Raw genomic sequence first — 241,448 nt, forward strand, 5'->3', positions numbered from 1 at the left:
ATTATATAGTTATTTTACTTTTGGCGAGTGATTGTATATTAGTGAGCATACACTTATTTTATGTCATATATGTTTTTATTCGTTTTCTTCGTTGTATGTAATGCTCTCTAGCAATACTAATATTTAAAATCATGTCTAATATATAAACTTTTATAAAAAAGTATATCACTATTATTTTACACACTCTTTTTAAACCATATATAAAACAGCTTACAATTATTATAATCAAACGAAAACCACTGGGCAGTTAACGACGAAAAGGTTCAGGAATATTAATACTATTTCACGTTTAATGGAATGATGATAGGTGAACCTACCCCACCCCAGGTCAAAATAGTTGCAGAGAAAAAACATTCAAACTTATATTATTTTTAAATACATAGTTTCTAAAGTTTAATTAAGTAACTTATTATAATGATGCAACTTGTTAACTCGATATTATTAATTAGTGAGCAACACTAAAATTAAGATTTTGGAGGAATTTAAAAACTTAAAAACGTTGTAGATAGAAAATATTCGGAAACAATTATTCCTTAAAGCATGTCTTGTTGTTTGAGCATGGAGTCTCTGACATGTCTTAATGCTTGCACCGTGTATTGATATAATACACTGAATTGGTGCCAAATGCAACACTGAATCAGGAGATTCAGGGAATTTATTACACTAATAATACCCAACCAACCACAACACCACCATCTATAATTTTCCAGCTCAACAATAACCTTCCCATGAAGAAAGCATCAACTATGTTTCAGTTTTTTTTTTTACATTTAGTTATTTTATTTTTAAATTTTAATACACAATTTTTTTTTAAATCTCATATTACATAATCGTAAAATCAAAATTATAATATATAATTGAAATAAAAGTTTATTCTAATAAGGATTTAGATTTATCTTAGAATCTCCTTTGATTTCTAGGTTCGGTATCTCCTCACAAGTATTAGATTAGATATGATTAAATATGTTTTTTTTCCTTTAAGTTTTAGTAAATTTTGAAATTAGTTTCTCTTCAAAACTTTGTACCAATTTAGTCATTTATATTTAAAAATGTGTAAATTTAGTCATTCTTATCAAATTTGGTTAAGTTTATTTAACATTTTAAACGCATTTTATGATAATATTTGAGTTAACATTAAAATAAAAATGTGTCAAACGGTATAAACAATTCAAATACTATAATAAAATACACTTGAAACCTCATATAAATTTAACAAAATTTGATTAAAAAACTAAATTCACGTCTATTTAAATATAAATAACTAGATTAATTAAAATTTTTGAGAAACTAATTTCAGATTACAGGACAAAAACATATTTAAAAACTCACATTTAAATTTAAACTTACTCTCTAAATCTATTTCAATAAAATAATATTATTTCTTAAAACTATAAATTATTCCATGTAGATACAAACTAAGCTAAGCTCCTAGAAACAATAAATAAAAAGATGATGTCAAAATTCAGATGCATTAATTTGGTTCAACGTTTTTTTCAATTTTAACTTAACCATTCTGACAGATTATTAGGACTCGACACATTATACATACTATTCAGACAAGTCCACCACCTTACTCCTGACTCTAGTTGTAAACGCGTCGTGAGAAACCTCGTAGTTCATGTTCCATTTTTGTTTCGTGTACGTTTCTTTCCTCGGTCTCTGTTGCTTGTTTTCTTTTTCTTCCATTTTGTGCTTCAAAACAAACGCAGTGACTCGACATCGTTTCTGATAATCTTTTCTGGGTCTGAATGACTGATGCATGCAAAATGGTGTAGGAAAAAGGGAACAGAGTGAAACAAGTGGTGGGGTTATATCAGAAACATGGAAGGGGAGAATGTTGAAAAGCCATTGTTGGAGAGAAAGTACTACTACGAAAATTGCCCTGGTTGCAGAGTAGACAAAGCCAAAGAGTTGAGTGAGGGACAGGGTGTACCCTTTACGAATCTGTTCATAATATGGATGGTGGTGCTTTGTGCTTGTGAGCATTTCACTCTATTCTCAGTATCTTCATTTCTAAACCAGTTGCTTCTTCTATTTGCTTTTTACAAACTGTTGTGAGTAATGAAAAAAAAGTAAATTTTTGTTTTTCTATAACAGTTTAAGAGGAATTAAGGCCATTTTTTAGAAATGCATTAAAAAATCAGTATAATGCATCAAAAAGAAGTAGTCATAATTTTTCAAAACAATATAACCAATTTCAAAAGATAATTTTTCTTTCTTTCTGTTTCACTTTTCTCTGTACCCTTTTTGATGGAAGTTTAACAGTTTCCTTTTTTCTGTCTTTCTCCATTAGTTAGTTGAAACTGCATCTTCTCTGATGTCACTTTAATTTGTTCTGTACAGCTATGCCTATATCATCTCTCTTTTCATACCTCTATTTCATGGTGAGTTTAACTATCTACTGGGGTTATGTTGTTGCCTTTGCATTATTACAAAAGAATTGGTCATGGTGTATACTTTGATTGTGACATAATCATGACAGAATGAAGATAAGAAATGCTCAATCCAGATTAGTGAAACTTTCATGGTTTTTGGTGTATCTTTGTTCCATATAAGCTCCATTCAATATTCTAATGTAGAGTGATAGAATCAATTCAAAATTTCATATATGATTAATTATAATTAAATGTGAATCATCATATTAATTTTTATGAAACAATGGGATGTTAACAGAACCAGCCTCATTGTCAGCTTTTCAGTTATCTCAAACTAGTTCCTAAAAGACTCCTCAACATTCCTAATTCTTAAAAAGTAAATACAGACTGTTACAGTGTTCTATTTGATGAATGGCCATTAGTCAAATCTGTTATGATTAGTAATGTTCATTCTCAACATAATGCAACATTTTTTTTCCAGGTAAGGGATTTCAATATTGCAAAAACAGAAGCTGATATCAGTTTTTATGCTGGTTATGTGGGTAAGATAGATCACTTGAAGTGTTTCCATCTTTTGAACTCTTCAACAATTCCTTCAAGATTATAATTAGTGGTGCATGTGTAAAAAAAATGTTACAGGTTCTGCTTTCATGTTTGGAAGATGTTTGACATCTGTAATGTGGGGAATTATAGCTGATCGCTATGGTAGAAAGCCTGTTATAATGATAGGGATTATTGCAATGTAAGTATATCTGTCAAAAAATTGGATGTTGTTTCAAAGTTATATTTTCTCACCTTCTGAAATGATCAACGCTCACTCAATTTCAGTGTCATTTTCAACACACTGTTTGGCCTTAGTACGAGTTTTTGGATGGCAGTTCTCATGAGATTTCTTCTGGGATGCTTTAGTGGTTTGCTTGGACCAGTAACGGTATCATATTCTTAACTTCTAATAGTTAGAACTTTCATGTCGGAAGTAATTCAAGTCTGAGACTAAGTTTCACATTAAATAAAAATGACAAAATTAAACATCTTATAAGAAAAAAAAAAAGACTGATATATTCATTGTCTCGATGTTTTTGGTTAAAAGTGGTGTCAATATTTTATATTGGTTAGACTCATCTGACATATAATTTGTCCCTTATGACATTCCCACAAATAGACCCATCACCCCAACATAGATACAAAATTTGAATGTGTATGCACTTGGATACATAGCTTGCTCGATCTCTTTCAAACTTCAATTTACATCTATTTGTCTAACTCCTCAATTTAACAGGCCTATGCTACTGAACTTTTTCGAGAAGAATACCAAGCTCTAGGAGTCTCAAGTGTAAAAGCATCATCAACTCTTTAATATTACTAACCCTTAGAACACCATTTCCACAACAATAATTCAAAGTGTGATTTATTTATTTTTAGGTTACTGCATCTTGGGGTGCAGGTTTAATCATTGGCCCAGCTTTGGGAGGTTATTTGGCTCAGGTTAACTTACTATCCATATTCTTTGCCATGTGGATTTTGTATATGTTCATAGAATTGATACGTGAAATTCTTGTTTAATTGAGGACTAGAATTTATTCTAACAACCATTTTCCATCTTGATAAAATGTCATTGCAGCCTGTGGAGAAATATCCACATATGTTTCAAAAGGGTTCCTTTTGGGATAAGTAAGTTAACTTCTGCTTTTAATTTGATAAAGTGAAGTATTCAATTTTCCTTTGTTTTGTCTTTCTATGATTTTACCCTCTAATGGTGATTTTTATTTGCAAAACCATGAATCATTCTGCAGGTTTGCTTACTTCTTCCCCAACTTTATAATATCTGCATTTGCATTTGTTGTAGCTGTTGGCTGTATTTGGATTCCGGTGTGTATCTTAGATTCTAACTTAAATCGATGTGTCTATATGTCTTGTGACATTTAGTTTACAATTTTATGATGACAATATATAATGCAGAACCATTTCTAGTAACAGTGTTTAAAATATATGCAGGAAACACTTCACAATCATGATTGTTGCATTGAATCCATAGACAGTGTTGAAGCTTTAGAAATTGGAAGCAGAGTGGTTGGAATAGAAAAGACAAATCAAAAGAAGGAGAAACTTCTCTTCAACTGGCCCTTAATGTCATCTATCATTATCTTTTGTGTTTTCTCCCTTCATGATGGTGCTTACCATGAGGTATATTCTCCTTTTGTTTTTATTTTTCTTCTTTATCTGTGCATTTTTAAGTGAACAACAACATTCAATTCATGTTTTCTTTAGGTTTTCTCGTTATGGACTGTGAGTCCTCAAACACTGGGGGGTTTGAACTTTACAACCAATGATGTTGGTAATGTTCTTTCAATATCAGGTACTTCTCTGGAAACAACAGAAAATATGACAATATTTTTAGTCATATATTATGTTTCCATTTGATACTATGAATAGTTACTAACTTCTCAGATGTTCAGGTCTTGCAGTTATCGTTTACCAAATTACTCTGTATCCATTTGTGAGAAGAACTAGTGGACCTATTGGAATTGCCCGAATCTCAGGGGTTAGTTTTCATCAAATTGCTGCAATTATTTCATTTCAACGTTTCATATTTTGTTACTTTTAACATGTCATGTTACTTTGGAACCATATGCAGATACTAACCATACCACTTTTGCAAAGCTACACCTTCATTGGATCATTATCAGGCTTTGCACTACACACAGTGTTAAGTATTGCTTCAATTCTGAAGAACATTTTTGCTGTAAGTAAAACTCTAGAGACAAGTTTAACTGATTCTAAGGTTTCTGCTACAAAACTTGACTGATTAACATTGGATTTAGGTGACCATTACAACTTGTTTGTTCCTTCTACAAAACCGAGCAGTGGTAAAGTTTCATTCTTTTACTTTCTGTGCAATGGTTGAGACCAGTTATGTGTTGATGATGACAATTTTCATTTGGGAAATAGGAACAACACCAAAGGGGTGCTGCTAATGGCATTTCTATAACAGGCTTGTCTCTTTTCAAAGCTTTTGGCCCTGCTGCAGGTGGTGCATTGTGAGTGTTCTTATGATTTCTTCAGCTTTTTCTTTGATTTACAAGGATTATTTAACATGTCAGAAGATACTTTTTTTTTCCACTAGCATTTTTGTTCAGGTATTTTCATATATGATATAATAATAAAAGACGTTTGGTACATCTCCTGAATTTTGTGTTTCAATTTCATTACGTCAGCTTAGAAAATCTCATTTTGATCCTTTTTTGTCTAACTAAATTGGTACTTTAAAAGGTTTTTTCGTCGACTTTAGATTCTCTATTAGTTTTTGTTTATTCTTCTTCTGTTGTGCTTTCAAAATTTACTGATAAACATTAATTTTAAAATATATTAAAATTATTTTAAAAGTATTAAAATATTATGTTTTTAATGTTCACTAGTAAAAAAAGAATCGACAGATAAACCGGACTCTTTTTTTCCTAACTTTGAAGGGCATCTTTCGTAGTTGCCACTTGTCATCAAATTGACCAAGTTAGAAAGGTAAATCGATAAAAAAGATCATTTTGACCTGTGATATTTGAAGGCATCAAAAGGGCAACATTCTAAATAAAACCAAATTTCAATTAAAATCTTATATTTTAACATAAAGTAGAATGAAAATGATCTCTAATCTTCTGATATGATGATGGTGAATGCAGATTAACTTGGTCACAAAAGCGGATGGATGCTTCATTCCTCCCTGGTATGATGCTCTATAGTATTATGGACAATAATATTATGACTCTCATTCTTTTTATTCATTTTCATTCTTTATTTTCTTACATAATTTAACGTGATCATAGATTAATGGATCACTACCCTTTTTTAAAAGAATTAATGACATATTAAACCATTTCAGAAAATAAAAAATGAGAGTAAAAAATAAAAATTATAATATAATTTTCCTTAATTTATTTCAAAAGAATTAATGACATATTAAACCATTTCAGAAAATAAAAAATGAGAGTAAAAAAATAAAAATTATAATATAATTTTCCTTAATTTATTTCACAATAGCCCTTAATAAATGTTTCGAATAAAATTAAAATAATCATGGAATAAAAAGGCTATTAAATCTAAAAAGGGTATTAATGTAGTGCAACCAAAGCTTCAACAAATTACTTAAAGTGTAATTTAATTTTAGTTGATGTAAAGACAAATTTTATTTGTTTTCTATATAAAATGAAGAAGTTTATGGAAGATTTGATCGTAAGAAATTCATATTATTGATTTAGTTATTATTGCACATGTAATTGCAGGCACCCAGGTGGTGTTCTTTGTCCTGAACACCGTTGTAGCAGTTGGAACATTAATGACGTTCAAACCTTTCCTTGTCGAAAAGAGGACAACCTAAACGGATCACTTACACTGATTCCAATCAATTTTGCTAAAGACATCATTCACATAATTTCTCTTTTAAGATATTGTCAATCTTTTCGAAGACACTGTTCTATCATAGGTAGCATCAAATTTTGCCTCATAAAATCTAGTTATTATCAAAGCTGATAATATAGTTGCCTTTTATTGCTTTTAGAGATTTTTTATTTTTTATATTTTTAATAAATAGGACAATTTTAACGAGAAGATTTGATCTATCAACAATAAATGATGAGACCATGTCGGCATCACATAAATACATTATATTGTTTTTTTAAGTGACCAATTGTGAATTTGTTTAGTTATGTCTATCTGGATTTTACTTAATTTCCACTTATTGCATAGATTTCAATTTTGATAAGTGTGTAAATTTAACGATCAAAATACTTATCTACATTTAATAGATCAATTTTATTAAAAGAATATATCAAATACATATACGTTTCTGTATAATTATTATATTTTAATTCTAAATACATTTGTTTGTGAAAAAAAAAAAGAGAGAAAGAAATTGTTAAATGAAGTCATCCTTTGATCACCATACCATAACTTTGCTAAAGTAAGAAAAGGGATATAATTGGTAAAAATTGATTGTTCGATCAATTGTAACTTATCTATATTAAAGAAAAAACGTTCATCTCTCAATTGACCAAATGGATATTCATCAAAACTCTAAAATTAATTCAAATTGTGGGACAAAATCTGGTATTCTAATGATCAAGTTAAGGTAAACTATGAAATGGAGGGCTAAATATATAAAAAGAAAAAAAAACTTATGTCTGACAAAATATTATCATTATCATTAATATAATAAAAATCGGTATACATTTTAATATAAACTAGCATACACAGAGGCTATCGCATCTGCGCTATCGCATCTACACTATCGCGTCTGCACTATCGTGTCTGTGTACGCATTTTTTAAATATAAATGATCATATGTTAGTAGGTAATAATAATGTGATGTTATTAAGTTAATATATAAATAAATTTATATTTATTAAAAATAAAGTGAAATGGATAGAAATATTATAGAAGGGTTCTCCAAGATAGTAGCACCCCTGACACAGCTAACCAGGAAGGACCAACCGTTTGCATGGACTGATAGGTGTGAGGAGAGCTTCAGGGAGCTTAAGCAGAGGTTGATAAGTGCTCTGGTGTTAGTGATTCCGGATGTGAGTAAACCCTTTGAGGTTTACTGTGATGCCTCTCATCAGGGTCTAGGTTGCGTCTTGATGCAAGAAAGGAAGGTGGTGGCTTATGCTTCAAGACAGTTGAAGGTTCATGAGAAGAACTACCCCATTCATGACCTCGAGTTAGCAACGATGGTCTTTGCTTTGAAAATCTGGAGGCACTACTTGTATGGTGCGCAGTTCCGTGTGTTTAGTGACCACAAGAGTTTGAAGTACCTTTTTGATCAAAAAGAGTTAAATATGAGACAGAGGCGGTGGATAGAGTTCCTAAAGGACTACGACTTTGAGCTTCTCTATCACCCAGGGAAGGCGAATGTAGTGGCAGACGCACTGAGTAGGAAGACCGTGCATGTGGCACACTTGATGATATAAGAGATGGAGTTACTTAAGAGCTTCAGAGACATGAAGCTACAGTTTAAGTTGGAACCAGAATTCATTAGATGTAGCACCCTGACTATATCCAGTGACTTCTTGAGTTTGATCAAGGAGAAGCAAGCATAGGATGCTAGCTTGCAGAAGGTAAAAGAGCTACTTGGGTCAGACCAGGCCAAGGAGTTTGCCTTGGGAGGTGATGGTGTGCTAAGGTTCAGGGGCAGGGTTTGTATACCAGATGATGTTGAGTTGAGGAGATTGGTCCTTGAGGAAGGACATAAGAGTCGTTTTATTTTGCACCCTGGCATGACTAAAATGTACCAAGACCTCAAGAAAAGATTTTGGTGGCAAGGCATGAAGAAAGAGGTCGCACAGTTCGTATCAGCCTGTTTGACTTGTCAAAAGGCTAAAGTGGAGCATCAGAAACCTGGTGGAACGCTCCAGCCCTTGGATATTTTGATGTGGAAGCAGGATAGCATAGCTATGGATTTTGTTACCCACTTGCCTCGCACCGTGAGAGGGCATGATGCTATATGGGTGGTGGTGGATCGGCTAACGAAGAGTGCTCACTTTTTGGCGGTAAATGTTAGAATGTCTATGGCCAAGTTGGCCTAGCTCTACATCCGAGAGATAGTGAGACTCCATGGAGTACCCAATAGCATAGTGTCTGACAGAGACCCCCGGTTCACTTCAAGGTTCTGGAAGACGCTGTAGGAGGCTATGGGTAGTAGGCTGAGGATGAGTTCTGCTTATCATCCTCAGACGAATGGCCAGTCAGAAGGGGTGATTCAGTCCTTCAAGGACTTGTTGAGGACGTGTATCTTGGACCACCTCGGCAGTTGGGATGAGGTGTTACCGCTGGTGGAGTTCACCTACAACAATAGTTACCAAGCGAGTATAGGAATGGCGCCTTATGAGGCTTTGTATGGGAGGAGATGTAGGACTCCCTTATGTTGGTACCACGATGGCGAGTCGGTTTTGGTAGGACCTGAGTTGTTGCAACAAACCACAAAGAAGGTGCAGTTGGTGAGGGATAGGTTGCAAGCATCTCAGAGTCGGCAGAAAGCATATGCAGACCAGAGGAGGAGGCCCCTAAAGTTTGAGGCTGGGGAGCATGTGTTCTTGAGGGTGACCCGAACCACTAGTGTGGGGAGGGCTATCCGCTCAAGGAAGTTGTCTTCTAAGTTCTTGGGTCCGTATCAGATCTTGAGGAGGATAGGGCCCGTGGCATATGAGATTGCATTGCCACCCCAGTTAGCTAATCTACACCCAGTCTTCCATGTCTCACAACTACAGAAGTATGTTTTTGACCCATTACATGTGTTGGAGGCGGAGGATGTGCAAGTCATGAAGGATCTCCGGGTAGTGGTACAGCCCGTGGCTGTAGAGGATCGCCAAGTGAGGGAGCGCAAGGGAAGAGCCACTAGTCTTGTGAAGGTCATCTTCATCCACCTTCGAGCTAATGAAACCCATCTAGCACCTTCTGGTAAGTTGAACTTCAGAGTTTTCTGGTCTATTCCCTCCTCATTTCGCTGTTTGAGCATGTTGGTTAGGTAGGGTTCCAAGTATTTACCTCGTTTTGTCCTGGTTTTCACGTTTCAGCTCACTACTCGAGTTCCTGGAGCTGTGGTACCCCCTTAGTTAGGATCTGTTTGCTTTTGGTACTCAAAACAGAGGTAAGGGGAGCTAGGCCTTTTCTTTTTGTAATTTTAAGTACTTGGTATATTTATGCTCTATTTCATGCTTGGGATGATTTAAAAGTGTTGTGCTTGTATATGAATGAACTGTTTGGAGAGACTTGTCTGTTTGTGGTGCTGCATGTGTGAAACAGTGGGGGAGAACTGGTATTCTCGCCTAAACGAGCTCGTCTCGCCTAGGCGAGAATAACAGAAACTCGCCCTGGTGCTGCTCGAGCATCTCGCTCAGGCGACCAAAGATTGTTTTGAGCGACACCTTGTCTCGCTCAGGCGAGAATGGCTCACCCAAGCGAGTACTCGAGGAAAGCCATTGTACTCTACTCGCGACCTCGTCCAGGCGAGGGGTTTTATTTTTGGGCGAAGGGCGATCTCGCCCAGGCGAGCTGGTCTTGCTCAGGCGAGGGCTCGCAAAGTGCCACTGTTACAGGCCTCGCCTAGGCGAGAATGCCTAGCCTAAGCGAGACAGTTGTTGTAGCTTAGGCGAGGACTTCTAGCCTAGGCGAGAATAATGCAGATTTGTGTTTTTTTTATCTCTATTTACCTTATGTGTGGCTATTTATCTCGAACGTGCATGATTGTGGTGTGATTGCATGAGTGGTATGAGTTGTATGCACTGAAATTTGTATGTTAGTATGAGTAACACAAGGGATTCTGTTTGGTTGGTTGAGAACGTGCATGAGAATTCAATGTTGAGATAACAAGTGGTGGTTATGGTATGAGGATCATGAAATTTGTATGTGATAGGCGTAATTCCATGAGTCTCGTGGGGAGGTCTCATGGTGGCGCGTAGTGTATATATTAAGATATGGATTCAAGTAAGGACCGCATCCCGAAAGTATAGCAAACTGACCCAAGTGGTGAGAGTGGCGGGAGGCCTTAGTCTTTGGCAAGATAATGGCCTTAGATGCTTGAAGGTTAACCTTGTGTGTGGTAGGGTGAAACCCATTCGCAATGGCTCTGCAGAGTAGTAGAGGCCACCACAAGTGCAAGCGTCCAGTGAATCCGATCTTAGTATATGTATCTGAATAATTGAGTCATAGGGTCCTACTTGTCTGTTATATCATGATTCTCTGTGCTCACTGTGTTACATGCTTGAATTGTTTAAATACTTGTCTGCTATACGTATTAACTCTAAATTACACTAGCTTACCCTTTCATTTCCGTGTGTGTTCTTACCTTGATTCTTCTCCTTTTGCAATGATCACCTTATGGTGGGAGCAGATGGGAAGAATTCTGGAGGTGGATCTGTTGGTGGTAGCGGGGCTGCGTAGTCGAGGACCAGTTATCTGTAGCAGAGCAGTTTTTATGGCTGTAATGCCCTTCTTGTTTTGTATTTCCTTGCTCTAGGAGCGACCTTTTTGCAAACTGTTAAACTCCTTTTATGTTTGTTCATGGCATGGTGGTATGCGTAAGTTCACTTTCACAATACACTTTTGGATGACTGTAATAGTACCTTTCTTATGCTCTATGCTCATCTGATTGCTTCTCATTATAATCATGTGATATTTTTATTTAGTAGATTCGATCTATTTAAATGAAATGTCACAAACCATTATTTTTTACTTCTTTTATCCATTTGTTTCACTTTGTGTTTAATAAACTAAATCCACTTTATATATTAAATTAAAAATATTACAATATCATCACTTATAAATATAATATTCTATATATTAAAAAATACGTATATACAGACCTTATGTATTTATGCTAGTATTCAAATAAAGATTTTTACTTTCTCAATCCATATATATTTTAAAAAAAATCATCGCCAAGGTATCCTGTGAGAGATTGTGAGTGATCCTGTCGTTTCTTTACAAGGATTATTTATTATTTCAAAAGAAAATACTGTTTATGACACTAGCATTTTGTAAATAATTCTAAGTCATTTTCATTTATGATATATGATATATAGTAACACAGATTAAAATATTTCTTTGTGCCTGATACTTCATTCAAAGCTCCTTTATGATTTGTCAAATTTGTAAAATAAACATTTGCAAAATATATATGATTATATTTTAGGTTTGTGACAAACAATTTATATAATTATATAATGTTATTTTTAATCATTAACAACTTTCTGAATTTATTCAATTTTAATTATCAATAACTTTCTAAAATATAGCTTTAAATAATTAACTTCCTATCATATTTATATATCTTTTAAGAATTTATACTTTTATCAAATATATTACAGGAAATAAACATCCATTTAAAACTAAAAGAAAAACAAAAGTATATCATTCAAGAATTAGCAAGTGTGATGAATATAATTTCTCCTTCACATCATAATACATCATCATGGTCATCCATGGTGTACCACCATAATTAATATAATATATATATATATATATATATATATATATATATATATATATATATATATATATTATTTTTTGTTGGTTCAAAATGTTCCACGTTAGAAAAGTAAGTGTAATCATTTGCCAACGTTTGGTGAATTCCGTATTCAAATTGGATTTTAACAGCAGAATTCAAACAGTCACCCACACGTTGCCTAATACGTTAAGATTTATGACGCTTATAAAAATATTATTTATCTAAAAACTTGGTTAAATTTTTTAGTTTCATATAATAGGGAATTTTTGGTTGTGGTTTCAATTCTTATATTTTTTTTTTCTAAAACAGAAGCTTTTATTCAGTGTTGAAAAACATTAAAACAAATTGAACCATTTAAAATTAAAATGTTATCATGGGTGCGATTTTCTTGGTTCAATAGTCATAGTTAGAGGATGGAGACATTGCAACGAAATCACATATGTGAGAGGGTCTATCAATAATTCAAATATCAATTCTAAATTGATGAAACAAAAATGAAAGAGATATGACATTGAAGGAAATAATTGGTGAATTCAAAATGTGTTGGACTTGAATGGCTAAATAAATAATAGATGGTGATTCAATGAAACAAATTTAAAGATGTAATAATATGCAACAAAATTAAAAACAAAAATTGGGTGAGAAATAGATGTCACTAGAAAGATCATCCATAACTCTTCAATCACTATTTGGTAGATTTTAACGAGGTTGTTTGAATTCATAATATTTAAACTAACTTTTAACTTTTTGTTGAGTATTTATTAATATATTTAACATTTTTTAGATTAAATTTATTAGAAAATAAATTTGAATCTAATTTATTTATAATTAATGAATATTTCGTGCATCCAAGTGGACATTGAAGACAACATGTTAACTTTTGATTGGAGTTCTATTGCAGGTGATATTAATTGTCCCGTGGTAAATATCAAGTGGATCGGATCATAATTGAATCGTGACACTTGACCCTTACACTCTTAAAAACAGTTGCATCTTAACTAATAATGACTATAATTTCTGACCTAGTCTGACAATTATTATCAAAACCAAGATTACGAGTTTGATTCTTGGTGGACAATTGTTAAGGGTGTGCCTAGTGAAAGTTGAGGTTATTTTTTAAGTTTATTGTTGGAGGAAATTTAACTATAAACAAATGAATTTTTTTCATTAAAGATTAACATAAGTTAATGAACATTTTTATCCAACAATTTAATTAGTTGCAAACAAATCCTAATAAGTTTTTCTTATTTTGTAAGGACTTGTTCCAACCATTACATTTATATATGTTGCACATCAAAGGTATCAACATGGAGGCAAAAACACGTTTGTTGTATCCGTTAGGAATCATTGTGTAAGCACGTTTTTCCTTATGTTGTGACATTTATGAGTCAAGAATTTAATAGTATACAACTTAGATTAGTATATGGATAATCATTAACTTTATTAGCCTTAATAAATAAAAAGTTATTAAAGATTTTACTTTTGTTGTACTTTTTAGGTTAAAATCTACTTTCAAATATAAATTTTTTCAGTGTAATTTTTAACTTTCAAAAAGAATTAAGGAGGTGAAATAAAAAGAAATGTAAGCAAGAAACTAATTAATGATTTAAGCAAAGAAAAAAGAAATAAAAATAAAAAGTGAGGTTAGTATAAAGTGTGTGACAAAAAAGGAAAGTATGGCACAATAAGAGAAAGTATGACACTTTAAATTAATTTTAATTTTCGATATCGATTTAGGTTTGAATCCGATAAATAGCTATGTCTTGAGTTTGCAAATTATTTTAGAGATATAAAATTGAGAAAGAATTTCTCAATATTTAGTGTGTGAAACATTTTTTAGAGCCTCATCTTGATTGTAACTTCTCATTATTTGTATTTGCATTTACATTATTATATTTTTATTTATTTTAAATATCAAAATATTAGAAAAGCCTGTATTTGATGTAATTCAATGCTCAAGTTATCTTTTTTTTTCAGTTTCCTTTTTCTTTAGTTTCTTTCACTTTAAATAACTTTTTCTTCAACTTTTCCCTTTTTACAACACATAACCATACTATCCTCTTCAACTTCCTTTTTTTTTTTCTTTGGTCAAACTCTTGAACACAAGAAAAGAAATTGCAGCCACTTGTTTCCTGCAATAAACAAAAAAAAAACATCACTATTCCAATTCACAAAAAATCAAACAAAAATACATAACCGTGAATGGAAATGACTTACATTTCACTGATTAGCATCTCCATAACTATGAGAAGTCAACAAACTTCTTTTACTTTCACATTGTACATGACTAATGATGATTATACATCTTTATTTTATATATATCTATTAAACATTTTTTTATATTTCTTTTTTTATAGCATTATATATTCTATAAATTTATCACTTTAATTTCTTCTTGTGTTGATCATTATTTTTTTATGTACATGAATAAATTTTCTTTGTACAAAATGTTTCAAGAGATCAAGCCTTGTATCCACCTATTAGCCATGGAATCTTTACTAATCATTATTTTATTATTATTTTTTCCTGAATAATCATGGTATTTTTTATTTAATATCAAATAAATTAATAATATTAAAAAGAAATTTCTCGCTCAGGCGACGCTGTCTCGCCTGAGCGAGCTGGCCTATCGCCCAAAAGTGCAGCCCCTCGCCTGGGCGAGTGCTCGAGGCAGACCCAGGGTGAACGTCCTGCTACTCTCGCCTAGGCGAGACGAGCTCGCTTGGGCGAGAATCGCAGAGCTCACCACTGTCCACCCACATGCAGTGGCGGAAACCACCCTGATCCACTCCCAAACACACATGCAACTCCATTTTATCAAACAAAATCACACTATGCACACATACAAACAGACAACGACCAAAAACAGCCAAGGACAACTCAAAACAGATGAATCTAGCTTCCCTTACCTCTGTTTTGGAGAGCAACGGAACAAACAGGTTCAAAACTACAGGCACCACAGCTCCCGGAGCTAGAGCGGAGCTGAAACAATGAAGATCCAGACCAAAACGGGGTTAGGAGATCGAGCCTTAACTTACCCCAAAGCGCTCAACAGCAAGGAAAAGGGGAAGGAGTAAACTAGAGTTCTAGAGTTCGACTTACCAGAGGGTTATGAGCTGCTTTTGTTAGCTTGGAGGCAGGAGGAAGTCGTATGCCCTAGTGGAGCTCTAGCTGGAGAGTGTGGAGAGTGTATGAGGAACTGAAGCTTGGTTTCTGCAAATGAGACAGACCACAAGGGTTTAGGGCGTGCAAGGGTATTGGGTCCTTCTGTAGGGCAGGGCCTTGGGCCTCCGAAAAGGCCAGGCCCAAACTCTACAGTACAGAAAAAGAAGGCTTACAATATCTCCCCAACAACAAAAATTTTTCGTCCTCGAAAAATTAGACTTACCAGAACAGATGTGGGTATGAACTCCTCATGTCTTCCTCTAGCTCCCAAGTAGCGTCACCTGTCCTCCGGTCCCAGATGACCTTCACGAGACTAGTGGCTCTTCCCTTGCGCTCCTTCACTTGTCGATCCTCTATAGCCACGGGTTGAACCACTACCTGGAGATTCTCCCTGACTTCCACATCCTCAGCCTCCAACACATGTGATGGGTCAAAAACATACTTCCGTAGCTGTGAAACATGAAAGACTGGGTGTAGATTAGCCAACTGGGGTGGCAATGCAACCTCATAAGCCACGGGCCCTATCCTCCTCAAGATCTGATACGGACCTAAAAACTTAGGTGACAACTTCCTTGAGCGGATAGCCCTCCCCACACCAGTGGTTCGGGTCACCCTCAAGAACACATGCTCCCCAGCCTCAAACTCTAGGGGTCTTCTCCTCCTGTCAGCATATGCCTTCTGCCGACTCTGGGATGCTTGCAACCTGTCTCTCACCAACTGCACCTTCTCTGTGGTCTGTTGCAACAACTCTGGCCCAACCAAAACTGACTCACCGTCCTGGTACCAACATAAAGGAGTCCTACACCTCCTCCCATACAAAGCCTCATAAGGCGCCATCCCTATACTCGCTTGGTAACTGTTGTTATAGGTAAACTCCACCAGCGGTAACACCTCCTCCCAACTACCAAGATGGTCCAAGATACACGTCCTCAACAAGTCCTTGAAGGACTGAATCACTCTCTCTGACTGGCCATCCGTCTGAGGATGATAAGCAGAACTCATCCTCAACCTGCTACCCATAGCCTCCTGCAGTGCCTGCCAGAACCTGGAAGTGAACCGAGGGTCTCTGTCAGACACTATGCTACTAGGCACTCCATGAAGTCTCACTATCTCTCGGATGTAGAGCTGAGCCAACTTGGTCATAGACATCCTGAGATTTACTGCCAAAAAGTGAGCACTCTTCGTCAAACGATCCACCACTACCCATATAGCATCATGTCCTCTCACGGTGCGAGGCAAGTGGGTAACAAAATCCATGGCTATGCTATCCCACTTCCACACCGGAATATCCAAAGGCTGGAGCGTTCCACCGGGCTTCTGATGCTCCACCTTCGCGTTTTGACACGTCAAGCAAGCGGATACAAACTGTGCAACCTCCTTTTTCATGCCCTGCCACCAAAAGTTCTCCTTGAGGTCTTGGTACATCTTAGTCATGCCAGGGTGCAGACTAAGACGACTCTTGTGTCCCTCCTCAAGAATCAACTTCCTCAACTCTGCATCTTCTGGTACACAAACTCTGCCTCTGAACCTCAACACACCATCACTGCCCAAGGCAAACTCTTTGGCCTGATCCGATCCCAGTAACTCCTTTACCTTCTGTAGACTAACATCCGTTGCTTGTCTCCCCCTGATTAAGCCCAAGAAGTCACTAGATATAACCAAGGTGCTACATCTAATGAATTCTGGCTCCAACTCAAACTGTAGCTTCATGTCTCTGAAACTCTCAAGCAACTCCATCTCTTTTATCATCAAGTGCGCCTCATGCACCGCCTTCCTACTCAATGCGTCCGCTACCACATTCGCCTTCCCTGGGTGATAGAGAAGCTCGAAGTCGTAGTCCTTTAGAAACTCTATCCATCGCCTCTGCCTCATATTCAACTCTTTCTGATCGAAGAGATACTTCAAGCTCTTGTGGTCACTAAACACACGGAACTGTGCACCATACAAGTAGTGCCTCCATATCTTCAAAGCAAAGACCACCGCTGCTAACTCGAGATCATGAGTAGGATAGTTCTTCTCATGAACCTTTAACTGCCTTGAAGCATAAGCCACCACCTTCCTCTCTTACATCAAGACACACCCAAGTCCCTGATGAGAGGCATCACAGTAGACCTCAAAGGGTTTACTCACACCTGGGATTACTAACACTGGAGCACTCGTCAGCCTCTGCTTAAGCTCCCTGAAGCTCTCTTCACATCTATCGGTCCATGCAAACGGTTGATCTTTCCTGGTTAGCTGTGTCAAGGGCGCCACTATCTTGGAGAACCCCTCTATAAATCTTCTATAGTAGCCAGCCAAACCCATGAAGCTTCGAATCTCAGTCACTGACTTGGGACACTCCCACTGTATCACGGCCTCTACCTTAGCTGGATCCACAGCTATACCCTGAGCTGATATAACGTGCCCCAAGAACTGCACCTCTCTCATCCAGAAGTTACACTTTGACAACTTGGCAAACAGTTGTTTCTCCCTCAAAATGCTAAGCACTATCCTCAGATGCTCGGCATGTTCCTCAAGCGTCCTGGAGTAGATGAGAATGTCGTCTATGAAGACCACGACAAACTTATCTAGAAACGGACGGAAGATCCGGTTCATGTAGTCCATGAACAAGGCCGGGGCATTAGTCACACCGAATGGCATGACAACATACTTGTAATGCTCGTATCTGGATCTGAAAGCAGTCTTCTCAACATCTTCTGCCTTCACTAGAATCTGGTGATAACCCGACCGGAGATCAATCTTGGAGAACACTGATGCCCCATGAAGCTGATCCATCAAATCATCAATTCTTGGCAAGGGGTACTTGTTTTTGATAGTCAGCTTGTTCAGCTGCCTATAATCCACACACAACCTTGAGCCACCGTCCTTCTTCTTCACAAGCAAAACAGGCGCTCCCCACGGTGAAGCACTCGGCCGTATAAACTGTTTCTCAAGCAATTCCTCTATCTGCTTCTTTAACTCTACCAACTCTGCTGGCGCCATGCGGTAAGGAGCTATCGACACGGGACCAGCTCCCGGTACCAAGTCTATGGAGAACTCAACCTCTCTCCTCGGGGGCAAACCCGGTACCTCTTCGGGAAACACATCCTCAAAATCCCTTACCACTGGTATCACGGTGATCCTCTCTTCTTTCTCAACTTCCATCCTGGCAAAGACCATATAACACTGCGCACCGTCCCGGATTTCCTTCATAACCTCATTAGAAGATATTAGCTCAGGCTCCTCCGAGCTGTGGAACAACAACTTCTTCTCTCGGCAGTCGATGAGAACGTGATTGGCAGAGAGCCAATCCATTCCCAAGATCACATCTAACCCTTGCAGAGGGAGGCATATAAGGTTGACTTTGTATATGCGCCCCTCTACCTCGACTGAACACCTAGAACACACAGAAGAAGTCCTAACCAACCCAGATGCCGGAGTCGATACCACTAGATCGAACTGTAGCTCACACACCGGCAGACCCAACTCCCGCACACAAGACTCTGACACAAATGAGTGTGTCGCTCCAGAATCAAAAAGCACGCAACAAGATTTTCCAGATATCTCACAACAACCAATAACTAGGTTACCTGAACCTGCTGCCTCTGACCCAGTCATAGCAAAAACCCTGCCTGCTGCCTGAGGCCTGCTGCCTCCTCCTCTCTGTTGAGTCTGGCCTGAACTCTGACTCGGAGTGTGTGGTGAAGGTCGTGCTACTGCCCTTCTCAGAGTAGGACAATCCCTACCAAAGTGACCCTCCCTGCCACAGTGGTTGCACCTGCGAAAACCTGATAGCTGCGGGCAGAAACTCTTCACATGCGGTCCTCCGCAGTGGTGGCACTGGATCCTGCTGGGCGGGGAAGAAAAGCCTCTAGATCCCTGTGGCTGTGGATGAGGTCTTGCATACGGCTTCCTCTTCTCTTCAATCCTCGGCCTGGACCCAGATTGTCCGCTAACTCTCTGCGGTGGCTGCTGCTGGGCTTCCACCTCTACCTTCATACGTTCCATGACCCTGGCCTTTTCCACCAAGGCCGCAAAGTCCTTGATGGACAGCGGGGCCACCATCAACCGAATGTCTCCTCTGAGACCATTCTCAAACTTTCTGCAACGCCACTCCTCATCTAGTGGCATGGTGTAGAAGCGCCCCAGATGCTTGAACTGCTCGGCATACTCGGCCACAGACTTGTTTCCCTGCGTCAGCTGGAGGAATTCTACCTCCTTAGCGTACCCCACGCTATCAGGGAAATACTCAGACAAGAACCTCTTCTTGAAGGCTCTCCATGTGATATCCTCGTGTTTCTCTTCCATCACCAGCTTCATGCTGACCCACCAATGCTCAGCCTCCCCAGTGAGCATGTAGACAGTGAAAGCAAGCCTGCTCTCATCCGGGCACCTCTTGGCATCAAAGATGCGTTCCATATCTTTCATCCACTGATCCGCCTGGTCGGGACTCTTCTTGCCATCAAACTTGGCAGGTTGGTGCTTCAAGAAGTCTTCCAAACTCCATTCAGGGAGTGGAGGTTGGGGATGAGGACCATACATCTGAGCACCTGCAGCATTCTCCCCTAACTGTCGGAGAGCATCCACATGCTGCCTCTGTGCGTCCTCTGCAGCTTGCCTAGCAGCTTCCATCTGCTGCATCATGAAGTTCTGCTGCTCAAGAGAGGCTTCCTGGCGCTGCATCGCCACCTCATGCTGTTGCATCATAGCATTGCTCTGTTGCGTCAAGGCTGCAGCCATAGCCTCGATCGCCCTAGCTAGGTCTTGCCCATCACTCTGAGAAGGTTGAGGAGGAGCTACGCGAGGGGGTGCCATATCACTGGACACACAGAAAGCACCATTAGGAACTGGGTTAGACTGGAAACTTATCTAAACACTACAAGAAAGACACGACGAAAGCTAAGCAAACACATAGCCCACAGACACTTAGGAACGAAGGCTCTGATACCATAAAAGTGTGACGTCCCATTTTAATAGATTACACTACTAAATAAAATCTCACACAATTATAATAACGAGAAGCACTTAGATGAAGCATAAACGTAGAGGAGATAACTATTACAGTCATCCGGAAATACTTAAAAGAAACTTAGGCATATCACCTTGTCCTAAGCAAAAGAAAATTTAAAGGAGTGCAACAGTTTTGCAAAAGGGTTGCCACTAAGGCAACTAGTACAAAAGGCCTCATGGCCATGGAATTACTCTTAATACATCCCGACAAGGAATCTAGGCCGCACCGCTGCTCCTCTCAGATCCATCCCGAACATTCCTCCCATCTGCTCCCACCAGAAGGTGATCATCGCAAAAGAGAAGGACACAAGACATAACATACACAGAAAGCAAGGGTAAGCTAGTGTAGAAGAGTAAGTGCACAAGCATTCGCAGACATACAACACAGAGACACATAATTCATGTTATGGCAAGCAAACAAGACACTATGACTCAATTATCCGGATACATATATTAAGATCGGATTCACCGGACGCCTGCACTTGTGGTGGCCTCTACTGCTCTGCAGAGCCATTGCCAATGGGTTTCACCCTACCACACACAAGGTTAGCCTTTAAGCGTCTAAGGCCATTATCCTGCCAAAGACTAGGGCCTCCCGCTACTCTCACCACTTGGGTCAGCTTGCTCTACCTGAGACTCACTGACCCTTTAGAGTTTCGGGATGCGATCCTTACTTGAATCCATATCTTAATATATACACTACACGCCACCATGGAGTCTCCCCATGGGACTCATGGAATTACGCCTATCTCACCAAAATCATATTTCATGCCATATCCATCACCTTTATCTTGAAACATCCAATTCTCATGCAAATTCTCAACCAACCAACCAAACAAAAATCCATGTGTTATTCATGCCAACATACCAACTCTTTGTTAATAAGATTCAAGCAACCATATATATATTCATATGCTTTGGGTTTTGAAAGGAAGGGGGTAAATAAATAAATCACACCATTCACCCATCAAACAAAGAGGAAAACAGAATTGGAACCACCCGCGGTAGCAGTCTCGCTCAAGCTAGGAGTAGTCGCCCAGGCGAGAGAAGTTGTCTCGCTCAGGCGACTGGCTCTCGCTTAGGCGAGCCTACCACGTTGGGTCCTGTGAGGTTTCACGATTTCTCGCTCAGGCGACGCTGTCTCGCCTGAGCGAGCTGGCCTGTCGCCCAAAAGTGCAGCCCCTCGCCTGGGCGAGTGCTCGAGGCAGACCCAGGGTGAACGTCCTGCTACTCTCGCCTAGGCGAGACGAGCTCGCTTGGGCGAGAATCGCAGAGCTCACCACTGTCCACCCACATGCAGTGGCGGAAACCACCCTGATCCACTCCCAAACACACATGCAACTCCATTTTATCAAACAAAATCACACTATGCACACATACAAACAGACAACGACCAAAAACAGCCAAGGACAACTCAAAACAGATGAATCTAGCTTCCCTTACCTCTGTTTTGGAGAGCAACGGAACAAACAGGTTCAAAACTACAGGCACCACAGCTCCCGGAGCTAGAGCAGAGCTGAAACAATGAAGATCCAAACCAAAACGGGGTTAGGAGATCGAGCCTTAACTTACCCCAAAGCGCTCAACAGCAAGGAAAAGGGGAAGGAGTAAACTAGAGTTCTAGAGTTCGACTTACCAGAGGGTTATGAGCTGCTTTTGTTAGCTTGGAGGCAGGAGGAAGTCGTATGCCCTAGTGGAGCTCTAGCTGGAGAGTGTGGAGAGTGTATGAGGAACTGAAGCTTGGTTTCTGCAAATGAGACAGACCACAAGGGTTTAGGGCGTGCAAGGGTATTGGGTCCTTTTGTAGGGCAGGGCCTTGGGCCTCCGAAAAGGCCAGGCCCAAACTCTACGGTACAGAAAAAGAAGGCTTACATAATTCAATGCTCAAGTTATCTTTTTTTTTCAGTTTCCTTTTTCTTTAGTTTCTTTCACTTTAAATAACTTTTTCTTCAACTTTTCCCTTTTTACAACACATAACCATACTATCCTCTTCAACTTCCTTTTTTTTTTTCTTTGGTCAAACTCTTGAACACAAGAAAAGAAATTGCAGCCACTTGTTTCCTGCAATAAACAAAAAAAAAAACATCACTATTCCAATTCACAAAAAATCAAACAAAAATACATAACCGTGAATGGAAATGACTTACATTTCACTGATTAGCATCTCCATAACTATGAGAAGTCAACAAACTTCTTTTACTTTCACATTGTACATGACTAATGATAATTATACATCTTTATTTTATATATATCTATTAAACATTTTTTTATATTTCTTTTTTTATAGCATTATATATTCTATAAATTTATCACTTTAATTTCTTCTTGTGTTGATCATTATTTTTTTATGTACATGAATAAATTTTCTTTGTACAAAATGTTTCAAGAGATCAAGCCTTGTATCCACCTATTAGCCATGGAATCTTTACTAATCATTATTTTATTATTATTTTTTTCCTGAATAATCATGGTATTTTTATTTAATATCAAATAAATTAATAATATTAAAAAGAAGAATGATACTAATGTCAAAATTATGAAAGAAATTTCTAAGAAATAATAATTATGTCTGAGCATATGCTTTTATCCCTATAAATTTCAAATGCATATAACACAATCATATATTAATCTCTAATAAATCCATAATTTAATTCATGTCAAAAAGAATTAATTGGAAGCATGTATATAATGTTATCTCTGTTAGGTTTATAGAGGAGAGTTTAATTGGGGAGAACAAATACTATTGAATCCTGATCCAACCACATAAGTCATTGACACCACTCTTAACCTAAAACCTTAAGACAATGAGTTTTTGGGTCTTTATCCTTATATAGTACTCTGCTTTCTCATTTCTAACTAATGTGGAACCTAGACTCATACTTAGATTCTTGATAGTCTCCTCTACAAATGAGATCCGTACACTTCATTTTATAGTTGTAAGGTTAAAATCCATATTTTAATAATTTTAATTTGGTCTGTCATCAAATCAAAATATTACCTTAGGATATTTATACAATAACCTTTTGTATCAGTGATATCTTATTTACAATATGTATGATCCAAAAATTTAAACAAATTATTGTTATTTAAACTATTGATAACTAATATATATAATTATTATAACAAAAATTAGTAAATACTAGAAATAAAATAATAGTAACGACTTAAACTATTTTTTTCTCCTTTTATTATACACTTATTCTTTCTTACTTATTTTTTTTTTTACTTTATAAAATATATCATTATAATTTTTATTTCTTACTGAACTCTTGGTGTTATCCTGATGAGTTTTTGTCATCTTTAACTATTACCTTAATAATAGTTGAATGGGTTAAATATATTTTTGGTCCCTCAAGTTTCAGCGAAATTTGGAATTAGTCCCTCATCAAAACTTTTGACCAATTTAGTCTTTCATCTTTCAAAATGCGTGAATTTAGTCCTTTTAACCAAATTTTGTTAAGTTCATCTGACGTTTCAAGCGCATTTCATGATAGTATTTAAGTTAACATTAAAGCAAAAATGTGTCAAACAGTATAAATAATTTAAATACTATCATGAAATGCGCTTGAAATGTCAGATAAACTTAACAAAATTTGGTTAAAAGGACTAAATTCACGCATTTTGGAAGATGAAGGACTAAATTGGTCAAAAATTTTGATGAGGGACTAAACCCAAATTTCGCTCAAACTTAAGGGACCAAAAACATATTTAACCCTAGTTGAATTTATGTCCATGTTACTAAAGATAGTTAGTTTGTGCTTTGTTTTAGACTTATAAATGAACTATTTTCAACCTGTCCTTCTATTATATCTTAAAAAGAAAAAACTGGTAAATACTAATTTTAATACTTTAAAATATATTAAAAAAATTAATACATTAAATCAATGTATTTTATAAAGTTCAGCCAGAAAAAAAAAATACCAAAAAAGAACCCAACATAACATATGTTAGTCATCAAAATAGTACATACATTAGATTGCTTGTGAATGATGGGAAACAACCAGGAAAAAGTAAATAAATAATAGAAGAGAAATCAGATGAACCTACAAAGTTGTTCCACTTTTGGTAGGGTATACCTTTAGAAGGAGCAAAATCAAACTTCAAAACTAGGGTGGGGTCCACCTCCCTACACCTTCTACCCTTCTGTCAGAAGAAAAAGCCATAAAAAAGTGTCATTTTCCATCGTTAAGTCATTCATGAACCTCATTTATTTAAGAAATGCAGAAAAAAGAAGAAGCACCATTTAGGGTTCTTTCAAAATAAACTTCCTTGGCAATATTTGTTTTAAGACTCAGAGAATAAGTGTCAATATATCACTATCAACATAAATAAGAAACTTCAACAAAATATTAGAAAAAAAAGACCATAATTTTTATTTTTATTTCTGGTTTCTTATTGAATATTTTATTTTTTAAAATTCCCATTAAAACATAGTTTTATTTGGTGGGTATTAGTTGACTATAGGAGAAAGGTGTAACATCAAGAAACTTTATTCATGGGTGGCTGCATGTTGTAGCCAAAGTTTATCTTCTATTCGTCGTCTAGCATGTGTAATTATGAATATGCGGCCATGAACCATTTGGACATGCATGTCCATATCAAAATAATTTATTTTATATATATATATATATATATATATATATATATATATATATATATATATATATATATATATATATATATATATATATATGCGCGTGTGTGATTATTGATTGTGACTAATGAATAAAAGTTATAAGTATAGTGACTTTATAAGAATATAAATATTATTATTATTATAATTAATTATTTCTTTTTCGGTATTTTAACTTTATTTCTTATTTACTTTTCTTTTTTTCTTCTTTTTATTCTTTTTCATTAAAGCAATAATTAATAATTTTTGTAAGTAATGAAAGCCAATGTTAGATAAATTACAAATTCTTAAATGAACAAGACATTATCGGCATAATCCTTTTAAAAAAGTTATGATTTAGTTTGTGTAGAAAGTCTCACAATAAGTACTGTTTTTATGTTTTTTAATATCTTTTATTTTTATTTTAGATATAAATTTGACACTAGCATATTGTGTTTGAATTAGGTGATGTAATAATATTCACAAAGACAGAAAAGAGAAATGAATAAGCGATTTGGATCAAGAGAAGAAGGGAGAAAGTGTGGTGAATGACCCTTTTAGCCTTAAAAAACGTAGGGGCGAATGACGACTTCTTGAGGAGTGATCTTCAAATCTAAGGTGAGAATCGATTCCCTTATGTATTTGAGTCGAACTTATCGAGTTTTATGAACATTTATGTGAAGAGAACTATTACACATTTTTTATGTATACTAGTTAATTGAATATATATATATATATATATATATATATATATATATATATATATATAAAATGAAATACTAATGATATATTATATTTAACATGTGTCATTTTGTTAATATTATATATAAATATTATTATTCAGAAAATGTAATTGATTTTTTTTTCTACAAAGCCCTATTAATTTAAATATATTTTTCAATTTAATATTTTGTTTTAATTTAAAATAACAACTTCAATCTTATTTTAACATAATTTATACTATTTATATTTAAATTTATATAACATTATTCTCCAAGAGTTTCAAGAATAAAATATTAATCATCTAATTTTATCCATTAAAACATATTTTTTTAAATCTATCTTCCTGGTCACATCATCATGCACAAACTTCATACCCAAACATTCAAAATTTTTTATCTTAAATTCATTTGAATCATATAATTTTTTCTTTAATACATACAATCCACCTTCATATCCGAACAACAAAAACAACAAAAGTATTTTTATTATTAAATTATAGTATGCCAAAGAATCTATCTGTTTCCAGACAGACAAGATACAAAATTTTCATTTTTACAAAACTAAATTTGGAGCATACAAGGTATTCACTTACTTGGTTAAACATTTACCATTTTCTAAGAAAGATCAAAGATCAAACAAGTTCAACAAAGAACGTGTTTAAACCAAAAATTAAACATGTTATGCAAATTTTATTTCGAACCTTAACTAATCAAATTAGAGCCATAGCCATACGTATTTCACAGTCTCAGATTCGATATCACTTCAAAAATTAGGAACTAATCCGTGTTTGACAATTATGTTGTCTTCACTTCCGACATCATTTTGTTCTTATTCTTATCTTTGTCTTTCGATGTAAGACCCCTTTGTTTTGTTATTACTCATTTTCTCTTTTTTAATCACAGATATGATGTTAGATACGTAGATTGAATAGCTTCACACCAAATAACGATTCTTTCTTATACAACTTTTCCACCTTCATCACTGCCCCCATTGCACATTTTTTTTCACTCTGACGTGTGCGATGATGCCACTAGTTTTGTTCGTCTACGGCTCTGGATTATTTGTCATGTGGCATCATATAACATGTGAGAGAGAACAGAGCCTGTGTTGTCATGTTCGTACTTTTGCATTATAGAAAGAATTGGTCCTAAGGTTTCTCCTTTGATTGGGTGCATGTATGTATGTTTGTTTCCTCAACCTTTCTGATTCTCCATTGTGTGCTTCAAAACAAAGTGGCTATCTTTTCTGATTATCTTTTCTGGGTTTGAATGATTGATGCATATAGAAGGAAAGAGGGAGCTGAGTGAAACAATATCACAAACATGAGAGAGGAGAACATGAAGCAGCCATTGTTGGGGAGAAAGAAGTACTACGAGAACTGCCCCGGTTGCAAAGTGGATCAAGACAAAGAGTTGAGTGAGGGACAAGGCGTACCCATTAGAAATCTTTTTATCATATGGATATTGGTGCTGTCTAATGGTAAACATTTCACTCAATTTTGAGCATTTTAACTTCTGGAAAAGTTGGTTGCTCCTGTTTCTGTGTTCTTGTTGGGGACTTTTGGGGTGTTTTGTGAGTGCAATGTTTGATAATGCTACTTCTACTGTTCTAACTTCTGACTAAATGTTTCAATTCTTTAACTTGGAGTTGACTGTGAAAGGGCCTTTCTCCTGGGAATGATCTAACTTTTTTGACTGCTCTTATATTCTTTTTCATCATTCAAACAAAGTTTGCCATAGGGGTTGCTAAAAGTTCAGCCAGGTAGGCATAAAATTTGGTGCTTATTCAAAACTGAAACTGAGTATAAAGTTGACACGTTACCTTAAAGTTAATATTAAGCTAAAACTGCAATAGTAGTGTTTTAACAATCAAGAAAAGGAACACCTTGGTGGTGACTGATTAAGTTGACATGATTATTTAATTTCTATCTTGAATGTGTGATGTTGTGTTGCTTGGCTAAAAAAAGCAGTGCCTTCTGATCCCGTGATATTTTGAAAGGAAGATCAACATTTGTTTCTCTGTTTTAGCTGTTGGCATTATTCTGTTTCTCTTGGTCATTTGAAACCACGGAGTCTGATATGAATTTATTCTGTCCTCTGCAGCACTGCCTATATCATCTCTCTTTCCATTCCTTTATTTCATGGTGAGTGTGGCGATCAATTGAACTCGATGTACATTTTGATCTTGTGACGTTGTTGGAAGTTCTATGAATACATTTTCTTGAATGCTTAAACATCATTGTTGGAAGTTATATGAATACATTTACTGAGTACTTGGAATATGGCAAAGTCCATTTTTAAGTGACCACCGCTCAATAATGGAACATTTATTTTCAGGTAAGGGATTTTAATATTGCGGAAACAGAAGCTGATATTAGTTCTTATGCTGGATATATTGGTAAGATTACTTCTATCATTATCATTTTTTTGAAGTCTTCAATCCTTGCAAGTTACTTACAAGGAAGGCCTGTGTGATGAACATGTTGTAGGCTCTTCATTCATGCTTGGCAGATGTTTGACATCTGTATTATGGGGAGTTGTTGCTGATCGCTATGGTAGAAAGCCTGTAATGTTTACAGGGGTTGTGGTGGTGTAAGTATATCTATCAATGGATTGGTGCTTTCGGTAAGTTATTTGTTCAGCTTCCTATAATTCTCAGTGCTTACTTGATTTCAGAATCATTTTCAACACACTGTTTGGCCTTAGCACTAGTTTTTGGATGGCTCTTACTACAAGATTTCTTCTTGGAAGTTTAAATGGTATGCTTGGACCAGTGAAGGTATCATATTTTTAACACCAAATACTTAGCACTTTCATATATTTCATTCTCAATCTAGTTCAAACTTCCGTTTATACATGTCTGTTTGCTAACTCCTTTATTTAACAGGCCTATGCAACTGAAATCTTTCGAGATGAACACCATGCTCTAGGACTCTCAACAGTTAGCATCATCATCTCTTTTACACTATTACTTCTTAGAACTACATTTCCCCAATAATAATTCAAAGTGTGATTTGCTTTTAGGTCAGTGCAGCTTGGGGCACAGGTTTAATCATTGGCCCAGCATTGGGAGGCTATTTGGCTCAGGTACTCTCTATAATCTTTGCCATCTGGAGCATAACTATCTGATGCACCTGCATAAAAAGCCTTTAATTTTGCATATGCTGTAATATGAGTTGGTTTTTCAATTGAAAGACTTCTGGTTTATTCAGAAAGTCAATGCCTGAAATTCTGTATTTGATTGAGGAATAGAAATTCTTACAGTATGGTCTCATGCATGTTCTTTTTTTTACATTTTGCATTGATAAGTACTCAAGTTTCTGGGTGAGAGGGTAATGTGCACATATATCACATGTTTATCTAATACTTTGTGAAAATTTTCATTGTAGCCAGTCGAGAAGTACCCACATTTATTTACAAAGGGTTCCTTGTGGGATAAGTAAGTGGACTTTTGGATTCAATTTTCCTCTCTTCTTTGTCTTTTTATCATTTTATCCTTTTAATGACTTTCTGATTTTCATTTACCAAAGCATATAAATCATTGTGCAGGTTTCCATACCTCTTGCCCAACCTTGTAATATCAGCAGTAGCATTCTTAGTAATTATTTGCTGCTTCTGGATTCCGGTATGTTTCTAAGGTTATTCATTGATTACATATGTTTCTATCTTCTTCATGTTTTGTGGCTTTTTAGTCTTGTAACAATTTTATGCTGACTTTTTATGTTGTTGAATCTTCACTGGCTCTATTGTCTAGTTTGTCTAACACATCAATATAATTGTTTAAAATATCTACAGGAAACACTTCACACCCATAATTGTAGTGATGAATCCATAGACGATGCAGAAGCTTTAGAAAATGGAAACAGTGAAGCTGGCAAAGACATGACAACCCAGAAGAATGAAAACCTCCTCCTGAATTGGCCCTTGATGTCATCTATCATAATTTACTGTGTTTTCTCACTTCATGATATTGCTTATCAAGAGGTATCACTCATTGATCTTGATGATGTTACAAATGGTCTATGCATTTCCTTTGATATATGTTGTTTAGATTTTCCTGATTTTATTCTTTTTCTGCTTAACTGAACTACATTCATTCATCTTGCTTTCTTTAGGTTTTCTCTCTATGGAGTGTTAGTCCTCGAAAGTTGGGGGGTTTGAACTTCTCAACAAATGATGTTGGCAATGTTCTTTCAATAACAGGTGCATCTCTGGAACTTCTCAACAAATGATGTTGGCAATGTTCTTTGGCAATGCATACATGTTTCCTTCCTAACTTTTCATCTGCAAAGATTGCACACAAATTTTATGAATTTACATGAATTTTACATCTGGGGGTTTCTTATCTTGGTCTTGCTGAATGAATTGTACTGATTTGGATTGCCAAACTTTGGTCAAATAATGTTTAGAAATTTTTTCTTTTTTATTCTTTACTTGGCCAAAATTTTCTAGTTACAACACCAAGATGCTATAACTTTGACTGCAAGGTTCTTATATCTTTCTCTTTACAAAAGAGGAAGCATGAAAGATAGGCTATTTTGTATGGTAAACAGTTTGAAACAGTATTGAATTACATTAAAGTTATTCCTATAGTTCTAAACTTTTACAAAATTGTCTGCATTTTGGGTCTGAGAGTGACAAAGATGTAGAAATTTTTTGCATTTCGTGTTGATCTTCATTGTCCTATTGTACAATTGATACTTTGTATAATTTACTTACTCACTTCTCCAATGTTCAGGTGTTGCACTTATCATTTACCAAATTTCGGTCTATCCATTTGTGGAAAGAGCTTGTGGACCTGTTGGAATTGCCCGCATTACAGGGGTTAGTGTTCATCAAATAGTAGCTATTATATCGTTTTTAACATTTCAATTTTTTTGTTATTTGAAATACGTCCTATTATGCAGATGTTATCAATACCTCTTTTGCAAAGCTACCCCTTCATAGCATTGTTGTCAGGTGTAGCACTAACCATAGTCATAGTTATTGCTTCAGTTCTAAAGAATATTCTGTCTGTAAGTGCACCTCTGTTTATTTAACTGTTTATCAATGATTTTAAGTGTTTAAATTGATTCAGAAAAGTTTTTACATGTTACAAATTTGACTGCTTGTACTCTTTTTTGTTGGATTTAGGCCACCATTATAACTGGTTTGTTCCTCCTACAAAACCGAGCAGTGGTAAATTTTTGGATCATTACCATTTTTATTCAATAAACTGGTTGAGACTATTTGTTGATGACTTGACATATTCATTTGGAAAACAGGAGCAACACCAAAGAGGTGCAGCTAATGGAATTTCTATGACAGGCATGTCCCTATTCAAAGCTATTGGCCCTGCTACTGGTGGTGCACTGTGAGTTTTCCTCTGATTGCTTCAGCTTATATTAGAATTACCTGTCAGTTCAAAAAATGTCAAATATACTTGCATGTTCATATACCGGTTTTCCTTGGATCCATTCTAAGTTCCTTTATGATATGATTTTTGCTGGGAATAATTCAAGTATGAGTCTAACTCCCACATTGAACAAAAATGACAAAGTTAAACATTATATAAGAAAAAAAACTCATAAACCTAATACATTGAGCTTTTGGATTAAAAGTGATGTCAATCTTTATGTGAGTTGGACTGAAGTCACATTTATACAATCTCTCTCACATGAACCCCCTTGTAGAAAAAACCATCATTTTTTTCATAGTGAACTAGATTGGAAGATAAAGGTAGCATGTTACCTGTCATGTCTCCTTTGACCCTTGTTGGCATAGAAAGATATTTAATAGAAATTACTGCACTCCACTTTGATGCATTAACAGATGACAAAGTTTTCATTAGTAGTTCTTAACTACACTCTTTCTTACCAAAGTATCATACATTGAAATTATCTCTAATTTTCTTATATGATGATTGTGAATGCAGATTAACTTGGTCACAAAAGCGGATGGATGCTTCATTCCTCCCAGGTATGATGCTCAACTAATTTATTTCACAATAGCCCTTAATAACAGAAGTATTGTTTTTTTGGTACTAATTGTTTTAGGTCTCAAAATTTTTAATTTTGTTTTAGTTCTCTTAAACTCTTGAATTGTCCTTTTTAGTTAGACCATGATGTCATTGTAGTTGTCAAGAGCATTGATTCTGTTTCTAGGAGCTTACTTACTGATGTGCATTGATTTGACTGCAGGGACCAATATGGTGTTCTTTGTTCTGAACATAGTTGAAGCAATTGGAATAATGATGATGTTCAAACCATTCCTTGCTGAGAAGAAAAAAACACAGTCCGATCAGTTGCACTGATATCAATGATGATAATCAGATGCATGAGCTTTGTGATATTGAAGCTAAATTAATGGAACCAATTCAATTTGTAACTTGCCTTAAATGGTTAGGAGAAAAATAGGGAAGTGTATAGGGAAAGGCCAATTAAGCCTTACACCTTTTTTTTTTTCAATTGTTTCAATGTAGTATATAATATACTTCTTTTACTAGTATTGTAACCATGCAATTATATATTACTCATATCATTTATAAGGAAAAAATAAATTCAAATGGATTAAGGAAATCATGCATTAAATTTTGTAATCTCTTTGTATTCTTTTTCTAGAATTTTAGTTTTTAATATCGTTGATATAATAAATAAAGTCAAATATATAATTAACTCTTTATTTTAATTATCAATAAAATCTGTTGAATTATAACTACCTAACGAGTCTATGATATGGTGTGGCTAGGGTCATAGAGAACAATGAAGCAAAACTAGGCTTGAGAAGTAAATGTTGGCGAAGTATGTAAGAACCAGGAAAATTAAATAAATAAATATTTATTTATTTAATAAATATGAAAGTAGGAATCTTTAAGTTAATTAATGTGGAGAGAAAAGATAAGAAATAGTATTAGCTTAAGTGGTAGAGTATTTAGTTATGTTGAGATAGGTTCTTTTTGCCAAATCTTTTTTTTTGCATGAGGGAGAATGGTCAGAAAATCCTAGCCGTCATAGAGAGAAGCTAGAAGGGTTGAGAAACCACCATGTTAATGGCATTTGATGGCCATTAACATTTTGCTTTAATTTTCATATTTTAATGTTAATAAATTATTTTAAGGGCTGAAAAATGAAATTTAGAAGGAGAGTTAGAGGGAATTGGAGGGGGTTTTGGTACAACTAGTAATGGAGAATGTGAGAGCAGTGAAAATGGAGTCAAGGAGAGAGTGAAAAGGTTATAAAGAGTGCCAAGTGGGAGAAGCTAAAGGTAGATCAATTCTAAAAAAAAAAAAAGGAACGTTAGGAGCGTACTTGGAGCGAAAATTCCAGGTAAGGGGAGCTGCATCTAATTATTTAAATCATGAATAATGCATTTCTTGAAAGGGTGTTCTTAGTTTCCTCCAAATCTATATATTTTTCGTGTTTGTGGATTTCTGCCCAGGAAACACGAGTGCGTGGTGGTTTCTAAATTTTGTTAGTTTTTGTGGTGATGCGGGTTGTGTTGAATAATTGTTTCTCTTAGTCTTCTTAAGTAATGATTTATATATGATGTTAACAATGTCATTGTTTAGTGATGATTGAGTATTTTCATAAGTTCACAAACATGAGGGTTAGGAGGTTAGGAATGATTTTTACGAAACCATATAATCCTAGATGAATATGGTGGAATGGTGTATTGATATAGTATTTTAAAATATAATCTTGAAGGTATGAAAGTAAGAAGGAATAAGGATTATTAACGTAGGAAAGCATGTTGATAGTAAAAGTAACTTGAAATTTTATATTTAAGATGTTATATTATTAAGTAATATAATTTTAATTTTATAGTATAACATAAGTTGGGTTATTAAAATAATTATTAATTATATCCTAGGCACGTTGGAGGTTTCGAGATATAAGAATTATTGATTCAAAAATAAATCGAGGCACACAACATATATAATAATATACGAATAAAAAGTTTGTACTGCTTAGTATTTAGTATATTATGTATTATGTATTATAGTAGGTATTCTATATATAATTAGATTATATGATAAACTTGGATATATGTGAAATAATATATATTTAAAAAAATTAAATAAAGAGATTGAGAAATTTACGGTGGGGGATTCCTTTTATTAATGTGATAAATACAGATTTTGGTATTTTTATAGTATACAACTTAGATTAGTATATGGATAATCATTAACTTTATTAGCCTTAATAAATAAAAAGTTATAAAAGATTTTACTTTTGTTGTACTTTTTAGGTTAAAATCTACTTTCAAATATAAATTTTTTCAGTGTAATTTTTAACTTTCAAAAAGAATTAAGGAGGTGAAATAAAAAAGAAATGTAAGCAAGAAACTAATTAATGATTTAAGCAAAGAAAAACGAGAAAAAATAAAAATAAAAAGTGAGGTTAGTATAAAGTGTGTGACAAAAAAGGAAAGTATGGCACAATAAGAGAAAGTATGACACTTTAAATTAATTTTAATTTTCGATATAAATAGTTATGTCTTGAGTTTGCAAATTATTTTACAGATATAAAATTGAGAAAGAATTTCTCAATATTTAGTGTGTGAAACATTTTTTAGAGTCTCATCTTGATGGTAACATCTCATTATTTGTATTTGCATTTACATTATTATATTTTTATTTATTTTAAATATCAAAATATTAGAAAAGCCTGTATTTGATGTAATTCAATGCTCAAGTTATCTTTTTTTTTTTTTCAGTTTCCTTTTTCTTTAGTTTCTTTCACTTTAAATAACTTTTTCTTCAACTTTTCCCTTTTTACAACACATAACCATACTATCCTCTTCAACTTCCTTTTTTTTTCTTTGGTCAAACTCTTGAACACAAGAAAAGAAATTGCAGCCACTTGTTTCCTGCAATAAACAAAAAAAGAAAACATCACTATTCCAATTCACAAAAAATCAAACAAAAATACATAACCGTGAATGGAAATGACTTACATTTCACTGATTAGCATCTCCATAACTATGAGAAGTCAACAAACTTCTTTTACTTTCACATTGTACATGACTAATGATAATTATACATCTTTATTTTATATATATCTATTAAACATTTTTTTATATTTCTTTTTTTATAGCATTATATATTCTATAAATTTATCACTTTAATTTCTTCTTGTGTTGATCATTATTTTTTTATGTACATGAATAAATTTTCTTTGTACAAAATGTTTCAAGAGATCAAACCTTGTATCCACCTATTAGTCATGGAATCTTTACTAATCATTATTTTATTATTATTTTTTCCTGAATAATCATGGTCTTTTTATTTAATATCAAATAAATTAATAATATTAAAAAGAAGAATGATACTAATGTCAAAATTATGAATGAAATTTCTAAGAAATAATAATTATGTCTGAGCATATGCTTTTATCCCTATAAATTTCAAATGCATATAACACAATCATATATTAATCTCTAATAAATCCATAATTTAATTCATGTCAAAAAGAATTAATTGGAAGCATGTATATAATGTTATCTATGTTAGGTTTATAGAGGAGAGTTTAATTGGGGAGAACAAATACCAATGAAACCTGATCTAACTACATAAGTTATTAATACCACTCTTAACCTAAAACTTTAAGACAATGAGTTTTTGGGTCTTTATCCTTATATAATATTCTACTTTCTCATTTCTAACCATTGTAGAACTTAGACTCATACTTAGATTCTTGATAGTCTCCTCTACAAATGGGATCCGTACACTTCATTTTATAGTTGTAAGGTTAAAATCCATATTTTAATAATTTTAATTTGGTCTGTCATCAAATCAAAATATTACCTTAGGATATTTATACAATAACCTTTTGTAATAGTGATATCTTATTTACAATATGTATGATCCAAAAATTTAAACAAATTATTGTTATTTAAACTATTGATAACTAATATATATATAATTATTATAACAAAAATTAGTAAATACTAGAAATAAAATAATAGTAACGACTTAAACTATTTTTTTTCTCCTTTTATTATACACTTATTCTCTCTTCCTTATTTTTTTTTTACTTTATAAAATATATCATTATAATTTCTATTTCTTACTGAACTCTTGGTGTTATCCTGATGAGTTTTTCTCATCTTTAACTATTACCTTAATAATAGTGAATTTATGTCCATGTTACTAAAGATAGTTAGTTTGTGATTTTTTTAGACTTATAAATGAACTATTTTCAACCTGTCCTTCTATTATATCTTACAAAGAAAAAACTGGTAAATACTAATTTTAATACTTTAAAATATATTAAAAAAAATTAATACATTACATCAATGTATTTTATAAAGTTCAGCCAGAAAAAAAAAATACCAAAAAAGAACCCAACATAACATATGTTAGTCATCAAAATAGTACATACATTAGATTGCTTGTGAATGATGGGAAACAACCAGGAAAAAGTAAATAAATAATAGAAGAGAAATCAGGTGAACCTACAAAGTTGTTCCACTTTTGGTAGGGTAGAACTTTAGACGGAGCAAAATCAAACTTCAAAACTAGGGTGGGGTCCACCTCCCTACACCTTCTACCTTCTGTCAGAAGAAAAAGCCATAAAAAAGTGTCATTTTCCATCCTTAAGGGCATGTTCGTTTGTAGGGATATTACTGTTAAAATGAATTAGGGAGCGCGGATCTTAAAATATATCGTGTTCCATTGAACGAATTGAAGCTGATTTGAGAGCGACGATTTAAGGGATTTGTGGATTTTTCCATCCACGCTTTGAGGAGAAGATTAGCGAATAAAGATGGTGCTTTACCCATTTTACCCTTCATTTTTCAGTCGCTTTTCGCATGTGGTGTGGGGGTGGCACCGGTGACACCGGTGTGGTGCTGTGTGCATGGGTGATGGCACCGGTTACGTAACCGGTGCCTTGTTTCTTAAAGGGCGACACCGGTTACGACACCGGTGTCGAGGGGCATATATAAATTTTTTTTTTCATGTTTTGTGTTTTGTGCAGGTGGACGTGGTGGTGTTTGAAGTCGCCGGAGGCCACGCCTGGCGGAGGAGCTGTCAGTGTGGAATTTTGACAAAAGGGTATTATGGTAAAGTAATAAATATATCAATTTTAACATATAATTTTATCTATCACATCAATCAAATCTTTCACTAACTTTCATAAAAATTATCTCCAAATCCACTCACTTTACCCTCCAAATCCACTCAAAAAAACACAAATATTCATCCTCTTAAATCTACACAAATCCATCTTCACACTCTCTCCTATATCCATCCATAAAAAGGAACACACCCTAAGTGATTCATGAACCTCATTTATTTAAGAAATGCAGAAAAAAGAAGAAGCACCATTTAGGGTTCTTTCAAAATAAACTTCCTTGGCAATATTTGTTTTAAGACTCAGAGAACAAGTGTCAATATATCACTATCAACATAAATAAGAAACTTCAACAAAATATTAGAAAAAAAAGACCATAATTTTTATTTTTATTTTTGGTTTCCTATTGAAGGTGACATAAATTTATTAGTGTTAGAATTTTTTTTAGTAAACCACTCTTCAAAATACCCAACAGTCGTTACACAATGTGAAAGGAATTCTGGATTTATTTTTTTTAAAGAATAGATTATTTTTTAAAATTCCCATTAAAACATAGTTTTATTTGGTGGGCATTAGTTGACTATAGGAGAAAGGTGTCACATCAAGAAACTTTATTCATGGGTGGCTGCATGTTGTAGCCAAAGTTTCTCTTCTATTCGTCGTTTAGCATGTGTAATTTTGAATATGCGCCATGAACCATTTGGACATGCATGTCCATATCAAAATAATTTATTATATATATATATATATATATATATATATATATATATATATATATATATATATATATGCGTGTGTGATTATTGATTGTGACTAATGAATAAAAGTTATAAGTATAGTGACTTTATAAGAATATAAATATTATTATTATAATTAATTATTTCTTTTTCGGTATTTTAACTTTATTTCTTATTTACTTTTCTTTTTTCTTCTTTTTATTCTTTTTCATTAAAGCAATAATTAATAATTTTTGTAAGTAATGAAAGCCAATGTTAGATAAATTACAAATTCTTAAATGAAGAAGACATTATCGGCATAATCCTTTTAAAAACGTTATGATTTAGTTTGTGTAGAAAGTCTCACAATAAGTACTGTTTTTATGTTTTTTAATATCTTTTATTTTTATTTTAAATATAAATTTGACACTAGCATATTGTGTTTGAATTAGGTGATGTAATAATATTCACAAAGACAGAAAAGAGAAATGAATAAGCGATTTGGATTAAGAGAAGAAGGGAGAAAGTGTGGTGAATGACCCTTTTAGCCTTAAAAAACGTAGGGGCGAATGACGACTTCTTGAGGAGTGATCTTCAAATCTAAGGTGAGAATCGATTCCCTTATGTATTTGAGTCGAACTTATCGAGTTTTATGAACATTTATGTGAAGAGAACTATTACACATTTTTTATGTATACTAGTTAATTGAATATATATATATATATATATATATATATATATATATATATATATATATATATATAAAATGAAATACTAATGATATATTATATTTAACATGTGTCATTTTGTTAATATTATATATAAATATTATTATTCAGAAAATGTAATTGATTTTTTTTTCTACAAAGCCCTATTAATTTAAATATATTTTTCAATTTAATATTTTGTTTTAATTTAAAATAACAACTTCAATCTTATTTTAACATAATTTATACTATTTATATTTAAATTTATATAACATTATTCTCCAAGAGTTTCAAGAATAAAATATTAATCATCTAATTTTATCCATTAAAACATATTTTTTTAAATCTATCTTCCTGGTCACATCATCATGCACAAACTTCATACCCAAACATTCAAAATTTTTTATCTTAAATTCATTTGAATCATATAATTTTTTCTTTAATACATACAATCCACCTTCATATCCGAACAACAAAAACAACAAAAGTATTTTTATTATTAAATTATAGTATGCCAAAGAATCTATCTGTTTCCAGACAGACAAGATACAAAATTTTCATTTTTACAAAACTAAATTTGGAGCATACAAGGTATTCACTTACTTGGTTAAACATTTACCATTTTCTAAGAAAGATCAAAGATCAAACAAGTTCAACAAAGAACGTGTTTAAACCAAAAATTAAACATGTTATGCAAATTTTATTTCGAACCTTAACTAATCAAATTAGAGCCATAGCCATACGTATTTCACAGTCTCAGATTCGATATCACTTCAAAAATTAGGAACTAATCCGTGTTTGACAATTATGTTGTCTTCACTTCCGACATCATTTTGTTCTTATTCTTATCTTTGTCTTTCGATGTAAGACCCCTTTGTTTTGTTATTACTCATTTTCTCTTTATTAATCACAGATATGATGTTAGATTCCGACATCATTTTCTCTTATACAACTTTTCCACCTTCATCACTGCCCCATTGCACATTTTTTTTCACTCTGACGTGTGCGATGATGCCACTAGTTTTGTTCGTCTACGGCTCTGGATTATTTGTCACTAGTTTTTTGACCCGTGCAATGCATGAGTTTTTTTATTATTGATAATAAATTATAGAAGTGTAACAATTTGTTTTAAGAATTTAATAAAATATAAATCTATAACATGTTAAACTTAGATAATGATATTATTGAAATGATAATAAACATAAGTTATGAAATACATCATTTAGAACAACAACATTATACAAATATGCTTAATCTAATCACAACAACAACCATTAACAAAGACCTCAATATTTGGTTCGATAAAATCATTGTCTGTTTGGAAGACAACAATATCACCTTCTTTTAACTCATTTTCAACACAAAATAACTTCCAACCTTGACCTATCTTTGTTGAACTTCTATTCCTATTTGATAATAGAATTTTGCAATTGACTATAGTTTTGGGCCCTATAAGAAACACATCTTGTACATTCTCGTCCCGAATGAAGTTGGCAAACTTTGATGGCAAGTCCTGTATGATTCAAATTTTATTGTTAGTGCATTAATTAATTTAATTTAATTATATGTAAATTGATATTATAATAGTTGAACTGATAAAAAGAATTCGTAAGACATATACCAAGTGACTTGCTTTGCTTTGATACTTTGTCAATTTCACTGAAAATATAGATCTTGTTTCTTGATGACTGATACGGCACATAAATGTTGACAAACTCCTTGGTGTACAACCACCTTTAAACATAATTATGTGAAATAAAGAATTTCCCATATACTGAAACCGCATGTGAGAGTCACTTTTGATGTCATACAAATCTCTCATATTACTCCAACCTCCTATGATTTTTGGGTTATTTGAATCCATGTTATAGGTAACTGTCGTGCTCTTACCATTTACATCTACCAAGTGCCACTGTTGAACTAATTCTTGTTCATAAGCAACAGCAAAATGTCGATCGATAAATCCAAATGGCTACAAATTAATAAACATAGTAAAAAATGGAACAAATTTATCTCAGCAACGAAATGAAAACATAAACTCAAACAATTATATGAGGGCAAAATATGGAAATCTTAATGTGCCTGATACAATATGAATCAGGATGATACAATTCACACCAGAAAACACATAAAATAACAAATATCAATGCTTTCCAAAAATTTATTTCTGTTCTTAAATTTACAGCATACCTGAGAGCAGATGTAGATGGTGTTGAAGTTCCAAAGAATTCTTCTGTTGTTTGCTCCATCTGTATTGGTTTGCTCCATCTCCATTCATGTAATTGTAGAAAAAATAGAAGGTTTAAATATATGGGTAAAGTTGAAGTTGAGAATGGAAGAGCAAAGATTATCACGTGGAAAAGGAATATTACCTGAAAGTGGCAGCAAAAATTCAGTATCACGTGCAAACAGTGGCTGTAATTGTAAAGTTACTTTATATATGTTGTATATGTTCTTTGCAGATATTTTAATATATAAAGAAACTTAAACAAAAACAATTTACAACTGTAATGCATTTATAACAGTAAAGGCACATGTACTGCTGTAAGGAATAAGAACATGTACGTACATATTTTTTCTTGACAATACATTAAAGCCACAAACATAAATAAAAATAACAACAATTCAGAATCTTTATAACTGTTATAATATCTGTACTGCAGCAAACATGGTATTCAAAATATCAATCTATGACTGGACAATGAAATAATGCAATTCAAAGATGTATCAATGACTATGTATTTTCAATATGGCTGCAGGTAGGCATATTATCATCTGCAATAAAGCAAAGAAATTATAGTTAAAAATACAATAATTGACTAATTATAATAATTTTCTTAAGTAAGTTATATACCTCTTATCAAAGATTTACAAATATTTCTTTGTAGACCACATTTTTCGTTGTATTGCTTACTTTTTCATCTTCATCCATAATTATAATCTGCAACAAAACAAAGGAATTACAGTTAAAGATACAATAATTGACAAAGTATAATAATTGGTTAAAGTAAGCTGTATACCTCTTATCAAAGATTTTCAAATATTTCTTTGTAAACCACATTGGTAGTTGTATTGGTTACTTTTCCATCTTCATCCAGAATTAAAATTTTTAGTCCTTGCTTTGTTGTGACTCTAGAAATTGCTACGTACAATTGTCCATGAGTAAAAACTGGGCGAGGAAGATAAAGTCCAACTTTAGAAAGAGTTTGTCCTTGACTTTTGTTTATTGTCATTGCAAAGCATAAGGATATTGGAAATTGCCTCCTTTGAAATTTAAACGGGATGCTGGAATCAGAAGGTGTCAAGTTCATTCTTGGAATGAAAATTTTGTCACCAACATTTTTCCCTGTTATGACAGTAGCAGAGATAACATTCTTTCCCAAATCATTAACTTGCAACCTTGTACCATTGCAAAGACCATTTGCTTGATCAATATTTCTCAAAAGCATAATTGGTACGCCAACTTTCAATTTAATCCTATGATTTGGAATTCCTGAACATTTGATATCATTTAGAAACTCTTGAGTAAACCACTCACCTTGAATTTCTTGATCATCATCAGATTGGCAAGGAGTGTCTGAACTTAAATAAATTTGTTCTTCACCAGGAATCAAAGATAAAATGAAGTCATTTACTTGTTCAACACTATCAATTGTAGGGCAAAGTATAGCACCATCATCAAAGAAGGCAGGATTCATGATATTTTCAATTAGACCACCATAAACAAATTTCACTAAAGAAAGTAAAGGTGTTTCACTTTCTGGAATTAGAAGATCTGTTGGTATTGAAATGTTGGCTTCACCACTTTCATTGAAATTCATATTTCCATCTCCAATTTTAAGAATCCAATCAGCAAATTCTTTTATATGTATTGCACTTTCATTAGAAACAGCACATTTTAACCTCATGTTTTGTGATAGCCTAAGAACTGTGCAATATTGCCACAAATCAGAGTAATTAATTGCTGAATTCACAATATCATACCTTGATCCCTTTCTTACTACTGGCAAGATTTGTCTAAAATCACCACCCAAGACAACAACCTTTCCACCAAATAGTTTGTCAGCATTATCTTTATTTGTAGCTCTCATAATGTCTCTCAATGTTCTATCAAAAGCTTGGAAACATAACTTATTCATCATAGGAGCTTCATCCCATATGATAAGTTTTGTTTCCATCAATAGTTTAGCACGAAGACTTCTTTGACTGATGTTGCACGTTCATTCATCATTGATTGCTAGTGGTATGCAAAAAGTAGAATGAGCAGTTTTACCTCCAGGAAGCAATAAAGATGCAATACCGCTTGAAGCTACATTAAGCGCAATCATTCCCTTTGCTCTAACAGCAGCTGACAAAAGTTTCCACAAATATGTTTTTCCAGTCCCACCATAACCATATAAGAAAAAAAAATTTCCTACATCTGAATTCACTGCTGTCATAATTCTTTTATAAACCTGTAGTTGCTCATTAGTGATTGACTGCAATAGAGAGTGATGTAGCTTCTCCATTTCTTCTTTATCATAATTCAATTCATCAATAATGAACCTGTTATTAAATTTGAATGAATGACACAAATCAGGTTGAGGAAGGGAACTATAATCTGTTAAAGATCGCCCATTGGAGTTTAGAAGTTCTTCTACTTCTAGAAGACACAGATTGTGTAAATCATGTTCTTCCATTTGAAAACCTAAAAAAAAAAATAACATGTCATGAATAAAAAAATATGGAATAAAGAATGGAGATTATTTATATTTACTACCTGGTATGTTCAAGTGTTTCCTTCTTTGGTATAGGATACCATCTGCCAATAAATTCCAAGTTGCATCCCAAACAACTTTTGGCTTTGACATTGTATTCATGATTAACAAAGACACAAATAATCTTCTAAGTTGATTTCCAGATGCAAGATGGCTAGCCTCTTTAATAGCATCAATGAATTCTTTGTCATCTGCCAATAATCCCAATTCCTGGCAAGCCTCTTGGTATGTAGAGAATGTTTTACCATTAATTGTCTTTATACTATCATGATTAATACAACCTTTTTGTTTTGTCAGTAAGATTCTCATGTAATAGCATTCACCCGATCCTGGAGGAACATATGTCAGTCTTCCAATACTATAACCCTGCTTTCTTGGTTTCCATTTCCTTTGTTGAGACATCCAAACAAACTTTGTTGGAAATTCAGCATAGGTCAAGTTCCTTCCTTCCTCATATTTTTTGTTAGCTTCAAACCAAGCTAGAAACATGGTATTGATGTTGTCATTCCTCTCCAATACATCATCAATTCTATCATCATCTTTAAACAAAGCTGTCTGCTGATCTTGTAGGTGAAAAGTTAAACGCTGAACAGTAGGCCATCTATGATGGATATCAAATCCAAAAATTCTCCAAACTGCTTCACATGGAGATAAATATCTACAAAAATCTCATCAACAATATGGACTTCTGTAGAATCATTGTCTTTTTCTGTAATTTTCATTGTGGCTCTATCAGGACCTTTGTTGACGTATTTGAACAAATACTTGATTGAGTTTGATTTGTTGCAATATTCTGTATTAACATGAGCTTGATATCTCATTAAGAGAAGATGACTATAAGGCACAACATTTCCATTACCTAATTTATGTCCATTTTTCAACACAAATAAACCATCATCTCTACGCCTATATACAGGATATCCATCCTCATCAATTGTAGTTTTATGTCTAAACTTTTTAGGAAAAAATTTCGAACACCGACCTTCTTTCATGCATGGTGAGTTGAATCTAGCAGCTCCGCACGGACCATGTATCATATATGTTTTAACAGCCTTTGAAAGTTTTGGATACAGATCTGGATGAGGAAGTTCAGCAGAGATTACTTTATCTATGTGCTTTGCATTTTCTAACTTGTTTGAGTCACTCAACCATAATAATATATGAGCATGTGGCAGACCTCTCTTCTGAAATTCAACTGTATACATACCTATAATTTGAAGATAATAATTATACAAAACAATTTTAGGTAAAAAATCAGAATGATGGAAATGTAGTTTCTGTACCTGCATTGACTTTGCCAAAGAAATTATTCTTCTTGAAATCTGTCATCATTTGATCTAATTTCATTTTAAAAACTCTACAAACAATGTCTGGCCTATCTGAAGCAGTTAGACCTCGTGATTTTACAAAATCAAGAATTTCAGGCCAATTGACAGAGGAATGAAACATGTATGAGTTTCATGTAGTCTTGTCAACTGACCACAAACTTTCTTGACAATGATGTCTCTTCCTACATCTAAAGTGCTCAAATCACCAACTATCAATGTTGCGACTTCATCTGCTATTGGGGTATTGTATACTCTAGGATCTTTACAGCGATGTCTAAATAACCTCAATCCAAAATCTGATTGATCATCATCATGTATCAAATCTCTTACTCTTTTGAATGATTGAGCAAGAACATTGTGTTTGTCAATCATGCTTTTCAAATCTTCTATCAATGATTTATCAAATATGGATTGTTTTATATCAGACCTGTAAAATTACAAAAGTATAAATAATATAAACAATGATTCATAAAAAAAATAATAAAGTATGTAGGCATACCCAAAATGACTAACTCTGTTTGTTGTTTCATTTTTTGTGTCATAAATATATAGTTGTGCAAATTTTGGACTTGATCCTTTATCGGGCAATAAACTTCCTATGCGATGGTAATTTTTACCACTAAGAATAAACTGAGGAGGACCACATCCATCATTGATTGAGGAATGAATCTTCGCACCAATTGATGTAAATGAGAACATGTTGTTGTAGCTTCTTATGTACTGTAAGAAATGTTGGCTTGTAGTATCTTCACCTTTCAACAACTTTTGAAGCAATTGAGGAGGTTTCTTTAACAATGGAAGTTGGACTTTTCCCTTTTGACAACAAAGAGAAAAATCAACTTGTTTTAATCTTTTGCATTTATCAGATCTTTCTTCGTACCACAATTGAGCTTGACAATAGGGACACTCAATGGAACAGTCCCCTACATCAACATGTGCTAAGTACATAAAAAAATATGTTATTAATTAAAAGACTTTTATATTTATATGTACAATATAATAATATAAATTGGGTAAAAAGTTGTATTCAACCTTGAACTTCAGCTCTAGAATACAAATCAGAGTAGAAATGCCCAATAAGATAACGTGATATAAAATAAATAAACAATTAATAATAAAGTTAAACAAAAAAATATTAATCTATTTTTTATAGTCAAGCATTATTGATTACCATGATTCTCATCTTCTTCAGAATTGTTGTCAAAATCCAATATCTTTGAAATAGGTGTAATAACATCATGAAGAGAAGGCTGCCCCAATTTTACAGCTTCTAAATATTGAGATGATTGACTTGATATTGCACTGGTATAGGATTGTAGCTTACATATGTCTAAATATTGAATTAAGCATTAGCAAAATGAAATTGTAACACTAAAAGTAATTAAAGTATTCAAAATACCAGCAAATTACCATGACTTTGGTTCTGTTCGACATCAAAAAGATTAACAACTTCAGAATAAGAAGAAGAAGCCACAGAAGCAGGAATGAAGGTGCTACCAGCAAATTCTTGATCTAAAATTACGTATAAAATGATGATATATTAGTTTCAAACTTGGATTGAATTAACAGAAACTTGGAATACAATTTGGATTGTTACCTTTGTTGTTAATGTTGGTCTTGTGCAAAATTGGACCATTGGTGATTTCAATTGAATTACAAACAATTCCAGATCCAATGGAGGTAGAACCATGAATTTCTTTACATGAAATGTTAGAAAATATTAATAATACAAAAACTATTAAAGGAATTGAAATAAAGATAAAATAATATCAGATTTATCAGGCCTATTATTACTTTTTTCTGCAATCTTCTGATCCCTAATAACTTTCCTTCTAGCTCGTGCATTCTTATAATTACGTTGGTCAATGTCTGCAAAAAAAAATTATCCACTTTAAATTACAAATATTACATTAACTATAAAGATGAATGACACATTCTGCCTTTCAACTTCATTGTTGGGAATTTCAGTGAACAAAACTTACCACGACATGTCAACTCCAACAATGGCTTTCTATTTGAAGATTGAATTGCTTGAGCATGTAGGTTTCTATCTTCACTGATAGTAAAGGAGTTGTTGATAGTTGGAGTAATATTTTCATTCCATACTGCTAAAATGGTTCAAACTGTTAAACTTTAGCAGTAATAGATGAAGTTTATTTGAAATAAAATTGTTAAACAATGTAATCCAAACTGTTAAAATAATTGCAATCCAAGTAATAAAATAATTGGATCTGTTGCATCTTTTTTATGAATACCTAAAAAGAATATTAAAAGGTGTAGATAGTGATTACAAAAATCTGTATAATGAGAAAAAGGTTTTAACAACAAATGAATACCTCAAGAAATTTATTTTACCTGAGGAGTTCATCATCATATTTGAAATATTTGTTGACAAAATGCTCTTCCTTTTTCTTCTTCCATTTGTTGATAGATTTCCATCCATTTGTTTATGTTTGTTTATGCATACAATTGTTGTTATGCATACACTATTCTATTTCCAGAAGTTTATACATACCCTTGCTGTTTTGTTTGTTTACATAGTGAAGAGAAGTTGAAAAAAAATAAACATTTTGTTGGAGGATGTGTTGAATATAAAGGGACATAGTCAGTTTTCCACGCTGAATATTCCTAAGGTAGATAATGTAAGTACAATCTTTTTATAAAAAAGAACAACCAAGTCACTAATATGGAAACTGTAACTTTTGATGAATATCTGTGACAGCGTACCTTTTGATATCCAATGTCCAAATTCATGATTTGCAGACACTGATATGCTTCTGTTCAGACTTTGCATCTGTGCTATAATACCTTATTGGACCAACACATAAGTACTATGCTTGATAATAGTCAACCATAAAAGTAGAAATTTGTTTATACATTTACTTTAAAATGAAAGTAATGGAAATAATTCTTGAATCATTCATGAAAGAAAAAGAATGAAAGCTTAATGTAATTTATTGGCAAGAAGTTTTAAGAACAAATGAATAACTCAAAAAGTTTATTTTACCTGAGGAGTTAATCATCATATTTGAAATATTTGTTCACACAATGGTCTTTCTTTTTCTTCTTGCATTTGTTGATAGATTTGCAGCAATTTGTTTATGTTTGTTTATGCATACAATTGTTTTTATGCATACATTGTTATGTTTCCAGAAGTTTATACATAGACTTGATGTTTTGTTTGTTTAGACATTGAAGAGAAGTACAATAAAATAAACATTTTGTTGGAGGATGTGTTCAATATAAAGGGACATAGTCATTTTTACACGCTGAATATTCCTAAGGTAGATAATGTAACTACCATCTTTTTATAAAAAAGAACAACAAAGTCACTAATATGGAAACTGTAACTTTTGATGAATATCTGGAACAGCGTACCTGTTGATATGCAATGTCCAAATTCATGATTTGCAAACACTGATATGCTTCTGTTCAAACTTTGCATCTGTGCCATAATACCTCTTTCGACCAACAAATAAGCACTATGATTGATAATAGTCAACCATAAAAGTACAAATTTGTTTCTACATTGACTTTACAATGAAAGAATTTTTGAATCATTCATGAAAGAAAAAGAATGTCAGCTTAATGTAATTTAAATTGTCCTTTGATAAAAAATGAATACACGTGTTGTTCAACTTTTTAAAACATAAATACAGTACAACTTTGAGAGTAACAAATTAAATTTATTTCATTGAATTGTTTTCAGATAGTATTACAATACAAAGATAACAGAATTATAATGTTGGTATTACAATACAAAGATACTATTACATTTACAACTTCAATTCCGTGTTATAAATTTGGTTAAATAATTAGTTTTCTTAATAATTTTGATTGATACAAATGAATATTCTTTGTATAACATTAATATTAAAATAAATCTAAGTTGTAATGATGTTTTTTTCATAAATATATATAAAATTAATACATAACTATAAAAAATATTTTGAAACATGAAAATAAGTAAAATAAAAGTAAGTAAAATATTAAAGTTCAACAAAATTAACATACGGATAATACTTATAGATATAGCTTCTACTTATTAGAAGCAACAAAATGACGATAGATAGTCTTACAAACCAAAACAAAGCAAACTTGCTTCAAAGTGAAAACCAAAAACATAAATGCCACCTAAAGTTCATAAAAGAGAAGTAAAATATTAAAAGCTAAACTCTTTTTTGACATAGACTTTTATCTTCTTCTTTCTCATTTGGTTGTGAGCTGCAAAGACAATAACATCCCCTTCTTTCAACCGATTGAATATGCAAAAGTCCTTCCATCCCTTTCCAATCTTAGTGGACTTCTTAGGTGAATTACGCACCAAAAGCTTACACTGAACAATGCATGTGTTGGTCGATCCCTGCAATTCCAACCTCTTGAATCTACGTTTGCGAACATAAGCTGCAAAGTCAGTTGGTAGGTCCTGCAAAAAATTAATAGTTAAATAAATAAAAACTTCTATGAAGTGGATAGAATATAAAAAATAATATAAAAGTAAATTGTTCACCAGATGGCTAGCTTGGCTTTGAGATTTTGTCAATTTCACTGTAAAAAACTGTTTTGATCGCAATCGATGTATGTTTGTGAGAAATTTGGCGGCAGTTGATATTGCAATCATGCCGGAGAATACAGTAATTTGAAATGTTGAGTTTCCAACATATCTGAATATGATTTGATGGATATGCTGCAATTTATAAAAAACTCTTAGGGTAGACCAACCATCAGTCAACAATGGATTATTAACATCCATATTATAAGTTAACTGATGGCGATTCCCTTTAATATCTTCCAACTGCCAAACAGGTCCTAATTCTTTAGCAAACATAGCAACAAACATACGATCAACATGACCGAACTCCTAAAATTCCAATGGTCAACAAAGAAAAAATAGGGTCAATAAAATTTGAAAAAATGACTGTAATAAACTGAATGTAAGGAAATATTAAACTGATAATGAAAGAAAGACAGAGAATACGTCAGATATACAACAAAGTAAAAAAAAACTTTGCTTACGGAAGTAGAATTTTGAAAATTTAAACTATTATTGGAAACTTAAAATTTTTTGATAAGACAAAAAAGTTTTGTAACGAAGAAGAAAAAAAATTGAAATATAAAAAGCAAAAAGAGATGCATGTTTGATGAAAGAAGAAACAGTTAGACAGAGATGAAAAGTGAAGAAAAGTTTTGATTTTTATGTAAAAAAACAAAAAAAGCATAGATTTAAACCATTATAAAGTAAAGTTTTGATTTTTATGTAAAAAAACAAAAAAAAATAAGGGTTTGAAGACTGTTTCAAAAATGAATGGTTGAATGTTGAAAAAAAATTTACAGTGCATTTGAAAGGGCTCATTTTGAAGAACGAACATATATTTCAAGTTCTTGTAAACAAAACATACCTGATTATGAACAAAATGCATTGTAGTGAACCTTCCTAAGGTTATTCTAGCAGGCACAGGGACAGAGGTATCCATGGAGAGTGAAGGAGAGGTATCCATGAACGGTGAAGGAAAGTGACCGTTCTGTTTGGTTGATGGATAATGAACAAAACTTGATGGATACTCAACAGTTTTATACATACCAAACACTGTTTCAAATTCTATTTACTTAACCAATAAAATTTATTTCTTTAATGCTTTCGTATCTATAAATTAACAATTCAAAATAAAGATTAAATAAAGAACATTAAATGAAGTTTAAAGAGTCATATAAAAATTAAGGCCAATATAATGTTAAAAATAAAATAATATAAACTTTAAAAAATTAAAAGAATAAAGATTAAATTAAAAAAAACAATTTGTAAGTTTAAAGAGTAATATCAAAATTTACGTAAAATAAAATATTAAAAAATATATAATGTCCAATTTTTAAAAAATTAAAAAATTAAAAAAATTAGAAATTTATAGATGTTGCTAATTATAATTAATAGTTGAAAGAATAATACAAAAAATTTAAATACATCAAATAATAAATAAATAATATTTAATACAAATTTCAAATATTAAACATTCTTTAATTAGTGATCAAATTTAAATTTCGAAACAAAAGTAAAAATTAGAATTTCAAACAACAATACAAATGGATAATAATCAATAAAATGCTAGTTCTTGTATTCATGGATTACAAAAGAAAAAATTACAAATAAATTCGTTCCAAAAAATGAAATAAATTAATTCATGGTGTAAATTTTCAATGAATGACGGATTTTGTTTTGGTTAATTAGAATTAGAATTCAAAAATTTATTGTGTTCAGAAATGATTTTTAAATAATAAAATGTACTCAAAACATGCAGTATAGAGCAAACTTAATCTGTTTGATGTAGCTAGCATGATAGTGTAGTTGACAAAATAAATAATATCAACACATTCAGATTTAGCTAGCAAAATATAACGATGTTTACAAATCAACACAAAAAAAAACATAAATACTATAGGTATGTAACCTGAAAAATATATTTACGCATAATTGATTGATAACATTGAAATGTAAAGAAATGCTGAAAGACTAAAATCTTTTAAAACAAAATACAAATAGAAATACAATACAATTCCTTTGATGTAGCTAGCATGATTAAGATGTTGATAATAGAAAATAATATCAACACAGTTTGACTCTGCTAGCAAATTGTGAATGCACAAATAAAAAGTCAATCCTGTTCAGCAATAAGTAATATAATTGATAAATAAATAAAGAGAAACTTCAAGTCAATGTTTTGGAAATGATAACTTAAGAACAACAAAACATATTGGTCATGAGTATCAGCAAATGTTTTCCAAAAAATAAAACATAACCAAGATAAAAACACAAATAAAGTCTAGTACAAATTTCATTCACTTTTCAATCTTGATGTTCTTCTTCAACATCTTGACTGGGATCTTCTTGTTCTCTTGAGCCGTAGATCGATTCTGCCTTTTAATTGCCGGGACACGTGCTTTGGTAGCCAAATCAAAGCTAAGATTATCCAGATGAGATGATTCTTTATGGGTTAAGTCATCATTTTCAACATCAATTAAAGGTTGATTGACCAAAGCTTCCTCTGTAGAAACAGGGCTTGATTCTATAGTGTTCAAATGATCACTTACAGGCTCAACATCAGTTGATTCTTCAGTGAATTTGAGCAGCAAATCCTAAAAATAAACTTGAAAAAGTTAGCATATAAAAACATTTAGAAAAATAAGTATAGTTGTAATATTAACATACCTCTGCAATGGTATCAGGTGCAATCTCATTTGTAATCTGCTTAAATTTACTTTCTTCTTCATTTGCAGAGTATACATCCTAACAAATATAGTAAAGTCAAAAAATAGTAAAAATAAAACTACATATATGAAAAAATATAAACAGAAATAAATCAGATCTTACCAAAGACTTAAGTTCAACATCAGTAAAGCTTTCAATGATTTTTTCATCCATGCAGACTTTTTTAACTCTAAATGATTGGTCAAATTTGCTATTATAATCATTCTTGCACTCAACTTTGAACAGATAGGTCTTATCAATGAGGACTTCAAACTCTTTAGGCAAGTTACCAGCAGCAGTGTTCTATAAAAAGAAGTAGAAATGCAAATGATTGAAATGAATGAAAAATAATTTCATCATGATTTATTTCAATATATAGGATACTTAACCTTGTCTTGTAAGTCAAGAATATCAGAGCATGATTTCTTCAACATTGCACTTGCATCACGATCAAATACAACAAAAGTTGTAGAATCAGTAGCATCAATTACACAAAGTCTAAGTTTAAACCTAAGCAAAGAAAAATACAACATTAGTTATTTATACAAATATGTCTATCAGTAAAATTAGAAAAATTACAGAAAAAATAATTATGAAGATTAATAATATTACCTAGGTGTAACCTTAATGACATGTTTGTTACATTTCTCACAAAAAAACATTTTGGAGTCAGGATAAACAGCTTTGTTGCAGATACATGTTGTGTACCACCAATCATCATGATCTAGAACATGTTTGATAGTAGCCTTCACTACAAAAGTACTTTCCTGGAACATAAATAATGCAACAATATAAAGCACAGTATTCAAACTAAACAATTTAAATGAAAGAGAGAGGAAAAAAATTTAACCTGTTCAAAATCTTTGAGACCTTCAATTGAGCATCTAGGATGCAGCTTAATGAAATCTTCTTCTAAGCTAACTTTTGAAGACTGACCAAGTTGGGTAAGAGGTTGAGAAGGAGATTCAGTACTATCCCACATCCTACACAAAAAAAAGGCAAATTAAACGAAAATAAAAAAATAAAATAAAAAAAATGCAAAATGTACTTACATTTTTTTCAACTTGGTAGCATCTTCACCATCAAAGTTAAAAATTATCCTCGTATAGTTCATACAGTTTTGAATAGAAACTTTATCTATAAAATATATAAAGATGTCAAACAATTTTTAAAAAAGTTACTCCATTTGTAAAAATATGTCAAAAAGTTAGTTACCTTGGAAGATCTTCACTTTGCAATAATGTAAAGCAATGACAACATATTGATCCTCTCCAGACGAAAGAAATGCATTTAACATATCAACATATTGACCAAATAAAGTACACTCCAGTCGATAACTATTGCATGATGTAAAATTTCGTTAGATAAGAATAATGTTAAACATAAAGTAAAAAGAACAACAATAATCTTACCCATCATATTCAATAAGGATGACATTCATCTTGGTCTTCTTACCACCTTTCTCTAACTCTCTCTCTGTTCCAACACCAGTCAACATTCCAATGACATCTAAAAATATAAAATAAAACAATGAAAAAATATAAAATGAATAAAAATTTTAACGCAAAAAGAAGAAAAAAAATTAATATACTTACTAACTAAGTAATCTGAGTCAAAACCAGGTGCTTGGATGGTTGAAATAGGGGTGTATGCAGTACTAATATTGGGAACTAAGGTAGATTCTACCAAATTGACCTTGGTTCCAAATTGGAAGTTGATCTTATAGGCATGATTTGTAGTTCTATAAGAACCACCATTACATGAAACACTAAAAGACTGAATGGAGTAAACCTTATCCTCTTTGATTTCAGATTGGAATTTGTATATCAGTGTGCGTCTAACAGACGCATGGATTAGGACACCCTGCAAAAAAAGTTTCATATGAAACATTATAATATAACATGGTAAGTAAAAAAATTAACAAAACTAAAAAAATGACGAACGTTTATAGTATGGTATAGTACCTCTTTGTCTTGAAGAACAATCTCCATGGAAAATGGAGATTTTCCTTTTGTGTAATCTTCTACAAACCATAACCTTACAACTCTTGCAACAATATTCCAGCTTTCCTTCTCCGGGTTCAGTTCTTGTAATGACTGGGTTTGTTTTTGCAAAGCAGACATGGTGTAAAGAAAACAGAAAATTAGGCAATAGTGAAGAAAGGATGTCGTGGATAGATGTATTTGTATAGAACATCAAAACATAACAATAGTCTGATGTATTTGTAGACATAAAAAATGAAAAGGAAAATCGTACGCATGCTGTGGTGTTGGTTACACAAATTCAGTAAAAATCGGGATAAGCAACTGTCAAACATATAAAGGGGACAGAAGAAAGAAAAACAACTTTTATGAAATGCATACTATGGTTCATTCAAACCAAAACCATATGCATACTCTGCTTTTGGTTTCCCAAAAAGAGTAAAATGTGGGAAAAGCAAATGGTCAAACATATGAAGAACAGAGAAAAAAACAAAAGCTCTTTTTCACACGGCTCAATGTTTTGGAATAAAAGGAAAATATGGTAGACAGCAAAAGCAAAATAAATGGTGAAGGACATTTAAAAGGAAATAAAGATATTGTTTGAAGGTTTCAAGAAAAACGAAAGAAGACAAACAAAATTATGAAGAGATCACAAAGCTGAAAAAGGAAAGAAGTAACATGATGTAGTCATGTAGCTGCATTGAAGATAAAGGAAAGAAAATGTTAAAAATCAGATCTGTCTAATACTCCTAACCACAAAGGGATTTGAATTGATTAATGTGTTTTTACTAATTTGAGATGAATCTTGGAAAGATCTTTATGTTTTAAAGCTCAATTAATCAATTACACAGTTCTGGGTTAATGGACTGTTTAAATCAATCAAGAAGAATTAAAAGAGAGAAGAAAGAAGCAAGACACACAATTTATACTGGTTCGATTCAAAAAGAATCTACATCCAGTCTTCTCCTAAGTAACACACTTAGGAGGATTCCACTAAACAGAAAGGTTCCAAGAATTACAAGCACACCTATGTAATTCTAACCCCCAAAACCCAAGAACTTGATTCAACAATCAAGAACTCCCCCTAGGAGCAATGCATCCACACAATTGCACCTAGGTCCACACTTCAAACACTGAAGCTACTGTAATCAGAAATACAGAAAACAAAACAAGAAACGAAAACACCTAAGTTGTGCAGATTTGACTTGATGCTCCTTGAATCAAGCAAGATCCATCATGGTAGAATCAACCATCAACTCTTCTTGGATCTGTACTTGAGTTATTGCAGAATCTTCTGAAGCTTTTGTGTCTCTCAGATGGCTCTATCTCAGATGAAGACTGCGTGATCTTTCTAAAATTTTTCAAGCCAAAACAGATTCCAAAACAGCTTTTATACAAAGGTTTTTGCTGTCACTAATTCGATTAGCAATTTACCTAATCGATTATCGTGAGTATATTTTCACTTACTTTGTACAATACTCACAGCTAATCCATTAGTTAAAGAACTAATCATGTGCAGAATTACACAGCAGGCCTGAAATACATTTGAAAAAGAGAAGCTAATTGCCTAATGCATATGCTAACTGGACCAAGCTATGTTTTATCCTAGATCAGTAGACATCATCAAAATTGTTCTTCATTTATGGATGAAAGGCTCCCCCTTTCAACAGAAAAGACCTGATGTTAATTAACTGAGGACTCCAACATAAAATATGGGTAAACCTACATAAAAAAATTATCATAAGCTTAGAAATAAATTATAAGGTTAGAAATCATATGCATAAAAAACATTATTAGAAATCATATGCATAAAAAACATTACTTCCTCTGCATTGAATTCTTACAGTGAATGAGAAAACAGGTACACCTTCCGTTGCAATGAATAAAACTGAGTAATTCATTTTAAAAAGATCAAGAAAAAAAAATCAAGATTAATATTAAAAAGTATTTATGAACAACATCAACAACCAACAAATCAACAACCACTGATAATCAAACATGAAGAGAATAAATTGAGATGAGTTCCAATGACTTCCAAATTCAAAATAAACTCATGACTGTCATTTGGAGACATCCTGTATATCAATCTTCAAAACCTACAAAATAGGTAATCCTGTAAATCTGAATAGAAAGTGAAGGCAAAATCAATACCTGGTGGAAGAAAACATAAAAATATGAAATCAGCCTGTAAAAACAAAAAAATTAGCATCGAAAAATAAAACACAAAAAACACAAAAAGATAAAAATAAACCCAAAAAAATAAGCAAAAAATGATCGGAGATGATCGGAGAAACCATAAAAAATGTGAAATCAACCAAGAACTGATACGAAAAAACAGAAATAGTAAACGGTGAGGGCAAAACGAAAAACTAATCGGGAAAAACCTAATAAAACAACAAAAAGAAAACGAAAACATGATCGAACATGATAGAGAAAACATAAAGAGTAAACGGTGAAGGCAAAAACTAAAACTCATCGGATAAAACCTAAAGAAACCATAGATACAAAATGAAAAAATGATCAGAGATGAGAGAAAAAACATAAAGAGTAAACGGTGAACGAAAAATCTAAAAGTCATCGGATAAAAACTAAAGAAACCATAAATACAAAACGAAAAAATGATCGGAGATCAGAGAAAAAAAATGAAGAGGAAAAGGTGAAGGCAAAACCACAAAATGATCTGAAAAAGTAGCGTGACGGCAAAGAAAGACAGTGAGAGAAGAGTGTTGACGGCAAAGAGTGAGAGAAGAGTTGTTAGGGTTACGGCAGAGGGAGAGAGTGAGAGAAGAGTATTGACGGCAGAGAGTGAGAGAAGAGTTGTTAGGGTTAGGGTAGAGAGAGAAGGTGAGAGAAGAGTGTTTCAGGAAGAGAGTGAGAGAAGAGTGAAGTGTGAACGAATTAGGGTTTAGAAGATGAGTGACACGTGTCGTCGCGAGACTGTGCCACTTGTCAACCAAAGATAATGTTACAATATGCTATTTTGGGATAATTTTGTGTGTTTTGATTTTTGTGGATCATTTAAAAAGTTGCCTTTTGTGCTACCTTGAATTGTATTATTAATAGATGTGGCATCATATAACATGTGAGAGAGAACAGAGCTGTGATGCTCCGACACGGCAGTTGGACGCCGCTTCCCGCTCCCGAAGCGGACACGGACGCGGAGGCGCGGCGGACACCTGCACGACACGGTGTCGGAGGCTTCTCTCTGGATCAGACACGGCCAGGTCGGAGACACGCGTCGGCGGACACCTGTAACTGCTCGGATGCGCGGCGGACACCTCGCGAGGAAGATGGTTCTCTGTTCACGCCCTTTTCACGCCCTTTTCACGCCCTTCTCTTTTTAATGTCACTGTATTATTTTATTTGATTGTTCTTTATTACTGAAATATTTTATTTGATTTTTTCTTTTGTTACTCAAATATTTTATTTGATTTTTTCTTTATTATTCAAATATTTTATTTGATTTTTTCTTTGTTACTCAAATATTTTATTTGATTTTTTCTTTTGTTACTCAAATATTTTATTTGATTTTTTCTTTATTACTCAAATATTTTATTTGATTGGTATGATATTTTTTTTTCTGTTTTTTAGAGAATAGAGGGAAATCTAACAAATTTAAAATAAAAAAGAAAATAAAAAGAATAAAAAATAATCTTTTATACCTTCTATTAAAATAAATTTAAAATATTTAAAATAAAAAGGGAAATAAAAAATAAAAAATAATCTTTCATACCTTCTATTAAAATAAATCCAAAAAATTTAAAATAAAAAGGGAAATAAAAAATAAAAAATAATCTTTCATATCTTCTATTAAAATAAATCCAAAAAATTTAAAATAAAAAGGGAAATAAAAAAATAAAAAATAATCTTTCATACATTCTATTAAAATAAACCCAAAAAAATTAAAATAAAAATGGAAATAAAAGGATAAAAATAATCTTCCATACATTTTATTAAAATAAACCTAAAAAAATTAAAATAAAAATGGAAATAAAAGGATAAAAATAATCTTTTATACCTTCTATTAAAATAAATCCAAAAAATTTAAATAAAAATGGAAATAAAAGGATAAAAAATAATCTTCCATATCTTCTATTAAAATAAAATAAAATCAAGATGATAAACAAACATAAATTATTCTAGATTGGGAGCTCTTGAGTTGAGGATAAATTATTCTATAAATTAGAGTCAAATGAGATGTTATAATCACAAGTAACAAAAACAAAAGAAAGAATCGAGATTGGGATTTCTTGAGTTGAGAGGAAATACAATTAGAAAACTTGTTAGCAATTGCAGAACAAAGGAAAGCTGTTGCTTTGCAGTTGTAGAACGAAAGAAAGTTGTTGCTTTACGGTTGCAGAACCAAAGGAAGAAGAAAGAAAGACTACAAAAGGTAACTTTATAAACTTTCTTTTTTATAATTTAAATAAATATCCTTCATAGTTTTTTTTATGTAAAAATAATTTATCGTAGTTTTTCTTATACAGTGTATATTTGTATATCTGAACAATTTTCTTGTTAATGTTGTTAGTATTTATTAAATAATGTTTTATTGTATTTTATAATTTATTTATTATATTAAATTTAAAATTATGTAATTTAATTGTATAATTGCTGGAATAATATATCTATTGTTGAAATTTTATAAGATCAAATTAACTAGAATAGAAGAAAAATAACATTTTTTATGTTTTGAAGTTTTTTATTGCTATATTTTTATTATTTAAAACATCTTTATATAATGTTAAGATATAAATTCAAATAAAAAAGATAAGTTTAAAGTAAAATGAAACAAATCTACATAGAGCGAATAATTTTTTTTATATTTAAACTTTTATTTTTTATTTGAATTATATTTTTTTTTTAATATTTGTCCCATTTAAATTAAAATATTAGTTTTTTATTGTTATAATTAATATTTGTCGCATTTAAATTATATAATTTCTTTTTAGTTTGTGATATTATTATTTTTTATACCCAAATAAATTAATTTAATAGAAAATTTATTTTATTATAGGAAATTAAGATGAGTATACCTAGTCATGCCATCGAAAAAGAAGATGAAACGAAACCTTTGTGGAGATATGTTACAAAGTTAAGAAAAACTTCTGGTGGTGGAAATAATATGATTAAATGCAGTTTGTGTGATTTATCATTCAATGGATCTTACACTCGAGTAAGATCTCATTTGCTAAAAATTACGGGAGCAGGAGTTAGAATTTGTCTAAACGTGACTACATCAAAACTTGTTGAGTTTAGAAGATTAGACAATGAAGCAGCATTGAAAATAGAAAATTCAAAGAAGAAAAAGGTCTCTCTACCATCTGTATCTAATGAAGGAAAGCAGACGAATAGCGGTGTTAATCCAAAACACAAAGGTCCTTTAGAAGCTTCTTTCAATATCCAAGCTAGAGATACTCTTGATTATGAAATTGCAAGGATGTTTTATTCTGCAGGACTACCATTTCATCTAGCAAAAAATCCTCACTTCAGGAGCGCATTTTCTTATGCTGCCAGTACTTCTAATCTCAGTGGATATGTACCACCAACATATAATAAATTGAGAGGTCCTTTACTTGCAAAAGAAAGAAGTCACGTAGAAAATCTTCTACAACCCATAAGAGATTCATGGAATGATAAAGGTGTGACAATTGTTTGTGATGGGTGGACTGATCCTCAAAGAAGACCACTTATAAATTTTATGGTTGTCAATGAGAGTGGTCCAATGTTTTTAAAGTCAATAGATGGATCTGGTGAGATAAAGGACAAAGATTTTATTGCTAAACACATGAGAGATGTAATTATGGAGGTTGGATCAAAAAATGTGGTACAAATTATAACTGATAATGCAGCTGTATGTAAGGCAGCAGGTATGCTTATAGAAGCAGTATTTCCTTCAATCTACTGGACTCCTTGTGTAGTGCATACATTGAATCTTGCATTGAAAAATATTTGTGCAGCAAAAAATTGTGAAAGAAATAGTGATACTTATAAAGAATGTTTTTGGATCACACAAATTGCTGATGATGCTACATTTATCAAAAACTTTATTGTGGGGCACTCTATGAGATTGTCAATGTTCAATACCTTCAACTCATTCAGGTTGCTTTCTGTTGCTTCTACAAGATTTGCTTCAACCATTATCATGCTCAAAAGGTTTCAACGTTTGAAGAAAGGACTTCAAGAGATGGTTATTAGTGATGATTGGTCTTCTTATAAAGAGGACAATGTGGACAGTGCACAATTTGTGAAAGAAACTTTATTGAATGATAATTGGTGGATGAAGGTTGACTACATACTTGCTTTTACTGCTCCTATTTATGATGTTCTCAGAAAAACAGATACAGATATGGCTACTCTTCACTTGGTATATGAAATGTGGGACTCAATGATTGAAAATGTTAGAAAGATCATATACCAACATGAAAGGAAGACAGAAGTTGAACATTCATCCTTTTTTGAGGTGGTAAATTCAATATTGATTGATCGTTGGACTAAAAGTAGCACATCTCTTCATTGCCTTGCTCATTCTTTAAATCCAAGGTAATTATGTAGTTCAATTACTTTATGACTATATTTTATTAAAATTTATAATATTATGTTAATATATCTTTATGTCTTTTTTAAAATTGTAGATATTACAGTCCTGAATGGTTAAATGAAGACCCACAAAGACGTGCCCCACATAAAGATTTTGAACTTACTCAAGAAAGGAAAAAATATTTTAAGAGATACTTTGATGACGCTGATGTGAGGAGAGAAGTGAATATAGAGTTCGCAAACTTTTCAGGTAAATTGGGAGATTTTGCAGATGAGGACTCTTTAAGGGATAGAGGCAAAATGGATGCAAAGTCATGGTGGATTATTCATGGATCGCATGCACCAATACTTCAAAATATAGCTCTTAAGCTACTTGGACAACCATGCTCTTCTTCTTGCTGTGAAAGAAATTGGAGCACCTACTCTTTTATACATTCTTTAAAAAGAAATAAGATGACACCTAAAAGGGCGGAAGATTTAGTATTTGTCCACAGTAATCTTCGTCTTCTTTCAAGAAACTCTTCAAAATACAAGGAAAAGGAAACTAGCCTGTGGGATATTGCTGGAGATGATTTTTCAATGGATGATAACGAAATTCTTGATATTGCTAGCCTATCTCTCGATGAACCAGAATTAGAAGTTGTATTTTTGATGAAGATTAACATATATAAGCCTCAAACATTATGATATTTTAAATGTTTTTTTTTATTATGAAATAAAATTATTAGATTTTAATATGTATATTACCGTGTCCGTGTCTTATACTTTTTCAATTTTGCCGTATCTCCGTATCCGTGTCCGTGTCGTGTCCGTATCCGTATCCGGGCATCACAGGAACAGAGCCTGTGTTGTCATGTTCGTACTTTTGCATTATAGAAAGAATTGGTCCTAAGGTTTCTCCTTTGATTGGGTGCATGTATGTATGTTTGTTTCTTCAACCTTTCTGATTCTCCATTGTGTGCTTCAAAACAAAGTGGCTATCTTTTCTGATTATCTTTTCTGGGTTTGAATGATTGATGCATATAAAAGGAAAGAGGGAGCTGAGTGAAACAATATCACAAACATGAGAGAGGAGAACATGAAGCAGCCATTGTTGGGGAGAAAGAAGTACTACGAGAACTGCCCCGGTTGCAAAGTGGATCAAGCCAAGGAGTTGAGTGAGGGACAAGGCGTACCCATTAGAAATCTTTCTATCATATGGATATTGGTGCTGTCTAATGGTAAACATTTCACTCAATTTTGAGCATTTTAACTTCTGGAAAAGTTGGTTGCTCCTGTTTCTGTGTTGTTGTTGGGGATTTTTGGGGTGTTTGTGAGTACAATGTTTGATAATGCTACTGCTACTGTTCTAACTTCTGACTAAATGTTTAGATTCTTTAACTTGGTGTTAACTGTGAAAGGGCCTTTCTCATGAGAATGATCGAACTTTTTTGACCGCTCTTATATTCTTTTTCATCATTCAAACAAAGTTTGCCATAGGAGTTGCTAAAAGTTCAGCCAGGTAGGCATAAAATTTGGTGCTTATTCAAAACTGAAACTGAATATAAAGTTGACACGTTACCTTAAAAGTTAATCTTAAGCTAAAACTGCAATAGTAGTGTTTTAACAATCAAGAAAAGGACTCCCTTGGTGGTGACTGATTAAGTTGACATGATTATTTAATCTCTATCTTGAATGTGTGATGTTGTGTTGCTTGGCTAAAAAACGCAGTGCCTTCTGATCCCGTGATATTTTGAAAGGAAAATCAACATTTGTTTCTCTGTTTTAGCTGTTGGCATTATTCTGTTTCTCTTGGTCATTTGAAACCACGGAGTCTGATATGAATTTATTCTGTCCTCTGCAGCACTGCCTATATCATCTCTCTTTCCATTCCTTTATTTCATGGTGAGTTTGGCGATCAATTGAACTCGATGTACATTTTGATCTTGTGACATTGTTGGAAGTTCTATGAATACATTTTCTTGAATGCTTAAACATCATTGTTGGAAGTTATATGAATACATTTACTGAGTACTTGGAATATGGCAAAGTCCATTTTTAAGTGACCACCGCTCAATAATGGAACATTTATTTTCAGGTAAGGGATTTTAATATTGCGGAAACAGAAGCTGATATTAGTTCTTATGCTGGATATATTGGTAAGATTACTTCTATCATTATCATTTTTTTGAAGTCTTCAATCCTTGCAAGTTACTTACAAGGAAGGCCTGTGTGATGAACATGTTGTAGGCTCTTCATTCATGCTTGGCAGATGTTTGACATCTGTATTATGGGGAGTTGTTGCTGATCGCTATGGTAGAAAGCCTGTAATGTTTACAGGGGTTGTGGTGGTGTAAGTATATCTATCAATGGATTGGTGCTTTCGGTAAGTTATTTGTTCAGCTTCCTATAATTCTCAGTGCTTACTTGATTTCAGAATCATTTTCAACACACTGTTTGGCCTTAGCACTAGTTTTTGGATGGCTCTTACTACAAGATTTCTTCTTGGAAGTTTAAATGGTATGCTTGGACCAGTGAAGGTATCATATTTTTAACACCAAATACTTAGCACTTTCATATATTTCATTCTCAATCTAGTTCAAACTTCCGTTTATACATGTCTGTTTGCTAACTCCTTTATTTAACAGGCCTATGCAACTGAAATCTTTCGAGATGAACACCATGCTCTAGGACTCTCAACAGTTAGCATCATCATCTCTTTTACACTATTACTTCTTAGAACTACAATTCCCCAATAATAATTCAAAGTGTGATTTGCTTTTAGGTCAGTGCAGCTTGGGCCACAGGTTTAATCATTGGCCCAGCATTGGGAGGCTATTTGGCTCAGGTACTCTGTATAATCTTTGCCATCTGGAGCATAACTATCTGATGCACCTGCATAAAAAGCCTTTAATTTTGCATATGCTGTAATATGAGTTTGTTTTTCAATTGAAAGACTTCTGGTTTATTCAGAAAGTCAATGCCTGAAATTCTGTATTTGATTGAGGAATAGAAATTCTTACAGTATGGTCTCATGCATGTTCTTTTTTTTACATTTTGCATTGATAAGTACTCAAGTTTCTGGGTGAGAGGGTAATGTGCACATATATCACATGTTTATCTAATACTTTGTGAAAATTTTCATTGTAGCCAGTCGAGAAGTACCCACATTTATTTACAAAGGGTTCCTTGTGGGATAAGTAAGTGGACTTTTGGATTCAATGTTCCTCTCTTCTTGGTCTTTTTATCATTTTATCCTTTTAATGACCTTCTGATTTTTATTTACCAAAAGCATATAAATCATTGTGCAGGTTTCCATACCTCTTGCCCAACCTTGTAATATCAGCAGTAGCATTCTTAGTAATTATTTGCTGCTTCTGGATTCCGGTATGTTTCTAAGGTTATTCATTGATTACATATGTTTCTATCTTCTTCATGTTTTGTGGCTTTTTAGTCTTGTAACAATTTTATGCTGACTTTTTATGTTGTTGAATCTTCACTGGCTCTATTGTCTAGTTTGTCTAACACATCAATATAATTGTTTAAAATATCTACAGGAAACACTTCACACCCATAATTGTAGTGATGAATCCATGGACGATGCAGAAGCTTTAGAAAATGGAAACAGTGAAGCTGGCAAAGACATGACAACCCAGAAGAATGAAAACCTCCTCCTGAATTGGCCATTGATGTCATCTATCATAATTTACTGTGTTTTCTCACTTCATGATATTGCTTATCAAGAGGTATCACTCATTGATCTTGATGATGTTACAAATGGTCTATGCATTTCCTTTGATATATGTTGTTTAGATTTTCCTGATTTTATTCTTTTTCTGCTTAACTGAACTACATTCATTCATCTTGCTTTCTTTAGGTTTTCTCTCTATGGGGTGTTAGTCCTCGAAAGTTGGGGGGTTTGAACTTCTCAACAAATGATGTTGGCAATGTTCTTTCAATAACAGGTGCATCTCTGGAACTTCTCAACAAATGATGTTGGCAATGTTCTTTGGCAATGCATACATGTTTCCTTCCTAACTTTTCATCTGCAAAGATTGCACACAAATTTTATGCATTTACATGAATTTTACTTCTGGGGGTTTTCTTATCTTGGTCTTGCTGAATGAATTGTACTGATTTGGATTGCCAAACTTTAGTCAAATAATGTTTAGAAATTTTTTCTTTTTTATTCTTTACTAGACCAAAATTTTCTAGTTACAACACCAAGATGCTATAACTTTGACTGCAAGGTTCTTATATCTTTCTCTTTACAAAAGAGGAAGCATGAAAGATAGGCTATTTTGTATGGTGAACAATTTGAAACAGTACTGAATTACATTAAAGTTTTTCCTATAGTTCTAAACTTCTACAAAATTGTCTGCATTTTGGGTTTGAGAGTGACAAAGATGTAGAAAAATTTTGCATTTAGTGTTGATCTTCATTGTCCTATTGTACAATTGATACTTTGTATAATTTACTTACTCACTTCTCCAATGTTCAGGTGCTGCACTTATCATTTACCAAATTTCGGTCTATCCATTTGTGGAAAGAGCTTGTGGACCTGTTGGAATTGCCCGCATTACAGGGGTTGGTGTTCATCAAATAGTAGCTATTATATCGTTTTTAACATTTCAATTTTTTTGTTATTTGAAATACGTCCTATTGTGCAGATGTTATCAATACCTCTTTTGCAAAGCTACCCCTTCATAGCATTGTTGTCAGGTGTAGCACTAAACGTAGTCATAGTTATTGCTTCAATTCTAAAGAATATTCTGTCTGTAAGTGCACCTTTCTGTTTAATTAACTGTTTACCAATGATTTTGAGTGTTTAAATTGATTCAGAAAAGTTTTTACATGTCACAAATTTGACTGATTGTACTCTTTTTTGTTGGATTTAGGACACCATTATAACTGGTTTGTTCCTCCTACAAAACCGAGCAGTGGTAAATTTTTGGATCATTACAATTTTTAGTCAATAAACTGGTTGAGACTATTTGTTGATGACTTGACATATTCATTTGGAAAACAGGAGCAACACCAAAGAGGTGCAGCTAATGGCATTTCTATGACAGGCATGTCCCTATTCAAAGCTATTGGCCCTGCTACTGGTGGTGCAGTGTGAGTGTTCCTCTCATTGCTTCAGCTTATATTAGAATTACCTCTCAGTTCAAAAAATCTCAAATATACTTGCATGTTCATATACAGGTTTTTCCTTGGAGCCATTCTAAGTTCCTTTATGATATGATTTTTGTTGGGAATAATTCAAGTATGAGTCTAACTCTCACATTGAATAAAAGTGACAAAAGCAAATATTATATAAGAAAAAAAACTCATAAATTTAATATGTTGAAGTTTTGGATTAAAATTAATGTCAATCTTTCCGTGAGTTGGACTGAAGTCACATTTATAGAATCTCTCTCACATGAACCCTCTTGTAGAAAAAACCATCATTTTTTCACAGTGAACTAGATTGGAAGATAAAGGTAGCATGTTACCTGTCATGTCTCCTTTGACCCTTGTTGGCATAGAAAGATATTTAATAGAAATTACTGCACTCCACTTTGATGCATTAACAGATGACAAAGTTTTCATTAGTAGTTCTTAACTACACACTTTCTTATCAAAGCATCATACATTGAAATTATCTCTAATTTTCTTATATGATGATTGTGAATGCAGATTAACTTGGTCACAAAAGCGGATGGATGCTTCATTCCTCCCAGGTATGATGCTCAACTAATTTATTTCACAATAGCCCTTAATAACAGAAGTATTGTTTTTTGGTACTAATTGTTTTAGGTCTCAAAATTTTTAATTTTGTTTTAGTTCTCTTAAACTCTCGAATTGTCCTTTTTAGTTAGACCATGATGTCATTGTAGTTGTCAAGAGCATTGATTCTGTTTCTAGGAGCTTACTTACTGATGTGCATTGATTTGACTGCAGGGACCAATATGGTGTTCTTTGTTCTGAACATAGTTGAAGCAATTGGAATAACGATGATGTTCAAACCATTCCTTGCTGAGAAGAAAAAAACACAGTCAGATCAGTTGCACTGATATCAATGATGATAATCAGATGCATGAGCTTTGTGATATTGAAGCTAAATTAATGGAACCAATTCAATTTGTAACTTGCCTTAAATCGTTGATATAATAAATAAAGTCAAACATTAATCAATGTTAAGCTATTTAAAAATAAATAAATAAATAAAGAACCAAATATATAATTAACTCTTTATTTTAATTATCGATAAAATCTGTTGAATTATAACTACCTAAAGAGTCTATGATATGGTGGCTAGTGTCATAGAGAACAATGAAGCAAAACTAGGCTTGAGAAGTAAATGTTGGCGAAGTAAATTTATTTTTCAAAACACAAAATAATCCGGAATTTTTTTCCGAAACACAAAAATAATTCTGGAATTTTTTCCGAAAAACAAATATCCTCTCCTATATTTCTTTCATTTTTTACGACAAATACACCTCGTTTATATGTTTTGGAATAAATTTTTTGGAATGAAATTTTCGATAAAACTTTCCGGAATACATAAAATATCTTTTGGAATTAATCTTTCGAAATATACTACATCAAATGTATTTCGGAAAACTTTTCAGACCGAGTTTTTCTGTATTTTCTCTCTTTTTCTTCGGCAACGTTTTTTCTCCCTTCCTCTTTCTCCGCAGCAGCATAGCAGCAGTGAGCAGTGGTGAAAGCGATGACAGTGGTGGGGAGTAGTTAGTATTGTAGGTGCAGGAAGTAAAAGCCGTTTTGGGTTTGAATTGAACCATAAGAAATTTCCAATATCATAGTTGTTTATGCATGAAATATTATTTACTTATGGTAGCTCTTTAATTTTAAACATTTCATGTATCTGGAATTTATATTAAAATGACACTTTTATCTATAAACAACTATTCTAACAATTTTCTTTTGAGATGTTCTAAGTTATCAATCCAAAAAGAAAAACATACTTTTATTTATTTTATATCAACACAAATCGAAAATGTGTTTTGTTCTATATCTATTATAACCACAAAACAAAAATACAGTTTCACTTTTTATTATGTCACAATAGAAAACATAAATGTATTTCAATTTTGCATTGGAAAATCTTAGTCCCATGCAGTAGTGACATGAAACCTATTACCATCTTGTATTCAAGTCCAATATAAAAATTGTCTGTGAAGGAAACTATGCAATTCAAAGCCTTGCAATTTAGGAACTGAAAGAAAATTCAGGTATATGCAAAACATCAGAAAGGACAAAACCAGGAGAGAAAAATAACAGTATGAGCATGTTAATCGATGCAAAATTCACACTTATCAGTTTAATTTCAAAGCATGAGTTGAAAAAAATTCAAGGATGCACAGATATTGATCACTGACCCCGAATCAATGATCCAAGAGAAGAACAATGAAAGCTTTATTTACCTGACATGGATTTCGCATTAGGTGAATGAGCAACCTCCTGAGAACATACATTCACTTGCACCGATGAATATTGGATCCTTGGAGTATACTGATGAGTTTTTCATATTGTTCAGTACTAAAGATCATTCACCAACCTATCTTCCTTGTTTTCTGAATTGTCACAGCAACATTTCTTGCTATATATGCAAACTTCGCTAAGACAGATTTTGACAGTGTCTTTAAAAAGTTTAAACCAGTTTCTAAAATGGATTCAACACTCACTTATATATTTTATTCTAGTCATAAGTAGTGAAATGACCCTGGAGGATGAGTTCACATCTATATAATTAGCATAGGAAAAAAAATGTAGAGCTCAGTCTAACAAATTAGTTTCATGAAACACAAATACGATATCACAGTTACAAAAGCCATGAAAGGTGACAAATATTGAATGTTAATAACATTTTCTAGGGCCCACAGTAATTCCCTAATACAATAATTATACAAGTGGCTCTCTAAAAATTTCCCCCCTTGAAATCAGGAATAGGGTAAAATGATCAGAAGTCACTTGACTAAAATAAGTCAAAGACAAATGCGGGCCATGCTTAAAGATTAACATGGTTAATTATTTATCAAGTAAATCTACCCTTCCAAGCTGTATCTATTTCTTCACGTTGAATGCCCCCTCGTCTGTTTATCAAATAAAACAGATAAGATTAAAGACAAAACAGAAAGAATCAGCATTTGCTTAGATGAGGAAACTTACATGGAATGTTGAAAATGCATAACAGCAGGAAAAATAAAAGGATTACCGCAAATGCATTTCTTGATTAGGGAATTAGCTACATGAACTAAAAAGGCCCATAGATATAAGTCTATCTCAAGTGTTTCTCTAAGTTTTTATTGGTCTTCGTCTAACCTATTTAGTGGACTGTATATGATACTCAAATACAATATGACGACCATCTCACATCACAAGTCAATTTTATTGGATTAAGTCATAAGTCTAAATTCTAAGAAAATATTGAAAATAATGTTAGCTCTAGAAAGAGACAGTTGAATAGAGTTTAAAAATGTTTCTCAAGACTTTTGTGTGACAATTGCCAATAGACCAACTAGGGATGATAGTCTAGCTGAAAATTTTAGAATATGAGAAATCTAACATCATTGACAAGCCTGACATGGAAGACTCTGTAAGAAAAATCGTTAATCATTATAGGGAAAATGGGAGAAATTAAAACTAAAAGACAAACTTAATACATTCCCTTTCACCCATAAATTATTTTTGTTTCCTCTGCACTTCTATATCCCGAACAAAGCTCAATATTTATGTCAAATAGCACATAGCAGTCAGCAATCCAAAATGCTATAAGGGTTAAATTTATGTACACTGTTAATATGAAACTTTTTCACCTTTTTTAATATCAAATTGGTATCAGAGCCATGATTGCAAAAATGCAGGCTCTTGACCACAATCATACTTGGGAGCTCGTGCGCCTTCCATCGGGAAAAAGGCAATTGGTTGTTGATGGGTGTATGCAGTTAAAGTTGACCCTGATGGTGAAGTTGATTGGCTCTCGATTAGTTGCAAAAGGGTACACTCAGGTTTATGGCCTCGATTATTGTGACACTTTCTCTCCCGTGGTCAAGATGACTACTATTTGTCTCTTCTTTGCAATGGCAGCAATTCGTCATTGGCCACTTTATTAATTGGATATCAAAAATGCCTTCTTCCATGGTGATCTTGAGGAAGAAGTTTACATGGAGCAACCTCCTAGGTTTGTTGCTCAGGGAGAGTCTAGTATGGTATGCAAATTGGGTCGCTTGCCTCAAGCAATCACCTCGTGCTTGGTTTGGAAAATTCAGCTCAATTGTTCAAAGATTTGGGCTAAGACGCAACGAAGCAGATTATTCAATCTCTTACTATCATATATCTCTTAGGAAATGTGTTTAATTAATAGTATATGTTGATGATATAGTCATTACAGGAAATGATAGTGTTGGATTATCTCAACTGAAGGAGTACTTGTGTAGACATTTTCAAACAAGGATATGGAAGCCTCAAATATTTAAGTACCTCAGTCAAAAGATGAAGTTGTAATCTCTCAAAGGAAGTATGCAATTGATATATTACAAGAAACAGGTATGATTGATTGTAGACCAATACACAGTCCTATGGACCCAAATCAGAATTTAACGATAGAAGGTGAATTATTCTCCAATCCACGGAGAGAAAGGAGGCTGGTTGGAAAATTGATCTATCTCACTATTACAAAGTCTGATCTATCTTTTGCAATTGGAGTGGTTAGTTAGTTCATGCAGGCTCCTTGTGTTGGCCATTAGATTGCTATCATTCGCATTGTAAGGTACCTCAAAAAGACTCCCAGACAAGGGTTGTTATATGAAGATAAAGGAAGTATTCAGGTCTCAGGGTACTGTGATGCAAATTGGGTCTATTGATAGACAGTCTACTATTAAATATTGTGTCTTCCTTAGGAGAAACATTATTTCATGGAAAAGTAAGAAACATAATGTAGTGGTCCGATCGACATTTGAAGCTGAATATAGGACAATGGCGTCACTAACGTGTGAACTTATATGGGTGAAACAATTCCTTCAAGAGCTTAACTTTTGTGACATCCAGAATATGAAGATGTATTGCGATAATCAAGTTGCTCTCCACATTGCATCAAATCCAGTGTTTCACGAGAGAACAAAACATATAGAAATTGATTATCATTTTGTTCGTGAAAAAGTGTTGACAAAAGAAATATGTACTGAATATGTTGGATCAAATGACCAACTTGCATATGTGTTGACCAAGTCCTCAAAGGCACCTCGGATTGAGTTTATTTGTTCTAAGTTTGGTACAAAAAATCTGTATGCTCCAGCTTGAGGGGAGTGTTGGAATAATTATTAAGTCTACTCATGTTAGTGTAGTCAGTAGGACTAAAGTACGGAGTATAAAGAAACTTAAAAAATGGAGATCATTTATCAAACAAACTAAAATATTTGTTTGTTACGAAGCATAGATATAAATAACCAAAGCTTTTGGAAACCAACCTCTTTTGCCATGAATACATTTGCCAACACCATGCCACAAATGACCAACTGCAACAAAACATCAACCAAAAGAACCACAGCATTTTGCTGATCCACACAAGCATTTCTTTCTCCCTTGGGGTGCACTACTGCCATCAGCATGACCAGAACATCCATAATCATATGTTAACTCTACCATTGGAGGAATGTGTCTAAGGGCAAAAAATGCAATGTGAAGAAAGTATTGATTATTTTCTGCGTACAATACTGGCTGCCAGAAGACATTTGGGGAGCAACTATGATTCATGTATCTAGCCACATTTCCAAAAATTTTAGAACTGATAATTAGAGGAGATGGTATAGTATAATCCTCAGTAGATGAGCTTATTTCTTCCAATAAGCTAGGCTCATAATTCCATTTGAATGGATTGTAAATACGACTAGTATCAAAAACATACTCATCATTATATCCTCCATTCTTATATACCTTGGCTCTATCAATTACTTCTCCTGCATACTCACAAATAAAAGTACCAGCACGTATAGGATCAATTGATCGAAGTCCCCACCCTCTATCTTTGGTTTTGAAAACTTCCATTTGGTGCTTCAAACCTGTCTGCGATACTCGATTCTTGCAGTTAGGAAAGCACTTACACATTGGGCCACACTCATGAACCAATGGTCTCCGACTGACTAGAACACCATTTGCAATATATGGAAAGTCACCTTCATTTCTTTGAATGCAAGAGCAGCTCAAATCCCCAGGGACACATGTTTTGTTACAGTTGCAGCCATATGAAGATTGCACTATACCGAATGGTTTTGAATTTCTAAGAGAATTGGAATAGGTGAAAAAAGAAGGCCCCTTCTCGTTGTCAACATCATTTACAAGTGATACAGGAATACTCTCAACTCCTGTGGTGAGGTCTGCAAGAATAAGACCAGCCCTTGAAGATGAACATGAACCTGTCTTCCACTTCTGAATTGATTTCCAAACAGCAAAAGCACTAGGTTGCCCAGGTAATCTAACAAACTTGTACTTGAATACACTACCACCAGACTTCCCTTTTTCTACCCAAGAACCCTGGATTTTATACAGACCATCATAGACATAGAATTTTGCATTTTTATTCACTGCATCTTTCAAGCCCCGGATGACTCTTACTTCATTCTGTCGGTGTACACTTCTATCTAAAGCAAGATTACCCCTTTGAAGCTTCTGATCAACCGCATGCTTGTCTTTCTTGTTGAAGTTCTCACCTTGGCCGGTATAAACTAAAACATCGTCTTCCTCTGCATTATTATCATACACTCCTGAAGAGACAATGCTTAAAGCCACCGGTTCCTCCTGAAGCTCATCCTTGGCATTCATGTAGTCAATTCCACTCATTGACTGCCCATGCAAACCCACATGACACATTTCCATCCGCAAAAAGAAAATATCCCCAATCTCAACCCCAGGCACTGCTCCTATTCTCCTCCTCATGTTTGTGCGAAACACTTTGCTTGTCATCACATTGCTTGCTCTTAAATCCGGGCGCTTGGTTCCCATCAATGTGTTCAAATCCTTGGAATCTTCAAGTTGGCAGAACCTTCTCCGGAGAGAATCAAAATTCATGAGCACAAGATTAACCACTTCCCGATCACCATCATCCCTTTGGGCCATGCTAATACCACCAAGCGAAGAACTGCCACCAAAATCCTGAGTTTTTTTGCGCCGTTTTTGGGATGTTTTGCAGCTCTTCATAGGCTGCGCAGAACGGTTTGGGCTATCGTCGACACTCTCACCATTCACACCCTCCACAGGTGAAGAAGTGTCCCCATTGACTTCATGAGGGGTTTCTTCTTCATCTGGTGGCTTCCTATATGACCTTATTGGAGCTGGAATAGGAGTAGGTGATGGCTGAGATTCTTCGGGTTCCTCGAACAAAACAAACGGAGGAAACCCAGATGGGTACCTTCCACAGATAGAAAGTTGAAGCGATTTTGGCAACACAGGTGCCAAACTACGCAGGGGTTTAACCTCTACAATCCTAGTTTTATCAACCAAACCAAAACCAGAACCAGGAACTGAGTTTTCGCACAACCCTTCTTCCATTACACACTTTAACACAAAATACAGATTCACGAGCTCAAAGTAGTTCACAGATTTTTGTTTTCTTTCAAACCTTCAAATTTGAAGCACGCCAACTCTCAACAAAGCTCTCCCTTTATAAATCAAACTTTGAATCAACAAGAAAAGTCTAACCTTTTGGTGCAGAGGGGTCATTAAACCCTGAAGCTGAAGATGCTGCTTAGGAAATGGTTAGCTCAAGAACCCAAAAATGAAAAGGGGTGAAATACGAACTTCGAGAAAGAAAATAATGAAGGACAATAAAGCATAGTTATGAAACTAACTTTTTTCATTTAAGTCGATATCTCAAAAATTATACACGACATATTCTCTTACTTATTTACTTAACTATTATTAGTTACTAAATATCAACGCCAAGGATAAAAGAGATTTCTAAAATTCTTAATTATACATTTAAAATATAGGAAGTAAATTTGTAATAGTTAATTTCCTAATACCTCCTAAATTCCTAAAGGCCAACATTGAAATGCTTGTCTTTTTATTCGTTCCAAAAATTATTTATGAGTTAGATGAAAGTACCGACGACAAATAAATTTGTCCAATAGATATTTTGTGAATTCATTTTTATTTTCATTGATAATTTTTGTATTAACCGGATACGAGTATTAATATGAATAATGTTGTTATACTTTTTTTAATTAAATACGAGGATGAAGATGAATTATATATATATATATATATATATATATATATATATATATATATATATATATATATATATATATATATATATATATTCTATTTCTCTTCTCATATTATAATATATTAAGTAATTATATATATATATATATATATAATACATTACACTTTTTTTTTTCTAATTATTTAGTTTGTCATGAAATTCATTCATGTTTCAAAAAAAAATTATCACAACCTTTATGTAATTATGATTGAATGATACATTTTAATTAAATATTATTTATGTTTTACATTTGAATATTACTATTTTTTTAAATATTTTTATTTATTGCGTTTTTTTACATAATAATGTATAACTCTTAATTTAAGTTTTCAATAACATAAAACTTTTATTTATTAGGTAATGTTAAAAACTTATCTCTGCTATTTTCTAATTATTAATTTTTTTGCTTTATTTGAAGAATCTATTTGTTTTACTCAAACAATTTTTTTTATCTCTCAATAGATCAATTAAGTTGATATTTGAAAAGTTTTCCAAGATCTCTAAAGTATTTTTCATCTTATCATACCATTAATTATACATTTATTTTTCTTTGTGCAATTTTTTTTAATTTTTTAATTTTTTTAGTGTATAGATTTCATAAGAATTTAAAAAATTGAAGTAAAGAGATATGAAACATATTTTTTATTTGAATATGTGTTTTCCTTTTATATATATATATATATATATATATATATATATATATATATATATATATATATTTAAATACTTTTAAATTTTATCAACTAAGTTTCATTATTATTTGTAAAATTAATAAATATTTTGATTCTCATTTTTATTTGGTACTTTAATCTAAATATTTAATATTGAAAAACAAGAATACCATCCTGATATTAAATATTTGATAATATTATATTTTTTTATAACAATTATTATATAAAAATTAATTTATTGATATTGAAATAGTAAGAAAGCGAAGGTATGTACTCGTTACTTGATAGGGATGTAATAAAACTAAAATTTGATATTTGTTAAGTTTAGATATGGAAACATAGATGAATTTTTTTCTTGAAGATGGATACGGAATAATAAAAGTGATCCCTACCCTCTTATCATCCCTAGATATAGATATGATAAAAAAATATTTGACTACAAAGTATTTCAAGAAGGTAGTTTCTTTACGTACGTCCATACATTTGGTGTCGATAGACACTTCAATTATTTATAAAGTATAAAAAACAATATTAAATAATAATTAATTTAAAAATAAATAAAAAATTAATCATTAATTAAATTAATTATCATTTCATTTTAGAAACTAATTTAAAATATAATAATAACAAATAATTAAAAAATTGATTTTTGATATCTAGAGACTAATTTAAAATTTAACAATAATAAATAATAAAAAATTTAGTAGTTAATGCTAGAGATGGATTTAAACTTTGATTCAAAAATTAATTTTTTATAATAAAAATTATTTTATATGTTGATAATTTTTAATTTATAAAATAATGTCAATAATTTTATTAATAATTAAAACTATTTTATATAATAATAATTTTTAGTTTATAAGTTTGTTGAGTATGAGATTTTTAATATTGTTTGAATATCAAGTACTCTCTTAAAAAAGCCAAGCATATCCAATTGGCTAAAGAAGAAGAAGACATATAGTTGAAAATAACAAAACCCAAGCATTATATATGTGCTCGATTTATTCATTATTATTCGCAGTGAAAAAAACTACATGAAACTCTACTTATTCTTACATGGCCGACACGTAAATTCCACACTCACCATCACCTCTCACTCTCACTGCATTACATCTTACTTCATCATACTTATTCAGTAGAGAGTGTCCAAAATTGAAGACAACGGACCCTTTCTTCCCTTACTCTGTTCCTCCTTTTGTTCAGGCTGAGCATCCACAAAGTAAGATTCCTTCTGATTCTTTATCACCTTCACAACCTTCTCTCCTGGTCCAGGGAAAGCAACCTCCAACACTTCCCTAGGTATTTCGCTTATCACATTGTCTTTCTCACCTTCAAAATGTAAATAAACAACAACCGAAAACATCCTTAAAAACTTTAAGTCTAACTTAATCTACATAGACAATCAACATAAGAACTTTTGAAGTGTAACTTAATATACCTGCAAGGAAGTTCCTCTGGTTGTTCTCAGCATTGATACCGAAAGCAATGAAATTCATATTAGAGGTAGCGTTGATGGCGACTGGATAAGCTGCTGGGATGACAAATACATCGTTTTCGGACAACTCAGCTCTATACCTCTGAACTTCCCAACTTTCCTCTTGCTGATGATGTTGCTGCTGTTGCTGTTCTCTTAGGCCAACAACTTCAATGTTTGCTTCTCCTTTATTAACCACTAGTATCACTATGGCCTTTGTATTGTAGTTTGGCATAAGAAGACCTCCCTAAATTTATTAACCAAAAAAAATATATCTATGAAATTACAGTTCCAATAGTAATTAATAATGTTTTCTAATAATTATAAGGTTTTTCTTCGTATTAATTACCTCTTTGATATCCACAGAACTGAGGAACACATCCAAGTCCTTAAGCTGGGGGTTTTTCTCGGGGGTGATCTCGTGCAACCTTCCAAATCTGTTGGAATAGACGGGTTTTTGGTTTCTCAGGTTGAATGGTTCATTTTGGGAGGAAAGGGTTTTCTTTGAACTAGATTTAGCATGTTTCATCAGTTCCCGAATCTGTTCCTTTTTAAGTTCAACAATCACTCCCTCTTGCTGCTGCTGCTGCTCTCCCTCCTCTCCAAACAGAACCCTGTTTATCTCCTTGAACTCGCTCTATAAAAATCATGCAAATATAGATAATGGTATCATTCGACAAATCGAAATACAAATATGTAGTTAGATGTTGTGTTCTTGTGTTCTTGCTTACATCGAAGGAGGCCTCTAGAATATCCTTGCTGAATCCTTGCAAGTACGATTGTTGGGCTTCTGTGCTAGATAGGAAAAAGTCCTACAGCACAAACATTTAACGTCACATTGAGATAGAAAATGAAAGTTAGAATAAAGAAAGTTGTTCGGAATCACAAAAAGACAGTACTTGGAATCTGTGAGGGTTGTTAACGGGTATGGCGAGTTTGATTATTCTGAGATTCTCGTTGTCGTGAGGGTTAACCAAAAAGAAAGTGGTTCCTGCAGGGATTTTCTGGGCATGGCCTTGCTCAAGAATGTAGGAGTCTCTGCCGTCAGGGTTCAGCAAGGTGAGAATGGCTCTCCCTGTAATTCACACATTAATTATTATCATTATTTATGCATCAGTGACGAATCTAAAATTAGTTGATTACATACCATTAAGGACAACTAGGAGGAAATCGGCATCAGCATGGTGAGGAAGGAGGAGGGTGTTGGGTTTGGACTTGAACTCTACAACACGGTAGTTTTCAAGATTCTGAAGTTGTTTGGAGCTCTGGTCGAACCTGTGGAGGACACGAAGGTGACCGTATTGGTTTTTGAATAAAGTGTGGTACGAGGTTTCGGAGTTGAAGTAGAAGGGGTTATTTTGTGACTCTTCTTGAGTCTCTTGGTGCTCTCGGTGGTGTGAAATGCCGAAAGAGACAGAAAGTGATGCCAGGAAAAGAATTCCCAGCAACAGTGAAACCCTAGCTCTCATCATAGTGTAGTAGTTTTTGTAAATGTGGAATGAGTTATGATACAACACTTGATGGGTGAGGAAAACACGGAGCGATTATGGGTATTTATAGTTAGTTTTGCAAGAGAGAGTGTTCTTGATGGATTGCATGCAGATTGACGTGTGTTGAATTGAAAATAAGTGTAGCTTGTGACGATGATGATGATGATAATGATGGAGGTGGATTGAGCACGTGTTGCTGTGCATGGCATTTAGACGTACGTGGACGCGGCGATCGTGATCAGCCAGGGAATAAGTTGAGTGAGGTAGCGTGATTCGATTTGTGTCTGTGTTGTCTTGTCTTTTTTTTTTTTTTCTGTGTTCCTTGTCTTTTTTCTTGTCGATGCATGCTTGATTCAAGAGACTACAGAGTACTATGACACTGCACAGTGATTGCATGTGGTTTGGTGAAAGGTATTTTGCTAAGAAACTAATGTGTGTGAATGAAAAGAATCTGTCATTTGTTTCGTAACTTGATGCTTTTGAATGTTGTAATAACACAAAAAATTGTAGTGCATTATGTAAAATTGTAAAATAAATATTCTATAAGCCTGCTCAATAATTTAGCTTATCCTCATCAACTATTATTGGACTCTGCTTCAAATTCCCTTGATTTATTTTATTTTCAAGATCCGAAGATTTAACAGAAAATTTGTAGTTGAAAAGTATTTGCAAGCTTTTGAAGGAGGAAGAATAATAATAAGTAATTAAAAATTGACTTTGGCACATTTAACAGTTGCTTTTATCAGTTTTAACAGTAAAACTATTGTTGAAAAACACTATGATATTTTGATAATTTATATATATATATATATATATATATATATATATATATATATATATATATATATATATATATAAAAGACATAAGCTCAACATCCATAAAAAATTAATTAAAACTATTTTAATTTAAAATCTTGAAACATTAAGTATAACTTACAAAATTGGATTTTTGAAGTTGAGTTAAATTTAAAGATTTATTTTAACATGATTTTATCATGAGATAAAACCTATTCTCGTGAGATTTAGGAAGTATTTTTTTATAAGATTAGATTAAATTTAAAGTTTATATTTTAATAACTCTTTTTTTTAATTTTAAAAGAAATAACAACAATTTAATAATAATAATAATTTGTCAATAAAATGCATATTATATATACAAATTATTTAGAAAAATTTTGATGAGATAAGTTGTATTCTATCATATGTTCCTTTCTCAGAGTGCAACTTACCAGTGATTTGCGAGAATGATAAAGTAACTTCATTTGCTTTTTTCTATTTGTAGTCACTTTTAAAGGACAAAATAATATGTTAGACTTTATTTACTAAATAAGTGATAATCTATAAAAAATAATAATTCTGTTGAATATGGAAACAAGACATTCAGTTGCAGCTTTATAAAAGTTTGTTTAATGAATTTTTAACTTAAATTTGATAGAGAAAAAAAGGTTGAGAATTCACTAAAAGTAATTAATTATATTATTTAACAAATAATAAATATTTTGTATTAATAGTGTAAGTAAATAATCTCGCATTTTCGAATAAAATTGTCACTTACTTCAGTCGTACAACTAAAATTGTTATCTTATTTAAGAGAGATAAGTTATTTAGATTATCATCTAATTACAAATTGTATATGATTAATTGGTTGAGTTTTATAATAAATATATAAGAGATCACACCAACGATGGTTTGTAATTAAAAGTTAATATAAAATTACTTTACATGATGAACATCATAATACTATTTTGATGTGTTTAATCTTAAAATTTATAAATAAAAATATTGAAAATTATTCTTTTAATTCTAAATTTTGAAGTGGACACCTAATGTAGGAAACCTAGTACTCTAATCACATTTTGTAATTCCAAAGTTAAGTTAAGTTTATTTGAGAATGTTAAGATTTCATCAAAACTTCCCAAAACGAAAATATAAATTTATATAGATTAGTCTTAGGAATTCAAATGTGAATTAACAAATTCCAGTATATGATAAATAATTTATGAATAAATAAATTTATCATGATAAGGATTTTGAATTGATAATGGCGTTATACTCATGTTAGATAAATGTGTTTATTCTGTATTGATATTGAACTTTTTATAGTGCTTTTCTTAATCAGAAAATCATCGGGTGTCAAGTTTAATAAAATTGGTTATTTTTTAATTGTTTTATATTAAGAAAAACGTATTTGCAAAATTGGTATATACAAAACTGAATATTTTATAAAGAAATAAATGTTTTATTTTTTATGAAGTGAAATTCATGTTCTAAATTACTTGATTAAATATTGTTCAATGCATTTGTTGAAGCTTTGTATTTTTTTTCTTCATTAAAAAACAAAGATGGGGTAATCAATTTCTTAGATGTGATGTTTTGCTTCTTTTATGAGAAGGAGCATAAAAAATACCAAAGATCATTTCATCCATGTAATAATCCCTCATTTTATTCAAAATTTATTATCCTTTTGTTTTTAGCATAAAGCATGATTAACCTAGTCAATGACATCTATTTCTCCTTCCTGATTTTCAAACCTTCACTTACCTATTCCACCTTTGATAATAAATATTTAATTTGTGGGTGTGAATTAAAAAAAATATATCTAAAATTTTGATAAAAAAATCATTGGCTAATGTTTCGATAGTAAACATATGGTAGTGATAGTTCAACTTATATCTCTCAAGACAAATCCTAAAATAAATACTACAAATATTTAATATAAAGAAATTAATGTATACGAGAGAATTTTTGTAGTGTTTTTTTCTTATATTAGTATTAACATATTTTTACTCATGTATAAATAGTATTGCTAGAAGTCAACTTTGATCAGTAAATTAATAAATTGATTTATTACCCTTTCAGTAATGAACTTACAGAGCCACACACTAATGAGTACTTTGGTTTTTTTTGGATGAAAAAATATTATCGACTAAATGAAAGAATTTAATTTTATATATTTTCTTTAAGTAAAATATTATTATATTTTTTACTAGCACAAAAAATATAATTAATATAAAATTTGAGAATTTATAAAATTGATTGAGTAATACTAAATCAATTAAGTTAGTCAACAAGTAAATATCTTTTTTAAATACAATTTAATAAAACTTTGATGTGTTACTAAAACAAGAAACGAGATGTAATGGGTGATTCCTATTGGATAGGAAAAATAAAATATTAAAATATTCTAAAAATGTATATTCAACATATCGAAACAAATCAGTTTGAGCTGATGGTTAAGACGAGCCTATTCGAATTAAAGGTTGAGACAAACTAGTCTAGGATAAATGTCGTGACAAGTTGACCCAAACAAAAGTTCGAGACAAATTATCTCACGATGAAGGTCGAGTAAGATGAGTCTGGGTCGAGGATCGATTCGAGTTGGAGTTGTTTTTTTATATTTATTGTTGTATCCAATAATATATTTTAAAAAATTAATATTTTTTCATATTTAAAATAAAAGTTCATGGATTAACCCTGACCCATTAAAATTTTTGTTGAAATTTTAGTTTTGTGGACTTTTCCAATGAAATTTTTTGGCCCTATAGATTTTTTAACCCCAGCCTATATGACACAAGGCTAAGTCCGTGAAGTATTATAGCAACTTTATAAATTCAAATGTTAGACAAATATGTTAGAGTTGTTGTAAAAATAACAACTTTATAAATTCAAATGCAAAATTTTAAAACAATTACAAAATTCAAATGCTTGTCTAGAAATTTATAAAGTTGTCTAGAAGTTATTAAAACATATTTTAAATAAAGTTCAATGTAAAATATAAATTTAATAAAGTTAATTTTTTTTAAATATTTAGTATGATAAAAATATCATTGTAATATTTATATAAAAGTTAAATTTTGTCTCAATTTGAAAGGGATGCAATTGGTCAAATTTAAAAAAAAAATGCGACTAAATTGAGATAAAATAACAAATATAGGGATAAGATTGAGATTTTTTACATAAATGATGACACGTGCAGAACCTTAAGTTGACATGTGGCAAGTAATTTTTTTTTCTAAAATTAAAAAAAAAACACGAGCTGACACGTGGCAGAACCCCCTAATTTGACACATGACCATACTAAAAAGAAATTTAAAAAATAAAAAAAATCAAGAGCTGACATGTTACACAAAGTTAACTTGATCAATGTTACACTAACGGAAATGACCAAATTAAAACATATTTTCAAAGATGAGGACCTAATTTGGAACGACTTAAAATTTGAGGACCCAATTAAGATTTTGAAATATAAATGAGGGCTTAAACCTTATAAAAAAGAGTTAAAATGATCAAATTTGTATCTCATATATAATTTATGAAACTAATGACCAAATAAAAGTTAACATATTTGTTAGATTATTTTATAAATTAAATGTGCTTTAGTAATTTAAAACAAAAACATGTATGAAAATAGAACAAATGTGAGAACGTGACGGAAGAAATATGTACATACCCATCTTCATCCCGTTTCCATATCTAATTTAAAAAATCCAATATCATTCATACATATATTCATTACCATTCAATGTGAGAATTTCTTATCAAAATCAAATTTGAATAACAAAATACTTCGCAATTTATTTACCATGACTAACCACTAGTACGTGTTTGGATGTCTATTGTATGTGTTAACCACTACTCCTTATAACACCCCAAAATATGAACTCAAAATCTTTGACTCATTACTTAATAACATCAATACTCAAAATGTCATACATTTCTATATATAATAAGTTTAAGGACTATTACAATCATTTAACATTGTATTTCAAAATGACATTTCTTAAACATCTCAAAGTATTTCAAAATATGAGAAATAAGTTTGATACAATTTACCAAAAGAAAGATAAAGACTTCATCTTCTAAATTATCACTATCCTAAGTCATTAGTGATTCCGACTCCCAAGCTACTGACCTCATGTGTTCCTACCTCTGCTCACGTATTAATATACAACCATCGCATAAAAAAATAACAAGTAACATAACAAAAAAACACACAAAGGTAAGCTAATGCATCTGAAAGAAGAATAAGAAAGCAATAAATCATATAAAAGGTCTAAGAAATCATTTAAAATTTGTATGATTAAATCTTGCACCAAACTTATTTTGTTAGATACTTGTAGAGTCTTCACAAAGACAAATGTATTGAATTGACTCAAGTAACTTTCCAACTCTTAAGACCAAATGACTCAAACCCAACCATGACAGGATTAACCCCACTATCTCCATAAATATTATAAGTATGATCATTTTTCATACCATATTGTTTGCCTCGTGGAGTCTACTTCGACTCACACCACCTAGATATCAAACTCTATGTGAGTGAGATACCAATTGAGAGTTTCATTCTCAAAATCCCCTTTCAATACACTTTGACATTCTAAATTATAGTATTTTCCCTTAAACATAGTCACTAAGAACCAAACTTATCATTCCTTAGCTAAAAAAAACAACAAAATTATTAAAGTTTTTCTAGAACCTTAGACTGGTTGTACAACAATGGTCAAGACACTCAACTATGAATAAGCAACAATACAAAAATGCTTATAAACAATTGATTTTTTTCTCTACAAAATATCATACTTAACTTATCAACACTACTCTTTTCAACAATTCAACATCACATTTATATCACAATTGGTCATAACAAACACAAAAATCCCATAACAACATGACATATGAGTTTTTATCGTCCCTTTCCCCAAGAATCATTTTCTTCAAGATATGTTAGCCTCAGACTTTTGTCAAAATTGCAATTACACTAACACAATCACCACTATGCAGTAACTATGGATGACAACGGGGCGGGGACTTTTTCTGTGGGGACGGATTTTGCTATCCCATATCCATCCCCACAGAAAAAATTCATTACATCTCCATACCAAACTCAACGGGTATCAAACTTTTGTCCCATCTCCATCCTCCACCGAGTAATAGGTATATACTCGTACCCATACATGTACCCGCTTTCTTACAGTTCCAATATTAATTAACTATTTTTTATAAAATAATACAAAATTATTGTATATTAATTAATTATTTTTTATAAAATAATAAAAATTACGATAAATGAAAACATAATATTATCAAATATTCAATATTAATAGAAAGGTTATTTCTTCGACATCAAATATTTAGAAAGAAATTTATAATTGTATATATTTTAAATTAGAATATCAAATAAAATTTCACGAGAACCAAAACATTTATTAAATTTGTAAACATTAATGAAACTTAGTTGATAACATTAAAAAATGTTTTTAAAAAATATAAAAGAAAAACAAATATTCAAACTAAAATATATTTTAAATGTTTTTTATATCAATTTATTTTTTAAATTCTAATGAATATATTTTTAATACACTACTAAAAGTTGTAATAATAATAAAATTTTAACATAAATCTTGTATCTTTTGAACTTTAATATATGTTGGATGGTGATAAAAAAAATTCATGACAATTACATTTAATTTTTATATTATAGTAAATAAAATTTATTTACACAATTATATTGACAAAATTATAGTATGATAATGAGTTTTAGAAAATAAAAAATAATGATATAAAATATATCAAAATATTATTCTACATGACAAAAATAAACAATAAATAAAAATATTAAAATATTATCAAATGTATGTCTTAGAAACAATTTGAGAGACTATTTAATGAAATCGTAAAAAAAAAAAAGCAAATATATAATTAAAGGTATGATAAGATGAAAAATACCTTAAAGATCTAAGAAAACTTTTCAAATATCAACATAGTTAATGGTTGAAAAATATATAAAATTGTTTTAGCGAAACAAAAGAGTTCTTCGAATGAAACAAAAATTAATAATAATAGAGTAAAGAATATAAATTTCTTATATTACTTAGCAAATGAAAGGTTTATACTATTGAACACTTAAATTTATAGTGTTAAACATTGTCATGTGAAAAGAAAATATACAATAAAGAAAAATATTAAAAAAGAATAAAAATATTCAAATGTGAGACATAAAAAATATTTAATTGACATAAATCAATTGAATGTAATGTAATTGCATAAAGGTTATGATAAGATGAAAAATACATTGAATATGCGAATGAATTTCATGAAAAACCAAACAATTAGAAGAAATAAAAAATATAAAGTGTGTAATATATATATATGAATATATATATGTATATATATATGTATATATGTATATATATATATATGTATATATATATGTATATATATACATATATATATATATATACATATATATATGTATATATATACATATGTATATATATATATATATATATATATATATATATATATACATATATATATACATATATATGTATGTATATATATATATATGTATATATATATGTATATATACATATATATATATATATATATGTATATATATATGTATATACATATATATATATACATATATATATATATATATATATATATATATATATATATATAAAAGGTTACTTAATTTACTATGAATATTTTAATAATGTAAACATGAATGGAAATATGGCGGGGACGGGTATTATGACAGGTATGGGGATGGGAACGGGACAGATATGTACATTCCATACCCAAATGAAAAAGTTGGAGATTTTCCATACCCATACCCATACCCATATTCTAGTCAACGGGTTCGGACAATACCTACGAGGTGGATTTATTTGTCATCCCTAATAGTAACAAAAATTAAGTACTCATCAAAGAAATGAAATTTCTAATCATCATTAATGCATAAGAATAACAGAATCACACAAATAGTTATGTCATCACTTTATAATTAATTAACAATCAAATATATGTCCGTCTCGAAAAACAAAACACAGATCACCAAAACCTTCACAGTTTCACTAAATCAAACTTCACCAAATTGTTTACAAGTTTTGCAAAGACTCTTATCATTATTCTCCTCCCTTACACTATGCTACCACTTACAACGATTCTATATTCACAACTCAAAGACTAAAATCAATCGTTAAAGAATGGTTTAAGGACCATGCTAGATGAAGATGCATCTAGAAAATACGAAAAATATGCGATGCACCATAGAAAAAGTAGAGTTGTTTTATAGGAGGAGTACAAATTGAACTTACCATAATACGAAATTGATTGTCTTACATGGTAAAATCTTTGACACTAATTGCTTTTATGACTTTAGATCTTCAAGGGGATAAATGAAGTAAACTAATTGATTAAAAGGGAAGAAAATGCAATTGAGAATTGAAGATGAGATGAATTTACGTAAACAACCTATTTTTTTTAAATCCTTTAAAACCTTTTAAATTTTTATAATATATATTAATAAAGAAAACATAGTATTAATACAATAATTAATATATATATATATATATATATATATATAATTTTACTCTTTTTAAAATTTATATTCAGGTTTTCAATTAATTTCAACGTTTCATTTCTTATTGTGAAAATAATTAAGATTTCTTTTTTCAAAATAGTAATTTGGAAAGTTATTTTACTTAAAAATTATACTAAATACATTGAGTGTGCTTTATATTTAAATCTACTTGCTTAAAGAGACACTTTATCTTGAAAGGACTTAATAAAACCAACATATATAGTAATGATTTAACCAAACTCATTGTTAAAAAATGTTTTCCATAATTTAATAAGTTGTTAACTACCAATTCGAGATTAATTTGTTGCCATTTAAATCCAACTTCTAGCAACTCCGACAGGTGCTTTAAAACATGTAGAAGTTTGTGGCTAATATTCAAAAGGAACAAGAAATATCTTTTTAATTTTTAATTTTTTATAAGAATGATCACAAATTAAAGTCATACTTTTTTTTTTTGAAAAGTGGACTACTCTAGATCAATTGGGCTGTGAAATCATCAAATAGTTTAATAAACAATATCATAAAATCTCTCATACTCAAAAAACGTTCAAAGAATCAGAAAACCAATGAAAGTAGATAAAAGTGGTTAAAAATAGGCAAAACTGGTTAAAATCATTTAATTAAAAGATAATTGATAACACTTTATTTTTAAAAATTAAAATAAAAAATCAGCTTAAAACATTTATTATTAAGGTTAAATATGTTTTTGTCCATTTCATTGAGTTTTGAAATTAGTCCATTTTGAAACTTTGGACCAATTTAGTCTTTCATCTTTCAAAATACGTGGATTTAGTCCTTTTAATCAAATTTTGTTTGATTTATTTGATGTTTCGTACACATTTTAGGATTGTATTTGCATTGTTTATACTGTTTTAACACATTTTTGCTTTAATGTTAAGTCAAATTCTATTATGAAACGCACTTCAAATGTCAAATAAACTTAACAAAATTTGATTAAAAAGACTAAATTCACGTATTTTGAAAGATGAAAGACTAAATTGGTCTAAAGTTTCGAAATGGACTAATTCCAAAATTCACTCAAAGTTAAAGGACCAAAAACATATTTAACCCTTATTATTATTCTTACTCTAGTGAAAACACGTTGGCGTGTGCGTGTTTTCACTTTTTATAATAAATAAAATAATAAAATTATAATTATTAAAATAAAGATAATTTTTTATTTATTTTGTATGTAATATTTTATTATAATTAGTTATTTTTTTAAGTCCCATTTTTTAGCTCAATAAGTGATTTTGGCTTGGCCTTTTCGTGGCCCAATGCCAGCCCATTAGGGGGACCCAATACCCCTTTTCAGCCCCTAACCCCTTTCATTTTTTCTCATCTCCAGAAGTCAGCTCTCTCCTCTCTCTCTCTCTCTTTTCTCCACCAAAGTGCTCTGCTAGGGTTTTGAACAAGCATTCTTTGTGGGCTAAGTTACGAGTTCCCTCCATGTAAGTAATCCCCTCAGTCTCTGTTTCACTTCATCTTTTAGCTCATAAGCTTTGGTTTCACCTAAGTCTTGACCTTGGTCTCATTTTCGTCTTCGTATACTTCTGTTTTCAGCTTCTTAAGCTGCTTGGTTACTATTGCTCCTCTACTAAACATCCTATTCGTAGCTTTCAGCCCAAAAAGGTAAGGGGATCTACACCTTGTATTCACGTTATTTCTATTTTATGTGATTAGTGTTTTTTGGAATATGAGACAAGATGGGGGAAAACGTTAATTTTTGGTGTATTTCCGAGTTAGGGGTTCAAATATTCATGAAACTGTGATATTTGACGTTATTTATCGTATTTTGGAAGCGTCGGGTGGTCAGTGGGCGAGTGACTTGGTCACTGAGCGACTATGTCTTTTTTCTGATATGCACATTTTTAGTAAAATTGACTTTTCCGACTCATTAACCGTTGGATTGAGCTCAAAGTTGGACATTTGGTTCATAACATGCTATTTTGTGGTTTGAATGGTTAGATCGTTGATTAAATGTCTGTAGCTTGAGAAATGTGTCACACATTACTGCAGTGATTTTGGTTTTGTGATAATAAATTTTCGTAGGAATTTTGGTGTAAGAATTATGGTTGTGTGTTGTGCTTGATTGTATGGAATTGCAGGTACTTAAATGTTGACACTCATTTATTTGGGTTGAATACTATTTTGTGATATATGTATGTCATGGTATGCATTTATAAAGTATGAGATTAAATGAAATCTTGTTATGTTGAGTATGAAATGGAAAACATGACTTGTTTGGTTGGTGGTGGATTGGCATGAGACTTGAATGATTGAGATGACATGTGGAAATTGTTGGTAAAAGAGTGTAAAGGGAAACTCTTGGTGATGGTGGTTAATGTATACCTTGATATAGGAAATGTCTAGATAAAGGAAGGTATCCTGAACTCTAATAATCGTTCACGCTCACATAGAGAAGAATGATTTATGTGGTGAGAATGACATGAGGTCCTAGTCTTGGGATATATTGGGCCCAAGACACTAGAGGATTAACCTTGTGTGAGGTTGGGTGATAACCCCTTGCGTCTAGACTATACAGAGTTTAGAAACCAGTACAGGCGCATACTTCCTTTAGAATTCTATATCAAGAGTATGATCCAGATATTGAGTTGAAGAGTCTTGTAATTGTTTGCTTCACATGATTTGGGTGCTTACTGCCTTGTTTGATTATGACATGTTTTATCATTTGTTTGCTCGATAACATGTTAAAATATTTTACTCTAGCTTACCATTCTACATGTGTTCTGTGTCTCGGTTGGTTTTTCCTTTTTGCATTGATCACCAATACTATTGGTGTGAGTAGATATGAAAACCCCTGGAGGTTCTCAGGGTGGTGACGATGCAGCGGTGTAAGGTGGTTCCCATGGTCAAGGTTGTGGCTCACTGTTGAGTCCCTTTTGAAGAACTTTTTGTTTAGATTTAAATTCTTTGTTCTATGAGCAGTCTTTTGCAAGACAATAGTACTCTTGTATCCTTTTATGACATCGTGGTGTGCCTAAACTTTCGTTTTAAGTATATTATGGATAAGAATACATGTATACTTCATGTTGTGTGCTCATTTATACGATAATTATGTGATGTTTATTTAATAGGTTTAGTCTATTTAAATGGGATGTCACATTTTTAATTTAAAAATAATTAAACTTAAAGAAATAATGTTAAATTTATTAAAAAGGTTAAAATAAACGCCACTTAAATAATAAAATTGACAAATTCCACTTAAGAAAGAATAAACTTAGAAAAAAGTATACACCAAAGAATCTTCTTTATATAATCATATAAATGCAAACTTGTTAGTAGATTTATATTGATAAATATCATTCAAAATTTTAATTTATTTACGATGATACATCTTATTTTATTTTTAAAATTTACCAAATTATATTTATGTTTTATTTTAATTTTTGACATCTTAATAAAATTATGATATTATCTTAAATATATTCTTTAATTATTATGATAGTCTTACTAATATTAATTTGATCACAGTACCACTACAATTAAACTTTGAACATTATTTTAATCAGTTCAATGAGCTCATCTTAACAAGATTATTTATGGAGAAGGATTCTTTAAATAGTTTACTAATGTAATAAACACACATAGGCACCGGCTAAAATTATATGTTAAGAATAATAATAGTTTTATTTATTTGTCATGCATATCATAATACATTGAATTAAAAAACGTTATAATTCAATACACTAAATTAAATCAATGAGGTATGAACTTTTATGCCTTGGAAACAGGAGAGTCTTACGAACAAATATAATACAATTTTAGAGTATGGATTAGCTTGATATTCTGAATCGACAAAAAGATAACGTTCGAATATCAAAACGACATGATAAATAATTTGAATAACGTAAAATGTATGATATGTATGATTGACTTTAATCTTTAGGTTAAATTATTTATTTGGTCCCAATTTTCATAAATAAATTTGAATTTGGTCCCTTAATTTTTAAAAGTGTTACCTAGGTCCTTAATTTTAATATTTTGTATCAATGAAGCCCCTTCCGTTAAAATGACAGAAACGGCGTTAAGAGTACAGTGACATAGAGATATGAAATCTGAACAGTGAAGTGGCACAGTAATGTGGTCACTGAGGTGCATGCTCCAGCCCCTACAATAACTTTCTCAAATTCTCCTGTCACCACAAACCTCACTCCAACAGTGTACCCTGCATTCATATTCGCACCACAACCTTCAACATTCTTTATACTCATACCACCTTTTTCTTCAACTTCCCACGCAGAATGATGAACAATGAGATATTTATGGATGATTAATTACACATTTATATTGAAAATTTTTAACTGTTTTCAAATGTATTTAAATATAAATGACACATTTCAGTCTCATATTTCCACGTCACTGTTCTCTTAACGCCGTTTCTGTCATTTTAACGGAAGGGACTTCATTGATACAAAATATCAAAATTAGGGACCTAGATAACACTTTTAAAAATTAAGAGACCAAATTCAAATTTACTTACGAAAATTGGAACCAAATGAATAATTTAACCTAATCTTTAAGATGTATGATATGTATGAAAAGTATAAACTTTAATGATTTTGAAACATTATCCACATTTTCTAGTACCTTCTGTCTCAGACAAGGTGAATTAATATGTGAAATGGACAAAGTTTATTGGATAACATATCTTTGTTGCTATTAATAATATTATATTAAACAACGACTTTGGGTAAACCATTTATCTATATTTGATTTAAGCTACGTGAGGCTTGTTTATGAAAGTAAATTTAAGGAAAATTATTTTTTGACAAAGTTTTGGTGACAAACTTTTTACAATGCATATGTGGCAGTATTTCAATGGATGAAAAAAAAAGTTTGATGTAACTTGAAAAGAGAAGAAACAAATTTGGTATGAGTTGAAAAGTAAACGTTGTCAAAAATTTGGTGTCAAGCTTTGTAAAAAAAAGTTTGAGAAAGTATCATAGTTCTATTTTATGTAAAACGTACTTATTGTATACACTAAATTATAATTTAGTAACTTGCAATAAAACTAATAAATAAGAAAAATTTATTCATATATATTTTACTTTTATAAATTATTTGTATGTTGTCTCTTGTTAATATGATTGCAATCAAGATTACATTTTTTTCTTTTTGAACTCATTTTAACATTAAGTGTACAACAAATTTGTATTAGATTTAATTTCAATCTTGTTTTATAGAAATTGTTGAAAACAAAAGCGCAACACATTAAAGATTGAAAAGTTTCACGTGAAGAATGAAATGAGAGATCAAAAGGCAAGGGATTTGGACACCACTATTTAGAAGCACCTCACACATAAAAGGGCAAGGTTTAGAGTATATGGAGGAAATATTTCATTTTATGATCCTTTTGTCCTTATCAAATGAAGTTCTTCATGAGGTTTTAAAAAGAAAACCTTTACAAACCAAGAGAAGTTTTTCATAGCAAAGTTAATTTTCAACAAGAATCTACGGGAGAGATGGTTGTCTAGGTTGTGTGTGAAGAAGCTTAATTCAATCTTAATGGAACTCTCTGAGACATAGATTTCAAGGTAGAAGATGAAGATGCAACAATGATTTTGTTGGTCTTTTTCCCAATGTCATACAAAAACTTAATGAGTTATTTGAGCATTAGGAAGGGTAACATAACACTTGAAGAGGTTAAGTTTAGCCTCTATATAAGAAAGTTTTACTTCAAAGCATTTACGAGTGCTGATGACAAGAAGTTTAAGAAGTCAAAAAAGATAATGAATGATCTCAAAGATGTTTGCAAATATTACAAGTAGGTAACATTAGAGGAAAGATTGCCCAAAATTGGAGAAGTAGGATGGGTGACAATTATGGTTCAAAAGATGAATTCCTTTGATGATGACATGGTGTTGATCATCATCTCAAGGTGATGGAAGACCTCTAGCTAAGGGACCAATTATTAAGACTATACCTAGGAGGATACAAGAATGGTGTGTTTCAATTGAGCTCAGCAGGCCCAAGATACTATCAAAATGGGTTAACTTTAGCTTGTGAATATTGTACAAAGTAGAATAAGATATTTTGGACCTTGTATTTGGACCAAGTAGTTTAGAACATTTGGACCGAGTAGTGTAGAGTTTCAAGCTTTTATTTGGGCCTTGAGTACATTAAGGTTAGATTAGGGTTTCAAATGGGTGCCTTATAGTCCAAGAGAGACCTCGGTCAACCTTTGCTTAAAGAGAGTAAGATGCTTCTTTCATTTTGAGAACATGCTCAAATGTGGAAAGCATGAATGGATAACACAACAAGAAAATGATAAATTACCAATGAAAAAAATCTATCGGTATAACAAGAATTTACCGACAGATTTTAATGACCAAAAATATTCATTGGTAAAACAAAATTTACCAACAAATTTTACTAACAAATTTTAGAATTTAAATTATCTATGAAAATATTCATTGGTAATGGATTCGCCGAAGAAGAAAACTTAGGGATGATTACCAACAGTCAAAATTCGTCGATAATTATCGACAAATATTTTCCAATGAATTTTGTCGAAAGATTTTGTTTGTTGGTAACAACTAAAGGGTTTTTCTATCCATTGATAAAGTTGTCAATAAATCAAATTTACTGACAATTTTGGTGATTATTGATAGATTTTTTTTCTATTGGTAAATCCATTTGCTTTTTAATAGTGTAAATGTCACTTAAAAAACATTGCATGCCTATTTTGAAGGGAAATAAAATTTGAATTTTCCTTTCTTTTTCTCATCTCCTTGTTTGAACCTAATTGCTATATATAGAATAGAAATCCTTCATCATTTGTGAATTCACTTTTGAATGAGTAGAGTTATTTGCACCTCACTTGGTTCTGAAGGTCTACTTAGAATAATTTTCCATATTCTCGTCTATCCTAGTCTTCTTCCTTGGAATTTGACCTCATCTATCTCTTAGGAAACTTCTCCACCATTTCCAATCGAAAACTCCTCCTCCTTCAACCAAACTTCTAAAACATTTCACTCATTCGTCCTCCATTGAAGATGCTTGAGCAAGAAAGAATTATCACAAGGCAACACTTAATAGGTGGGTATTGAATTTTGGATGATCCTCTTTTCACATGTTTACCATGTTTGATGTTTTGGACAATGATAATATGTTGATAGACAATGTTAAGATTAATTCAACCTCACAAAACTAACTTGTAAAGTGAGATTTGTACTCACTTATATATTATAAATTGACCTTATTTTTATTCGAGCATAAGACTAGACATTGATGGGTGGTCCAATAACGGGTGAAATAATAAACCCAATAAACAACAATTTGTTAGAATAAGCTCTAACTTATGACTCTAATACCATGTTAAGAAGTGAACTTTAAACCTAACTTAATTCCACAAAATCAGCTTAAAATGCGAGATTTGCATCCACTTATATAGTATACATTAATTTGATCTCTAACCAAGACAATAACGCTTCTTGCAAGAGATTGGTATTACTCTATATGCAGTGGCGGAGCCACATAGAAGCAGGCGGGGGCCACGGCCCCCCCAACTTTTTTAATTTTATTTTTTAAGTTTTATGTATTTAAATATTTTTAAATTATATATTTTTAATTTTTTTAAATTATGTGTATATTTTAAATTAGATAATAATATACTAAAATTAATAAAAAACAAATTAGATATTTTTTTATAAAGTAAATCATTTAATTTTAATAAATAGTACAATATAAAATTAAATATAATAAAGAAAAAAATTGTTAAGATCACTTTTTTTTTTCACATTATTTTTTATGTTTTTTCATATGTTGTATTCATTTCTTACTTTTTACCTGATTTCTTTTGTTACTGAAAAAAAAAGTTAAACAGAAACTCATTATTTTTGTTCTCATCTTTTTCATATCTTCTCTTATTCGTAAAGGAAAAAAAAATTTCTCTTGTCTCACTAGTGCAATACTTGTTTAATATTTAGCCCTATTTTTTATTTTTTTATCTCATTACCCTTTTGTATATTCATTTTTTATGAAAAAAGAAGAGCAAATAATGTATTATGTGATTTTTTATAGAGGATTTTTCAGTGTAACTTGATTATCATAATTATTTTTAGTAATTATGTCTCTCAATTTTTAATTAAATTATAATAAATTATTTTTTTAGTCTTAAACTTGTTTTATAGACAGGTATATTGATAAAAAGAATTAAAGAATAAATTTATTTTTTAAAAATTGATAAAAAAGAAGTGAAGATGAGAACAAAATATTGTGATGACTTTTGAATCAATATATGCATATTAGTAAAATGGAAAATCAATATTTTGCAGATAATATGGTTATTTACATTGAAAAAAATAACTAAAAAATGTAGTTATGATTCAATTATTTGATAAATTCAAGAATATGAAAAAATGAATGATGACAATATTATTTAGATATATGTATTTTCTATTATAATTATAGCTATATTAGATTATGTATTAATTTTTCCTGAATTAGTGACAAAAATATTAAATATATAAATTGAGTATATTATTTTGGCTCCCCCAAAAATTTTGGCCAAGATCCGCCACTGTCTATATGAATAAAAATTGTGTAGATATAATTCTTAGACCAATGTCAACTATGTTCAAAAGTTTAGAAAGAAACTTTTATGCATTTATATGCATTAAAGTTTTGGATATGAATGATTTTATCAAGGGTGAAATAATGCAAATAAGAGAGAAACACTAATGTTGATGATGATGCATGAATCTTATAAAGGGTGAAATAATGCAAATGAGAGAGAAACACTGTGTTGATGATGATGCATGAATCTAATGATATAGAGAAGTGACAAGTACACTAATAGGTCAACAATAAAAAAAAAAAAAAAAAAGAAAGAAAGAACTTATGCTTTTCGGAAGACTTAATAGAAGTATCACAAAATCAAGACTTTGGATCAAAATCATATTTCTCTACTTTTATATTTCTTTAGAAAATATATATATTCTTTGATTAAATTGAGCTTGTAATTATGCTGTAGGTTCCTTTTTACAGTAAACACATTTTTTTTTAAATGTTTGGACTAGTAGGGGACTTACATATAACTGGTTCCTCCTGATTTTATTAGAATTATTACGAAATATCTAAAAAAATATTTTGTCCCCTAATCCTTAATTTTTTATTTTTACTTTTAAAAGGTAATTTGTTTTTGCAAAGTGGAAATACTGCATAATATACTCAATATAAATTTGTTTTTGCAAAGTATAAATTTAACAATAAAATTAAAAGGAATTGATATATATGAAAAATCATTGAAATAAAAAGAGTTTAATATAATAAAACCAAACTAAACCAAACACTACATCCACCAGAAGCCAAAAACCAAACTAAAACAAAAGAGACAATAGCAGTAACATAAACAGAAGAAGATGAATACAGACTACAGTGGTGACCTAAATAGAAAGAGGCAAAAGATATTTTCTTTGAAAAGTATACCACATATACTATGTTATATATATTTAAGTTTAATTGCTTAAAGGGATATTTTATTTTAAAAGAACTTGAAACCATATATTAAACATTTAACCAATTCAAGATTCATTTGTTATCAATTTAACTAGGTGAAATTCACACAATAATTTCAACTTTTAGCAAAAGTCAAATACTGTAGAACATGGGAACAAGTTTGTAGCTAAAAGCGAAAATGAACACGCAAGACAATTAATAAAAAAAAAAACAAGTACATGTCATAAAAAATAAATTTAATTGAAAATATTTAATAATATATTATTTAGTTTTCTGTAAAAAATAAAAATCAATCTGAAATATTTCTTATTATCTTATTTTAAGTATAAATTTATTATTGTTAATATATTGTTGAAATTTTAATTTATGTATGATAAAAAAGTTATCTTAGTTCTTAAATGAATTTTAAATGTTATAAACTATATATTTATGTTTTGTTTTAAATTTTAACATATTATTTATTTTATATATTAGTTAGTTATGTAAGGATTCGTTTTTTTACACATTTTTTTTTCTCAATTTTATCCTTAAGTAACCTTTATTTTAATTAAAATAATTATATTTTCATGTTTACTTTTTAAATTAATCTAAATTTAACTATTTTATAAATTAAAATAACTATTTTATTATTTTATCTCTTTAATAATTACTTTTTAAAATTTGAATAATTACTTATAATAAAAGTTTTGATTAATAATGAAAACTTATTTATTTTTATAACTACTTTTGATAAAATTTATTTTATAATTTAATAAATTTTTTTAAAATTGGAAAAGTGAATACACAGCACATATTTCAACCAATTATAATAATTTTATTATCCAATTTAGTTCCGTCACGTATTAAATCCCATAAGAACAAAATTGTTCTTACTTCTTTGAATAATGTATTATTTATTTGTCATACATATCATACATTTGGATAAAAAAAAAAGAAAAAAAAGAAGTATTATAATTGAATTCACTTCATTAATGTAAAATGAACTTTTGTGTTTTCTGTGACATGAACATTTATTCTAGATCATGAATTTTCTACTGGGTCCAAGAGAAGAATGTTTGTATATTATAAAACGACATAACAAATAATTTGCAAAATATAAAATGTATGAAAATTACACACTTCTAATCTTTCTGAAATAGTAGGGTCTCTTTCACATTTTCTAGTACATCCTCTCAGGATTGCTTTTGGTCGGAACAAGATGCATTAATGTGTGAAATTTTCAAAGTTGATTCAGCAATCAATTGGAGAAAAAAAAAAGGAAAACTCTTGAGGAACAAAGTCAAATTTTAGTACACTAAAAATATGTGAAGAAATTCAATGTAACACGTCTTTTCGAGTATTTATCAGTTTTTAGAGTGATTTAAACAAATTAAGTCATTAGGGGAAGAAAGGACAAAATAATCAAATAATTGAAGGTAAAAACAAAATTAAATAAACACGATAATTAAGAGAAATAACTAACGATAGGAAAATACTAAAAAATATTAATTATGCATGATAAACAAATTTTAATTCTATTAACAAAGTACTAAATAATGACGTTCCCAAAATTTATGAACCAGTTTAATTATTAATTAAATATAATTCCTTTTAAAATCTTTGGTAACTTTTCGAAAGATAATAATTTTTTAAAAAATTACATAAATATTATAGAAAAACATTAAACTCTTTTTATATCTGTTAGATATTCCATTATAACAAAATTAAACCAATTTATAGAGTATAAAAACTTTATAAAAAGGTTCATTATCAACATGTTTAAGAATGAAACTGAGTTAAATTTAAATTTACTTTCTAATAATATTTTAAAAATATTATAAAAAAATTAAATCAAAATTATATTTTCGATACATTTAAAAACAAGTTTAATTTTTTTTAGAAAAATGTTTTATTTTTATTTCATGCTCTCCAAACTCTTTTTCTCCCTCTCAAAATTTTGTTGTTGGTATCTTTCCTCTATAATTTTGATTTTGATTTATCTCCTTCTTATCACTAACCTATATGGCTATCATTACTCATCCAATCATCAATCATACATACCCTTAGAAAGATATCTCTATATAAAAACATAATAAAAGTAAAACAATAGTTTTTATGATTGAAAAAACAACTATGTCATTTTCTCTTTTCACTTTGTGACGTGTGCAATGATGCACTCTTCACGGTTTCACGTTACTCCTATTATTATGTGTTTTGTCATGTGCCTTCATCATATAGCTGAGAGAGACGCACCAGAGCTTGTACCACTCACGTTCATCTTTGTTTCTCTTTCTCAGAAGCTAGAAAGGACCACAACTAGTAGAGTTTCTGTGTTCTCTGTGTGTACTTTTGTTTCCTCGAATCTTTTACCACTGTGTTTCCGTTTTGTGCTTGAAAACAACACACCATCATAACCCCTTTTTTTAAATTCATCGACTTTTTGGGTTTGAACGGTGCATGTTGTAGTTTAGGAAAGAGGGTCATCTCAGAAATAATGGAAGAGGAGAAAGGTAAGCAGCCATTGTTGGAGAGGAAGAAGTACTATGAGAACTGTCCCGGTTGCAAAGTGGATAAAGCAAAAGAGTTGAGTGAGGGACAGGGTGTGCCTTTTACCGAGCTTTTTATCATGTGGATGGTGGCCTTGAGTGCTGGTATAAGAAATTCGCACTACTCTGAGTTTTTAACTTCTGCATGAGTTTTGTTCTGATTTTTTTTGTCTTGTTGAAACTTTTGGGGTGTTGGAAAGTCTGGTTTTGTTGATTCCTGAAGTGCAACTGATAATTCCTGTTGGAAAAACAATTATCACTTGGTTTGAAGAAGAACAGTGTGTTTGGTTGTGTGTTGAAAAATGATTTTCTCTTGATGAAGAAGCAATCATCTGTAATGATAACTTATATATAATTTCTCAAGTTGGTGCCTGGCTTGACTGAAGTTGAATACAAAATTCACATGTTACCTTCTGAAGTTCTGAAGTTCGAATGTTACCTTAACAGTTAAACTTTTCAAGCTAAAACAGCAGTACTAGTTTTGTTCAGTTTGAACACTTCCTAACTTCTGTTCATTCTTGTAATGGTCTGAAATTGTGTACCTTAAGTAGTTCAAGAAGTAGGGCCTCCAAATCCCATAGTAGTGGAGGAGAATAGTGTTAAATACCAAATTGTCTGAAGGTATTTTCAATTTTGTACTTTGAATGGAAAATCAGTGTTTGATTATGTGTTTATCAGTTACATTTTTTCTGTTCATTCTCAATCTGTTGAAACTAGTTTTATCGAATCTGATGCCATTTTCTTTTGCCTTGTTCAGCACTACCAATATCATCTCTCTTTCCATTCCTCTATTTCATGGTGAGTTTAACCATCAAAATGGATACTGTAACCATTTTACTATGTACACTCTGATATGGTCACATTGTTGGAAGTAGTCTCGGTGCATAATTATTTATTTTTAGTGCTTGAAGTTCAATTTCAGTTTTTATTTAGGCATGTGTTATCACAATTAGAAAATGAAGACAAGTGTACACTCCCTTCAATCTATAATTTAAAAACCATTATGAGTCATTAATCAATAAGATTTTCTTCAGCATATATAGTACTATTCCCTGTCAACCATAGAATTTTGTTGTAAGACTGATAATTGATACCTGTTAGAAGTGCCAAATTCAAGTTTCACTTTCTTATTATTGTTTTTCCTCTTTCTGACATTTATTATGATATACTCAAGAAATCAAATCTTTGATGAATGTCTAACTTTGTGTTGATGCACATGAAATACATCCTCAATGATGCAACATTATGATTTTCAGGTAAGGGACTTTAATATAGCAAAAACAGAAGCTGATATTAGTACTTATGCTGGTTATGTGGGTAAGACTAAATTTGATTATTTTTCAGTTTTTTTATGGCATCAACATTTCTTGTAAGTTATTTATTATTGATGTCTGCATGTGGTAGGTTCTGTATTCATGCTTGGCAGATGTTTGACATCTTTTCTGTGGGGAACTATAGCAGATCGTTTTGGTCGAAAACCTGCTATACTTATAGGGGTTACTTCAGTGTAAGTATATGTCAATGTACTGCATAATTTCTTTAAGTTATGCTCTGAAGATTCCCATAATTATCAATGCTTGCTTTTTTCAGTGTCATTTTCAACACATTATTTGGCCTCAGCACAAGTTTTTGGATGGCTATTATCACGAGATTTCTTCTGGGAAGTTTCAATGGTTATCTAGGACCAGTGAGGGTATCATATCTTTAACTCCTAGTATTAAACACTCATCTGCATGTGCATTTGGATATAACTTCTTCAATTTCTTTCAAACTTCAATTTCTACAACTTCCTGCATAACTCCTTTATTTCACAGGCCTATGCTTCTGAACTTTTTAGAGAAGAACACCAGGCTCTAGGACTGTCAACTGTAAGTATCACCAATTCTTTTACGAATTTGTACCAACATCGCTGTATTTTTAATGTCCAGCAGATGACAGTATAAAAAAACTCATTAGAGAATCTGAACTCCTATTTTACACTGCTAATTCTTAGAGCTACATTTCCATACCAAGTCATGTTGTGATTATTTGCTTTTAGGTAAGCTCAGCTTGGGGCATAGGTTTAATAATTGGCCCATCATTGGGAGGCTATTTGGCTCAGGTACTATCCATATTCTTAGCCATCTGGAGTATAAGATGAACCTTGCATAAAGCCTTGAATCTGTATATGTTTATAAGATGAAATGTTTTGAATTGAAAGTCTTCTGGCTTTCTGAGAAGGTTAACTGCTAAACTTTTCTGTATCTAATTGTAGCCAGTAGAGAAGTACCCAAATATTTTTCCAAAGGATTCCTTTTGGGATAAGTAAGTGGACTTTCATATTCAGTTTCCCTTTACAACTTCTCCTTCCATTACTCTATCATTTATTTGGACCTATTTGGATAAACTTCTTCATAAACACTTACAAAGTAAGAAAATAAGGAAAAAAGAAATAAACTTCTCCTTAAGCTAAAATTAGTTTATGCCTAAATCATCTTTTAGAGAAGAAATAGTACAAGAAAACTTTTTTGCAAATTTGATTAAGGATAATCTGATTCTTGCATATGAAGAAACGTATTATATTTTTCTTTCTTCTTTAAGTACTCATGAAGAACTTTATCCAAATAAAATCTTAATGATTTGCTGATTTTCATTTCCCAAACATAAATCATTCTGCAGGTTTCCATACTTCTTGCCCAACCTCATAACATCAACATTTGCCTTTGTAGTAGCAATTGGCTGCATCTGGATTCCAGTAAACTATCTTACTCTCTGACAAATCTGTTCATTCACTGTCATTTTCTTTTATCTCCTTTATCTTTTGTGAATGTTACTTTTAAAGTTTTAATGAAGACATTTTATGATGAAAAATCATTGTAGTATGATGTTCTCAGTTCAATGTAGTTGACCTACAACATTAAAATAAGTGTTTGAAATACATTCAGGAAACACTTCACAATCACAAATGTGGCAATGAATCCACAGAGGATGCTGAAGCTTTAGAAAATGGAAGTGGTGGCACAGACAATGAAAAGATAACAAAAAAGAATGAAAACCTTTTCCTGAATTGGCCCTTAATGTCATCTGTCATTACTTATTGTGTCTTCTCACTTCATGATATGGCTTATCAAGAGGTATGATACTTAATGTGGTGAAAATGTCTTATGCTTCTGCTTTTATATATGCTGTTCCGATCCTGCTCTTTGTCCACTTGTTTTTAACTCAAGAACATGCATCCATCACTTTCTTTAGATTTTCTCCTTATGGGCAGTGAGTCCTCAAAAGCTCGGGGGTTTGAACTTTACCACTAATGATGTTGGTAATATTCTTTCAGTATCAGGTAACAGATTTCCTTCCTAACAATTGCCAATTTTGCACTCTTTGGATCAGTACTGACCTAATAAATACCGTGCCACTTGAAAGTTGAACCACATTAAATTTATGGTTAAATATGTTTGGTTTAATTACTCTATTGGTTCATGTTTTCGTCCAAAAAAGTTAACTTGCTTCTCCAATTTTTTTAGTCTCAATTTGGTTTCGATTCTTGAAAAACTTATGCAATTTGGTCATTTTCGTTTAATTTATTGAGGTGGATCAAGGATTTTTCATCAAATTTGACACTAGGATTATGTTAATTACATAAACAAAGCAAATTATCCTTGTTACCAGTGTCAATTTTGATGAAAAATCCTTGATCCGTTTCAGAAAATCTAACGAAAAAGATCAAATTGCATTTATTTCTCAAAAATCCAGACCAAATTGAGACTAAAGAAAATTGGAGGACCAACATGATCTTTTTGGATAAAAATAGGGACTAAAAGAGTAATTAAACCAATATGTCTTTAGTCCCTAAACTTTAATGCAAAATTAGAATTCGTCCATGCCTGAAACTTTAATATATTTTGGTCCCCAAACTTAAAAAGTGAATAGAAATTGTCTTTTTAACTCAATTACGTTAAATATTTTAAGCTGTAAAACAAGTTTTCCTTCTGACATTGAAGCCAAAACATGTTAAATGGTGTGAATAATACAAATGTCAAATGCTAGCATGAAATGCATTTGACAGGTCAAACAAATTCAACGTATTTGGGTTTAAAGCACTATTTTCGTGAAAGCTGAGGGATTAAATACATCTTTTTTAAAAATTTATTCCTCTAGTCCTATACTCCTGATAAAAAATATTGTAATTTGGGTTTGACAGTGACAACATTTAGTATCTTTTGTATTTCTACTGCCTAATAGAGAGATTTTGTATCTTTACTTATTTTTTCTAATTTTCAGGTCTTGCACTTATAATTTACCAACTTGCCTTGTACCCTTTTGTGCAAAGAAAAAGTGGAGCTATTGGTAGTGCCCGCATTTCAGCTGTGAGTTTCAGTGTAATTGTAGCAATTGTTTCATTTCATCATTTCCTTTTTCTGTTATTTGAAATGTGTCCTGTTACTTTGTTTCTTTCCATATGCAGATGTTATCCATACCTCTTTTGCAAAGCTACCCCTTCATTGCATTGTTCTCAGGCTTAGCACTATACATAGGGTTGAGTACTGCTTCAATTCTCAAGAATATTCTGTCTGTAAGTTCACCACTTCATTTGTTCAATCGTTTATTAGATATTTTTGGTTGTAAAGCTTAATTATACATGCTGTACAACGGGAGATTAGTTATTTTTTTATTCAGAAAAGTTTCTGTGTGTTACATATTTGACTGATTGTACTCTTTTTTATGGGATTTAGATCACTATCGTGACCGGTTTATTCCTTCAACAAAACCGATTAGTGGTAAATGTTCGATACTTTCTGTTGATTTTTGAATCTATGCAATGGTTGAGACGGGTTATTGATGCAATTGTGACATATTTAACATGTTAATTTGGGAAACAGGAACAACACCAAAGAGGTGCTGCTAATGGCATTTCTATGACAGGCATGTCTCTGTTCAAAGCTATTGGCCCTGCAACAGGTGGTGCAGTGTGAGTGTTCCGCTGATTTCTTCAGCTTTTATAAGATAAGCATAAAGTATATAAGTGTATATAAGTAGGTATAAATCTCAAATTATAAATCGTTTTTATAAATTTGAGTTACGCTTAAACTTTACTTCTTAATTTTGAGTTATCCAAAATATATCTTAACGATATTTATTATTTGTTGGATCTATCAGATATATCAATATTTAGTCTTCTGATAATTTCTAAGTGAATGGTGGAAGGTTTTGATCAGAATCCACTATGATCCATTAGCATTTAACTATTTGTTTCATTGGTGGATGTTTTCAAGCACATAGTTTCCATCTCCAATTTTCTGATGATCATGATCAATGCAGATTAGCTTGGTCAGAAAAGCGGATGGATTCTTCATTCCTCCCAGGTATGATGTTGAACTAGTTTATCTGTGCTGGTTTCTGTTTTATATATGACAGATGATAACCCTTTGTCTAAATTTATATTATATGTGAAGAACTCTTTCTTTTCACATTCAACAACATAAAGTGATTTACAGATTTTGCTCTAACAAAACTGCAGGCACACATATGGTGTTCTTTGTCTTGAACATAGTAGAAGCAGTTGGATTATTAATGATGTTCAAACCATTCCTTGGTGAGAAAAAGAAACCTGATCAATTACAGTGATAGCAATCAATTTTGCAGAAGGCAAATGGCATCACTATGAGCTATTGTTGTCTGTTATTGGAGTAACAACTGATGGTAACAAGCTAGGTACAACAAGTTTGACATCATTGATTGGAATTATTGATTATGAACAAATGACATATTATATTGGTTATTGACCACAATTTGTTTTTATTTCAATTCAAAATACTTTCCATACATATATATATATATATATATATATATATATATATATATATATATATATATATATATTTGTTGGTGTTTGTGTTAGATTTCTTTCTCTGTAGAGTGACATAGTACAAATTTTCAATAAAATATTATAATGTTATTGTACCATATTTTCTTAAATGATATTTTTTGTCTATCATTCCAGTGATTTCTTTTACTGGACGTATAACTTTTTTTATAAAAGGTGAGAGAAGAAGAAAATAATTTTTAATTGTTTGGTTGAACGATATTTTTCTAAAACAGTTATTAAACTACTTTTTATATATTTATATTTGCCTCTATCCTATCTTGATTTTATAATGTACGCTAAATTAATTTTTTTAAAACGTTTAATAAGAATAATAAATAAGTAAAGAATTATCAATATACTATTTTAATATTTTGAATTATTTTCATATTTTATATTAACTTATTTATAATAAGTGATATCAAATCTCTCATCTTCTAGAAGAAGAAAGAAACTGGATTAAAAGGTATAGGTGTCCTACAGGTTAGACCCTTTGTGACAGATTCGTTGTATACTGTATGATGGATTTTGCTGTCTCCTCCTTTCCTATGTCGCTATTATAGAGAAAAGTGTTTTTTAATGGTTTATGTTTTTTTCTTATCAAATTTATTTTCGTACCGCATTTCAATTTGTTAAATTAGTCTTTTATTTTATTTTGGAAATATATGAATATACTATTTCAGTATTTATATTTAATAAGTTTTTTTTAACTGTTATATATAAGAATCTAATAAATTTAAAAAATAAAAAGTATTATATTTAACCGAAATGAAATATAAATATTTTAATATTTAAATATAAAGTTTATAAATAAAAAAGTTAACTGTTTAAATTCTATTTTACAAAAAACAATATTATTTTTCTAAAAATATTTTTTATTTACTTGATTTGTCTATTTGTCCTTTCTTATAAGTTAGGCAACCTAGTTCGGAGCAAAGTAAATATATCAAATGATAATTTTTTTAGGATAAGTTTTTTTTACATATGTTAGTTTGGAGAAGTTTTGCATATATGAAAATTAATAGTTTTGCTTGTGGTCCTTCAAGGATAAATTTGAATCTCGATTAGTTTAAGATTATAGGAATTTTTTGTTCAGTTTTGATAACTCTTTAGGATATAAATGATATGGATGTGAATTTGACGAGGTCATAGTATTTGATTTATGTAGATTTTTTGTTGTTGTTTGAACCTTAAACATTTGGTTATTTGTTGTATGTTGAGTGGTAAAAAATAAGAATGGTAAAATGAGTCAGTCTAACCTGTTTCGACTCAACTTATAACTGGTCTATTGAAGATGGGTCGGGTCAGACTAGTTTGTTAACACAACACGGGCTAGAAACTGTAACTCGTCATGGCCTGACGAACTAGCTCATCCTCTTCTTCTTCTTTTTTTGTTAAATGGGCTTGAAAGGATTGATTATCCACTCCAAGATAATGAATACCTAATTGGCAAAGACATTTTGAACATGGAGCATAAAGGATTGTGTTGAACAAAGTTTTGTTTAACAAAGATGGAAAGAAAAGATGTGTTGAACACACCACTGCACAAGTTGGTTAGGAAGGATGCTAGGATTGAGCTTGTGAGAAGGATAGGAAATACAATGTTAAGAGCACAACTAACTTATTCTTGAAAAAAGTAATTGAGGCCACTTATTTGGAAGTGGATGGGAATTGGATGACTATTTGGGATATGAAATTCATATAGGGGTCATGGGCCAACCCATTTCACATGATTTCACTTTCATTTTCATATGTTAAAATAGGCCACAGGCTGGCCCGTGACTAACCCATTTTGTGACCCAATGAGCTGATAGGCCGAACGGGTCTTTAATATAGGATCACAAGTTCAAAAATATGATATGGCCCACCTATTTATTAGTTAAATCGTTGGGTGCCTATGAGCACTATCGATCACCCCTTTCTATGATTGATGATTTTTATGTTTTAAATTCTATAATTATGCATGTGTTTATCAAATCATAATTAGTGATTTTAATGTGGGAAAGATGGTGCATGAATCATGTGAATGATGAATATAGTTTAAATATTTGTAAATTGCATTGTGGTTTGATTTGAAACATGTGAAATGTGAATGTAGCGATTCCTAAGGTAAGAATACTACCTTGTGTGGTGATGTGTGAAGTGTATTGAAAATAGAGATTAAAATAAGATTATTCAGACTCTATTAAGTATTGGACTCGAGTAGAGAGATACTTAGTTGTGAAAGACGAATGAGCTTCTTATTTGGAGTTTTGGTGTAAGAGATTGAACTCACAAATATAATATTTACTCTATAATACTTTATGGATCGGGAAACGACCTGAACATGATATAGCTATAAATGGATCAGGAAGTGGTGCAAACATGATATAATTACAGCTCTTGAGAGGGAAAAGTGAATGAGTAATGACAAATACAAGATCTCAAATTCTACTAAATACACTAGTCCTCTAGAGATCGAGTCAAATGTATATTTTGGTGTGAAAGAGCCATGAAGGTCTTTGTATGTAAGATATGATTTAGATTTGATGTTTGAGTGTGATGTTTGACTTGTAAAATGGTGTATGTTTATTAAAATTTAGTGTTTAAAACTAGTAGTATGTTTTAAATTTGTTCTAGCTTACCTTGTTGTATGTGTTGTGTTGTGGTTTGTCCACCTTGTATGATTGTATATTATACGTGAGTAAATGATAGTGTAGGTGAGAGTGATGATCAACAGTGAAACTTCTGAAAGTTGATAGAGAGTAGTTGTTGTTTAGATATATAAATTTTCGTATTGTATAGATCTTCCTAGTTGATGAAGGATAAACTATATTTTAAAAGCTTGATCAACTTGATTTTTCTTACTAAGGACTGGAAATACAACTTATATACTTAAGTTTGTTTGTGTTCTATTTATATGAATTATGTAATGCTATAATCGGTAAGGTAATCCTATTAAATTGAGATGTTATAATGGAAACTAATTCTTTAATTAAAAGCTAAAACTACAGATACATTAACTAGATTGAAAAAATAAAATACATGAACGGTTATATTTCTTGATTACTCTTTATAGAAAATTTTAAATGTTACTATTTTAAGAGAGTAAAAATTTTATATTTGGGTTAAATATGAATATATTTTTGGTCCCTTAACTTTTAGTGAAATTTTGAATTAATCATTTTTTGAAACTTTGACCCAATTTAATTCTCCAACTTTAGAAATGTATGAATTTAGTTTTTTTAACAATATTTTGTTAAGTTTATTTAACGTTTCAAATGTGTTTCATGTTTCAATGTTAGTTAAGAAACACTTTTGAACGTCAAAGAAACTTAACAAATTTTGATTAAAATGACTAAGTTCACGTATTTCTGAAGATGATGAACTGAATTAGTTCAAAGTTTTAAAAATAGACTAATTCTAATTTCCACTACAAGTTTTGAGACAAAAAACATATTTAACCCTTTCTATTTTTACATTCTTGATCAAATAAACACCATATTTTTATTTTATTGATAAAATAATATACATCAATGATTTAATTTAAAAAAAAGGAATATATTTAACCCTTTCTATTTTTACATTCTTGATCAAATAAACACCATATTTTTATTTTATTGATAATATAATATACACCAATGATTTAATTTAAAAAAAAGGAATAATATTTGGATGACTCGTATGCTTTATATAACACTTCACAATCTTATTTATAGCAAAAAATATATCTGTGAATAAAAGAGTAAATAAAAAAATTAATTATTATTATTATATTATTATTCTTAGAATATTATTATATTATAATTATTTTTCAATCAATTAATTATATATAAATATATATAAAGTTGTTAATTTATTTTTTTGGAAAAATAAAAAATAATAAAAATATTAATTGTTAAAGAATTGTATTGTTATGAGTTTTGAAGGTATATAGAATAAATGTGGTATCACAAATTTTCACAACATTCTATCACCATTATTCAGAAGGTCTCTCTGAAAAACAGAACATGCATTTGTCTTTTTCCCATAACTTGTGAGAGACCGCAACTTGAGTTGTTCCGTGTTTATTTTTGCATTCTAGGAAAACTTCAAATTTTGTCTCTTCTTTACTCGGTGTACGTTTCTTCCTCACCCTTTGTTTTTGTTTTTTTCTTTTATCTTTTCCATTTTGTGTTTCAAAACAAAGAATAATGTGACTTGTCATAATTTCGGATAATCTTTTCTGGGTTTGAATGCATGAAGCATGCAAAATGGTGTAGAAAAGAGACACATGAGTGAAACAAAGTGTAATCTTGTTTTCATTTTGTGCTTCAAAACACACCCCTTATATAATTTTTTTTTCATCACCATTTTTGGTTTCCAAAGTTGCATGTAAGACACATACCATATATATATATATATATATATATATATATATATATATATATATATATTTTGGTTAAATATACTTTTGGTCTTTTAACTTTTTGTGAATTTTAAAATTAGTTCATTTCGAAACTTTAGACCAATTTAGTCATTCATCTTTCGAAATACGTGGATTTAGTCATTTTAATCAAATTTTGGTAGGTTTATTTGATGTTTCCTACGCATTTCAGGATTATATTTGAGTTATTTATATTGTTTGACACATTTTTGTTTTAATGTTAAGTTAAATACTATTCTGAAAGCGTTTGAAATGTCAAATAAACTTAATAAAATTTTATTAAAAAGACTAAATCCACGAATTTCGAAAGATGAAGGACTAAATTGGTCCAAAGTTTCAAAATGAACTAATTTCAAAATTCACTGAAAGTTAACGGACCAAGAACGTATTTAATCCTATATATATTATTTAAATTCACAATTAAGATTTAAATATTATAATTTAAAAATATTGTTATCTAATATAAAATAAATCTAAAGTCTAATAGGTAAAAAAATATATAATTTATGTACAATTTTTAATACATTCAATAATTTTAATAACTGAGGATAGGAATAACTTAAATATAAAATCTTTTTTTATATGTTGGGAAACACTTTTAAAAACAAAAAATCGAAAAAACTCTAAATTACAATGATTAACTTTGTTTTACAATACTATCTCAACATACTTGATGTTGAAATATCTTTTAATCATTAAAAAAAAGTCTATATTCGATAAAGATAAATTAATAATTCTAAACAAATTCAGAGTATCTAAAAATGCAATAGTAAAAATAAATAAAAATATTTTAAACAATTAAATTTTTTTAATTATATAGGATATGTCTTTTGTTTCTATAATACAATAGAAATTTACACGGAAACTTATGAGGTTTTAAAAATTTACCTATACATCTTTACTAATGTCATGTCATAATTATGTTAAGATTGTATCATTCTTTTTCTCAATACTTTAAGTGAAGTGAATAATCTCAATTTCAAAAAAATTGACCCCAATCACATGGAACAAGTGATTTCAATGAATTGGTCTAGAGGAAAATGGTTTGAAGAATTACAACATTAAACACTTATCTCCATATGAATGATGATCATATAATTGCATGGTTATACTCAATTTTTAAATAAATATCCGTTAATGAATTAATGATAATTATAGTAGTAGCATGAGTTATAAATCATTCTTTGATAATTTACTCGTGAATGTGATAATGTAATTTTTAAGACACAGATAAGTCTCTAAAGTAACATTATTATAAAAAAAAAGTTACAAAGTCGTAACATACAACAATTTATTATAACTAAATATCATAACTAAAGATGAACATTGATATTATATTTTATACTTATCGATATTTGGTTAAAGAAGATGTAAATCAAAATAATCAAGTCTTAGGTACAAGATTCAAAACCAAATAAGATATTTTGTTTTGAAAAAGTCAATATATCGTAAACTTAATTAAATTTGAAGTCCATGATAAATTTGAGTATTTCACTGAATACTTATTAAACATATTTGGTTTGTTAAGTATGAAAAAATTTAAAAAAATTTAAAATTTTGAATTGAGTTTCTATCACTTTATTTTTATGTTATTCAGATGATTATATTGTTTTATCCCTCTATTTAGTTTTCGCTACATGATTTTGTAATTTTATCATGTTTATCCACTTTTTAATTAATATTTTATTTTAAAATTAATGCAAATTTCTCATATAATAATTCATATTAGAAAGAATAATAATATTATATATTTTTTAACACAATATTTTCACTATACCAAGACTAAAACGTTCATGCCAGACATGATAATAAAAGTCAAATTAACTCTTCAAATTTCTTACTATTTACTAATATTAATTTTTATTTATATTACTTGTTTTTTAGTATTAAAACACATGACTTGTTCCTTTTTTTTTTCATTTTTACAACCAAAATAACTTCCAACCATATTTTGTTTTTATCATACTAACACGTGTCTTTAAATATATTAATTAATTAATAAAATAATACTTTTAATTTTGGATATAATCTAACAAAACTTAACTCTTTTTATCGAATTACTTAATCCACCATTTACTCTCACCATGACTTATTTAAGTAGAGATGGATCGAATTAAATTGGGTTAAATTAAACGTAAATATTGAGTTTACAAAAATAAGAAACATCATCTAAGAATTTTTATATTTTATTGGAAAAAACCCCTATTCTATTAAAATATGGATATTTAAATTAACAAAAGTATTTTTTAATGTAATGTTATAATAGGATTATAAAATAGTTGGATATAAAGTAACAAGTGTGATAATATGAATAATAATATTTAACGTATTTTCTTTTATTCACTTTTAATTAATTTTGATTATTTTTTAATTTTTATTATTTTAATAGTATAAAATAATATTTGGAAAATGATTAAAATATGAGTTAAAGTATCGCTATTCATTCAAATATATAATTTTCTACTCACTCTCTGCAAAACACACCCTTAAGAAACTGCTCGGGATTCTGCGACAGAAAGCGTGATGGCGAAAGAAAACGATTACGCGATGGAACTTAGAAGCTACAGAGACGACGCGTGGTACATGACGCATGTTTCGTTAGAGGAAGAGATGCTGAGAGTGTGGTGCTTCGACTTCCCCGGAGAATGCTACTATGCATTTGAAGCCTCTCAGTTTGGAGAATGTGAGCAGCTTCATCATTTCCAGAGTCGCTTCAGACCTCTGTCTAAACAGCTTCAAGACAGCTGAGTGTGTTTCAGTCGCTAAAGGAACCAGGGTCTGCGCGTGTCAGCACTTCACCGACCATGACCTTCGCTTCTATGACGCCGTCGTGGATGGGGTTAGTCTCCACTACCACTCCTACGTGTATTTTACGTCTTGTGAAATATAGGGTCTGTTTGGTTTAAGCTCGTATATGATAATATGATATAAGGTGGGTAATTTGTTTAAAGAATGTGAGCAATTTTTTTTTAATTTAATTGTTTTCTGTATATATATATATATATATATATATATATATATATATATATATATATATATATATATATATATATATATATATATATATATATTTTAAAAACATTTATCTAAGAAACAGAATCAGAATTTGCTTACTAAAATAGTCTGATAAAAAGTAAAAGAGAAGTTTTATTATTAGTAGTTTTTCTATCCAATATCGATCCATCATCATAGAATTTGGTTCCACTTTTCTGAAAGATATTTTGTAGAAGTGTTAAGTCTTTTATAGATTTTGTTAATATGAGTTAAGAAATACCTAAAAAAATGTATTTCTTGTTGCATTTCTCTTATTGTTTGGTAAGAATAATTTATTATCACATCATCTTGAAGGTTCCCTTTTTAAAATAGCATGTTGGGATTTTCATATGGAAAAGACTCATCTTTGCTCATTTGAGCAAATAGTAATTGTTTTGGGGTAGGGACCAAGAGCCTACTAGAAGAACCTCTCCCACTTGCGCTGCCCTTCTCCTCACCAGTAACTTCAGCGAAATCCAATCCTTAGCTCGATCGGTTGGGATGACGATCGGGGTACCTGTCTAAAGTACTCCAATGCTTAAGTCAATAAAGGACCGATCGGTGTATCAATATCTCTGCTGCAGTAAATGCGAAATTTAGATCCTTACCAACCTACCTTTGGGCCCTATTTATAGTTTTCTGTGTGGGCCTATGATTAGGGTTCCTTAATCACAGCCCAATGATCCTTTAATCAAGATTATTGACTTGTTTAACGTTAATTAACTCGATTGATTGACTGTCTGGTAGTGCGACCGATGGCCGCTTGGCTGGGTTAGTTATACTGTTTTTAGTAAGTAAACCATTCATGTACGTCTGGCCGACCGACAGACACATGCGAAGGAGTACACAAGTCTAAAGGGATTGATCGACCGATGGTTGATTTGCTGATGGTCACGTATGTTCTGGTTGTCCGATCGACCGATGTGCCATTTGGGGTCCTTGTCGCTCGACTAGGTGTTACCGATGGACCGATGGATATGAACACGACTAGGTCGTGACTCATATGTTCAACCGTTTGGCCGATGGTCTTATAGTTTATTTGTCATTCGTTCGACCGATGGTCCTTTACCAATGTTATGTAGCTGATCGACAGAATCGATTCGCTGTTCGACCGCTGGCCTTTCATTTATAACTTCTTCAACTTTGGCCGATTGACCGATTGGACATACAGTACACAAGCCCCCTAAGCCTCGAGCGATGGGGAAGAAGCGAGGAGGTTTAGCAGAGCCGTTGTGCCGATTGGCCGCCTGCATGTCTCAACGGTTATCTTGCATCGTAGATCGTGCCTGGCAGTTATGATTTGAAGCGTCGCGGAGTGTGGACCGTTGATCTGAGTGTGATCGTAGGGTTCTGGGACTGCCACGTGTCACATGGTCCCCCCTATAAATAGGTTTGTGTGGCTGTCGTTATTTTCACGTTTTCCTTTCTCTTTCTAGCCGAGCCTCCGATCGTTTTCTTCTATTTGCAGGTAAAAAATGTCTTCCAGCGCATCGAGTTCAGATGGTTTGTCGGGTGGGGCGGTCGGGACGTCTGGGGGCGGCGGGTCGGTTTCCGCCTTGTTTAGTTCGTCCGACTCGGGGACTTCGCTCGGGGGAGTGTCGAGCGCAACAAGTTCCCCTATCCTCCTAAGTGGCAGCTCTGAGGCCGAGCCACCGGTCGCTGAGGCGGTGGAGCAGGTCGCTGCTTCTGACGAGAGCGGGGACGTCATAGGCATCGACGTTCGCGACGAGGGGGAGCAAGCCAATTTGCCGGAGATACCAGGATATGACTGGGCCCCTTATGAGCCGCGCACACATGCGACAAGGTTTCGATGGGGCAACGACCTGGGGGATCTGGTCGAGCGGACCAAGATTTTTAGCGACGAGGTAGAGGATGGACTTCTTCGAGTCAAAGTATGTGCCGGCAACGAGAGAGTGTGCCATGGGAAGGGAGAGGCGAGGCTAGATTTCTTCTATGTGTACGCCTGCCTCTTCCATGATTTGGGTTTGACCGTGCCGTTTGCCGATTGCAGATGGCAGTCCTCCGTCAGATCCAATGCGCACCGACTCAGATACACCCGAACACCTGGGCGTCTATGCAAGCGTTCGACGTTCTATGCCGGGCGGCCGGCCTGACACCAACCATGCCTTTGTTCTTTCATTTCTACAAGACTCGACCGACGGCGTCGAAAGGTTGGGTTTCCTTCCTCGGGGCGAACAAGAGCTTGCTTACCCTCTATCTCGCCTCCTACAAGGGTTTCAAGACCGGCTTTTTTAAGGTCGCGATTCCTGGTAAGGGGAGGAGATATATTTTCGATGAGCAGAATCGTCCGAAATTTCCGTTGTACTGGACGGCGTTCCCCCCTCCTACTGATGCCTGGGCTGAAGAGCGGTTGACCCCTGCCGAACGGGCTGACCTGGCCGTCCTCAAGACCCTGCCCGACAAGATCCCCCCGCGATCGCTGATTCAATGCCTCCGCTCCCCGGATTTGCCGAGGGCGGTTTATGGTTAGTTGTTCTAATCTTCCCGATCGTTACTTTGATTGTAGTTAACTTATCTTCTTTTTGTTTCGTAGATATTATGGCCCGGACGACCGTTTCTAACGCCGAGTTTCTGGCTCGCGCCAAGAGTCGACGAAGGGAAGAAGATGTTGCTGAGGAGGTGGCGCCTCTCCAGAGTGTTCCCGCCGCCCCTTCAACCGATCGAGTCCTTGCCACCACCGCCCCGACCGGGGCTTCGGGTGTCGTCTCCAGGCCTCGCTTCATTGTGAAGCCTCCCGGTTCCGGCGCTGCTGCTGCGGCAGACAAGGGAAAGAAGTCCAAGAGAGATGACTCTCCCGTTGGTTGGGCGTCCAAGAAACACAAGAAAGGAGAGGCATCTGGAACGCTGGCTGACGTCCTCCTTGGCGGCGACGTCCGACTTGACGAAGAGGTCTCCTTTCAGCTGGGACCTCGGGTGACGGACATGCTCAAAGATGTGTCCGAAGAGGAGGCCCTTCGAACCGCCGGGGAGCTGACCCTTAGGCTTGCTGCCATCTACACCAAGTTTCCTCGCCCCGACCGGAGCAGGATGGAGGGCTTGGAAAAGGAGCTCGCGGCGGCAAAGACGGAGCTCAATGAAGTGAAGGCGTCGGCGTCGGATCTAAAGGCTCAGTTTGACAGATTGAACGACATTAAGGCCGAACATGCTAAATGTGCCGGTCTGTTGAAGGCTGCCGATGATCGGGCAAAGGCAGAACAGGTGAAGGCTGGTGAAGCTGCGGAGGAACTTCGCAAGCTCCAGCGACGCTTCGACGATCTGACGTTGGAGCACTTGGCTGCCGCAGGATCAGCCTCAGATTGGCAGAAGAAGGCGAAGGAGTTCCAGGCCGAGCTGCGAGTGGCCGATGAGCAAGTATTTGCTCAATATGAGGCGGGCTTCCAGAGTGCCGTCGATCTGGCGGTCTTTTACTACAAATGCTCTCCCGACCGGTTCGACGTGCATATGGGGGTGGTCGATGGGAAAATCGAGAGGGTATTTGATCGGTTGGACGAGGTCAATGATCCTCCTGCAGAACATTGATTTATATTTATTTTCAATTGTATATTTTGATATAACCGATCGAGCCCGATCGACAATTTGGTGGATCGCGTTCGATCGGTTATTAGGTTATTTTTTGACAAACACTTGCGTAAATATTTAGATGCCTTTTTATTTCGTCTACTAGCTCTTCTTTATTTTCGTGTGTTTATTGCTTCGCGCTGGCGATCGGCCATACTTCGTTTATAATTCTTCGCGTTGGCGATCGGCCGTATGGTTGTTTAACTTGTTAGTTCTGTTTAGCTGCGCCTGATATCGGCTAACTAGCCGGATGATCGGCACACAATTTTCAAGTTTTTTGCGAAGTTCTCTCGATTATTTGTCCCGAAGGGTTGACCTTGGCGCGTTCAATTTTAGTTTAGATTGTTCGTGTGATACCTCGACCGGCTAAGACAGCTCGTGTCACTCATTTACCCATAGGGTTAATTAGATCGCTAGGATCGGTGCTGACAGAGCGGGACTTCCTCTTGGAAGTCCCTTTCTCGATCGGTCAGGCTTTGCTCGGGTCCCGTAGGGAGCCCCGTCGGTCAGATTGTTAGATGAAGTTGCATGAAACGCTCATTTTATTCATAGTCAACTATAATACATTTTGAGGTGCGACGCGTTCCACGTGTTGGGTATTTCTTTGCCGCTCAGGTACTCCAGCCGATAGGCTCCGTTCTGCAAGCTCTCGGTCACGCGGAACGGGCCCTCCCAGTTAGGTGCTAGCTTTCCTTGCGCTGACTTTTTGCGCGCTTCATTGGTCTTCCTCCATACCAGGTCTCCTCTGATGAAGCTTCTTGGTTTGACCTTCGTGTTATACATTCTAGCCACCATTCTCTTGCATGCTTCGGCTCGCACGGCTGCTCGCTCTCTTCGTTCGGTCGTCCAGTCTAATTCCTCGCGCAGGCGTCCACAATTCACCTCGAGATCTTGCATTTCCCGCCGAAGAGTCGGCTCCCCTACCTCGACTGGCAGCATGGCGTCTGTACCATATGTCAGGTTGAAAGGAGATTCCCCCGTAGTCCCGTGCGGCGTGCACCGATAGGCCCAAAGGACTTGTGACAGCTCGTCAACCCATGCTCCTTTGGCTTCTCCCAACCTTTTCTTCAACTCAGCCACTATAACCTTGTTCATGGCCTCAGCCTGGCCATTGGTCTGGGGATGCTCGACCGAGCTGGTCACGTGCCGTATCCCCACTTGCTTATAGAAGTCCTTCAGCTTCTTGTCGATAAACTGACGGCCGTTGTCGGTGATGATCGTGTGGGGGAGGCCAAAGCGGCATATGATGTTGCGCTAGACGAAGGAGTGAACTTGCCGAGCGGTGATATTAGCCAAAGCCTCCGCTTCGACCCATTTGGTGAAATAGTCCACTGCTACGAGTATGAATTTCTTCTGCACTCGGCCAACCGGGAAGGGTCCGACGATGTCCATCCCCCATTGAGCGAACGGCCAAGGGGCTGTTAGGGCATGTAGCTCGGTCGGGGCCCTCTTTACATCATTTCCATGAACTTGGCATCCTCCGCACTTGCGTATCATGCTTTCGCAGTCCTGTTCCATGGTCGGCCAAAAATAGCCTGCCCTGAGTATCCTCGCTTTCATCGTCCTCCGACCGGTGTGCATTCCACAAATACCGTTATGGACCTCGTTCATAACGTACTCAGCTTCGTCTGCCGACAGGCACTTGAGGAGCGGTGCTGTGAAACCTCTCTTATACAGATCTTCTCCGATGACCACGAACCGGAGTGCTCGCCGTCTCTCCGTCGGTCTGATCTCTTCTCCGGCCTCGCATCTCTTTAAGAGTTCTCGCACCTCCTCAATCCAATCTGTCGATCGATCTGTTGCTACGCATTCCCCCGCTGAGGGTCTCATCAGGGTTTGCCTGATGATTGTCTTCAATTGGCCCTTCTCTTTTCCTTCTGCCAGCTTAGATAGCCTATCGGCTCTGGCGTTTTCCGCTCGGAGGATGTGATGGATGGTAACCTCTCCGAATTCCTTCATGGCTTCGATTACTTTATGATAGTACTGGAGTAACAAATCATCCTTGACCTGATACTCTCCCAGTACTTGTCCTACCACCAGTTTCGAATCGGTGTTGCATTTTAACTTCGCCGCTCCTAAGTCTTTTGCTAGCCTTAGCCCGGCGATCAGCGCTTCATATTCTGCTTGATTATTTGAGGCTTTAAACTTGAACTGCAAGGAGTGCTCTACCGTGAAGCCGTTCGGTCCTTCGATCTTGAACTGCAAGGAGTGCTCTACCGTGAAGCCGTTCGGTCCTTCGATGACGATCCCTGCTCTAGCATTACGCTTATCTGATGACCCATCGACGAAGAGAGTCCACATATGTTCCGATAGGGGGATTGATCCTTGGAGCTCAGCTGCAAAGTCGGCCAAATGTTGTCCTTTGACGGATCCTCTAGGTTCGTACTTGAGACCAAATTCGGATAACTCGACCGACCAGGCGATCATTCTACTAGCTAAGTCGGGCTTCCGGAGTATTTTGGCAATGGAATGATCGGTGCGGACAATCACTTGGTGACTCTGGAAGTATTGGCGCAATCGACGTGTGGCCGTCAACAGCGCCAAGGCTATCTTCTCTATCAGCTGATACCTCGTTTCTGCGCTCTGCAATACTCGACTGATGAAGTAAACGGGCCGCTGCTCCGAGGCTTCCTGTACTAAGGCTGCACTAATTGAGTCGTCCGATACTGACAGGTACAATTGCAGAGGCAATCCTTCTACCGGTCGGCACATTATGGGAGGACTACTGATCATCTCCTTTATCTTTCGAAACGCCACCTCACACTGATCGTCCCATTTCTCTGCAGTTTGCTTCTTCATGATCTTCAGTATCGGCCTAACCTTCTCCGTCAGCCTGGGTAAGAAACGTGCCAGAGAGGTTAGTCGCCCCATCAACCGTTGGACTTCTTTCAGGTTTTTTGGACTTCTCATCTCGACAATAACGGCGCACTTGTCCGGGTTTGCCTCTATGCCTCGGGCAGTCAGCATGAAGCCCAGGAATTTCCCTGCCGGCACCCCGAAGACACACTTCTCAGGGTTGAGACGCATATTGTACTTGCGCACCTGGTGGAAGACCTCCCTGAGATCGCGTGCATGATCGTCGGTTGTTTGGGACTTTACGACCATGTCGTCAACATACACCTCCATAGACCGACCGATCTGCTCCCTGAAGACCCGGTCCATCAGCCTCTGATACGTTGCCCCTGCGTTTTTTAGGCCGAACGGCATGACCTCGTAGCAGAAGTTTGCTCGGTCGGTGATGAACGCCGTTTTAGATCTGTCCGGGCCATACATGGGGATCTGGTTGTACCCAGAGTAGGCATCCAGGAAACTCAAGAAGTTGTGCCCTGAGACTCCATCTACTAGCCGATCGATGCTGGGCAGCGGGTATGCATCCTTCGGACAGGCTTTGTTGAGATCCGTGAAGTCTGTGCACATTCTCCACTTCCCGCTCGTCTTCTTCACCATGACCACGTTTGCTAACCACGTAGTGTATTTGATCTCTTTGATGAAACCAGCTCCTTCAAGCTTCCTGACTTCCTCCTCGACCGCTCTCCTCTGCTCCTCTCCCATTTTTCTCTTCTTCTGAGCGACCGGGCGAGCTTCTCGGAAGATGGCCAACTTATGGGACATCACATCTGGATGGACGCCGGGCATATCTGCGCTCGACCATGCGAAGAGATCTTTGTTCTCAAAGATCACTGCCCTAAGGAGCCCCTCTTCTTCGGCGCTCAGGGCTCCCCCGATTTTGGTGACTTGTCCAGGTTGGTTCCCGATCAGGATCTCCTTAGTTTCTCCTTCTGGTTGCAGCCGATCCTCTGTGTTTGTTCGGGGATCCAGGTCTGTCATTGCTACTTCCGAACGATGCTGTTTCCGCGGGCGGCTATAAGGACTAATCCTCAATCCCGCGGCATAGCATTGCCTGGCGACTTGTTGATCCGCGTGCACCGTGCAAATTGTCCCCTTGTCCGACGGGAACTTCATGGCCAGGTGCAGGGTAGATACGATCGCTCCGAAGGCGTTCAAACAGGGTCTCCCTAGCAATACATTGTACGAGGTGTTAGCTTCAACCAAAAGGAATCTAGCCCTTACCTCTTGGCCGTCCTTCCTTGAGCCGATCCTCGTACGAAGATCCACATAGCCCCTCGTGTCCACCCGCTCGCCCGAAAAACCGACTATCTGCTCATTGTATGGGACAATCAGGTCCTCGGAGAGGTTCATCTTCTGGAAAGTCTTCCAGTATAGGATGTTAACAGAGCTTCCCTGGTCGACCAACACCTTCCCGATCCCATCCTCGGCCACCTCTATCGAGATAACCATCGGGTCATCATGATCGGGATCGGGCGCCTTGAAGTCGTCATCCGTAAACGTGATGGGAGGCATCGAGCGGATCTTCTTCTCGACCAGATGAACCGACTTCAACGCCCGCACATGCCTCTTTCGAGCCGCTGAGCTCGATCCTCCTCTGGCAAACCCTCCGGATATGGTATTGATATAACCCCTAAGGTGTCTATCGTGGCTCCGACTGCGGCTCCTCCTTGGACTCCGATGTGACCGGGATGGCCCTCTCCTTCGTTTCTCGCGCTCGGGCTCTCTCTTCTTCTCATATCGGGCCGGGGGGCTCTCCTCATCGGGCTTCTGTTCCTCGCTGGACTCTGCGGGGGACGATCTTGTCGAATGTATTTCTTCAAGTGCCCCTGCCGAATGAGCTCTTCTATCTTGTCACGGAGCGTGTGGCATTCTTCGGTGGTATGCCCGATCGTCCGATGGTACTGGCAGTGTTTACTGCCGTCGGCATCGGGTGGCGGGGGCTTCTTCCTAACTGCAGGGAGCGAATCGGCACTGAAGGCCTCTTGCAGAATCCTGGCTCGGGGAACAGCCAGGGGAGTGTAAGTTGTGAACTTCGGTGGCTTCCTTTCGCTGGGTCGGGCTACGGGTTTGCCCGGCCTAGGCGCGATCGGCTTTGGGAGTGCAGCATCCTCCTTCTCCCTCTTCTTCACCCGGAACTCCTGCATATCTTCCATTTGTATGAACTTGGTCGTTCCCTCATCTCCTCCATCGTCTTCGGCTTCTTTCGGCTTATCTTGTCCGCGAAAACTCCCGGCTGGAGCCCATATGAGAAGTGATGTCGCGCGATCTCGTCGCTGAGATCCTTTATCTTGACCGACATGCGATTATACCGATCAAGATAACTCCTCAGCGATTCCCCATCTTCCTGTCGGATGTTCACCAGATTGTCGACCGTCAAAATGGCCGGTCTCAGGGGCGCGAACTGTGTGCTGAACCTTGCCTTCAAGGTGGCAAAAGAGTCAATACTACCGGGCGACAGCTCGGAGAACCATTCCAACGCCTCCCCAGTCAACGAAGTTGAGAAGACTCGGCACCAGATGGGGTCGCTGACGGCGTGGAACATCATCTGATGCATAAAGACCCGCATGTGATTGTCCGGGTTGGTCGTGCCATCGTACTTATCGAAAGTTGGGATTTTCCACTTGTCCGGCAACGGCGTCTCCAGAATGTACGATGTGAAGGGGGAGAATCCCGATGCAGGGATCGGTTGACGGCATGGGCGACCCCCATCGTTCGCTCCCGAGCTCTCCGCCATCGTGTGCGACGGATTTCCCCTTGAAGCCTGCGTCCTTTCGACCCGAGCTGGCTGCGATTGCTCGTGCCCGGTTAGTGGAGGTCGACTCTCCACTCGTTCGGCACCCCGGTGCTGCTGCACCCGACTTAACCTGTTTGGATCGGGTACAGTAGGTGTCGACGGGATTCCTTCTTCCTTCCGCCTTAGGGTGGCGTTCTCCTCGCGCAAAATCTGCATTTGCACTTCGTAGTTCCTCTGCATCTCATCCATCCTCTGCTGCATCACCCTTATCATCTCTCTAGTGTCCGCTTGATCATCTGCCATTCTTCCTCCGTCTATGTTGCTGTTTCAGTTCCTCGTGGTCACCATAGGGGTATGTTCTCAAAGAAGACCGCTCGGGCCCCATGGTGGGCGCCAAAATGTTTCGGGGTAGGGACCAAGAGCCTACTAGAAGAACCTCTCCCACTTGCGCTGCCCTTCTCCTCACCAGTAACTTCAGCGAAATCCAATCCTTAGCTCGATCGGTTGGGATGACGATCGGGGTACCTGTCTAAAGTACTCCAATGCTTAAGTCAATAAAGGACCGATCGGTGTATCAATATCTCTGCTGCAGTAAATGCGAAATTCAGATCCTTACCAACCTACCTTTGGGCCCTATTTATAGTTTTCTGTGTGGGCCTGTGATTAGAGTTCCTTAATCACGGCCCAATGATCCTTTAATCAAGATTATTGACTTGTTTAACGTTAATTAACTCGATTGATTGAATGTCTGGTAGTGCGACCGATGGCCGCTTGGCTGGGTTAGTTATACTGTTTTTAGTAAGTAAACCATTCATGTACGTCTGGCCGACCGACAGACACATGCGAAGGAGTACACAAGTCTAAAGGGATTGATCGACCGATGGTTGATTTGCTGATGGTCACGTATGTTCTGGTTGTCCGATCAACCGATGTGCCATTTGGGGTCCTTGTCGCTCGACTAGGTGTTACCGATGGACCGATGGATATGAACACGACTAGGTCGTGACTCATATGTTCAACCGTTTGGCCGATGGTCTTATAGTTTATTTGTCATCCGTTCGACCGATGGTCCTTTACCAGTGCTATGTAGCTGATCAACAGAATCGATTCGCTGTTCGACCGCTGGCCTTTCATTTATAACTTCTTCAACTTTGGCCGATTGACCGATTGGACATACAGTACAGTAATGTATGATTCTTTCCACGTTTATGAGAAGGTTATATAAGTTGAAATGATAATTGAGTGAGTCCTACATTCTAAATTCAATGAAATAGAAAGGTGATGGTTTCTTACTTAGTTTGGGGAGAATAATGCAATGAACTTTTACATTCTTAATAAAATTAAATTGTTTCCTGTGTATCCTTCAGAGGTGAACCGAATAAAACATTCTTTGACAGAAAAAGAGAAATCATGCTTGTGCACCTTCATACTTTTCTGGTTGAGTGGGCCAAAAGAGGGAAATCTAACTGCTACAACAATTGAAGATATATGCATAGTTCAATCTGAAGGAGAGTTAGATCCTGTATTGATTTCGTTTCTGGAGATGGCAAAGGGGAAAATCGATTTGTTTTCCTTCTGTTTCAGCATTAAAGGGAGTTTCTAGCATGGAAATGACACCAGAAGGGGACAGAAGCTTAGGCACTACTTGTGGGATTGGTTATTTTGAACTAATAGAAAAGGCAAATACTAAATGTTATTTTTTTCTTTTATGTAATCATGGATACTTTCCACTAACTTGTTGAATGTATTTTCAGAGCCTGACATGATATCTTACATCATATAACTCAACAGAAAAAACGACATGCTAAGAAGTCTGCTGCCAAAGTATTTTTACATGATGGTTTGTTTCTGTGTAAGAGTAGAATTAGGTTTGACTCACCGGGTTTTGCTTCAAAATCCATTTCATGTTTTCCAGATATTTTTATGGATCTCCTCGTATGAGTGTCCGTCTAGTTCTGTCAGGGCTAAATCATAAACTGTCAAAATTACAGATCAACATTTAGGATCATATGATTTTACTTACTAGGCGTGCAAAATTGTGTCAAATTGTACATGACTGGTTACATGTAAGACTGTGTTTAAGTAAATTTCACATTGTCACATTGCCATTGTAAAATTGTTAGAACTACAATACAACTCATAATATGGTTAAAAAATTAACTCTTGGCCTATTTATTTTATGGTTAGATTGTAGACAACTTAAATGGAATGATTGTTATTAGGTTTGAAATGAAAAATGTAATCTATCTATTCTTGACAACTTGTGTTTTTATTCATTTAGGTTGTTTGTGTATCTGATCTTCTTCACTTTCTTTAATTTAAATTTTCTTTGCTCTTTACTTGTGCACTATCTTAGGTCTTTGTCAAAGAGTCTGCTACAATTCTCAACCTGATGAATTTCTTTATACAAATGCAACATTGTTTCATTTTTTTTCTCTTTTCTCACTTTACGTCTGCAGTAATCTATATCTATTTCTATGGTCATGAATTATGAACAATATGACATTCCTAGGTTTGTGTTTATCTGTCTCTTCCTACTTAAAATGTATAGTAATCTATATCCATTTCTACGGTCATGAATTATGAACATATGACATTCCTAGTTTTGTGTTTATCTGCCTCTTCCTACTTAAAATGTAAGCCATGTTTGTTTTTTCTGACAGGGAAATGTATTTCTTGTGAATCCTTATTTAATTTTTTGTACCTCTCTTTAAATACTTATAGTTTGGGATCTTACTGTCCTGCTTTAAATTTTATATTTAAATGATTCAAATCCTTGGGAGACCTTGTTTGACATTGTTAAATGCTAATTCGACATTCTTATGTTTCAATTTTTCTCTACCATTATACATGTTCGTATGTCTAAAGAGATTGGAATATCTTCTAAATTTTACACAGTTTTATTTGTGTTAGAAGTCTCACATCGACCAAAGATAAGACCAATTTAGAATATGTAAATAGATGCAAACCTCACTTTACAAGTCGGTTTTATGGGTTTGAATAAGGTTTAAAGTCCACTTCTTAATAATTTGGTTTCGAATTTCTTCTTTTATTTGGTTTATAGTCAGTTATTTTCTTTGATTTATAGTCAGTTGTGATGACATTGAAGATCAGAATCTTGAAGGAACAAAAAATGCGTTTATGATACTGATTCCAAATATCGATGGATAATTATGTCCATTTACAGTTACACTGTTCTTGCAAAGGCATACTTCAATATCAGCTAGAGTGTTAATTTTTCCAAATTTGTCATCGGAGGTATATACCAGGGAGCCATTATATATTGGATTCTGAAAAAGAGTTTCAAGAGATGTGTGGCTTTCTGAATGAACCCAACTTCATCATAAGTTAACGGCTTCAAGTGGCAGGTATTCTGTATGTATACTTCTTAAATATGATGTTTGCAGCTATAAGCAATCAATTTTCATTGTTGGTTCAATTGTGAAAAGTAAATGTCTGTGTGAATCTCCAAATGTTGAAACAGGGCTTGTTAATTCTTTAACTACAATGCCTACAAAATTCTGAATATATTAATATTTTGTATTTACTTTTACTATTTTAGAATTAATCTCTTCACTATTTTTTTCCAGGCCATGGGTGATACTTGAAAAGTTAGTGGGACTAAAAGAAATTAAATCATCATTAGGAACATTGGGGCGTATATCAAAGGTATCTTATTGAATCACTTGTAATAAATTCAACATCTTACGTCGATTAGAAATATAATTAAATTATAGTCACTAATGCAGTGAAAAGATATGGTTATGGTTCTTTTCGATGTTACACTATGGTTTTAGACGGGCTGACAGGCCAATCCATAGGTCTTGATCTACTTGGTCATCCCTAATTGTGATCCCTGATATTGTTAGCAAGGTGGCAGAGTACTAGTGCAACAGTAGTTGCACACCATTTTTAGAATCCTTAATAGTAACCCATGGCAGTTCTCGACATGTTTCTTCACTTGTTGGCTTAATGATTTTATATCGGCAGAGTATATCACGAAAAGGAAAGAGTGGAGCAAGCAACTATTTGAAGGTTCTGCACTCAGGAACTGAAGAATTCAAGAGAGCTAGTGATATGAGGGATTTGTTTTTGGAATTTATTAGTCACCAAGGGCGACTACACAAGAGACTTGCACTTGAGGAGAGAAGGATATTTGCTGATGAACAACTTACTTGTTCGGATTAAGGAAAGAGAGAAAAGAAAAAAGAAAGGGAAAGAGACTCGAAAAAGTTTTTCCTACTGATCTTACTGTAAATAGAACCATACTAGTAGGCTATGTACATGCTACTTTTCCCCTAAGATTCTTGTTGGGTTATTAAAGACAAGGTAAAATTATTTGAGAATTTTCAAATAAGTTTTTATACTAAAAATTCAGTGCTTGTTAGGGAATGCGTTAAGTCTTCAAATTTACACCTTTTCTGACAGTTTGCCACTTTCTGAGGCTGGGAAAGTGAGAGTATAGATTTATAGTTTTTTACTTGTCAGAAAATGATAGTTTATAGCAAATTTATAAGATTAAGTACTTGACTATTCTCTTACATTTTATTATTGGATGAAAACCTGCAAATACAGATTAATCAACAACATTATTTGAACATCGAATCTTCAACCACAAAGTAAACCCTGACTTATATTTGATGTGATAACCTTATTAAGCAGTGGCTTCAAGATAAGGGTAGTCGGTGTAACCAACAATCGGATCTTGAGTGTAAAAGGTGTCTCTGTTGTATTTGTTGAGTGGTGCATCAACCTCAAATCTCTTAGGCAAATCTGGATTAGCCAAAAACAAACGACCATAAGCAACAAGATCTGTGTAGTTCTCAGTCACAGCTTTGTTCCCTTCTTCTCTGTTATAGCCTCCTGCAACAATGAAAGTGCCATTAAAGGCCTTCTTCATTGGTTCAAGAGTGTAAGGGCTTTCCACATTCTCCCCAGAAATGTTCCATCTTGGCTCAACCATGTGCAAGTACACCACACCATGTTTGTTCAGAGATTGGGCCATGTAGAGACCCAGTTCTTGAGGCTTGGAATCAACACATTCATTGTAATCTGAAAAGGGTGATAGTCTCACTCCAAGTCTGTCTGCTCCTATTTCTTCAACAACAGCTTCAACAACTTCTAATGCAAAGCGACAGCGATTCTCCAATGATCCACCATACCTGTCTCTTCTGTCGTTAACTTGGTCTTTCAAAAACTGGTCTATCAGAAAACCATGTGCTCCATGAATCTCAACTCCATCAAACCCTGTACCAGTACTACTTGTGCTTAGAAACTGAACAAGACCTTCATGATTATAGTATTTGTATGGAACTCAACTCAATTCATGTGTTATTTATACTCATTATACCTGCTTCCATGGCATTCCTTGCAGCAATTCTGAAGTCATTGATAATAGAAGGAATTTCATCTGTCTCTAACGCTCTTGGTTGCATGCCATTACCAGATTTTAATGGCTTGTTGGTTGATGAAACTGGAGCTTCCCCATCTGAGTGCATAAAAAATGAATGAATATCTTATTGATTATATTCTAACAAGAAATTGTAATGTAAAGCAGAAATAATAGAGGAAAGTTAATTATATACGTACCTTCCTCTGAAGCCCTTCCAACATGAACAATCTGACAGAAGAATATTCCACCTTTGGCATGAACAGCATCCACAACGGGTTTCCATGCTTCAATTTGCTCTCTTGACCATATACCAGGTGAGTTTGGGCTATATATGCAAATGACAAGTATCATCAAATGAGATGAATTTTGAACACAACAGAAAATAATAAAATATCAGACTTATGAGATATGTAGTAAATGAAAATGGAAATTACGTACTATTTAGAAGAGGGTGAAATACTGGTAGCTTCAGTAATGAGAAGACCACCCTTGGTAGCTCTTTGAGAGTAATATAGGATAGCATGTGGCTGAGGAACATTATTGTAAGCTCTTGCTCTATATAGTGGTGCCATAACGATTCTGAAAATTCAAATGAATTGAAGTTGAAGTAACTTAAATGTCAATGTATTTGCATGTTTCTGAGAAGCAAGTAAAAAAGTACCTGTGGGAAATGTTGAATTTCCCCATCCTGTGAGGTGTAAGAAGAGGGATGACATGATTACTTTCACCCATTTTTGTGTGAACTTATATGTCTGATACTTTTTCTTTCTCTGATGCTTTTTCTCTGGTTGCTCTCTTTGTTCTGCTTAACTTTGATGGTGTTAATTTAGATTGAGTTGTGTATTTATAGATTTCGGGTGAAAGGAACAAAGTCACAATTGTCGATGTCCAATGATATATGATGTAAGGGAGTGCGTTAGATATTGTTAATTATTAACACATAAATTCTCTTTGAAATGTTGATGCAATGATCAATAGAGTTGTATAAGTTGTCAACATATACATGAGGATAAGACGTAAGTGCGCACGTTATCTTTGACTTGCATTTGTACTTTCTGGACGTGTTCTTTTTTCAACACTTGGTAGTCATCAATTCTTTTTTTAGGTTTAACCATTTTTTTATTCTGATTATATTTTCAATTTCTTCTAAAATTTTTAATGTTTTTATTTTAGTAATTTTTTTTAAAATCTGCTTCATATAATTTTTTTTGTTCAAATTTACAATGACTTGTGTGATGTTTTGTTACATTTTTTTTAAACGAAAATAACTTTGGCCAGTGATATGTTATTTGTTACTTATGTCAGAGGTTATTATCGTCTTGTTGTTTGAATTAAATTAGAAAAACAAAACATTGGCTTGATTTATAAAAGAATGGAAACAAGTTGAAATGTTTAAGTATGATAAATTGGAAAACAAATTATCGTGACAAAAACTCAAATCTTTTTTTTATATATTTAAAATATAACAAAAATTAGTGTAGTATCAGATTAATTATTACAGTTTAAAATATTCGTTTTAAGATAAAAAATATGTATGAGAACAAAAAGGGTGGGTTGAAGTTTAATATATTATGATCTTTGAATTGTATTATCGTCTAGAAAAAGCACATACACATATGAATTAAGTAAAAAAAATCTTGTATATTTTCTCGTTAATAATTACGACAACTTACTATAGAATAAAACTGAACAAAACATGAGTTTTTATCCATATGCAAATTTGTATTGAATCATTTTGCTGATAATTGTGATAATTAGATTATGTTGATATTATTTTTTTAATTTCTTTGATATTTTTACTTATTTGTAAAATATCAAACATGTAAATCAAGTATTTTTCTCTTCCAATTTTATTAAATGAATTTTAAAATATTTGAAAAGATAATAATAAGATAACAATAAAAGATAAAATTAAATAAAAAAATAAAACATGATAATGTCAATTATCACAATGTTCAAAACTTTAAACTTTTTCATGTTCTCGTGAAAGCTTAAAACTATAAAGTAAGAAAAACTAATGTTAATCCATCAAAACATCATAAGAACAAATGACTTGTCAATCAATTTTTATCATGCAACAAAAGGGAATTTAACTTGTGGCTTTAAAACTTAAGATAGAATGACATGATTCTGTTTAATCACTTCAATCCTAAAAACATTATAAGAGATAATAACGAGACTATTGAATCAAAAACCTCACTAAAATTAGTGTTTCACTTTGCACAAAAGCGTTTATAAATGATTACTCATAAACATCATGTTATAAAACCACTTCATCGACTTTTGACCATCATCTAATTTACATAATGCACACATTTGGTTAGACCAAAACGTCTTCCAAAGGTTGCAATGAGGCTTAGCTAGAAGAAATATGGTTTTTCAGGAATTAAAAAATATCATTGAGTTGAAGAGAATAACTAAATGTAAATAATTCATGGTATCATGGTGTTCTCTGCAAAATAATTTTCCTAAAATTTTCATATACTTCTCATAACACAACCTGTTTTTATCACATGGGATTTGCTGTCTTTTCTCTTATTTCTCTTTTCTTTTTCCTGGGGTAGGGTTTTTACAAAAGCCTACCCCAAACTTATTCAATCTCATATCCTAATAGGGTGTTTATACCCTACCCTAAAGTGATATGATCTCATACCTTTATTTCACTCAACATGTACATGTTGTCTTTGGCTAAGGTGCGAGACACGATATATTTTCTTTAAAGACTAAAGGTAAAAAAGTGAAACAATTAGGCTTAAAAAGGGTAAAAACAAACAATTAAATATATCAGGGTTAGCTATTTGGCTAGCTTAAACATATCAAACAAATGTCTTTATCCTTTCTAACCAATTATGTTATTATATTAACAAGAATCAGGCAAAAATAAATTCCATGGCAATAATTGCTTTCCTTATAGCTCTTTACTCTCAAGCTCATAACACTCATGCTTTTAACACGGAAATGTTTCCATACTCAAATATCCAAAAATTTGGTCATACTCTCATACTGAAGAAGGATTGACTAAATATAATCATATCAAACTATCTCACAATCAATGTATGCTAGAAGTTATCTTAACTATACACAATTATGAGATAAGAAAATCATTGCTCAAACATATTCTAACTCAACTAACCATCCAAACATTCAATTCATATATTTTGAGGACATGATTAGATCAAACTCAGATAAAATTTATAATTAAGCATGTCCAGACACAAATTAAAGAAAATCATTGAAAGAGCATTGATGCGTTCGTTGGGTGAGCATACTCGCCTAGTGAATGAAAATGTTTGACCATATGGCCTTGGGCGAAGGATTCACCCAACGAGTGATGTTGAAAAATATATCTTAAAGGAAAAAATTGCTAAAAGTACAGCAAGCGTTTGTTTAACGTCTTTTACCTCGACACCTAATATTCACTGTGACGTTTATTTTTATTTTTTTGTGGGTCACTTGTTGAACCAATATCATATGCTTCTTTTAGTCTTATCTTCTTTTTCATCAATACCTTGTACTAACAAGAACACAAAAAGATACTCGAACAACCAGGTTATCTCAATTTTTATATAAACAAAAATTTGAGAATTGGAAATTTCTAAAATTAACAAAGAAACAAGTGAAAACATAGAAACAATGAAACAAAGAAAAAAAATTCAAAACACCAACCAAACAATAATTCTAATATGTGAAATGATTAAACAGATTTCCTAAGCAATCTCACTCAAATCTCTCTTGTTTCAAAGTTACTCAGTACTCTCATTTGTGATGAATACTACTACTTTTCATGTTCTCTAAATTTAGACACACATATGTCTCTTGTAATGGTTATCTAAGTTCGACATACCTTACCAAATCTCTTGGACTAAACAATGGGGATCAAACACACAATCCCATTTCTAGTGAATTGAAATATTTGGTTTGTTTTGATTAGTTAGACTGTTGAAATTCCATATCTATGACTTTTCAACTAGATCATGCTCTAAGGTGTGTTCCAAAACAAGCATTAAGCACAGACCAAATCAATAAAAATCATAAACATTCAACCATATATATAATAATAAGATACACTTAAATATGTTATTTAGATTTTTCATATAAATATAGTTATACATTTTTCAAGGTTTCAGATTGTGAAACTCGAACATCAAATTTTTTCTTAACTTAGTTTTTAAACGATAATCAATTTTTTATAATAAGAATAACTGTAAATTTTGAATTTAAATATATAATAAAAGTAATAATAACAATAAATTAAATAAAAATATATCGGTTATTAAATAACGAAATAATAACATAAGTGAAACTTAATAACTATTAGTATGAAAACTGAGTGAAATCTTAAAATATAAATATATGTAATACATTTTTCTTTTAAAAAAGAAATTTTTTGATATGTTTGTTTTAGATTGTTTAGTAATGGTTTGTGCAGTAGAGAAGATGATACACAAAGACAAAAGGGAATAAAATTATTTGAAGTTATATTAAGGCCTGAGACATAAGTTTAAGGATCATGATGACATATATATTGGTTAAATTTGTTTCTTATCCCTTGACTTGTAGTGAAATTTGAAATTAGTTAAAATTTTGATCTAATTTAGTTTCTCATATTTAGAAATGTGTGAGTTTAGTCCTTTTAACTAAATTTTGTTAAATTTATTTGATGTTTCAAACGCGTTTCATGATAGCATTTTATTATTGAATCTACAACTCTAAACCCATATATAAAACTCTTCAACCATACGCTATGTGAGGTAGCTTCAAAATAAGAAACAAACTCAGCCTCCAAAGTGGGAGTAGTAGTCAATGTCTGCTTTTTGCTACTCCAAAATATCTTCACTAGTTAGCATAAAAATATAATACCAAATGTTGATTTTTTGGTATTCATGCAACAAGCAAAATCTAAATAGAAGTAGCCTATCACCTTCAAACTATTAGTTTATTTGTATATGAGCTTGAAATCCTTTGATCCTTGAAGATATTTGATTACCTTCTTTGCAGCTTTCTAGTGGTCAACACCTAGATTACTCTGAGCATACATAGACTTCTAATCGCTAAAGCATAGGAAACATTCTTAATTTGTTCCCGTTGAATATAATTTTCGGTTCCAATGTTATAATTTGATTCTTGTAAATGCACTTCACAATCACTATAAATTGTTGATTGATCTTTTTATCCTTGTAGATCTTCTTAATGTTGTTTTACTACCTTGTTCAAAACCTTGTTGTTCAATTGGTTCCTCAACAATTTGATCTATCTCCAACAATTTGTGAAATTTGAATAACTAGTTGTCTAATACGCTTTTGAACTAAAGGAACATGAATGACTACCAATTTATCATTTGATTTTGAGAGTTGAACTTCATAATGATTATTTTGAATTAAATCACTCCTACTAATCAAGTCATTTACATGAAACTTTCCTTGATTTCACAATTCCAGTGTTATGAGATGGATAATAAACCACTGTAACCTTTGGACTTTTCAGTATATCTAATGAAATACCGACTAATAGTCTCAGATTCTTTCTTCTCTTGTGGGTTGTAAAATGTCACTTTAGATGGGCATTCCTCCATGCGTATATATCATAAATTGGGTTTCCAACCTTTGAATAACTCAAAATGTGTTCTTAAAATAGCTTTGGTTAGAACTCAATTCATTATATACACAATCGTCTTAAGTGCTTCAATCCACAAAAATTTAGGAAGTTTTGTGTGACTCCTTGTAAGACCCGTGAAATATAATTAAATAAATAAATAATAAATGCGGGTAGTGAGAGTCTTTTTGACATTAATTATTGATTGATATGATGTGAAAAAGTATTAGCTCAAATGGTAACCTCCAAGGCTTTCAGATGAGCCACGATGTCCCTTATGTGCATGATATGATCACACACCCCTTAATCTCGGCTTAATCTCGAAGCTTTAAGAATGAAAAATACACGATAATAGTGTTGGTAAGAGATTTATCAAATGTGATGGATTTTCATCAATGACCTTTAATAAATCTCCCACATTGTCATGTTGAACAAAATCTCGAATACCAGCAGAAAAGTTGGTCTTTATTAATGTCGCAAAGAGATCATTTAACCTCTTCCACTTTTCATAACGATCAACAACATTTGGAATGATGGTCTCAGTAATAACGGTGATTCTAGTCTTCTAATAAAATAATCAATGTTTATTCAACCCAAATAGAGAAGAACTTTGTCCTCAAAAACTTATAATTATCTCATTTTTAGTTTGGGATACCATAATGGATATCAGAAATATTTACAATATTCACATATTGAGAAATTGCAAATTTTAAAATACATGTTCATCTTCATAATTTGAGACTATAGCAAACATCATGTTTTACCAATAGAAACATTTTATTAATGAATGAATATAGTGATATAAAACTTATACGTGGGCTAAAGTCATCCTTAATTAGACTCATATAATCAAATGATAAAACAATAAAACTATTATGTTTTACCATGTCTTAATGAATGACTCTTGTGACATAAAACTTGTTAAGTCTTGCTCAATTAGATTCATAACTAAATGATAAAACTATTATACTATGTTCCTTTTCTCAATTCTTGTGGTTGATTTGAGAAATATAATCCAATATTTCATCCTAATTGATCTTATAGAGGTAAGAAAATTTCTGAGTAAAAGTTCATCACATCACATATAATTAATTATAATTAATATTTACTATGTTGTTATAAATATCAATCAATAAGAATTATGTGACTACTATCTAATTTATTATATTCACCTTTCAAGAATTTCAAACATTTAAAAATAAATATTTGTGTTAAAATTATTTATAATGCAATCAAAATAAATAATAATATTCATTATATATATTAAGTATACAACATATAATATATATTAATCCCTATGATGCATTCACCTAAAAGGTTTAAAACATCTTTTTTTACAAAATAATTGTTCCCAACCATAATTATTGATCTCGTACAAAAATCATATAATTATATTTCTTCAGTTCCATAGTTCTATGGGACTAAGTTCTTTTATCAAATAGATTTGAAATAAACAATCATATGTCAATCTTTAATGAACTCATACATACAATAGTTCAAAATGCACTACTTGACTATCACACCCGAAAATATTTCATCTTAAAATATGAATATAAAACAAATGCAGAAGAAAGGAATAAGGACTAACCTCCAGCCATGACCATTGTCACGAAAATCTTTTAATGTGCTTTTTAGTTTCAAATCGTTACTTCCTATAAACTTTGATGGTATAGTATAATGTAGAAGAGAGTATATTTGATAGATTTGATGACCTAAATCACAAAGGATACCCTTGTTTTGAATAACATTCCTCTACATTGTGGTTCATCTTGTGCCAGTATGTGCACTATTTCCCTTGGTTGGGGTTTCTTCCTCTTCCCCTTCCTTGAGCACGAAAATTGTTCCCTTTGCTTTCACCTTTCCAAGAACCCTATTCTTGAGCTTTGTAGTTCCTCTCAACAGTATTCAAGAAAACCTTATTCTAAAAACTTAAGGTTCCAGAACTATTATTTTTTTTTCTCTTGTTGTATTATCAAAGAAAAAACTTTGGTTATACTAGGCAAGGGCTCCATTAATAAAATTTGGGTTTTGACATTATTGTAACAATCATCTAGGCCTTTTAAGAAACAAATAGAATGTTCTACCTCTCTCTATTTCAAAAAGATTTTAGTATGATCACACTCACATGGCTTTACACATGTGCAAGTTGGTATGCGACGCAGGAAGTCCAGCTCCTCCCACAACCTTTTTAACTCAGTGAAGAATTGGGTTATGGTCCTTTCTCCTTGTTTGATGGAGTGAATCTCTTGGAGAAGGTCAAAAATCTAAAAGTAATCTCCTTGAGAGAATCTTTCCTTTAGTTCTTCCCAAAGTTCCTTAGCAGAGTCAATCTATAGGACGCTTTTAGCAATATCATGAGAAAGAACTCTTATAATCCATGACAGAATCATGACATTACACCTTTCCCAAGCTTCATAGATGGGATCATTAGGAAGAGGAGTCTTGATGCTCCTATTAACAAATTTTAGTTTGTTCTTGGACAGCAAACTCGTTTCATGTTCTTGCTCCAATAAGGGTAGTTAGAATCATTCAAATTAGTAGATACTAACACCAAACCTGGGTTTTCTTCAAGGTGTAGATAATAAGGGCTAGTGGGTATGAGAGACCGATCAAGATTAGTAGTGGCAAAGCTCTTTGATGATAGGAGGCCATGCCCCCTCCCCCCAAAAAAAAATTTGAAATTTTTTTATATTATTAATATTTTGATTTTTTTATATTATTAGGAGATATATTACAAATTAATGATGATTAAATCAAATATTTTTATAGATATTAAAAAATATATTACAAATTAATGATGATTAAATCAAATATTTTATTTCTTTTATAAACATAATAATTAATGTTAATAAAATATAAAATTAAACATAATAAAAAATAAAGAATTAAAAGATTTATCAATATATTTTTTATTATTTTTTTATTATGATTTGAGTTTTTTACAAATTGTTCTCATATCTCATTTTCACCTGTTTTCTTTTGTTTTGGAAGAGAAAAATGTCTATTATTTTTGTTCTTATTTCTCCTTTGTTCTCTTCCATTCTCGAGGTAGTAAAGAAGAAGTAATTCTTTCGATTGACACTGAAATATTAGTTTAATAATTTATTTAATGAGCATATTTTATATTAATTTTTTATTTTATGAACATAGAAGAAAAAGTATTGTATAAAGATCTATTATTTTTACTCTCATCTCTCAGTTGTTCTCTTCCATTAATAAAGAAAGAGGTAGTCCTCTATTGTCTTACTTGATAGATAATGAAACATTAGTTTAATCATTTATTTAATGAGCCTCTTATATATTAATTTTTTATCTTATAAACATAGAAAAAAACGCATTGCACTATGTATTTTTTATAAATTGAATTTTAAGTGTGGTATTATCATCAAATTTTCTTTTGATAATCTTTCATATATGTGTAGTTTCTTTTTTGTTATCGTTATATTAAATTATGTATTATTTTAATTGCATTAGTGATAATAATTAAATCTATAAAATTTTGAATGTATTATTTTGATTTCTCTAAAAATGTTGGTCAAAATCGTATTGCATGGTTTGCATGGTTGGTGTTCCCATGTTTGACGGCATCTTTATTGTCCAAATGTATATCAGAGTGCGACGGAAGCAGAGCATTTTAACATGCTCTGATACCATATTATGATCGCATAGGAAATGTGAGAATGATGGAAATCCAGAAAAGAAAGGGCATAAGAGCACGCAAGGTAAGACAAAAATTCTAACTTTTGTATTTCAACTGTGTTTCTTACTTACATCCAAAAAGGGAACGAAACCTATCTTAAATAGGTTTTGGAAGGAAAAGGAAAAAAACCCTAGGTAACAAATTTATATCACTTATCATAAACTAACCCTAAAACAGAAAGCCCTAAGGGGTTTCAATAACTGGAGCATCTGTAATTTTCAAAATAACCATTTATCCTTTTTAAACTGATTTTTGGATTACTTGTTTCAAACGTCTTTTAGAATAACATTTCTAGAATTTTTGAAACATGTTTTATACGGGATTTTTGAAATAGGATATTTTAAAGTAAGCTTTTTCTAACAAGATTTTCGAAACAAACCTTTAAAACGTATGTAATACCTTCTACAACGAGTTTCTGGAATGAACTTTTCTAAACAAATTTTCTGAAACATATAAAATGTGTTTTTGAGAAAAATTTTTCCGAACAAGTTTTTAACGTTCTCTTTCTCTGTCTTCTTCTTCATGTGCAGTGTTCTTTCTCTATAAAGGCTATGATGGTAGTAGTAACACTGATGATGAAAGTGATGACAGAGGTGAGTTGTAGTGAGATGATATTCGAGTAGGTTCATGTTAGTATAAGGGTGCAGTTAGTCATAATGGGGTGTGGGAACCAAAAACCTTTCCCTTCTATAGGTTTGGACCACACATTCAAACCCATTTGTTTTTGCGATAGTGCATATACTACATAGTTTTAAAATTCTATACACAATTTACTCAACAGGCTACATAATTTTAAAATTGTATACACAATTTACTGAACAAGGAGTACAAATTTAAAAATTAAATTAGAAAAAGAAATTGATACGTGAAAAATGATGGATTAAATATGTTTTTGGTCCCTTAATTTTCAGTGAATTTTGGAATTAGTCCATTTCGAAACTTTGGACCAATTTGGTCCTTCATCTCTCGAAATACATGGATTTAGTCCTTTTAATCAAATTTTGTGAAGTTTATTTGACATTTCAAGCAAGTTTCATAATAGTATTTGACTTAACATTAAAGCAAAAATGTGTCAAATAGTATAAACAACTAAAATACAATTTTAAAATGCGTACGAAATATCAAATAAATTTAACAAAATTTGATTAAAATGACTAAATCCACGTATTTCGAAAGATGAAGAACTAAATTGGTCCAAAATTTCAAAATGAACTAATTCCAAAACATACTGAAAGTTCAGGAACCAAAAACATATTTAATCAAAAAATGAATAATACAAACAGAAGGACATGACTAAAATAGGTTGAGGTCCAATAATAGAGCAGGTATCGGAGAAATAATGGATATTGCTATATCAAAAAAAAAAAAAAAAAAAAAAATATATATATATATATATATATATATATATATATATATATATATATAACTTCTTTTGAAATTCTTCTTATAGATATGATTATTAATTTGGTTTTTTAATTTTTTATTTAGTTTAATTTAATTATTATATTTTTTATTGGTTCAATTTAGTATTTCAATTATTTAAAAATATTTAATTTGATTAATTCTGTTAAGCTGGAATTAACTCCGTATATATACATATTCACAACTTCTTTTGGAGTCCTCAGATTCTTTTATTTAACTTAAAAAGTTCCAGGGTACAGCTTTTGACAATAGTCATGTAACGAACATAGTATAATATGGTCAATAATTGATTTTCACATGTGAAAATATAGGTTATACTAATATCTTTTTTTTCAATTTTCCTATTTTAATTTTAATTTTTTAAATTTAAATAATTATTTATAACAAAAAATTATTGTTCAGTTTTATCTTTAATAACTATTATTTTAAATTCAAATATTTATTTATTATAAGAGAATTATTACTCTTTTATCATTTTAATAACTATTTTTTCAAATTTAAATAATTACTCATAATATACAATATTACTTATAATATTTTTTTAATTTAATAACTAAAATTTATTTTATCTATAGATATATCTATAATTATATACATCTTTTGTTTTTCCAATTTTACTATTTTAATTACTACATTTGAAATTTAAATAATTTATAAATATTTAAAAAATCATACACAAATGCTCGGTAACATCTATGTTTATGTTAGTAATTTTAAAACTTTTGTAAAAAATTTTGTACTTGATCTACTCAACAAGAAAAATAAATTAAACAATTAAATTAAAATATTATATGTTAAAAGATATTGAAGTTAAAAGAATTAAATATAATAAGAACAGTAGAAAATGGGACCGGATGTGGGATGTGTGAGTGTGAGTTTCCTCATCACATGCTAATAGAGAAATAAATAGAATAATTCATTAAATTAATATATTTTATTTATAAGAAAAGTGATAATTATATATGATAACAAAATACTAATAAGTTGAATAGAAAATAAAATAAAATAACTGGCTATATATAATATTATTTGGAAACTAAATAATAGATTATATATAATATTTAATTATATTTTATTCTAATATCCATACAAGTTGCAGAATAAATATTAATGATTTTTAACTTATCGATGGAACTATCGAAAGTAGTATCAGCAAAGTCGTTTACGTTTATAAATACAATCACATATTTGACGTTTAGTTTTGACATGAACGAGAGTCAAATCAAATGTTTTATTTTGAACAAGTTCACAAATGGAGAAACAAGCAATATCTATATATTTAATATTCAAGGTGCATAACAAATTTGTTATCACAAAAAAAAATTCTAATATATAAAAAAAATAGAGTAAAGAAAATATGATATCAAATATTAAATGTCAAAAAGAATATATTTTCTTTTTTCCAATGACAAATATATAAAGAAATTATTATGATATAAATATCGGAGTATCAAAGAATAATTCAATAAAAGTCAACTAATAATAAAAAAAGAGTAAAAATATCAAATTTGTATTTCATAAATAATTTATGAAAATAATTTGTTAGATTATTTAATAAATTAAATGTGTTTTAGTAATTTAAAACAAAAACATATATGAAAATAGAACACATGTGTAAACGGGACAGAAGAAATATGTACATATCCATCCTCATTCCGTTTCCATAACTAATTTAAGAAATATGTACGTACACATCCTCATCTCGTTTTCATATCTAATTTAAAAAAATTTAATATCATTCATATATATATATATATATATATATATATATATATATATATATATATATATATATATATACCCATTACCACTCAATGTGGGAATTTCTTATCAAAATCAAAACTGAATAACAAAATACTTGCCAATTTATCAACCATGACTAACCACTAGGACATGTTTCAATGTCTATTGTATGTGTTAATCACTACTCCCTATAACAGCACTAGTGCATTTTAGAGCTTTTACAGCGCCGTATATGTCTCGGTTCCTGCAGACCCACTGCATATAAGTACGCGGTGGCAGTTTTGTAATTAAATTCATCTTTTATGCCTCGGTTGTCATAATAACCGAGGCATATGGCTAAAAAAAATTTTGACTCAACGCGTTGACTCCTAATTTAATTTATTTATTTTTACTGATGCAATATGCCTCGGTTCTCTCTTAACCGAGGTAGTAGAGACATGTAAATATTTTGACCACTGCGTTGACCCATAATTTGAAATTTTTTTTTTACTGAAGCAATATGTCTCGATTCTGTAATAACCGAGGTAGTAGTGGTAATATATGCCTCGGTCCAGCGCCTACCCGAGGCAGTAAGGGCACAATATGCCTCGGTTTCGAATAACCGAGGTAGTATCCCTTCGTAGGGTTAAAAAATCCCAATTCCTTCATTGTGCAGTGATTTCCGACTTCTTCTGCGAGCGTTCATCTTCTCCGGCCAACGTTCATCTTCTCCAAAGACTAGCGCCACCGTCCCGCACAGCTCCCACCGTCCTGCACAGCTCCCACCATCCTGCACACCTCCGACGCTCCAGGCATCGTTTCGTCACCTGCACCGCCGCAGCTTCTTCTTCGACCAACCACCACCGTCGCTGCACCATCGCTGCACCGTCGAGGAGCCGTGCACTACCACCGGAGCCGTTGTGTGTTCTTCGAGCAACCATCACCAACGGCCACTGCGATTCTGTTCAGTCTGCCTGCACCACCACTGCACGCAGCTCGAGGAGGTTCTTCCGGTGCCGCTGCCATTGCCTCCATTCAATCCCCCACTCCTTGGTATGTTTATTTTTACGATTTTGATTGTTTTTGGATTCGCCTGGATTTAATTTTTTTGGATTGCTTGTATGTTCTTTTATTTTCAATCTTGAATTTGAGATTATTAAAAATATGGAAGAAATTTTGGATTGTTTGTACTAGGAGATAATTTGGATCCTAGGAGTTAGTATGTATCAATTTCATGAGAATTTATTTTAAACTTTTGACAGTGTTCACGCAGTATCCCTGTTGTCCGACTGTGGGTACAATTGATTCTCCTCCGTTGCTACTCACGTCTCACACTCCAGGTTCTTAATTTTATTATGAGCTTATAATTGTTTAGTATATTGTTTATTTAGTATGTTTTTTATTTATATTTCAAAGTAAATCAATTTATTTTGTTTGATCTCAAATTGTTGTTGCATGGAGTTAGCCATAGTTTCCCGTTTGAGATTGAATACGAAAATTATTTACTTGTCTCCAAGTATTTTTTTTAAAGAATATGTATTTTTTTAAAAGGAGACAATACTAATAATTTAAATGTATTCAATCTTGAATTGTCCGGTTGGACAGTTTAAGAAGATTAATCACTTTTTAATAGTGTATTAGTGCATGTCTATTTTAATATACATATCTCAATATTCATGAATATTTGTCAATTGTGTTTTGTATTGATCTTTGGGTGCATATTTGACTGTGGTTAATAATCACTTTCATTTCGTGTAACCTGAAGACCAATGCGAAATGCTGGCGAAATTTCGTGAAATTTAAGATATGTGTTTTAAAATTAATATGTACCAATAAACTAGAAGAAGTGAATCTTCTTGAATGGGATAGGGTCACACCTTAAATACAAAAGTGAGGTGATCATTCATTTAAAGATTACTGAAATTGTTCACACAATTTCAGTATATAAACGTATGGATCGAGACTGGATTTACTTGCCACGCATCTGTGTTGAGTATGAGAAAGGAGTAGAAGAATTTATACAATTTGCGCAATGTTATGAAAGTAGAAGTGATGATGAAGTGAAGTTTAGATGTCCTTGTGTGAACTGTTTGAATGCGAGAAAGTTGAATGCAACTGCAATTAGGGAACATCTTATCTGCGATGGTTTCCTTCCAAGTTATACAATATGGACATGGCATGGCGAATTAATAGACTTCCCAAACTGTCTCCCGAACTGAAAATTTTGTGGATTCCATCATGGAAGATCAACGTGAAGAAGACAAATTAGAGGACATGATTCGTGATGTTAGCGATGAAGCTTTTGCCCTAGCGCACGTGTATGAGACAATCTCTACTGATTCAGAGACAATCTCTACTCATTACTTAATAACATCAATGCTCAAAATGTCATACATATCTATATAAAATACTCAAAAATCCTTTAACATTGTATATCAAAATGACATTTCTTAAACATCTCAAAAAGTGGTACAAAATATGAGAAATAGATTTGATACAATTTTCCAAAAGAAAGACAAATACTTCATTTTCTAAATTATCACAATTTTCTCATTTGTTCCTACCTTTGTTCACGTATTAATATACAATCATCACATAAAAAAAAATCAAGCAACACAAGGAAAGAACACAAAGGTAAGCTAATATGCATTTAAAAGAAGAATAAGAAATAAATAAATCATATAAAAGGTCTAAGAACTAATGTAAAATTTGTACAATTAAATTTTGTACGAAACTTATTTTGTTATATACCTATACACTCTTCACAAAAACAAGTGAATTGAATGGACTCAAGTAATTTTCCAGCTCTCGAGGTCAAATGACTCTAACCCAACCATGACAAGATTAATCTCACTAGCTCCATAAGTATACTCATTTTTTATATCATACGATTTGCCTCTTGGAGTTTGCTTCAACTCACACCCAGTGGCGGAACTTACCAAAAATTTTAGGGGAGCCAAATTATATTTGTTATATATAAATTATTATTTTTAATTAAAAAAATTAATTTTTTACATAATTTTTTATTCAAAATAAGCACTCATGACAATATAATCCAAACAATATAACAATAATATATATGAAAGAGTAACACAAAGTTTATCATCAACAATAATATATAAAAAAAAAACAAAAGTTACTTTTAGTCAAAATGGCTCTCCAACTTTTAAAACCTATTAAAAAACATTCAAAAAGTTAAAACAGGTTAATGACAATCAACTTGTTGCAAATTAGAATTCAAATTCAATGAAAATAAATTCAATTACATGTAAGAATGAAAACATCTGAATCAAGTCCTGCGCTTGTTTTTTTTTTCCTAAAAAGATAGCACAGTAAGCAATACGTAGCATCTTTTAATGGCGATCATCTTTACCAGACAACGGATAATTTTCTAGATGCATTTTATATGGATTCATTTTAGATAAGCCCTTCATATCTCATCAATTTGATTTGATGGGTATTGCCAGATTTTAAGACGCTTCCTCGGATCACGTTCTAAAGTATTTTCAAATTCATTATATGTAACTTTAGGAACCTTAGATAGTTGTTTTTCGTTTTCTTCAATATTTGGATTATCATGAAGTTTCTCAATTTTAGATGACGTAGATGCATTTTTTTCATCTTCATCACAAGTCTTCCTCTTGAAGAAAGAATTAATTCTTTTACTCTTTATCATAATTTTTCTAATATAAATTTGTCAATTCTTTTACAAAATAATAAAATTATGAATACCCCAAATTAAATCTTAAAAGCAAGACTCAATATTTTAAGAAAATTAATAACTTCTAAATGATTAGCTTCCCTCACCTTAGAGTAGATTCCTAATCTTACTCTTCCCTTACACAACTTCAAAGTCTAAAATAGTTCTATTTACACAAAGAAGAGTTTGATCAACAATTAAAACATGATTTTATAATCTTTAACAGATAGAGATATGCCTAGAGCATAGAAAAGCCTCAGAGGAAAACAAATTGCTTTAAAAAAAGAAGGAAAAAAATGAACTTACTCAAAAGAAGAAATTGTTCAGTCCAAAATGTTTATTAACTCTTCAATTTTGTCATAGTGCAATTTGATTTTGAAAATAATAAGGAAATGATGGTGAAAATTGAGATGGAAATAAAATAAGAAAAAAAGACATAAGCACGGAAGAGAAAAACTAAATAAAAAAATATAAGAAATTATAATAAAAAAACATGATTTTTAAATTTAAGAAAAATAATTCAAACTAAATTAATATAAATAAAATAATAATATATAAATAAAGTAATAATATATAAATATATTTTTTTAAATATATAAAATAAAATAAAATAAAAATCAATTAATATAAATAAAATAATAATATATAAATATTATTTTTTAAATAAAAAAAAGGAAAAAAAATGGTTGGGGGAGCCTTGGCTCCCCTTTGTCCTAACGTTGTTCCGCCGATGCTCACACCACGCACATATCACACTCTATGTGAGTGAGATACCACTTGAGACTTTCTGAGTCCCCTTCCAATACACTTTGACATCCTAAATGGTGATTTTTTCCCCTTATAAATAGTCACTGAGAACCACACTTATCATTTCTAAGCTAAAAAAACAAAATAATTAAACATAACAAAATTAAATTTTTTCTAGAACCCTAGACTGATCATCTAACAATGGTCGAGACACTCACCTATGGACAAGAAACAATACAAAAATGCTTATGAATAATTGATTTTTTTCTACCATAATAAACACCAAAATTCCATAACAACATAACATTTATATCACAATTGGTCATAATAAACACCAAAATTCCATAACAACATAACATATGAGTTTTTATCATCCCTTTCACTAAAAATAATTTTCTTCAAGATATGTTAACCTCAAATTTTTGTCAAAATTGCAATCAGGCCAACAATATCACCACTATGCAATAATACAAATTCAATACTTATCAAAGAAATTTCTAACCATCATTAATGCATAAGAATCACACGAACAATTATGTCATCACTTTATAATTCATTAACAATCAAATATATTATATATATTCATCTCCAAACACAACATAGATCACCAAAACCTTCACAATTTCACTAAATCAAATTTCACCAAATTGTTTATAGGTTCTGCAAAGACTCTTATCATTATTCTCCTCCCTTACACAATGTCACCACTTACCATGATTTTATATTCACCACCCAAAGACTAAAATCAACTATATCAATGAATGGTTTAAAGACCACGACTAGATGAAGATGCATTTAAAAACAGAAAAAAATCACATGCAGTCAAAGAAAGCTCCACGCACCACAGAAAAAATTAGAGTTGTTTTATAAAAGGAGAAAAAAAAATTGAACTTACTTTAATGTGAAATTGATTGTATTGTAGAATCATTGATATTTTTTGCTTCTATGACTTAGATATTCAATAGGATAAATGAAAGAAATCAATTTACTAAAAGGGAAGGAAATACTATTGAAAATTGAGAATGCGACGAATTTATGTAAACAACCTTTGCTTTTTAAAAAAAAAATCATTTAAAACCATTTAACTTTTTATAATATATATATAATATATATTAATAAGTAAAACATAATATTAATACAATAATTTATATATATATATATATATATATATATATATAATTATACTCTTTTTAAAATTTATATCCAGGCTCTCACACTCCCTACCTTTCAATTAGTTTTAACATACAATTCATTTCTTATTGTGAAAATAATTAAGATTTCTTTTTTCAAAATCGTAATTTGAAAAGTTATTTTATTTAAAAGTTATACTAAGTACATGAGTGTGCTTTATATTTAAATCTACTTGCTTAAAGAGATACTTTATTTAAAAGGACTTAAAACCAACATATATAGTAATGATTTAACCAAACTCATTGTTAAAAAATGTTTTCCATAATTTAATAAGTTGTTAATTACCAATTCGAGATAAATTTGTTGCCATTTAAATCCAAGTTCTAGCAACTCCGACATGTGCTTTAAAACGTGTAGAAATATGTGGCTAAAATTCAAAAGGAACAAGAAAGATATTTTTTTATTTATTTTGTTTTAAGAATGATGACAAATTTAAATTCGGTCTTTTTTGAAAAGTGTAGTCTCGATCAATTGGTATACGACATCATCAAATAATTTAAGAAAAATCTCATAAAATCTCCCGTACTCAAAAACACGTTCAAAGAATCAGAAAACCAATGAAAGTAGGTAAAAGTGGTAAAAAATAGGTAAAACTTGTTAAAATCCGTTTAATTAAAAGATAATTGACAATACATTATTTTAAAAATTAAAATAAAAAATCAGCTTATAACATTTATTATTATTTTTACTCTAGTGAAAACACGTACGTGTGTGTGCGTGTTTTCACTTTTTTATAATAAATAAAATAATAAAATTATAATTATTAAAATAAAGATAATTTTTTTTATAAATTTATTATAAATAATTTTTATTTATTTTGTATGTAATATGTAATATTCCAATTTTTAACTGCTAATTTTTTTTAAGAGAATAGAATATTTCATTCTCATGTTCACAAGAGATCATTTAGCGTATAAAGTATATTAATATAGTCTTATAAACGATAGGACTATAAAAACATAACTTTTATACAAACCAACTAAATCAAATCTAGCTCTATACACAGATTAATCACTTATTACAACTCCCCGATACATTCCACTAAACTAACTGATGACTCATCTTCATTCTCTATAGGTGCCTCTAAACCTGCAACTACAACTGCTCCCACCGAATAGGTGATCATTGTAAAAGAAAGACAAACAACACAAGATAAAAACATAGAAGAAGGGTAAGCTAATGTGCAAACAAATTTAAATAATTTATAAATAAAATTTACACAAATCATATGTAAGCTATCATTCAATTTCATATAAGACTAAAAGTATAACTCAATTATCCTGATACATGCATTGATATTGGTTCTAGGCAGGTTGTGCACTTGCAGTGACATCTCATACTTTGCAAAGGAATAGTTAAAGAGTCATTCTCTATCACATAAACGGTTAGTCCGTTAACACCTTTGGTCAAGGTAAAACTCCTAGGCTAGGACCTCCCGCTCCTCTCACCACATACATCATTTCTCTCTACTTGAGAATTTGAATGGTTATTAGAGTGTTAGGATAACTTCCAAGACGATCCCCACATCAATGCATACACTACTATAATCACTACTAATCCTTCTTGGATTACCATCAATCAATCTCAACTCATGCTCATAACCATATATTTAATTCAATTTATAGCAATAAAGACTATAGAATCCATTCAAGCATACATAAAACATCCAAAGTAACTAGAACAAAAAAACAAGAAAACAAGGCAAATGACGTTATACGTAAAGTACATCCAAACGGTGAGAACCATTTCTCTAACCACAAACTTCAAAACAAACATCCCACCAGTCAAAGGGAATATTCACGTGTCTATGATCAGCTGTCAAAATTTTAGCTTGATCTGACAGTTAACGAAGAGAGAATCTTCATTTTACCAATAGGAGACAGTGCTAAAAATTGGATAGCACCCAATGCTAGAGAGTGGCGCACAACGCTGATAAATTCATAAACTAGCACTCAACGTTGCCATGGTGAGGCTCAACGCTGATTAGCTCGTAAAAGCTAGCGCTCAACGTTGCCATGGTGAGTCTTAGTGTAGAATCAGATACCAACAATCTTAATAATTTAAGGTTTTTACAAAATCAAGACCCGTTTCATAGGTAAAATTGGTACTTCTCCTTTAGGTATTGGTCTAAAACAATCTTTAAATCATAGAAGTTGGTACCAATTTGATCAATGACTCAAATCCTACCTTTTCACAAATTCCTTCGCAATCAATCAACCAAATCATACAAGATTCATTAAAAAATTTACATACCAAAATCACTCATACAATTAATGATAATTACCAAACTCAATCAATCACAAACATGCCAATATCAATTATCATACTAGATCACAACCATCATACATGCTATATCAGAATTCATTAGTCACAACCAATCTCATTTCTTAATTTAAAAGCATCATCATGCAACCATCAATTTCCATTAGACTCACGCACACAGATAAAAACTAGTTTCCCTTACTTGTTATCCTACTTAGATGGTTCTATAAATGTTAAACACCTTTAACTCCACAGGATGCTCTATCTACACATAGAAACATCACAAGAACGATTAGGATATACCGTTATGATCACTGATCAACAGAGACTCATATTGATGATTAAAAATACGCATGCAAGCATAAGAGAGCTAACATGCAACAAAAAACAGAAATAAACCAAAAGAGGGCGAAAACTCAACTTACGCGAACGAATAAACCTATCGGTCCAAATTCAAGAGCTTATTAAGAGAGAAAAAATTCCTAGAAAAGTCAAAGAACTCTAGAAGAATGGTTTCTAGAGAGATAATAAACATGTCAAAGTGAGACAACTCAACTCACACGGGTTGGCTCACCACAAGTCGGGTTGAAAATGAGGGAATCCAACTCGGCTCACTTTATGATGAGCAGAAATTTTGCAACCCGACTCAACCCACCATGGGTTGGTTCACCAACCCACATAAAAAACTATTTATGTATTTATTTTTAAGTATTCAAATATTTAAATAATTTTTTAAGCAACCCATGAGCAACCCACATAAAAAAACTATTTATGTATTTAATTTTAAGTATTCAAATATTTAAATAATTTTTTAAGCAACCCATGAGATGACAATCACAGTCAAATCAAGAACTAATGTTTTCATCATGCTCACCACCAATATATGATGAATTGTTTCCAAAAAAGTGTCCATATAGTCCAAGAAAAAATGGTTAATATTACACAGTTTTGTCATGCTATTCAACAAAATATAAATATAAAACTACACATCTGTGTCATACTAATTAGAAAAAATTGTTTATAAGACGGTTGCTTGGGTAATATACTATAAAGATTATAGTTAAAGATTAAAGTATTAGTGTATATAACTTGAAAATCAAATTAATTAATCATTCAAACTATTCAAATATTATTGAACAACATTCTAGCATTTAAAAATATGAAATTGTGAACCTATATAATTAGGAGTAGTAAATAATATTAAAAAATTAAAAAAATTGTAAAAAATGTTGGTGGGTTAAGTGAGACGGGTTGAGTTCAATCCACTCTTGAAAAACCTGAATTTTTCTCAACCCAATCCAACTCAAACCCATGGTGAGCCGGGTTAGCTCACAGGTTGAAACCCATTTTGACATCTCTAGAGATAATGTGTTTTAAAATAATGAACATCTTTTATAACAATTCTATTTATATTAAAACTTTTTTAATACTAAAATAATTCAGTCTCACTATTTTTAAACAACTATCACTTCTAAAATATCATTTTCTAAAAGTTCACATAATATTTGATTATAAATAGTTATTATAGTTTAAAAATAATTAAACTTAAAAAAATGTTGAATTTATTAAAAAGGTTAAAATGTAAAAAACGTCACTTAAATAATAAAATTGACAAATTCTATTTAATAAAGAATAAACTTAGAAAAAGTATGCACCAAAGAATCTTCTCTATATAATCATATAAATGTAAACATATTGTTGTTAGATCTATATTGATAAATATTATTCAAAATTTTAATTTACTTACGATGATACATTTTATTTTATTTTTACATTTTACCAAATTATACACTACATGAAAACTTCTAAATAGTGACCAATTTTAGTAACTAATAATTATTAGTAATTATAGTAACCAATTTAAATACTAGTTTACAAAACTAAAAAAATTTTGTTACTAAAATAGTCACTATTATAAATAAAAAAATTATAATTGGTCATTAATTTGATCTTTAAAATTAGCTACCATGATTTTAATTATCAATGTATCTTTGATATGTATGAAAAGTATTAACTTTAATGCATTTTAAATATTATGGCGTTTTTATTACCTTCTGTCTCGGACAAGGTGAATTAATATGTGAAATTACAAAGTTTATTCAATAACACATCTTCGTTGCTATTTAATAAACTATTATATTAAACAACGACTTTGGTTAAACCATTATCTTTGTTTTAAGGTATGCAAGGCTTGTTTATAAAAATAAATTTAAATATGTAACTGAGGTATATATTTGACATAAACTTTGAAAAGTAAAAGTTTTTATGTTATTATTTTAAAAATATTCATATCTTTCATAGTAAGGAATGAATTAGTAATTATCACACTGACATATAAATTGAGCATTTTTTTTTATAGATGTTTCCTTATATAGTTGTAAATTTAGGTATACTGGTCTATTTTTAAGCTGATGTATAGCGGTTATAAACATTATCAATTAGTTAGAAGAATTGTGTTATAATTATGTAAATATATCTGGATTAAATATGTTTTTGTCTTTCAACATTTAGTGAAAATTGGAATTAGTCTTTTTTGAAAATCTTGAACTAATTTAGTCTCTTATATTTAGAAATGCGTGGTTTTAGTGTTTTTAACCAAATTTTAGTAAGTTTATTTGCCGGTTTCAAATGTGTTTCTGAGCTAACATTGAAGCCAACATGTGTCGAACATTGTAAATAAACTAAAATACTATAATGAAATGAGTAAAATACACGTTTGAAAAGTCAAATAACTTAAAAAAAATTAGTTTAAGGGACTAAATTGGTTTGAAAAGTCAAATAATTTTAATTTTCAATAAAAATTGATGGACCAAAAACATATTTAATCCAATATATCTTATGTAAAACGTACTTGTTGTATACACTAAATTATAATTCAGTAACTTGCAATAAAACTATAAATAAGAAAACTTTATTCTTATCTATTTTTACTTTTGTTAATCATTTGTATGTTGTCTCTTGTTATGATTGCAATCAATATTACATTTTTTTTCTTTCGGAACTGGTTTCAACATTAAGTGTACAACAAATTTGAACTAGATTTAATTTCAATCTTGTTTTGTATTTTTAATAGAAATTGTTGAAAAAAAACGAGCAACACATTAAAGATTGAAAAGTTTCACGCAAAGAATGGTTTTCACCAATGAAGAATAAGATGAGCGATCCAAAGGCAAGGGATGTCGACACCACCTTTTAGAAGCACCTCACACATAGAGGGCAAGGTTTAGAGTAGATGGAGGAAATATTTCATTGTATGATCCTTTTGTCCTTATCAAATGAAGTTCTTTGTGAGGTTTTAAAAGAAATCCTTTACAAACTAAGAGAAGTTTTTCATAAAAAAGTTAATTTGCAACAAGAATCTATGGGAGAGATGGTTGCCTAGGTTGTGTGTAAAGAAGCTTAATTCAATCAAGATGGAACTCTAAGACATAGATTTCAAGGTAGAAGATGAAGACGAAGATGCAACAATGATTTTGTTGGTCTTTTTCCAATGTCGTACAAGAACTTAGTATGTTATTTGAGCATTAGGAAGGGTAACATAACACTTGAAGAGGTTAAGTTTAGCCTTTATATAAGAAAGTTTTACTTCAAGACATTTACGAGTGTTGATGACAAGAAGTTTAGAAGTTAGAAAAGATAAAGAATGATATGAAAGATGTTTGCATATATTACAAGTAAAGATTGCAGAAAATTGAAGAAGTAATAGGGGTGAAAATTATGGCTCAAAATATGAAGTTCTTTAATGATGCATGGTGTTGATCATCGTCTCAAGGTGATGGAAGACCTCTAGTAAAGGGTCCAATTATTAGGCTATAATTAGGAAGATATAAGAAGAGTGGGTCTCAATTGAGCTCAACAAGCCCAAGATACTATCAACATGGGTCAACCTTAGCTTGTGAATATTGTACAAAGTAGAATAATATATTTCGGACCTTATATTTGGACCAAGTAGTTTGGAACATTTGGACTAAGTAGTGTAGAGTTTCAAGCTTGTATTTGGGCCTCAATTACATTAGGGTTAGATTAGGGTTCAAATGGGTGCCTTACACCCAAGAAAGACTTGGGTCAACCTTTGCTTGAAGAGAGGAAAATGCTTTTATCATTTTGAGCACATGCTCAAATATGGAAAGCATGATTGGATAACACAAGAAAATGCTAAATTACTAATGTAAAAAAATCTACCGGTAAAACAAGAATTTACCAATAGATTTTAATGACAAAAATATCCATTGGTAAAACACAATTTATCAACGAATTTTAGAATTTAAATTATCTGTGAAAATATTCATTGGTAATGAATCCGTCGAAGAATAAAACTGAGGGATGATTACCAACAGTAAAAATTTGTTGATAATTATCGATAGATATTTACTAATGAATTTTACTAAAAGATTTTGATTGTTAGTAAATACTGAAGAGTTTTTCCATCCAATAGTAAATTTCATTGACATGTGTTTTATCGACAAATTTTTTTACTGTTGGTAAGTCGTCAGTAAATCAAATTTACCTACAATTTTAGTGATTACCGATAAATTTTTTCTATTGATAAATTCATTTGTTTTTTAATAGTGTAAATGTCACTTGAAACACATTGCATGCCTGTTTTGAAAGGAATTAAAACTTGAATTTTCCTCTCTTTTTCTCCTCTCCTTGTTCAAATCTTATTGCTTTATATTGAATAGATTCCTTCACCATTTGTAAATTTACTTTTGAATGAGTAGAGTTATTTGGACCTCACTTGTTCTGAAGGTCCACTTATAATAATTCTCCATATTCTTGACTATCCTAGCCTTCTTCCTTGGGATTTGACCTCATCTCTCTCTTAAGAAACCTCTCCACCACTTCAAATTCTGAAAACTCCTCCACCTTCAACCAAATCTTCCACATAAAGATAAAATGGAGGAATATTATCGTGTAATTCTGTACATTCATATTGTAGATGTTGTGTTTATATAAACATAATATAGTATAATCATAATTTCTATAATAAAACCATCATTGAATACAATAAATAATTTAGGAAATAATTGATAATGATGACTGCGCACATGAGAAATAATACACGGACATAATATTAGGGATATTGGAATAATATTATTGACATAATATATCTGGTATTGATTCTAATAATTAGAATTACAACTTTCTCTAACTTCCATAACCTTTCACTCATTCCTCCTCCATTGAAGATGCTTGAGCAAGAAAGAACTATCACGAGATAACGCTTAATAGGTGGGTATTGAATTTTGGATGATCCTCTTTTCACATATTTACCATGTTTGATGTTTTGGACAATGATAATGTATTGATAGACAATGTTAAGACTAATTCAACCTCACAAAACTAACTTATAAAGTGAAATTTGTACCCACTTATATATTATAAGTTGACGTTATTTTTAGTGAAGTATATGGCTAGACATTAATGGGTGGTCCAATAGCTGGTGGAATAATAAATTCAATAAACAACAAATTTGTTATAATAAGCTCTCCCTTATGATTGTAATACCATATTAAAAAGTGGACTTTAAAGCAAATTTAACTCCACAAAATCAACATAAAATGTGAGATTTGCATTCACTTATGTACTATATATTAATTTTATCTCAAGTCGCTATGATACTACGAGACTTCCAATAGATAATAACACTTATTGCAAGAGATTGATATTACTCTATATGAATAAAAATGTGAAGATATAATTCTTAGACCAATGTCAACTATGTTCAAGAGTTGAGAAAGAAACTTACATGCATTAGAGTTTTGGATATGAAAGATTGTATGAAGGTTGGAATAATGCAAATAAGAGAGAAAGATGCATGAATCTAACTATATAGAGAAGTGACAAGTACATTAATAGGTCGACAATAAAAAGAAAAAAAACTTATGCTTTTAGTAGGTTTCCTTTTTACTGTAAAAACATTTCTTATGTGTTTGGACATGGAATCTATATGTAGATAAAAGTTGTTTTTATGTTGTTAAAAATATTACGAAATATTTGAAAAAATATATTTTGTCCACTCTAAATTTGTCTACCTTAATTCTTTACATTTTTTTTAAAAGGTTATTTGGTTAAGATTTAAATAATTTTTAATTGTCATCTGATTTAGGGTCTTTAGATCTACCACAGATTTCGATTATATTTGTTTTTGCGATAATGGAAATACTGCATAGCTTTAAAATTGTTTAAAAATGGTATGATCAACATACTAAACAAGAAGCATAAATTTAACAATTAAATTAAAAAATGATATATATGAAAAATCATTGAAATAAAAGAGTTTAAATATAATAAAACCAAACTAAACCAAACTACAACAAAAGAGACAATAGCAGTAACAAACAGAAGAAGATGAATACAGACTACAATGGTAACCTAAATAAGAGGAGACAAATTCAAAGATAAAGAAAGGTGTGGTAGAGAGAAAGAACGATTTTTTTTTCTTCTTCTTTTCAGATAAGTAATGTGATAAGATATTTTCTTTGAAAAACCACATATACTATGTTATATATTTAAGTTTAATTGCTTAAAGGGATATTTTATTTTAAAAGAATTTGAAACCAACATATATTAAACATTTAACCAAACTCATTGCTAGAAAATGTTTTTCCTCATTTAATAAGTTGCTAAGCATCAATTCAAGATCAGTTTTTTATCAATTAAACTAGGTGAAATTCACACAATAATTTCAGCTTTTGGTAATAGACAAATACTGTAAAATATGGGAACAAGTTTGTGGCTAAAAGCGAAAATGAACACGTAAGACAATACAAAAAACAAGTAGATATTATAAAAAATCAATTTAATTGAAAATATCTAATAATATATTATTTTAGTTTTCTGTACAAAATAAAAATCAATCTGAGATATTTCTTATTATCTTATTCCAAGTATAAATTTATCATTGTCAAAATATTGTAGAAATTTTAATTTATGTACGATACAAAAGTTATCTTAGTTCTTAAATGAATTTTAAATGTTATAAAACTATATATTTATGTTTTGCTTTAAAATTTTAGCATGTATTATTTTTATTTTACGCATTAGTTAGTTATCTAAGGATTTGTTTTTTATCCTTAAGTAACCTATATTTTAAATAAAATAATTATTTTTTTTTTATTTTTTACTTTTTAAATTAATCTAAATTTAATTATTTTGTAGATTAAAATAACTATTTTATTATTTTATCACTTTAACAATTAATTTTTTAAATTTGAATAATTACTTATAGTAAAAGTTTTGGTTAATAATGAAAACTTATTTATTTTTATAACTACTTTTAATAAAATTTATTTTATAATTTAATAAACTTTTGTTAAAATTGAAAAGAGTGAATACACAGCACACATTCCACTAATTATAATAATTTTATTAATACCAATTTAATTTCATAAGGTATTAAATCCGATAAGATGAAAATTGTTCTTACTTTTTGAATAATGTATTATAATAATTGCACATGCTATTCACAGAGTAGAATACACGTAAAGAACAACAGTAACTTTATTTATTTGCCATACATATCATACATTTCGATAAAAGAAAAATATCATAATTCAATTGACTTCATTAATGTAATGTGAACTTTTGTGCTTTCTGAAACATTAACATTCATTTTAGAGCATGCATTCTCTACTCTGTGTCCAAAAGAAGAATGTTTGTATATTATAAAACCAAATAACAAATCATTTATAAAATATAAAATGTATGAAAATTACACGCTTTTAATCTTTCTGAAATAGTAGGATCTCTTTCACATTTTCTTGTACATTCTCTCATAATTGCTTTTGGCTGGAACAAGATGCATTAATGTGTGAAACTTTCAAAGTTGGTTCAGCAATTAATTGGAGAAAAAAATATAGGAAACTCTTAAGGAAGAAAGGAACACGTCTTTTGGAGTACTTATAGAATTTTAGAGTGATTTAAACAAATCAAGTCATTATGGGAATAAAGGACAAAACACAACAATCAAATAATTGAAGGTAAAAACAAAATTAAATATATAGATTTTGAGTGATTTAAACAAATGAAGTCATTATGGAAAAAAAAGGACAAAACAATCAAATAATTGAAGATAAAAACAAAATTAAATAAACAAGATAATGACAAATTTAAGAAAGTTTGATAGAAAACTAAGAGAAATAACTAAAGATAGAAAATACTAATTATGAATGATAAAAAAAATTAATTTTATTAACTAAGTACTAAATGACGTTCTTTAAGTCATGTGACTGATGACTGTTTCACAACAACTATTTTTTCAACAAGTGTACTGGTGTATCGTCGTACCAACAAGTATCTATCCACATGGATTTAATAAGTATATTGGTAGTTTGATTTTTGAGTTTTTGGTTGTGATAAAGAGCATGAGTAAAACTAGATAGTAGTAATTAGATAGATTGAGTGGAGTAGGGTTTATGAATTGATTTCATCTCATCTTCTTCTACTACACCACTACCATCTTGTTTACTTACTTTGCAAATCATTCAATGTATTGGGAGTACTCTTTCTATGTAGATCTAGGTTCATCGCTAATACACTAGAACCTAAGGACTTCAAACCCAATTCCTCAACTCCTAGTAGAATGAATCATTGCTTTAATGTGCAAGACTCGTTGAATGAATCTGTGTCATGTGTAGTATCCTTTCATCCAGCATCCCCTCTGGCTACTTAAATAAGCAGCAATACATGTATGCTGATTTAATTGAACCATAGTTTGAGACTGGTTCCCTAACTCAATCCAATAGATGAGTGATCAAGTCATCATTAAGTATAAATCAAATCACAAACAATTGGATGATAGAAAAAATAAATACCCAAGAAGTAAAATTGAATAGAATCAGAATTTATTACATCAAACCTGGACACGAGGAAGTTCAACTCCTCATAGAATATTACAATGCAATTCTAACAGCATATACACCTAAGATTTACACTAAAAGTACCTCCCTCGTGTCTCATAGACCTCATTCTATCCTACTGCTACAATTTTGGGTTTCCACTCAATGCCTAGAATGAAGACATGAAGTCTTTATTTATAGGAATTTTTGGGCAGTGCTCAGCCACAGTGGGTTTTTCTTCATAGGTGGGTTTCCTTCTCAACTCATCTCCTTGTCCTGGTGCTTAGCACGTGACCTTTCTCTTGGGAGGGTTTTCTTGGCTGTTCAACCTTATGAAATTGTGCTCCAAGTTTCCTTGCAAGAAAGGTTTCCTCACGAGGTTCAGCTCCATTTGTTGTGCTAAACTAGAAAGTCAAAATATGTTGTTCTGTCTTTTCTACTTCTATAGCTCAGTTTCAGTACTGTGGCTCAACTGCATACTTAATATTTTCTCTTATATTTACTGTTTACTACAAAACAATCAAATATCATTACAATTCATACAACTCTAATTCTCAATACTTATTTTGTATCTTGAGCTTAAGGAAGTTTGTTTTATTTATACACAAATAGCACCATTTGATCCATGATAAGTATCAATTTTATATGAAAAAAATTTACTTATCCTATATCCTTGACACTCATTAGTGATATTCTTAAATTTATGAACTAGTTTAATTATCAAGTAAATATAATTCATTTTAAAATCTTTCCATAACTTTCCAAAAGATAATAAGTTTTTAAGAAAGTTACAAAAATATTTTAGAAAAACATTAAACTTCTTTTATATTTGTTAGATATTCCATTATATAAAATTAAACCAATTTATAAAGTATAAACGAAAAAATTATTACTTTATAAAAAGATTCATTATCAACATGTTTAAGAATGAAATTGAGTTAAATTTATATTTACTTTCTAATAATATTTTAAAAATGTTATAAAAAAATCAAATCAAAATTCTATTTCCAATACATTTCAAAAAAAAATCTTAAAAAAGATTTTTATTTTTATTTCATGCTCTCCAAACTCTTTTTCTCCCTCTCATAATTTTGTTGGTATTTTTCCTCTATAATATCTCCTTATCACCAACCTATATGGCTATCATTACTCGTCCAATCATCAATCATAGTACCCTTGGAAAAAAAGTATCTCTATGTAAAAGAAAAAGAATAATTGAAGTAAAACAATAACTTTTATGATTGAAAAACAACACAACAATGTCATGTTCTCTTCCTCTTCATGGTTCAGCTGTGGGGACAATTTTCACTTTGTTGTGACGCTTGCAATGATGCACTCTCCTCGGTTTCACGATACTTCTTTTATCATGTGTTTTTCATGTGTTTGGAGTCATGTGCCTCCATCATATAGCTGAGAGAGACACACTAGACCTTCTGCATTCACGTTCATCTTTTGTTTCTCAAAAGCTAGTAAGGACCACACCACGTAGAGTTTTTCTTTCTGTTCTCTGTGTACGTTTGTTTTTTGTTTCCTGGTTTCCTCAAATCTCTTACTATTGTTTCTTTTTTTTTTTTTCTTGAAAACAACACACCCTCATAACCCTTTTTTTTTTTATAAATTCATTAACTTTTTGGGTTTGAATGGTGCATGTAGTAGTTTAGTAAAGAGGGTCATCTCAGAAACATGGAAGAGGCGAAAGGTGAGCAGCCATTGTTGGAGAGGAAGAAGTACTATGAGAACTGTCCCGGTTGCAAAGTGGATAAAGCAAAAGAGTTGAGTGCGGGACAGGGCGTGTCTTATACAAAGCTTTTTGTCTTGTGGATGGTGGCGTTGAGTGCTGGTATAAGAAATTCGCACTACTCTGAGTTTTTTAACTTCTGCATGAGTTTTGTTTTGATTTTTTTGTCTTGTTGAAACTCTTGGTGTTGGAAAGTCTGGTTTTGTTCATTCCTGAAGTGCACCTGATAATTCCTGGTGGAAAAACAATTATCAGTTCTGTTCTAGATGACAACAGCAAAGAGAAAAAAATGAACTGAGTTCTAGAAAGTTAAACTTTGCTTTCAGTGTAAGCTTGCACAAGTTTCTTAGACCTTAACTATCACTTGGTTTGAAGAAGAACAGTGTGTTTGGAACTGTGTTGAAAATTGATTTTCTCTGATGAAGAAGCAATTTTCTGCAGTGATAACTTATGTATAGTTTCTCAAGTTGGTGGCTGACTTGACCGAAGTTGAATACAAAATTCACATGTTATTACCTTGTGAAGTTCGAATGTTACCTTAACAGTTAAACTTTTGAAGCTAAAACAGCAATGCTAGTTTTGTTCAGTTTGAACACTTCCTAACTTCTGTTCATTCTTGTAATGGTCTGAAACTGTGAACATTAAGTAGCTCAAGAAGAAGGGCCTTCAAATCCCATAGTAGTGTGGGGGAGAATAGAAGTTAAATACCAAATTGTCTGAAGGTATTTTTAATTTTTTAGTTTGAATGGAAAATCAGTGTTTGGTTATGTGTTTACCAGTTATATTTTTTCTGTTCATTCTGGATCTGGTTAAACTAGTTTTATCCAATCTGATGTCATTTTATCTTGTCTTGCTCAGCACTGCCAATATCATCTCTCTTTCCGTTCCTCTATTTCATGGTGAGTTTAACCCTCAAAATGGGTACTGTAACCATTTTACTATGTACACTCTGATTTGGTCACATTGTTGGTGCATAATTATTTATTTTTAGTGCTTGAAGTTCAATTTTAGTATATTTAGTATATCCAGTACTATTTCTGTCTTTCACTACTATAAATTTTCATATCACATTATATTTTTCTTATAAATTTGTTAAAAATATTTATAACAAAAATTTTTTTTCTATCATTTTTTTTAAATCTTAATTTACATATATTTTCTTCGTAAATAATTATTTTTTACAAAATTATAAAATTCTTTACAAGTATATTTTACAAAAATTGTTGTAAAAAGTGTTTTATATAAAATATTTTACAAAAAAAAATCGGTAGAAATTTATTGCAAATTTTTTTTATAACAAAATTTGTAAGTACTTTTTTTAAAAAAATAGAAAATATGAATTTTTTAATAATATTCGTTGTAAGAGTAATAATAGATAGCGGTTAGATGTGCCAAATTCAAGTTTCACTTTCTTATTATTGTTTTTCCTCTTTCTGTCCTTTATTATGATATACTCAGGAAATCAAATCTTTGATGAATGTCTAACTTTGTGTTGATGCACATGAAATACATCCTCAACGATGCAACATTATGATTTTCAGGTAAGGGATTTTAATATAGCGGAAACAGAAGCTGATATTAGTTCTTATGCTGGTTACGTGGGTAAGACTAAATTTTATTATTTTCAGTTTTTTGATGGCATCAACATTTCTTGTAAGTTATTTATTATTGATGTCTGCATGTGGTAGGTTCTGTATTCATGTTCGGGAGATGTTTGACATCTTTTCTGTGGGGAACTATAGCAGATCGTTTTGGTCGAAAACCTGCTATACTTATAGGGGTTACTGCAGTGTAAGTATATGTCAATGAACTGCATACTTTCTTTTAAGTTATGCTATGAACATTTCCCATACTTATCAATACTTACTTGATTTCAGTGTCGTTTTCAACACACTATTTGGCCTTAGCACAAGTTTTTGGATGGCTATTATCACGAGATTTCTTCTGGGAAGTTTCAATGGTTATCTAGGACCAGTGAGGGTATCATATCTTTAACTCCTAGTATTTAACACTTTCATCTGCATATGCATTTGGATATAACTTCTTCGATCTCTTTCAAGCTTCCATTTCTACATCTTCCTGCTTAACTCCTTTATTTAACAGGCCTATGGTTCTGAACTTTTTAGAGAAGAACACCAAGCTCTAGGACTGTCAACCGTAAGCATTACCAAGAATTTGGATTCTGGTTTTGTTTTTCTCTAAGTTGTTCCTCTGTTGTGTTTTTAAAATACATTTACGGATACTGATTTTGATGTTTTAAAATATATTAAAAGGATTTTTAAAATATCAATATCAGTATAGTTTTAATGTCCAGCGGAGGACAATATCAAAAAACTCAATAGAGAATCTAGAATCCTCTTTCACACTGCTAGTTCTTAGAGCTGCATTTCAGACACCAACAAGTCGTGATTATTTGCTTTTAGGTAAGCTCAGCTTGGGGCACAGGTTTAATAATCGGTCCATCAATTGGAGGCTATTTGGCTCAGGTACTATCCATATTCTTAGCCATCTGGAGTATAAGATGAACCTTGCATAAAGCCTTGAATCTGTATATGTTTGTAAGATGAAATGTTTTGAATTGAAAGTCTTCTGGCTTTCTGAGAAGGTTAACTGCTGAAATTCTGTATTTAATTGTAGCCAGTTGAGAAGTACCCAAATATTTTTCCCAAGGATTCCTTTTGGGATAAGTAAGTGGACTTTCATATTCAGTTTCCCTTTAGATTTTGTCCTTCCATTTTTTTTTTTTTGCAAATTTGATTCAGGATAATCTGATTCTTGCTTATGAAGAAACTTACTATATTTTTCTTTCGTATTTTATCTTCCTGTAAGGACTCATGAAGAACTTTATCCAAATAAAATCTTAATGATTTGCTGATTTTCATTTCCCAAACATAAATCATTATGCAGGTTTCCATACTTCTTGCCCAGCTTTGTAATATCAGCATTTGCATTTGTAGTAGCAATTGGCAGCATCTGGATTCCAGTATGTATCTTACTCTGACAAATCTGTTCATTGAATGCCATTTTCTTTTATCTGATTTATCTTTTTGTGGATGTTACTTTTAAGATTTTAATGAAGACATTTTATGATGAAGAATCATTGTAGTGTATGATGTTCTCAGTTCAATGTAGTTGACCTACAACATTAAAATAACTGTTTGAAATACATTCAGGAAACACTTCACAATCACAAATGTAGCGATGAATCCACAGAGGATGATGAAGCTTTAGAAAATGGAAGTGGTGACACAGACAATGAAAAGATAACAAAAGAGAATGAAAACCTTTTCCTGAATTGGCCCTTAATGTCATCTGTCCTTACTTATTGTATCTTCTCACTTCATGACATGGCTTATACAGAGGTATGATAATGTGGTGAAAATGTCCTATGCTTCTGCTTTTATATATGCTGTTCCGATTCTTCTCTTTGTCCACTTGATTTTAACTGAAGAACATGAATCCATCGTTTTCTTTAGATTTTCTCCTTATGGGCAGTGAGTCCTAAAAGGCTTGGGGGTTTGAACTTTACAACTAGTGATGTTGGTAATATTCTTTCAGTATCAGGTAACAGATTTCCTTCCTAACAATTGCCAATTTTGCACTCTTTGGATCAGTACTGACATAACAAATACCATGCCACTTGAAAGTTGCATCACATTAAATTTAAGGTTAAATACGTTTGGTTTGGTTTAATTACTCTGTTGGTTCATGTTTTCGTCCAAAAATATCAATTTGGTCTTCCAATTTTTTTAATCTCAATTGGGTTTAAAGCAACAACATTTAGTATCTTTTGTATTTCTACTGCCTAATAGAGAAATTTTTTATCTTTATACTGATTTTTCAAATTTTCAGGTCTTGCACTTATTGTTTTCCAACTTGCCTTGTACCCTTTTGTGGAAAGAAAAATAGGAGGTATTGGTTGCGCCCGCCTTTCAGCTGTGAGTTTCAGTGTAATTGTAGCAATTGTTTCATTTCATCATTTCCATTTTCTGTTATTTGAAATGTGTCCTGTTACTTTGTTTGTTTCCATATGCAGATGTTATCCATACCTCTTTTGCAAAGCTACCCCTTCATTGCATTGTTCTCAGGCGCAGCACTATACATAGGGTTGAGTACTGCTTCAATTCTCAAGAATATTTTTGCTGTAAGTGCACCACTTCATTTGTTCAATCGTTTATTAGATATTTTTGGTTGTAAAGCTTAATTATACATACTGTACAATGGGAAAAGTTTCTGTATGTTACATATTTGACTGATTGTACTCTTTTTATGGGATTTAGATCTCTATCTCGACCGGTTTATTCCTTCAACAAAACCGATTAGTGGTAAATGTTTAATACTTTGTGTTGATTTTTGAATCTATATACAATGGTTGGTTGAGACTGGTTATTGATGCAATTGTGACATATTTAACATGTTGATTTGGAAAACAGGAACAACACCAAAGAGGTGCTGCTAATGGCATTTCTATGACAGGCATGTCTCTGTTCAAAGCTATTGGCCCTGCAATTGGTGGTTCAGTGTGAGTGTTCCTCTGATTTCTTCAGCTTTTATAATATAAGCATACAGTATATAAGTGTATATAAGTAGATATTACAAATCGTTTTGATAAATTTGAGTTACGCTTAAAGTTTATTATTTCTTAAGTTTGAGTTATCCAATTTTTATCTTAACGATATTTGTTATTTGTTGGACCTATCGGATCCATCAATATTTAATCTTCTGATTATTTCTGAGTGAATGGTGGAAGGTTTTGATCAGAATCCACTATGATCCATTAGCATTTAACTATTTGTTTCATTGGTGGATGTTTTCAAGCACATAATTTCCATCTCCAATTTTCTGATGATCATGATCAATGCAGATTAGCTTGGTCAGAAAAGCGGATGGATTCTTCATTCCTGCCAGGTATGATGTTGAACTAGTTTATCTGTGCTGGTTTCTGTTTTATATATGACAGATGATAACCCTTTGTCTAAATTTATATTATATGTGAAGAACTCTTTGTTTTCACATTCAGCAACATAAAGTGATTTACAGATTTTGTTCTAACAAAACTGCAGGCACACATATGGTGTTCTTTCTCTTGAACATAGTAGAAGCATTTGGATTATCAATGATAATGATGTTGAAAACATCCCGTGGTGAGAAAAAGAAACCTGATCAATTACAGTGATAGAAATCAATTTTGCACAAAGACCAATGGAATCACTATGAGCTATTGTTGTCTGTTATTTGGGTCACTATGAGCTATTGTTGTCTGTTATTGAGGTAACAACTGATGGTACAAGGTAGGTGCAATAAGTTTGACATCATTCATTGGAATGATTGATTATGAACAAACAGCATTATTACAAAAGTATCATATGATATCGGTTGTTTATCGCACATTATTACATCGGACATATTATATTCGTCATTTAGCCCATGTTACGTTACATCTGTAGAAACCCATGTTGTCCAAGAAGATGCTTTAGAAAAAAAGGAAAAGGCGTCAAGACAAATTTAAGGAAAATTAGTTTTTGATAAAATTTTTTTAGTAAAGTTTCCATGAATAAAATTAAAATATTAATTTTTTATTTTTTAACCATAATAAAATAATACCTTTTATCTAAATAGGTAATTTATTTTTAAAAAATATTAATGAATTATTTTCCTAAACAAAGAATATAGGAAACTGAAAAAGTGAAAGAATAAAAGAGACTGAAAAAGTGAAGAAATGTTGCACGTTATTTAACTGTTGAAAATGACCTGTGGCCACACATTGGACCCCTTTCTCTGCAGTGATGTAACAGTCAATATCACGAGAACAAAAGGGTCTGGAACGAATGAGATTCAATTGTCTATTATATGTATTATATGAAAAATATTTTATGGCTACTGAATTTTAACAAATTTTTTTTACAATGTTATTTTTTAAATATTTTTTTAAATATTTTTTTTATTTTTAATATTTTAAAATCATTTAAAAAATAATATTTTATGTGATAAAAAAAAGTTTTCAAAATTTAATAATCAAACTATCTTTATTCATCTATTATATCTATACGAAAACTAAATACTACTGAAAATCCATTAATATCCATTATGTTTTGACACCTGTAACATTTTATGGTTTTCTTATTCTTTTACTTTCTTCTATTCTTAAATATCTCGTTGCTTATGTATAAAATGATATTTGTTGGGATGACTTTTTTCGTAAATTCATTACCTTTTACTGTTGTTTACTATGCATGATCAGAATCTCGAATAACGAATTAGCCCTTAGTGATTGTTCCTCTATTTTGGTTGTGTGTTGGTTTTAGTGTAATTTTCCTCCTTCAAAAATATGAATTTACTGTATTAACTTTCTATATTAACAAGAGGTTTAATTACTATTACATTTTTAATATTTATTACATTATGTTTAGTTTTATATAATTTAATTTATAAAAAAATTATTTCAATAATTAAAAAATATTTAAAAACTCTATAAGTATTTGAATTAAAAAAAATAATATTTTTGTTAAAAAATTCATTTTTATTAATAATAATACTAATATAATAATCAATATTAATATTATTATTTGAATTAATATTAATATTGACAGTATTACTAATATTAATATTTTTATTTTTATTACTATTAGTAATATTATTATTATTATTAATATTATTGTTGTTTATTATCTACTATCTACTATACTTATAAAAAAAATTACAAAAGAAAATTCTTAAATACTTCTTATTACTTTTGTGACAGTTGTCTACTCTTTAGGGTTTTTTGTCATTTCATTTTTTTTCCTTAAATACCCTCTTGTTCATTTACTAGCCTTCTTTTAAATTACAGGTGCATTAATAGAATAAATTCTGTTAATTTGCTTTAATTATTTCATTTATGATTTTAATTATATTAATTATAATAAACATTATTATTTGGGATATTATTATTATAATAATAATAATAATATTATTATTATTATTATTATTATTATTCATGATTTATTAACCACTATAATTAATATTATTAATAGTATCATTATAAATATTTTTATTTTTTAATATTATTATTATTATAATAAGTAATATTATTATTATTATCAAAATTATTATTATTATCATTATTATTTATACTATAAGTACAATTATTATTATACATAATTATTATTATTATTATAAATATTAATAATAATAATAAAATTATTAGTAATACCGTTATTTTTAGTATTATATATATATATATATATATATATCACTGTAACATATTATTGTTTATAATTATTAGTAATATTATTATTATTATATATGCTGGCGAACACAGAGACATTGTCTTGTCCTTGTGTTCGCATTTCTTAATTTTCATAAAAATTTAAGTTAAGATCAATAATAAAGTATTATGCACGGATACGATACATGTATCGGATACGGCACGTATCTAATAATCGATACATTTATTTTTTAAAATAATAAAATACGATATGTGATGGATACGTGATATATGAATATTAACAAGCGTATAATAATTCTTAAAACATAATAAATACATAATTTTTATTGTGTGAATCCAAATTAAAAATATATGTACTAAAGTTGTCAACATAAAAAATATAAATTATTGTTATCATAAAAGTACGACTACAAGAAAATGATAAATTTTAGTAATCAAAAATCTGTTAGACACCAATTTTTTACTTAGAGACTAATTATTTATGTAACTAAGACCTTGATGGCTAATGTAAGGCCCACTAATTTTTTTTATTGTTATTCTACCCTAAATTCTAGGGGCAGCCCCAAATCAGTTAGGCCTAGAGTAGGCCCACAGGGAGTCCAAGTTAAACCAACCTAACACTCTCAATTCCATCTCACTTTCAGAAAACATCAGTTCTCAAACCCCCTTGTTCTCAACAGAAGCTCTGTTAGGGTTTAATCCTTAGCCTCCGTCAAGTTTGTTCAAACTCATTCGACTCCAGGTAAGTTGCTCCTTAGCTCATACTAGTTCTTCCCTAATCTCATTTTTGTGTTTACTTTGAGGCTCATCTCAATGACCTCGTTCTATACTGTTGGGCTATTTTTTTCAACTCACTAAATCGTTCCCGGAGCAGTGGTGCTCATTGTTTGCTTATACGAGTCTTTTGGCTCGCTCTTTTCAGGTAAGGGAAGAAGTTATGGTTTCTCTATTTTTACATTATTTTTGCCTCATTAGATCTGTTTTGCGCTATGGGTTCCTGGTATGTACTGTTGAGCGTGTGATTATATGCTATTTGTAACATCCCTAGGGAATATTACTTAAAAATAAATATTAAAATAAATAATTGCATTAATAGCCATCTCGATAAAAATCCCAACGCGGGATAATTTCAATTTATTAAGATAGCGCGCCAAAGCTCATAACTGAATTCATAACTGATTACAAGTTACCAAAATTTGTATTTAAAACATAAATTACAATTTAGCAAAACCCTAGCACTACTCCCATGCTAGCCCTCACTCCGCCATCTGAGCATCCTCAGCACCACCTGTATCAACATCTGCTCCCGTGTAACGAATTACACGATCATCGCCACACACAAACAGAAAGGGTGAGCTGAGAAAATAAATAACAAGCATGTAAACACAAGATAGATTATTTACCCATCTTATTCATTATCTATAAATCTTGGCCAAGACCCTAACCCCAAGACTTAACAGTCTTCAAGTCATACAATTGGTTAGCCTTGGACTCGGGAATCTGATGCTCACACGAACCTGCCCGCTCGTGGTCCTGCCTCTACGAACCTCCCCGCTCGTAGTCCTGCTCTACGGACCTACCCGCCCGTAGTCCAACACATGTGATCCACCAGCCCCCGTACCTCCCCGCACGTGGCATCTCTCAACGTGAGCACGGAACATACGAACCTCCCCGCTCGTATCCCCACGTGAGAGTAACTTGATATGAACCTCCCCGCTCATATCATCACATGTCACACCATCCATGAACCTACCCGCTCATGGCACAGCATCTCCCGATCCAAGCAAAGCATCATTGTCAGTTAAAAACAACACACCAAGTAAAGAACAACAGTGTTTCCGCCTGGCTCGGCCCACACGCCGCCAGGCGAAATTATTCCAGACCGCCTAGCGGTACCTGCACGCCGCCAGGCGCCAACGCCCTTCCAGTGTCACTGTTGTCCAACATCGCCTGGCGGAGCATTTCCTTATCGCCAGGCGTCACGCGGTGCAGAGGTCCTCCCTGTTGTTCCTATCGCTGGGCGGCACCAACCGTCCGCCAGGCGCCACACCAGAAATGTCTCTCTGCTGGTTTTGGCACGCTCACTAACTCGTTCTCAAATTAGAACACCACCACAATCATCATTTTTCTCATGCATCATGACTTTATGCAAACTACCAAACCATATCCCAATCAATTCGTATTCTCGCCTCCTTGATACTCCACTAGTGAACCCATTACCTATGAATTGTCCTTCCCTAACCGTACAACAAGACATAGGACTTCTTCCCATTTCCTCCATCCATAACTAATAACCCATTCCACAAATGAGACCACTCATACCATAACATTTAGCACCTTACATACCTGTTTCACGCTACAACAGCACTACCACGCCTCTACACTAGCATTCAATCCTTGTTACACAATCTTAACTATTACATCACTTCCTTAAGACACATCATCTCCAATTCCAGATAAACACCATCACCCACACTATACATTTTTAACCCTGAAACTCTACATTTGGACCATTATTTTCTCTATTTAACCTTTAACTTTCCTATCCCCACACCATATTATGCTCATGCCTTCACGCATATTCTAGTTCCTACTATTTGGTAACATATTTATATCGTCCCTTATAGTTTCCTTAAGAATTTTCTAGTACCGCACACTCCCTATGTTCACCCTTCCATCCTCCCCTTCTCAACTCATAAACTGGGCCACTGTTACAGTCATCGCCTGGCGGCAGGTTGTAAACCGCCAGGCGGCGTATCAGATTCTGGTTCTATCTCTCTGCTGCACTCACGAATTCCCCAACTCCCCATCAATTCAGTCCAGGTTCAAAACTTAAGAATAACCAACAACTCATTATCCTTTTCTTTTCAATGTATTTATCAGCTCCAAATCCCAATTTCTATGAACCTCTTCTATCATGAACCCTAGACCAGATTATTAATGGAACACTTAGGTTTAAATGTGATTCACTCAATGATACCCTCACAGTATAATTTGCAGGTAACACAAAACCCATGAAACAATAAATTTGCAATCATACCAACACAAAAAAAAAAAATCAATTTGGGACTCTTTACATCTCATTTTACCCAGAACCACAATGAAACAGTGCCTCATCCCCATGTATCGCCTGGCGGTTTGGTCTCACCGCCAGGCAGTTCAATAGCAAACCCAGAATCACAGTGATTTCTAATGTGCCGCCTAGCGGCACCTTCGTGTCCGCCAGGCGATTTCTGGGCGAGAACCCAGAAATGTAAAACAAACTGCATGATTAGGCACAAAACTCATCCAATTCAATTTGTTCAATCACAGGACAGTCAATACGAGTCAAAACAATTAAAAACAACTCCCCTTACCTGGAATTCCTTGCTAAATTCGAGTAGGTGTGCTTATCCTTTCACCAAACCTCCCTAGCCCTTGCTTTCCACTCCAACCTTTGCGTTTTTCAGCCCCAATACCTTACTTTATCAGTCCCAATTCTCGGAAAAAAGCCTCTGCTTATGAGTACCACGAACCCTCAATGCTATTTCCTCTCTTTTAACCCTTGCTCTCACTATCTCTCTCCCTTAATTGCTCCTTTAGTGGCTTACACGAATTTTTAAATAAAAATGATACAAAGGTTAGCCAGTTTGCCTAATTAACCCTCTGTTTTCCAGCCCTTAAGTTACCTCCCTCTTAGCTGCTAGGTTTCTAACCCTTCCACATTCATGCACAAGAAAATTTGGAAAAAAAAAGAATTATTTAGTTCTCACCAAGGTTTGAACCCACTCTCATGCACATACCAAGCCAAGGCCAAACCACTCAACCAACACATGTTTCATGATGACTCCCACAATTTTAAGGATTTATCATCATCCATACGAGTTCAATATATAAGCACACAAAAACACATAATTTAAATAACATCCAAGTGGCACACATAGGACTCGAACCCAAGTCCTCACACACAATAAAGTTCTCTCAACCACTTGAGCTAGTACTTTTCCACGTCATAGCTCCTCGCATTTATTACTTTAAATGTTCTCGCTACCCGTCCTAATTAAATAATTAATTAAATAACTATTTAATTTTCCCGGGTCTTACACTATTTGTGCTCTGGATGTTGTTGGAATCTGGTTTGGCATGCATGAGAGTAGTGGGTTTTGCTGAACTCGCCCAGGCGAGCGGGTTGGTCGCTCAAAACGAAATCTCTCGATTAAGCAAGGAGCTCTCACTTGAGCGAAAACAACAACAACTCACTCCCTCTCTATTTCGAGGGCTCGCCTGAGCGAGTTGGGCTAGCTTGAGCGAGACCTCGACGTGCCCTCTATTTGCAGTCTCGCCCTAACGAAAGCAGGTAGCTTGAGCGAGGGGTCTCTCTCGCCTAAGCGAGAGCTTTTTAGCTTGAACGAGATTGACAGAGTTGAGGGTATATGCGTATGTTTCCCATGATTGGATGATGTGTGCTTTAAACAGTTCAAGTTATGATGCCATATATACTCTATATGATACATTGGGGCTGGAAGTCGATGTCTTTAGCATGAGCTTGGTATGATATATGTTTGGATAGTTGGTTATTTATATATATGTATTGACATGAGATTGGTATGCATGGGAACTCTATGATTGGTTGGGGAAACATGGACAAGGTATGGGTAGGACGTAATCCCATGACTCTCATAGTGGGAGCTCATGGTGGTGCCTCATCTAATGGACGTAATCCCATGGACCCTTCTAGTGAGAGTCCATGGTGGCATCTCATCTATTGGACTTAATTCTATGAACCTCAGGGTGAAAGTTCATGGTGGTGCCTCAATATAAGGACGTATCCCACGAGAGTATCGTGGTGGTGCTTCAAGGCCAGGACGTAATTCCACAAAGGCCTCGTGGTGGTGCCTTATGTAAGGACGTAATTCCACGAAGGTCTCGTGGTGGTGCCTCATTATACGTATCTGGATAGTCTAGTCTTGAAGTCTTAAATGGTTTGGTATCACCTGTGTGGATGTCTGTTATTTATGCTTGACTTTGAAATTGCATGTTGAGTGTTATGATATAAGAATCTTTTACACTAGCTTACCCTTATGCTTGCTTGTATGTTTGTGTTTGGTTTTTCTCTTTGCGATGATAATCAATTTTATTGATGTGAGCATATGTGAGAACTCCTAGCAGTGGTAATAATAATAGGGATGTTGCGATTTGATGGTTATGGACGGGTATCAGGCTCACTATGGAGCCCACAGCTGAAGGAGTTTTATTAGTTTAAGATTCTCTTGTCCTAGACAAGACATTGTGTTACTTTTGAATTATTGTACTTTGTTTTAGGTAGTGTGAGACCTCTTTTTATTTGGTATGGATATCTGTGGGGTACTGTATACCTTCATATCCCAAACTCCATACTCTCTGAATATTTATGTACGTGACGTTTTATTAATTTGAGGTTATCCAATTGGACGTTACAACTAATGTTAATGACTAATTTAGAAATAAATTATTTTGGTAGTCAAAACCTTGGTGGCTAATGTTAGTAACAAATTTAGAAACTAATTCATTATATAAACTATTTTAATTATCAATTTAGAGACCAATTATAATTTTTTGAAACTACTTTAGTTGTCAATAATTTTTATTTTTTAAATTGGTACCTAAATTGGTCACTATATAATAGTGAGTAATTATTTTTTGTCAGTAAAATTTTCTTGTAGTGTAATACCACTTTATAAATTAGATACTTCACCAATAAGTATCTATAAAGTTTTCTAAAGTATCGGATACGGATACGTGACTTAAGTTGAAGTATCGGTGCATCATAGATAACAAATATATAATTAATTTTTAAAATAGTTGTTAATGTAAAAAATATAAGATATGTACAAAAAAAGTTTTTAAAATAACGATTTAAGACAAAAAGAGATTTGCTGAATAACAGTTAAAAGTAAATTATTTATAAAATAATTAATTTTTAAAATAATTAAAGGTAAAACTGGAATAATAAAAGGTGGACACAAAAGAGGATATCCTCTTTATATATTGTTATAGATTATTGTTAATGTTATTTATATTATTATACATAATATTATTATATTATTTATATGTAAGTATAATTGTTATTATTATTATTATTATATATTCTTATTCTTATTATAATTAGTATTATTAGTAATTGTATAAAATAATTAGTATGGTTGATATTTTTAATATTATCACTATTATATATTATATATTATATATTATATATTATATATTATATATTATATATTATATATTATATATTATATATTATATATTATATATTATATATTATATATTATATATTATATATTATATATTATATATTATATATTATATATTATATATTATATATATATTATTATTATTATATATTAGTGTTTATAATTATTACCTTTTTTTATAATTTATATTTCACAGTTTTCATATTATATCTATATTTCAATTTTATTTTGTACATTTATTCTATTTTTATTTACTATAGACTAATATTTCAATTATTTTTATTATTAATACTATTAATAGTAACAAAATGATTATTGTTATTAATTTAAAATTATTATTAATATTATTATTATTATTGATGTTACCGTGTGGAATTACATTTCAATTACTTTTACTATTATGTGTTGTATTAGTATTGATATTATTATTATTATTGTTATTATTATAATTATTATTACATAGTATTAGTATTATTACTAGTATTACAATTAGTATTAGTATTACTTCTATTATTATTTTTTTATTATTGATAATATAATGTATTATAATTTAAATTAATATTAATATTAGTGTTATTAGTAATATTGATATTATTATTATGGGTTATTTTATATTATTAGCATTACTATTATTACACATTTTAATATCAATTTTGTGTTGTTTTTTTATTTTTTATGAGATCGTATTTTATTATATGCTTACCTTTTTATTTTAACAAAACTTTTCAATATATATCAATATGTTACAGAGTTTATATCTGCGTGTATTTGTTTATATCTGTGTGTGTTTCTGTTTCTATCAACTTCATATTATATCTATTTTATACTAGATCATTCATATTCTACAATATATTTACATTTTAATTTTATCTTATACATATACTCTACTTCTATTTAGTATGAGATCGTAATTGAATTACTTGCACTTTTTTTCTTTTTATTAGTATTATTATCAGTTGTATAATCCATTAATTTTATTAGCTGTATTTTTCTATAATCTAATACTTAAGGCCAATTATAATTTTTGTTTAGAAAATGATATAATTGAGAATTTTTGAAACTGAAACTGAGACTCAATATAAACAAAAAATTAAACAGAGACTTAGTTGAAACTTTTCATGTAAATTGAAAATCAAATCACTAATTAAACTTTATTTATTTAAACATTATATAATTTTTTTTAAATCTATAATCATGTACTAATATACAAAATATTTACATATAAAATTATTTTAATATATATTATTATATTATAATATAATTAATTATTATTTTTACATTATTCAACTTTTTATTTTTATAATATATTATGAATAATTTTAATAGTTAAATATTTATTTTTTAGACAAATATAATAATAATTATATTATTAAAAAAATTAAAATAAAATAAAAAACCGTGTGTATGCACGCATCACAGACTAGTTTTTGTTAAGAAAACATTAGTCATTTTCATTAGTTTATAATTTAAATGAAAATCTGATTCTTTTATTTATAATTTAAACGAATCCAAACATGTATCCATATTTATTTTAATTCAAATACTTCCCATATATATATATATATATATATATATATATATATATATATATATATTAGTGTTTGTGTTAGATTTCTTTCTCTGCAGAATAATAGAGTACAATCTTTCAATAAAATATTATAATGTTATTTTACGATATTTTCTCATGTTATTAAACTACTTTTTATCAATTTATATTTGCCTCTATCCTTTCTTGATTTTATAATATACTCTAAATTGAAAAAAAAATTAAAACGTTTAATAAGAATAATAAATAAGTAAAAGAATTATCAATTTACTATTTTAATATTTTAAATTTTCTTCCTATTTTATATTAACTTATTTATAATAATGTAAAACTAATCTCTAAGAAGGATTAAGGACTAACATTCAACTATTGTCATTGTCATGATGTCATGAGAATTCTTAAATGTGTTTTTTGTTTCAAACCTAAACTCTTTAAACTTTGATGGTATAGTACACTGTCGAAGAAGCAGACTTGATGACCAAAAACACATACCAATTTGAAGTTTATATAGTTCTCTGCCAATTATAGAGTTGTTGTCATAATAAATTTGTTGTCAATTATATGGAATTATAATATCAAAATTTATGCAATAATTATAAAATTGATTGACAAATGGACCACATTAATGGAAATAATTGAATATGTGAATATCTCATATGATCTCACATATCACATATTTGGGAAACTTTCAACATTCTCTCAATTGGTTCATTATTTTCATTATCGATCAATACAAGAAACTAAATGCAAGGATCATGGTGACATGTTCTCCAAAAGTGAGTATTATCTCCCATGTATTACAATATATTAAGTCTATTATCAAATACTCTTAACTATAATGAATAAACCATATGTTTATTCTAGATCAAATGAAATTTCTCAAAATAAACAAATATGTGCACAACAAAATGAGAAAAATTGACTAAGAGTTTTATCAAAGTAAAAATAATGATTGTCACAACATGGAACCAAAATCCCATTTGTGCTAAATGATCCTTAAAATTCTTTTAAAATTCTTTAATGGCATGCCTTTAGTCAAAGGACCGACAATCATCAACTCAGTGCTAACATGCTCAATGACCACTTAACATATTTTCTTATGGCTAGATATTTAATGTCAATGTGCTTAGTTTGACTTCCACTTCTATTATTATTAGCCCAAAATTAAGGTAACAGAGTTATCACAATAAAACTTCAATGGCCTAGCATTTGAATCCACAACTATAAACACAGATATAAAACTCTTCAACTATACACCATGTTAGGTAGCCTCAAAATAAGAAACAAACTCACCTTCCATACCTGATACTGGAAGTAGCCTCTCCCAAGCACCCAAGGTGATTCTATTCGTGAAAATGAGGAGATTTCCCAAAACTCTCGTAGAAACATGATTAAATAACCATATTCGCGTATTGGGATCGTTATTCTCGCCTAGCGGCTTCATTCTTGCCCAACGAGGCCTAAAATCGACGCTCTCAGATATGTAACTCACTAGGCGGGCCATATTTTCGCCCAACCACTAGAATACTACAGTTCTTGACTGTCATTTTAGCCCAGCGAGTCACCATCTCGCACAACGAGTAAGCCTGGCACCCAATGGTGGTTTTTCAGCCTTCCAAGGGTTGTCCAAGGCAGTATATACCTAGAGGTGAGTCCTTTCTCCATGCTTGCATTGTTGGGCGCGATTTTGGTGCCCCCGACATGGGTATTTGTCTAAAAATCAATCTTTCTTGTCCAATCATGCTTCATTGAGTTCCAACTTGTTTTCCTCCACCAGAATTGCTTCATATTGTTTTATTTCATGCATTCATAATAGAGATTAAAAGTAAAGAAAGCATAAAACAACTAAAATACAAAACAATGCAAAAACAACATAAACTTGAGGATTAAACAAGATAAAGGCTATGAAGAAGTTGATTTTATTCACGAAATTTAACACCAATAAAAGGTAGAAAACAACGTTATTAATGAGCTTTTTTAATTTGGGGCTTTTGTGGCCCTGAGGCTTTTTTGGCCCCAATCCACGTAGGTTAAGGCCAAGCCCTTTGGGTTGAGCCAAATTGAGGCTCTGAGTACGATTCTCTTCAATTTTATATGAAGGAAGGAGTTATTTTATCAAATGATTTAAAAGGAACAATCATATGTCAATCCTTATCCTTAATGCACTCGTATAATAATTCAAACAAAAGACATTACTTAACCATCACACCATAAAATATTTCACCTTACAATATAAATATAAAATAAAGTTATATACTCCTCATTATTTTAACAAAATAAAATGTGCATTTTTAATTCATCTTCAACCTCAAAACCAACAACGCACCCACGATTAAGAAAAGGTGTCAATTGCCATAAGCAAGTGATAGCGTTTTGCATTACATGAGTACACAAAACAAATATCGCATTCCTAAAATGATTCCAGCAAAGCTTAGAAGGGTCGTAATGTAGATGATCCAAAATCTTATGTACCCATAACCGTAAAGTCCAACAGTGGATTTGCGTCACCTCGTCAATAGTGACACCTCCGACGCCCATAAAATTATGTTTGATATCAAATACAAGAAAAACACAAATAAAAAGTCCAAAAGAATAACCACGACATATTCAAAACAATAAGCAAAGGTATTTATCCTTGTTCTGATACCAAATGTAAAATTAATACGCGAAAAAAGGATGAAGGACTGACCTTCGGTCATTGACACTATGTCATGAGAATCCTTTAATGTGCTTTTTCGTTCCAAAGCCTCACTCTCTCGACTTTGATGGTATAATATAATGTAGAAGAGAGCATATTTGATGATCCAAAACACAGAGCACCTACAAAATTTATAGAGTTCTTTACCGTCACAAAGCACTTGCAATAATAATAATAATAATAAATTGTTGTCGATTATATGGGATTACAGTATCAAAATTTATATACTTAATGCTATAATTAGTAAGGTAATCCTATTAAATTCAGATGTTATAATGGAGACTAATTCTTTAATTTAAAAACTAAAACTACAAGTACATTAACTAGATTGAAAAAAAAATACATGGATGGTTATATTTCTTAATTACTCTTTATAGAGATTTTTAAAATGTTACTGTTTTAAGAGAGTAAAAAATTATATTTGGGTGGTTAAATATGAATACATTTGTTGGTCCTTAACTTTCGGTAAAAATTAGAATTAGTTCTTCTTTGAAGCTTTGACCCAATTTAATTCTCCAACTTTAGAAATGTGTGAATTTAGTCATTTTAACCAAATTTTGTTAAGTTTATTTGACGTTTCAAATGCATTTCATGATAGCATTGAGTTATTTACACCGTTTGACACATTTATGCTTTAATAGTAGTTGAAAAACACTTTTAAAACGTCAAAGAAACTTTAAAATGACTAAATTCACGTATTTATAAAGATAGAAGACTAAATTTGTTCAAAGCTTCAAAGAGAGATTAATTCTAATTTTTATTACAAGTTTTAAGTTTTGGGACAAAAAAACATATTTAACCCTTTATATTTTTACATTTTTGATCAAATAAACACCATATTTTTATTTTATTCATACAATAATTTACACCAATAATTTTATTTTAAAAAAGGTAAGAATATTTTGATAACTCGTATATTTTATATAACACTTCACAATTTTATTATAGAAAAAAAATGTGAATAAAAGAGTAAATAAAAAAACTTTTAATTATTATTATTATTAATATATTATTATATTATAATTTGTTTTTCAATCAATTATATATATATATATATATATATATATATATATATATATATATATATATATATATATATATATATATATATATAGAAAATTTGTTTTTTTTTTGGAAAAAAAAATTTAATTGTAAAAGAATTGTATTGTTATGAGTTGTGAAGGTATATAAATGTTGTATCACAAATTTTCACAACATTCTATCACCTTTATTATATTTCGTCCAACCTTAGTCAGAGGTCTCTCTGAATAACAGAACATGCGTTTGTCTTTTTTCTATAAGTGTGAGAGACCACAACTTGAGTTGTTTCGTGTTTATTTTTGCATTCTAGGAAAACTTCAAATTTTGTTTCTTCTTTACTCGGTGTACGTTTCTTCCTCACACTTTGCTTTTTTTTTTTTTTTTTTTTTTATCTTTTCCATTTTGTGTTTCAAAACAAAGAATAATGTGACTTGTCATAATTTCGGATAGTCTTTTCTGGGTTTGAATGATGCATGCAAAATGGTGTAGAAAAGAGGAACATGAATGAAACAAAGTGTAATTTTGTTTCCATTTTGTGCTTCAAGACACACACACCTTGTATCATTTTTTTTATCACCATTTTTTGTTTCCAAGGTTGCATGTAATAAGTTGTGATTATCTAGAAAAACATGATAGAAGAAAATGTTGACCAATAAATGCCGGAAAGAAAGAATTTCTATGAGAACTATCAGGTCGTAAAATAAATCTAAAGTCTAAAAGGTAAAAAAAAAATATAATTTATTTATAATTTTTAATATATTCAATAATTTTAATCATTAAGATAGGAATAACTTAAATATAATTTATATATATATATATATATATATATATATATATATATATATATATATATATATATATATATATATTCCGAAACACTTTTAAAAACAAAAAACGAAAAAACTCTAAATTACAATGATTGATATTTTTTACGGTACTAACTCAACTAGAGTTGTCAAAACGGGTAACCCAGTCCGACCCGACTCGATCCACCATGGGTTTATGATTTAGTGAGCCAACCCAACCTGACTCACTTTTTAGCGAAGTCAAAAAAATTCGAACCCGACCCGGACCACCACGGGTTGGCGGGTTAAACGGGTTGCTCACGAGTTCACTTAATTAAAAAAATACAATTTTTTGTTTATTTTTTAGTCAAAACTAAATTATAATTCTAATTAAAATTTAAATAAACTTTAATACAATCCAAATACAAACCAAAAAAAAAATACAAATTATTTATGTGTTAGGCTAAAAAAAACAACCTAACATGACCCAAATGTAAAGCCTAACTTAATAAAAAACAAAAACACTTGTGTGACCCTTTTATCTGCGGGTTGGTGAGCCAACTCGGCTCATCACAAGTTCAACCCGGGTGAGCCAGGTTCTAGATGAGCCGGGTCAAAAATCAATCCGTATTGAAATTTGTAAAAAAAATTCAACCCAACCTGGTTCGAACTCGTGGTGAGCCAGGTTGGTTCGCGGGTTCCAACCCATTTTGAAAGCTCTAATCTCAACATACTTTATGTTAAAATATCTTTTAAGATAAAAATATTTTAAATTTTTTTTTAATTACGTAGGATATGTTTTTTTTTTTGTTTCTACAATATAATAGAAATTTATGCAGAAACTTATGAGGTTTAACAAATTACCAATACATCTTTACTAATATCATGTCATAATTGTGTTAAGACTGTATCATTCTTTTTCTCAATTCTTTAAGTGAAGTGAATAATCTCATTACCAAAAATTGACCCAATCATATGGAACAATTGTGATTTCAATGAATTGGTATAGAAGAAAATGGTTTGAAAAATTGCAACATTAGATCATATGATCGGAGGTATGTGCATGATTGTGCTTAATTTTTAAATATCCTCTGATGAACCAATGATAATTATAGTAGAATTGTGAGTTATGAATCATTCTTTGAGGATTTATTCTTGAATGTGATAGTGTGGTTGTCATTTTATATTTTATGACATGTACCGCTTAATAGTTTGGAAAATCTAAAACAAACTTAAGAAACGAAGTTTTTTATTTAAAATTTATTTTTTGAGCTGTTTTTGATGTAAAATTATTTATTAAATTGTCATAATTAATTTTATTTAACATTTATTCTTCAATTGATAATAAGACTAATCTATTTAATCTTTTTTGAGACGTTCTTGACACTGGAATTGTTAACATTATTTTATATGTTACATATGAATTTGAAAAATAATTTAATCTTTTGATATAATTAAAAGTGTCAATTGGTTTATCATTTTCCTAACCTATAATTTTTTTAAAGATATTTAATTATGAAAATAAATCAAATCCATCGTATCCAACAAATTATCACGTTTTAAAGAATTTTCAAGATTTAATCTTTTTTCTTTCAAAAATGTACTTGTGACTTTAATTTTCTAAGACTACATAAAAAAATATCTTCATATATTTAAAATTGTTCAAATCTACTCTAGTGTGATAATATTTTTATCTACAATATAAAAAAAAGTAATCAATTCTAAGCTATTCTTGAAGAGATTTACAATTTCATTCTCAATGTTTTCATCAAATTATTTCTTTTTGCTCCTAATACATTTTTCACAAAAATTAGGTTCTTCTTAACTTGATAGTAAGTCTTTTTTTCTCTAAACTTGAATTATCTTTTTACAGAAAACCAACTTTTAATTATGCTCTAATTAATCTATTATCCACCAAAAGACTAACTCCTAATCCAATTAATAGTTTTGTAGAAAAATTTTAGTTCCTTGTCAAAATATATGCAAAAAAATTCTTGAAACTCGTAAATCGAAAAATACTAAAAAAAATAAAACTAGGCAAAAACAAAACACATTTTATAATTTTTGTTCAAATCCAAAGCAAAATAAAAACTACACCAACACAAATATAAACAAAAAACATTACACACGGGACAAATATGAGATTGAAGGAATGTAATATGCTAATACCCTAAAAAAATGAGTCTTAGAAGAGAAGAAGATAAGGAGACGCAAAAAAAAAAGTCACAAAGAGATAAAAAGTGTAAGACGCCTTTATGACATTAATTGTTGTTTAATGTGACGTGGAAAAGTACTAGCTCAAATGGTTGAGAGTACTTTGGTTGTGTGAGAGGACTTGGGTTTAAGTCCTAAGTATGTTAATTATGTGTGATTGTTTTGTTATTGATCCATAAGGATGTTGATATCGCGCAGCGGAATGACTAAACAATGGTCAAAAATCAAGAGGGGGGGTGAATTGGATTTTTAAAAATCTTGACAGGTTTTAAAATTTTTCTCAAAATTTAATTAAATAACTTAAAGTAATAGATGCTTTAAATACAAGTGCAGATAAATAAAGAGTTTAAGGGAAGAGGAGCACACTAATATTTATACTGGTTCGGATCAAAAGACCCTACGTCCAGTTGTTAATCTCTTAAACAAGGAGATTAACTCAATCACTATAATAATCAAAATTACAACAGATTTATATGAGAGAAAAGATTAGAAAACACCTCTCTTGAACAACCACAAGAGATGACCAAAACTCCCCCTGAATCTCACAGAGGATGACCAGCTCTCCTAGCAACAGCACAGCACTCAATCTTCTAAGAACTCACTTAGAAAAAGTTATCGCTCACTCACACTAGGTTTTTCAAGCTTTCTTTAAGAATCTCACAGAGCCACACTTTGCAGTCACAGCTAAAGAACTCTGAATCTTAAAAAGGTATTTTTCAAGTTGAACTGCAGTTCTTTAAATAGAGTTCTCGAAAAATAGAGCCGTTATGTTCCAACTGCCAAGGATAATCGATTATCACTAAGGATAATCGATTATTCCAGTAGGTTTTCGAAATTTAAGTTAAAAACTGAATCTTTGTGTTTCAACTGCCAAGGATAATCGATTATCACTGAGGATAATCGATTATTCCAGTAGGTTTCCTGAAAAATAAATTTTGAACAGGATAATCGATTATTTCAGGAGATAATCGATTATTCCAGTAGGTTTTCGAAAAATACAAGTTCTGCACAGATAATCGATTATCAATAGTGATAATCGATTATCACTGTAATTTTTCTAAAAATAAGAAACCTTCTAGAAAGACGAATGCCATGCTGCTGATTCTAAGTTTAATTTAAACTATTCTACAATACACTTATTTTATTTTACAAGATAACATTTGCATAATTGAACACTTTGTCTTCATCTTGATCATCATTCAAAATCACTTGACTTCCTTCTTTTTGCCAACAATCTCCCCCTTTTTGATGATGATCAAAAATATGTTTAAGGACTTGTTGCTACCTGCAATTTAGAGACTTGCAAAGAGAATGGTTAAGATAAAATAATGTGTTTTGAGCATTTAAACTTATTCTCCCCCTTTTTTGATCATATGAGAAAAGGGTAGAACTCCCCTTAAATGAAATAATGCTTGAGGGCACACAGCAGGAAAATAAAAATACTTAATCATTTATTGATTCAGAAATGAAAAGAGACTACAAACAGTGGAAAAACATATGTTAGAGAATTCTCCCCCTAAAATTCTGCACTCATGTCATCATCATGAGTGAATTCCTCGTCAAATCTATTTTCTAAGTTGGAAATTCTAGTATCAATCCCCCTAATGAGTCCGACAACTTCTTCATGACGAGAGGTAGACAGAAGAAATAATTCTTCTAGTCGTTTGTTCATGTTGGCTATGTTGTCTTCGATAGAGAAAGATGAGCCAGCACCACTTGAAGAGCCAACATTGTGTGTAGCAGGAGGTATGGGATCAGCAGGAGGAAGTTCTTCATCTTCAGCGTCATAGTTGGGCATATCATTACGATGGACATAAGTATCACCAAGAGGAACAAGTTTCAGCTGTTTGAGAGAGCTTTCAGCAATTTCATTGGCACGTAAAGTACTTTGACAAAGCTCCCCGGTGGTATCAACTCCTTTGTATTCGCAAATCCTGGAGATTAAGAGGGAATATGGGAGAGGATATTGTGGATACCTCTTTGCTTTGAGCATAGTGTCTAGGATTAGACTAGACCATTTTATCGGAACGCGATTTAGAATCGCATACATGATGAGAAGGTCAGCCTCTGAGCACTGAGCATGATTGGTTCCTCTAGGACACAAAATCCAGACAATTAAGTAATGGATCAGTCTCTCATCCATTTTTAGTCCTCCCGCCAATAATTGTCTCCCAACATCCTGTGCTGGGTTGCGTAAGAAGGATTGATAAGCCAAGATTCGATTGAAGCCAGCAATGCCATGGAGAATTGATTCTGCAGCATCATTGATGGGAAATTTAGCCACATTTTCCCAAATGTCATTGTCGATGATGATGTCCACTCCCTTCACCTTTGATAGAGCAACTTCATCTCTGATCTTGAGATTATAGTAGAACACTCGTACAAGATCAGGATAGTAGTTTCCATGCATTTCCACAAATGGTCTGATGCCTTGAAAATTAAAGAGAGCAGGAAACTCAAAACCTGCAGTTGTGAATTTTCGAAGAGTAATGTACTTTGGGGAGATGAGTGCTTTGTTTTTCCAAATCTGAACGAATTCATCTCTTCGATCTTCATCAGAGATCCAACCTTCGATGGATGCTGATCGAATGGAAGGTTGGGTTGGACGTGAAGCAGTTCGTCTACGTGTTGGGATCTTTCTCCGAGATGATTCTGCCATGGTGCTGATTGCAAGAGCAAATGATGATATGTTTAGGGTTTTGTTTGAAGAAAAAGGGGTAAATGATGAGAGGAGTTCGTTTCTGCGTGAATAGTGAAAATTTGGACACAGAATTTATAAAGAGAAGGCTCCCAACGGCTAAAATGTGAAAATCAAAGCAAATCTAGCCGTTACAACGGCTATTTTTTCGAAAATTTTGACATAACGACGTGCAATAATCGATTATCCTGAGTGATAATCGATTATTGTTTCATAATATGAATTCCAGAAGTGATTGGTATGAGCAGATAATCGATTATTGTAAGTAATAATCGATTATTCCAGAACGATTTTGAGTATTTTGATCAGGGTCATGATAATCGATTATTCTGTTTGATAATCGATTATTCCAGAAATATAGAACTTTATTTTGGGAGAAGATAATCGATTATTCTGCTTGATAATCGATTATTCCAGGAGTGTAGAACTTATTTTGGGAGAAGATAATCGATTATCATGAGTGATAATCGATTATTGAGTGTTGATTTACGAAAAAATGAAGATTATTGCTTTTTCAAGAGACTTCTAATATCCCTAAATCTCTCCTAAGCTCATAAAATCTGTCTTTGGCTAAAGGCTTTGTGAAAATGTCTGCCAATTGATGCTTGGTGTCTACATAGTCTATTACACAATTTCCTTTACTTATGTGATCCCTTAAGAAGTGGTGTCTAATTTCTATGTGTTTTGTCCTAGAATGCATTATTGGATTTTTAGTTAAGTTTATGGCACTAGTATTGTCGCATTTTAGAGGTATATGATTTAGATAGATACTGTAATCTTCTAATTGTTGCTTCATCCATAGGATTTGAGCACAACAATTGCCAGCAGCAATGTATTCAGCCTCTGTAGTTGACAAAGCCACACAGGCTTGTTTTTTGGAGTGCCAAGAAACTAATGAGCTTCCTAAGAGATGACAAGTACCACTGGTACTTTTTCTATCTATTTTACAGCCACCATAATCAGCATCAGAGTACCCTATTAAACTAAGTGAAGCCCCAGAAGGATACCAAAGTCCAAAGGATATAGTTCCTTTAAGATATTTTAAGATTCTTTTTACTGCTATAAGATGTGATTCCTTAGGATTAGCTTGATATCTAGCACAAACGCATACAAATTGCATAATATCAGGTCTACTTGCAGTAAGATATAAAAGAGATCCTATCATACCTCTAAACATGGTTTGATTTACCTCAATACCTGATTCATCTTTATCCAAATAGCAGGAAGTTGCCATAGGAGTATTTGCTGCTTTAGCACTATCCATTTCAAATTTTTTAAGTAATTCCTTACAATATTTGGATTGAGATATGAAAGTCCCTTCATCCATTTGTTTAATTTGTAAACCAAGGAAGAAGTTTAATTCTCCCATCATTGACATTTCAAACTCACCCTGCATTATGCTTGCAAAACCTTCACATAGAGATTTATCAGTTGATCCAAAAATTATATCGTCAACATACACTTGAACTAATAAAATGTGTTTATCTACTCTTTTAATAAACAAAGTTGAGTCTATTTTACCTCTTTCAAAATCATTTTCGAGCAAAAATGTGCTTAAGCGTTCATACCAAGATCTAGGTGCTTGTTTCAAACCGTAAAGTGCCTTTTTCAATTTATAAATATGATTTGGAAATTTGTAATCCTCAAAACCAGGTGGTTGTTCAACGTACACATCTTCTTTGATAAAACCATTTAGGAAAGCACTTTTGACATCCATTTGATATAATTTAAATTTCATAATAGAGGCATAAGCAAGAAGTAAGCGTATAGCTTCTAACCTTGCAACAGGGCCGTATGTTTCATCATAATCTATACCTTCTTCTTGTCGATATCCCTTTGCCACAAGCCTAGCTTTGTTCTTAGTAATATTTCCATCTTCATCCATCTTATTTCTAAAAACCCATCTTGTTCCAATCACTTGAAGTGATTCATCTCTTGGAATCAATTCCCATACTTTATTTCTTTCAAATTGATTGAGCTCTTCTTGCATTGCAATGCACCATTGATCATCTTGAAGAGCTTCTTGAACATTCTTTGGTTCAATCTGCGAGACAAAAGCAACATTCATACAAAAATTGTTCATATTTCTAGTGATTACCCCTTTTGAAATATCACCAATGATGTTGTCTAGAGATAGTCCTCTTGGTGACTTCCAGCATTTTTCAAGATCTTCAGATTGATAAGGTGGATTCTCATTTAAATACATCTCATCAAGGGCTTCCTGAATATATTCTTCATCACCTGTAATTTGCTTATTTGACTCAAGAGGGTTCACCTCAAGGTCCACAACTTCATCAAAGACAACATGCATGGATTCTTCAACATTCAAAGTTCTTCGATTAAAGACTCTATATGCTTTACTAGTAAGAGAATATCCTAGAAATATTGCTTCATCAGCTTTAGAATCAAATTTTCCTAGATTTTCTTTTCCATTATTTAAAACAAAACACGTGCATCCAAAAATTTTAAGATGAGCAATATTTGGCTTTCTACCTTTAAATAATTCATAAGGAGTAATCTTTAAAATAGGCCTAATAAGCATTCTATTTAAAACATAACATGCAGTACTCACAGCATCAGCCCAAAAGTATTTAAGAACATTATATTCATTTAGCATTGTTCTAGCTAGTTCCTCTAAGGATCTATTTTTCCTCTCTACAACTCCATTCTGTTGAGGTGTCCTAGGTGCAGAGAAATTATGCAAAATTCCATTTTTATCACAAAATTTTTCAAATGACTCATTTTGAAATTCCCCACCATGATCACTTCTTATAATCTTAATTTTCAAATCTTTTTCATTTTGAACTAATTTTGAAAATTTTTTAAATGCTTTAAATGCTTCACTTTTTAAGGTAAGAAAGAAGGTCCAAGTAAACCTAGAGTAGTCATCCACAATAACAAGAACATAATAATTTCCTCCATAACTCTTAATCCTATAGGGACCAAATAAATCCATATGCAACAGCTCTAAAGGCTTTGAAGTAGATAAAATATTTTTTGAATGAAAAGATGATTTTACTTGTTTTCCTTTTTGACAAGCAGCACATATTTTATCTTTTTCAAATTTTATTTTTGGTAAACCGATTACTAATTCCTTAGACATCAACTTATTCAACTGTTTCATGTGAATATGAGCAGCCCTTTTATGCCACAACCAAGGATTTTCTTCCTTTGCAACTAGACATGTTATATCACTAGATGATGCACAATCAAGATCAATTAAATAGATGTTGTTGTGTCTCATACCTTTCAAAGCAATTTCATTAGAATCCTTTTGGTGGATAGTGCAGTAATCACTTTCAAAGATGACTTTGAGACCTTTGTCGCATAGTTGACTAATAATGAGAAGATTGTGCTTCAGTCCTTCTACAAGTAGCACATCCTTGATCTCCAAGGTATCTCCTCCACCAACATCTCCAATTCCAATTATTTTTCCTTTGTTGTTATCTCCATATGTAACAAATCCTTGATCCTTTCTTTTGAGATTCTTGATCTTCCTTTTATCACCTGTCATGTGTCTTGAGCATCCACTGTCAAGGTACCACAATGATTTTCTAGCTTTGGAAGTTAACTACAAAATAAAAATAATTTCTTTAGGTCCCCATTAACTTTATTGGGTCCTTGGGGTTAGAGAGATATAAGAATTATCTAGCAATAGGCATCCAAGTATACTTCCCATTTGGAACATCATAATGTTTAATATTGCATTTATTTGATGTATGCCCCTTTTTCATGCAATAAAAACAAGTAGCTAAACAAGTATTTCTATAGTGAGCAGTTCCTTTTTCTACCCATACTCTGCGAGTCTTTTTATTTTTAGGAACATATTTATTTCTACTTAGATTCTTCTTCTCAAAAGCATGTTTTTCAAAAGATTTATTTTCTAAAGCATCTTTAAGTTGTTTTTCTAAAATCATTAAGTCAAACATATAGCTTTTGCAAGATTCACATTCAACTGCCTCAATTTCTCTATTTTCTAAACTTAAGATTTTATTTTTCAAAACAATTTCTTCTTCTAGAGATTTTTCAAGATTGTCTTGTAATTCTTTAAAATCCTTTTTCAATTTTTTGTGAGCAATATCTAATTTACTGGATTTAGCAAGCAATTCTTGAAAAGCATCATAAAGAGAATCATAATCATTTTCATTGTCAGAAGAGCTTACCTCACTGTCAGAATGATCATCATTGGCCATTAAGCAAAGGTTTGCCTCTTCCTCATCAGATCCTTCAGAGTTGGATGAACTTGAGGCATTATCTTCCCACGCAATGTATGCCTTTTTCTTATAATATTTCTTGCTTTTCTTTTCATCACTTCTTTTTGAATTTGGGCAGTCTGCTTTTACATGACCAGTTTCTCCACATCCATAGCATTTAAAGTTTGAGGAGCTTCCTTGATTCTCCTTCTTATTACTCTTGAATTGATTTCTTCCTTTGGACTTCATGAACTTTGTGAACTTCTTTATCATTAGACTGAGATTCTCATCATCATCAGAATCTTCTTCCTCTTTTTGCTTTTTGCCTTTGACAACCTCAGTTTTGAATGCAATATTTTTCTTTCTTCCTTGATCTTCTTCATCATTCAGTCTTCCCAGCTCAAGTTCGTGCTCTCTCAGTTTTCCAAACAGAGCCGCCATTGTCATTGTTGCAAGATTCTGTGACTCCGTGATAGCCGTCACCTTTGGCTGCCAAGTCCTATTCAAAGATTTAAGAATTTTTATGTTAAGTTCATCAGTATCAAATGTTTTACCTAGCCCATTGAGATGGTTGACAATGTGTGTGAACCGCTTCTGCACATCGTAGATGGTTTCTCCCTGTTGCATTCGAAACATCTCATATTCTTGTATCAAGGAGTTCTTTCTAGCTCGTTTAACATCGTCAATTCCTTCATGAGTCACTCGAAGGATTTCCCACATCTCGCGTGCAGTGGTGCAAACAGAAATTCTGTAGAACTCATCAAGAGTTAGAGCAGATGATATAATGTTTCTGGCTTTAACGTCATATTGAGCTCGCCTGTTTTCATCAGCAGTCCATTGAGCAAAAGGCTTTGGTTCCTGCACTTCATTAACAACGTTAACAGGCACAAATGGTCCATTCAAAACAGCATCCCAAATACCCCTATCAACTGATTCTAAAAATATTTGCATTCTGACTTTCCAAAAAGGATAGTTTTCACCCGTGAAAAGTGGAGGTCTATTAATAGACGCACCTTCAGCAAAAGTTTGATTTGACCCTACCATTTTCGAAAATTTTGAATGACTATCAAAGCAAGCTCTGATACCAATTGTTGGTATCGCGCAGCGGAATGACTAAACAATGGTCAAAAATCAAGAGGGGGGGTGAATTGGATTTTTAAAAATCTTGACAGGTTTTAAAATTTTTCTCAAAATTTAATTAAATAACTTAAAGTAATAGATGCTTTAAATACAAGTGCAGATAAATAAAGAGTTTAAGGGAAGAGGAGCACACTAATATTTATACTGGTTCGGATCAAAAGACCCTACGTCCAGTTGTTAATCTCTTAAACAAGGAGATTAACTCAATCACTATAATAATCAAAATTACAACAGATTTATATGAGAGAAAAGATTAGAAAACACCTCTCTTGAACAACCACAAGAGATGACCAAAACTCCCCCTGAATCTCACAGAGGATGACCAGCTCTCCTAGCAACAACACAGCACTCAATCTTCTAAGAACTCACTTAGAAAAAGTTATCGCTCACTCACACTAGGTTTTTCAAGCTTTCTTTAAGAATCTCACAGAGCCACACTTTGCAGTCACAGCTAAAGAACTCTGAATCTTAAAAAGGTATTTTTCAAGTTGAACTGCAGTTCTTTAAATAGAGTTCTCGAAAAATAGAGCCGTTATGTTCCAACTGCCAAGGATAATCGATTATCACTAAGGATAATCGATTATTCCAGTAGGTTTTCGAAATTTAAGTTAAAAACTGAATCTTTGTGTTTCAACTGCCAAGGATAATCGATTATCACTAAGGATAATCGATTATTCCAGTAGGTTTCCTGAAAAATAAATTTTGAACAGAATAATCGATTATTTCAGGAGATAATCGATTATTCCAGTAGGTTTTCGAAAAATACAAGTTCTGCACAGATAATCGATTATCAATAGTGATAATCGATTATCACTGTAATTTTTCTAAAAATAAGAAACCTTCTAGAAAGACGAATGCCATGCTGCTGATTCTAAGTTTAATTTAAACTATTCTACAATACACTTATTTTATTTTACAAGATAACATTTGCATAATTGAACACTTTGTCTTCATCTTGATCATCATTCAAAATCACTTGACTTCCTTCTTTTTGCCAACAAAGGATATGTATGAGTATGTGATTGGTATTGTAAACTTATGTTGATTTGTGTGTATCACCAGATGTGAATTGGCATAGTGGTTGTGCTTTGGCCTTATGAGGGGAAGGTCATGGGTTCAAACCTTGGTGATTAAAGAATAAGATTTATTTTTGCTACTAACTAATAGTTGTGGTATGAATGTGAAAGGGTAAAGAAAAGCCTAGCATCAAATGTATACTCCTCATTTTAGTGTGTTGAGTGATGACCTTGCCTCAGCGAGATATCTTGGTCATGTGTGGTGTTTTGCTTATATTTTAGCCCAGGCGAGATGGGACTGGGTGTTTGGGCGAATGTGTGGCTTGCCCATGCGAGAGGATCTCGCCTAAGCGAGATGGTGTGTTTTGGTTGCTGAGTTAAACTCGCTCAGGCGAGGTGGACTAGCCTAAACGAGATTGAGGGTCTAGCTTGGGCGAGGGGTCCCTAGCCTAAGCGATTTACTATGTTTCTATGTGCTTGTGAGTGTGTTTGGTTGTTATACCATGGTTAGATTGTATATGCATGTGTTGTGGTGTGTGGGCTTGAAGGACTAAGTCCATTAGGGGTCTGGGATGTGCTCGGTGGTTGGACACATGATGGGCATGGAACTGGTTGAGTTCCCGTCGGCTACTATTGGGCGAGGAGTCCATAGTATGGTGATTGTGTGCGTGCCAGGGTCCAAGTATGAGACTTGGATGTTTATACTACAGGCGAGGAGTCTGTAGGGCATGACTATGAGCGGGATAGGCTCATAGGGTTGGACCACGAATGAGTTAGTTTCGTGGGAGCACAGGGAAGTCCCAAGGCCTAGTTCATGCATATGACTCATGAAGGACTATGAGGTCATGGTTTGAGTGATTTGAAAATTATGAAGTTAATTATGTTATTTTGGGTTGGGAAATATATTTATATTCATGTTTTATTTATATATTGTGCATAGCTCACCCTTTCTGTGTGTGTGTGTGGCGATGATCGGATAACTTGTTATCCAGGAGCATATGATGTGACAGGTGGGCCAGGAGATGCATAGACTCGGAGCGAGGGCTAGCAATGGGATATTTTTGTATATGTATATAGATGTTTACATCATTTTAGCTTGAGAAAATTATATAATCCCGTTTGGAAGTCTTTGACTTTTAGTTCAGTTTTTATGAATCATGGATTCTTGGATTTATGGATTTTAATTGTTAAAGTTTTAAAATTTTCCGTGTTTTTGGGAAATAGTTCATATTCAACGTGGCATTTATTGAAATTTCGAATTTTATTTATTTTATATCAGTAATATTCCTTAGGGATGTTACAAAAAGATAAAAGAAGAAAATAAAATTATAAGAGAATAAAAATAACTAATTATTGTCTTCGTAAACAAAATTATAATTTACTAAATACAAATTTTAACTCATTAGTTATCATTTTTAATACCAATAAAAATGAACATACACTAATTATAATTTAATTAAACTTTATACTCAAACATAAACTTATGATTAATGTAATAGAGCTATATTAATAATAAAATATTATTTTGAAGTATTTTTTATCTCAAACACAATTTTATAATTAATTTAATAGAGGTATATTAGTAAAAAAATATTTTTTTTGAGTTTTTTTTAAAATAATTTTACAATTAATTAATTAATAAGAAAATATTAGTAGTAAAAAAAATTTTGAGGCGATTTTTTTCTAAAGGCTTAAAGCGAGTGGTTTTACTTGCTTTACCCTTGAGTTGTGATGCGCGAATACAATACGTGTATCGGATACGACACATATCTGATACGTCGATACGTTTATTTTGGACATAATAGGACACAATACGTGATATATACGCGATATGTGAATATTAAAAAATGTGTACAATAATTCTTACAAACATAATAAATATATGATTGTTATTGTGTTAATCCAAATTAAAATTATATGTACTAAAGTTATCAACAAAAAATATAAATTATTGTCATAATAAAAGTTCCACTATAAGGAAACTCTTAAATAATACTAATTTTAGTAACCAAAAATATGTTAGAGACCATTTTCCTAATTAGAGACCAATTTATAGACTAATTATTTTGGTAGCCAAAACCTTGGTAGCTAGTGTTAGTGACCAATTTAGAAAGCAATTATTTTGGTAGTCAAAATCTTGGTAGTTAATGTTAGTGACTAATTTAGAAATCAATTCATAATAAAAATTATTTTAATTATCAATTTAGAGACCAATTATAATTTTTTGGAACTATTTTAGTTACCAATAATTTTTAGTTTTTAAATTGATATTTAAATTGGTCACTATATAGTAACTAATTATTTTTGTTACTAAAATTGATCATTATTCAAAGATTTTCTTATACTATACTATGACTTTGTAAATTATATACTTCACTTATAAATATCGATAAAGTATCCTAAAATATCAGATACGAATACGTGTCAAACATGGATACATAACCAAAATTGAAGTATCAGTGTATCATAGCCCTTGAGCTAACCCTGTGGGTAAATCTTTTAAGTGACATTTATTAAAAAAAAAATCACAAAGTCATAACATGCAATAATTTATTAGAATCTAAGATAAACATTGATATTATATTTTATAATTGTTGAAAGTTGGTTAAAGAGATAAAAATCAAGACAATATATCTTTACATCTTTTTGTGTGTAACCCTAATGTTCAAACCCAAATACGGTATTTTATTTAAAAAACTCAATATATTTTAAATTTATTTAAGTTTGAAATTCATGATAAATTTGAATATTTTATTAAATACTTATTAAATTTTTGTGTTTTATTAAGTATTAAAATGTTTAAAGGATTTATACTTTTATAATTGAGTTTCTATAATTTTATTTATATGTTATTCAAATGATTATATTGTCCTATCCCTCTGTTTAGTTCTCACTATATGATTTTGTTACTTTATCTTTTTTATCTACTTTTTAATTTTAAAATTAATATTTTTTTTTATATAATAGTTCATAATAGAAAAAAGAAGATGACTATTCTTTTCACGCATAATTTTTATTAATATTATATTTTTCTTTTCCACGCATAATTATGATATTATATTTTCTTTAGCACAATATTTTCATCATAGGCTAAAGCTTTCATACAGACCATGATGATAATAAAAGTCAAACAAATTAAACATTCTTTTTGTCATAAAAATTAAATTAATTCTTCAAATTCTTTATTATTTACTAATATTAATTTTTATTTATAATACTTTTTTATATTAAAACACACGACTTGTTACTTAATTTTTTTTCTACGACCAAATTAACTTCCAACCCTATTTTGTTTTTATCATACTAACACGTGTCTTTAAATATATTAATTAATTAATAAAATAATACTTTTAATCTTGGATATAATCTAACAAAACTTAACTCTTTTTATCGAATTACTTAATTCCACTATTTACTCCCCCATGACTTATTTAAGTAGGGATGGATAGAATTAAATTGGGTTAAATTAAACGTAAATATTGAGTTTACAACAATAAGAAACATCATCTAAGAATTTTTATTTTATTGGAAGAAACCCCTATTCTAATAATATGGATATATATAAATTACCAAAAGTAATTTTTAATGTAATGTTATAATAGGGTTGTAAAATAGTTAGATATAAATTAAGGAGTGTGAAAAGTATATCATTTACACTCACTCTCTGCGAAACACACTCTTAAGATACAGTCCGGGATTCTGTGACAGAAAGTGTGATGGCGAAAGAAAACGATTACACAATGGAATTTAGAAGCTACAGAGATGGCGCGTGGTACACCGCGCGTGTTTCGTTCGAGGGAGAGATGCTGAGAGTGTGGTGCTTCGACTTCCCCGGAGAATGCTATGATGCGTTTGAAGCCTCTCAGTTTGGAGAATTTGAGCAGCTTCATCATTTCCAGAGTCGCTTCAGACCTCTGTCTAAACAGCTTCAAGACAGCGAGTGTGGTTCAGTCGCTAAAGGAACCAGAGTCTGCGCGTGTCAGCACTTCGCCCACGATGACGTTCGCTTCTACGACGCCGTCGTGGATGGGGTTAGTCTTCTCCACTCACCACTCCTACGTGTGTGTTTTACGTCTTGTGAAATATAGGGTCTGTTTGGTTTAAGCTAGTTTGTTTAAATAATATGAGCAATTTTTTTTTTAATTTAAATGTTTTCTGTATATATTTTTTTTAAAAACATTTATTTAAGAAACAGAATCAGAATTTGCTTACTAAAATAATCTGACAAAAAGTAAAAAGGAAGTTTTATTATTAGTAGTTTTTCTATCCAATATCCATCCATAATTATAGAATTTGGTTCCACTTTTCCGAAAGATCCTTTTTTAGAAGTGTCGAGTTTTTTATAACGGGGTTAAGCAGATTTTGTTAATATGGTGAAGAAATACACACAAAATGTATTTCTTCTTGCATTTCTCTTATTGTTTGGTAAGAATAATTTACTATCACTTAATCTTAAAGGTGACTCCTAGATACTAAATTCAATGAAATAGAAAGGTGATGGTTTTTTACTTAGTTTAGGGAGAATAATGCAGACAACTTTTACATTCTTGATTAAATTAAATTGTTTCCTGTGTATCCTTCATAGGTGAAACGAAGTAAACATTCTTCGACAGAAAAAGAGAAATCATGCTTGTGCACCTTCATACTTTTCTGGTTGAATGGGCCAAAAGAGGGAAATCTAACTGCTACAACAATTGAGGATATATGCATAGTTCAATCTGAAGGAGAGTTAGATCCTATATTGGTTTCGTTTCTGGAGATGGCAAAGGGGAAAATAGATTTGTTTTCCTCTCGTTCTGTTTCAGCATCAAAGGGAGTTTCTAGCATGGAAATGACACCAGAAGGGGACAAAAGCTTAGGCACTACTTGTGGAATTGGTTATCTTGAACTAATAGAAAAGGCAAATACTAAATGTTTTTTTTTTTCTTTTATGTAACCATGGATACTTTCCACTAACTTGTTGAATGTATTTTCAGAGCCTGACATGATATCTTACATTATATTACTCAACAGGAAAAACGACATGCTAAGAAGTCTGCTGCCAAAGTATTTTCACATGAAGGTTTGTTTCTGTGTAAGAGTAGAATTAGGTTTGACTCACCGGGTATTGCTTCAAAATCCATTTCATGTTTTCCAGATATTTTTATGGATCTCCTCGTATGAGTGTCCGTCTAGTTCTGTCAGGGCTAAATCATAAACTGTCAAAATTACAGATCAACATTTAGGATCATATGATTTTACTTACTAGGCGTGCATAATTGTGTCAAATTGTACATGACTGGTTACATGTAAGACTGTGTTTAAGTAAATTTCACATTGTCACATTGCCATTGTAAAATTGTTAGAATTACAATACAACTCATAGTATGGTTAAAAAATGAGCTCTTGGCCTATTTATTTTATGGTTAGATTGTACACAACTTAAATGGAATGATTGTTATTGGGCTTGAAATGAAAAATGTGACCTATCTATTCTTGACAACTTGTGTTTTTATTCATTTAGGTTGTTTGTGTATTTGATCTTCACTTTCTTTAATTTAAATTTTCTTTGCTCTTTACTGTTGCACTATCTTGGGTCTTTGTCAAAGAATCTGCTACAATTCTCAACCTGATGAATTTCTATATACAAATGCAACATTGTTTCATTTTTTCTCTTTTCTCACGTGATCTACATCCATTTCTACGGTCATGAATTATGAACAATATGACATTCCTAGATTTGTGTTTATCTGCCTCTTCCTACTTAAAATGTAAGCCATGTTTGTTTTTGCTGACAGGGTAAAGTATTTCTTGTGTTTAAATAATTTTTTGTAACTCTCTCTTTAAATACTTCTTATAGTTTGGGATCTTACTGTCCTGCTTTAAATTTTATAGTCAAATGATTCAACTCCTTGGGAGACCTTGTTTGACATTGTTAAATTATTCAACATTCTTATGTTTCAATTCTTCTCTACCATTATACATGTTCCTATGTTTGGAGTATCTTCTAAATTTTACTCAGATTTTCATTTGTGTTGGAAGTCCCACACAAACTAGAGATAAGATCAATTTATAGTATATAGAAAGGTGCAAACCTTACCTTACAAATTGATTTTGTAGGTTTGAGTCAGGCTTAAATCCTACTTATACAATTTGGTTTCGAATTTCTTCTTTTATTTGGTTTATAGTCAGTTCCTTTCTTTGATTTATAGTCAGTTGTGATGACAATGAAGATCTGGATCTTGAAGGAACAAAAAATGCATTTATGATATTGATTGCAAATATCGATGGAGAATTATGTCCATCTACAGTTACACTGTTCTTGCAAAGGCATACTTCAGTATCAGCTAGAGTGTTAATTTTTCCAAATTTGTCATCGGAGGTATATACCAGGGGAGCCATTATATTGGATTCTGAAAAAGAGTTTCAAGAGATGTGTGGCTTTCTGAATGATCCCAACTGCATTATAACGTCTTCAAGTGGCAGGTATTCTGTATGTATACTTCTTCAATATGATGTTTGCAGCTAAGCAATCAACTTTCATTGTTGGTTCAATTGTGAAAAGTAAATGTCTGTGTCATTCTCTAAATGTTGAAACAGGGTTTGTTAATTCTTTAACTACAATGCCTACAAAATTCTGAATATATTAATATTTTGTATTTACTTTTACTATTTTAGAATTGATCTCTTCACTGTTTTTTTCCAGGCCATGGGTGATACTTGAAAAGCTAGTGGGACTAAAAGAAATTAAATCATCATTAGGAACATTGGGGCATATATCAAAGGTATCTTATTGAATCACTTGTAAATATATATTTCCTCACACCTAAGATATTCAGTACGATATGATTAGAAATATAATTAAATTATAATCACTAATTTAGCGAAAGGGTATGGTTATGGTTCTTTTTTATGTTACACTATAGTTTTAGACGGGTTGGCAGGACAATCCATAGGTCATGGCTCACTTTGTCATCTCTAATCGTGATTCTTGATATTGTTAGCAAGGTGGCCGAGTACTAGTGCAACAGTAGTTGCACACCATTTTTAGAATCCTTAATAGTAACCCAGGGCAGTTCTCAACATGTTTCCTCACTTGTTGTCTTAATGATTTTATCATGGCAGAGTATATCACGAAAAGTAAAGAGTGGAACAAGCAACGATTTGAAGGTTCTGCACTCAGGAACTGAAGAATTCAAGAGAGCTAGTGATATGAGGGATTTGTTTTTGGAATTTATTAGTCACCAAGAGCGACTACACAAGAGACTTGCACTTGAGGAGAGAAGGATATTTGCTGATGAACAACTTACTTGTTCGGATTAAGAAGAGATACAAAAGAGAAAAGAAAGGGAAAGAGACTCGAAAGTTTTTCCTACTGATCTTACTGTAAATATAACCATACTAGTAGGCTATGGACATGCTACTTTTCCCCCAAGATTCTTGTTGGGTTATTAAAGACAAGGTAAAATTATTTGAGAATTTTCAAATAGGTTTCTATACTAAAAATTCAGTGCTTGTTAGGGAATGTGTTAAGTCTTCTATTTTACACCTTTTCTAACAGTTTGTCACTTTCTGAGGTTGGGAAAGTGAGAGTATAGATTTGTAGTTTTTACTTTTCAGAAAATGATAGTTTATAGCAAATTTATATGATTAAGTACTTGACTATTCTCTTACATTTTATTATTGGGTGAAAACTGCAAATACAGATTAAACCACAATAACATTTGTACATCAAATCTTCAACCACAAAGTAAACCCTAACTTATATTTGATGTGATATCCTTAAGCAGTGGCTTCAAGATAAGGGTAATCAGTGTAACCAACAATCGGATCATGAGTGTAAAAGGTGTCTCTGTTGTATTTGTTGAGTGGTGCATCAACCTCAAATCTCTTAGGCAAATCTGGATTAGCCAAAAACAAACGACCATAAGCAACAAGATCTGTGTAGTTCTCAGCCACAGCTTTGTTCCCTTCTTCTCTGTCATACCCTCCTGCAACAATGAAAGTGCCATTAAAGGCCTTCTTCATTGGTTCAAGAGTGTAAGGGCTTTCCACATTCTCCCCAGAAATGTTCCATCTTGGCTCAACCATGTGCAAGTACACCACACCATGTTTTTTCAGAGACTGGGCCATGTACAGACCCAGTTCTTGAGGCTTCGAATCAACACATTCATTGTAATCTGAAAAGGGTGATAGTCTCATTCCAACTCTATCTGCTCCTATTTCTTCAACAACAGCTTCAACAACTTCTAATGCAAAGCGACACCGATTCTCCAATGATCCACCATACTTGTCTCTTCTGTCGTTAACTTGGTCTTTCAAAAACTGGTCTATCAGGAAACCATGTGCTCCATGAATCTCAACTCCATCAAACCCTGTACCAGTACTACTTGTGCTCAGAAATTGAACAAGACATTCATGATTATAGTATTTATATGGAACTCAACTCAACTCGTGTTATTTATGAGTTATAATACTCATTTAAAATATACCTGCTTCCATAGCATTCCTTGCAGCAATTCTGAAGTCATTGATAATAGAAGGAATTTCATCTGTCTCTAACGCTCTTGGTTGCATGCCACTACCAGATTTTAATGGCTTGTTGGTTGATGAAACTGGAACTTCCCCATCTGGGTGCATATAAAATGAATGAATATCTGATTGATTATATTCTATAAAATTGACAAAAAAATTGTAGTTTAAAGCACAAATTATACGGGAAAGTTAATTATACACGTACCTTCCTCTGAAGCCCTTCCAACATGAAAAATCTGACAGAAGAATATTCCCCCCTTGGCATGAACAGCATCCACAATGGGTTTCCATGCTTCAATTTGCTCTCTTGACCATATACCAGGTGAGTTTGGGCTATATATGCAAATGACAAGTATCATCAAATTAGATGAATTTTGAATACAACAGAAAATAATAAAATATCAGACTTATGAGATATGTAGTAAATTAAAATGGAAATTACGTATATTTAGAAGAGGGTGAAATACTGTTAGCTTCAGCAATGAGAAGACCACCCTTGGTAGCTCTTTGAGAGTAATATAGGATAGCATGTGGCTGAGGAACATTATTGTAAGCTCTTGCTCTATATAGTGGTGCCATAACGATTCTGAATATGCAAAAAGCAACACAGTTATATAAACTTTAAACCAAGAAAGTAGATGCATGCATGTGCATGTTCTTTATACACATCTTTGACAGAACAAAAACCCTTTAATCTTTCTCAAGTGAATTAGGATAAATGAAAATTAAAGAAAAGTAAAAAAGCAAGTGAAAGTACCTGTGGGCAATGTTGAATTTCCCCAACCTGTAAGGTGTAAGAAGAGGGATGACATGATTACTTTCACCCATTTTTGTGTAAACTTATTTGTCTGATACTTTTTCTTTCTCTGATTCCCTTTTGTTCTGCTTCACTTTGATGGTGTTAATTCAGATTGAGTTTTGTATTTATAGATTTCGGGTGAAAGGAACAAAGTCACAATTGTCGATGTCCAATGATATGATGTAAGGGAGTGCGTTAGATATTGTTAAGAGAGAAATTCCATTTGAAATGTTTATGCAATGAATAATTGACTCTGTAAGTGCTCAATGTGAGAATAATACGTAAGTGCACAAGTTATCTTTGACATGCATTTGTAGTTACGTGACGTGTTCTTTTTTCAAATACTTGGTAGTCATCAATTCTTTTTATATCTTTTAACCATTTTTTTTATTCTGATAATATTTTCAATTTCTTCTAATTTTTTTTAATGTTTTTATTTTAGTACTTTTTTTAATCCGTTTCATATATATATATATATATATATATATATATATATATATATATTTTATTTTTTTTTTTTGTTCAAATTTACGATGACTTGTGTGATGTTTTGTTACATTTTTTTAAACAAAAATAACTTTGACTAGTGATATGTTATTTGTTACTGTTAAGATTGGAACAAGGTCAACATACCTCGCCCATTTACCGTAGTAAGGGAAGCCCATATCTGTTTTGTTGGAGACTTTAACTTAAAGAAATATAGCAGCATGGGGGAAGTCAGAGTAATACTAATACTGAACTGAGAATACAGTATGCGGAAACCTCGGACGGGGTGGTAAAACGGACTGTTGTCAGCGCGTATTAAAAGGAATCGATTGAGTTAAATTTTAACCTATTGAGGGGAAAGTAAGATTATGAGAATATAATTATGAGAATATAAATCTGGCAGAGCCGGTTAGATATTCTCTCATAATATTCTCTCATAATATTTACAACTCAGGTTAACAAAAATAAAGACAGACTGTACATAAAATGTTTTTAAACCTTTAAATGATTATCGCATCCTTTAATAAATATTACTCAAGGCATCCGTAGATGCCTAAAAAGAAACTACTCCATATAAAAACTTACTTCGATTCCAGAGGGAGGGGAGAGAGATCTGAAATTCTTCGTTTATTTATGATTGGAAGTATACAAGAGAGGAAAGATGAGGAGATACAAGTGGGACACAAGTAGAGAGAAGACAGAGGTAGAGAGAGGGAAGGGTTTAGAGAGAGAGAGAGGGGTTCAGAGTTTTTGCCCAGCATAAGGGACTTAAAGACTCTTTTATAGAAAAACTTTGAAACCTGTAACTTGTTGAACCGGTTTTCAAGTGACCGGTTACCTAGAGTCTGAGTCATCTAGTGACGTGGTCTGTATTTGAACGTTGTGTGTTTTTACCCTTCAGTCTATTACCCAGTTATGAGTAAAATTACTGTGTCACAGGTAAGAACACTTTACTGTCCTCTTTTGGAGACTACCGTAGAAATCATGTCTCCGGGATCTTCCTCAAGTATTTGGTCTGAGTCTTCATTGTCAGAAGGGAAAGAAGATCCGGGAGTCCCTTGTCCATGGCTTCCTGTTTCTTCATAAATTTCTCTATATATCCTTTCTTTTTCAAATCTTTTAACCAGTATTGGACTGGCTTCTATAGGGAAAGGATGAAATTTGTTTCCCATAAACTTTTTCCAGTATATTTTGGTGTTTATGGTTTCTTTTAAGAGGATATATTCGGTATTATCCTTTCTGGAGAAATTCCAATTTGACCCTTCAACGTAAGCTTTCCAAAGTTGGTACTGGTATAGCTTTTCTTTGTTGAGTGATAAACCTTTCAAGAGACCGTGTTCTAGATGGACATGGGCCTCTGGGTTTGATTCTGTGAATAGTTTTATGACATGTGTTGCTACACTATCAGGGGTTGTGGCGCTTTTTGGAGAAGAGGTGATTTGTAAACAAATATTAGTCATATATTCTGCCTGTATTTCATTTACTATCGAGTTTATCTCCTGGGTTAGAGAGTTGAATTTTGGAGACATCCTGCCTCTAATAATAGTGAAGGACATATGACTATGTCTCTATATAATTGATTTTTAAAAGTTTTTAAATCAATTTGAGCCTTTCTAAAAATGAATTTTATTTGGCATGTGCATTTTGTGGTTACTGTTTTGCAATAGTCCGAAGACTCTTGGCATGGTGTTTTTGTGTCAAAATAAGTCTGGGGTTTTACAAATAATCCATTGTAATTTTGTGTTTCTGCATGAACTTCAAACAAAAACTCTTGTATGACTTCGAATTTTGCAAGAAAAATGTTTGGGTTCATTTGTGGTGAGAGGCTACAAGAGGCAGCATAGGTATGTGTTTGGGTTCTTGGTTCAAATGTCAACCCTGTTTTTATTTTTTCTTCATCAATAGTTCCCAACTTTAAAGCCATTTGGGCTTCTTCTAAAGAATTAAAGCCTTTGTAAGTAGACCAAAATTGGTCTTGTTTTGCCTCAGAAAGGTCTTTGAAAGAAGTATAAACTCCTTTATTTGGCCCTGTAATTAGGGCATAATGTGTAAATCCTTTCCCAGAGGGAGAGGCTGGTGAAGTTAACAGAACTCCTTTGTTATCTGCATTGCAGAAATTGTATAGTGCGCTAATGATGCTTTGTTTCACCTTAGTGACTTGATGTTCATTTTGAACTGTGTATTTTGGAATATTCCATATGTTGTCAATTAAAACATTTAATTTGACATTTGTGTTTTCTCTACCAGGAAAATGGTAGGTATTTGTGAGTATTGGCAATTCTTGTTTGCCATACTTTGTGTATTGTTCCACCACAAAAGGGGACTTGACTGGTTTAGGACCTAAAAATCCTTTCTTTGTGCTTTGTATAAATTCCATTTTGGAATATTTGTACCTGCAATATAGAAGCAAATATGTTAAGCAATAAAATGTCTGAGCATTTGTAGCTGATACTCCAAAACTCTGATGTTAGCTTTGTAGGAGATAAGTGTAGAATAATATTGGAAGGGATTTTGTTGGCATAATTCTGTTTTTCGTAACCTTAGGCAAAATATCCTTCTTTTAAACCTTTTTATTTGTTTAGCTATCCTGATGGCAGGATTAGGGCTGCAGACAGGACCAATTCTTAGTGGTTGTATTGGTATTCTGGCCCGAAATCTAGGAGGGATTTCAGGATCTTGAATTTGAAAACGCAAGATATTCATATGTTATGACTGTATAGTCTCACTTTTGTATGATGTACCTGGAAAGGATATCAGCAAACATATTGTCAGATCCTTTGATATGTTCAAAATTTATTATTTTTCCAGAATTTATGTAATCTCTAAAAAGTAACAATCGCCTGTGAGGTATTTTGTCATTATTTATTTGGTTTTTCCCATAGGAAACAATTGCTTCACAATCAGTTCTAATGGTTATTTCTGGTTTATTTATCAAAAATAATTTAAATGCTTCTAAGGCGTGTATAATTGCATTGACCTCATAATCAGTGCTGGTCTGATAAACTTGTGGTTTCACAGTATATTTTCCAGAAGCATATCTGCATATTTGTTCATTATCTTTTGACAGATATTTATTTTTCTTCCTTTTTAGGATAGCTCCCCATCCTGATTCACATCCATCACATTCAAGTACTAAATAATATGAATCTAATGGTAATTGTAAGGTAGGTAATTTATTTACCTTTTGTTTTATATTTTGAACCAATTTTATATCTTCAGAATTAAACTTTCTTTCTCCTTTTAGAGAAGTTTTATTGTATAAAGGGGCAGTGTATTTTCCCAAATCTGGGATAAAACTCCTGGCATAATTTAAAAGTCCTAAAAAAGATCTTAGGGTTTTTATGTCTTCCATTTTATCAGGAAAGTCTTGAATTTTCTTAGAAATGTGAGGTTGGAGTTTTATGGTTCCATTACCTATTTCTGTTCCAAGGAATTCTATGAAATTTTTACAAATTTCCATTTTTCCTTTTGATATAATTAAGCCATATTTTTCAAGTTTGTATAATACTTGTTTCAGGTGGAGATAATGATTTTCTTTTGTTTTGGAAAAAACTAGTATATCGTCTATATAGACACATGTAAAAGTTTTGCAGTCATTGAAAATGTTATCCATTTTTCTTTGAAAAATTGCAGGAGCATTTTTAAGACCAAAAGACATCACATGCCATTCGTATAACCCTTCAGAACAGGAGAAGGCTGTCCATTTTATAGATTCTGGTTCCATTTTTACTTGATGGAATCCACTTTTGAGATCAAATTTTGAAAACCATTTTGCATTTTGAATACGATTTATAAGAATTTCTTTAGATGAAATTGTATATCCATCTTCAACCGTATTATCGTTTAAATGTTTATAATTGTAAACCATTCTAGATTTACCTCTTTTTTGTTCAGAAGATTTATTTACTATGAAAGCAGGACTCCTGTGAGGACTTTCCCTTGGAGCTATTACTCTTAGTTTCAGAAGGTGGTTAATATGCATTCGACATTCTTCCTGCTCCCAATTATTGAACTGTATATCTTTAGTCTTTATTATTAAATCAGGGTTAATTATGTTTAATTTACAAGTAATAGGATCACGATCCCAAAATTTGGTGGGATCTTCTCCTATTATGCTAGTTTTATTTAACCTATCCAAAATCTGTTGGATATTATCAAAAGTGATTATTTTAGGTATTTTTATGGATGAAAAAGAGTCCATAGTGTCACCTAGACAGTAATCTATGAATTCCAAATCTTCTTTCATACAATCACATTTTTCTGAGGATTTGGTGCTTGTACATGAACATTCATCAGAAGACTGTTTTGTATAGCTGTCTCCACTAATTATGGGTGACATTTGTGTTTTATCACTAATAATGACATAATCCTTGTTTATAGTGATAGTTCTATTATGGCCTAAAATAAAATCTAAACCAATAATCATGCTTTGTTTTGAAGGGACTAAATTTTCTACACGCATGGTTTTAAGATGTATTTTTTTGGCCAAATAGGTCACAATTTGTACTAAATTGAAGAGAAATATTGTTTATTTCTTCGTCGTTTATCATTACTACTCCAGACATAGTTCTTGTTTTTTGAATATGTTTACTTTTAGTAATCATATATGAAGGTACTTTTGTTTTGCAAACGACTGTCTCAGAACATCCTGTGTCTAAGAGGGCCTGTATGATTTCTTCTTTAGCAGGGTTTTTGTTTTGTTTTGGAAAATTTAATTTTACTAACACTTTAATAGATATTAGTTGTTTTTCATTGCAAACTAATGGGATACATTATGTGGTTCCCATCATGTTGTTTTGTATGGTTTTTGAGATAATACTTGTTCCAAAATCTTGGATTATTTGTTCTATACGAAGAATTTTTTCTTCAAGGTTATTTATTCTGGTTTCTAAAATTGAAGTTCTAGTATCGATTATGTTTTTATCTTTTATGTTTTCTTTTTGTTCTAAAAAAATTGGTATTTCTTGTATTTTTAGATGTGTTGCAATACATTTTATACAAAAAATTTTGTAGCATAGAGGACAATGAGCCCTTTGTGATTTATGGAAATATCTATCACAATACTGGCAGGGAATAGATGTTGGTCCTGAAAAGTATTGTAATGTATGAGGACATATATTCGTTTCAGTTATATTCATTAGATAATATCCAGAATCATCTAATATTTCGCCTAACTCATTATATTTGTCATTTAATTCGAAATCATATTCTTTAGGGTAAATTTGGATAAATTCATTATTTATGAAATCATTTATTAAGTCATAATTTTTGGGTTGTTTTTCTAAATTAATTTCATCATTGAATTCTGTTATACTAACTACTGATAATATTTCAGAATCAGTAGATACATCTTCGTCGATCGGAAGAAGATTCATGTGGCAAGATTTGATGAGCTCTGCTTCTTTTGTATAAAGATTTGCTATGTTTGGACAATCTCTTGAGAAATGTCCAGTTTGGCTACAAGCATAACATTTTAATGTTTGTTTGTAATTTTTATTTTCTCTAAATTTTCTAACGTGCCTGTCAGGGTTTAGAGTTGGTTTCCTAGAATTTGAGGATCTTATAGTATAAGTCTTTCCAGAATTAGTTGGTCTTCGTACAGTCAATTGAGACTTATGACTATAAAGTTAGCTATGTCTAGGTTTTCTTCTGGGCATATATTTTTTATTTTGATTGTATTGTTGTGGAGTGTATATTTGTTTACAAATTCCAGAATCAGAATTTTTTAATTGTTTTTGTATTGCAATATGTGTACAAGTGTCTTCCATTATTTTCATAATATGTTGTATTCTTATTGAGAGGTTATTTAACATGGGAGTTACCTCATCATTTTTCCAGGATTCTCTGATTTTCTGGCCTAATTTTCCTGGAAGTTTAAGAAACATTTTTTCTCCAACACTTATATCATGAAAACATCCGGCTATGGAGGCATACATGAGATAATCTTGTAAAAATTCTTTAATTTTTCCAAAATATGTTATAGACAACCTTTCTAGATGTCCTAAATAAATTTGTTGTCTGAGTGTATTCCCATCATTTGCAGATTGAGAAGTGAGTAATCTTTGTATTAGAGAGCAAAAATTATAAATGTTAGGACCTGGTTCGATCACTAATGTATTTAATTCTGTTGGGTAATTTTGTTTAAAAGATTACCAACATGCTCTGGCTATATCACCTAAATAGGTTTGACCTTTGGCAATCATGTCTTGTGAAGACTGAACTTCTTTTTCGTAATGGATACCATAATCGCGGATTACAGTAGCAGTCCATTGTTCAATGTATGTTGGTAATAATTGAGGGTCAATTCCTCCTATGTTTAATAAAAGATTTGGCAATGGGAAATTTGGTTCTATTGGTAGCCTCTTTCCCTGTGTTGTATATTGATTATCTGTAAAAGTAACATTTGTTGGGGATTCTCTGGGTATGAATCCAGTAGAATAACTTTGTGTACCACCATATTCTAACTGATAACTGTTGGGGTTTACTGATCCTACACTTGTATTGACGAAACCTATTGTAGATAAAGGTTCTGATATTACTGAAGAGTTGTCTTCTTTGTCTAAATGCAGGCTATCAAGAAAATTATTTATGATATCGTCTATTTCATCATAAATATTTTCAATATTTGTGTTTGTAGAGGGATCCAAAGATCCTTGTCTGTACATGGCTATAATTGCCTGATGATGATTCCATTCTTCATCAGTCATTTCATCATTTTCATCTTCTTCGTATTGTATTATATTCATCATGGAAATGTGTTCGTTATCAGGAATGGCTGAAGTGCTATGTCTATTTTCAGCTAACCTATCTTGTTCTAAGTCAAGTCGTGGTATATTTGTGTAATCTACAAAACTTAGACTAAGTCCTCTAGACCTGTTATGTAAAATAGCAGATGAAGGGGCTGTAATTGGGTTATTTTCTTCTCTGGGTAAATGTGTTTGTCATAAATGTCCTTCATTTCTTCTTGTGAAGGCTTGGGCTGGTAAGAATTGTGTACCATAAGAGCTAATGGCTTCTTCTAATGGTCTAGTATTTATTCTATACATAGAAGAAATATGGTTACTTATTCTTCCTATGAAGGTTATGTCTAAATGTAGATTTTCCCCCATCCAATTGGGTCCAAAACCTATCGTTTGTACTTCTAAGTTTATATGATTTATAAAATCTTGTAAAGTTAATGTGAAATTTGGAGCAAGATAAATAAGAGAAAAGGGTTTATTTAAATCTACTTCTAAAATCCCTATTACACTTTGTGAATCATTATTCTGAAATCTTGAATCGTGTAGAACTATCAAAGCTCTAGCTCCAATCATATGTCTGGCTAAGGATCTGACTCCAATGGTAATTAATCCCATGTGGACATATCTTCCTTGTTGATTTTGTAATTGTCTTCCTGTTTGTGGAGATATTAGAGGGATTATCTCATAGGTGTTGTCAGGGAGATGAAAATCTTCTATTCTCCTATATCGATAGAGGCTTGTTCGTTCCGAACTTAGCCACCCTATGTTGTATAATTGTCTAGGATTTAGAGAATCTATCCTTGAGTTAGATCCTATATCTGTATTTTGTTGTATATCTACTAAATCTTCTAATCTTCTAATGTTAGTAGTTCTTTGTCTATTTAAGAATCTATCTAAGATTCCTGGATGTTGTATAAGATTTTGACTTCTAGTCTGATGTTCCCTTAGTCTTCTGGGGGTTCCAGGGAATCTTTGTGTGCTACTAGGTTCTGTTGTACTATTCATATTAATATTATCAGTTTGTGTTTGTGTAGAAGTATTGGTTTGTGTTATCATTACAAACTATTATCATTGTTTGAAGAAGGTGCTGCGTTGGTACTTGTAGCTTTTGAATCTTTTTTAGTTGTAACTTTGATAAATTTCTGTGAATTTTTAGAAGTTGTTTTTATAGGTGTATGTGTCCCTAAAGATAGTTTTGATACTTGCTTTATAAGACCATCTATGTCTTTGGACAAGTTCGTCTCTTTAGTAGAATCAATCATATGATTCAATTTTCTAGAAACTTCTTCTAGAAGAGCTATTATCGTGTTATTTTGTCCTATAATGACTGTGTGTACAGGGTCTACTTCTGAAGTAGGTTTTTTATAACCTACAGGAGGATAGTTTGTAATTTTTCAACAGCAGTTAGGGCTGATTTGTAGTCGGAGCCTAGAAATGGTTGTATGTTATCCATTAAAGAAAATTTTAAACAGAAAAACAAGAAAGCAGTGTAGTGGCAGTAAAACAATAGTAAGTAGGCAAAGCGGAAAAGCAGTAGTAGGAGATAAGAGGCAGGAATCTATGGAATACACTGTAGAGTAATACTTATAAAAGAATATAAATAATCATAAGGCTCAAAAACTCTTTTTTTTTTTTTAAGCTTATAAACAAGAAAATATATATGTAAACAGTGTCGCAATATGCAAAGTATTCCTCAACCCTCAGAGGCATATCAGATGGGACTTATGGATCTGTTGGCTCTTCTGGCCATAACCTGCCCGATCTACAAAGGGTATCCTAGCGAATACAAGCCACTTCAATCACATAAATATTCAAAAGGTATCCAAGGATTTCTCGCTCTGATACCATGATAGGAAGAGAGGGGAAAGTAAGATTATGAGAATATAATTATGAAAATATAAATCTGGCAGAGCCGGTTAGATATTCTCTCATAATATTCTCTCATAATATTCTCTGATAATATTTACAACTCAGGTTAACAAAAATAAAGACATGATAGGAAGAGAGGGGAAAGTAAGATTATGAGAATATAATTATGAGAATATAAATCTGGCAGAGCCGGTTAGATATTCTCTCATAATATTCTCTCATAATATTTACAACTCAGGTTAACAAAAATAAAGACAGACTGTACATAAAATGTTTTTAAGCCTTTAAATGATTATCGCATCCTTTAATAAATATTACTCAAGGCATCCGTAGATGCCTAAAAAGAAACTACTCCATATAAAAACTTACTTCGATTCCAGAGGGAGGGGAGAGAGATCTGAAATTCCTCGTTTATTTATGATTGGAAGTATACAAGAGAGGAAAGATGAGGAGATACAAGTGGGACACAAGTAGAGAGAAGACAGAGGTAGAGAGAGGGAAGGGTTTAGAGAAAGAGAGGGGTTCAGAGTTCTTGCCCAGCATAAGGGACTTAAAGAGTCTTTTATAAAATAAGGGACCTGATCGAACCCTTATTCCTTGAACTGCCACAAATGCAGTACTCGCAATGGGTCGAAAGGCCCGAAACCCAAAAATGATCAAGATTTAGGACCAACACAAGGTCTTGTTCTGGGCCATAGGGCACGACTGTAACAAGACCTGGTCCGCTTAGAGTGTCGCAATATGTAAAGTATTCCTCAACCCTCAGAATATATCTCATAATAATTTTTTAGTTAATATTGAAATAAAAAAGTGTGAATCCATATCAAAAATTCAAATGCTATAATGAATATTATTTTCCAATGTTACAGTCATTCATTGAACGCAAACTTCTCCCGCTTCCTAATGATAAGTAATAAACCACTTAAATCAAATGTAAGTCAAGAAAGCTTTTATTTAATTCAAAAGACCTTTTTCATACAACTTATTCTGGAACAGAAACAAAACATCTCACACTAATAGCTATTTATTTGTAGTAGTCTCTTATACTGCTTTGAAATTTCATGAGTGCATTATTTCAAATGATAAACCAGATCCACTTAATTTTTCTTCCACCATTTTCGATAGTTTTTCTGTCATTGAAGGAGAAAAATAATTCACCCAGTCTCCGATTTCTCCTTTCCGAAAGAAGTGCTTATTCTCAAGGACTTTGAACAACATTCCAGATTTATTCACTTCCAAACCCTTCATCTTCTCAAAGCTACATAACTTGATTATGCTTTCAACCACTCCATTGCCTTCTTCTTCTTGAGTGAAAGGAAACCCTAAAAACTCTGCAACTCTTTTCACACAGAAGTTAACATTCTCTTTAAGATCTTCATATTTTAAGAACAGAACTTTGTTAGGTCTAACTATGCTCTCATTCCAGTAACCTAGCATATGACTCCACCATGGACCAAACTCAATTATCCCATTGCAATACATTTCAAAAGCTTCATCCATTGTTAATGCAGACAAAGAGTGGTCCTTAATTTTATCAAAGTAATCCCATGCTGAAATGAAAGTGTCAAAAGGGTTCCTGCAAATATAAATTATCTTACTATCACACTCTGTGATCGACTCAGACAATGAAGGGAATGGAATGTGAGTTCCAAAAAGTCTTGGCTCAGTTGTTGGGAAATGAGTATCAGGAAAATGCATCAGTTCAACGAAAGGCACAAGTTGATGAGGATTTGAAGTAAGCAATGGATGGTTATGAATGGAGAAGTATTGGCGATTCACAATGGCGAAAGCAATGGCTTTCAACCATGTAGTACCTGATTTTGGAAAACTTGCAACAATGATATCACTGTCTTTTGCTTCAAACTGTTTCTGAAGAATGTTTACCCCTTTTATGAAAATTGAAGGGCACCAAAATTGTTGGAATAGATAGAGATCAGGGACTCTCCAACCCCTCTCTCTGGGAAGAGAGAGAGTTAGTTCATCTTCTTTCTTCATTTGTCTTTCCTCTGCCATGAAGAAAGTTTTCTGTAGGAAAAAAATGAGTGGAAAGTTTGAAACTTTCTGGTAACTAGAATGTAAATGGTAGTTTGCTGGTTGTAATGGATGAGAATTTTGCTCACTAGAGATACCCTTTTATAACAAGAACTATGATAGGTTAATAAGAAAGTGTTTTTAATAAAGTTTTGAAAAACTTTTTTTATTTAGGAAAAAAAATATTATTTTATTACTTTATTTAATTAAAAAATAAAAAATTAATTTACTTTAATTTCATTTTTAGAAACTTTGTTAAATTTGTAAAAAAAATAAAATGTCAAAGGTAATTTTCCTTAAAACAATTAATAAATTGAAGAAAATGTCAGAACCGATGCAAACAGTATGCAGTGAGCACAAAAAACATAGGTACATTTAACCATATACCATAATAGCTACATTATCATTAATTATTCTTATCGATATTATTACTGTATCGTTATTATTTTTATTATTATTATTATTATTATTATAAATACAGATATTATCTTTTGTATATGTACTTTATAAATATTTAAAAATTATTTAAATTAAAACGAAATATGTAAATATTTTAAAGTTTTAAATATATAATTATATATATAGCCATAGATAAAAAAAAAATTTAACTATTAAAATAAAAATATTATAAAAATATTGAATAAATAATATTACGAGTAATTATTTAAATTTAGAAAAGTAACTATAAAAATAATAAAGGACTAAAAATTATTTTATAAATATTTTAAATTATTATGTAATTGTTTGAATTTAAAAGAGTAGTTATTGTGATAAAAATGAAAAAGGGTTGTATTATTATTAATAATTATTTAAATTTAAAAAGTAGTAAGTAAAAATAAGATCGGAAAAACAAATATTATCACTAGCTTAAACACATAAGTGTATGTACACATCTTTTAAATATGTGTAGTAATATATTACTGAATGATAATATTTTAATGTCATTATTTAGAGCAAAATGTAATGAATGGAAAAGAGAAAAGAGAATAACGGTAAATAAATATAGGAAAAGAAAAAAGAAAAAAAAATTGTTTAGATAGTTTTATAAACACATGTAAAAATAATTGTTAATCTTTAAAAAATAAATAAATAATTGTATTGTAAAAGGTAAAATAGAAATTATTATTGTAGACATGAAAAAGAAATCTCTTTATATATATTAGCGAAAACACAAATGATGTTGCACACGTGTGTTCGAATTCTGTGTTCGAATTCTTTTGTTTTCATAGAAATTTAAGTTAAGATCAATAAAAAAATAATTAATTTTTAAAATAGTTGTTAAATGTAAAATTAGCAAAATAAAATATGTATACAAAAGAAGTTTTTAAAATAACGATTTAAGACAAAAGAAGTTTTTGGGATAACGGTTAAAAATAAATTATTTATAAAATAATTAATTTTTAAAATAATGAAGGGTAAAAGTGGAATAACGAAATGTAAACACAAGAGAGAATATCTCTTTATATATTGTTATAGATAACTAGACTACACACAAGCGCTTGTGTATGTATTTTTAAAAATGTATGATATTATATTAGTAGGTCATGATATTATAATATTAATAACTTAACATACAAAGTAAATTTATATTTATAAAGAACAAAGTGGAATATATGAAAAAAAGAAGAGAAGATAATTGTTGATGAATGAAAAAAAAAACTGTTTGGATAGTTTTATAGAAAACATTTAAAGGTAACATTTAATATTTAAAAAATAATAAATAATTATATTATAAAGGTAAAATAATAATAAATAATTATATTATAAAAGTAAAATAATAATAAATAATTATGAACAAAAGAAGAAATTCTAATTATATATAGTTATAGATTATATATTATCATTATCATTATTATTATTAATATTATTGTTATTGTCATTATTATTATCATTATCATTATTAATATCCTTAGTATTATCATTATTATTATCATTATCATTATTAATATTCTTCTTATTATTATTATTATTTATTTTGTATGGAATCCACCATGTCTATATTTTTATAAATTCAGATTAGTCTATTTTTTTAAAATGGATCGCCAATTACAATGGGATGCATTTTATTCCAATATGTGCATTTTATTTTTGTTTATAATATTTTAAGTTTATCTTAATTTTGCTCTAATTTGATATGGTGAATACCTTTTTATTAATTGGATGGTACTAACTTTTGTTCGAATATGAAGAAGTGTCTCAATTAATTGATACTTTATCGAGAGTTGGAAGACAATTGACACATTTTGATTAGTAGATATCAAATTGATACCTATGAATCAAAATAAATACCATCTGACTAATTAAACCTACAATTAATCATTATTTGTCATAAATGTAAAAGTATAACAGTAAACTTGTCTGCCATTTGTCAAAGCCATTATAATTTCCTCAACTTATATTTCTATAAAAGATATTGGTCAGCGACCAAATTCTCCATCCAACACTTCCAATTAACCGAAATTCTCTCAAGAAATTTGCAAATTTCTAGGGTTTTTCCTGTTGAATCTTTTCAGTGCCAATGGAAGATGAACTAATTCTCTCATCGCTCGCCAAAGAGAGAGGTTGGGCAATCCCTGATCTCTATCTATTCCAACAATTTTGGTGCCCATCCACTCTCATAAAAGAGGTAAACAATTTTCAAAAACAGTTTGAAGCAAAAGACAGTGATATTTTTGTTGCAAGTTTTCCAAAATCAGGCACTACATGGTTGAAAGCCATTGCTTTCGCCATTGTTAATCGCCAACGCTTCTCCATTCATAATCATCCATTGCTTACTTCCAACCCTCATCAACTTGTGCCTCCTGTTGAACCTGTGTATCGTGGTGATGTCGATTTTCCAACTATTGAACCAAGACTTTTTGGAACTCACACTCCATTCCCTTCCTTGCCCAACTCCATCATGGAATCTAATTCTAAGATTATTTATATTTGTAGGAACCCTTTTGACACTTTTGTTTCATCATGGATTTACTATGATAAAATTAAGCGTGAGCCTTTGACCACACTGAAAATTGAGGAAGCTTTTGAAATGTATTGTGATGGGATAATTGAGTTTGGTCCATGGTGGAGTCATATGCTAGGTTATTGGAAGGAGAGCTTAGCGAATCCAAATAAGGTTTTGTTCTTGAAGTATGAAGATCTTAAAGATGATGCCAATTTTCAAGTCAAAAGAATTGCAGAATTTTTGGGTTTTCCTTTCACCCAAGAGGAAGAAAACAACCAAGTGATCGAAAGCATAATCAAGTTATGTAGCTTTGAGGAGATGAAGAACTTGGAAGTCAATAAATCTGGAATAATACACCGATTTGCGGATAAAAAGTACTATTTTCGCAAAGGAGAAACTAGAGATTGGTTAAATTATTTTTCTCCTTCCATGACAGAAAAATTAACAAAAATTATGGAAGAAAAATTTGGTGAATCGGGTTTATCATTTATGATTTAGAACAATTCATTGTTGTAAAATTCATAAGTGAATAAGTGGCTACAGAAAAAGTATGTACTGTATTGAGTGACATAAATGTGTTGTCACTTCTTTTCTTTGTTTCGGAAATAAAGAGGTTTCATATGTCGTAAACCCTTGTGACTACTGTTGTTGTAACCTTTCATGTGCTTCGGTTCAATCTTGTATGTGCTCATGTTTCACTTTCTTTTTTCTATTTTAGCAAAAAAATATTTTATAACTATATTGAGAAGAGTACAAACAGCAAGCGAATTAACACAATGTAATTTAAACTTTGATTATTGTTTTAAAAGCAATTTAAAACTAACCAAATTATATGTACTTATATCAAACTTTCAATTTGTTTTTATAAAATTTTAATATTTGATAAAATTATTAAAATTAATTCTCTCTTCTCACTTCGTTAATAACATTTAATCATTAAAAAAAACTGTCATGTTTTCTTTCCCCAGAAGTTACATCCTTCTAAAAGAAAGTTTACGTTGTTCTAAACAAAATAAGAAACTTCACAGAAGAGCAAGTATTAAAGAAACTAAGAGAAAAATAACAATCATATCTAAGAAAAAAACTCTCGGTATATAGCTATAGATTATATTTTATTATCAATATTATTATTATTATTATCACTGGCATGAACACACGGACTGTCGCGTTGAGTGCGTAGAGATATTTTCAATTATATTAGTAAATAATAATGTTATAATGTTATTATTAGAAGCAAAGTATAATAAATGGAGAAAAGAAGGGAAAATAATCATGGATGTATAAAGACAAAAAAAAGAAAAGAAAAGAAGAGAAACTAATTGTTAGGATAATTTTATAAAAATTATGTAAAAATAACAGTTAGTCTTTAACAAATAAATAATTATATTATAAAGGGTAGAATAAGAATAATAATTATGGACACAAAAAAGGAATCTAAATCCTTTGTATATATAGTTATATATAATTATAGATAATCATTATTATTATTATTATTATCAATGTTATTATCATTATTATCACTAGTATAAACACAAATAATATCATGCCGGTATATACATAATTTTTAAATTTGTATAATATTATATTACAAAGAGCAAAGTGTAATGAATGAATAAAACAAGAGAAAATAACTCTGGATGAATGGAGAAAAAAAAAGAAAGAAATAACTGTTAGGAGAGTTTTATAAATATAAGTAAAAATAACTGTTAATTTTTAAAAAATAAATAAATAATTATATTGTAAAAATAAAATAGTAATAATAATTGTGAACCCAAGAAGGAATTTATATATATATATATATATATATATATATATATATATATATATATATATATATATATATATATATATATTATATAGAATAAAGGAGAAAATAAGAGAAAATAATTTTGATAAATAAAAAAAAAACGTTTTAGATAATTTGATAAAAAACATGTAAAGATAAATGTTAATCTTTAGAAAATTAATAAATAATTATATAATAAAGATAAAATAGGAATAAATAATTATAGACACAAAATATATTCTTCTTTATATATGGCTATAGATTATAGATTATTATTATTATCATTATTATTATTAATATCACTATCATTATTATTATTATTATTATTATTATTATTATCATTATTAATATCACTATCATTATTATTGTCATTATCATTATTATTATCATTATTATTATTACTATCATTGTTATTATCATTATTATTACCATTATTATTATTAATATCATTATTATTATTATTATTATTATTATTATTATTATTATTATTATTATTATTATTATTATTATTATTATTATTATTATTATTATTATTATTATTACTATTACAGGTACATACAGGCGTTGTCACGTATGTGTGTACACATTTTTTAAATATACATGATATTATATTAGGATATGATAATAATGTAATGTTAGTAAGTTAATATATAAAATAAAATTATATTTATTAAAAATAAAGTGAAATATATAAGAAAAGATGAACGTCGATAAATCGAGAAAAAGAGAAGAAACAGAGATAAACGATTTTATAAAAAAAATTGTAAAAGTAATGGTCAATTTTCAAAAATTTAATAAATAATTATATTTTAAAGGATAAAATTGATATTTTGAAACGTGGACATAAAAGAAGGAATTCTCTTTATATATTGTTACAAATGATTATTAATATATCATTATTGTTATTGTTATCATTATTATAATTATTATTACTATTGAAAACACGGACGGTGTCGTGTCTGTTTTCGTATTTTTTTATTTTGATAGAAATTTTATTAAAATTAATAAAGAATATATAATTAATTTTAAAATAGTTCTTAAATGTAAAATTAGAAAAATGTAATATGTACACAAAATAAGTTTTTAGAATAATCAACGGAAGAGGTTTTTAGAATAACAGTTAAACATAAACTATTTATAAAATAATATAATTTTTAAAATAATGATTAAGGACAAAACTAGAAAAACAAAATGTGGATACAAAAGAGGGCATCTCTATATTATTATTTATTATAGATTACTATAATTTATTTTGTACAGAATCCACACTATATATGTCTACATCTTTATAAATTCATGTTAGTCTAATTTTTTAATATGGATTACATATCATAATATGATGCATTTTATTCCTATATATTCATGTTACTTTTGGTTATAATATTTTAAGTTTAACTTTATTTTTTTCTAATTTTATATGTGCAATACTTTTTCAATTTTTCTCCTTGTGTTTTAATCTGTTAATTAGATCTAGATGTGTTTCTATTTAAAAATTTTAACATTAATCACATGTTGTACTTATTTTTTACAGGATTCTATTGCACAATATGCTTTTATAATTAAGAAATTAATTTCTAAATATAATTTTTATTATTAAAATGGATCATTATTTAAAAATTTTGTCAGATTTAAAGAAAACTTGTCTACCATTTGTCAAATCCATTATAATTTCTTTAACTTATATTGCTATAAAAGATATTGTTGAGCGACCAAATTCTCCATCCATCACTTCCAATTATCCTCACATTCTAGCTAATCGATATCCTCACTAGAAATTTCCAAATTTTCTAGGGTTTTTCCTGTTGAATCTTTTCAGTGACAATGGAAGCAAATGCAGAAGATGAAATAATTCTCTCATCCCTCCCAATAGAGAGAGGTTTTGAATCACTTAGTATATATCTATTAAAAAGACTATGTTCATTATATTTTTAAAATTCATATTATGTTTCTACCACTTCATTTTTAAAAAGACTATATTTATTTATTTTAAAATTTACAAACCAAAATATATAAAAATTTTAAATATAAACAAATTTTAATTTTGAATTAAAGTTCAAATATTAAAATTATACTTGACCCAACTTTTTGAGTATCAAACGAGACATTAATATGATCTGTAACTTAGTATTGATGACAACAAAAAAGCTACTTTTGTGAGAGTACAGTAACACTTTTGTTTGTAGTAATTTGGCAAATTATTGTGAACCACATGCTAAGATAATATGAGTAGATTGATATCATATACTGTCATAAAAGGACAACTTTGTCCCCACGTGTCTGGCATCGATGTCATTTTCTCAAAACAAATATAATTTCTTCATTTTGTAAGAACCATTTTGACACTTTTGTTTCAGCATGGATTTTCTATGATTAAATCAAGCCAGGGTCTTTATTTTAATAAAAATTTAATAATTGAAATACAATTATTGCAACCTAAAACACAAGTAAGTTTTGTATGAGTTCTAATAGATTAGAAATCAATCATTAAATATTTTCTATTTTATAATATTAAACACAACATTAAATAGCAAAAATTGTTAAATTCGTAACATAGATTTACTAAATATATTTTTATGGTTACTTTTAAAGATATTTCATCTACTTCATCTCCTCTCAAATAAATATCATACATAAAAAATAATAAATAGAGATGACAACAGATCGAACAATGCTTATTCGCTATCCGAGCTGAAAAAAAAAATCCAACAAGTTATTCGCCTTGTTATTTATCAGATGCTCGTATAAAAAAATATCTGTGGTTTTTTAAAATTTGCAGATATCCCTCTATGTATACTCACAGATATTTAAAAAAATATTTTACAAATTTTTAAAATAAAATCTAAATAAATTTATAGAAAAGTATAAAATATAATACAAATAAAGTTATTTAAACATTAAATTTTATTTTTAATTAAATTTAACCTAATAAAATATATATTATTTTATTTTTAATTAAATTTAACTTAATAAAATATAAATTAAATTTTAATTTTAATTTTAATTTTTTATAAATAACAAATATTCCGGATACGAATAATATAATACATATATCTGATCCATTTATAAATGGGTACTAAAATATCTCTATCTATGGATAATAAATATTGTTGGTACTAGCTATTTACCACGAATTTTATTTGTAAGTATATACGGATATGGATAATTTTGTTATTTAAAAAATAAATACCCTTTCATGAAACACTTTTATATTTATGAGATATAAGTCTGAAAAACACAAACACTTTTACAAGTTTCTTAAACGGAAGGAAGTTGAATAAGAAACAAAAGAAAAAATAAACTAATAATATTATTACGCATAAACATTAAAAGTAAGTTGAAGAAAAAGAAAAGAATGATGCAAGAATTAAAATGCAAGAAACATAAATAAAAAAGATAAAGAACATCTTGTACCAAAGTTATAGCATCATTCATCGAGAAAATAAATAATATTTGTGATAAGAGTAACAATAATTTTGCCCTTTTTTTCATTTTAATTTTTGACGCTATAGAGACGTAGTAAAAACATTTTTTTTAACTATCTCTAATTATAAAATAAGAAACCTTATACATACTTCTGAGTTGTTAAACAGTTTATTTATTTTATCTAATAAAGCACAAACTATATCAGTTACTGATTTCGATTATGATCGAATGTTTTTAATTAAATGATTTGTTTTATGTGATATCAAATAATTTTATAGGTTAAATATATTTTTAATTTTTAAATTTATATATAAAATTAAAATTTGTTTACATTACAAATTTTTGATATATTTTAATTCACAAACTTAAAAAATGATTAAATATAATTTTTATAATCCAACAATGTCAATTTATTTTTATGTATTACATATTATTCTAGTTTAGTATATGCATTAGAATATGTTAAATAGTGTAAAGAATTCAAGTAATAACTTCAAACATTATTTAATATGACAACAAAGTTGAAGTAGTTGGATTAAAAAAATTAAATCTATTCAATTTTTAAATTTGGATAAAAAATATATTAAAATTTTAAACAAAAATAAATTTCAATAAATTTAGAGAATAAAAACGTATTAATCTTAGCTTTTCCAATCAAACGATACAGTAACATGTTCCATAAATATATTCATAAAAAAGGTTAAATTATTTATTTCGTCCCAATTTTCATATGAAAATTTGAATTTGGTCCCTCAATTTTAAAAAGTGTTAACTAGGTCCCTAATTTTGATAATTTGTTTTAATGAATCCCCTTCCGTTAACATGGCAGAAACAACGTTAAGAGCACAGTGACGTGGAAATGTTAGACGGAACTGAACAGTGAAGTGGCACATTAAATGTGGTACACATGGAATTTTGAAATGTTGTAATAAATAATTATTTTCTAAAATACGCTGTTGAAAGTTATTTAATTTAAGATGTAATAAAACAGAAAGGGCGTGTATGTTAAGCTTCAAATTGAGGCTTCAGGGATATTCTAGGGTTTGCGTTCGTGGGCGAAATTGGAGGAAGGAGTGGTTCGCAGAAGCATCGCGAGGGTGTGGGGTCTTTGTGCTGGAAAGTTGGCGTTCGAACAACTGGAATCAGAGTGTTCGTAGTGGAATTGCGATCTCGGTGGAAGCATAGGGTTGTCAGGTGAGTTATGCATTTGAGCTCGAAGTTCCCATTTTTGTCGGCATGCACCGTTTAATTGTTTGTTTATTGCGAAAGTGAAGTATGATTGTGTTATTTTGGGTTTAAATATTGCAACTTTATTAAAGTTCGGTGTATGACCCACCACCATGTTCGAATTTGTGTTCCCCTTCTGGTCCCCCTTTGATTATTGTTTTCCCTTATCTGTTTAGATGTTTTTTACTTTATTGTATAGGTGTATGTGCTTATATGGGTGTATGCGGTTATATAGGTGTCTGTGGTTATATATTTTTGTGCATCATGGGGGACGACAACTTTGACATCGTTTTTCACCATGGAGGGAAATTCGTTAATGATGGTAAACTGAAATATGAGGGTGAGGTTTCTAGACTTTCATGTGACCTTGACCGCTGGAGCTATTTTGAGGTTGTGAGTATTTTGAGGGAGATGGGGTATATGGGAGAGAATGAACTATGGCACTGTGTGGGAGGTGGTTTTGTATTGGAGGATAGGTTAGAGATTTTTTGTGATGATCATGGGGCCATGAATATGGTTACCTTAGCTAGGCTAAATGGCGAGGTTCATCTGTTTGTCATGCATAAGATGTGTGAACCAGAAATTATAGAGATGTTGGAATACTTTTCCCATGATGGAGATGGTGTTGAAGGTGGTGAGAATGACATCAATATGGTGGACATTATGAGTGAGAAGGAGACTGTAGATAGTGTACCTGAACTTGAGGTAGTTAAAGAGGGGTTGTCTTCATGTCAAATTGACTTAGATAGAGGAGGTGAGACTATGCGTGAAGGTGACTTAGATAAAGGAGTTCAAAGTGTGCAAGAAGTTGAGAGTGTGCATGAAGGTGAGGGAGATAAAGGAGTTGAGAGTTTGCATGAAGGTGACTCGAATAAGGGAGACGAGAGTGTGTACGAAGGTGAATTGAATAAGGGAGATGATGGTGGTGTTGAGTTGCATGCAGAACATGATAATGGGATCAATGTGCAGTTGAAGTTAATGAAGCCGAGGGACATGATGGTGGTCAGTCAGCTAAAGAACTTGATGGTGAGAAGGAAGTTGAAGCAGACTTAGAGGAGGGCGTTGAAAGTTGGAATGATTATGGTCCTAATGATAGCAGTGACGACAGCCAGGTTGGTACTGCAGGTTTAGTTGATATCAATGTTAAAGGTGATGTGGAAGATGAACATGAAGAATTGGTGGGTAACATAGAAGTTGAAGTTGGAGGTATAGAAGAAGACTTTGGTGGACCAAGTAGGAATTGAAGGGCAACTGATACAACAGACATGGATAGTAGTGAGGGAAGTGAATACAGTGAGCAGGGACCGCAAACGTTGGACAGGGGCTTGTCAGACGATGAATGGGTATCAAAAGAGTTGGGAAGTGATATTGGTGAAGTTGAGGAAGATGAAGGTGATAGTGAAGAAAGGGAGGGCTATGGAAGATTTTGAACCTTTGTAATGCCAAAACGCATGAGAGAATATCAATGGGAAGTAGGTACGTATTTTAGTGAGAAGGGGGATTTTGTTGAAGCCATAAGAAGCTACGCATTGGAAAATGGTAGAAGTCTTAAAATAGTTAAAAATGACAGGAGGAGGGTGCGAGTGAAGTGTCTGGGTGGTAAGGGAAAATGTCCATGGCTTGCTTACTGTGGTTATATGCAAGCAGTTAAGTCTTGGCAGTTGAGGAAAATAGTTGATACCCACACCTGCAGTAGAGAATTTAACCTTCGTTTGATTAATGCTAAATGGTTAAGTAAAAAAGTTGAGAAAACAGTTAGATAGAATCCCAGGACAAAGGGAGTTGAGATTCGAGATGAAGTGAGTAGAAAGTGGAACATTGGGATTTCCAGAGGTATGGCTTACAGGGAAAGGGCAATAGCAACAGAAAGTGTTGAGGGCTCCTTTAAAGACCAATATAAGAGGTTGTACGATTACGCACATGAGCTGCTGAAAACAAATCCTGGATCAACTGTGAAACTGAAGGTTAAGGAGAATGAAGGTGAACCCATTTTTGAGAGGTTTTATACATGTTTCAAGGCATGTAAGGACAGCTTCATGTCTTGCAAGCCTATTATAGGATTAGATGGTTGTTTTTTGAAAGGGAAATACGGAGGATAGTTGTTAACAGCTATAAGTAGAGATGGGAATGACCAGATCCTGCCCATTGCTTATGTTGTCGTTGAGGTGGAGAATAAGGACTCCTGGACTTGGTTTTTAGACCTATTGATTGAAGATCTAGGTGGGAAACAACTATGTGGAGGGTGCACATTCATATCAGACCAACAAAAGGTACACACATTCATATCATTTGTCTTTTGTCAATTCAGTTTCATATTACAACATTAACATATCACACTAGTGTTTTGTGAATTCAGGGTCTGTTACCAACTATTCAAGATCTACTTCCTGGTGTGGATCAAAGATTTTGCGTGAGGCATTTGTATGCCAATTTCAGGAAGAGATTCCCTGGTAAGAACCTCAAACGACTAATGTGGAGCGCTGCATCTACCACACATCCAGAGGCATGGGAGCAAGAAATGAGGAATACTAAAGAAATCAATGTTGAGGCATTCAAATACTTGATTGCAATTCCCCCAAGGTTTGTACTCACCTTTTAACAAAATTTAAGTGATTATTATGTATTCACTCTAATGTTTTGTGTATTGTTTACTAGATATTGGTCACGTTCTCGATTCACTCATACTGCCCAATCTGATACAATAGTCAACAACATGTCAGAGGCTTTTAATAGTGTTCTGGTCACTACAAGGACTAAGCCAATAATCAAAATGCTGGAAGAAATCAGAATATACCTGATGAATAGATGGGCAGCCAACAGAGAAAGGTGTCAAAGATATAAACGTGCAATCTGTCCTAAGATTTATAGTAGGTTTGAAAATGAATCAAAGATGACAAAAAATTGGATCCCTAAGTAAGTTAGTCTATGGTTATCTGCTTGTAATACTTTACATGTACATGCATCTTTTCTAACTTATTTTCTTCCACTTACACAGCTGGTCAGCAGACAAAATCTTTGAGGTCAGACATGTCTCACAAATTGGGGACAAGTTTGTGGTCAACATAGACGAAGCATCATGCACATGTCGAAAATGGAGCATAAGTGGGATTCCGTGCTGCCATGCTCTTTCTGCAATGAAGTTTTTGGGGATTAATGGAGAAGACTTCATCTCTACTTGGTTTAGGAAGAACACCTACGAGGAAACCTATTCCTCAATCATATTCCCCATCAATGGTCAGAATGTATGGGACATAACACCATATCCTGATTTGTTGCCACCTGAGAAAAGAATTATGCTAGGAAGACCAAAGAAGAAGAGAAGATTACAAGATTGGGAGCTTAGGAAAGATGAGACGCAAATGACAAATGCTGGATTAAGAAAAAGATGTGGATTTTGTAAGCAACTTGATCACAACAAAAACAAGTGCTCCCAATATAAGGCACATTTGAAGACAACATCTGAAGCATCTAACCAACCAAACCCACCAACAGCAGTGCCTTCTACTCAATCATCTGAACAACAAAACCCCACACCAGTGCCTTCTGCTCAATCATCTCAACAACAAAACCCACCACTAGTGCCTTCTGCTCAATCATCTCAACAACAAAACCCACCATGAGTGTCTTCTACTCAATCATCTCAACAACAAAACCCACAACCACTGCCTTTTGCTCAATCATCTCAACAACAAAACCCACCACCATCTCAACAACCAAACACAACACTACTGTCCTCTGCACAATCATCTATCCAACCAAGTAGACCATCACAAGCACCACATCATACAACACCCATCAGACCCAAGCTCAATGCAAGAAGGGGACGCATATGGAAACCATGACATGGATCAAGCTTTGAAATAGTTTTTTGTTTTGAACTCCTTCTTTGAACGATATTTGTAAACACTTAAGCAATTGCTGTTGTTTTTGTTTTGTGGATCATCAAATCCATTTCTGGACCACTCTTTTTGTGCTGTAAAAGGGTTACATGGTGGACCATATTTATTTTATGATGTTGAATGTTTAAGTGCTGGAGTACTATATGTTTATCAATATAACCAGGTGTCATTATTTGTTTATCCAGATTAAGTGCTCAAGCTTATTTGTGTTCTCCTTATTTCATTACTTATAAATTTATAACACAGGTGCGAATAATGAAACTACAACTATTTTGATAAATTAAGAAGAGTCAAATAATTCAAAATGTTACCACAAGTTCTGCAACTTTTTCATTCATAATAAAACATTACAATAACAACACAAACCAACTACCTGAACTAAAAAAAGACTCATGGTTTTGTAACCAACACATACACTACAATGATATTCAATACACACAAAACACCAACTACCCCTGTCAACACACTTAGCCTATTTTCAATTGACTTCATACATTTCTCCATTTCTTCTGCCACCACAGACCTCACTGCAGCAGTGTTTTTTGCATTCATATTCCCACCATAACCCATTTCTTCAACATTCTTTATACTCAGACCAACTTTTTCTTCAATTTTCAGCTTCCCACCACCCATTTCTTCAATTTTCTGACTGCTCCAACCCTTTTCCTCGATCTCATTATCAGTAAACCATTTGAAATAATTGCACCCACCACATTGATCACTTCCACTCTGTTCCAAAATGACAAAATAATGTTAGCTTCAATAAACAAACGTCATACCATCAGCTTCTTCATACCAAAATTTCCATGTAACTCACCTTATACTTAGGGCAGCCCCAAAATTTTTTGCCATTGTTCTTCAATGTTCTTGCAGTTCTCAATGTTGCTTTCTCTCCACAATAGGACATCACTGACACGCCCACATCTATAGAGCCACTTCCACCATAGAAGGACACACTTGGGTTTTGATTTCCCCCAACATTGCAGGATGAACATTGTCCACAAGACATTTCTCCCAAGTGCAGAATGATGAACAATGGGGTTTATGGATGATTCATTACACTTATATATTGCAATTCTTAACTGTTTTTCAATGCATTTAAATATAAATGACACGTTTCAGTCTAACATTTCCACGTGACTGTGCTCTTAACGTCGTTTCTGCCATTTTAACAGAAGGGGCTTCATTGAAACAAATTATCAAAATTAGGGACCTAGTTAACACTTTTTAAAACTGAGGGACCAAATTCAAATTTTCATACGAAAATTGGGACCAATTGAATAATTTAACCTAAAAAAAAGAAGAAAAAAGGTACTTGTTACAAGAGTTAAATTTGTGAGAGTACAAGAGTAGAGTAACACTTTTGTTTGTAGTAATATGGCAAATTATTGAGAAGCACGTGCTAAGATAAGCTGAATAGATTGATATTCTATATTTGTGCCCACATGCCTCCCATTGATGACAAATCTGTTTAATTTCCCGAGACTGTCCATCTTAAATAAGTTTGAGTTTCTATTATCTTTTAATTTTGAAAAACTTTTTTTGACTAAAATAACTTATATTATATATACATTTTAAAAAAGAATTTATTCTTTTTATATAATTAAAAATGTCAATTTGGTTTAACATTTTTAAATCTATAATTTCTCTTTAGATATTTAATTCTGAAATTAAATCAAATCTATCAATATCCAACAAATAATTTTGTTTTAAAGATTTTTCAAGGTTTAAGAATTTTTATTTCAAAAATGAAAGATCAACACATCGTAATACACAAGAAATTTGCTCTTTTTTGTTCATAACTCTTTTTTGTTATGCAATTGAAGCCTCAATTCTTCTTTTCATTTGAATTTTTTAATAGTCTGATTCAAATTTTCTAGTTGACATATCTATATTTTTATATGAAATAAAAAATATAATATATAAAACACTACTAAAGATAACTATATAAAATGAATGAATTAAAACAATAAAACATAGTTCTGATTGTCAAGAAAATAAACTCGATAGTAGACTTGCAATATCTTGAAGTCTTGAGTATCTTTTTTGTCCTTAAGTCTCAACTTTATCTCAAACCTGCAAAATTGTTTATTTTAAGATTAATCATTAATAAAAATAATTAAGAAAATATTGTTCTTCTCAACTCAATATTAAGTCTTTTTTTCCCTAAACTAGAATTATCTTTCTATAAAAAACTCAACTTTGAATTATACTTTAATTAATCTATTATCCACGAAAATCTAATTAATAGTTTTTGTAAAAAAATTCAGTTCCACGTCAAGATATATGCAAAAAAAAAAACTCTTGAAACTCATAAATCTAAAAGTACCTAAAAACAAAACTGGTCAAAATAAACTAATTTCTAATTCTAATACAAATCCAAAACAAAATAAAAATAACAACAACACAAATAAATGGTACACACGGACAATATGAAATCCAAGAAATTAATTGGATGTAATATGTCAAAACCCTAAAAAAATGATTGTTAGAAGAGAATAAAGTAAGGAGAGGTAAGAGAAGTCATAGAAAGATAAAAGAAGAAAACATAATCCAGAATTATTATGAGGGAATAAAAATAGTTAATCATTAAACCAAATTCTAATTTACTAAAAAGATGTTTTAAATAATTAATTATCATTTTTACTACCAATAAAAATTAACATACACTAATAATAATTTAATTAAATTTTATTCCCAAACATAAATTTATACTTAATTTAATAGAGTTATATTAATAATAAAATATTTTTTTGAGACCTTTTTTATCTTAAACATTATTTTATAATTAGTTTAATAGAGGTATATTAATTAGTACTAAAAAAATTTGAGCATTTTTTTTCTTAAACATAATTTTAGAATTAATTTAATAGAGAAATATTATTAGTAATTTTTTTTTAGACATTCTTATCCTTAAGGTCTAAAACGAGTGTTTTATTTGCTTTACCCTTGAGTTTACCCTGATCTATTTCAAGAACTTTGGTGTCCATCAACTCTTATAAAAGGGGTAAACATTTTTCACAAGCAATTTCAAGCAAAAGATGGTGATATTTTTGTTGCAAGTTTTACCCTTTTTTTTTTGAAGCAATATGTTTCCATTTTGTATGTGGCTTTCTACATTGTAGACATATCTTTATCTGTTAGTGGTCATAAAATCATGGTCTAATTGTTGATCAAACTCTTTTGTGTAGATAGAGTTATTTTAGCCTTTGAAGTTGTATAAGGGAAGAACAATATTAGGAATCTACTTTAAGGTAAGGGAAGCTAATCATTTAGAATGTATTAATTTTTTTAAAATATTGAGTCTTGGTTTTGATATTTAATTTGAGGTATTCATAATTTTTATCTTTTCTAATTAGGTGAGATGTGACAAATTTATATTAGAAAAATAATGATAAAGAGTAGAAAAATTGATTCTTTTTTCAAGAGGAAGGTTTGTGATGAAGATGAAAAAAAATGCATCTACGTCATATAAACTTGGAAAAATTGATGATAATATCCAAAATTGAAGAAAATAAAAAAATAACTCTCTAAAGTTAGTAGAGTTACATACAATGAATTTGAAAATGCTTTAGAACACGATCTAGAGAAACGTCCCCAAATTCGGCAATCCCCATTGATGAGGTACGAATGACTTATCTAAAATGGGATTCATATCAAATGCATTTAGAAAATTATTTGTTATCTGGTAAAGATAATCATCCAAGAAGATTTTAATACACATGATTTAACTTATTTCCTCATGGTTAGAGTATTCGCTATTAAAATATTAGTAAAAAACCAAGCGGACGATCTGACTCAAATGTTTTCATTGTTACATGTAATTGAGTTGATTTTCATTGAATTCTAATTGGCATTGAGTTTATTATCATCAACATGTTTTAACTTTTTTTGAGTGTTCTTTTTTATAGGTTTTAGAAGTTTTTATAGCAAACACTATGATAATCTATATTGAAAGGGATATTGCAACAAACTTCAGGTTTGATTCAATTATTAAAGATTTTAAACCATTGAAAGAGCGTTGAGAAACATTATGACTAGAGGTAACTTTTCCTTTTTTTAATATATGATTGTTGATAATAAACTTTATATTACACTTTCATATATATTATTGTCATATTTTTTTGAATTCTATTATCATATGTGTTTGTTTTGAATAGAGAAAATGATATGAAGAAATATTTTTTTTAATGTAAAAAAAAATTTATATATAAAAAATATAATTTGACTCCCTAAAATTTTGTAGTCACGGATGGATACCTATTTACCGTGGATTTTACCCGTAAACACTTTTATATTTATGATATAAGTCTGAAAAAACAAACACTGTTACAAGTTTCTTAAACCGAAGGAAGTTGAATAAGAAACAAAAGAAAAATTAAACTAATCATATAATAAGGCATAAACATTAAAAATAAGTCGAGGAAAAGAAAAGAATGATGCAAGAATTAAGATGCAAGAAACATAAATAACAAACATACAAAAAAAGTACCAAAGTTATAGCGTCAATTCATCCAGAAAATAAATAATATTTGTGATTACTCAAACAATAATTTTGCCATTTTTTTTATTTTAATTCTTGACGTTATATACGTAGTAAAAACTTTTTCTTGAGTATCTCTAATTATAAAATAAGAAACCTTATACAAACCCCCTTTTTCAGCTTAAAACTTGTTGGGCCCGGCCTTTCGTAGGCCCAAGGCCAGCCTAGTAAGGGACCCCCAGTACCCCTCCAAGCTCACTCACTCTCTCTTGATCTCTTTTCAGAAACAGACCTCTCTCCCTCTCACTCTTTGCTGGCACTTGAGAGCTCTGCTAGGGCATTGTGAACCTCCCGCATTGAGCTATCTAAAACCGTTTAGCTCCCAAGTAAGTTAAATCTTAGAGTTCTTGTAGTCCTTTCCCTCTCCTTCACTGTTTGGGCACGTGAGTCTGGTTAGAGTATAACTCCGCACACTTGCTTTGTCCTGGTTTCATGTTTTCAGCTCTACTATGTTTCTGGAGCTGTGGTGTGCTGTGGTTGTGGACCCGTTACGTTTGCTAGCGTTTAACTTAAGGTAAGAGGAGCTAGGGTTTTCATTTTTTTTTTCTTTTGAAGTATTTTGCGTATTCTTGGACTACTCTTGTGTCTTTGGGGCTTGAATATTGTTATTGGATGTGTGAAAATGGTTGTTGTGTGTGTGAGTTTGAATGAACGAGAGGATGCATGTGCTGACAGGTGAGAAACCTGCTAATCTCGCCCAAGCGAGTAACCCTCGCCTAAGCGAGAGTAGCAGGGACTCACCCCTGGATTTCAGTTCGAGTTGTCGCCTAGGCGAGTGATTTTAATTTTTTGAGCGAGGCGCAGTCTCGCATAGGCGAGATGCTATCGCCTGAGCGAGAACTCGATGAAATTCTTGCAGTGGCCATTGTTGAGCTCTCGCCTAGGCGAGAAGGGGTCGCCTGAGCGAAAGGAACCCTTTCGCCTGGGCGAGGACCTTGACAGGGGTTGTTATGTTGGCTGATGTGGCTCCATGTTGGTATTAATTATTTTCCTTGCTCATTGTATGTGGCTATTCTTGATATGTATGGTTGAATTTGAATTGGAATGAAAGTGTTGTTATGTATAAACTATGATATTTAGTTGGATTGTGTATCGATATGCATGTGATAAGCATGAAATGAGAAACATGATATATTGGTGATGGAATTTCATGAGAATTGGGTGATTGATAGGCATGTGAAATGTGTTGGTGAGGGGGTTTAATGGGAAATCCCTGGATATATGTATATATATGCCTAGTGTATACCTTGATATAGGAGATGTCTAGATAAAGGAGGGTATCCTGAACTCTAATAATCGTTCACGCTCACGTAGAGCAGAATGGTTTATTTGTTAGAGTGGCAGGAGGTCCTAGTCTTGGGACATATTGGGCCCGGGACAATAGAGGACCAACCCTGTGTGTGATTGGGTGATAGTCCCTTGTGTCTAGACTTTGTAGAGTTTAGAAACCAACACGGGTGCATACTTCCTTTAGAATTCTATATCAAGAGTATGATCCGGATATCGAGTCATAGTAGCTTGCATTTGTTTGCTTTCACATGCTCTGAGTGTTTTCTATTAAATTGTTAATAACCTGTTTTGTCTTTCACATGCTTTATAATGTGTTAAAGATATTTTAACTGGCTTACCCCTTTCAATTTCTTGTGTATGTCTTTGTCTTATTTTCTCTTTTGCGATCATCGCCATATTGGTGAGAGCAGATAGAGGAAAGGTTGAAGGTAGACATGATGGTGGCGGCGATGCTGTGTAATTTCGAGGCTGTTATATGCGGCTCTTAGGAGTACTCTAGGAGCCTTTCTTTTGCATAACTGTTCAACTTTTAGATTCTGTTTTGGTTATGGCATGGTGGTATGCCTAGGATTCCTTTCAAGTACTCCTATGGATGAATGTAAAAGTGCATTCCTTGACTATGATTTTCATCTGTCAACTTTGCTCTCTACTATTATAACTATGCGATGTTTTATTTAGTAGATTAATCTATTTAAATTATTTAAATAGTATGTCACACATAGTAATACAAACGGTTTACTTATTTTATCTATTAAAGCACAAACTATATCAGTGACTTATTTCGATTATGATTCAAAGTTTTCATTAAAATGATTTGTTTTTTTTATATGCAATAATTTTATAGGTTAAATATATTTTTAGTATTTAAATTTATATGTAAAATTGAAATTCATTTATATCACAAACTTTAATATATTCTAATTCTTAAACTTAATTGTTTTTAATATAGTCTTTATAATTCAACAACATCAATTTATTTTTACATCTGAAACAGTGTTATATATTTATATTAATAACTTGAAACATTAATTATCATGTAAAAAAAAGTTCAAATCCTTGGATTCAAAAGACTAAATCTATTCGATTCTTAAGTTCGGATAAAAAATATATTGAAGTTTGAAACAAAAATAATTTGAATTTTATATTTAGGAAATAAAAACGTATTAGCCCTAACTTTTCCTATCAAACGATACAGTAACACGTTCCATAACTTAGTATGTTGATTAAAAAAATGGTACTTTTTACATGAGTTAAATTTGTGAGAGTAGAGTAACATTTTTGTTTGTAGTAATTTGGCAAATTATTGAGAACCACATGCTAAGATAAGCCGAATAGATTGATATCCATATAGTTGTGACCACATGTCTCCCATTGATGTCATTCCTCCAAACGATTATAATTTCTTCAACTTATTGTATTGCTATAAAAGATATTGATCAGCGACCAAATTCTCCATCCATCACATTCTAGGGTTTTTCCTGTGGAATCTTTTCAGTGACAATGGAAGCAAATGCAGAAGATGAAATAATTCTCTCATCCCTCCCAATAGAGAGGGGTTTTGGAACACCCAGTATGTGTCTATTTCAAGAGTTTTGGTGTCCATCAACTCTTGTAAAAGGGCTAAACATTTTTCACAAGCAGTTTGAAGCAAAAGATAGTGATATTTTTGTTGCAAGTTTTCCCAAATCAGGCACTACATGGTTGAAAGCCATTACTTTTGCCATTGTCAATCGCCAAAGCTTGTCCTCCATTGACAACCATCCATTGCTTACTTCCAATCCTCATCAACTTATACCATTTATTGAAATTATGTGTCGTGATGATGCCGATTGGCCAAGTACTGAACCAAGAGTTTTTGGAACTCACACTCCACTCCCTTCCTTGCCCAACTCCATCATGGAATGTAATTGTAAGATTATTTATATCTGTAGGAACCCTTTTGACATTTTTGTTTCAGCATGGATTTTCTTTGATAACATTAAGCAAGAGTCTTTGACCCCATTGAAAATTGAGGAAGCTTTTGAAATGTATTGTGATGGGATAATTGAGTTTGGTCCATGGTGGAGTCATATGTTAGGTTATTGGAAGGAGAGCTTAGCGAAACCAGATAAGGTTTTGTTCTTGAAGTATGAAGATCTTAAAGATGATGCCAATTTTCAAGTCAAAAGAATTGCAGAATTTTTGGGTTTTCCTTTCACCCAAGAGGAAGAAAATAATCAAGTGATCGAAAGCATAAGCAAGTTATGTAGCTTTGAGGAGATGAAGAACTTGGAAGTCAATAAATCTGGACTATTATTCCCATCTGTGGAGAACAAGAGCTTTTTTCGGAAAGGAGAAAGCAGAGATTGGGTAAATTATTTTTCTCCTTCCATGACAGAAAAACTATCACAAATCATGGAAGAAAAATTTGGTGAATCAGGTTTGTCATTTATGATTTAGGATAACGTATTGTTATAAAATTATCATAAGTAACTAAGTGGCTACGGAAAAAAGTATGTACTGTATTGAGTGACAATTATGTGTTGTCACTTTGTTTATCGTTCTTTTCGAAATAAAGAGGTTTTACATGTCGTAAACCCTTGTCACTATTGCTGTTATGTACCTTTCATGTGTTTTGGTTGAATCTTGTATGTGCTCAGGCTTCACCTTTTTTTTTAGCATAAAATATTTTATAAGTATATTCAAATTCAAATTATATTGAGAAGAGTACAAACAGCAAGGGAGTAAAAACAACTAAATTTTTTATGAGTTTTAATTAGACTAATAAATATTTTCTATTTTATACCAAAAAATGTTAAATTCATGACGTGACTTTACCAAATATATATTTATGTTTATTTTTAAAAATAAACTAACATAAAAATAATCATTTACGTCACCTAATTTACATTAGTAAAAAAGTTCAAATAAAAAAAGTGCAATGACATTTTTATTAATAAGTGAAATATATTTACATCGAACCTTTATTAACAGACATAAACCAGGTATTGTTCAACGTAAATAATCTATTTTATATTCACCAATAATAGGTCCAACGTGAACTTCTTTTAAGATATCACATTCAACTTCTCCTCATTTATGACTTTGCAAAAATATACGGAAAATGTTTTTGCTAGTTGGTTTGTTTTCAGCTGTCCAATGATCAAGGGATTCACATGAATACTCATACTTTTATTTTGGAGATGTCAGGCAATATGGTAACCATCACAGAGTACTTATACTTTCATTTTGAATGTATCAAATGACACAAGCAATTACATTCGAAAGAACAACACATAATTTTTTTTATTTATTTTTTTTTAAATTGAATACACAGTATATGCAACAGTACAAGTATCCAAAATTTATTTTAAAATTGAAATGAATTTTATTTGGTTAAAAAGAGTTGAAATTTTAGAATTTAAAACAAATATTTTTATTAAAAAAGTTGCCCATGTGCGACTATATAACCATCCAAAAGAAAAGTACATAAATTTTTCTAATTAATTAATTTTAAATGAATAGATAGTATGTGCAACAAGTATCCAAAATTTATTTTGAAACATGTGAAATGAATATTATTTGATTAAAAAGAGTTGATATTTTAGAATTCACAAACAAACATTTATAATAAAAAAAATGATATTTTAATTTAATTTATTTCAAAATATTATTTATTTTGTAATATATTACATGAAAACAACATATTATATATATATATATATATATATATATATATATATATATATATATATATATATATATATATATAATATGTAGACAAAAGGAAAAAGCTCAATCTATTCAGATAATAATATCGTTCCAGCAACGGAGCAACAACCTACGTGTGATTAATGCGAACGAAGATTTGTGTGATTATTTATAAGATAGCATCTAGTTCATCTCTTTTAAAATAAAATGGAGACATATGGATAATAAAATAGCACTACATGAAACACTTTCATATTTCTGATGTCAAAAAAAAGAAGTTGTAGAAGTTTCTTAAACCTAAGGAAAGAAACAAAAGAAAAATTAAACTGACATATTATTACGCATAAACATAAAAAGTAAGTTGAAGAAAAAGCAACGAATCATGCAAGAAACATAAATAACAATGATAAAAATAATCAAGAACCAAGGTTATAACATCAATTTATCAAGAAAATAAATAATATTGGTAATAACAGAAACACAATATTTTTTCTCCTTTCTTAATTTTAATTATTGACGTTATAGAGACGTGGTACAAAATATTTTCTTATCTCTAATTATAAGATAGGTATATTTTCATTTTGTTATGTACATTTAGTTCTAATATTCTTTTTTTTTTAACGTGGTCTTGATTTTCTCAATTTTATTCAATTTTGTCCTTTATTTTTAAAGTAGTCTAGATATTTGTAAGGTAGTCTAGATAGGTAACAGTTATAAATATTAATTGTCACGTGTCACTTTAGAATTTTATTAGTTTTTTTTTGTTATGAATAATGGTCGTCCATTGATTTGATACATTTACTCATATGATTATGATTGATACTCATATGATTCATTACTCTTTTTATAATATTTTGTATTAACTATTTGCACTAGTGCAGAATGTCCATTTTACCTCGTCTTATATGCCTCGGTTGGCCAGGAACCGAAGCATATAATGGCGCGGTGGCATTTTTGCAATTAGAGCCAAATTTTAGGTCTCGGTTCTCCAAATACCCGAAGCCAAAGAGGGTATAGGCCCCGATTCGCTCAAAACCGGTGCCAAAGAGAGGTATAGGCCTCGGTCCAGTAGGACCCGAAGCCAAAAAGTGGCTGGAAGTCAGAGTATAGGCCTCGGTCCAAGAAAACCCGGTGCCAAAAGGGGGTCAATGGCTTCGGTTCCTCTAACAACCGAAGCCATAGGGTTTATTTAGGGTTCGAAATTCGCGAACCCTTCTTCCTCCCCGCGCCAACGCCGCTGTTCAAGTCCCAGCAGAGCCACCTCAACTTCTTCTTCGAACACATAGACCACTCCCAAACCCTAGCCTTCACGCGCGCCCTCCTTAACGCCACAGGCACCGTCTTTTTCACTGGTGTCGGCAAGTCTGGATCCGTCTCGCTCGTCTCGCTCGGCATCCGCTCCGCCTTTCTGTCGCCGGTCGACGCCACCGAGGAGCTCCTCCACCTAGTGCCTTGCGCGAGGGCGAAGGGCGCACTCCTCATCGCGCTCACCTTCGTCGAAGGTAACGCGCTAGCGCGGCGTGCAGGGACTGCTGGTTCGAAAATGCAGGTAACTTTGGGAATTTCAGGAGTGTGAGCGAGCAGAATATTTCTCAAGAGGGGTTGGCGTGCAGAGTTGTGGAAAGTATTATGTCGCCCATGGTAGTGTCTCCGGATCCAGGGTAGTTGCCATGGCTGTAGCAATCAGCAATGGTGTTGAAATGGAGCGTGGGGTAGGAGGCTGAGAGAGATTGAATGTCACCGTAACGAGTGAGCAAGAAGAGCAAGAGATTGACATGGAGATGGTGAAGAGCAAGAAGCTCTGCGAGCTTCAGCATGGGCCGGCCCTGCAATGGACATGGAAACATCACTACGTTTTCTCTCTTCATCTCTTTCTTACCATTTTCTCTTTTCACACCATTTGTTTTCCCCTAATTTGTTGTCTGATTAGAATTTGAATTGCGAATTTGAATTGCAGGTGAAGGATGTGATGAGGAATCAGGACGACCTTCCAATTTGCAGAGAATCAGATTTGATTATGGACCAGCTTGTGGAACTGACGAGTAAAGGAATATGCCTCGGTTCTTACCAAGACCGGGGCAAAAAACTGGGTCTATGGCTTCGGGTGATAACCGAGGCCAAAAGATGTACCTTTTGGCCTCGCCCCAATATGCCTCGGTTCCAGACCCGAGGTAAAATGTGGAAAATAACCGAGGCAGAAAGCCCTTTCTGCACTGGTGTTGATTTATATCCTTTCTGGGTTACCATGTTGTATCTATAATTAGGACTCTTCTTATCAATAATAAGACACACAGAAAAGTTGTTCCGTATTCTCTCATTGTTTATTCTTCCTTCTATTGTCTATACTTCTCTCTTCTCTCTATTATGCTTTATTTCATAACACCTTATCAGTACGATGCTCCAACCAACTGAGGACTAGTAAAAGTTTTTACTCTCTAACGACAACACTTTGCGTGTCTCAATCCAGACTCTTTCTAATCCTTTCTCCATTTGCCTTATATTCTTCTTCTTATGATAAGAATTGTTTGATTTTATTAATTTTCATCTCCGTCTTTTTATTTTTATTATGACGGTGATTATTATTATTATTATTATTATTATTATTATTATTATTATTATTTTATGTGCTAGTTCTAAACAATGCCAAATGTTGCTAAATTTGAATTTTTGAACCTTGATATTACAAAGAAGAATTACTTATATTCGATATTAAATGTTGAAATTTAGATGCAATGGGTCTTGGGATACCATTAAAGAAAGAAATAAAGCATGTGAACAACTAATTTGCTACTATGACAACAAGAGTGTGAAAAGAGATTTCACAAATATTATGAATTGATTTCATGTCTTTGTATGGTTGAACAAAGCAATGAATCTTTTGATGAAAAATCATGAGATCCACTCCATTCCTAGAAGTGAATGCAGCAATAAGTACTATGAATTTATTTCATGCCTTTGTATGACTGAACAAAGTAATGAGCTTTTGATAGAAAATAATGAAACATGTCATATTGGTTCTACTCCATTCCCAGAAGTGAATGAAGCAATATTTGATTTATATTTTCATGATCGTGATATTTTATGAACCTGGTTATAAAAAAAATTTCAAAGACACATTTTGTCACCAGAAGTGGCACAATAATGTGAAAAAGGAAAAAGAAAAATATGAAAATATTGGCAAATAAGATGAAAGTATATATTATCATTACGATGGTAAAGGCCATTTGAGTTGTACTTGTTGTACACCAAAGTATCTTACAAATAATGAGAAGAACATTGAAATACACTTTGCTTATGAAGATGGTGATTCTGATTATGACCATATGATACTACTCAACTTGATAGATATTGGTGATTTCTTTTCTAAACTAGATGGAAGCATTGATCACCTTATTGGTGATGGAAGTGTTAGAAAATAGTTTTATTTTATTTTATATTATATTATTAATTTTAAGACAATGTTTTATATTTAATTCATGTTGCTTTTATATATATATATATATATATATATATATATATATATATATATATATATATATATATATATATATATATATATATATATATATATATATATATATATATATATAAAAGTTTTTATATTTTTATGAATAAAATCCTCTATTTTTATTTATTTTTTTCTTCTCCTCTTACAAAGTAATATCTAATATTGATATTTATGTTTATATGAATAATGAATATTGACAATAACACCAATGATGAGAATTTGTGCCTTGATGATAATGCAACAACTCATACAATTCTCAAGAGTAATAAATTGTTCTCTTATTTGGTAATGCAAAAAGTCAATCTTAGTACTATTTATGGTACTAAAAATATAATTGAAGGCTCCAGAAGAGTTACTGTACTTCTACCAAGAGGTACAAGATTGCATATTAAAAATGCATTTTATTCTTCTAAGTCCAGTAGAAACTTATTAAGTTTCAAGGATATTTGTCTAAATGGATATCATATTGAGACAAATAATGAAAGAGATATTGAATATCTTTATATCACTTGAATTGAGTCAAATAAAAAATGTGTATTGGAGAAATTATCAGTCTTCTCTTATGACTTGTACTACACATATATTAATGCGATTGAGACACATGTCATTGTAAGCCAAATGGTCACATATTTGTTTACTATCAACTCGAAATCAAGCATTTGCTAAGTTATTAGCACAATTGATCAAGTTAAAAGCCCACTTCCCAGATTATCCAATTAGGAAAATTCTTCTTGATAATGCTGGTGAATTTACATCTCATGCTTTTAATGAGTATTGTATGTCAATTGGAATGAAGTTGAACATCAGTAGCACATGTTCATACTCAAAATGGACTTGCAAAATCATTAATAAAACGTCTAAAATTGATTGCAAGACCTTTACTTATGAAAGCTAATCTTCCAATGACTACTTGGGGATATGCAATTCTGCATGCTATAGTATCGATTCGCATCAGTCCAATAAGTTATCACAAATACTCTCATCTGCAGTTGGTTTTTGGTCAACAACCTAATATTTCTCATTTAAGAATTTTTGGATGTCTTGTATATGTCCCAATTTCCACACCAAAAAGGACTATGATGGATTCTCCATCGATATAATTCTCCATCGATAATAAAATGTCTTGAACCATCAACAAATGACTTATTTACAACTCGATTTTCTGATAGTTATTTTGATGAATAAGTTTTCCAACGTTAGGGGGAGAAAGAAAGCAACTAGAAAAGGATATTGGTTGGAATGAAATATCATTATCTCATCTTGATCCTTGTACAAAATAGTGTGAACTAGAAGTTCAACGGATAATTCATTTACAAAAATTGGCCAACCAATTACCAGATGCTTTTACTGACACAAGGGTAACTAAGTCACATATACCTACTGTTAATGCTCCAATCAGAATTGATATTCCTGTTGGACAATCTAATGTAGAAAATGAATCTCAAACACGCTTGAAGCGTGGTAGGCCTGTCGGTTCCAAAGATAAAAATCCTCGAATGAGAAAAAGGGAAAAAAGGCAAGATGGCCTAATCAAGGGGGCAAAAGTCTCAAAAGATTCTTTTGACATAATTAATGATTAGGTTCCAAAAGAACCTCATGTACCTGAAATTGTTGAAAATGATGATATCTCAATAAATTATGTCATGAATCATATTATATAGAACCAAAATAAAGTCAATATTGACGAGACTTTTGCATATAATGTAGCAAAGGATGTTATAAGTGACAATGAGGATTAAGAACCAATGACAATTGAAGATTGTCGACAAAGAAATGATTGGCCAAAATGGAAAGGTGCAATCCAAACAGAATTAGATTCGCTTGCTAAACGAAAGGTTTTTGGACCTGTAGTTCGCATACTTGAGGGTGTAAAACCTATTGGGTACAAATGGGTTTTTTGTACAAAAATAAAATGAGAATGGTGAAATTGTTAGATACAAAGCATGATTAGTTGCTCAAGGTTTTTCACAAAGACTTGGTATTGATTTTGAGGAGACATATTCTCCAGTGTTAGATGCAACAACATTTAGATATTTTATTAGCCTTGTTGTACAAGAAGGTTTGAATTTACACCTCATGGATGTTGTTATAGCCTATTTGTATGACTTTCTGGAGAATGATATTTATATGAAACTCCCTGAAGGATTTAATTTGCCTAACAAAGCAAATTCTAAAGAGGATTATTCAATAAAATTGAATAAGTCCCTTTATGGATGGAAACAATCAGGATGTATATGGTATAACTGTCTTAGTGAGTACTTGTTAAAGGAATATAAAAATGATCATATTTGTCCTTGTATTTATATGAAAAGATCCGAGAATGAATTTGCCATAATTGTTATTTATGTAGATGACATAAACATAGTTGGAACTCTTAATGAGCTCACAAAAACAATTGATTGTTTAAAGAAAAAAATTGAGATGAAGGATCTTGGAAGGACAAAATTTTGTTTTGGATTACAAATTGAGTATTTAAACAAATGTGTTTTTGTACATCAAGAAGCTTATATAATGAAAGTGCTTAAAAAGTTTTATATGGACAAATCACATTCATTATGCACTCCAATGGTGGTGAGGTCATTAGATGTTGATAAAGACCCTTTTAAACCTCAAGAAAAAGATGAATAACTACTTGGTCTTGAATAGAGATGTCAACGGGGCGGGTAGGGTATGGGTAGTAGCTCCCCCGTACCCTACCCGCTGGATAAATATTCACCTCGTATACGTACCCATATCCGTTTGGTATCCGTTATGCGGGTACCCACCTATTTTTTTCATATCTACGGATATCCACGGGTACCCGCGGGTATTTACAAAATTATTTAAAAAATAAATATTTAATCATAAAATCAAATAAAATACATCAATGTCATAAATTTTAAATAAAGTTCAAACAAATTCAAGTTCATACAAGTCCAAATAATTATAAAAATAAATATAAAATGATGTTCAACATAATGGAAATTCTTTAATTAGTGCTATGATCAACAAACTCACTTTCTCCTTGATACCTGAAAAATAATCAAATAATAAACCCCAACTGCTACGTGTCAAGTATTCTTATTTTGATTCCATCATTTAACAACAAGCATACCATAAATGTCATTGTCTATATAGGGTTTGATGTATATGTTTAATTTCAAAGAAGGCAAAGAGAAGAATGTCAAGAGGTGTACTTGGAAGAAGACAACGTACTAATACTTGAAGCTGGAAGAATGAAGACAGAAGACAAGATGTGCAGCTTAGAAAAAATTAGGTGAGAATGGTTTTTACTAATATATATATATATATATATATATATATATAAAAGGGTATTTTTGTGAATTAAAGTTTAGCGGGTACGGGTATCCACGGGTACGGATACTATAATACCCATACCCGCCCCGTTAACATGCGAGTATAAAAAATACTCGTACACGCGAGTAGCGGGTATCCATTTTTAATATCTATTTCCTACCTATTACGGGTTTTATCCACGGATACCCACGGGTACGAATATTTTTGACATCCCTAGTCCTGAAGTACCATATCTTTGTGCTATAGGAGCACTAATGTATCTTGCTAATTATACTCGATCTGATATAGCATTTGCTGTAAATTTGTTAGCAAGATATAATTTTTCACCTACAATAAGATATTGAAATGGAGTAAAACAAATACTATGTTACCTTAAGGGCACTATAAATATGAGCTTATTTTACCCAAATGATTCAAAATTAGATCTAATGAGTTATGCAGATGCATGTTATTTATCAGATCCTCATAATGGTCGATCACAAATAGGATATTTTTTCACATGTGGTGGCACAACGATTTCATAGTGATCTGTGAAACAAACAATAACAACAACATCGTCAAATCATGCAGAAATCTTAGCATTACATGAGGGAAGTCATGAATGTGTTTGGTTAAGGTCTATAATTCAACATGTGCAACAAACTTGTGGTTTATCCTCGAAAAAAAATGAAATCAACAACCATATATGAAGACAATAGTGCATGCATTGCTCAATTGAAAGAATGATATATTAAAGGAGACAAAACAAAACATATTCTTCCAAAATTCTTTTTCACTCATGATCTTCAAAGAAATGGTGATGTATAGATTCAAAAGATTCGCTCATGTGAAAATCTAACACATTTATTTACAAAGTCTTTGCCAAATAGAACTTTTGAGCAATTGGTTCACAAGATTGGACTTCGTCATCTTGATGATGTAAGTTTACATAAGGGGAAGAAATAGAAGATGTAAAGAACAATATTATATAGAATGATGTACTCTTTTTCTTTCACTAGATTTTTATACCAAAGGATTTTTCCTAGTAAGGTTTTAACGAGGCACATTCTTTTATCAATGGACACCCAAGGGGGAGTGTTATGAATTAATGGTCATCCATTGATTTGATACAATTATTCATATGATTGATATGATTGATACTCATATGATTTAATACTCTTTATATAATATTTTGTATTAACTATTTGATTTATATCCTTTCTGGGTTACCATGTTGTATGTATCTGTAAATATGAGTCTTCCTATCAGAAATAAGACACACAAAAAAGTTGTTCCCTATTTTCTCATTATTTATTCTTCCTTCTATTGTCTATTCTTCTCTCTCCTCTCTATTATGCTTTATTTCATAACATTTTAAAATTTATTTTTATTTTTCTTAATTTTTCTTAATTTTTTTTATATTTTAAAAAATGTCAAGGTGTTAGAGTTAGTGTTCTATTTTCAATTTGATCTCTATATTTGTTAATTTTGTTTAATTTAGTCTATTTTTTTTAAAAGGAATAATTTTGTCCCTCTCCAAATTAAGATCAAATTTAATTTTTATGTAAATTTTATAATAAGGCTTTTATTAAAATTCACATTTTTATTAAATATTTTTTTGGGGTTACAATTAGTTTAAAATTAATAGTAATGAACTGTAACTGTCAGGTGTTACTTTGTTGTTTTTTTAGTTCTTTTTTCTCAATTTTTTTAATCTTTTATAATTTTTAAAAATATGTTCCCTTGTCAACCCAACAAGATGTCACATGTTAGAGTCAATGTTTTGTATTTAATTTGGTTCTTATATTTGTTATTTTTATTCAATTTAGTCCTATTTTTTTTGAAAATTGAGAAATTTTGCCCCTTTCCAAATTGAGATTAAATTTAATTTTTATGTAAATGTTATAATGATGTTTTTATTCAAATTCACATTTTTATTAAATAATTTTTGTTTAGAGTTACAATTAGTTTAAAATTAGAACAAGAATATTAAGTATAAGAATTAATATCATTAATCTAAAATTTGAGGAGGTTAAAAATTACATCATCACTTAAAATTTTAGAGCAATGATATTAGTCCCTAAATTAAAATTTTCATTCTAATTTTAAACTACTCCTAAATAATATTTAATAAAAATATGAATTTTAATAAAAATATCATTATAATATAAAAAATAAATTTGACCTCAATTTGATTTGAAAAAGTACAAAATTGATTTATTTTAAAAAAATAGGACTAAATTAATAGTTTTCGATAACTAACCGATTTATTTATTTATTCTAAAATAGCACAAACTATTTTAGTGGCCGATTTCAATTGTTTGACGATTGAAAGCTTTCACTAAAATGATTTATTTTTTGTGATATGTAATTAAAAATGAATGAATATAGTCTTTTTAATCCAACTATGTTAACTTTTTTTAAGTGTCCAACGCATTTTCTAACAAATACTGAACCGAGAATGTGTCAAGCAAACAGTGTAAAAAACTCAAATGCTAAAATAAAACACATTTGACACGTCAAAAAAGTTAACATAATTGGATTAAGAAGACTATATTCATTCATTTTTTAAATTTAGAAACCAAAATATATAAAAATTTCATACATAAACAAATTTAATTTTAAATCAAATTTCAAGAATTAAAATTATACTTAACCCAACTTTTGAATATCAAACGAGACATTAATATGATCTATAACTTACTATTGATGACAACAAAAAAGCTACTTTTGTGAGAGTACAATAACACTTTTGTTTGTAGTAATTTGGGCAAATTATTCTGAACCACATGCTAAGATAACCTGAATAGATTGATATCCTATATTTGTGCCCACATGTCTCCCATTGATGACAAATCCGTTTAATCTCGAGAAGTTGTTAGATCTAAAAAAAAGTTTGACTTTCTATTATTTTTAGTGTTGAGAAACTCTTTTTCACCGATACAACTTATTTTATATATATATTTGGAATTTTTTTTCATATATTTAAGAATATCAATTTGGTTAATTTTTTTCAAACTTATAATTTTTCTTAAGATATTTAATTTTGAAATTAAATCAAATCCATTAATATTCCACAAATTATCATGTTTTAAAGATTTTTCAAGATTTAAGTATTCTTTAAAAAATGAAATATCTACACACCGTAGTACACAAAAAATTTACTCTTTTTTTTATTATAGCTCATTTTTGTTATGCAATTAAAACTTCAATTTTTTTTTTTGTTTGAATTTTTTAATAGTGTGATTCAAATTTTGTAGTTGACATATCTATATATTTTTATATGAAATAAAAAAATATAATATATAAAACATTATACTAAAGATAAATATAAAAAATAATGAATTAAAACAATAAAATCTAATTCTGGTTGTCAAGAAAATAAACTCGATAGTAAACTTACAATATCTTGAAGTTTTGAGTATTTTTTTCGTCCTTAAATCTCAATTTTATCTCAAACCTACAAAATTGTTTATTTTAAGATTAATCATTAATAAAAATAATTAAAAAAGTATTGTTTTTTTTTTCATTTTAATTCTTGACGTTATAGTAATAAAAACCTTTTCTTGACTATCTCTAATTATAAAATAAGAAACCTTATATATAGTAATACAAACAGTTTACTTACTTTATCTAATAAAGCACAAACTATATCGCTGATTGATTTCGATTATCATTCAAAGTCTTCATTAAAATGATTTGTTTTTTTTTTTTTGATATGCAATAATTTTATGAGTTAAATATATTTTTAGTATTTAAATTTATATATCAAATTAAAATTTATTTATATGACAAATTTTAATATATTTTAATTTTTAAACTAAAAATGAATTTAATATAATCTTTATAATCCAACAACATTAATTTATTTTTACATGTGAAACGTGTTATATATTAATAAGACTAAATCTATTCAATTTTTAAGTTCGGATAAAGAAATATTGAAGTTTGAAACAAAAATAATTTCAATTTATTTTTCAATTTTATGTCTAAATCTAGAAAATAAAAATATATTAACCCTAACTTTTCCTATCAAAAGATACAGTAACATGTTCCATAACTTGGTATATTGATAAAAAAAAAGGTAGTTTTTACAAGAGTTAAATTTGTGAGAGTACAGTAACACTTTTTTAATTATTAAAAAAATTAGAATAAAAATGAATCAGATATACATAGATAGGTACTAAATTGAAACAAAAGACATATATGAATAAAAATGAATCAGATATACATAGATAGGTACTCAATTGAAACAAAAGACACATATGAGAACTAAATCGAAATTAACACAATGACATTTGATAGTGACACTGACACGTGACATTGCAATACCACGTGTCACACACAAAGACCTGACACATGGTATTTTTTTTTCAAAAAATTAAAAATATTAAAAATATTTAAAAAAAATTTTAAAAAATCAAAAAAACCACATAATTGAAGTACGTTATTAATCACGTTAGTCAACTCCGTCTGAAAGGACCTAATTGAA

General features: G+C 31.6%; 16 protein-coding genes, 1 long non-coding RNA gene and 1 pseudogene across 30 annotated transcripts; 11 read left to right on the plus strand and 7 right to left on the minus strand.

Moving 5' to 3' along the window:
• The first annotated feature begins 1,528 nt into the window (after positions 1 to 1,528).
• Positions 1,529 to 7,018, plus strand: LOC114168661 (protein ZINC INDUCED FACILITATOR-LIKE 1-like). The gene is made up of 18 exons (XM_028053562.1): positions 1,529 to 1,638; positions 1,776 to 1,978; positions 2,344 to 2,384; positions 2,857 to 2,917; positions 3,015 to 3,117; positions 3,204 to 3,306; positions 3,655 to 3,708; positions 3,798 to 3,860; positions 3,997 to 4,046; positions 4,169 to 4,244; positions 4,371 to 4,559; positions 4,644 to 4,731; positions 4,832 to 4,917; positions 5,011 to 5,118; positions 5,198 to 5,242; positions 5,325 to 5,413; positions 6,050 to 6,093; positions 6,650 to 7,018. Exons 2-18 carry the CDS (start codon positions 1,822 to 1,824, stop codon positions 6,742 to 6,744), a joined length of 1,452 nt encoding a protein of 483 aa, XP_027909363.1. The 5' UTR covers positions 1,529 to 1,638; positions 1,776 to 1,821; the 3' UTR covers positions 6,745 to 7,018.
• Positions 7,019 to 26,762: 19,744 nt separating this feature from the next.
• On the plus strand, positions 26,763 to 32,423 carry LOC114168380 (protein ZINC INDUCED FACILITATOR-LIKE 1-like). Of its 2 annotated transcripts, none has more exons than XM_028053164.1 (18): positions 26,763 to 27,030; positions 27,141 to 27,334; positions 27,958 to 27,998; positions 28,192 to 28,252; positions 28,344 to 28,446; positions 28,531 to 28,633; positions 28,742 to 28,795; positions 28,879 to 28,941; positions 29,244 to 29,293; positions 29,404 to 29,479; positions 29,650 to 29,838; positions 29,970 to 30,057; positions 30,593 to 30,678; positions 30,762 to 30,869; positions 30,988 to 31,032; positions 31,119 to 31,207; positions 31,769 to 31,812; positions 32,034 to 32,423. In XM_028053164.1, the coding sequence occupies exons 2-18, from the start codon at positions 27,178 to 27,180 to the stop codon at positions 32,144 to 32,146; spliced, it is 1,470 nt and encodes a 489-aa protein (XP_027908965.1). In that variant the 5' UTR covers positions 26,763 to 27,030; positions 27,141 to 27,177; the 3' UTR covers positions 32,147 to 32,423. The 2 variants fall into 2 exon arrangements, with proteins under 2 accessions (XP_027908965.1, XP_027908966.1); XM_028053165.1 differs by having other exon boundaries at positions 26,902 to 27,034.
• Positions 32,424 to 39,586: 7,163 nt separating this feature from the next.
• On the minus strand, positions 39,587 to 40,720 carry LOC114169435. Its single transcript, XM_028054578.1, has 3 exons — positions 40,522 to 40,720; positions 39,953 to 40,303; positions 39,587 to 39,844 (listed from the first exon to the last, which is right to left on the minus strand). Exons 1-3 carry the CDS (start codon positions 40,603 to 40,605, stop codon positions 39,587 to 39,589), a joined length of 693 nt encoding a protein of 230 aa, XP_027910379.1. The 5' UTR covers positions 40,606 to 40,720.
• A 10,527-nt stretch (positions 40,721 to 51,247) lies between these two features.
• LOC114169438 lies at positions 51,248 to 53,779 on the minus strand. The gene is made up of 9 exons (XM_028054585.1): positions 53,621 to 53,779; positions 53,252 to 53,519; positions 53,069 to 53,165; positions 52,507 to 52,639; positions 52,269 to 52,423; positions 52,046 to 52,166; positions 51,780 to 51,959; positions 51,618 to 51,695; positions 51,248 to 51,544 (listed from the first exon to the last, which is right to left on the minus strand). The coding sequence occupies exons 1-9, from the start codon at positions 53,777 to 53,779 to the stop codon at positions 51,248 to 51,250; spliced, it is 1,488 nt and encodes a 495-aa protein (XP_027910386.1).
• Positions 53,780 to 58,664: 4,885 nt separating this feature from the next.
• LOC114169439 lies at positions 58,665 to 60,865 on the plus strand. The gene is made up of 2 exons (XM_028054586.1): positions 58,665 to 60,181; positions 60,274 to 60,865. The coding sequence occupies exons 1-2, from the start codon at positions 58,665 to 58,667 to the stop codon at positions 60,863 to 60,865; spliced, it is 2,109 nt and encodes a 702-aa protein (XP_027910387.1).
• Positions 60,866 to 61,011: 146 nt separating this feature from the next.
• Positions 61,012 to 66,334, plus strand: LOC114168321 (protein ZINC INDUCED FACILITATOR-LIKE 1-like). Of its 3 annotated transcripts, none has more exons than XM_028053092.1 (18): positions 61,012 to 61,094; positions 61,205 to 61,398; positions 62,022 to 62,062; positions 62,256 to 62,316; positions 62,408 to 62,510; positions 62,595 to 62,697; positions 62,806 to 62,859; positions 62,943 to 63,005; positions 63,308 to 63,357; positions 63,469 to 63,544; positions 63,715 to 63,903; positions 64,035 to 64,122; positions 64,659 to 64,744; positions 64,828 to 64,935; positions 65,056 to 65,100; positions 65,187 to 65,275; positions 65,837 to 65,880; positions 66,101 to 66,334. In XM_028053092.1, the coding sequence occupies exons 2-18, from the start codon at positions 61,242 to 61,244 to the stop codon at positions 66,211 to 66,213; spliced, it is 1,470 nt and encodes a 489-aa protein (XP_027908893.1). In that variant the 5' UTR covers positions 61,012 to 61,094; positions 61,205 to 61,241; the 3' UTR covers positions 66,214 to 66,334. The 3 variants fall into 3 exon arrangements, with proteins under 3 accessions (XP_027908893.1, XP_027908895.1, XP_027908894.1); XM_028053094.1 differs by having other exon boundaries at positions 61,014 to 61,098; XM_028053093.1 differs by lacking the exon at positions 61,012 to 61,094 and having other exon boundaries at positions 61,105 to 61,398.
• A 1,611-nt stretch (positions 66,335 to 67,945) lies between these two features.
• Positions 67,946 to 73,004, minus strand: LOC114168317 (histone-lysine N-methyltransferase, H3 lysine-9 specific SUVH1-like). The gene is made up of 2 exons (XM_028053080.1): positions 70,630 to 73,004; positions 67,946 to 68,256 (listed from the first exon to the last, which is right to left on the minus strand). The coding sequence occupies exon 1, from the start codon at positions 72,704 to 72,706 to the stop codon at positions 70,691 to 70,693; it is 2,016 nt and encodes a 671-aa protein (XP_027908881.1). The 5' UTR covers positions 72,707 to 73,004; the 3' UTR covers positions 67,946 to 68,256; positions 70,630 to 70,690.
• Positions 73,005 to 75,060: 2,056 nt separating this feature from the next.
• Positions 75,061 to 77,104, minus strand: LOC114168322 (beta-conglycinin beta subunit 1-like). Its single transcript, XM_028053095.1, has 6 exons — positions 76,717 to 77,104; positions 76,469 to 76,644; positions 76,301 to 76,381; positions 75,919 to 76,206; positions 75,534 to 75,816; positions 75,061 to 75,424 (listed from the first exon to the last, which is right to left on the minus strand). The coding sequence occupies exons 1-6, from the start codon at positions 77,039 to 77,041 to the stop codon at positions 75,228 to 75,230; spliced, it is 1,350 nt and encodes a 449-aa protein (XP_027908896.1). The 5' UTR covers positions 77,042 to 77,104; the 3' UTR covers positions 75,061 to 75,227.
• A 20,000-nt stretch (positions 77,105 to 97,104) lies between these two features.
• Positions 97,105 to 161,603, plus strand: LOC114168318 (protein ZINC INDUCED FACILITATOR-LIKE 1-like). Of its 10 annotated transcripts, none has more exons than XM_028053089.1 (18): positions 97,105 to 97,228; positions 97,356 to 97,540; positions 98,193 to 98,233; positions 98,692 to 98,752; positions 98,840 to 98,942; positions 99,026 to 99,128; positions 99,250 to 99,303; positions 99,474 to 99,536; positions 99,690 to 99,739; positions 100,094 to 100,169; positions 100,360 to 100,548; positions 100,667 to 100,754; positions 101,696 to 101,781; positions 101,880 to 101,987; positions 102,148 to 102,192; positions 102,295 to 102,383; positions 102,734 to 102,777; positions 102,933 to 103,237. In XM_028053089.1, the coding sequence occupies exons 2-18, from the start codon at positions 97,384 to 97,386 to the stop codon at positions 103,037 to 103,039; spliced, it is 1,464 nt and encodes a 487-aa protein (XP_027908890.1). In that variant the 5' UTR covers positions 97,105 to 97,228; positions 97,356 to 97,383; the 3' UTR covers positions 103,040 to 103,237. The 10 variants fall into 10 exon arrangements, with proteins under 10 accessions (XP_027908890.1, XP_027908889.1, XP_027908891.1 ...); XM_028053088.1 differs by lacking the exons at positions 98,193 to 98,233; positions 98,692 to 98,752; positions 98,840 to 98,942; ... (11 more) ...; positions 102,734 to 102,777; positions 102,933 to 103,237 and adding exons at positions 157,043 to 157,083; positions 157,726 to 157,786; positions 157,873 to 157,975; ... (11 more) ...; positions 161,049 to 161,092; positions 161,248 to 161,495 and having other exon boundaries at positions 97,108 to 97,228; XM_028053087.1 differs by lacking the exons at positions 98,193 to 98,233; positions 98,692 to 98,752; positions 98,840 to 98,942; ... (11 more) ...; positions 102,734 to 102,777; positions 102,933 to 103,237 and adding exons at positions 157,043 to 157,083; positions 157,726 to 157,786; positions 157,873 to 157,975; ... (11 more) ...; positions 161,049 to 161,092; positions 161,248 to 161,495 and having other exon boundaries at positions 97,119 to 97,228; positions 97,344 to 97,540.
• LOC114168506 lies at positions 110,206 to 124,080 on the plus strand (annotated as a pseudogene).
• LOC114168323 (putative 12-oxophytodienoate reductase 11) lies at positions 124,388 to 126,089 on the minus strand. The gene is made up of 5 exons (XM_028053097.1): positions 125,932 to 126,089; positions 125,709 to 125,849; positions 125,468 to 125,595; positions 125,229 to 125,366; positions 124,388 to 125,125 (listed from the first exon to the last, which is right to left on the minus strand). Exons 1-5 carry the CDS (start codon positions 126,000 to 126,002, stop codon positions 124,533 to 124,535), a joined length of 1,071 nt encoding a protein of 356 aa, XP_027908898.1. The 5' UTR covers positions 126,003 to 126,089; the 3' UTR covers positions 124,388 to 124,532.
• A 28,996-nt stretch (positions 161,604 to 190,599) lies between the features above and the next one.
• On the plus strand, positions 190,600 to 194,437 carry LOC114168330. 2 transcript variants are annotated; one of them, XR_003600661.1, is made up of 6 exons: positions 190,600 to 190,962; positions 191,517 to 191,831; positions 191,945 to 191,993; positions 193,123 to 193,403; positions 193,617 to 193,695; positions 194,036 to 194,426. XR_003600661.1 is itself a non-coding variant. In XM_028053105.1 (6 exons), exons 1-6 carry the CDS (start codon positions 190,648 to 190,650, stop codon positions 194,231 to 194,233), a joined length of 1,230 nt encoding a protein of 409 aa, XP_027908906.1. In that variant the 5' UTR covers positions 190,600 to 190,647; the 3' UTR covers positions 194,234 to 194,437. The 2 variants fall into 2 exon arrangements, 1 of the variants encoding a protein (XP_027908906.1); XM_028053105.1 differs by having other exon boundaries at positions 193,123 to 193,396; positions 194,036 to 194,437.
• Positions 194,438 to 194,534: 97 nt separating this feature from the next.
• Positions 194,535 to 196,401, minus strand: LOC114168331 (putative 12-oxophytodienoate reductase 11). The gene is made up of 5 exons (XM_028053106.1): positions 196,203 to 196,401; positions 195,888 to 196,031; positions 195,651 to 195,778; positions 195,403 to 195,540; positions 194,535 to 195,285 (listed from the first exon to the last, which is right to left on the minus strand). Exons 1-5 carry the CDS (start codon positions 196,271 to 196,273, stop codon positions 194,693 to 194,695), a joined length of 1,074 nt encoding a protein of 357 aa, XP_027908907.1. The 5' UTR covers positions 196,274 to 196,401; the 3' UTR covers positions 194,535 to 194,692.
• A 9,997-nt stretch (positions 196,402 to 206,398) lies between these two features.
• LOC114169445 (cytosolic sulfotransferase 15-like) lies at positions 206,399 to 207,352 on the minus strand. The gene has a single exon (XM_028054599.1). It carries the CDS (start codon positions 207,350 to 207,352, stop codon positions 206,399 to 206,401), a length of 954 nt encoding a protein of 317 aa, XP_027910400.1.
• Positions 207,353 to 209,888: 2,536 nt separating this feature from the next.
• Positions 209,889 to 210,812, plus strand: LOC114169446 (cytosolic sulfotransferase 15-like). Its single transcript, XM_028054600.1, has one exon. It carries the CDS (start codon positions 209,889 to 209,891, stop codon positions 210,810 to 210,812), a length of 924 nt encoding a protein of 307 aa, XP_027910401.1.
• A 7,203-nt stretch (positions 210,813 to 218,015) lies between these two features.
• On the plus strand, positions 218,016 to 220,370 carry LOC114169447. The gene is made up of 7 exons (XM_028054601.1): positions 218,016 to 218,142; positions 218,227 to 218,479; positions 218,597 to 218,768; positions 218,886 to 219,020; positions 219,107 to 219,330; positions 219,406 to 219,576; positions 219,746 to 220,370. Exons 1-7 carry the CDS (start codon positions 218,016 to 218,018, stop codon positions 220,368 to 220,370), a joined length of 1,707 nt encoding a protein of 568 aa, XP_027910402.1.
• A 5,061-nt stretch (positions 220,371 to 225,431) lies between these two features.
• On the plus strand, positions 225,432 to 227,028 carry LOC114168883. Its single transcript, XR_003600782.1, has 3 exons — positions 225,432 to 225,518; positions 225,635 to 225,706; positions 226,893 to 227,028. It is a non-coding gene; the product is annotated as an uncharacterized LOC114168883 (long non-coding RNA).
• An 843-nt stretch (positions 227,029 to 227,871) lies between these two features.
• Positions 227,872 to 229,177, plus strand: LOC114169127 (cytosolic sulfotransferase 15-like). The gene has a single exon (XM_028054167.1). The coding sequence runs from the start codon at positions 227,983 to 227,985 to the stop codon at positions 228,919 to 228,921; it is 939 nt and encodes a 312-aa protein (XP_027909968.1). The 5' UTR covers positions 227,872 to 227,982; the 3' UTR covers positions 228,922 to 229,177.
• Positions 229,178 to 241,448: the final 12,271 nt, after the last annotated feature.

The sequence above is a fragment of the Vigna unguiculata genome, chromosome 11, assembly GCF_004118075.2.
Source record: "Vigna unguiculata cultivar IT97K-499-35 chromosome 11, ASM411807v1, whole genome shotgun sequence".
NCBI classification, from domain to species: Eukaryota; Viridiplantae; Streptophyta; class Magnoliopsida; order Fabales; family Fabaceae; genus Vigna; species Vigna unguiculata.

Excerpts from the sequence above, each read along its gene's own strand:
- LOC114168661 (XM_028053562.1), top strand. The coding sequence starts at position 1,822 with ATGGAAGGGGAGAATGTTGAAAAGCCATTGTTGGAGAGAAAGTACTAC. Across the intron at positions 3,709-3,797 it reads AAGCTCTAGGAGTCTCAAGT|GTTACTGCATCTTGGGGTGC; the intron begins GTAAAAGCATCA and ends ATTTATTTTTAG. Across the intron at positions 3,861-3,996 it reads TGGGAGGTTATTTGGCTCAG|CCTGTGGAGAAATATCCACA; the intron begins GTTAACTTACTA and ends ATGTCATTGCAG.
- LOC114168380 (XM_028053164.1), top strand. The coding sequence starts at position 27,178 with ATGAGAGAGGAGAACATGAAGCAGCCATTGTTGGGGAGAAAGAAGTAC. Across the intron at positions 31,208-31,768 it reads CCTGCTACTGGTGGTGCACT|ATTAACTTGGTCACAAAAGC; the intron begins GTGAGTTTTCCT and ends TTGTGAATGCAG. Across the intron at positions 31,813-32,033 it reads GGATGCTTCATTCCTCCCAG|GGACCAATATGGTGTTCTTT; the intron begins GTATGATGCTCA and ends ATTTGACTGCAG.
- LOC114169435 (XM_028054578.1), bottom strand. The coding sequence starts at position 40,605 with ATGGAGATGGAGCAAACCAATACAGATGGAGCAAACAACAGAAGAATT. Across the intron at positions 40,304-40,521 it reads CCATCTACATCTGCTCTCAG|CCATTTGGATTTATCGATCG; the intron begins GTATGCTGTAAA and ends ATTAATTTGTAG. Across the intron at positions 39,845-39,952 it reads AAAGCAAAGCAAGTCACTTG|GACTTGCCATCAAAGTTTGC; the intron begins GTATATGTCTTA and ends TGAATCATACAG.
- LOC114169438 (XM_028054585.1), bottom strand. The coding sequence starts at position 53,779 with ATGTCTGCTTTGCAAAAACAAACCCAGTCATTACAAGAACTGAACCCG. Across the intron at positions 52,640-53,068 it reads ATCCTTATTGAATATGATGG|GATGTGGGATAGTACTGAAT; the intron begins GTAAGATTATTG and ends TTTTTTGTGTAG. Across the intron at positions 52,424-52,506 it reads GTCTCAAAGATTTTGAACAG|GAAAGTACTTTTGTAGTGAA; the intron begins GTTAAATTTTTT and ends TTTATGTTCCAG.
- LOC114169439 (XM_028054586.1), top strand. The coding sequence starts at position 58,665 with ATGAGTATACCTAGTCATGCCATCGAAAAAGAAGATGAAACGAAACCT. Across the intron at positions 60,182-60,273 it reads GCTCATTCTTTAAATCCAAG|ATATTACAGTCCTGAATGGT; the intron begins GTAATTATGTAG and ends TTAAAATTGTAG.
- LOC114168321 (XM_028053092.1), top strand. The coding sequence starts at position 61,242 with ATGAGAGAGGAGAACATGAAGCAGCCATTGTTGGGGAGAAAGAAGTAC. Across the intron at positions 63,006-63,307 it reads TGGGAGGCTATTTGGCTCAG|CCAGTCGAGAAGTACCCACA; the intron begins GTACTCTGTATA and ends TTTTCATTGTAG. Across the intron at positions 63,904-64,034 it reads ATGATATTGCTTATCAAGAG|GTTTTCTCTCTATGGGGTGT; the intron begins GTATCACTCATT and ends TGCTTTCTTTAG.
- LOC114168317 (XM_028053080.1), bottom strand. The coding sequence starts at position 72,706 with ATGGAAGAAGGGTTGTGCGAAAACTCAGTTCCTGGTTCTGGTTTTGGT.
- LOC114168322 (XM_028053095.1), bottom strand. The coding sequence starts at position 77,041 with ATGATGAGAGCTAGGGTTTCACTGTTGCTGGGAATTCTTTTCCTGGCA. Across the intron at positions 76,207-76,300 it reads TTCTAGAGGCCTCCTTCGAT|AGCGAGTTCAAGGAGATAAA; the intron begins GTAAGCAAGAAC and ends TGATTTTTATAG. Across the intron at positions 75,817-75,918 it reads GTTCTGTGGATATCAAAGAG|GGAGGTCTTCTTATGCCAAA; the intron begins GTAATTAATACG and ends TAATAAATTTAG.
- LOC114168323 (XM_028053097.1), bottom strand. The coding sequence starts at position 126,002 with ATGGGTGAAAGTAATCATGTCATCCCTCTTCTTACACCTCACAGGATG. Across the intron at positions 125,850-125,931 it reads AAATTCAACATTTCCCACAG|AATCGTTATGGCACCACTAT; the intron begins GTACTTTTTTAC and ends TTGAATTTTCAG. Across the intron at positions 125,596-125,708 it reads ATTTCACCCTCTTCTAAATA|CCCAAACTCACCTGGTATAT; the intron begins GTACGTAATTTC and ends TTGCATATATAG.
- LOC114168318 (XM_028053082.1), top strand. The coding sequence starts at position 155,838 with ATGTGCCTCCATCATATAGCTGAGAGAGACACACTAGACCTTCTGCAT. Across the intron at positions 157,976-158,061 it reads CTTATAGGGGTTACTGCAGT|TGTCGTTTTCAACACACTAT; the intron begins GTAAGTATATGT and ends ACTTGATTTCAG. Across the intron at positions 158,165-158,287 it reads GTTATCTAGGACCAGTGAGG|GCCTATGGTTCTGAACTTTT; the intron begins GTATCATATCTT and ends TTTATTTAACAG.
- LOC114168330 (XM_028053105.1), top strand. The coding sequence starts at position 190,648 with ATGGCGAAAGAAAACGATTACACAATGGAATTTAGAAGCTACAGAGAT. Across the intron at positions 190,963-191,516 it reads ACGACGCCGTCGTGGATGGG|GTGAAACGAAGTAAACATTC; the intron begins GTTAGTCTTCTC and ends TATCCTTCATAG. Across the intron at positions 191,832-191,944 it reads ATCTTGAACTAATAGAAAAG|GAAAAACGACATGCTAAGAA; the intron begins GCAAATACTAAA and ends ATTACTCAACAG.
- LOC114168331 (XM_028053106.1), bottom strand. The coding sequence starts at position 196,273 with ATGGGTGAAAGTAATCATGTCATCCCTCTTCTTACACCTTACAGGTTG. Across the intron at positions 195,779-195,887 it reads TCACCCTCTTCTAAATATAC|CCCAAACTCACCTGGTATAT; the intron begins GTAATTTCCATT and ends TTGCATATATAG. Across the intron at positions 195,541-195,650 it reads TGGAAGGGCTTCAGAGGAAG|ATGGGGAAGTTCCAGTTTCA; the intron begins GTACGTGTATAA and ends ATATGCACCCAG.
- LOC114169445 (XM_028054599.1), bottom strand. The coding sequence starts at position 207,352 with ATGGCAGAGGAAAGACAAATGAAGAAAGAAGATGAACTAACTCTCTCT.
- LOC114169446 (XM_028054600.1), top strand. The coding sequence starts at position 209,889 with ATGGAAGATGAACTAATTCTCTCATCGCTCGCCAAAGAGAGAGGTTGG.
- LOC114169447 (XM_028054601.1), top strand. The coding sequence starts at position 218,016 with ATGGATAGTAGTGAGGGAAGTGAATACAGTGAGCAGGGACCGCAAACG. Across the intron at positions 219,331-219,405 it reads TTGATTGCAATTCCCCCAAG|ATATTGGTCACGTTCTCGAT; the intron begins GTTTGTACTCAC and ends ATTGTTTACTAG. Across the intron at positions 219,577-219,745 it reads TGGGCAGCCAACAGAGAAAG|CTGGTCAGCAGACAAAATCT; the intron begins GTGTCAAAGATA and ends CCACTTACACAG.
- LOC114169127 (XM_028054167.1), top strand. The coding sequence starts at position 227,983 with ATGGAAGCAAATGCAGAAGATGAAATAATTCTCTCATCCCTCCCAATA.